The sequence below is a fragment of the Amblyomma maculatum genome, chromosome 11 (assembly GCF_055883805.1).
Source record: "Amblyomma maculatum isolate TAMU_Amacu chromosome 11, ASM5588380v1, whole genome shotgun sequence".
Classification (NCBI taxonomy): domain Eukaryota; kingdom Metazoa; phylum Arthropoda; class Arachnida; order Ixodida; family Ixodidae; genus Amblyomma; species Amblyomma maculatum.
In genome coordinates this window covers 91,317,594-91,605,951 of record NC_139354.1, presented here as the reverse complement: position 1 = coordinate 91,605,951, position 288,358 = coordinate 91,317,594, and the positions used below count along the sequence as shown (strand labels likewise).

Here is a 288,358-nt window from a genome sequence, read left to right as displayed (position 1 = left end):
CTGACTTTATATGTGGGCAAGTAGCTTACGCTCTGGAGTCATGCACTTAAAGGATGAGCTTAAGTTTACCCAATAATATAGCACCTTGCACTGATAGAACGTGTTAGGGAAATAATGTAGCAGGCAAAAGAAGCTTCTGCCGTTGCTTTCGCAATTCAAATGGGGTAACCAGAGATAAACGACAACTACGTTTTTCTTTAAACGCGCCGATTGGCTGCTCGCACTGATTTCTTTATCAAGTAATCGTGTTTATCAAATTCGGCCTCGCGTTCCTATTTTCTTTGGGCTGCAGTCACTCTTTCCAGTTTTACACCTTTATCTTCGCTGGACACTTGCATGTCATCTCCTAACGAGTCAAGGGGTGATTCGACTTGAGTTCTCGCTTCTTTTTTATTTGAAACAGTTAGGAGCTCTTTTTCTATTCGCATATTTTGAAACTGCTAACACGGCCACGGTCGAAGCGGAGCGGATCTCAGCTGAACAGGGCTCGAATTGCGCTTCATTCTAGCATAGAAGTGGGTGCCACAATTCTGGTGCTCGTTTTTAACTTTGAAGCGCCGCAGTTCACCAGTCCTCCTTATTGAGTAGTCGTTCACGCATTTATCTTATGATCATGACTAACGTCTTGTCTCCCTATTTCCAGGCGCTCTAATTTTTCGCCTTTTCCGCCCTCCAAGGCTACAGTTCTGCCATTGTGGACTGCCCTTCTCTTCATTTCAAGCCTGAGTTCAAAAACCTATAATTCAGCGTCTAGACCAATGATTTCTTTTCACTGCTCCACAAAGTTTGCTTCCCCATCTTTTCGTTCCTTTGCTGCTATCCTGGTCTGTAGCTCATCTTCCTCGGATTCTAGCCGGCGTTCATTCTCTGCCTTTTTTATCTTTTTCTTTCTCATGATAAGTTTTGAGGAGTTCCCACGTAAAGGTTAAATTTATGATTTCCAGTTTTCAGGAGAGCTTTACAAATATCACATTTGTACACTTGGTTATAATCTACCACACCCATCTACTCGCACAACGCCAGCAACTCTGCCTCAGGTCATCTCATAAGATACATGGCTGCTGTTCTGAGTTTTGATTTTCATGACAGACTGTTGTCGTTAGCTTATCAAACGAGTCTGACTTAGCAACTTCCCTTGATTCCCAGCAGTTGAAATTCAATAAACGAAAATTTGAAGCCTGGCTAATCTTGAGCAAAGTCCGCGAATTCATCCGGAGAAGCAGCACCATGTCGCATGGTCGATCCAACCGCTGCCAGCAATTTGTTAAAGGGGGGGCTCGCGTATCGCTGAACGGATCGTCGGCCACATTGACGTCCGCTCCACCCAGGGAAAAACTGCAGCTGAGCGAAGGAGTTAGGAGTTGAAGGACGAAGAGTTCATTTATTTAAAGTTTTGGAGGAGCTGCGAAGAACAATGCCCGAACACACATAGAGTTTTTTAGGGTTCGTGTTCCCCAGGTTCCCTAGGCGAACGTTGGGCTCGTTGTAGGGGGTGTTCTTATCACTTCAGTGTCACTCAAATTAACACACTGCCACTCCTGGAGACATGCCCCATGAAAGGTTTTGACTTTGGTGGTGAGGAGGGTGCCGTTGTAGCAATGTAGATGGTGTCAGCCCAAGAGGAGCTCGGTGTCTGCAGGCGACTCATGCTCTGGGCATAGACCTGTATTAGCTGTTTTCCCTACTGCTACACCGTAGTCGTTGACTTGGGGTTATCATTGTTCGTATTGCGCTCCGCCGAAACCAACATCGGCCCCTTCGTCCCAGTAGGCTTCATTTATATTCATCAGTGACACACCCGTGTTTACAGGCCGATTTTCTATGTCTACGGTGTCACCGGCTGTGGCCTCCTTCTATCGAAGTCGTTATTTCACAACCACAGACGTCTTGTCACCACCAGTATAATGGCCTCCAATGGCGCCATACTGCCTCCAAGGTGACGCCCTACCACTCTACGTAATCGTCACAATCTCTGCTCCTCTTCGCCACGGCACCGTTCCCTATCACCAATGCACCATCGAATTTCTTCTCGTGGAGCGAAGACAGAGTGCGCATTACCCCAAATTTAAATGTCTCCCAATGTCACCCTTCAATAATGCTGATGTGCTTGTGGAAGGTGTTGCCATTTGTGCTCTCGTAGATGCTGGTGGTGCTGTGTCAATTACGAACGCGAATTTCAGTCGACAACCGAAGAAATACAAGCTTTTAGGCGAGTTGGTAGCTTACATTCGACATAGCCGCAGCGAAAAAACACAATCACAGAAGGAAGACACGTTGGTCCTTGTGTACGTATCTTCCTTCTGTGATTGTGTTTTTTCGCTGCGGCTATGTCGAATGTAAACCGAAGAAATGATGACGCCATTCACGGAGTTTCGCTCAACATTCGTAATGCAAAACATGCCGAACAGCTTGCAGCATCCACGGCCCAGTTTCATGTACAAAACGTTTTCTACACAATTGAGTTCCTTCCTTGAGTCTCTTGCCTGCACGAAATCATTCTAGGATGGGACTTTCTGTCTGAGCACTCCGCCATAGTCGATTGTATTCAAGCCAAAGTTGACCTCTTTGACTCGCCCGACGTTTGTTTCTGCAACCATCAGGCTTAGCACACTTAAGACTTCTTGTCGCGCTCTATGTGGACACTCCTGCTCGCTAGTCCGACCTCGTAACCTTGACGTGTGTTTCTTTTACCGCCCTAACCAACACATCTGATCTTTATCCTATTGGAGTTATTCTTTCGCCGCAAACCCCTTATACTTCCCTACACTGTCATCATGGGGACCTGTCGCAATACGGTCATGTTTCTTCTTAATCCCATGCCAATCCCTGTGACTCTGCTTCATGGTGAAGGCCTTGCGTGCGTCCAAATGACTGAGCTGCTCTAAGTCTTTGACGAAAGCGCTGCTGTTCATCCTATTCCGCTCGCCGCTCTTACTCATGTGTGACAATTATTTTGGCTGACGTCTGGTGTATTATTCCGAGCAATCTATCAAAAGGTAACTGAAATGCACCATGCTAAGTTGCTCGACCTGTGGAACGAATTGCGCTCAATTTTGAGGCCTGTCCATCTGCACTTGGCCTTCCTGCGGGCGTCAACCGCCGCATCGAAAATAGCTAGTATCAACCCGTGCGACATAGACCTTGTCGCGTGTCACCACTATAGCCCATGTCATTAACAAGCAACTGGACGACATGTTTAATCACAGCATTATACTTTCTTCGAACAGCCTAAGGTCATCTCAAGTTGAGCTGGTTCACATTAAAAATGACTTGATTAGATTTTGTGTACATTGCCGTCACCTGAAGGTAATAAATCGAAATATATTTATTATTTCCCCTTGTCGATGATGCCCTGGATTGCCTCCAAAGCACGCAATTCTTTTTTTCATTTGACCTGCGTTCAAGGTAGTGCAGATCCGCATGGCCCGATGCGGCTTCGATAAGAGGGCGTTCCTTGCACCTGACGGTTTATATATATTTATTGTCACGTCGTTCAGCTTCTGCAATGCTTCAGCAACATGCGAACCAATGTAGGAAAACGTCTTGGAAGCTTGCACTGGAATATATACCTGTGTTATCCGGACGACATTGTCGTTTTCACGGCCACCTTTCTAACACGCACTCTCCAAGTGTTTACTTGACTAACCTCGGCAGCATTACAGCTCAATTTTAAGAAATGCCACTTCGGATCTGGAAGAATTACTATACTCAATCCTATTGTGTACAAAAAAGGCACATTCGCGGACCATGAGAACTCCGTGAAGTCGACAACTACCCGGAGTCATCTACATTTAAAGAACTGCGGCGTTTCCTTGGCCTTTGGTGAAATTCTTGAGCTTCATCCGGATATATATATATATATATATATATATATATATATATATATATATATATATATATATATATATATGACAGCGAACTATTCAAAGTTTTTTTGTTTAGCAGCGGCCGGCATGTGGCCTATTCACTATAATTGTAGCACGCCGGATATATGTATTCTTTGTTCATATCCGTTGTCGAGAGACGTAGCTTTATTATTTCTATTCTTGCGGAGAATCTTTCCAATGTAGATGGTTTCCAACCACTCACTTGGGTTTTAATAATGTTCAAGGTTATGCTAGTCAATGTTCGCGGTTTTATCTAGATGTCTCTTCGCAGCTTTCATATTGATTACTGACGAAGGAATCGGGCAATCTTTGTTCGGCAAACAGGCAGCAGGTCAGCTCTTATCGCCGGCGCCGAATCGCTTAGTTCTTTTTCGGGCGCAAGTAAAACTAGTAAAGCGTTTCTGTAGTGCGCTGCCAGACTCATGATTTGTTGTCATCGGCCTTGTTACCACCACCTGGCAATGTCTACATGCACTAACACGTGAGGTGCAGCCGATGGGTAGCTAATTGTTGTGTTTGAGCTTAGTCCTGCGCTCACACTGAGTAGTTAGCACTGCACTAAGAAGCCTCGCTTACATTTCTAGAGTCAACTTGAAAAAAGTAAGAGCTTATCAAGCTCCCTTTTTAAATGAGTTTTTTTTTTTTTTAATTTACAAAAGAATGCATTCAGAGTAAAGAATCGTTCATAAACGAGCTTTCTCATAGCTCTGGATCGCAGAAAAAAGAGAATGCCTTGAAACATGCTAGAATTTCTAATCTAGCCATAGTTCTCACAGTTCCCACTTATACCGCATCAAGATTGTTTCCACACAACAAACATGTGTTAGGTTTAAAATGTTACTTTTTAAAATATTTTAATGTATTAAAAGAGCCAGACTTTGTTTCGTAAGTTGCTAAGGCTGCAGCTTTGAGAAAATATTTTAGTTTTTCCTTTGTAACGCTCATATAATGTACACCATTTATGTCAACCGGTGACTAACAGGGAATCAGAGTGCTAATTATAATTTTGACGTCTCTTTTCACTGCAGTTTAACTTTAGTTCTTGCTGTGATCTGTCGAAACGAAATTTATTCAACGTAGCAATCTGCAGCATGCTGTTGTGAAGAAGTCTTACTTCTCCAGGCACTCGATCGTAAAGGCTGCATAAGTAAAAGTGGGCAACCTTTCTTTAACGTCTAATTAGTATAGTGCATTAAATGCTACTATTAAGAACATTTCCTATATTTGATTTTCAAATCGCATTCAGAGTAATTGCTTGGTGCTTTAAGTGCAAAACTGATCGTTTTGAGACGTCATATGATGCTGCCAGCGGTGACAACAAACAGAACGAAGGCGGTAACGGCTAGCTTGAACTTGCAGCTTGGCGTCGACCTGAGCGAAACAAGCACCAAAGCTGGACAGAATTCCAAAAAGCTGTGCATCATATTTCATTTTTACTGCTTAGTTGTGCTATCTTTAGATTTTCACATTTTTGCTTTCTGCCAGAATTGAGGTTTGTTATCAGTTTTTGTGTGTACATGTCATTAACGACAGCCAATACATCGATACTCAAGCTGCGTACGTGTACATCTGCAAGAGCTGATTAGGAGCTGCTGAAGGCGCCTGAAGCTTCCATCAACTCAATGGCTTCCTCGGACAGGACCTGAGAACACCTTGCCAACGAACACCTTGCCCTCGCCTGAATGTTTCTACCATCCTGTGCCACATGCACACGTAATAAACCATGATGTAATTAACACTTCAGATTTACTATTTTCTGTTGATGTTCATTCCAGCATCTTGTATTCAAATGACTAGCTGCATGTACAAGGCCTGAACACAACTACACTACCATGCGTTTGGCGCCTAATGGCCGCATTCGTCTGATGGCCAAAACACGTAATATAAAACGCCCTACAAACTCATACAGGTTATTAATAGTCAGCACCATTATACGATAGGCAATGACTGCGGCTCCACGCCAATAATGCAAATGACGATGGTAAAGCTTCAGTAAACGATAAGGATGTTCTGATACCAGTCGTGAAAAGCCAGTGAGTGAGCGTGATTGCAAGGTGTTGTAAACCCAGCGAAAACAGTTTGGTGTCATCGATATATCAGCCAGTGGGTAAGCTGGGATGGATGATAATGACTAGCCGTTGAGCAATATCATGGCAGAAAAGAATGCTTAGTACACTGGCTAGAATCGTTGATCAGACAGCGCACCTGTAAAATGCACTTATTGTGTAGTTATTTTCAGCGGTATTCCCCGATATTTGGAATGTGGTTATTCTTTGTTTTAGTGCATCAAAGTCGATGATCTGTGCCAGTCCAGGCGTAGGAGGGCTGTCGCTTTAAATGCTTGCTGTCATGGAGCTTGATCCAACGAGTCCGGCAAAAGGAACGTTAGCTTCGCTCCGAGGAAACTTATTCCACAGGCGCGGCTGCATAGTTATGTTTGAAAAAGACAGCATGAGCATTTCAAAACAAACTACAGTCCTGCCACGCTGCGAAGCGCGTTCAAAATCAAATGCGGGCGCTGGTTAGCCTGAGCTGGTCCCTGTCTTTCGGCTTTTAAGTTAAAATAGGAGACGTAATCCTTGACCCTCGCTGTCGCGACAATTTCACCTGGCAGGTGCACTACTCCATTTTAACGGCTACAGGATGAACACTGTGTGCCTGTGAGGCTGCGACTCACGTGGCAAGAAGACTCACTCGACTCATATCCGCACTCCGAGGTTCACTTTATAACATTCGACGGCTATTATCTTAGGTTTAGGTAGAGGGTTGAAACAGCGCTGGACTGGTAAATAGGAGGGGGCTCACAATCACGAATCAGGGGCCTGCCGTTGGTAGACTAGGAACGCAGTTTAGCTATAAATTGTACTCCGGCAGTCGGCGCGTGTTTGTTAATTTGGTGTATGCTCTGTCATGACGCTGGGACTAAGTCGACCCGGCCTTCACTTGGTAGCGGGCAGAGACTCGGGGTTCATGAAGGATTGAATCTTCAAAGTTGGTAAAATATATTCAAGCAGGTTTAATGGCACTTTGAGAAAACTTATTTACATGAAAAAAGTGTATATCAGCATAATGGCAAGCGTTAAGAGTTCATAGCGAGAAGCGTTTGGCTGAGCCGTTTACCCAGGGCTCAGAGCGTCATTTCGTGCTCTGCAATGTCCTTAAATCCCCAATGTCCAGCCCCTCTCTGAAGATGCTAACCAATCAGTTCCAGGGCACACCCCTTAGATATCGGCAACCAATCGAACATATCACTGCACTGATGGTCGATGCACTGACTGGTCCAGTATTTTTTCGTCGGGCGTGGTCACTTGTCGGGTAGAGCTTGGGAACGGCGAGGAGGTAAATTTCGATTCTTCTGCAAAGATCCGCTATGTTGGTTCCGGCAAGTGGATTTTCTTCTCAGAACCCAAGTGTACGTGCGCGCCACAAATGCTGCTCCCAGCATTGTCCCTTTCCGGCAATTGCAACTCTTTCCTGCATTCACGGGAAATCCTCTAATGGCCGTAATCCTCATGCTCCTTTCTTCTCCTGTACGTCAGCGGACGTGTCACTCCGATCGTCTCCTTTGGACAAGAGGCATTCCTCACTTGACAATAGCGCCTCTCGACGGGGAGGGTGAACAGTTGAACAAAAGCACTTCCGGCTGTTTTTCACAGGGCGACGTTTCTTTGTATTTTTCTTGACGTTCCCTTGACAGGGCCAACTTGGCAGTTGTAGGGTCACGACAAAGCAAAGCATGCTCGCACAAAAACATTCATGTGAACACATTCACTTACAGCCCTTGCACCAACCGCACATATCAATACCATGCCCACAGGCGCAGAATAGTGCGCGCAAGCATGGACCATGCACGGTCACAACAGCGCATCATAAGCGCAGAAACACAGGCCCCATATTCTGCACGATACTGCCTTCATGTGATATACGGTAATTAAAACACGATGACGAGTTTGGCTTTGTTGCCCGTTTTACGCTGTGGAGAAAGATCCACACTAAGGCAAATGCATCCTTTAATAATGAGTGTGCCTAGAAATTAAAAGGTTAGATAAAGAGAAATAAGATTTTTAACAAAAATAGCAAAACATAGCAGGTACTGTAACAACTACTGTTACGCCTAATAGAGGAAAAGTGAATTGTGAACGTTGGAAATAGGACGCGTCTTGTAATGTAGATAAAGAAAATATATCAGCAAACTGCATGGCTGAACAGAAAGACAGAAAATATTATATATAAATGCATTGCGATATACTCTTTTTTTTTTCTATAGCGCTGTCAGGTGTCCACCCAGAAGAGAAAGATACAGCTTCTTCCCTTTCTACAACCTAAGAATAGCATTCGTATAGAAGCTTCCTAGACTATCATCTCCCCTCCTCTCCAGGCAGCAGGCATGCAGTGTAAGAGACTGCGCTGCACATTCATCTACGCAGCTGCTGATTGATCGTGCGGCACAAGCGCCTAGCTGGACCTTTAGCAAGATTTTTATATTCTATCCGAGTAACGCGAACTCAACGATGTATCCAGGATAGTTCGCATTGTAGAAATAGCGCACTTCGTGAAGCAAATGTCATTAACACAAATTTCTTAAGGGTAGACATTTTACCGAGATATACAATGAAAGTTACTCACTGGTGGTTTCCGTATGCTGTTCCGCTTGAACATGGAGATAAGCTTGAAGGCAGATCACAATGAAGGCTTTGGAGCTCCTCATCTTGGAACTGCCTGTAAGCCTGTAGAACGCAAGATGTCAAGATGGCACATAGCATGTATGTACAACCACCTACACAATAAAACATGATTTTTATAATAAAACCTGAGTTAATATTTGAGAAGCTTCGAGCAAATCATTAAACATGTGCTGGTCAAAAGTTCTAAATAATCTCAAGATGTAACCCTAACAAGTTTCTCAACATGTGGCAAAAAGCAGGTAAAACAGCAATATCACGCTACTGTATAGGGTGCTTTGGTGTGTGTGTGATTTTCGCAGGCACTATTCGTCTTAGGGCGTGGGCAGTGAAGGAGGTCTGTACAGTGGTATCTTATCCTATCTGCCGCGAAAATTCCGTTTAGTAACTGTACTGTTTCAGGCCCTCATTTTAAGTGAATTAAGATGGCGTTTCGCGGCTCTTCGTAGTAATACCCAGTAGTTGTGCTTAATAGTTTCAGTAATGCCTAAGATATATCTCAGCATGCTAGTAAACTGTGTATGTGTTCAGTGTGTGTCTCATTGGTCACGTATTATGAAGTGATATCGGACGAATTGGAATGAGTGATGTATACATTTATTATTGTGTAGCTTCCTTGGAGAGGGCAAGATATGTGTCATAAAAACAAAGATGATCTGGGTGACCAAATATTCTGTGGCCAACAGACGAAACTGGCACATTGTTCTTATTGTTAGGACCGTTTATATGTTTGTGCGAAACGGATTTAAACTATACTGGCGACTAGAGATAGGGAGAAAAGGGGGGCCAGCAAGCTTTCAATAAAAAGTGGAACTGCACTTGGAACCGCAAATATAAAAGCAGGTAAAGCAGTGGAGCAGCATTTTGTACGTAAACACCTGTGCACGTGCGCGTACCGCATCCGCGAATGTTAGCCTGAACGCACAATCTGGCAAAATTCAATAGACCTTCGCGAAGCACCTAGGCGATACGGCCAGTTTTACACGAAGGAACCTAAGGGATGCATATAGGTTGTATACCTCAGTATTGTTTAATACACGCAGCTGTAGTTTTGGCTACTGCAGAAAACCGTATTTATTCTAGTGGCGAGAAGTACCAGTAAATTTGAACCGTTTAGTAGGATTCGAAGCAAGAGCGGTGTATACAGAGTGTTTTAGAGTTTTTGTGCGATGTTCAATAAATATACGTTCTGTTTTTTTTTTTCTATCTGCCTTTCGAGTGCTCTGACTGTAAACGCTTTCAGCATGTGCTTTTTTAACTTGTACTTCAACTTACACATTCAAAGAAGGTTGCAGAGCTCCCGCGCCCTTCATGGCGTTTTGAACAGCGCGTGCTCCTTTAATTCCGCCTTGATTCGCGCGGAGATGACGCAACTGCGCATGTTCAGACTTTATCGGGAGGCATGAATTGTGCTAGGCCTGACTGTGAGCCTTAATAAGGACAGCGGTAGGCCAAAGCCGGGTGATTCCACGGCAGCGCGGCTGGGACGCCGTCATGCTGTCAGCAAGCGGCACGATGCATCTCGGGTGAACACAGGCGGCGGAGCAGGGCTCTACCAAAGTTAAAACAGGAGTGGTGCCCCGGCGAAGGGTTACGCTGTTTGCACAGTTGTCACGACGCGCGAATTAGTATTTCTGGTGCCGCTATGAGTTAGGTTGTCGTGCCCCATCCCCCCCACGCGCGTCCTAGTTTTTTTTTCTCTTGCCGCGTCGGGTAAAAGCCCAGTCACCCTTCCTTTTTAAATCATGGCAAAGCGCTGCCGCAAGCCTCGATTGTATGCTTCGCTCTACAATGTCTTCCGATGTTTCATTGTTCGAAAGTGCCATTTTGTTGAACCAAAATAACCAGTGTTTTATATACGAAATCTGTATTTCTGACGATTCATGTGAGACCATTTCTTACGAACCCGTTTCTTAGAAGGCGCAGCCTTCAAGATTCAAAACAAGTTTAGTCGTGGCAACAGTTTTGTACCATTTGGCCAGCCGAAAACAGTATCCTTCGTCCGTCAGCGTTTTTAGGTCTAAAAGGCGAGAAACATGTTCATATTGTAACAGTTCTTTGTTCCTATGCACATAACACACATCTAAACACAAAAGCTAGATAGCCGCTATCATGGAGGTCTAGTGCTCAGAGATGGCGCACTCGTGAGTATGAAATGTAGAGTCGCACGGCAATCTCCATTCGCAAATGCTGGCCTACATGGTACCGCAGACCGCAGCCGAATCAATCGAGCCCTATGGTTATAGTATGGCCCGCTCTTAAGCGTGATAAAGTGTGTCGCGCGGCAATCTCCATGGATGGCAGGCGCAGCTGCTGGCTGCAGCCAGATCACGTGAGCTATTGTGGTGAGCTGTGGCTCACTAGTATGCGTGAGCGTCTGACTACAATCTCATTTTAAAAATGCGTTGGAAGTTGCAGCCGCCTAGCGCAGCCGAATCGCTGAAGTTAGTGCTTTCTGTGGCTGCTCGTAAGCGTGAGCTCGAGTGCCACATGACAATCTCCATTCGTAAATGTGGTGGTAGTTGGAGCCAGCAGCTGTATCTTGAAACCGACGTAGGTTGTTAATGGCTGCACCATGAGCTCAGGAATGCTGTAGCATATGAGGTAAACTAACTAGATACTGTGTCAGCCGACAGACTACATTTAGCAATTTAAAACAGCTGCGATGCTGCACTACGGTTAAAGTTTCTTGTCGGTTTGTTTCTCTGCGACCCTCTCTCCGCAGAGACAATTTTGCGACATTCAGGTATCGTGCTGAAAGATATTGTTACACAAAAATTTGACCTAGTTGGTTCATCTTCGATATTTTACCGGCTGAAATCGGCTCAAAATATCAAAGATATTGTTACGGACGAGGAAGGAAGAAGAAGCGGGCAGTGGCGCGGGAAGGAGCGCTCACTGTCATCAAACATCACCTCTCAGTTCTCTTTCTCCTGTGTTCACCGGCTTGGCACCACGTACCATTTGGTTGGTGGTGAGAGGTACTTCATTATCACCCCTCATCCTGATCCGCATTTTTTCTTTGGTGCCTTGCGACTTCTTGCGCCGTTGCTGAAGGTAAAGTGGCATCGCATGTCTCGTCCTCAGCCAGCCGGACCCAACAAGACCTTACCGTTCCTCCACCCCGTCCCCGGCCCCGACCACAAGACACGACAAAAAAAGTAGACTGACCCGAGACACCACCCATGCGACCACAAAACACAGCGAGAAAGCAGATGACCAAGTGACCCTACTGACCTCATTTGCCGACATGAGATCCCAAAGACCCAAGACGCTACCTCACATGAACACATGACCCCTACCCATGCCATGCGATGCACGCCTGGGCCTCGGCCATCGAATCTTGGAGACCAGTGGTCCGAAGGCATATTGGGCCAGGCTTCATCAGAGGATCATCGTGGCGGCAAACAGTTGTCTTCTTCTTTCTTCCTCAACTTCAGCCATCCATACACACCCTTCATCATGTCATGGAGTCAACAATGTCGAGCAACTTCCTCGTCTAAGATTGGTACGATCGCTCGGTGGCCCCGGGTAATGTTACGGACGAGAAAGGAGGAAGTTGCGGGCAGTGGCACGGGCAGGAGCGCTCGCGCTAAGCTTGCCAACAATTCATTACACGTCATCTCACTGTCATCAAATATCATCTCTCAGTTCTCGTTCTGCTGTGATCGCCGGCGTGCCGCCACGTAACAATATATTCTCATTGAAAAGCTATTTTTCGCCAAGATTTTGAAAGCAGCATGTTTCAACATTGATATATAATCAACTATTTGACATAATTAGAGGCTGACAGACATATCATCCAATATTGACGCTGGCTGTAAGTCCGTTCGTCTGTGGATGGTAGGGCGATCGTCCTCTGGTGGCAGATATGACTATAGTTCAACATGGCCTGTTTGAAATCTCCACCGTAAATGCATTTCCTCTGTCCGTGATGAGCACTTTAGCAGCGCTGTGTCGCAGGTGAATTCTTCCGACGAAAAACTTACCAACTTCGTGTGATCAGGCAGGGTTTTCGCTTCGGCGTAGCGGGTCATGTGCTCGGTTTCCACGATGATTCATTTGTTCCTCGCTGTTGGTTTTGGGAAGGGGCGGAGTAGGTCCATTCCAGTTTTTGAAAGGGCTTAATGGGGAGAGGGTTAGGGTTCAGTAGACCAGCTGGTTGATCGGGGCGTCGTGCGTCACTAACACCCACGGCACGTTTTCACTTTATGAGCAACGTCGGCATGTCCCCGTGGCCAGTAATATTTCCCTTGCGTCACGTACAACTGGCTCGAAACCGAGATGCTCTGCTTTCGGCTCATCATGCAGTGCCTGCAGGATCTCCGGTATGAGGCTTGGAGCACAGTAAGAACCTGCGCGGTTCGGTTGGGAGCGAAGTTCTTCATGTCAACGTCATTGTTTAATGCTAATGATGATAAATGACGCTTGAACTTAGCAGCAGGAGAAGCGATATTTTTTTCAAGGTTACGACCTAGGTCCTCCAACTCAGTGTCCTAGCACCGATGCGGTTGAAATCTGCAGTAGCTTTCGAGTCTCGGAAGGCGTATCCGTCGTCTTCATTTGGCGGCGTAAGAACGGGGGCTCGTGACAAGCAGTCTGCATCGGAGTGCTTGCCGCCAGGTTTGTAAAAACTGTGATGTCAAATTCCTGAAAACTCAGCTCCATCGCACAAAGCGGCCGGACGGAACTTTTATGTTGGTGAGCCTGCACAGAGCATGGAGATCACTCACAATCCTGAAAAATAGTCCGTACAAATAGAGGTGAAATTTTAATGCCTCCCAAATGATGGCAAGACAGGCTTTCACCGTCGTCGAATAATTGGCTTCAGCTTTCGACATGGTACGGCTAGAACGTTTGAACGAATACGGCGCCCGGGCCAACCATTCTTGATTCGGTGTAAATTTTTCCGCATTTCCGCCGAAGTGCCCAAGTACACGAGGAGACTGTAAGCGGCAACGAAGTTCCTTGCAGGCTTTTGCTTGCGGTGCTTTGTCTCAAATGGCACTTTTCCCTTTGCATGCAGCGTCAGAGCATTTACGAGGCATGAAACGCCCTAGACTAATCGTCGACAATGCGCGCAGTCCGAGGAATCGACGCATAGCTTTTTTATTACATGGCTGTGGAAACTGCTTGATCGCAGCTGTTTCGTTTCGGTCTGGGAGACCTCCGCCCTTTCCAATGATGTGGACCACGAAAAGCAACTCCTTGTAAGTAAAGTGGCACTTCATTTTTTTTTTTTTTTTGTGTTAGCCCTGAGGACTTGATATCGTCGAGCACTGATCGAAACCTTGGCAAATTCTCTTCAAAGGTCAAAGAGAAGACAACTACGTCTTACAAATACACCAGACAAATAATACACTTTCAGCCAGTAGTACGGTGTCCATTACTCGTTAGAACGTCACCGCTGCGCAGCACTGGCTGTGTGGTATTACCTTGAACTCAAAGAGACCATCTAATGTGATGAACGCGGTCTTCTCGCGATCTCTTTCGCAGACCTCGATTTGCCAGTAGCCGCTCTTCAAGTCCATGGACGAGAAATAGCGTTGCAGAGACGATCTGGAATGTCGTTGTTTGAATCGTTTGTGAGATTTTATTCGTACACGCCAGACATGTGAAACAAGGATGTTTTAATTCTGATATTTCATGTACTATTTTACATAATCACAGGTTGGCAAACTTCATCGAGTTTCAATGCTGCCTTAATGAAAATGTTTTACAACCGGACTAGCTTAAAATAAAAACTTGTATTGTAGTCGTGGCTTGGACTCAAGTGCCATATATACTGGGGTTTCTCGCTCAGTGAAAAGGTTTCCGTTCGCTTTGCGAGCGAAGTACACTAAAATATTATTGGCAGCTGGTATTCGGTTGACACGGTGAAGCATATATTGAATAGACGGGTCTGTTTGATTGCAGTACCACATGACAAGCTAACGCTAGGTATCAAACCAGGCATGCCTGGACTCAAAGATAGAATATTTCTAAGCCTCCGTGACAAACTTTTAGATCTTGGATGAAGCAGTGGTTTAATATCTATGCCAGGGGTAGATTCACATATAGCAGTAGTTACAGTGCCGCTCTAATGACTGTGTGTGAAAACAAAGAACTAAAAAATTAGCGATTAAGTAGCCAAGTGTACGGAGGAAAAGGCTAACCATGGACTCCAGTAGTGAAGTCACACTGATATCGCGTCATAAAAAGTTATTAAACAGTAATTCCGGCGCTAATAGAAATACTTTTAATAGTGCGCTACAGTATACCGACTTCAACAAAGAATTACTTGGCCATTTTTGATTTCGAAAACTTTTCATTTCGGTATATCGTTTCCATGTGAATACCAATCATAATCTTTCGTTGCCCTTACTAATAGAACTTAAAAATATACCCAGACATTTTGACTCTTTGTCAAAAGGCAAGAATATCAATTTCATTTTGATCATATTACAACGAGTTTTGCTTAGGTTGATTAGCCTCAGAAGACTGAAAACAACTTACGCAATATTAAAAAATTTTAAATGTTTATCGACACAAAATGTTTGTTTACACGAACAGGATCTGTTTTTGTTCTGCAGCTCTATATCATGCCTTCTTTGTTCAAGAACAGCTCTCATATGGGTCTCCAGCATATTGCGTTGCATAAGCAGTCAGAGTGCCCCCTTTTAAATGTAGTGCAGCAAATAATTGTGGAGCATATTTTCACTTCTCACTACTGTTTTTGGTAGCCTTATCACTGGACAATTGTAGCATCAGTTTTGAAGACTCCTTCATAATTGCCCTTGACACTTTATAATAAGCTTCTCTGTAGTTCGTAATCAATTTTAAAACCTTATTATCTACATGGGGCTGCAACGTACATTTCGGTCATGGTTTCAGGAAAGTGTTGTCATGGCAAAAGCTGAGGAGACATCCACAAATATCTTCATTCTTGTGTAGCTTCCACTCCACGCCCTCTTATCAACCCATTCATGTCTGTGATGTGACTGTACTGATATCACCCATCCCTCTCTTACCCACAACGTTTATATCCACTCACCCCTTTCCCTCAGTGCAGGGTACCAAACCGGTTTAGTTTACCGGTTAACCTCCCTGCTATTTCCTCCTCATCTTCCTCCTACTCCTTTTGTCAATTTCTGGCGTCAATTTGATTCCTTTTTTTTTGCTACCCGTTGCCCTGCACACTTTATTTTATACCACGATGTGAGCAACACAGTGCACCAGAGATACCACGCTAATACAGCCCTTTCTTGGCATCCAGGTTTTCTCGCTATTAACTATCCAGCATCCATGCTTCCTCCCTAAATATTGCTTTTAGACAATGTCAATATAATCTACTTTTTCGCAAAATAAGGGTTTCTGGCATAGTAGGTTTGAATGAAAAATCACTAGTATGCTTTTCGCATGAGGTAGTTAGCTGGTGTCTTAAAACAGCATTTATTGCTTCCGTAAGTATTTAATTTATTGCAGCCGTGTAAGATGACCAAGACAGCGAAAGCTGCTAAATCAGAGAGCTCCTTTGAAATGGAGGTAAGATGGGTAAGACGACAATCACGCCAAGGGCACTTGATCAAATTTCAGATATGGTAGTCTTAATTGAAGCATGTATCTTCATTTGTTTGGATTAATGCGGTGCAGTATAATTATTTCGGCTTGTCGATTATTTGCTAGCTTAGGAATGTAGGCTGCTCATTACGTGCGAAGTGACGAAAAGGCGGAGATAAATATGGAAGATTGTACCGTAGAGGCACGTGAAAATAAGCTCATAAAGAGAGTATGTTTGCAGTACAGTGCGTGCAACGGAGAAACATCAGAGGACAAATCTAGAGTTGCATAATTTTTTTGTTCCACTTCCATCAGCCGCTGAGATATGGCTATGTCGGAAGAGAGCCTTCTAGTGTGGCTGTTCACGGCCATAGCACATATTCGGTGGCGCCTGGCTTTCGTGTGCGAACACCTGCAGATCAGGCACTTCAGCAACTGCGCTCAGATGTCTTACTGCTGACAACAATACTTGTCCTCAAATTTCTTCGTTTGACCGACATATCGTTTTGTCGTATCATTCCGAAGGGTGCTATAATCAAAAAACCGACACGGCTATATTTCATTAGAGATGTTAATAATAAGTTGTCTATATCTCTCATAGATGAAATAGATGAAATAGACTTCTGCCGATGAAATAGACCGAGCAGTTCTGTTTTGGCCTTTTAAAATTACTTCTACCAGGTGATATTGTCGTCGTGTTTTTGGCAGTTGGGTCCTCCTTCATGCGTTTTACGATTCCCATTGCATGATCAAACTCACAGATATGTAGCACGAGAGGAAGAGACTAAAACTTTTATTATACTCCTTTAGTGTTGCCGTAATATGCGCTCCAAAAGAGTGCTGAATGAATGGCCTCCGATTGATGTTATCTTCTATATTGTCTCTACTCATTTGGAGCATACTTAGAACATCCGTTCGCAAGTGTTGGATGAGACTCGTCTGATTTTTGAGGACCTTTTTTAGCCGGTTTCGTTTCAAGAAGTGCAGTCTCAAATGAAAATATTTAGGAGAAAGTGGACAAAAATAACGACCCGCATAAATATTCTTCTTCTCGCCCTGCTACTTTGATATTCCTAGGCTACCGTCAGAGGCTGGCTGCGTCACATTATCAATATTTCAGAGCTTGTGATGAAACTGTGTGCTCAGATTGTTTTGTCCTTGCAGCATGAGTCGTGCGGTTAATGGTGTGCAGCATTATGATCAGCACTCGGCTTTGGGGGCACGCACACAATTTGGAGAGACCGCCAGATAAGCAAACGCCTGAGCATAACCTTGGCAAAATGTTTTTCAAAGTAGGAAAACATCGATGTAGTAAATTAGCTTTTGAATGAAGTCAGCCAGCTTATTCTTTCTGTTGAGAGTTTTGTAGCTCCGTAGGCGCTTATAACGAAGCCGCTTTGTAATATTGAAGCTATTGCATCCTCATCAATCCATAAATCAGTTTTATATACCTGACGTGCTTCATTTGGATTCGGTTGTACTGACTGCCGCTCTGCTAAGAGAAATAATGAATTGTTTAAAATCACAATTAATACTAATCTGATTTTCAGCTCTCACATTCAAACATTTCTTGCCATTTTTTAAGCATGAGGTTTTAAGCAGCCCTAGGACTATGAGGGATTTTCGCAGTGCATGCGTAATATTCTAGCGTGTGCTACAGCAGCAACGTTCGATTAGAAGAGGCTGAAATTTTGGTGCTGACCGTCTCTCAGTGCTTTGGACCTGCTCTCCGGTGCCTTTTAGATTAACCCCCAATTAAACCTTCTAGATGCGAGCTCAAACGGCTACGTGGCACTGGTGGAGGCGCGGTATTGAACTCCATGTCGCGGGCCAATCGCAGCCCTTCATCGAATCCCGAGCGGCTTCCGGTCGTGTCTACGCCTGCCCATCGCTACAGGCGTTGCCTCCGGGGTCTGGCGCCGGAATTTGCTCTCCTACCTGTGCCGTTGCCAACCAGCCTACAATTCGAATTTTCTGCAATGGCCCGGACAAGGGAACATCATTTGCTGCTGTAGCAGCCTTGTGTGCTCCCCAGTTTCCATGGCGGTACTGATGAAGATGGCGACGACTGGATCAGCCAGTTTGAGCGAGGGGCTCAATTCAATCAGTGGAGCCCTGCTCAGAAGCTCTGCAATGTCTACTTCGCACTTGAGGACTGCGCTAAAACATGGTATGAGGATAAGGAGGCGACTCTTCAAAGCTGGGAGTCCTTTCCCCAGAAGTTGCGGGATACATTTGCCAGCCATGACCGCCATGATCGAACAGGCCGCCTCCTAGAAGCTCGTGTGCAACTGCCTAATGAGAGCGTGGTCATGTTCGCTGAGGATGTGACCCGTCTTTGTCGGCGGGCTGATCCCGACATGACGGAATCAGCGAGGGTGCGCCCCCCGATGCAGGGCGTAAAAGAACCCCTCTTCACTGGTTTGGTTCGCAGTCCACCTCAAACTGTCGCAGACTTCATCAATAAAGCTATCCGCATTTAGCGAGCCTTACAGCACCGATGCCGGTGCACTGAGACTCCTTGTGGTCAGCCCTTCAGCAGTGTGGCCACTTTGTGCGGGTCCAATGAATATCACTCTGTGTGAGCTGATCCACAAGGTAGTTTGCGAGGAGCTCCTGAAGTTCAATCTTGCATCGCCTAATCCGACTGCCGCTGCTGTCATCGAAGCCTTGCGCGAAGAATTCAGTCAAACATTTTCACCGCCGCAGTCGTTGTAGGAGCCACGTTCCATCAGCTACGCAGCAGCTCTTTGTCGGCCTGAAGTGCCTCCCGCGCAACAGCTTCTTTTCCAATCACTGCCGCCTCCTGCTCCTTAGCCACCGCTCTAACAACCTTCCTACCAGCCGCCATTCTAGTAGAGTTCTGTCATGCAGCAGCCCTGCTCCTCCGTCACCATTCTACCAGCTTGCCTACCAGCCGCCATCCCAACAGAGCCCCGTCATGCAGCCACCGGTTCGGATGGCAGACGTCTGGCGCACTCCTCGCCAATTGTCGCTGTGCTACCACTGTAGAGAACCCGGCCACTTGCACCGTCATTGTCCCTACCGTAAACTCGGTAGGACGAATCCCCTCCTGAAATCAAAGAATACCTAGCAAACCGTGCAGCCTCTTTGACCAGCCGTACACAGTAGTCTTCTGTCGTGCGCTACTCGTCACCCAGCCGCCGTGATTTTACTGATGCGCAGAGGCTCTGGTCGCATGCCTACGCCGGAGAAACTGTGAAGGCAGTGACATTATGGGCGCAGTTCGCTGATGAACGGAATCGATATCCCGAAGACACCCCCCCCCCCCCCCCCGTGACGACTCAGCCCGATGTTGTGACTACGATGCTTGCGCCATCACCACATGAACCCGAAGCTCCGAATTCACCTCATGCTGGTCACGTTGTTAGCGCCGCTCTTCCCGCGCTCTGACCGCTTTGTTAGACACCGGAGAAGACTTTTCCGTAATAAGCAAGAATTTCGCGGATATACTCTCCAAGGTGAAAACTGAATTGCTTGGGCAGCAAATTTGTACTGCTGGCGGATACCTTAGGACACCAATCGGATGGTGCACTGCCCGAGTTACCATCGCTGATTAAGCCTTTGTTGCAGTTTTTGTCATCCTGCCGCACAGCTGCAAGGACCTCGTACTCGGCATGGACATTTTACGTGTGCTTGGGGCGATTATTATTGTTCCTCGCCATACTGTAACGTTTTGGATGCCTGCAACTACGACCGCTAACTCCGAACGACGCCACACACCTTTATGCATCGTTGACACGGATGTATCCATGCCGCCACGTTCATATCTTCTCGTCACAGTCAGTTGCGACGACCAGTTCTGTGCTCCCAGCGTTGCCGAACAGAACACAGAGCTTCTGCTACACAATGGAGTATGTGTAGCACTCTAAGCATAAATTCTATGTTTGAAAGTAAGTTTGAGTAGTGGTAGGGGACCGCGATAGTCCATCTCACCAACGGTATAGCGCACGTGCTAATTACGAACTTTGGAAACGAACGCCAATGCATCGCTAAAGTAACTACGGTAGCCTGATTTGAAGGTGTCGCAGAAGAAGCTAACGACTGCTTTGGTCTCGAGGCCAACACATCTACTAGCCCGAATTCCACCTTGATGTGAATCCCGCTATATCACCGGCAGAGAAGGACAGACTCGTCGGGCTACTCTCAGTTTCAAGACTGCTTCTCGCCCGCCTCGAGGCTTAAACAGACGCCCCTAACCAAGCATCGCATAATAACCGTCGACCATACCTGACCAGTCCGAGAGAACCCCTACCGAGTATCATTGCGGGAACGCGAATTCATTGCTCAACAGGCAGACGAGAGGTTAAATAACGGTGTTATACAGTCATCTATGAGTCCCTGGTCTTCACCTGTTTTCAATAACAAGAAAGACTGAAGTTTAAGGTTCAGTGCGGACTATCTGAACCTCAATCAGGTCACAAAACGGACGTCTACTTGCTGCACCGCATTGATGACTCATCGCGAGTCTCGTGCACTGACTTGAAGAGGAATAAGTCTGACATTCGATGAGAACAGGCTGAGGTTTTGCTGGATTAACCCCCCATTAAAGCTTCTAGTTACGAGCTCAAACGGCTACGTGACAATTTCAAATATCGATGCAGATAATAAACTAAACGTTTTTACTTTCTGACATATTTAAACAGTCTAGTAACATCCAAATAAGTCTCACCCTAAAAGTTGTCTTCATGCGCGACATACAGGAATTGCATCGGGATTTCGTATTTGCCCCGTTAGTTTTACCATCATTGTAGTTTCCGTGCAGTGCCACCCAAAGATTAATATCAGTACCTTATTCAAATAGGATTGGACACTAAGCATGAATTCGTTTGAAAGTAAGTTTGAGTAGTAGTAGGTGACCGCGATAAATCCTACAACTTGAAACTTGGGTTTGATAAATATGTTGTAAAACTCACGTGAAGTTGTCAGCGCTAAAATATTTTCCTCAAGACGACTGGATTATAACCATAGCCAATAGCTGTTCTCAGCGCCACGTTTTGTACTCACCTATCTATGGCTGCATAAAACTTAAAATGCGTTGCTTAATGATTTCGACCAGTGCAAAGCACTCACCTCGAGAACACGCCACGACTACAGACAATGAGCTACGGTTGATTGGTCTTTCTTCAGACATGTGTTCTTGCGGATTGTTGTCCTTGTGGGAGAACGATTAAATGAAATATTTTTGTAATGTATTTGTTTTTACGTACGAAAATACCAGAATTCTCGAGGCGAAATTCGCAAATGTCGCATTATCTTTTAGACACCTAAAAGCGCCTTTTTATGACTTCCCTGGTGACGTGGAGAATGCATTTTCCAAATGAAAACAACATATATTCCGCATCGGCAGCGATATCTTCACACCTGAAGAGATCTTTCACCGTGAAAGTATTTTTGAGAAGTACAAATACCCACAGACTAAAAAGCTTACCATTCATAAGTGGCATTTGAAACGTGGCTTCACGCAATTAATATATTTATGTGCAAATATGCTAGTCGCTAAAGCCGTCTACCAATATCACCGTTTTGTTACTGAAATTAGCATAAAAACAAAAACCTTGATTCTAAATTTAAACTCTCATCCCTTGAATACAAATGTTTGTTCGGTATTTATTTGCGGTATTGCTTTGCTCGGTATTTAATTATGTTTTCTTACGAATTATGATTAGCCTATAAATGGGCCGGTATTTAGTTCTTCCGAAGTTGTGCTAGGAAAAGCACTGGGCGAGAATTCCAAGCTGCCACAAAGAGCTTGACCGTGCGCTTTGATTCTGTCTATTGTGCTTAGTAGCCACCATTGAAGAAAGCTCTCGTACAGATAATGAGAGTTGCACGCTAATGTAGGGACAAAATGTAACTTCGCGTTCAATATTTGCTATAGGGAGCCACCACTAATATGACTACACCCGATCAAATCTCAGCAGGGATAGTTCCTCTAATTGTGTGGGCTGGGCCCTAGTGCTCACGAGATCCTCGTCTACTGCGGTATTGACAACCCACCTGTTTAATGGCATAAAGCATAAGAGTCATTGAGGACGCATATTATATGGGCATCGTAAGCAGCCATAGAACGGCTACATTTAATTCTCTAGTCGCAAAGATTTTCTACGAGAACTATGAGGCATACGTGCCTATCATGTCAAGCAAAAAAAACAAACTATCCGGCATCTTCCGGGTTGTTCTTAACTAGTACTGCGAAGTATGCTGGTGTGCTGCTTGGTTGCAGGTGCGTGTGAAGACCAGCTAGCGATGACCCACTCCAAGGAGCTGACTGCGACAGCAAGACGAAAGTTGGACAGGATCTCAAATGCCTCCAGAAGCTAAGCTGTCTTAAATCTGCAGTATCTTGCTCTGTATTAATAAATTTTTCATTTGAATTTTTTTTGTATTTCTTTTCACTGGTAAGTTAGCTTGTGCGGCCTAAAAGATAAAATTTATTCGTTTGGTCCAATGTCGCGTACTCTGTTATCAATACCGATGTGAAGGGTAGGGGGTGATCCTCTCATAGTGTCATTAATCCTTATTCCCGATTGCAATGTGGTACCGCCAGCTGGAAAATGGTCAGTCATAGCGCTATTCTAACGGAGTGACACATCCTAATTAAAGTATACACTTAGTATGGGCTCATTCCATACGAAATAGCGCTTGTTGACAATTTCGGCAAACCTTTTCGTCGAAATAATTTTTTTTCTAATTTTTATCTCGCATAACCGCTGTTTGATTTCTTCGGAAAGGAGAAAAATTACACTTGGAAGAGATGTTTAAATAATTCGTGAACTAAGATAAATATATATATAGATAAAAATAGATAAAAATATGCATGTGGGAGCGGATAAGACAGCAAGAAATAAAATACAATTTAAAAGAATGGACAATCAATATATAGAAGGATGGGCTTCATCGACAGCGGACTTGAATAGCTAATGGTTGGTGATGGCGGTCACTTCAAACTGGAGGTCATTCCAGTCGCGGGCAGTCTTTAGGAAGGAGAATTGCTGCAATAAGACTGCATGAGCGCATTGAGGGTATACAGCGTTCAGGTGGTTATGGCGAGAAATGTGATGCGAGCGTGGGGTGATATCATTGGGTTTTGGATTATTGTGAAATATTGTATGAAATAAACATAGATGGGCTGCATTACAAACGATGACTAGCGTGGGTAACAGGAGTCGTGATTTTACTCCTGAGGCGCTCGTATGATGAGCGCTGTCGGATGAAATAAACCAGGCGGTAGGACTCTATACTGACTCAATGGTATTAAAGAGGTTAATCTGAGCGGGGTCGCGAGCAGTTGGCATATTCGAGTTTAGGGCTGACGAACGTCTTGTAAGCCAATAATTTGAGAGAACTAGATGCTATTACAAGGTTTCAGTGAAGGTACCCAAAGACACTGTTTGCAGTGTTTTTATTCGAGTGATATGGACAGTTCAAGTTATATCGCTTGAAATATGAACTCCTAGATACTTGTAATTAATAACTGAAGAAATGGCGGAGGTTTTAATAGTATATACGGACAAAAAAAGTTCAGATGACGATGAAAATAAATCAACGAGGTCTTTTAAATATTAAGACATGAGCCCCTTGTCTCACCAATGCTGTATTAGAAACTCCATTCTGAAGAACGATAATATGCGATAGATTTGTTATATGGGCCATATACGATACAATTATCAGCAAACAGCTGGAAGTTTGGAGAAATACTTAGTGGCAGATCATTATACATATTAGAAAACGATGATTTGTAAGAAAAACCTGTGAAAGGTAGAAAATCTTCCAATATATATGATTTCACGCAGCTAACATTCTAGTTGCAGTATACATCTGTGCCTGCGAGCCTAAGAACAGCCAAAAAGGAACAATACAATCAGAAACAGGCGATTTAAAACAGTTGCATATTGCTGGCAGTCACTTATCGCAGTAGTCAATGTTCAGTTTTTAAGTAGTTAAGTTGAGTTATTTGCTCCAAGTAATAAACATTGAATTCAGACAATAATTGAATGTAGAGAATTTGTCATTATTTGCGGTAAAGAAACCTCACTTCTATCTTTTTTCCCCATCTCGAGAGAAATTCCGCGAAATGTCCGTAAAACTGTACCAGCCCTTTCTCGCATCGAAATTTGGCTGCTCTCAACACGATTTGAGCGGACGAAGCAACCTGTCGCAATGATGCCCCTTGCACAGTAAAGGTGACATGGTGGTGATTGCTGATTCACGTCTGTACTTTGAAGCGCATGAAGGTGCAATATATAGCGATAGCGCCGGCCTTTTTTAATGACGATAAATACTACAAAGCGGCAAGTATATTAGTGAGTGGAGCAATATTTGTCAGTGGCAAGCAGCAATGTCGTCACCTTTAATTCCTTGCTAAAAAGGTAAAAAGCATCTCCAGCTTATTGGTCTACCGCTGCAATCGGTCATCGTGCCATGGCCCCGATTCTATTCCCTGGCCATCTCATTTTTGTATTTTCATGGTTTCCTTCTTTACCTGGGAAAAAATCGCACACATGGGAGTTTATTAGCGTAAATAATGAAGTCGGGTTTATTCACGTTCTGTTCACCGTTGGAATTATGATTTATTGTGTAAGATCAATATTTAGTAACTTAGAAAAATAATATGAAATAAATTGGAGAAAAAAACCTTTTTGGTGATCAAGGTAGCAGCCGGCAGTATGTAACTGACTTCCTTCGCGTGCTTCTGAAATGTCATTATTTGAACCTTGGGTCAAATTAGCTCGAACACAATGTATATGCGTATCGATTTCAGAAATCATTCGATGACTACAACTACAAACCTCAGCACCGATCACAAAAGTTGTTTATGATAAATGTCTGAGTGACAGCCCTTTATTACTTCTAACAGTTTGGAAAATTATTCCTATGGTTACAGAATGAAAGCTGATTTTTTCTTTCGTATATATTTAGGATGACTGAGACGAAACAGTGTTTCCTTGATTAAGGTCTCCGTTGTGACCGTGGCAGCAGTCAAGCGATAAGTTGTGAGAACGATGCAATAGGGCCGCGGGTAAAACGTAAAAGGAAAAGTTAGATCTTGCTCTGCCTAGAAGCTGAAAGCCAGAGTAATTTGCTGGGAAGTCTCGCAAGCTTCATAACTTTTAAGAAAAGTGCTACTTTTTATTACAGGAGATTTGGGCCTGTTCCGATTATTTTAGAAACGCCAATAAAGATTGCTTTTTGAATGTGCCTTTTTAAGCTACGTGCGTGTGGTTTGCTTTAAGCTATCCGAAGACAGCCATTTATATTTTTTGATGCCATGAAGTTCGAGCCCACTTGGAGCAAACAATGAGCATCTAAAAATATCGCGGCACCAGTGGTTTCTATCCAGAATCAAAATTTAGATGTTGCATGGATCAGCCACGGGCTATGAATGAGTACCCCGCTGACGAGACATTGGTAATCCAGAGGACAGCAAGTACCGCTGACGTGGTCAGGCTGCGGCCATGGTTGGGTTGACGTAAGCGAGAAGCTGCTTGACGTAAGCGAGAACTGTTTGACGTAAGCGAGAAGCTGCTCGTGGTGAGTCGGCTCGAGGTCACTATCCACTGAAGATTGGAAAGGGTGCCAACACTTTAGCTCGCAAGGAGCGATAATCAATCTACTTGAGGGAGGATGCATGAGCGCATTGCGGGGAATCTCATCAATGTAAAATGGCGAGATAAGGTCAACAAACAGCTTTATCAGAGCTAAGGCATTTACTACGAAGTAATGGAACAGCAGCAGATGAGGCATTCGGAACAATAATGCTATGGGCAACACCGCGCTAAATGTCGATGAGAGCAAAAGGAAGAAGGTTGCAGAGAGAAGCAATCACAGGAGAAAGCGGGAAGAGAACAGTCGCGTTGAAAGGAGAGATAGCTCACACGAGAACAATCACAGCAGAGTTGGAGGAATGTCGGTGCTGGCGCTAAAACCAAGTTTTGCGCCAGAGAGAGATCACACGGTGTCGAGAACCACCATCTAAGATATCAGAGCAGATGCGGCTTGGACGCAGTCAATAATGGCGGCGGAAAACGTAATGCCAGCAAATAATGAGGCCACGCGAGCTTGGGCCGAGCACTCAGAACTCATCACTGCCATATGCACGCAGAAGAAGGACAAACAGCATCGGTGCTGGCGGTGCGGGGAGTCTAGAGGCGGGTGAAGGCTTTATGGAGGGACTGGCAAAACGTTTAGCTAATAACAGACAGAGTACCACCAGTATTTACTAGCTCAAGTGCATGCGAACCACATAAAATATTTTCGGTAACGTTCGCCGGAGAGATGAGGACTTATTGCAAAACTATATGTGCCCATCTTGTGCCCTGGAACTGCGGTGGCTAGTTCTGCTAATAATTGCTCATGTTGCGAACGGCGGTGATGGAACGGCAAGCGGTGCAATGAAATATGCTGGTAGCCTGGCCTATTGATGAGGTCCCCTGGAGATGCCGCCAAAGATGGGGCAGGCTCGCACCCACAAGGATTGCTCAGCCCATAGGTTCCACACTGTGTTTCGACCGGAAATGTGCGGGAACTTGGCGTTGAATGTTGTCCAAGTTGGTATGTAGGCCTCGTTATTCCAAAGCCACCGGTTAGCAACATCGCTCACGTGGAAGATAATAATCAATCTTCTTGTCGTCATCCCTTTTGTTATGACGACTCATTCGCTCGTACGAAGCAAACCAATTTTCAACATCCTGGCCTCCCTGTTGAACGAGAATGACGGGGTCTCGTTGACCGGCACGACAGCATTCGAGAAAATTCCACGGCGATGCTATGGGTGGTTGGCCTACCTTGTTGGTCACCATGGCGATCGCAAGACCTGGAGCTACGGGGTGATTGCGTAAGAGTCATACACCGCACCTCGACCAAACGAAGGCTTTATTCAGTTATCTGGAGGCTGGAGACTGCACCCGGTGGCGCAAACTTGGACATGACCGTAGCCGACAAGTTAAAACACATTTTGAATGGTATCCACAATAATGCCTTCGGATGCTATTACCTCGCCACTTGCGTCAAGTGCACAGTTGTTTAAGCGACTTGGTAACACCAAACCAGGTTGCATCTAATTCTGGAATTACGCCTGCAGTTGAGAACACCCCTAAGCTGTCACAAATAAAAGATTTCGTAGGTGAAGATGTAGCTCATCATATGCCTAGCACTCAAGAGGCATCACCATAATTGGTTATGGTACTCCGGCACTCTATACAAGAGCAGTTTATTGAGGCGCTTCCGTCCGTCCATCCGTTGCCACCTGTCGCCGCGCCTCTGACTTTCGCCGGTGCCGGTTAAAGGCTTGGGACCTTTCCCGCGCCTTACGCCCACATCGTAGTGCATCCCCATTTTCTACATACCTCCAATGCTCTCACCTGTGGAAGCGTCGGCGAATCTTCTGCGACCCGCACGAAGAGCAAGAAATCCGTGGCACACAATCGACAACAGCCCAATATGCTGCCCATGTGGTTTGCCATGACATAGCGCGCGGCATGTTGTCATCTCCAGGTACCAGCACCACCTGCGCAAGCATTGTTGTATTGGCCTCTAACGCCTCAGTATTCCGCGCCTGTCGGCCAACGGTCAAGTCGTTCTTTCTCCCCTGATCATTCAGCCCTCAGCCACCGCTCCTCTTCGCCGCTACTCCACCTCCGTAATGCGATGCCGCACTAAGTATCCTCTAGACGAAAAATAGGTGGTGCGCTTTATGTGGCAAGAACTGCGCCACGTCGAAATTTCGAACACCTTTTCTATCACCTATGAACCTTACTGATGTTTTTGTTCACATCGTTTCTGTGATGGTTCACAATTAAACGAGTAGTAAATCTGTTTTAAGCGAAGAAGGATCTATATCCCAAACTGGAGCATTAATCTGTGTCTAGTGAGGCAACTAAAGGCACTTCTGAGGTCTTTCGAAATTTTATTTTAACTTAAGCGGTTTTATTCTAAAGCTAAATCGACCGCAGCTTTAACAAGTTGTAACTGTCGAGGAATTTTATCCAGTGCATTTGTCTGCTTCTCTATAGAAAGGCCACAGAAAAGCACCAAAACAGTCAATGTGATGCAACATTCCAGTTGTTTTGTGCGCAGATACATCACTAACGCACTCGTTCAGGATTATACCTATTTCTTCTGTTTATGAGCTTTCGTCATTGCGAAGCCGCAATAATTGCTAGCAGCTGCTATTATTATATTCCATTCAACTGCTGTCATAGCGGAGTGAGTGGAGGTGCTAGAAAAATTAAAAGCCTGTAAGTTCCCGTTATCACATGGTGCAGAAGATGACCAAGCTTAGAAGCTCAGCGGAAGACAACTGGAAGGGTGTGTATGCAAAATGTCCCTCTCACTTTTGAGGAGCCCATTTTGTGCCGCTTTGTGCAGCGTACATGCATTGAAGCATTATAGGGCTTTCTCACTACAAGTGCACTTGTAATCGAAATTCGCAGCGACAGCTGCTCAGGACCGCATGCTTGAGTAACCACGAGCAACTGAACAGAAGCTTAGGTCGGCTTAATTTTGTTTCTGCCATACCTCGCAGAATCTCTTGCGGGTTCAAAGTGCACCCGTATATCTTGTGCCACATAGCCATGACTCCTTATTATGTACACTCTACCATGCTGGAATGAAAATTTAGCATAATTATAGTTTGCTTTGATTGTAGCTTAGAAACCATGAACAGAAATTGAAACTTGCAATTGGTAGTGCTGGAAAAATAATAGCTCTTGACTTGCACCTTTGCGTTCAAAGAAAATAAATATATAAAATATGTACACAACACTCATGACATGCAAAAACGCAGGAGAGAGTTCAGTGCAGCCACAACGAGAACCTTACCAAAGTAAGTTTTCTTGCCTTCGACGTTCCTGTAGTTGGGCGGCACATGCAACGGCCTAATTTGTCTTGCTTTGTAGGGCATTTTGCAGGAAAGCTTCCGTATTTCAGAACAACACCTGTAGGAACTTCTTGCCAACTACAAAACTGCTTATTTTGAAAGGTGCAGCAGTCTATCGAGACTTTTACGTGCCTTTGCTGTCACTGCGAACGCATAGTTTGGAATGAAATGAATGATTTGCGTGAAATTTACAATGGGAGCATATGTTCAATCCTCAGCTTTTTTTATTTGTGCAGTATTACAATGCCATCAACTTTGAATTTTTGTACGGTCCGAGCAGAACTCAATCGCCTCAAGACGACCTCGGCTGCCGGCCCTGACTGCATTAAAAAAAATTCTTAGAAATCTAGAACACGCATCCATTCATGCTCTTACCTATCATCCCTCAGGAGTGGAAATGCGCCAATCTAGCCCTCATCCCCAAGCCAGGCAAACCACCAACTTTGGCCAACCTCCGCTCCATCTCGCTCAGGTCCTGCGTTGAGAAGCTGATGGAACACGTTATCCGGACCACACTCCGACGATACCTTGAAGACAACCATCTTTCTGCCAAACGCAATGGTGTTCTTCCGCCCTCATGTAGCGGCCCCGGACATTATGCTCCTTCTCCATCACCAAGTAGTCAGGAGACGTATACTAGACACAAAAGTCATCGTCGGCCTCGATGCTGCCAAGGCATTCGACAACGTCCTCCGTGAAGAGATTATTCAACAACTTCAGGCTTTCGGTGTTGGACATCGCACGTATGCGTACGTCCCAAACTTCCTCACCCACCGCACAGTGCAAATTAAAGCCGGCACGTGAGATCCTTTCATCATCTTTCCGGGAAACCGTGAAGGCACCGTACTTTCGTCGATGCTTTTTAACGTCGCACTGATAGGCCTGCCGAAGCTGCAGGCCGAGATTCCCACTTGCATCACAGCATTTATGCTGACGCGTCCTCACACTTTGGATCATGCGCGGCAGTGACGGCCAGATTGAAGAGATTCTACAGACCGCCATCGAACGGATCGGAGATTATCTAAGTAAAGTTGGCCTCACCCAAGCAGCCCAACAGCATGGGACCAATACCAGCACAGCATTTGAAAAAATTGCCACAAATGTCGTACCTTTATTGGCATTCGGCCTAAATGCAACTTGAGCCGATGTAAAACCTGGATAAAAACTGATGTAAGACCTATATTTAGCCACTGAAAAAGCAGGCATGCCCACGATGCTGTTTTGTTCAGTTTCAAACCAATATTTATATATATTCTTATTGATTGGCTTTCCTATATTGGCAATCCAACCGCACTTGTCCGCTATCGTAATATTTGCCATCGGATGTTCTTCACTGGCTTCTAAATATTTTCATCCTCAATTCATTGGCACTGAAATATTTGTAAGCCATGCCTACATACTGGCATGCATAATGTTAGTATCCGGATTTTTAATCTGGTTTCATGTTTTCTTGCCAATCGATTGCTTGCAGTCATTCACATGCATAGAGATGTTTGTGCAACTCGTTCGAAAATATGCATTGAAGCAAAAACCAGTAATATGTATTGTGAATGAGATTTCTTTATTTAGTAATAAAAGAGCGCGCATGTGTCCCGAGGTTTGTTGGAACTCACTGGAAGGCCCAGTGGCAGCATCTGTATTTAGGTGTTTGGGTGGCTGGTGAGCGACGAGTTTCCGACAGGCGGCGCCGGTATTGTCCAAGTGCAGAAGAGGCTAAATGTTGGGTAGTTCCAGATGACGTATGAGAAAGCTCAACCAGGTGTCTCCTTCAGCCTTTCCCACGGTCGATTGCTCTGGGTATCCATCTGATAATGAACCCTTGTATTTCAATGATCTCTATGTCGTGAATTTAATAGATATGGAATCTGCGGAAACAGAGAAAATCAAAACAAATAGACTGTTAGCGCTGCTCCCCACGCTCAGTTATCGTGTGTCACAGCTCCGTCAGAGAGATCTCAGCAGCGCCTATCACAATATTGCAGGGCGGGTAATATGCTTAGTCATTTTATTTTGCAGCGAAGTTTCTAAGTTTATAGTCACACTACCGGTAATTTTTTTTTTACGTTATAAGCGAACACTGCATGGAAACAATGATCGAGATATGGGAAGCTCGTAGTACAGAAAGCATCAACGAAAGCTCTTTTCCTGCTGCAACAAAAAAGGCCCCTTGTACTTTATATGAAAGTTATGCGCGTGCAGATTTAGGAAACATGTGGCAGGTTACATTCCTGCTTTATTTCCGCTAATGCAAAAAGTGGAGCGTTTTCCGGCTCGAGACCGAGCTATATCGAACGTCGCGCAACAGCAGATGATTAGCGGGAACAAAATTTTTATTTTATTTAAGAATACTGTAAGACTTGCTAGGCTCTTACAGTAGTGGGTGAACTGATGGGACCGTCATACAAAATGCAAAACATCAGAAACACAAAAAATGGAAACCATACGCACTGCAACATTATAACGGGCATTCAATTTGTCGCATATGAAGCACTCAAAAGAACCGCGAAGCAACGCAATAAAAGAACACGTTACACAATAGGTACTAATAAGATAAAGTCGTAACTGAACACTCGCAGTGAATAACCAAAGACATTTTAGGAACGATTTTTTGTTTACACCACTTGCTTCTTGAAATATGACTCAAAGGTTTTAAGAAAAATATCAATGCAGATATCGTCCATAAACTTATCTGGTAGCCTATTCCATTCTTCAATAGCTGAAGGAAAAAATCAAAATTTGTATGCGTTGCATCGAGCTGGGATGGGTCTGATGCACTTCCCATGATTTAACCTTTTCGAACGATGATATGATGCCTTGATGTACTGAACTGTATCAATTTTGATTCCACCGTAATAAAGAAGGTATAGAAATTTCATGGAAGCTACGCGTAGCCGACAAGAAAGGGTAGGAATACCCGCTGTAGTTCGCATGCTTGATACACTATCGTGGCGTGAGTAGCTGGAGAAAATAAAACGAAGGGCCTTATTTTGAATATTTTCTAATTTTTGGCTGAGGTATGATTGATGAGGGCTCCAAATAATGCTACTGTACTCAAGGATGGGCCTTATGAGGGTATTATAGGCTGATATCTTTACATGAGAAGGAGCTGCTGACAGTTTTCTACGAAGAAATCCGAGTTGTTTGAATGTTTTTGCACACGTATTATTTATATGAGTGTCCCAGCTTAGTTTATGGGTAAATGTGATGCCTACATATTTCCCCGTATCAACCCCGTTATGTTACATCCTGATAAACTGTAAGAATATACAAGAGGCGCTTTTTTACGTGTAATTGTGATGTAAGAAGTTTTGTCGATATTAAATGCAGGACACATTGACGTAATTTCTTTGAGGCGCATTGCAAAGTTCGTGTGCAGCAACAGAATTTACTGCCAAAAAACCCGTGAAGAGGTCCATGGAGGAATATTTATTGTGTACGTTCACGGAAAAGAGATACACTGAAACAGCTCGACTTCTAGGGGGCATTGGACACCTGTTCTGCGTTAAAGAAGAGAAAAAGGAGTGATGGAAGGTATACTAAGCGCTTATCAATAAAAAAGCAGGAATGTTATAAGCTGAAGTGAAGCATGACTGCCTTATATAAAGCATCACCTGCTACCGCTCCTCACAGCTTCCAAGTGCCTAAATGCTTGTTTTCTTTTTTATCATTGCTTCATTACGACATCGATGCTGACGATATTCAAGGTATTGTATTGCAGTCGCCGGAGGGATGGACAGCATAGCAGGAAATGGTGTTGAGACTGAAAGCAGAATTTAAGATCAGATGGGCATTGCAAACAAAACAAATTGAAACTTTCAGGCAGAAACGGATCAGTATAAATATTTCTGGTCGTAAAACATATGGGAGCTAACAGCATTCTTCGCGTATAACAAATACTGATTGATCAAGAGTGCGAAGCCATAACACATCACCGCGTGTTCGTGCGCTCCGCGTCTGATTAGAACAGTAAGAGAAATTTTCTTTTGCGAGGCAGACGTGTAAACACAGGTCGTACAGAACAGCCTGAGGCTGGGAGATTCTCGCCACACTACAGCATTTTGTTCCAGAAAATCATAATGATCTGCCAATAACATCTGCGCATTTTTACCACAAATAACTCATACAACACAGTACAATTCTGTACAGAGAGTGGAGCCCTAATTTTCGGAAATACTCGGAGCTTAAGTAGGCTGAGGCTGAGCGAAAAGCAACTCTGTCAACTATCGTTAGCGAGGACCTGTACGGTACAGGCGTAAAAAAGAAAACCTGCTCCATGTTAACTTAGGTATTGCTTGCGTTTGTGTGTAGCCCGAGGGCACGATGCACAAGAGCATGGACCACGAAAATTTAGGAGTAATTGTATATGACCATCTTACCTGGGAAAATTTTAGCTGTTTCAGCTTAAGAATCTATCTACGCATACATGCAAAAGAAAAAAAGATAGGCTCAGAATCTAAAAAAAAAACATCTATTCTAATCACGCAAGGTGCATGATGAAAAGCAGAACTAAATAATTAGAAATAGCAGTTTCATGTGCTGAAATAATCCGCAAACGTTTAGGTACTCTTGGAGACTAGGCAACTATAAATTATTATTTTTGTTTTGCATTCTGCAGTTCGTAAAACTTTAGGCCACGAATGTGCGTACAAAATACAACCTTTAAAATAGAACCAAGAAATATACTCTATCATTTGGTAGCTAGTGCTGATAAGCGTATTGATGGAATGTAAAAATTTGGTTGCGCTCAGATAACAGTCTTGGGCCGAAAAGGCACATGTTCCACCTTCCATTTTTTCAGTCGGCCGCTGCGTGCACGAGTTCTGGTGCGGGGAACAGAGGGAGCGCGCAGCGTAGGGATCGTTCTTATAGGATGACTGGGGTAAAAAGAGCAAAGAATGCAGCAAGGGTCAGTAAACCGTCGAACGAGGCAAGCGCGTTCCGTGAACATGGACAAAGTAGGGGGTTTCTTGGAGAAAGTCCTGCTGTCAGGTGTCTTGATTACTTCAACATACAACTTGAGGTTACATTTCGTCTCACAAGATGTTTGTAGCGCTGCGAAAGGCAGAGGCACCCGGTCCAATCAGGATCAAGCGCACTACAATAAGCAATTGTGCTCCTACGCACCTCTCGCCCCCCAAATCGGCGGGGGTGACAGTAGGAGCACAATTCTCTATTATAGTGCCCAGGGGCGAGAGGCATCTAGGAGCCCAGTTGCAAGGGCTCCTCTTTCACAATGCTGCAGATATCTTGTGAGATGAAGCATAGATAAGGGGGGCGGGAGGGGGGGGGGGGAGAAAAGAAGGAGTTGGTCATCGCGTGTTGGAGTCGAGTGCATTAATTGCACCCAGTCCTTTCTAAGAATTCGCGACATGATTTTCGTGTCGCTTTCAAGTGCAGGTGTCTTGGATGATATCTTCTGCTGGAGATGACCAGCACAGAACGGCCGGAACCGGGCAAGGTTTTTGGTTCAACTGTGCTTGGGAATAAAAAAATCGTTAAGTTCCCAGTCGAAAAAAACTACAGAAATGTGTCAAAAATACGACAAAATATCCTGTATTTTTGACGTAACCATGAGATATTTCTGTAGTTCTGTAGTACTTTTGCGTAGTTCTGTAGTTTTTCTGTAGTATATTTCTGTTGTGTGTAGTTCTGTAGCACTTTTCTGTTGCAACTACAGAAATTTCTGATTTTACTGCAGAATATTCTGTTGTCACAACAGGTTTCCCATCAAAAAACAGCACAGACATTCTGTCGTAGCGTCAGAAAATTTCTGTAGTTGTTTCTGGCTGGGTTATGACTGTAGAACGCATTCATTTAACTTAGAAATATTTGCGTTCAGATATAACTTCCCCGAATTTGTGAGGCTTAAATATAAAGGATTGGGAAAAAAACTAGTCCGCTAAGATATAACTTCCGGGAACTTCTGAGGCTTAAATACAAATGAATGGGCTAGGGACCGCGTAGTGTAATTTGTCTTTTCGTTATACATACATCTATCTACGAGAATAAACATATCTCACGTAATTCTCGCGAAAGGGCTTGTTGTTATCTGCACTCTTGGCTAAAGCAGTGAGCAATAAATAAAAAATGCCTATGAATAGAAACACATTTGCTGTATTTTGATAAGGTGTCTAGCCCAGGTATATGGATATAGCTAGCAATATTTGTAATCTGCATTTCTTGCAAGCTAATGAAAAAAGAAAACGGGATAGTACGCAGCCAAATTTGCCCAAAGAAAGCCGGGGCGTCCCTTCTCTTTATGAGATGCAGCTGAAATGTCACACTTGTAACGTTCATCAAAGTGAAGTCACGTTTGAGCTTTTCCAATACGAACTGGCCGTGCTAATCATGCCATTGTGTTCTCTTTCTACATAAAGCACGGAGATAGCGACATTTTCTACCTGATATGTTGTCACAAGTTTTCGATTGTGTGCAATGATGCTTGTCTCAATCTTAATTAATGCAGGTTTCCCATTTTCATCTTTCTTTCTGGTTTAAACTATCTTCAATGTGTTATTTTTTCTGTGTGTAGTCCAGCGCCATTTTTGGAAAGTGCGTCATCAAATGAGAACTGCTGCCGTTTGTCGGAATGAAAAACATATACAAATGGATCAGTAAAACAGTGGCGGGGTTCATCTAAAGAGTTTGCAGATTTTTAACAATTTATAATCACAAGTACATCAAAGCTGTTTTGTAAGAACCCTACGTGGGCAGGCGGACAGGAAAAAAACACTAGTTGCTGTTATCACGTCCCTATATAAATACGATGTAGTAACAAAATATTTAGCCTCCTAAATTATTAGTTTGTCAATTTGGAGACGGTCACATCTTTAGGCAGCTCCAATTTGTAGAACATTTCTAGAGCGCGATGTTACCAGAGCTCTATATAAAAAAAAAAATATTCATTTTCAGTTCTGGCATTCATGCATAAACGTCACGATAGCCGCTTAAACGGCTTCAGCTGCGGCGAGGTGTTTCACGACACTCCATGTGCATACTAGGCATGTCTCTACCTGTCGCTTTTGGATGCCGAACTGGAAGAGACGTTCGGATCAAACGCTAACCACCTCAAGGATGGTTTTCATGGACTGTCTTTGTCTTGCGTGCGTATTTGCATGAATATTGTCACCTGGTTTCCCCGATGTTTTTAGGTGGCGCCTGGAAGGAAAGGACGCCGAAGTTGGCTCGCGTGATGTGCGCGGAATTTTGCCTGCTGATACAGCTTCGTCCCGTCATTTTAGTCACGTCTAGCCCTGTTGTCTGTGACATATTTTGGTGGAGCTGAGGGGGTAGCCCTGTTGTTCGTGACAATATAATGGTAAAGTTCGAGGTGTATGTATCGAAAATCGCACCTGCACTGAGCATGCAATCGAATGGAGTAGCCTAGGGATGCGACTGCCTCTAGTGTTATAATATAACAAAGTCCGGTAGCTAATGTAGTCTGAATGTTCATGAACTGCTATCAGATAAGTCAGACAGGGATTATTTCTGCAATTTGTGTACACCTCGTTTCATAACCTGCACACACGAGCAAGTTCAATGTGCTGCCTATTGCTTACCTAAAAGTAGTAAATACTAATTTCAACCACCGAGGATCGTAGAGAAAGGTTTCATTCTTAAAAGTCATCTTAACACAACGGAACAGTGTTGTCAAGAAGTGAATGCCAAAATACGTGAGATGTTTTTAGCAGGGGAAAATATTGTCACGGACAACAGGGCCAGACTTGACTGAAACGACGGAACGAAGCTGTACCAGCCGGCAAACGTTCGGCGCACAGCACGCGAGTCAACTTCAGTGTCCTCTTCTTCCAGGCGCAGCAAGAACAGGGGGACACCAGGTGGCATTACTCCCCCTCTTAAAAAACGAAATAAGGGACGGAGCGCGAGCGATGGCCAATGTAAGCAAAAAGAAAGATCAGCACATGGACAGCATAGATAACGGAGGCGGAGTAAGGTGTCCTACGCGAAAACGAAAGAAGCGCATAGCGCACTACCGCGTGAAATAGGGCTTCATGCGGACAACGTGCACGACCTCGGAGCGTGGTTGCCGACGCGAGGGCTGCACAGTACCCACTGGAAGAACTTCGTCAGTCACTTCCGTGACTCGGCGCAGAACTTCGTAAGGTCCAAAGTACCGGGAAATCAGTTTATCACACAAGCCGGGCCAACGCACCGGGGTCCACACCCAAACTTTCTCTCCAGAATGGTATGCGACGTGTCGATGACGGAGGTTGTAGCGGCATGCATCCGTGCCCTGCTGTTGTTGAATGTAAATGCGGGCAAGTTGCGTACTTCCTCAGAGCGCTGAGGAAACTGCTCGGCGTCTGGCGTGAGTGGATGATCATCTGTGCAGCTCGGAAGCATGGCATCCAACATCGTCTGAACATCACGTCCGTAGACTAGGCGAAATGGTGTAAAACGCGTCGTCTCCTGGGTGGCCGTGTTGTAGGCATATGTGATGTAGGGGAGAATTGCATCCCAGTTTATGTGCTGTGAGTCTATGTACATTGCGATCATGTCGGCGATGGTTTTATTGAGTCTCTCCGTGAGGCCATTCGTCTGCGGGTGATATGCAGTAGTTTTTCGGTGGCTGGTATGACTAAGTTCGAGCACGTCGTGCATGAGCTGTGCCGTAAACGCGGTGCCGCGATCGGTTACGACTAGGGACGGTGCGCCATGACGCAACACAATTTGCTGCATAAAGAATTGACCGATCTCAATTGATGTGCCCCGCTGTACTGCCTTGGTTTCCGCGTAACGTGTGAGATAGTCGGTCGCGACTATAATCCATTTGTTACCCATCGATGACAGCGGAAATGGGCCCAGTAGGTCGATGCCGACTTGGTCAAACGGCGTCCGAGGTGGAATAATAGGTTGGAGCAAACCCGCGGGCTTGAGAGGAGGAACCTTTCGACATTGACACTCGCGGCAGCCTCTGACGTAGCGATGGATGGCGTTAGAAAGTTTAGGCCAATAATAGGCTTGACGAACTCGAGCGAGTGTGCGTGCAAAGCCCAAGTGGCCGGAGGTGGGCTCATAGTGGCAAGCAAAAAGGATATCGTCGCGAAGGTCGGCCGGCACGACAAGGAGGTTCGCTCGATCAACAGTGCTGGAGTTTTTCTTGAATAAAACGCCATTCCGAAGACAGAATGCAGGCAGGTGCTTTCCAAACTGGCGGGGAACGTCAGCAGCGCGATCCTCCAGGTGGTCAATGACAGGTCGAAGGTCTGGGTCAGCTCGCTGTCGGGTCATTATGTCTGAGGCATTCACTAGTCCAAGAAAACCTCTGTCATCCGTGACGTTATCGACAAATTCGATGGGCGCCCGGGAGAGCGCGTCAGAATCTTCGTGCTTCTGACCAGATTTGTAAACAATGGAGCAATCAAATTCTTGGAGGCGAAAGCTCCATCGTGCTAGGCGCCCCGATGGGTCACGGAGGTTGGCCAGCCAGCATAAAGAATGGTGGTCAGTAACGACTTTAAACGCACGGCCATAGAGGTAAGGCCTAAATTTCATAGTTGCCCACACAACCGCGAGGCATTCCTTTTCCGTAGTGGAATAATTTGTTTCAGCGCGGGAGAGCGTGCCGCTGGCATACGCAATTACCCTTTCCACGCCAGCTTGGTGTTAAACGAGTACAGCGCCAAGGCCGATGTTGCTGGCGTCGGTGTGGACTTCGGTGGCAGCGTCTTCATCAAAGTGCGCAAGAACAGGGGTAGTTTTCAGTCGTCTGCGCAGCTCCCCAAAAGCCTCCTGTTGCTCGGCGGCCCACACGAACTGTGTACCATCCCGCGTGAGGCGGGTCAGGGGTGCGGCTATCTTGGAAAAGTCGGCGATGAAGCGGCGGTAGTACGCACAAAAACCCAGGAAACGTTTTAAACTCCTCTTCGTCGCAGGAACGGGAAATTTGGCAACAGCGGTAGTTTTGTCGGGGTCTGGCCTAACGCCTGCGGCACTCACAAGATGACCGAGAAACTTCAACTCTTTGTAGCCAAAGTGGCACTTCTTGGGCTTGAGCGTCTCGTTAGCTGACCGGAGGGCATCTAATACTGCGCGAAGGCTTTCGAGGTGCTCTCCAAAGTTTTCAGAGAACACGACAACGTCGTCGAGATAAACTAAACAGATTTGCCATTTGAGGCCGGCGAGAACGGTGTCCATCATGCGCTGAAAAGTAGCCGGCGCTGAACATAGGCCGAATGGCAGCACTTTGAACTCATACAGTCCATCTAGGGTGACAAAAGCTGTTTTTTCGTAATGCCGCTCATCGACTTTAATCTGCCAGTACCCGCTCTTCAAGTCAATGGAGAAGTACTGGGCGCAACGAAGCTTGTCGAGCGAATAGTCGATACGGGGCAGCGGGTAGACGTCTTTTTTAGTTATGTCGTTCAACTTTCGATAATCAACGCAGAAGCGAAGGGTGCCATCCTTTTTTTTTCATCAGCACGACAGGGGACGACCACGGACTGTTGGAAGGTTGGATGACACCATCACGAAGCATCTCCTGAACTTGTGTCTGAATCGCTTCACGTTCCGTCGTTGAGATGCGGTACGGCTGCTGGCGTATAGGGCCGGCATCGTCGGGAGTAATTATACGGTGCTTCACAAGAGGCGTTTGCCGAATTTTCGATGACGTCGCGGAACAAGCACTGTATTTTAGAAGGAGAGAACGCCGGTCGTGCTGCTGTGTTTCCGAGAGATCTGTACTAATATCCAGACGATCAAGGGATGGGCGCACATTTTCAACTTCTCCGAACGTAAAACATTCAGAAACATCCGCTAAGGCATCGGCGAATGCGATTGCGGTAGCGCGGAAAAGATGGCGGGGTTCGTTCGTAAAGTCAGTCACCAGGAGCTCAGATCGGCCGTTACGCAGATGAATGAGACTCCGCGCCGAGGTGATGTCATGGGTGAGCAAAAGGGACTGGTTGCCCTCAGCGACCGCCGTTCCGTCACGTAGTTCATCGCAGTTAACAGTCACAAAAACACTGGAACGTGGCGGAAGAGAAACGCTCTCGGCACAAATTCGAAGAGGGGCACGGCTTTGGCGGTCTGCGGTGTCAGTATCATCAGCTTTCTCGGTCGAAAAGGTCACGGTACGCTTTCGGAGATCGATACACCAAGGATACAGTCGCGGGAGCAGTCAGGTATCACAAGGCAGCTGACAACAAACGTGGAGTTCCGAATTTGGTCTCTCGCCATGCACTGACCGCTCGGAGTTACGACATGTCCGCCAGCGGTTCGAACCTGCGTGCCAGACCATGGCGTCATCACTTTTTTTAGAAGCACCGCTAGCTTCCCGCTTAAAATCGAAAAATCAGCACCAGTGTCTACCAATGCGCTAACCTTATAGCCGTCGAGGAGCACGGGTATATCGAGCGAGAGTTTATCTTCACGTGTACGAACTGTCATCGGGGCTGTCAAGTCGCGGTCGCTCACAGGTCGCGTTGTCGGGGGGTCTTCGTAGCGTCGATTTGAAGCGGCCTCGCCCCCTTGAGGTCGCTGTCTAGTTTTCCCGGCTCGGACTAGGCGACAGTCGGTGCGCCATCCCGGCCTCGAGATGGAGATCGTGACTGTCGTCTAAAAGTTGGCGCCATGCGCTGCTGGGCTACGTAGTCCTCAATATCCCGGGGTCGTTGGTCTAAGGGAGGGCTACGCATGTCGATGTGGAAACTCCTCAGTCCCAATTGTCGATATGGGCAATCTCGATACAGGTGACCAGGTTCTCCGCGGTGGAAGCACAGGCGCTGCCGATTTGGGGCACGCCACAGGTCTGCCTTTCGCTGGGGTGGTCGGCGGTTGTCGATGTACGGCTCGGGGTGGGCTGAATACAGTGAGCCTTGTTCGGGTGCCAATAATTGTGTGGAATCAGTTGGGGGACGTCCATGATGTCCGCATACGTTGGCCGAGAGGACACGGTGGAAAACGATGGCGGGTTAGCAGATGGTACCGAAGGCCGAAGCGCTTGCTGGAGTTCTTCTCGTACAATACTAGCGACAGAGGCGACCGTCGGCTGGGGAGCACCGAACAGCTTCTGGAGCTCTTCACGCAAAATTGAGCGGATGATGTCGCGAAGAAGATCCGACTAGCCCCGAAAGCCGAATGCGGCTCCGTGAGCGAAGCGGCGAGTACCGGCCTGTCGTAGGTCGAAGACCGCTGCTGGAACATCCTTTCCATCGCGATTGCTTCCGAAAGAAACTCGGCAACTGTGCTCGGCGGATTGCGCACGAGCCCAGCGAACAGTTGTTCCTTAGCGCCGTGCATGGCGCACCTTTTTCTCGTCGGGTATGGCCGGGTCAGATCGTCGGAACAGCCTAGTAATGTCCTCCACGTACATGGTTATGGTCTCGTTCGGCATCTGTATGCGAGAGCGTAAAGCCCTTTCCGCTCGTTCTCGGTGATCCGGGCTGGTGTAGGTGTCCAGGATGCAGCGGCAGAACTCGCGCCACGATGTTAGGGCGCCTTGGAGATTCTCGTACCAAGTACGAGCGCCATCTTCCAGGCTAAAGAAGACGTTCCTGAGCTTTGTGGCGTCGTCCCACTGATTAAATACGGCGACCCGTTCAAACTGGGTGAGCCAGTCTTCGACGTCTTCCGTCTGACAGCCGTGGAAAGCCTTAGGCAGTCGCGGGTTCTGTAGAGTGTACTACGTTGGAGTTTGCATGACAGGTCTAGGGGCGGCTGCGGTGGTGAATCCCAACGGCCCGTGCTCAGGTGGTAGGCCTAGGTTGCTCCGGCTAGCGCGGTGAACAGGAGTGTCGATTGGCACAGGACCTGAATCCTGGGTATGCGGAGGAGTGCGGGACATATACTGGGATCGATACCCGGCGCCGACACCAAAATATGTCACGAACAACAGGGCCAGACTTGACTGAAACGACGGAACGAAGTTCTACTAGCCGGCAAACGTTCGGCGCACAGCACGTGAGCCAACTTCAGTGTCCTCTTCTTCCAGGCGCAGCAAGAACATGGGGACACCAGGTGGCAATATAGACCTATATATATGCTCGCTAGCAGTCTGGCTAAATAACCAGGTAATGTTGATCAATATTTGGCAAAATGTAGTACCTCATGTTGACAGCGTGATCGTAATGAGCGAACAATATTTGCCAGCATTCATAAACGTATATCAGATGTTTGCAGTAATACCTAAATTAGCGAACAATATTTGCAAACACACGAACGTATCTCAAATGTTCACATTCCAATCGAGACGAACGACCAATATTTGCAACGCACACGAACGTATATGAAATGTTGGAAGACCGATCGATCTGATGGACGATGTTGCCAAGCTCACACAAGCATATGCAAAATATTGGCGAGCCACACGTATAGCAGGACAATGTTTATCACTGGTTTCCAGACATAGTACCAATGTCAGCAAGCAATGGCATACCTGGCCCGTTGTAACCAGCTTATAGAATGGCAGGACCAATATCAGAAACATACTGGCAACAATGTGCCGCACTTGGGCCGTGTTTTGCAAGTACATTTCCAATATCGGGCCGGTTAACTGTGCTACCTGGGTTGTCAATGAGCCCCACCGGTGGTGAAGTCCTGGAGGACTGAAAATATTTATGCTTATAGTTTTTTTTTCACTATGTGCCACATGCGCACCTAATAGATATTCATAAAACGAACAATTCTGGCTTTTTGGTGTACATGTATACTTTCAGGATGCTGTATATATATATATGTATATATATATATATATATATATATATATATATATATATATATATATATATATATATATATATATATATATATATATATTAGCTGCATGTAGAATACCTGCACAAAAGCAAACTCAACCCTATGTTTTTCGCATGATGATGTCCTTAACCGCATCTGCGCCGTAACACGCATCATATCAAAATGTAGGCACAAAAAAAACGTTCAACATAATGGTATTGCCTGGATGCGGCTAATGCAAAGCCAGTGGACAAACTTGGATGGGATATGTCGGGCAGCCGATGAGCCTAGCCGGATAGCAGTTCTTAAAAGCCAGTAAGTAAGCTTGGTTGCAGATATTGGATATACAGTGACAGTGACTGAATGTACATTGTATTGGAGCCAGTGGGTATGCTTGGTTGGAAAATATTGGGTAGCCGTTGATTGTGGTTGCATGTCAATAAATAACATAGTCTGCATTTGTTGGGCATTGTAGGAAAGCCAGTCCATGAGAATGGATCAAATCTTGGCAAGGGTAGCGCCACAATGAAATACCATCATTGGCATAATATTTGGGCCGGTTCTTCCTAATATTGGACTTACGTTGGTCCACTACCGCCGTGCAACTTGGGTAGCGAAGAGTCCAAAACCAAGAAATACGAAGGACTAAAGGGGCAGGTTCTGCAATACTTGTGCACGTATTGCTAAAATAATTTAGCGAATATCAAATACATTCGAAAAGCGAAAACAGCAAATATCAGTTTGAGAGATGGAGTGCTACAATGCCGAAGATTGCCGTATTGGTGTGAAATGGGCATTGATTTTGGCTGAACAAAAAGATAAATAGGAGATTGTTGAGGACATGCGGAATAAAACATGACGGTTGAGGAGGCTGAGTGGCTTGAGGCGTGGTACGAAGGAGGAAAATAAAGTGGACAAACCTTGGGAGGAGAAATATCGCTAGGTGAAATGTGGGAGAATCAGGAATGTAGAAATTACGTTCCTAAAGTGAAAGATCTGCAATTCAGCGAAAGCTCGCTAGTGGCTAGTTTTGCTTGTACGACAGTTCGATCTAGCATTCCAAAAATCAATGAGCAAGTGCTGCTCCTTGTCCTTGGAGAAAATATGACTAACTTCATCGAGGAAAGCTGCATTTGAAAGCTACAATGATGGCAAGGAACCACTACAGCGGAAGCACAGATGGTCGCCTGAAGCTTCTGGCAGAGCTAAGGTATGTAAACAAGGGCAAGGAATTGCATGGTGGCTTCGCGTTGCGTCTAAAAGCTGAATTAGTTGAATGGTAGCAGTTCTGCCATTACATCGATAATATAAGTCTTGTAGATAGATAGAGTTGCAGGATAGTAGGCACGTCGTATGGCCTACGCCGGTCCAGTACCCTGTGCCGACGAAGAAGAGGAGCGCAGTGAGCGAGCACACTACAGACCACGAAAAAATCGCCGCCGCCGATTGTGCTGCTCCGGGTCTCTCCTTACTGGAGTTTTCTGGGCGAGACCGCCGTCCCGATACAGCAGGCTAAATGAGGTTAAGCTAAAGTAGTGTTAACGCAAGAACATTACATGCTCTGCAGGTTACACAGCAGCCCAGTCAGTTCGCATAGAAGAAGCAAGCAGAAATGCTTTTTTTCGAGGAAACCCGTCGAACGGAAGCCATTCCCAGGTCTAAAGTATCAGAAAGCCTTCTCTATTACGCACAAAACTGGAATGGAATGAGAGAATAATGCTGAGTATCAAATGTGTTCCCAAGCAAGGCACCAACGAAACCCCTTCTTTCAAACAAGTAAGCCGTTGAAGTGCCATAACTGAAAAAGCGAAGGGCAAATCGCAACTAATTTTAAGCAGAAATGTGCTTTTTCAATGTATGCAGCATTTTAAACTAGGCTGCAACTCTAACATTGTCTGTCTCTTTCGTCTGCCTGAGCAAGTTTACCGAAAATTGGCTTGGATACGATAGGCAGCTGGGGACCATAGTGTCTGTTTCTCCATCGTAAAGATTAGCATTAAAACAAATTTAGCGTTTCCTTCGGAGGACGCTATCGAAAGCGTTGTGCTACATGTTGAAACAGAACAACTCAAAATAAACCAGCGTATCGTAACATATATGTCAAATACGTGCCTTATTCAGTTTAGTTACATAAAAATTTGCTACAATACGTTCAGAAACGTTAAATTAAACATGGCCCGCATCCGTCTCGGCGGTTAATATTACCACTTGGCATCTTTCACTTACTTACGAGAGTGCTGCAGAAATACAGCTTTATTGTGCCCTAGTGGACCTTCTGGTAAACGTAACACTCTTTTTCTATAAGGCATAACCGTGACACGAAAATGCACTTTTGCTATTAAACGATAATAACTGGTGTCCACTGGATTAGAGGCTATGCCTGTCCTGCCATAATAGAGATTGGCGATCTACGCTTTCTGAAACGACCGCTTCTGGAAAAGCGATTGAACTTTGTTGTGTGTCTGCAGATGATGGTCAGTCATCTGCGGGCGGGCAATCTCGTATCTCCAAGTCAGTACAGATTACAGAACGGAAAATCTACATAATTTGCACACGTTAAGTACGAAATAAGCTGTTTGCGGATATAGAAAATTATGTGTACATAATTGGCCTATTAGACTTTAAAAAGGTGTTATATTCTTGAAAACATGATATAATTATTTTAAAATTACCGGACAACGATTTTCACAAAATCGGCTCACATTATCGTTAAATCAGCGCGACTCGAAGCATGCGCGCTCGCGGCGTCTGCGTAGAGTGTTAGAGAATAGTGCAGAAATATTTTCTCTTCCGCGCGTGGAGTGCTCGAAGTCTTGCGAGCATCGGCTTCACCTCTGCCCCCATGCAGGCAACAACTCACCGAGCGGAAAAGCCGCTAGCAATCTCCAGAAAATTCCGCCGCGTATGACCAATGACGATGGCAATCTAGGCGGGAGAAAGTGGTGATACTTGTAAAGTCAAACGTTCGGCGTGAGCGTACATATTTATGCAGATGCGGCACACTATATAAATTGATGTTTCGTCGCTTTGCAAGCTAGCGAGTGTCGCAGTGAGTCATCAAGTCTACTGCTCAGCTCCCAGGTCAACCCGCTGTTCGGCATGCCCACTCACTGCGATCAAGCGGCGCCCGTCTGCGGGACGGCCCAAAAGTGACTCTCCAGACGTTGGTCTGCGACAGTGCCCGGTGAACAATTTAGTGTTTATCGGACTCTCTAGTGCAGTGCTCATTGATGTAAAGCCTCTGTGTTATATTACGCCTCTTTAGTTGCTTGATTTGCCTGTGTTCTGAGAACGTTGTGTATTGTAGTTTAGTGCGATTTCCTCTGCATTGTATCTTGCTGTGTGTAACGTTTTTCTGTTTGTTAATTCTCATTCCTACCTTTAGTCTGGCTTGAACCAATGAAAGCTTGGCACCAGATACTTACCCCCAACACACCAAGGATGTCTCCGAGCATGCGCGCCAACGAGTGGCGCAACATTCATAGAATATAAAATATTAATGCATGACAGCGATATTAGAGGCGTTTCACTTTATTTCATTATTCTCTGACAGTTCTCTATCAGTTGGTATAATTAAAATAGCCTAAGACAGCGAACGCATAGTATTTGCTGCGTCGCAGCAATAAATATCAGACCCTATTTTTTTGTACAACAGTGATATTGCTTCGGTACCATATGGTCGAACATTGTTCTCTACGCCCATGATATGTGTGCTTGCTTTGCGCCTCGCGAACTCGCGTTGTTATATTAATATAAATTGCACGTTGAGATTCTGTCGGAATTTCCTGATACAAACGCAGTTGTACTGAATATCATTAAAATTATTACGCGCTTTTTTCAGCACCAAATCGGTCAGTAAATCATGAGACATCATTGCATTGAAATCCTATTTCCTGAAGAGCATTATACTGAACACAATTTTCTCACAGTAACTTAAGATATTTCGAAATGTTCACTGGAGGCTCACGTCAATAGGAATACCTTAGCGCATCATGCTAGGTACTTTTCGTGCTTTCCTTCCTGAAACATTTAAAGATATTTTACATCAGCGCTTATCATTCTAGATTCCGATATTGCTTACTTGTATACGGCGTGACAACCAAAACTAATCTTGATAACTTCCATATTAAAGGTTGTCGCATTACCTGCAAACTTATTAGGATCACATTATACTTTAGTTACCTTTAAAAAAACAGAATACTTAATATAGAGACCGTTCACAATGAGCAGTTGTGAAAACTTGCCTGCTGTGAATTTCATGCTCACAACAAACGGTTTCTACCTGCTTATACAAATACACAACCCCCATACTCTCTAAGGCAGGTTCAGTTAAAAAAACCCACTCAGGAACACTATGGGACGCAGTTACTCTCATGACAAGTTCGTGACCTTCTAAACCACCATCCTTCATTACCTGAAATATACGGACGGTCTCCTGAATCGCCAGACTATTTGAAATCTTATTTATCATGAAGACTTCCGTGATCCTACAGAAGAGATTCATGAAGAGCACTAGACCACCGCGCCGCGGTGCTACTGGTCTGCAAACGGCATCGCTTGAGGTCTTCGTCACTGTTGCGACGGACAAGGCTTGCGTAGAGGTGGTGGAAACGCAAATTTGACCTCCTCTGCCAAGCATTGCTGAAAATCTGCACCTGTAGTTCGATTTTCAAGCAGAACACAGTTTAGGCCGTTTATATACAGCAAGTGCTGACCCAACATGCTGCGGGATGAAAGGATTTATACGCAAATCGTGGTCAAAGTATATACAATGAGCGATGCACGCCATCAGTGTACACCAGTAACCTTTGCAGTTTCTGGCGCTCTAAGCATAATCACGTTGCCATGAAAAACAAAGAGCTGATTTAGGATCAGCCGAGGGAGATATATAAAGTTTTGCTAGCTTAGCTTGAATTTTAGGTAATTTAAATACCTGTTCGTAAAGAGCTTGTAAACAGCTTCAGTGCCGAAGTGCAGTCGCCACCATCGGGGCATTCCTGGAAATTTCTTAACCTCATCCGCCCAACTAACCTTCTGCCAACCCCTTCAAGGCTTACCGTGCCTTGGAATTTGGAAAGCGGTGCAGCGGTGGCGTAGCGGTAGAAAATCCGCCTCGTATGCAAGAGGACCGGGGTTCAAATCCCGGTGCCGCGCAATTCTCCACCGGATAAAAAAAAAAATAAATCCGCGTGTCGATGGAATTGCATAACCAGGTTTGGGGTGCAACCTGATGCCGGTGAACACCTCCGGCAACGCACTCCCTCACCAGAACAGGAGTTGGCCACCCTGGTGCAGTAATTGGCCGCAACCTCCTATGATAAGCTCCACAGTTAAGTGGAGAAATATGGGAGAGGCCTTCGCCCTGCAGTGGGTATAATCAGGCTGATGATGATGATGATGATGATGATGGAATTTGATTTGATACCCTTAGCGAGACTCGGTTGTCATCTTGTTTTCAGTACAGTACCTTTACATGCCCATTTCTTCTTGATTCCTTCTGTTATATTATTAAGCAGTGTTATTTCTCTTACCCATTCTGCATGCTTCTTGTCTCTTAATGTTCCGCCCACCATTTTCCCTTCATATGCCTCCGAGCTATCTTCCGCTTACTTAATGACAACTGTTTTCGATAGCCTGAATGTTTTAGCCCCATAGAGAAGTACCGAGACGCTGGCTGCTAGTCATAATCTATTAGTACTCGCAAAATGCGCTCCATCGTAAGTCAATTATCGCATTAAATTTCCTTCCATGGCCCGGATCTGCGGTTGCTACCTACCGTAAGTAGTTTTTCGTTTCCTTCTATTTGCTGCTGCACCTTCTCGATGGTGGTTAATATTACTTCAGTCACCCACGTTATGAATGAGACCTGTCTTTCTTTATTTTCCTGTTTAGGTCACCAATCATTCCTTGCAATTCATTTCCTGCTTCGCATAGCAATTCATTACTTTCAGGGAATTGCAAACTACTGAGGTATTCTACATTTACTCTTATCCCGAATGTTCCCATCTATGTCTCTGAATATTTCCTCTAGGCAAGCTGTGAATATATAATTGGGTAGATCGTTTATTCTCGCCTAACACCTTTCTTTGTCAAAATTGTATTACTTTATTTCATCAAAACAGTAGTTGCTGTGCAGCCACTATAAATATCTAAAACTACTTTCGATACATCCTTTCTAGCATCCGATTTCAAAATGCCTGCATATCTGCCGAGGTTTCTACTGAATTAATTGCTGTATCGTTATTAAAGGAATGATTTGTATAGGTACATGTTACATTAGTAATATTTTTTATCACCGCGGTTGCAGTTCAGATATGATCGACGGTACAGCATCCTTTACATAAACCTGCTTGTTTCTTTGGTTGATTGAAGTCTAAGATTGCACTGATACGATTAGCGATTACCTTAGTAAATATCTTGCATATTACACATAGTAAACTAATATTTCATGAAATCTTATAGATCTTTGCATGTCTATTTTATGAGTTCGCGTAATGTTTGCGTTCCTCGTTGATTCCGACACCGTGGATTTCACCAGGCATTTTGTATATAGGTTGTCAAGTTTTTCTAGCACGATAGCTAGAACCCCCCCCCCCCCCACTGTCTTTCATCAAATCTATTATGATTTTCCCCTACATCTTTCCTTCTTCCATTTCATAGCTCGAGAAACTTTCTTAACCTGGTCCTTTGTTACTGGCGGAACGTCTGATTGCTCTTCGCCACTGCTGATCGCATTATTGTGCTTTCTACTTTCCCTACTCTATAGGTTATTTTCGATTATCCTGCACTACATGGATTATCATATTCATAATAATGCTGACGTTGCCAGTCCTGTAAGTACATGCATCTGATTTAAGCCTATGCCTAATTTCATCTTCATCGTTTTGTGGCTTACATCATTCTTTCGAACATGTTCAATTTTCTCTCTCTTTTTATTCATGTGGGGCGCTTTGCGCTATGAAGTAGATTTAATAACACTGCCCATTATATCCTATCTGTCGTGTTGGAAATTTTATATTTAGGTGTATCTTGATACACCCGCCTAGATGACATATTAGTATAGACTCATAGCGCCACTTCTCTCGCACACTTACTAATGAAATCACTGAAGGTAGCGTTCCCAGCTTTTATGTAAGCTATTCTTCATAGGTTAAAGCTGAATATCTATTTTGTAGTTAGACTGTGATTTGTTCTAATTTCTGTCTCACCGCTAATTCTTTGAAAAACTTCTTTAGCAATCTGTTTCGTTGGAATTTCAACTCTAACAATTCAACACATTCTATACAATTCGACACATTACCATTCTTTGGTAGCTCCATCCTACTTTTCTGATTTCGCTTACATTCTGCATAATGCTAGTGTTAGAACAGAATAATAGTAATTTTCAATTTATTCTTTCCATTACGGGCTTTTATGTCCGCCTCTAGTTTTTTCGTTTGTTATTCTTTAATTATTGCGATCAGCAAACTCAACTAATATATCCGCCTGCTATACGTAGAACCAGTACCGTAGTCGCCCACTGCCTGCTCCGCAGCCTGATGGTTGTCTACCTTGGCATTCAATTCGCTAATAAGTAGAGTATACCGCATTTTCACGTGCTCCATTATCGATTCTACATATTCGTAGAAGCTTTCAACTAGCTGATCATCATGCCTACGGGTAGGCTCGTAGGCGTCTACAACATCCAGCATATACCACTTATTAACCTTAATGACGATGCCCACCAACAACCCGTTAATGCTGCAGATTCCTCAATGTTGCCAGCTATATCCTTCTTAAAAGGGAGGCTTACTCATAGTTCTCATCTGCGCGTTAATGCTCGATATTGTTATATATTCTCTCCTTTAAGTAAACAATTTGCCTGGTTTGGCCTGTTAAGCTCACAATCATTTATATCCCATTTTATGCCCGCTAGTTCCGCAAGGAGCACTCTTAAGCTCTCTTCCCTAGCGTGTCTTCTAATGCTAAAAGTTGTCGTGATCAGTTTCCAATAGCTGCATGTCCAGAGCCAGAAATGTCTAGCACCCTCCTCTGCATAACGGTCTGATCGCTAGATTGGGCATTTCCTCCGCACCCGTTGGGAGTTTGGGCTGGGGCTTTTAAGACTACGGCCTATCACAACAGAAGAGTAGTCAAACACTGCTCTAATGAGGAAATGTGTTTCCGGAAGCTATCATCGGACCAGGTCGCACCCCAAACTTCTTTATGTAATTCCATCGGCACTCGGATGTTTTATTCGGTTCGAGAATAGACCAATTTAACCAAAGATCTACGATGTCGAACAGGAGAAAGCGCAAACACACAAGCACAGAGAGGAGCACCTCCAATGAATCATTTGTTGCAAGTTATTATCGCATTTGTTGCAAGTTATTAGTTGCAATATTATCGCTCTCTAATAGTAAATTCCCGTGAGGGGTTTGGTATTTACGAATATTTCAAAAGCGTGTTTCTGTCAATACAGTTTTGGAAGGAACCAAAAATGTGCTGTTTAAAGAGTTTGGTAACAGCGTTCTGCAAATTTATGTGAAAAGCTTTGAAAAAAATTGATCACCTCAACAGGACGTTCGATCGTTTGTAGGAAAATTGCGCATGAAGGTTGACCGTTGTTCACCATTTTGTTGCGCTCGTATTAAGAAGGAAAATGTTGTTTACCTGGTATGGTCGCGCATGACAAAAAAACCAGGAAAGTCTGCGACCGGATCGACCTAGTTTAGACGCTGACAATTTGTGGCATAGTGTGTTGGCAGTACCATTTGCTATCGTCGAAGGAAATGCCACAATCGTAAGCTGCCGGGGTAAACACTGCAGTGTGCGCGACCAGCCAGATTGCTACACCACTGCCAATCGCCGAAAGTTGGTGTTGGTCTCTCGTTTATAAATCAGACGATACTGGTGTCTCATTGTTCCCGGCCAAAATAGGTAAGCAGCACTGTAAAACTTGATAGACAAAAAATGGTCAACAACGCGCACGCTTTTGTGCACAATTTCGCCATAAATGAGCCTCCAATTGAGGCGACAGATTGTTTCAAACCGTTTCAGATAGAGTTGCAGAACAATTGCGGTAGATCGTCTCGTTCGTGTGTTCCTCCATTTTAGCTCACGTTCACACATCAACCCTTCGGTGCGTCTCGTATATTCCTAATATGCATTACTTGCATCAATTTCAGTAATGAGCATAGAGTGAGATCACTGACAGGCATTGTGTAAACTTATAGGGATAAGCTCTGCTGATTTGCTGTTTTACTGGCTTGCGTACAATCAAGTCAGCGCCTGAACCTCGGGCTTATTGCTCCAAACGAACAAAAAAAACGATCATTGTCCGCCATAAAGAAATTGCAGAAAATGGCGCAAAACACTTTCTAACACGTAAAAAAAAAGATAACGGCAACAAGGACATTGGCGAAGCAGGAGCGGTATAACTACTATGACTACCGCATACACCGCGGCAGCGGTGGGGTAGAGAGACCAAGTGAAATTGGTCTATTGCATGGCACCAGGACTCAATCTACGTTCCTCTTGCACGCAGAACACATATTCTAATCTATGCCACCGCTGGAGCTTCTTGTGTACTGGCTTTATTTTAGTACAATATTAATGTAATAAGAACGTGAGTTCTCCTAATGGCATAATATTCAAGAGCATAATCCCGCGAAATTTATGAAGGGCTTTTAGTCTGTTGCTTAGTCGGCAGATGGTTTTCCGCTTTGAAGCCGTGGCCTACTGCTTTCCTAGATCAATAAAAACTTGAATGAGATTCTATTATATTAGAAGCGTTTCTTTCCACCAATTTCAACTGGCATTATAGATTTCGTCTTCTTCATTTCACCTAGTAGCACAGGCTGTGCATACACAGTATCTAGTTCGCACTCTGTGCAGAATAGGTATCCGGCTATTAGAGTATCGAAATCCGAATTCAGCCAAGCCTAAATACTGAAGCATCTAAAGATTATTCCCCTCGAAAATATGAAGGCATATGGCAAAAAGCTGAAAAAAAACTTTCGGCTCTTTTTCCACTCCCAGTCTCAGTGTTGGTGGAGTCCGTCGCGTGGAAACCTAAACATGCCGTTACCATAAATCAGTCGCGAGCTGTTGAAGCAGCAATTATGTTAATTATTCCCGGTAATCATAGCTTCTTTGTCAAAATTTTGTATTCAAAAACAAGTGGGTCAATCGCCTCCGCCACAAAATGCATTGAAAGTAATCCAGGCGCTTCGCAAAGCCTGCTGAGAGTCGCGGCGTGCTCTACATGAATACTTGTTGATTTCGTTTTGCTCTTAGAAGCCACAAAGCTTTTTGATATTGCCCAAGCAAAGGCCACTGTGAGAAAGAGCAGCCTAAACTCAGTAGGAGGGTCCAGGTAATCAGCGTTTAGGCCCCATGTATGGGAACCGCCATCTTAACTTCCTGCTAGCGCCCCGCACGATCAAAGCTAAGAATGTTCGCTGTAGGCCATCTTGACGCCATCTTCGGCTGTCCGTATGCCTTTGAGGCTGCGTTAGCGCCAGTGTAAAAGACCTATTCTACGGTACTCGTGAAAGCTAGCTAGTGGCGTGGTGGTATTTTCTGCTTTGGTTGAGTGAGCCAGCATATTGCATATCATCAGTTCTGCATGCCAGCAGCTGTAAAGAACAGAAATAGAGGCAAGGACGACTGCGAAAGACGGCGTTCTGCTTCCGTAGACCGAACTCCTCATAGCTAACTGTAAGGATGTCTTTGTTCTATCTCCAACAGTACATGTATTTTCAGTTATACTCTATCGTAACGTACGGGCAACTATCGAATGCGGAATACAGATACTCCGAGCAATGCTTTCCAGACATCGCCGTATTCATATACAGTGAAGTGCGACCGAATTCATATCGCATACTTTCTCTCAACAATGCATATCCATATACGAAACTGGGCTGCCATCTTGCCGCATTAAAAGCGCAGCCATCGTTCTCCGCGGTCACGGCGCTAAGCGCTGCTACCGCGAACTGCGCCTGCTGAATGTAGGCGGCTATGGTGTACTAGCGCTTGAATGAGAAAAGGCCCACTATCAAGCTGCTCTGCTTCAACAACGTAATTTTCACGCTAAATCATGTGTCAAGCAATGTTTCAAAGGAAGCAGTGGCGTTGTGGTCGAGCATCCGTCCTGCATTCTAGAGGTACCAGGTTTGATCCCTGGTGTCATCGAGTACCCTCCGTTTTTCCAATCGGTAAAAGCTCTCCCCGGCCTGGTGCTCAGCTCATTGGCATGTAATGCTTGGGAAAGGGGTCATGTGGTACAGTGATTCGTTCCACTATCGGACAACAATATGTCCGCCCCGCCCTGGCAAAACTCATTATGTGGCCCTTGCTTTTTTTTTTTTTCTGAACCAACATTTTTTATCCATGAACCCTTTTACCAAGCATTTAACAACAGAAGAGCTGAGCACCAGGCCTGGGGAAGTCTTGTATCCATTGGAAACTGATGAGCACTCAGCAGTACGGGGAAGCGCAAAGGAGAAGCAGTGTCTAGGGTGCCATCCGACAGCATTTTTGTTAAGCAGCCTTCAGTATGTCCGAAAGCGCAGCAACAGCATATCCCCGTCGTGTAGTCGCTGCATTGTTTGCACGGCGTGTGTTTGAGCAGAACGTCGGAAAATGTGTAGCCTCAGCTGCACCATGAAAGTAAAGACAAAATCGCCGTACTTACAGCCACGCTTATCAAAGCTGCGCCGCCGCTCGCGCGGCCGAAGACATGTGCTATTCCCTAGTCCTAGCTAGGCAAAGAATGTTTTGCATGGAAGGCACACATGAGGACGTTTTGTAATTGCTCAGCGCTAGAGTAAACGACCTCTTGTGGAACTGTCTTACTGCCGATCCCATTGTATGAATAAAATAAACTTTTTAATTTCGGTGGCGCCTAAGCAGCTGAGCTAGTACAATGAGCACCGCCGACTGGCGAGAGCTGCTTTTGCTAAGAGAATTGTTTGCATCGTAATTATGACTTCTATCAACAACAGGGTACGAGTCACCGATCCTCAATAAAGATTTCGTTTTGCAGCCGGCCTATTGTTTAGGTACATAACAAATGTTAGCGCACTCTTCTGGCACAGGTGTAAGCGATCCACCGTACGTTTGGCGCGGGAGGCTTGCGGAAGGCACGGCTGACGCGGCAAGGGCATTTACAACAACGGTGCACCTAAAATGGATGTCACATCCGCGAGTCCATCGTTAGTACTAAGCCTGTCTGGTTTACACCAAGATTTAGAGTGGAATGAGATCAGGATCGACTGGAAAGCGATGAACAATATCACTGTCGCACCCGTACTGGCGTTTCAAGCTTCTCGCATACGCTATCGGCAATTATCTCGTCATTTATTTGTTTGCTTTTGCAGTCGACTATCACGCATCACTGTAAACATTACAATCCTACTAAGAAGGACACAAATAATAGTATATATCTCTTAAACGACGATATACCCAGGTTCAAAACTGCTCTGCTGTATATGAAGGGTGCGAATGCACAGCCCAATCGGGACAGGAAGCAGTGGACAGGCCCAATAGATCTGGTTAGATAATATTTTCGTCCTTTCCTCCTTGCTTTCGGTAAAATGGTCTATCCTTTTTACTGTGATAAGCCTCAACAGTGCACTATATCCGGCAAGTAAATTTTACAGGCTACACGATGTATTTGTATGACTATAGCTATAGACTGCTCTGGCATTTCAAAGACGCTGCAGGTCGCAGCACGCGAAAAGCGAGAAGTTTGCAGCAGGTGCCTGTAAGTTCGCCTACAAGGAAAAACACTTGCAGACGCTGCTATCGTCATTTCTGTCAGACCGCTTTAAAGCGGGCAGATAGAGACATCTACGAGCGACTGAATTAGATGCTCGGTCCTTTCTTTTCAGCACATGTTCACAGCTGCTGTCAACGAGCAGCCGAAAAGCAAAATATTGACTTGTATTCTGGCTTTGATGCGGTCGAGTACGGCAACCTACGCCGAGATAAATACAAAATGGAGGACACACGCAAGGCGCGTTTCGAGTGCTCTGTGTAATTTGCCCTTGCAGAAGTTTATATAGGTGGGACTAGTTTGCCAATAGTACGTTCTATACCACGATGACGCCTTAGGCTCCAAGCAGTATTCTTTATTACATGAAAAGAAAGAAAACAGTCAGTGTTTCATGTACTTAAACCGGGTAAGAAGCGCGAACGCTATTTCGCACAGATGAAAATTGGCGGATACCGTAACATGCAATGCACAAAGCGCGACTGGGTTGCCGTCTTCACCCTGGGAATTGGATTTAGTAATTGCTGAGACGTTTTACGCTTACTCTCCGGGGAAAATTCCTCGGTTAAAACCCACTTCGTTCCCACGGTATTGTTTCTTCAAAGCAGCATAGGCGAACTTCCAAGTGTTGATGATTTTCTTCAGATGTGATAATCTGGTTTAGAACCTTGATACAACTGCATCTGGCAGTCTTAACCGCCTTACAGATCATATATTGCGGTCGTAATTTAGAAAACGTTCTGAGGTTGTATGAAACTACTGATATAGTGATCCGGCCATGGGATCGCACTGGAGCGCGAAAAGGTAGAACAAATCTAAACTGCATATATGTCATTCAGGTTGAAGCACTCATAGTTAAGTCAACGTATATTTCCTTCACAAAACACATTGCTCAAAAAGTGCCTGTCTCATAGAGTGCAACGATTTACTTATCTATTATTCTGAAACGTAGTGGGGTCTCGGTACTGCATCTGGAAAGAAGTTAGAACGCGCAATATTGTCTTAGGCTAAGCACAAATCTGATCAAGTGCTTCTCTATAAGTCTATATTGTTAGCATTTAAATGGTGGTTGCTCTTATATTTGCATACGTGTCATTACCATAGCTCTCCGTTTATTTTGGTAGTTTCGAGTCAATAGCTGGATAAGGCTTCATTCAGTGAAGGCGGAGACGCTACTGCTTGTTTAGATTTTGTGGTGAGTCAACATTATGCCTACAATCGCGTAAAGGCAGCCGTAAAGCACTAGGCGCATTCTAATGCGAGATACTTATCAATACGAAATCAAAACCGTGTCTGTAGTTTTGGATAGTATTTCTCCACGTCACTTTATCTGCGCAGTGAGCCCGTTTGTGTAGTTACTGGAGTTTCGGATTATGAAACTGATCCCGGCTATGCCGAACGCAGTCATGGAGACCTGCGGCAAAATTTCGTCCACCAGGCAATTTTTAACTTGAATAACATCGCACGCCACAAGGACGCCTTGCATTTGCCGTTGTGAAGACAGGCCACCGCGCAGACTGAGACTGAATGGTCGTTTAAATATTGAAATGCTAGAGTATAAAACATAGAAGTTTTACATGAGCACCAGGGCCATAGCCCTTCTTTCATCAGGTGCCAATCTGCTACCAAGGGGTAAGATATAGAAAGTTTATTTTCGTTCTTTTTTTGTGCTGTATGAGGGTGAACAGAATAGAAACAAAGCTGTGTAAGGATAGGCTGTTTTGTGACGGTGACCTTTTAGCTGTCTTTTAACATCGACGCAGTTGCATACATGAGTCATACTTGCTTTCGCTCTGCGCTTCAATTCTTCGGCGACCTTTTCAGCATCCTCTGGGTGCGTTCGCTCTTCGAAACTCGTTTTCAAATGTCTTGGGCATGCGCAAAGAGCTCATGTTTAGCAACAAGTCCTTACTGCGCATATCGCGGTTTGTTTTCGCTATATTTTCTTGGCGCATCCGCATAAAACATAGCATGAGAACTTCACTACGAATATTACTGTTTTTTTTTTATTTCGCCTTTCATGTATCCGATGCAACAATGGCTCTGCAATGAACCCTGCTGCCCCTCCTAGATTCACGCTGAAAAGAGCTATTCATAATTTTTTGGTGAAGCATGAATTCGTTCCGTAAAGAGGTGGGCAAAATCTTGAAACTGAACAACGCGGAGCGCTCTTGTCCGTGTGGTTCTGCCGGTGTTTTCGGGTTTTATGCGTGCCGTTTTAACATGGATCATTATCAACTTGCCTAGCTTTCTACTTTACTGAAATTGTTGTAGCCCATTTTGTGCTTATTCCACAATATAAAGTACGGTAATTTTTTATTCGCTTTCAACGTGCAGTTATGATGGCTCAATACTTCTCCCTTGTTTGCATTCATGGCTTGCTCCTATGATTAGCAAATTAGCAATGTTTCGGTAAACTGTCTAACTTACGAAGTTGAAATGGTATAAAAGGAGCCGATTGCTCCAGTGATTGCTCCGAAACAGTATAAGTAATCTCTAACAAACGATACTGACCTAGTCGAAACTTACCGGTACACTTTTCAACCTACATCTAGACTATGAAATATCTGTAAACCAAACTTTCACTTGTACAGTTTTAATTTCAGTGTTAGAAAATAAAGTACACGTATATACATTCAGTGTGAGTCTTCGTCAGGGGTTTCAGGAGAGGGAAATGAAAACAAACATTGTTTAGAACATGAAAAGATTTATCGTGTTTAAATCTCAGAATATATGGAAATCTGACATCCTGGCACTCTGGCGCAGTGGTTAGGGCGATGGACTGCTGAACCTAAAGATGCGAGATTAAATTACGGCTGCGGCGACCACATTTCGAGGGAAGGGCAGGGGAAAGCAAGGCGCCAGTGTATTGTGTTATAAAGTGCACTTCCAGACGCTGGAAACTTTCAGAGATATCCAGTACGACGTTCTAGCCCAACTAGATTTGTGACATTAAGCTTCATGAATCAAAGCAACCTACAGAGCGCACATATTCATATGGAAAACTGCCGGAAATGGCAGTGACTATCGGTATCAGCATAATTTTTCTTTAGTGTCTGGAACACTTATAAAAATTGATAATGTGATATTTTTTTCAGTACTACGTGAGCTAGGATATTCAAGCGATTATGAAATTCAGCTTCATTTTTTGGAGTCACACTTATTTTACGCATTGAATTGTACGCTATCATAAGTATCACTACTACACTGCTAGCAAAAAGTGCGCACCATAATTCTCTACCTTTGACCTGTCCACGTGTCGCCCCTTAATCTTGTGATACTTACTAGCCTCATCATCTCATCTAACTTCCTGCTTATCTAACTTCCTGCTTCCACGGCTATGTTTCCCAAACCTTTATAGACTGTCGCAGTTAGATACCGTTCGGTCTGGAATATTAGTACCTACGTCTTGCACTCTTTCCATATCTCGCTACTTCTCGCATAATGTTAAACATATCGCTTTTGCTTGCATATCGTTGTAAGTTATCAATTAAAGTCTGAGGCCATACTGGTGTCTCGCGCGATACTCGCGCGTGCTCTACTCATGCGTTTGCTCTCGTGTTTAAGATCAAAAGTTACTGGTGCTTACTATTGTAGTTTTTGATAATATGCCGCATAATCCAACCAAGCAAAGTGTAATGTTACCAATATATTTCGTTTAGTAGATATACTCCATAAAGCGGAAATCAAAATTAGAAACCTCAGCAGGCAGTCATCTACAAATTTTTATTCTCTAGGCTGTGGAAATACTCTATAAAACAATACAGTATAATAAAATTTTATGTTCTTGTTACGCCAAAATTGTTAAGGTATTATTCATTGTAAACAGAAAGCAAGCGACAAAGGGACCCAGCATTATATTTGTAATAATAAAGTATGTACAGAGCGTTTACTGAAGACTCCACTAATGTAATTGACTAGGTTTATGCGACGCTTGAAAAGGTTTCACTTTCTGTAAAGCTGAAAAGACATAGCAAATTTACGCAAAACAAAAACGTGTTAGTGTGCGGGAAATATTTTTTTCGTCCAACACATTTCCACATGAAATTTTCCCATTGTGAAGGCGCCCTTAGAAAACAAACACGATGGCAAATCAGAAGAAAATGGATTCATTCGCTTCCACACGTTTATTTTCAGTGAAAGCAAAAACAGGTGCATGTCAAAGAGCCTAGGTGGTTGGAAATTCCGCAGATATCTGCTAAGGCATCTCCATAGCCTGTGTCGCTTGTCTACGTCAAACACTGCACCCGAGGCATTTGCGAAACAATGGTGATTGTTGTAATTGGAAGCTGCTAGGATGTATCGGATAAGTCTGCATTATGTTTTCTCCAACTGAGCACGCATACATTGGGACATTTCTACAATAATTGGTCAGTATTTGTTTAGGGAAGGCAGATGATGGTTATTTTGAATATAGTAAAAAGGGAAGCGAAATCCTAGTAAATTATATTGCCACGTGCTCAAGTCAATACTTTCGTTGCAGATACAGTAATTCTCTGAAAAATCCAGGAAAAAGATAATGAGAAAGGAGCAAATCGACATAATCTATAAAGAGTAATAGGTTTGCCTTCATGATGAGGCTAGAACGTTCCTTCTGGTTTGAAGCGAATGGCCGTAGCGTACATATATTAGGATATATGAACGTACATTGCACGACAATGCATTGATTGTACTAAGTTAAGCTGGAGCTCACGTGTCATCTCGTGGTTTTTGATGCAGGGTAGCTGTTATAATCATAAAGCTATAAGCAGTGGATAGACATGCTACAAAGGAGTGTGCTCGCACGCGAAAGGGGCTTTGTAAAGAACGTGTAGTGGGCCTGCTTTCTTTTGTTCTTGTTTCTATTGACACTAAAACAGCATGGCGCACTACTGAATTCAAATTAAATGGATTACGGCAGGGGAACATTTTTTATGGTTTCGGAAGACGAACCCTCGATTGAGAGTTACAGGTAGTTCGCGTTTTTGAACGAGTTAACCACAACGTTTTGAACTCTAATATTCACCGGAAGCATTATGCCCTGGCCATACTTATGTGTCCTCCAGGTTCCTTTTCCTGTTTTCCACCTCATGTGTTTCAAAACCCAAATCAACTTTTGATGCATTCTCCCTTCTCATCAATCATTATCTTTTCAGCAAAGATCTAATGAGCTCCGAAGTATTTTCGATGCATACGTAGCGTTTACTTTTGCAGCTTTGCAATGAATTATACATCTGATCTAGGAAAAGCATTTTCGACCACTCGTACCAATGAAATGACCCTCTCAATGGACGTCTTCATCCCCACCACAACTAAATTATTCTAGGACTTTAATTTAAAACCATTGCTGGTGCTATGTTTACTGCGCCAGAAATAGAGCGTGATGTCAGCGCCAAGCCCTAAATATTATCAAGCAATAAAAATTACTGCCTCTACCGCAAGGGAGTGTAAACGCAAGAAAGGAATCTTTACGGGCATAGCACTGTGTTTGTAGGTGGTACTACCCACGATACTGAAATGACCCAAGTGCACAGAGCACCATGATACGAACATTTCTTTGGCAAAAAGGCAGCGCGTTCAGTCGTTCTCATGGGTTTTACTTTTCGCAAGGTGAAGTGATCGAAGCGATCACTTACTTGCCCTTTAAGTAGCAGTTGTGGTCCTTCCTTTCTTGTCACCTTCATTAGTGGCGGTATAATCATGGTGAACCGTCTTCAGCTGGGACGTATAACTCGGAAGGCGTTTGCTTTCCGCAGGACTATTCCTACCTCTCATTTGATCTGGCTTCCTTGCTCGGATTAAGTAGCCCTGACAATAGCGTCAGGAGAAGGCAGTATGGTGCAGATGACTAAGCGACCAGAAATGATAATAGTCTGAAAAGAACAGAGGAAAAGCAGCGCGTCGAGCACTGCCCCAGCGTCTATGCAACCACCTCTGAAGAAAGAAACGCAATGGTCAGCCTACGGAACAGAGTGACCGACTCGATTTAAAATACTCTCCATTCGGTGTCTGCTCCAGCCTTAATCGCTGACGTCGGCCATTGTTCTACACTTGCAGCACCGTTGTGCTATCCTTAGCAAGGACGCGATGCCCTCAGAGAGTAAACTCATATTGTGAAATCTTGTCGACAGGATGCTCACGTTGTGACGCACAGTTCAAGAGCAATCCGCTCCAGAATGAGGCAGAATCACTGCCCTAATGAAGGAAAAGATTGCCGGATATTGGCTCTTGGTTTTATTTCGACGTGAAGTTAACCATAATGAAACCGCTGACTAACAACGTTGTTAGTCAGCGCCTGTGTCTTTGCCTCCCTTCGTGTTTCGTCCCGTTCGTTGCGCTGTTTTATTTCATTATGCAGTACCAACTAGCCTGGCATCTTACACTTGTGAAGTTAACCCTCTAATGCATAACGGCCTTCTATGAGCACACATATTTATCCTGTTATAGACAGTTTTAACATGCTGTGAGCGTATCACTAGCTGAATGACATCCTCAGCTGACATGTATAGCTTCCTAACATGTACGCAGATGACATTACGATCTGCTGCCGCACTCGGAACGACTCAGAGGTGGAACGTCTTCAAGCTGCAGCCGACATGGTCCACCAGTACGCAAAATCTCTAGGTCTACAATGCGCCCCAGAAAAGTCGAAACTGCTCATACTCAAGAACCCAAGACAACCTCTAGCGCAAAACATCTCAGTCAGCGTCGATCGATACGAAATCCCCAAGCCATCCGAAATTAAAATTCTTGGCCAGTACATACCACAAGGCCTCAAAAACACCACGACCTTCAAAATACTCGCAACAACAACGCAGCACGTAACAAGGATGCTCAGCCGCATTTGCAACAACCACCATGGCTTAAAAGAAAGGGACGCAATTCGCCTTGTACAAGTTTCTTTGTCTCACAAATAATGTACAGGACTGCCTACCTCCACCTCACCTCGCAAGCAGTCGCAAAGCTAGAATCACTAATACGGGCGGCCTATAAAACGGTACTGGGTCTGCCGAAGACCACATCAACATCGCGCCTCATGTCTCTCGGCATCGACAACACACTCCAAGAAATTTGGGAGGCGCAACGACTGCCACAGCTCAACCGCCTAGCCAGCACTCGAACAGGCCAAATCCTTCTTAACAAGATACTCCTCAAAGTACCCTACACAGTGGACCAAAGGATGGAACTTCCTCTATCAACCCGCCAGAACATCTATGTCCATCAAATACCCAAAAACATGCATCCGACATTTAACGCGGAGCGAAGAAACGCCAGAGCTGAAAGCCTTCGCAAGAAATGGGATGGCCACCCGGACATGCGCTACATGGAAGCAGCCGGTTCATTCTAAGGGCGGATGACCATCGCCATAATGAATCCCGAGGGCAAATTAGTCAACTGCGCATCAGTCCTCACATCCAAGCCCACTCACGCAGAGGAGGCAGCCATTGCACTAGCGCTGGCTACCAACCCAAACGCTATTGTACTCACCGACTCCCAAACTTCGTGCAGGAATATTACCAGTGGACTCATCCATCAATCATGTCTGACACTATTACCAAAACAGCCTCCTAATCGGGCCTCAATCATATGGTTTCCGAGGCACATTGAACACAAAGGAGGGAATGACGCCTCCCACTGGCACGCCCGAGCTCTCTTACACCGGGATCCCCCCTTAGCCGATGAGGAAAAAGAGCATATAACACAGCCTATAATCACCTTTGCTGAACTCCTACAGGCCTACAGACAGGTCAGAAAGACATACCCCACACCTCACAAAACTCTGGACAAGGCAGAAGAACACACCCTCCGCCGGCGTAAGACAGACACTCTCATTACACCATTTAAACTCCACCAATGGTACCCCTCACTTCACACATCAGAGTGCCCACACTGTGGAGAAATAGCTCCGCTTTTCACATGGTGTGGGCATGCCAATAAATCCTTTTATCGATAAACGTTCTAATCCCAATTTGGAGCATTCTGCACAGCGAGGACCCCGACTAACAACGAGGACTGGTTCGCAGAGCCCACGCTGTGGCGCAGGCCACCGGGCTGCCCGAATAGGTGGACCACCCACAACTCCGAGAACTCCCATGCACTCAATAAAATTTTCAATCAATCAATCACACATGTAACATGAACGGAAGACTACAAGACATCCGTTTGTTTTGAAATGAGAGGCTCGAATGGAGAGTGGGCTTGTTTAAGTTCATTGAATGCTGCTAAGATGAAAAATAAATAATTTAACGACAGCGCCTCTCTCCCAGTACAAATATATATGTGCAAAATACAACTGTTGTTTATAGTCAGCCAATTTTGTCATTTGTTGCATAATATATATGCATGGAAACGAACACGTGTCCTCAACTGAAGACATCGTGCATGAAAACTGCGGCCTTATTTGAGCGCCACATAACAAAAACTCACAGTATCATGAGGCCTGGTCTCAAATCACTTGTATTTTCTCGCGCATTTCATGCGCAGCACAGGCATTTTTTGGCGGGAATGAAGTTGTCTGTAAGTGTCGCATTTCCACAGAGTGTGCGAAAAATTGCAGTTTTCCCAAATGGCTGCAACCCGCGGTCTGTCAACAAGGAAACTGATGCTCTTTTAGGTCTGTAATATTATTCGGATAATGTTTCTGAGCCGAATGATTGGGAGAGAGGTCTTCGCAGTTCGAGCAGCTGAGAAGACGAAGGTGATAACACTGGACCTCTACATGCTAACGGCGCTTCAGTAAATTCTTCTAAGGACTGCCTTGAGGGAATCACTGCAAGTAAGGACATCACATTATAGATCGCCAACAAAGGCAACAACTATGCAGGGAAGCCTGCAAAATTTCTTGGTGAGCACAGGGTCAACTCACCCCACACATGTGCCTATTGACTACTTTTTTAGCGGAAATCCTGAGTCAGTTCCTTATAACTTTTTAACAAGCAAGCTTGCATGGAGTTCAAAAAGGCAGCTGGAAAGACAGCAATGCAATCGATGTCAGCAAGCCGCACTCCATGCAAGTTTACAACAAGCGCATGCGAGATGTCGGCATCATAGATTTCTTGATCGCAGAGTAAAGAAATAACTTCTGAAAAAGGAGCTTACGTGAGAATGCTCTTCACCCTAATAAATTCAGCACTTGCGAACATCTCGACAGTATGGAAATGTAACAAAAGCAAGGAATATTTTATGGAACAAATGTAAGCTACCAAGCGTTGCCAACGCGCTCATAAACCGCGTCGAACAAGCACAGAGCTCGATGCGGCGAGTCAGCTCATCCAATGATCCTGTGCCAGCTTCTATATTGAAGAGAGTACTCCACCATGTGCCTCTGAAAACATGTAGCTTCCGGCAGCATGTTCTAAAGAGAAACCAGAAGTAAGCAAGCTGCTATCGATGTCCTGCCTGCCGTATCAAGGTACGTTACTTCGCAGTTTCAACAAAGGTCCCTCTCTGTAACTAGTGCTCCGAGTCTTTCCACAGCGCATAAGCCAAGTACGCAAAGTCCATCATTAGCCTTTCATATTAATTGTTTGTTATTTAGTTCTGATTTTAGTGCCTTGCATTTTTTAAAGCATTCTTTTGCTTTGTACTGAAGCAAATTACCTCGACCATCTTATGGCATGTTGTCCTCATATGAAGTCACATTGGAAATATAATACGGAGGTAAATTTCCTAAAATAAATTTATTTCATAATCTTTGGATTTTGTGCAATGTTTTCGGGGCAGGAAAAAGTTTTTCATCCGCTGTGTTTATTTCACGCATATGAGGGTTATGATCGCCGTAAACGGCAGCTAAAAGCATTTCATGGCTACAAATAGCGGCGCAGTAAAGTGAGTGTAAAACCAAAATAAACCTGCGCCGAGGAAGAATACGCACCTTTTCACAAAACAGCCATTAGTCCCAACCAACATTTCTTTGCGAACGTCATAGCGGACAGCTTCAAGGCAGATACTCGGATTCAAGGTCCGGCTAGTAGTCAAACAAGAAAGAGAAGATCTTAGGAACAGATCTTAATTGTAGAGTGTAGATTTCAGAAGGTCAGAATAGTATATTTATAGGTTTAGAATCGATCAGTGAGACAATCGGTCTCATCGGACATTTCCAAATGTCTAGAATTGCGGTTATATCTGTCAGCCCAAGCGTTCATGCGGAAGCATGCCTGCGCCACTCATCAATAAAGACTAGTTGACTGATGCGGCTCAAGACGAATCGTTCTGCGTGGGTTATGTTATTTAAATTGACACGCCTTAGGCGCACAAATAACCGGAAAGTAGTTCAGCCAAAGCCTGGTTGTCAGGAAAAAGGTTGGTATGGTCCCATCCTGGTAGAATGGAAACTGGAAACGGCAGCAGTCAGCTTGGCGCAGTGCTGTGCAGGAGCCAAACTCTCATGTCAGGTGTCCGCCCGGTGAGTGCTGGAGAGCTTGCTTTTAAAGTATCAGAAATAGCAGCGCACGTCTCGTCAGGATCCGTGCTCTGGAGCCAGGTATTTTGAGCGGCTTGAGTTTGCGTAGACACTGAGCCGAGGAAGGTGGAGTTCAACCCCTAGGACACAACCAAGTATGTGGCCTCTCTGCTAGCCAGATCGAACGCCCGGTTACTCTCATCTGACATGACGCGTGGTTTTGCATGTTTTGCCAAAGATTGGAGGACTGTGGTCGCTAACGTAGATGCAAACGACGGATGGTTTTCACAACATGAAGATTCCGAGTGTGGGATTACCTGTGTTTTAGTTTAGGTGGTGGAGAGAAAAATTCTTCAATAACCGCTTTTTCCTCAGGCGCCATGCTGGTGCAGAGGACGGGTGCTGGCATATGGCCCAATCTATGAGTTTAACAGTTAGTCTATACAGCTGGACTTGACGTTGATAATATGAGCTATGTCTGAATCGCGGACGTTTCCTAATTGCTGTATCTGTCAGCCAGAGCCATGCCTCACAGCGTTATTTTTCCGCACACTTTTCAAATGGGTGCGCTTGGTACTTGGTATATGCAGGCACTGGAGCACGTTGTACACTAATTGTAATGTGCTTAGGTAAGCCTTTAGATGAGAGGTTTAAGCACACCATTTCCAACTTCTAGTAGTAGGCACTCATTAGCTTGCAAGGTAGATTTATGATAGTTGCTCGGCCGCAATATAATTATAGGAAGAGTATCTTAGGGACTGCGGTCGTAGTTGGCACTAGGGCCACTTTGCACATAGGCTTTGCGAATCAACCTGTTCTTGAAATAAAAGCGTTAGTAGGCTATGTTGTGGGGGCGATTCCTCTGCCCGAGAAAGACGCAAGACAAACACACAAAGCGGGCTTCGATAGAAACATCTCTTATCTCACAAAAGGGGTCCGTCCACGCCGATGTGGGTGGTCAGGGGGGTCGTCTTCGGGTGCAGCCAGGCAGTGTGCAGCAGGGCAACCAGGAGCCAAGGGAGAGAGGCGACGGCGTGCGCCTCTCTTTAGAGGGGCCTTCCAGGACCGGCTTTCCTCGTCGGCGGGAGAGGACAGGGACAAAAGGGCAGCGCACAGGGAGCGCTGGGATGTGGCGCAGCCTTCAAATGTGGTTGGCGCGGTCCCCACATCTCCCCCCCCCCCCAGCGTCCGACCCGCGGTCCAGCAACAGTCGGGCCATGTCCATGTCCGAGCCCGGGTCGGCGTCCAATATGCGTGCTTGTCGCCTGGGTCTGGCGGGATACCATTTCAGGTGGTCCGTATGGCGGCAGGGAAGCAACAGGCATGGCGGGACTGTTCCAGCTGGTCCCTCTCCGGCAGCGACCACTTTCTCGGGGACACAGCGCAGCTGGCTCGGCCGCGAATGCGCCTTGCAGAGTCCCGGAGCTGCTCTCTACCTCGCCGTCGACCCCTTTCCATATGGCGCCGTGCTGGATTCATGGGACCCATTTGCAACAGACGTTTCCGCCCCGCGCACACCTGGCTCCCCGATGCCCGTACTCCAGGCCTGGGCATCAAGCTCCAAAGCCAGCCTCTTTGAAGACGGCCAGCATGGCCGCAGTGGTCGCAATGATGGGCCACAAATAATTTCATACTAGGGGGTTGCCCCCTGTTTGAGTGGCCCCTCCTTGAACAATGCGCTGGGTGCAGTTTCCCGCCCCAGCGACGGAGTTCCTCTGGCTGCTGCAAAGTCTTATCAGAATGCATCCTGAAAGAAGGAAAGACATTAGACAATGTAATGCACTACCTTAGTCTTAGGTTATAGCGTCGGTTGCAAAATCGGGTTGCTACCTGTATGCCTTACTTGGGGGGAGATCGCTGCATCGCCTTGCGCTTCCACCGTTTGCAGTTATCGTCCTTGCGTAGAGGGTAAGCCTTCAAATCTGCGACGTGCACCGGACCGGCGGTTTCACCCCTCGTCAACAACCGCAGCTGGTAGGTGATCGGCGCTGTCCTCGACGTAACTTCTAATGATCCAATCCGCTTGTACGCTGGCGACGCTGCGATACCACGTGCTAGGTTACTAAGTGCGTGCGTTCTTTTCAGTACCATGTCTCCCGTTTTGAAAACGACGTGATGATGACTTTTGTTGTACTGATCCGCCTGCTCTGTGCGCACGACATCGAGGTATTCACAAGCTGCGCGCTGCGCTGCCTCACGCCGCACGCTGCGCTGCCTCAAGCCGCTTGCGGAGCGTTGCCGCGTACTGCGTAAGCGGAGGGGGCGCGGGCCCCGTCGCGTCAAGTAGGACGTTCTCTAGCAGAAAAGCGATCTCTTTTTCCCAAAATTCAAGTAAGCGGGTGTCATACCCACCGACCTGTTCACGGTTGTTCTAGTGGCAAACGCCAGTTCGGACAGCCGTGCGTCCCAATCGCTGTGCTGCTCGGTCGTCGCGACCAGCATGTTCTTAACATGTCGATTCACCTTCTCGGTTATGATGCTCTAAGCGGCTGCGTCGGGAACCTCTGCGGGCTCTGCGCCGTTCCTTGCCTCACTACCGGATGCACCGGCATCCGAAGTGGCAGCCCTACCTACCACGTCCTTTCTCGGCGGCATTGCACTCAACAACTAAGGCCGGCCAGGAGGCGCGCATGACTACCACCTAGCCTGGGTCAGGAGGCTAGTCACAAAGGCTAATCGCGGGGACAACAGTTCGTAAAACTAACTTATGCAAAACAAAACAATTCAAACACACACCGCCCGAAACTAAAAAGACACACACATAACCCAACACAAAATTAAAACACTACAAACACTACTATGCTACATTCCGCCTCATCTACACACACTATAACCCTACAAAGAAACCGTAACTAATTGTATGATGTTTCCACTGAGAACAGGAACTCTACTTATTTAAAAAAAGCATGTAACAAGCATGCAGTGAATTTTGTGGCATTGATATACGATTATGATGACTTAACTCTTTCTCAGTGTCCAGTTTCAGCACAAGCTCGTGGTTTATACTAGAAAAGTTTTTACGACTGAGCGTGCATTGCATAAAACTTCATGTTTCTTGATGCAGAGTCTAGTATATTGTTTCCTGGCGAAAGGGGAATCTAACACTTTCTTGCTTTATCACATCGACAAAACAATGAATCGAACGAAGTCACAATGAAGCAGACGACCAAATCTCTGATCAAAGTTCCAACACGCTGTAGACAGCAGAGCCTCCGGCGGTACTGTCACTAAGTTCCTCGTATATATGGCACTTTCAACAAGGCCATCTGCTAGCTGGGGCTCACTGGCGCCACTGGCGGCTGAGACTGTCAGCTGTTCCGGTTTCGCCTAAGGCTATGATTTTCATTCAAAGTGTGTCACACTATAACTAGAAATATTGAATTATGTAAACGATATAATTATATACCCTACGCTATAAAGCATTCGAAATGAAAATGTTTCGTATTGGAATGCACTGCATCTGCACTCATTGTCTCCGAGTCTGGATCGATAGTTGATGACCGGATGAGGTGGCACTTCCTCGACTCACACGAAACAGGCGTTTCAAGCGGGTTCCAGTGAGTACGTTGTCAGATACTAAGTCTTGATATTGTTATTTTAGATGCTTCATTAAACAATAAGCAGTGTTGGTGCGTTGTATTTGTCTGATATCATTGCAAGGAGTGAGCACAACGCGCATGGTTCGCTCATGTGGCTTATATCTGAACATTTTCTTGTTTGTTGATTTTGCGCTTCCCGGGCTATTTACGTTCAGTGATGGCCGTCGCGCAAACTTAGATAAAACTCGATTATGTCTGAATGGGATCATCCTGCTTAGCCCCACAGTTCAGATTTTTACCCCAGTATTGTGGAAAATCACTACGCAGAAATGGCACAGTTGGCGCTGTGAGTGAAAAATCATTGCATGCATCTGGCTGGTTGCTTCATCCAATCACAGAGCCTAGAATACATCACATAGCGTGGCCATCGAGGGTGCTGAGGTGGCACCAAGAGCAATAACTTTCGGCAGCTCTTGGACAGGGGTGCTGCAGACTCTGAGTGTTCGGGGGGTTTTACAGATGTTTTAGAAGTGGCATTTATGCCAGGAAATCGGCCGCGGCGCTTTCTTCGAAGCTTCAAGCCCTCTTTTTTCTTGTGTGCGCCTTCCAAATGCCCACCCTGAGCTTTTTCAATCTGCAAGTCGTGCGCCATCATCACATGCCGTGGACAAGGATAGATTTCGGCTGATTGAAATTGACCCACTCCGAAGCACTAATGTAAATTATTCCCCTTCTTTGCAAGGCCAGTTTACCTCGGCATTCATGCGATGCGGCATCAAGACGAGTAATCAATATCACAAATGCGCGCATACTACATAATACACGCACTAAAGAAATTACTTGTACCTGCTAAATTAGTCATTCATGAACACGGCAATGCTATCTTCACAAGCGATATCGTCTGCTGAAAAAAAGCGGCAGCCAAGCGAGATCGTCTGCTAAGGGCAGATGCTGATATCACTGTTCTCCTTCGTTGCGTTAAAGAATAATGTTTACATTTAAGGCAAAAAGAAGTATGAAAAAAATCATTATGTTAAATGGGTGTTGCTTGACAATGATTATAATGATAAATCGGCACACTCACTGTGTGCAGCGCCCCCAACTGGCTAGTGGTGACAGTCATTACAAACGACACCACACCTTTCTATGGGGCACTGGCGCCGGGCGGCACATTAGGCAGAATGTCTAGGCACGGTAACCGAATACTAATCGACGACCACTTTTGCGACAAGTAATTTCACCTTATGGAGACCAATTCGCCCATCCATATCTGATACCTTTGGGCCCACAGGGATTTAATAAATGAAATGATGCATGGCAGGAGCTACTAAGTTATTTCTAGCTCGAGCTTCTTCCTTGAAATTAGATCAGTTCAGTTCAGTCGTTCAGTCGTGTCCGACTCTTCGTGACCCTATGGACCATATCACGCCACGCTTTCGAGTCTCTCACTATCTTCCTAACATCACATAACTTCATCTGCAGCGCCTCGAGGATGCCATCTAACCATCGCGTTCGCTGTCTACCCTTTCTCCGGCGACCCTCAACCTTTCATAACATCAAAAATTTCTCCAGCGACTCCTCTCTTCTCATCAGATGGCGAAAGTAGCTCAGCTTTAACTTCAGAATTTCACCCTCTAATGAGCATTCAGGGTTTATGGTCGACAATATCAACTGATTTGATCTTCTGGCAGTCCAAGGAACTCTCAAGAGTCTTCGCCAGCACCACAATTCAAACGCGTCAATTCTTCGGCGGTCAGCCTTTTTCACAGTCCAACTCTCGCATCCATACATCACAACTGGAAAGACCATAGCACGAGTTATACGGATCTTGGTTGGCAGACTAATGTCTCTGCTCATTACTAGGCGGTCAAGGCTAACCATTGTTCTCTTTCCCAGAAGCAGGCGTCTCCTAATTTCATGGCTGCAGTCTCCTTCCGAGGTAATCTTGGAGTCCAAGAAGAGGAAATCTGTCACAGCTTCCACTTCTCGTCCCTTGATGCTCCAGGACCTGATGGGCAAGACGCCATGATCTTTGTATTTTTAATGTTCAGTTTAAGCCCAAACTTCTCACTCTCTTCTTGTACGCGCATCAGAAGTCTCTTGAGTTCCACTTCACTTTCTGCCATTAATGTGGTATCATCCGCATATCTAAGGTTGTTGATACGTTTTCCAGCAATCTTCACTCCAGCTGAAGACTCGTCCAGACCGGCCTTCCTCATGATGCACTCAGCATATAGGTTAAATAGGCAGGGCGACAGTATGCAGCCTTGTCTAACTCCTTTCTCAATCGGAAACCAATCAGTAAGACCATGCCCAATTCTGACTGTGGCCTTTTGCCCTTCATACAGGTTTCTGAGGAGACAGATGAGGTGAATTGGAACTCCCATCTCTGGAAGAGCTTGCCACAATCTGCTGTTATCTACGCAGTCAAACGCTTTCGCATAATCAATAAAGCAGAAGCAGATGGGTTTCTGGAACTCTCTTGCTTTTTCCATGATCCAGCGAAGGTTGGCAACTTGGTCTCTAGTTCCTCTGCCCTTGCGAAACTCAGCTTGCACGTCCGGAAGCTCCCGATCCACATACTGCTGCAGCCGACCTTGGAGGATTTTCAACATCACCTTACTAGCATGCAAAATAAGCGCGATCGTGCGGTAGTTGGAACAACCTTTGGAACTGCCTTTCTTTGGAATGGGGATGTAAACTGACCTCCTCCAATCCTGTGGCCACTGCAGGGTTGTCCAAATCTTCTGACATAATGTATGCAGAATGTTAACAGCGTCATGGTTGAGGATTTGAAGCAACTCAGCTGGAATGCCATCAATTCAACTAGCTTTATTGTTAGCAAGGCTGGCTAACGCCCATTCAACTTCACTCTTCAGGATGCCCGGCTCGAGATCAGTAATAACAACCGTCTTATATTGGGTTCGCACATCCGGGTCCTTCTTGTACAGTTCTGTGTATTCCTGCCACCTCTTCTTTATCTCTGAGGCTTCAGTGAGGTCCATTCCTCGTTTCTCCTTTATCGCGCCCCGCTTAGCACAGAAGCTTCCTTTGATATCTTTGATTGTCTTATACAGAGCTCTTGTGTTCTTCAATTGGCATTTGTCCTCAACTGCTTGGCACTGTATGTTCAGGAAGGCATTCTTATCTCTTCTTGCTATTTCCTGGAAATCCGCATTGAGAACCTTGTATCTTTCTCTTTCCACCATAACGTTTGCCATTCTCCTTTCCTCAGCTACTTGCAAAGCCTCTTCAGATAACCAATTTGCTTTCTTGCATTTTTTTTTCTTTGAAACTACCTTACTAGCAACTTCTTGTATTATATTACGAACATCCATCCACATCTCTTCAGGCTGTCTGTCTTCTAGATCTAATTCTTGAAATCGATTCCTCACTTTCACAGCACGTTCTGGTGGAATTTGCTCCAGATCATACCTGAAAGGCCTCCTAGTTTTTAGCGTTTTCCTCAATCGAAGCTTAAATTTGGCAACAAGAAGCTGATGGTCGCTGCCACAATCGGCCCCAGGCCTTGTTTTTATTGTTCGTATAGCGCTCCTTCATCTCTGCCGGCAAAGAATATAATCAATCTGATTCCTGTACAGACCGTCCGGTGAGAGGTCCATGTGTACAGGCGCCTCTTGTGCTGTTGAAAATGAGTATTCGCTATCATCGGTCGTTGTCTTGACAAAACTCCACTATTCTCTGCGCAGTTTCATTTGGCCTACAAGACTAAACTTGCCTGTAATTCTGGATATTTCTTCACTCTCCACTTAAGCATTCCAGTATCCTATGAGAAAAAGGACGTCTGATGATGGAGTGCGGTCTAAAAGGCAGTGCAGGTCAGCATAAAATCTCTCAATGTCAGCTTCTTCAGCAGTAATGGTTGGTGCATAGACTTGGATAACGGTTATGTTAAAAGGGTGACCTTGGATCCAAAGTGAAATCATTCAGTCGTTTTTGGGGTTGTACCCTAGCACTGCTTTGCCCATTCTTCTGTTTACTATGAGAGCGACCCGATTCCTTCTCCTGTATTCGTGCCCAAAATAAAAGACATAATGGTCGCCGCAAATAAATTCTCCCATTCAGGTCCACTTGAGCTCGCTGATACCCAAGATATCAATGTTCAATCTGTTAATTTCTCGCTTGACGACATCCAGTTTACTTTGCGTCATAGATCTTACATTCCATGTTGCTATGTGATATATCTCCTTGCAACATCGAACTTTCCGGTGGATTCCCGACACATCCACAACTGAGCGTCGTTTTTACTTTAGCTCAGCCGCTTCATTCGTCCTGGAGCTACTAGGAACTGCCCTTTGTATATCCCCAGTAACATGTGGGACGCCTTCCAACCTGGGGGGCTCATCTTCCTGGTCCATGTCATTAATGCTATTGTGACTGGCCATAGATTTTTCTTGGCAGGAAATACTGGAGTGGGTTGCCATTACCTTCTCCAGTGAATCACATTTTGTCCGAACTCTCTGCCGTGACCTATCTTGGGTGGCCCTACACCGCAGAGCTCACGACTTCATTGAATTTTGCAAGCCCCTCCGCCACGACAAGGCAGTGATCCATCAAGGGTTCGAAATTAGATAGCGAGCTGGAAATCACAATCAAGTGGGACCCTTCGTTACCGAGTACAGTATGCTACACAGTCTACTCACTCACGTAGATCCAATTTAGTCAAAGTGGGGTCCTGTATACTCCAATATTCCAGGCGATATACCTATAATATCGTACTTTAGGGCTGCGTATTTTATATAATTAAGAGGCATTAGAGAAAAATAAAATGAGCAGAAAATACTTCTACGTGGACAAGAAAGTACGCGTACAGCCACCGTGTCATACACCGCCAGAACATTATCTGCGCCCCTATATGCCTCAAAAATATTTTGATAACATAATATATCATCCTATTACGAGACGTTTCTGAATACAAACATCAGAAGCAGTCCATTTTCAATTTGCTTAATTAGCACCTGTCATGCCAACATTCCGCAGTGAATAAAGGCGTTCATGTCCAGCTTTGTGCCATTATTATTCGTCTATTATCAACTTCAATAATGAGCCAACGTTTCGTCAAGTGGACTTGTCTTCGCCTGCCCAGACGAAGACAAGTCCACTTGTCGAAACGTTGGCTTATCTGCGAATTGAGGTGTACCCCATTTACCCTTGTTCAGTTCTTTTTCATACCGTGCAAACCATCTTCTTCTTTTCGTTCTACTTGGATCCTCAACTACAATAATGAAACACAACCTTCGTTTCAACGATGTTTTGAGCAATTAGGATTATACGCGGTCATGACACCTGAGAAAAAACTCAAATTTTAATCACTGCCATCGGGTGTAGCTTCATCAACTGAGCGTAACGAATATTATTTTCAAAGATTCAACTCAAAATATCAAGTGTAGTCAACTTCCCATATTTCCGCTTGATGGTGGTGGTGTAGAAAATGCTGTGCTTTAACGGCCACAGTAATACCTACACCAGTCGTAGAAAATGTTTGCAGGCGATAGAAAAACAAGTAAAGGGAGAACATGCACAGCTCTAATAAACAGAAGATATAAAGTGTATAAGCTTTCCTTTGGAATATATGATAGCCTTTTAATAAACTGCTTAACATCCTTGCTCACCACATTGCTCACCCTTGTAATCTATCTGTTATTTCAATGCAGAAAAACAGCTATCTATCTCACACCCCGCCTTTGTTTTAGGGACACCACGTGATACATGAAAGGTAGTACTAAAGGAACCCTCCCCCGCCCCCCCTCCCCCCCATGTCTCAGCATTCATTTCTCAGCAATTGCTCTTTTGGATCAATTATTTTGCGAAAAGCTGAAAATACCATTTTAGAATAGGCATGTCTATGTATCCTCCCATTGAACAGAAATAAGGTTATCAAAATAGATGAAGAATAGCTGTTGGTCAACCAGATATGAGGCAGCATTTCAATAAGAAAACGCACTTCACATGAGAATCGGACCACGCACATGAAGCCGGTATAAGCCAAACGCTACTCGGGCTTTTTTTATTATGCCTTTAAAAATGCCTGTTTAACCTTATATATTATCCCTGCAAAGGTAAAATGTGCTTAGCAAGCTTGAGATAATATTCTTAAAGCATTTTATGTTCTTTGCTGGATAGTGTTAAACCATTCGATTTTTTCTCGCGTTCAGAAAAAGGCATTTTCACTGCTCTCTAGTATGAGCTGTTCTTACAGGGTCGTTTGTCGAGTCACTTTGGCCACGAGGACTAAACATACAATACAGATTGTAAGTATCAGGGATTTTCGCTGTTATCTCACGAAACAGTAATGATTGCTTCTGACCTAGTTTTTGTTCACTGACGAAGAAAAAAATGGTGTTAATGTCTTTTCTTCGATCTTAGAATATTTTTTCGGCACTGATGTACGGACGTAGAGTATGCATTCTTATTCTGATGCGCCGGGCACCGGGCTCAAACTTTTTACAATGAGAATCCAAGCTTCATGTGCCCCCATCCCACAGTAGCTGAAGTTTTTCGTACTATGCAAGCTTGAGAGCAGCACTGTGACCTCTCTATTACCGGGATTTTTGCATGCCACTGATTTTTTTCACCATATACAAAAGGACTGCGCGAAACTCATCATGCATGAAACATTTTACGAGGGATTCCAAATGCTTCGCGGTTGAGGTTTGAGCTGTAGTTTTTATATATTAATATATCACTTATTAACGCTAAATAAATTATAAGTTGGAAAATAAGGGGATGAGAGGTATTTTGCTGCTGGGTCACAGATTATAGAAAAAGATGGGCTCAGAGAATTTTTCGCTTCTTTCTTCTAATAAAAAAGCTGATGTGTTAAAAAGGAGGACGTGAACAGTTGTCATTATTTGACGGCCACTTTGCTGTGCTGCGATTTCAAATAATCTGCATAAAATATTACAGTTGCTCTGTTTCCTTATGGCATGCATCTGCGTGTCCGACACATGTGATGGCTGAGTCACTTGCGCGTGCCTCTTGAGACCTTTCCGCGCGAGTGCACATAAACTCGCAGCTTGCCATTCTTTCTGCGCATCTGGCTTTTTTAAAGATGCCGATTCAAGCGTTGGGTATAACAAGGGGCCCAGCATAGGCCCAGGCACTTGCTTCCTTTTCCATGCCAGAAGGAAGGACACTCGACAAATGCAAGCGCCACATCCAACCTCAAGTACCGAAAGTCAAGTATTTTACTGGTGTCTTTTAGATTGTAAGTATGTTATCGAGAAATTTTGCTGAGCTGCGTGCAATAGTTCTAAGCGCCAATACCCAGTTTTTTTTTTTTTGTGTTGCATCTATGACAATGAACACACTGATATTATGCGTTTGATGTTTCTGCTGTCCACACTTTTTATTTCGGAAATGAAATGAGCGAAAGTATCTGTAGTTTTATTTCTTCGTGTTTATGACAGTGTCAATGTGCGTCGTAACAAATATTACACCGTACTGAGGTAAAATATCGCTGCTTTAGAGGATCTTCGCTTCTCAAAGAGATCGACTTTACAATAGATGCTCTGTGTATATTGCTTGAAAACAAATGCATTACATGCGTGGTTGTTAACACATAATGGCATAAGCGCAGGAACGATTGGAAGATCATATTTTTCATTGCGGCAAATCCGTACTGTTTATTACGTCTTATCTATTCTTCTTACTAATGTTCCTTATAAGGCATGATAGCTGTAAAGAGAAGAAAAATGCAAAAATTTTGAGCATCACACGTGATCTTTCTTTAGGCCGCTGCGAACTGCATAGTAGAGGTGACCTTGCCGTCCGCTATGTGCGTAGTATGTTTTTAGCGACACTATGCTCCTTTTCTCTCATCCCAAGTATTCTTATGCGTAGTAGAGATTGACTTGCCACTTCTCTTTAGTTATCGTAAAGGAATATTTCCTAGAATATTACACTTAGGGTCCTACAGTGTGTGCGTAGCGTGTATTAGTGGCGCGCCATACATGCGCAGAGAAAGGCAACACTATTCACTTGTAAACAGCTGCACACAGTTTTCAGGCTGTTTCCCACTATAGCAATGCGAGACTTCAGCTGCAGTTATGGCGCCAGTTACCTTGCCTGTGTTCTTACCACTTTTGCCCTTGTCGCCACCTATTCGGAGCCCGTTTGTTCTAGTAATTTTCTTCATACGTACAGAGTAGCAGGCCAGATATTCAACTTTCCGGTCATCTGTCTCTGCACGCAATAAACCCATAGATTTATATATCGAGTCTTTCAAGTATTTTCAAGTTTGCTGCAAACATTCCTTTTATACAAATTATAAATACATGCATGCATACCATATATATATATATATATATATATATATATATATATATATAAATATATATATATATATATATATATATATATATATATATATATATATATATATATATATATATATATATGTATATATATAGTTTGTATAACAGGAATGCGGAAAACGTCGAAATCACGTTACTGCATCATCAATCACAATACAAGCAAAGCTGAATTGGTAATGCATTGTTGTAATACTTGCAAGGAATTTCAGTGTGGTTTCTCAATTAGTTCAAAATAATTCAGCTTGTCAACATTTTATAGAATCCCCACTCATAAAAGTCTTTCATAGACGTATTTCTCTTTAATGGTGTCGAATTATCAGAATATTAGCTATATATGAATATTGTTCTATATAGAAAGGAGAGCGTAACGCTTTACAACGTTATCAGAAGGGAGGAGACATAAGACATTCGATGACAAAATCTACATTCTGGAGGCGCTGCTGCAGTCGTTGAAGAGAGTGCTATTGGACATTTTGCTATTCATTTGGCCAGCTCTGTAGACGTTTTCGGTATGTAAATTCGTTTTCGCCTGCTAGCTATATTTCTTTGTTTCGTGCTGGGCAACGCAGAAGAAACTGTGTTATGCTTCAGTGTGCATTCCAGACATTAATGTTTTGATAATGCACAGTAACCTTGTTCCAGTACACCTCGGCATACAGTATAAGGCAATTAGAGCAGGGGGTATAATTGACGTATCCAAACACGAAATTTCTTTGTGAACAAAATTATCCATAAAATTATACACTAAATGCGTGTTTGTGTACCGTTATGTTAAGCAGAAAATCTGTTTTTATACAAATGATAATATTACGCTTAAGCACTTGCCCCATAAATTGCAATTTTAACAATTGTTGTCAGCAATGTTGATTGTACTAGACAAATGCATTCGTGGGTTAGTGCGGTAGAAAATCTGGCGGCGTTCATTTTTTATTTGAATAATTGAATTGACATTTGGTATCCGAAGTAAAGAAATCAGTGGATGTTCGAAATGAAATCTCTTGGCCCGAAGAGTTCTCTTATGGATTTCTTTAAAATATGTATAGAATATTGATTGTTAACGTGCTGTGCATTCCTGTGTTGTCAAAACCACAACTCAATGTCATTCCCTGGCAGAGAGAACCCTTAAATGTAAACTCTCAAAATGACTAAAAAACTAAATAAATATGAGTGAAAGCTCGCACCGAACCAGAGGTTATAGCAGGCGAAAACCAATTGAAAATAAAATAAAATGGGAAACTCCCAAGAGAAATTTTAAAGAAAGCCAATCAGAAGAAAAGAAAACTATGACACAAATGTCGCGCGTGGCAAAAGTGTTTGTTAGGGCAGAAAAGCCCCGCGACAAAATAGCTCATTATAGAGAAGAAAAAAAAACACAAGGTTGGATCCAGCGTACCAAGAACCTTGTGATGTGCTAGCAAGTGTCCACGATGAAGGAAGAGGCGGGGTAGTGTGGGAAGGAAGAGAAGTCAAGAAAAGAAGACGAGGTGAATAAAAAACGGGTGGAGAGAAGGGAGAGGGGGCAGTTCAGTGGGAGGGGGGGGGGGGTAAAGAATGCAAGTCCAAAGAAGAAAAAAGCATGGGAGAGAGGAAAAAAAACAAGGAGGAGAAATAGGTAAGAACAAGGAAACTGAAGCGCAACTAGTAAAAAAAAAAACGAAAGGATTTCAGCTAACAGTCATTACAGAAGAAATCTATTTATTATTACAGATCAAAATACGCCAGGGCAAACAGAGCAATCAAACAGGAAAACCACATGTTCACATTGCAGGGGCAGGGCCGCAGCCCACCAAAATCAGCCTAATGGCGCCCCCGACCACACAAGACATGTAAAGACTTTATATTGACCGGTACGGCTACGAACCATCCGGGCGGGAATGAACGCGATTGATAGGTGGAAGCAACGAAGAGACACGAACAGTAATGCGTATAAGCAGCACACGAGAACGAGCGAAGAATAACAAAGAAGGGAAGTCTTGAGGGGAACAAAGTTCGGATACCCAGGCAGCATCTTTGCTATATCCGCCGTGAGTGGACCGGCGTGTAGGTAATGAATCACGTCACCCTTAGCTTAACCGCATGGACAGCAATGCGAATAGAGAAGTGCAAAGCGATGGAAGTACGAAGGAAAGCTGCCGTGGCCCTTTAGGAGAGGAACCAGAGAACTGGACGGAGGTAAAGAGAGAGGTAGACGAAGAATGGAGGGGACTAAAATAGACAAGAGGGTGTCTCAGTGATCTTCGGTCCAGATGTATGCCCACAGCTTTAGAACAGTACTGCGCATACGAGTGCGCAACACACAAAGGCGATAAACACGACGGCCGTAAAAGGCCACGCGTCCACGCCAGAGAAAGAACCCGCTAAAAGTAGAAAACAAAAGCTTTTAGGACCAGATCTGTTACAGAAGTACAAAAAGAAGGCGTTTAGTCTGTATCCAATGATCGCATGTGTAGAGGTACAGAAGTGGTATAAAACAAAACAAAGATGCAAAATAAAAAACGGATTTAGCGACCTCGAGTTTTGCGCTACCATGTTTGCAAAGCGCCCCATAGGCACAATCTCTGCTGTGAACGGCATGATGTGAGTCTAATCGCAGTTCGAGGAATGACTACAAACAGATGCAGAGCATATTATTTATGTCGTTATTTCTATCAAGCGATGCGGATCGTCTAAAAGGATGTAGATTGAAAATAACGCCTTTTTATCATTGTAGTTCAATACTTTTCCGAAAACATTTTTGTTAAATAAAACAGCCAGGTATGCAAAAGATATTTTTGTGAAGTGCATTACTAATTCTGCGAGCTATAATATTCTTCAGGATATCGAATTTTTGAATAGAAAAGCTTTGTGTGTTAGGTTTTTGAGTAATAATATACTATATCTGGAAAAACAACATGTCTTTGCAGGTACACCACCTTTAAGTTATCTTGAAGGAGAACCCTGTTGTCAGCAGTGAGTATAATGAGGGTTCTTAAGCCTACTTGAGCATTTCAAGCCTGGTAAGTAAATGAGCAAAGTTGTTTATAAAACGAGAGAACACTGACCGCATGTGCGTACACCGTGTAGGAAAATAAGACTCATTGTGCGAGAAATTATGCCTATTTTAGTTAAAGAACTCTGAGCAGAGAATGTAAAAAAATAATGGCAAAAAAATTTGCTGTAGTTAAGTTGTTTATTAGCAATAAAAGATTTCAAAGTGAAGTTGGCTTCATTATCTTTTTACGCAGTTTAATAATTCTTTCAATTGAAATGTGTATGTTGTGGACTCCAATGTGTCATAATGTTTGAAAACTGGCCAAAGGTGTCTATTTTCAAAGATGAATAATATAGACACTGAGTAGGGATATCCTCAAAAGGGGCAGATAATCGTACAAAGAACATGTGCACAATCACTAAATATTCTCGTAGCTGTGCGATCACGAACAGCTGCCTTATTCCTGAGCAAGACTTCGACAGTAGTTGTTTTATTCAATTCATACTTTGCAAGACGGCGACAGAACTTCTCTTCATTCAGTGCATTATTTTGCACAGCAAAAATGTTTATTTGCAAAGAAACATTACGCACATAATATGTGTGCGCTGGATTTTCAATAAAGATCAGCTAGCCAAGCTGAAGTTTTAGAGGTAAGCAGCACTGGAGTTAGCCTTTCAGGTGACGTAAATTGCAGAAATCATTGAAAAACGTTAGGGATCACAGTAGAAGCTACATTGTTATATCTCGAAATATTAGCGTTGCCGCCGCATTTGAGGATACTAGTCGACGCAGAGTTTTACTCTGACGAAGTATTTTATCAGAGAAATATTGCAAAGATGTGTCCCTGGCCCTACAGAAAATAGGGGACGATATATCTGACGACACACGGGCGCCGCTCATGTCGCAAGTCACGCGACGACAGAACAATCCGGTACCTATTCAGCAACAACGTGAGGCAACGAGCAGATAAAACTGCGCTCTCATCGGATGCTTATGACTCGTGTCTCATGACTCACATTCACGAGACCCATGACTGACTACTCGATTACACAGCTCATTTTTATACGACGACTTAGAGCTCTCCGTGACTGACGATGTCGCGAGGGGACCAGTTTGCGGCAACAAATTTTGCAGACATTTCCGGCACCAACGCAGTCTAATGATGTTTCCGCAGTAATATCCTAATAATAAAATACGGAGTCTTTGTTATTCCCAGAAACTTGTCCGATAAGCCAAGAGTAATCTTATTTGTATGTATTTTTCTACAACGAAATATTGTCAAGACAAATAAAATCCAAACAAGCATAATTTTCGTGATAAAAAAGCGCAGCATGACGCGGACGATGAAAATAACGCGGCCGTGTCTTTGCTGCGCTATTTTGTCATGATGAATGACCAACAAGCCCGTTCATTCGTCTTAGCAAAATAAACCTAACTTGCACATGCAAAACAACTGCGAGCGTTCTAAATGGGGCTTAGCCGCACAGAAGGTCGAGTTTTCTGTTGGCATCACTATTGGGATGCCGTTCTTACATCATTGACGAGGAATTGCTCACGTGGCTAAGACTGTGACCTGTGACCAACAAGTGACCAAAACGGGGAAGGTGCCGACGCCGCAACACGTCGGACGTGCCAATGGCAGCACGTGCTGCCAATGACTCTACCTTTGATCGCACTGAATGTGGATATATCTCGCTTCACTACATAGTGTGTTCTGTTTTTAGAAACATGCTACTATAGTCATTAGATGTCATGCTAGTTTTTGAAGGCTGTCGCAACCGCACTAAACAACACTGTGCAAAACGCATCGGCTGTGCTTTCCGCAAGCCGTCCGCGCCAGCGGTACTGTTGTTCCCTAGCGCCAGTATCAGGAAAGCGTGCTGAAATTTGTTTTTCTCGTAATAACAATATGCCTAGGAAAAAGCAGTTTTAAAAATGCATGCTTTCGCGAGCTGACGACCTTGGCGTTGTGAGTATCCGCCCAGAGTTACCGCATTGAAGCTTTATCCGATGAAGTGCCCGTATTCTTATGCGCTAGCACCTCAGCTAACGAGGCGCCGAAAGTAACCTTTTCTTTCACTACAAAAGGACGTGGTTGGCAAGAAGAAAGCTACATGACCGAGGAGCCCACTTTTTATAGAGCGTGGCTGATGAATTACAAAGTGCCGTCCGCTGTATATTTCATGCGAAGCCATCTAGGCCTAGCAACAAATAGGGAGGAGCAGACATTGGGTGCGTCCCAGACGCGGCTGCCACCGTTTAGATAAGATTGCGGCACCCGGTCTTTACGCATTATGAGCTCATTTCTTAATGTGTATGTGGTTGGAACCAGACTGAGACCTAAAAACGAGTGCGCAAACAATGCTGCTAAGACTAGACGGAGTATTGGGTGCCTCGATGCAGCACGCGGTATCTTGCACAATGCGCTTCTGAGCTGTCTGATGGTTTTCGTGGTACTTGAAGATTACACTAAACATCTTTGCATGGCACTCTATGCAATCTATAACTTATGTTTTGCATTCGAGAAGTTTTACTGTACAATGTGTATGTTGAAGCGGGCTAGCGCGTGCGCCTTTCGTACACGGGTGAAGACATGAATTTGAATCTCGCCCACAAGCAATGCTGTTGGCTAGAGTAAACGCAACAACCGTCATGCAGCATACGCAGCGAAATCGGCTTATGTCGTCACCTTCTGCGTCGGTTGCGATATCAGCAAGCTGTTTTCGAATATAGCCACTTTAAACTATCAGCAGATTTTGTCGATCTGGAACTTTGAGGTTTATAATCATATTGAAGGTAGTGCAAAGAACGAGAACCAGGGAGTAGAAGGGTACAACACAAGCGCTTCTTATGTTCCTTGTTTGTTTGTTTGTTTTGCGAAATATTCGATATGAACAATGTTCAATTCGCCCAAGGTTCGACTTTACTACTTTGGCTTAGCCCCTAGCAAAAGTGGTACTTGAGCTTTGAAGTTTAGCAGAGGTGGCTGCTCGCGGGCTTTGTGAGGAGCCGTTAGATATCGTCAAGAAGATTCGCAGGAACGACAAAAAATGTTAGCTGTTTTGTGGTTGCAAAGTTTGTATTGACAGAGACCTCAATACAAGAAGATAATACTAATCAATGCCTAAACGTTCTTGATGGTGCAGAAGGCTTCACTTCATTTGAGATGTTGAACAGCTTTAATTCGTTGTCTGAGCGCTGACACTGCGCGAAGTCATTAGTGCATATGTGTCCTGAAAAAACGTCTCCATCGCCATTTTAGGCGACTTCCGGAATGAAGCACTTTTGTGTAGACCTGTAGTGAAGGAACATCTGCAGCTTTTAGAGGCCTAGCCTCAATTGAGCAAAGCAGGCTAATGGGTCCTTCAAACAACTAAGCAGGTAACGAATATTGATATTTCTCACAACCATATAAAGCATCCTGTACAAGTAGGAGCAGCATTTTCATCTGGCTCACTTGATGGCTTTCTCAGTCATCTCCAAATAGTTGTTTTGGTTTTCGTTAGAGAACGGCTATATTATGTGATAAACTTTTCCTAGCTTACCGTATATTTAAGAATGCCTACTGCGACACTACATTTAACTGTATCAGACCGTCTCGGCGTATTGATCATAGTGACAGACAAGAGGAGGGAACTGCAAGCAACTGTTACTTTGAAGTGAACTCATTACGACGCTTTCACTTCAATGCTGTCTTTTCCTAGTCAGTAATACTCGCAGAATGTGAAGAATCTGTGCCTAGCTTTCCTGCCGGTAGGCTCCGGAAACAGTGAGTTTAAGGTAATTTCGCGAGTATGATAAAACTGCACAATTGTTTTCAATTTTGAAGAATCAAATTTTCGGTTGCAACGTTAGCCATGATGCCTTTCTTGCATCATCTGTAGCTTTTCAGTGGGGTTTTAAATTTCAAACTCCCTGCGCCACCAGCTTCGTTTACGGGAAAACCACATCACATCACTTGACATGACTGTGACGTGATGTGATGGGGCGTGTCTGTTATGTGACTGTCACTGTACTAACTTCAACTATCCCTCTCTCTTAACTTTTATATCCACTCATCCCCTTCCCCCAGTGCAGGGTAGCAAACCGATTGCTTTTTCTGGTTAATCTCCTTGCCTTTCCTTCTCATCTTCCTCCTCCTCCTTCATCGCTTTAACCATTAATTGCGACATCGATTACTCACTGGTGCACTGGTGGTTGACCCCTATGTATAAATGTCACTCAACTCGAGTAGAGTGACCGTTGAACTGAACGCAATCGTCCCTTTTTTCGACTTTTATTTCCAGTAACCGCTTTAGAAGGCCATGCTTAAAATTTCAGAGACTCCATAATGTATCATGGACGCGTGCGAGGAGCAGACGTTGTTTTTGTTTTTATTCATGCGGAGAGGTCATCAATCGCTCAATGACACAGCCTTAGAGCCTTTCATCCCACTGATCGAAACCAGTTAACCATTTCAAAGCTGGTACATACAGAAATGTTACTTGAAGGGATCCGTCATGTTCCTTAGGTACAATGCGGTGCATGATAATTATAGTTTGCCCACGTTTTGGGCTCATGAGGCGCAGTCGCTATAACTTTCATTAAGAATGTGAGTCTCGCCTTCTGAAGCCTTGTATAGTGAACTGCAGAATGTCGGTGTGTAACTTGGATAGGTGAACAACGCGAGTTAATCGCGCAGGCAAAAAAGACCAAAAACTTGTCGAATTCGAGCTCGTTTTCCTGAAAATCTGTCGCAGACTCATCGCAGAGATTTTTCTGTCTATAGAAAAATTGCATCTCCATCCCTTCAACTACTCGATCTGTAAGTTAAGCGATTCTTGCGATAACCTATCCTTGGTGCAACAACTAGTTGGTCTTCCCAACAATGCCTTATGCTTCCTCGATATCGCCGCCATCCAAGAAGAAGCAGTTTTTTATCATGGTTGTGCATCCTACATTTAATAAAGGATAATTTGGATAACGTGACGAATAATAATTATCTTAGAAGGTATTTTTTCGTAGAGAGCTTGATGGTATTGGACTGAAAGTAGATTACCACACGATAATAACCCATTAAAGTCATACCAAAAACCGGTCCCAGCCACGACGTTGCAGAAGTAAATATGTAGCATGACACCTTTCCTGATTTGTGTAAACATACGTAGTACTGAGAATCAACAGTATAAATAAGGCGAGCAGACGAGAAGTGAATAAGCAGGGCATCCCATATGATTGCCATACTCAGCTGGAAAATATCATCTGTAGAGCGAACACCCCTCCTGTATTCCTGCAATAAACCAGGTTCCATGCTAGCTGCATTCAATTGACACCTGCACACCGCTTTACCTCATTCCCCCATCAAAAGTTTGGCCACCCCGCAGTACGCAGTCGTTCTCTCAAAATCCGATTTGTTTCCCTTAGCGCCCATTCATTACTCACTTTCCGCGCTGCTGCCCACGACCCTTTCTTCTTTATTATTTCCACTAGCATGATATCAAATCCCACTATTTTTTTGACCCAGTCTACGCGCTTCCTATCTTTTAACATTACACTTAAGATTTTCCCTTCCATAGCTCTCTTACATTGTATACATACTGCAGTTCGAACGTGTCGTCCTGTTTTTTGAATACGATTAGAATTTCGAATGTTTCTACTCATTCGCCTCGCCGGGGTGGCGCAGTGGTTACGGCACTTGACTACAGTGACCAGGGACGTGATAGGCACCCGTGTGCTGTGCGACGTGAGTGCACGTTAAAGAACCACAGGTGGTCGCAATTTCCGGAGTCCTCCTCTATGGTGTTCCCATACTCTGAGTCGCTTTTGGACGTTAAGCACACTATCCTATGCATTCTTAGGGCCCCCTCAAGGATGGACATGGGTGACAGAATGATATGCTCCAGAATAATTGAGGCGCCATGCTCTTAGTCGACATAGAAGCCGACATGGCCTTGCGTGCCTGGGCGTGGCCTTGTAGTAGCCAGTGTTGGGAGCAGTTCCTAGAATACGCAGCTTCTGCTCATATAGCTTTTGGTGGGTTTCGTTTTGGTGGGGGAAATCTAGTGGTTCCTGGCGACTATCCGACGTGCTTCACTGGCTTTCAGAGGGGGCCAAAGAGAAGTAAATATGTCATAAAGCACCGCCACAAGATATCAGGTGGTGGTTAAAGTACCGGAGGGCAACAGTAGAACCAACTTGCGTAGCACTGAAATGAATTCTTATGCGCTAGCAAAGAACTTACCAAGTCTCCCACAGAGAGTAGCGGGGCTAAAACGAAAACTAGTAAAAGATTACCGAGATGAGCTGCAAAGCGAAGACCTCGAATAGTGAGTTCTGAGTTAAACCTTAGCTTCTTTTATTCTAGTTGTATCTCTATGTACTTCGCACTAGCAAGAAAATAAATTTTCTAAAAGTGCTGGAGAATCTGAACTGGAAAAGTACAAACGCGGGAGCGCTGCTGCTGCATAAAGTATATCAAGCGTCCGTTGTTGAGCGTTTGTTAGCAAACCCAGGGCTCGCGCGGCAAAGCGGAAGTATCCATTCCCTGGCGCTGATTCGTTGCAGTACATATGTAATTATAATTGGTTTAATGTGATGAAAGGCGCAGTATCAGTCGCACTTTCAATGGGAAGTGTGAATTTGAAGGGTAAACCATCGCTCGCGCCGCGAGTCGTTCTCTGGCGCGCATTCAACTGTGGGCTTGCAAATGGCAGGAGCGCAATACAATGAGAACACGTATCGCGCGCGCGACATTTTGACAGTCAGCCAAGAGAGGCTTTCATCCTAGCTTCTGCACAGGAAATTATTAGACGCGTGCTTAAGACCTCAGGCCAACACAGCAGAAACCAGCATGAGGCATGAAAGTGTTAAAGGACAAGGTAACGCGCTGGATACCAAAGGCTTTGCAAAATCTCATCCTTGTCTGGGTACTGGGAAAAGAGTTGAAGCAGCAACAATAACAGTAGCGCATAGTTTTGACTACACAGTACAATACTTTAACTGCAACGAAGAGCATATGAATATATTTGGCAGCGACATTGCTCCTATTCGAAAAAGTAACTCCAGGAAGAAACATTTTACTTTAATGAAGGGCGTACGAAGACTTCAGACAGCTAAAATAGAATTATCCGGAAATTTTAATTCAACGAGGAAAATACATCTGAAAATGGCTCCCAAATATTCAGGCTCGTGCAATAACAGAATCTTACTGGTGTTTGAGGCCAGCCGAGAAAACATTACTGTGGACAAAAGCAATTCATATCACACAAGCTGACCCAGGCAACTTAAAATAACGCTCAGCTGTTTTGAGGGGCTCACAATGTTGAAATTGAAAATCGAGAGGACATTATTCACTGAAGGAAAAACGTGGTATCAACGTGTTGTACTGAAAAGCGGTAGAAGCAAATGAAAGGACAATGAAACAAACGTAGCAGAGGATATAAACCGGAACGAAAAACTCTTTATAGAAACCTGCATTGTATTCTTAGGAGCACTGCCTTCCAAGATCAACTTTAGGGCTTGGAGCAGAAGTGGCAAGAGAAATGTCCATTAATTTATTGCTAACCTTGATAAAGACATCAAAGTTTGTGGCTGGGATGCCGTGCAAAAGAGGTTGCAGTGCATTCGGGCAGAAGAAGCTCCGCCAACTCAGACAGACCAGCCTAAAAGATCAGACCACTGGAGAAGTGCATAAGTAGCCCCATGCCTCAAGATACCGTGGCACAGAAAATCACCCAGATCCTAAAAATCGGACGCCGTAGTGATGACCCACTGGCATATAGTGCGATTAAGGTTTCATCACAGGGTGAGCTGTGTATATTCCTCAAAAATGAATGACAGAAACGCTGAAGGCCCGGCTGCCGTCCCAGTTAAGCTGTTGAAGGCATTGCAGCGCACATAGAGATATCAATGTTAGGTTCTCAGTCTAGTGATGACGAAAGACACAGAACTTAATAATGGAAGTGCTGCAGTGCACATATGACACCGAAGGTTGCAATACAAATATAATAGGACGTCTGGTGTGGAATGAATGACAGGAGCCATAGGATTCGACCATTTTGTATGATGTGAGATATGAATTCGAGTGGACAGTGCCATGTATTGAAACGGTAAAAGTAAAAATCCCAAGGAGGAAAAAAGATGGAAGAGGTCTACACAAAAGTCATCACACAAATTACATAGCCGCCAGTCTTTAATATCTGAGGACGCCCACGTGAGATCAAGAGGTTTCCAAATGATGATACATGTTATATAAATGACAAAACATAGAAAGAATAAAATTGTGCATATGCTATCCGAATGAGGTACAAGCTTGTGAAAGTCAGGCATAGCGCGCCTCAAAATTACAAGCCCTTTTAGGTGGTGCAGCGCAACGGCACTAGGCATATGCGATCAGCGCTGTTTTTGTCCAATTCTCTCGTAGGGCTGTGTCTATCCCCGTCGGATACTCTACAAATCTATCTACTGTCCGGCCACGACCCTTTACTCGTCAACCGCTGGCAGTACCCCCCCCCCCCCCCCCCCTGGATGAGAACATTTCTGGAGCGTACTATACAAGTGAGCACGAATAATAGGGTTTCAGATGAGCTTGATGAACGGCCTCCATGTGAGGAGTTATGGAAGTATAACTGGGGTGGAAAGGCGTCATCTGGTAGGTTATTTTTGTGATTTGCTGTAAGACTAGGATGGCCCATGTAGTGAGGCAAGGGTTTCTCGTATATGCCCCCGCGTCCAGCCGGAAGACATAGGATTACGTGGGAGCCACGAAGGAAGTTCACGTCATGATGATGAAGGTTTATCGGCCCTTTTGGGAGCGCTGAAACGCGCCTAGCAATTTTCGAGAACTATGGCAAGCGGCATCAGTCCCGCCATGGCAACAAGTGCAACTGCATGAGGAGTAGTCAAGAGGCAGAAAGGTGTCCACGAAGAGTAAAGGGTCGCGGCCGAAATTCAGAATGGAGTATCAGACGGTATCATGGCGTGGAGGTATAGGCGAATGCTACGAAAGGTACAGAAACATTCAAGTTAAGATAATCGTCTGAAACATACATTGACAGCATGTTGTCGGTCAGTGTGCAAATCAGAATTTCAGCAAGACCGCTCACTTGTTGATGGTACCCGTTGTCAACTGTGGACTAGTAGCGCATGAGCGGAGATCCTAAACTTCTTGAGAAAGAAAGCAGCGGTAGCGATCCGTGAGCAGTCGACAAAGAGCTCCTTGATTAATTACTTAAGAAAGGGAGAAACGTTGGAGGCGCAGCCTCCGGAAATATATCTAGGTATAGCTATGGTGCAATATAATCAGTCGCCACTGCAATCGAAATGTTTCTTGAAGTGTACATGGGAAGAGGCCCAAGCAGGAAAAGACTGAAAGACATGACACGGCTAAGTAGGTATTCCTATTGGTTGTAGGCGCCGACTACTCTGAAGTGACTGTCTTCCGGTGATGACACAGCTCAAAAGCGGCGATACAGCGAAGGACCTAGCCGCACACCAGGTCATAAATTTTTTTTTTCGCACACTGTCCGATTTGCGTGGCACTCCCAAATGTTCTATTGTAGAAGCTTCATGAATTTGACCATAACAATGGAGCTTAAATGAATAGGAACGATGAGAAATAGTCGGCTCCAACGCGGCGCAATCGCGTCGGTACAATGTATCATTATGCAGCTTATTCTCTCTAACGGAAAGTTAAAAGTGATTGTTGCAAAACCGGTCAATAATCTGTCGCAGTGCATAATCAAGACATGGTTCAGCGCCGATGTAAAAATAGCCCGAGAAGAACAAATGTATTAATCGACAGCATGTTCAGACAAATAGGAGATGGCTAGGATAAGCAGCCAGTGTCTTGAAGTAATCAGCTTCTCGTGTAAATCATAGTCAAATGTGCTATAGAATGTGCAATGCCCAGCGATCTAAGCAAGGGCTGGGATCCTTAAGTAAGGACAGCCAACACAAAGCATAATGGTCGGTCTATAGACCCTATTCACCATAAGGCTTATCGGGCGGCAGTTGCGGTGACTCGGTATTGCGGAGCCGCCATAACGTAGGGCGATTCGAAACAAGAAGCACGCAAAAGAAGGCTTCCAAAGTGTCAGCACAAGTATACCGGCCTCCTCTCAGCTGCGCACACCTACTTTTTCGGACGCTTAGGACGCGTCGCAACGCCGTCCATCCAGACCACCTGGGACTTCACCGACGCCATGTCACCAAACGCCATAGGCTCTCTCTCCCTCCCTTTTACTCTTTTCCACTTTCTTTATTCTTGCGTCCTGCGTGCCAGGGTTGGCAGTAGGGCTCCAAGGACTTCCCATAATAAGTGCTTTATGCCAAGAATCCCCTAATAGGGTGGAATTTAGTCAATGCCCAAAGACGTGCAAGGCGTTACTGCTCGGTAATTAAAATATTTGCGTTCTTAAATAGATAGCAGGCGGCTGGCATAATGAAGTACATAATGAATTATGTACTGGGTAATAATGGGTCCAATGCGGTTGCTACCGCCGTCGGTGTGCAGTTATGTAGGTGCAGAAGTGTCGATATGAGCAGGACTGGATGACTGCACACCAAATGCACCATCCAAAGGACGCCAGGGGATTTTACAACTGTCGAAGCTTGAGCACCTGCATGGGAGGAGACGGCCACAATTGTCGAAAGTGGGTTGGTGGCTTGTCAACATGGCAGAGAAAACGACGACGTCTTTTAAGCACTTAAGCAGAATAAGCGTTACCATTTGAAGCCGTGATAGAGCGATACTGGCAAGCTCTACACGTTTGCAGGAACGTTGCAGAGGCCAAACGACAAGACCTTGAATTTATATAGACCATCAGGGGAGACAAAATCAATTTTATGGTGATCCCGTTTGTTGACACCAACGTTCCACAAGCCCGAGCGCATATCGATAGAAGGAGAACGCAAGTCGATGGAAGCAGTCGAGCGTGTCGTGAATTCTAGGAAGAGGGTAAGCGTTTTTTGTAGTTCTCTGATTAAGGTAACAATACCCGGATCAAAACAACCAACTTTAGTCCTTTGATTAAAACAAGAAAGACACACAGAGGAAGAATTAGGGCTCGATAATGTTGTTCGCCAGTGGATTTTGTGTGACGTGCTGCTGCTTTTATGTGCCCTGCCGCTCTCCAAGGGAGAGATGGTAAGACATTCAGCGAGTAGGGCTGGCTTAACTTGTATTGATGCAATTGGTCATTACAGATGCCTGGTTGAAAGGTCTGCCTGCAAATTCAAATATATTGCTGAACAAAAGCGGAAGGGTAGAGAGAGTTATGACTTGTTCATTTGAAATATTCGCTCTTATCATGTCGGAAAACAATGCCGAATAGGAACAAGCCGATACAGGCGCCCGAGATAGATGTGCAAGCCTTACAGCAGAAACTTCGCAGTCAGGTAATTAAAACATCTAAGTGAGTACAATGCCATGAGGTATGCAAACGGCTGAAGTTGAAGGCGGTAATATTGGTGCGGTTACCGGTGATGTTTACAAGGGTGTGAGGAAGTATCAAGTAACCATGGAAAACAGCATATTTGATTCGACAGTGATGCATCTAAAATCAGGAACAGCACGGAAGAGTGCCAAATGAACATAGATGGGAGCTTCGCGCAGTTGGCGAACAAACTAGATAGATCGGATGCGGATATAGATATCAGGGATCTCGAAAAACAAAGGCAGGTCTACGCGAAGGGTACAAGTTGAACAATCAATCAGGGCAGCGTGAGCAATTAGAACATTGTGGAATAATATAACATATTTAGCGTCGATAACCGAGAAAACACAGGCTTAGTATGACTAGAAATATTCAGTAGCAAATACGAAGTTCCGCGATGGCAGAGAACCTTCCATCGGCGACATGAATGGCTGAATAAGCGGCAGGTGTAACAACCTTCGTGAGACAACGGCAAAACGAACATCTGATGAATGAAATCTGCGTGGAAGCGTCAATAAATGCAGTTACTGGGACACCATCCGTATAAATATCTTGACAATTGCGGTGATGAGTAATGGTGACAAGATGATTTTCTGGTCAGCACGTCAGTGCAGAGTCAACTCAGTGTTGCATTGCCCAGTATTCCCGCAGAGAGCCAAATATGTGAGCGGGTGGTGAACGGTGACGTTAGAGCTAACTGGGGCAGTATGTCTGGGGAGACGGCGAGTGGTTATAGGTTCACGAGCAAATGTGTTCAAGGCTGTGGGCGATTCCTCTGCCCGAGGCATGCGCACGACAAGCACACAGTGGGCCGTATAGCAAACATCCTTTATCTCACGTTAAGCGCGGGCGTCGTCGAGGCTGTCCGGGGTCGTCGTCCGGGTGGCTGCGGGTCGTTTCCGTGGAGAGAGCCAGGAGCGAAGCAGGAACGAGGAGACAGGGTCCAGGGACCAAGAGAGGCGAGACGGCGGCGCGTGCCTTCTTTTATAGCCCCCTCGCGCGGGACCGGTTATCCCCGCGCGAGCGGGGAGAGGGAAACAGGCACGCGCGCAGGGAGCATTGGGAGCCATGCTGGCCGTCTTCAACGCGTCTGGAGTGGAGCCCGCTGCCCAGGCCTAGAGTACGGGCCTCAGGAAGCCAGGTGTGCCCGGGGCGAAAACGCCTGCTGCAATGTGCATCCAGCACGGCTCCACGTGGAAAGGGGTCAACGATGTAGAGCAGCAGCTCAGGGCCGCTGCCAGGCGTATCCAGGGCCAAGCCCAGCTGCGCTGTGACCCCGAGGATGTGCATGCTGCTGGAGAGGGACCAGCTGAGATGGCATCCCGCCAGAGCCAGGCGACAAGCCTTCATATTTTACGCCGACCCGGGCTCGGACATGGACATGGCCCGGCTGTTGGCGGAGCCCGGGTCGGACGCTGAGGGGGGGGGAGATGTAGGGCTCGTGGCGCGGCCTTCGAATGCGCGGCGCGCCACGAGCCCTACATCTCCCCCCCCCCTCAGCGTCCGACCCGGGCTCCGCCAACAGCCGGGCCATGTCCATGTCCGAGCCCGGGTCGGCGTAAAATATGAAGGCTTGTCGCCTGGCTCTGGCGGGATGCCATCTCAGCTGGTCCCTCTCCGGCAGCATGCACATCCTCGGGGTCACAGCGCAGATGGGCTTGGCCCCGGATACGCCTTGCAGCGGCCCTGAGCTGCTGCTCTACATCGTTGACCCCTTTCCACGTGGTGCCGTGCTGGATGCACATTGCAGCAGGCGTTTTCTCCCCGGGCACACCTGGCTTCCTGAGGCCCGTACTCTAGGCCTGGGCAGCGGGCTCCACTCCAGACGCGTTGAAGACGGCCAGCATGGCCGCGCTGGTCACAATAATGGGCCACAAACCACTCGACGCTAACAAACACACACATAACCCAAAACAAAATAAAACACTGTACAAACACTACTATACTACACTCCGTGTTATCTGCACACACGATAGCCCTAAACTCAAAATGGCGTCGCGCCTAACATACAAAGGACCGGCCCGTCGTGTTGCCGTGCGCTGCCACGCTGGCAGATAAATCGTCCACATGGGTTCTAATTCAGCCCCAGTTGGGTGCCAGTTGTGGGCGATTCCTCTGCCCGAGGCATGCGCACGACAGACACAAAGTGGGCCGTATAGCAAACATCCTTTATTTCACGTTAAGCGCGGGCGTCGTCGAGGCTGTCCGGGGTCGTCGTCCGGGTGGCTGCGGGTCGTTTCCGTGGAGAGAGCCAGGAGCGAAGCAGGAACGAGGAGGCAGGGTCCAGGGACGAAGAGAGACGAGACGGCGGCGCGTGCCTTCTTTTATAGCCCCCTCGCGCGGGACCGGTTATCCCCGCGCGAGCGGGGAGAGGGAAACAGGCACGCGCGCAGGGAACATTGGGAAGTGGCGCGGCCTTCGAATGCGCGGCGCGCCACGAGCCCTACAAGGCATGGAGGGGTTATTGCACAGAGGGTTTCAGGAAGGTCTGTAGACGTTAGTGCAGTCATTGTAGTACCATGCCTAAGGCGCGCTACTTACAAGCTGATTCAATGGCGAGTAATTAGGTGAACACGTAAGCAGATAAAACAGATGGTACCTTCGTCTGAGGTGTGCCATTCTGCCGGTTAACGGTAGCGGGAATGTGTCGGAAAGGACGCAGTGGAAGCCTCAGTAGCCAGGTGGGAACAAGGGCTCTACGGAGGCTGACGAAAGAGTTGAGGCCCACAATCGGGAACTCTTGGCGAACGACAGATTGGATTATTGTTCTTGTAACATCTGCCGGCTTAAGCTTGAATGCAAAGCTGGTTTTACATTCTAGCCATCTGCGAGCAATCATGGTCGAACTCTGCGGATGGGACGGCAGCTAGAGTGTTTTGAGATCTTCACACGAGAAAGCAGCAGCAGTTCTTGCAAGTGGTCGAAATGGGGAGCAATAGGATGGTGTGTACGATGGTATGTGGTGTCTTGCAATGGACGAGGTATTGAACAGACGCAGAGGACAGCTCAAAGTAGACAGTTTACTTCCAACACAGACTCTTAGCGTCAGGTTTGACAGAAGAAAGAAAAAAGGATTGATGATGAGAGCGCGGGACATGGATAAACGAAATCGAATCTTCTGCGGGACAGAACATCATTCCCCTACTAAAAATAGGATACAGTAATGAAAGCACAGCATGCACGAGAACTGAAGCACTAAAGTCGGTATTGAAGTCTGTTAGGTTGGCGACCCTGTTTTGCGCATCGATGCAGCGCTTGTCCTGTGTTGCCGGTTTGCGGACGAGATGAACTTGCTTCAACCACTGGAGAAGCGGAATGCGGTTCAGATTTCGTATCAGCTGGTTCTGCGCGATCTCCGCACGTAGTCGGGTCATTGTTTGGAGCCAGTGTCAATGCTGGTGTAGAGTCACAGCTGTTTTCTGGTACGCGAACAAATTTAGAGGCATTCTAGATACAACCATCGCTCAGTGGAAATAAATTCCAGCCTTCCTGACTACTTTAAATGGAGCAACATATGAAAACAATACCATCCTTCTAGCTGTGAGAATTCTGACCCGAGCGAGGTCAGCGTTTCGAGATGTGTGGGCCTTAGTACTGTGTCCCCTATTCGTATACCGGTATGTGTATGACGCTCAACTTGGACCCTCTCGCAAACTTGTTTCAGCACAGCCATGAACTGCACATCGCTCCCAGATGGCCCTCCAGAGGTGTCGAGCCATGTTCTTGGTTGACGACCGATCAGGAGCTTCGCAAGTGACAAGCAGGTTGCCGCGTGCGGAGTTCACCTATTGTGTGCGGAGGTAGACGACGAAGAAATTTGGCAATGAGCGTTCTAGCAATCTCAACATTTTTCCAAGCTTTGTGCCCGCAGTTGGAAGTTCTCATTGCTCAGTTTTCCGGGGGGTAGTATTCCGAGGAGCAACCATGTATATTGCTGCTCTCCGTCAAGATTTCCTCGAACCTTTGAAATTACTCTGCAGCCCGTTGTCATTTGCAATTTCGCCCGAGAAACCATCGCGGTTGAATACCCCTGGCAGGTAGCCGACACCCATATGCGACCTTAATTTTCGTGGAAATGTAATTAAAGAAACTTCGAGTGGTAGTCAATCAGAATCATTGTGTATCGACAGTTGCAAGGTGCCCATTAAAAAGGTTTTACAAATTCCATAGCGAATTTTTCTCAAGGTTTTTTCGGGTTGCAAATGCGCGAAAGTGGTTGAGCAGATTTATCGAGTGTCAAAAAGTAGACAGCAACAGAAGTGGTGAGCTCTGCTGTGTAGGGTCACTCAAGGTAGACAGGTCACGGCAGAGAGTTCTGTCAAAATGTGATTCACTGGAGAATGTAATAGCAACCCACTCCAGTATTTTCTGCCAAGAAAACCCTATGGCCAGTCACAATAGCATTAATGATATGGCACCGGAAGATGAGCCCCCCAGGATGGTAGGCTTCCCACAGGTTACTGGGGATGAACAAAGGCGATTCCTCGTAGCTCCAGGACGAATGAAGCGGCTGGGCTAAAGCCAAAAGGATGCTCAGTTGTGGATGTGTCAGGAAGCGACAGGAAAGTCCGATGTTGCAAGGAGATATATCACATAGCAACGTGGAATGTAATATCGATGACATGAGGTAAACTAAATGTCGTCAAGTGAGAAATGGACAGATTGAACATTGATATCTTGGGTACTAGCGAGCTCAAGTGGACCGGAATGGGAGAATTTAATTCCGGCGACCACTATGTCGTTTGTTATGGGCACGAATCGAGGAGAAGGAATGGGGTCGCTCTCATAGTAAACAGAATAATGAGCAAAGCAGTGCTAGGGCACAACCCAAAAACCGACCGAATAATTCCACTTCAGATCCAAGGTCACCCTTTCAACATAACAGTTATTCATGTCTATGCACCAACCACTACTGCTGAAGAAGCTTACGTTGAGAGATTTTATGCTGACTTGCAATACCTTTTAGACTTCACTCCATCATCAGACGTCCTTTTTCTCATAGGAGACTGGAATGTTAAGGTGGGGAGTGAAGAAATATCCGAAATTACAAGCAAGTTCGGTCTTGGTGAAACAAATGAAGAGGGGCAGAGGCTAGTAGAGTTTTGTCAAGAAAACAATCTGACCATAGCGAATACTCATTTTCAACAGCACAATGGGCGCCTGTATACATGGACTTCACCGGACGGTCTGTACAGGAATCAGATCCATTATATTCTTTGTCGGCAAAGATGGAGAAGCCTATAGAAGCAGTAAAAACAAGGCCTGGGGCCGATTGTGGCACCAATCATCAGCTTCTTGTTGTCAAGTTTAAGCTTCGATTGAAGAAAACGCACAAACCTAGAATGCCTTTAAGGTATGATATGGATCAAATTCTATCAGAATATGCTGTGGAAGTTAAGGATCGATTTCAAGAATTAGATCTAGCCCGAAGAGACGTGGACAGATGTTCATGATATAATACAAAAAGGTGCTACTAAAGTAGTTCCAAAGCAAAAGAAATGCAAGAAAGCAAATTGGTTATCTGAAGAGGCTTTGTAAATGCCTGAGGAAAGGAGGATGGCAAACGTTATGGGGAAAGAGAAAGATACAAGGTTCTCAATACGGATTTTCAGAAAAAAGCAAGGAGAGATAAGAATGCCTTCCTGAACAAACATTGCCAAGTAGTTGAAGACAACAGCCAATTGATGAACACAAGAGCTCTGTATAAGACAATCAAAGATATCAAAGGAAGCTTCTGTGCTAAACCTGGCGTGATAAAGGACAAACGAGTCAGGGACCTTACTGAAGCCTCAGAGATAAAGAAGAGGTGGCAGTAATACACAAAAGAACTGTACAAGAAGGACCCGGATGTGCAAACCCAATATAAGACGGTTGTGATTACTTATCTCGAGCCGGACATCCTGAAAAGTGAAGTTGAATGGGCGTTAGCCAGCCTTGCTAAGAACAAAGCTAGCGGAATTTATGGCATTCCAGCTGAGTTGGTTCAAAACCTCAACCATGACGCTGTTAAGGTTCTGTATACATAATTTCAGTAAATTTGGACAACCCTGCAATGGCCACAGGATTGGAGGAGGTCAGTTTACATCCACATTCCTAAGAAAGGTAGTGCCAAAGATTGTTCCAAGCACCTCATGATCGCGCCTATTTCGCATGCTAGCAAGGTGATGTTGAAAATCCTCCAAGGTAGGCTGCAGCAGTATGTGGACCGGGAGCTTCCAAACGTCCAAGGTGGGTTTCGCAAGAAGCGAGGAACTATAGACCACATTGCCAACCTTCGCTAGATTATGGCAAAAGCAAGAGAGTTCATATGATTCTGCTTTACTGATTATGCGAAAGCGTTTGACTGCGTAGATCACAGCAGATTGTGGCAAGTTCTCCAAGAGATGGGAGCTACTATTCATCTCATCTGTCTCCTCACGAACCTGTATGAAGGGCAAGAGCCACAGTTAGAACTGGGCATGCTCTTATTGATTGGTTTCCAATTGAGAAAGGAGTGAGACAAGGATGCATACTGTCGCCCTGTCTATTTAACCTATATGCTGAGTGCATCATGATGATGGCCGGTCTGGACGGGTCTTCAGCTGGAATGACGATTGCTGCAAGACGTATCAACAATCTTAGATATGCGGATGATACCGTTTTAATGGCAGAAAGTGAAGTGGAACTCGAGACTTCTGATACGCGTACAAGAAGAGAGTGAGAAGATTGGGTTTGAAGTGAACATTAAAAAGAGAAAAATCATGGCGTCTTGCCCTATTAAGTCCTGGAGCATCAAGAGATAAGAAGTGGAAACTGTGACAGATTTTCTCGTCTTGGGCTCCAAGATTTCCCCGGAAGGAGACGCAGCCATGAAATTAGGAGACGCCTGCTTCTGGGAAAGAGAGCAATGGTTAGCCTTGACCGCCTAGTAAAGAGCAGAGACATTAGTCTGCCAACCAAGGCCCGTATAACTCGTGCTAGTGTCTTTCCACTTGTGATGTATGGCTGAGAGAGTTGGACTGTGAAGAAGGCTGACCGCCGAAGAATTGACGCGTTTGAATTGTGGTGCTGGCGGAGACTCTTGAGAGTTCCTTGGACTGCCAGAAGATCGAATCAGTCGATGTTGTCGACCATAAACACTGACTGTTCATTAGTGGGTCATAATCTTAAGGTAAAGCTAAGCTACTTTGGTCATCTGATGAGAAGAGAGGAGTCACTGGAGAAAGATTTGATGTTGGGAAAGGTTGAGGGGCACCGGAGAAGGGGCAGGCAGCGAACGCGATGGTTAGGTGGCGTCCTCGAGGCGCTGCAGATGAAGGTATGGGATGTTAGGAAGATAGTGAGAGACGGGAAAGCATGGCGTGATATGGTCGATAGGGTCACGAAGAGTCGGACATGACTGAACGACTTAACTGACTGACTGACAAGAGGAATAAGACAAAGAGGAAGAACAGGAAGAAGGCAAAGAAGTAGAGGAATGAAAATAAGATGAAGATTAAGAGGAGAAAGAGGAGGGGGAAGAGAAGGTGACCGTGAAGGGGAAGAAATAGAACGCTCCGTCATCCGCAGATGATGCTTTCGTTCTATATTTGGTCCAGCAGCATTGAACCCTTCTCATTATTTCACTTCGAGGCCACCAATAGAAGTCCTGCAGCCTTTGATTGGTTCTTACAACGCCAAAGTGGTTTCCTTATGCGAAGCTGACAAGCGTAGCCTCAGCACGTCGAAGAATACAATCTTGTCCTCTCGGAGCAACAAGCCATCCACTTGAGACTTTTCTTCTTGCGCACCAAAGTAAGGAAGTGCATCAGGTGTCACGGCCTTTTGGGAGCCACTCTTTTGTAACATATCCGGTAACCACCTGCCTTATCTTGTCTGCTTCAGTAGAAAGTCGTTATGTTTACTGTTTTTTTGGTATAGCGTACCATTGGTTATGTTTACTTGTTCGCTCGTACATGGCTATCCTTTGTAGTAGACATTATCGGTTCTGAAAAAGGTTCCTGTATTACGAGGCTGTGCCATCACGATGGTAATTACAGTTAGGCTTGTGAAGGTGTCGCCCTGGACGGCAGAGTTCTTCACCAAGCTGGCGTCAGTGCTAAGATGCAAGTTTGTGCATTGAATCCGTCATAGCAAACCTCCACCAAACGCTAAAAGAAAGAAAAAAGGAAGTAACCACAAGCCTTCAGGGACACACTGCAAAGACGAACCCAGCCTACCTTCGGTGTCATCATTATGTACCTTACAAGGACGTCTTCGGAGCTAAATACTGAATGATGTAACCATACAAATACAGGATACATGACGAACGCAAACTACCAAATCTATATTGAAAGAAACATGGAACATATTTGAACCCTCGACCAAGCACGCGTTCATAGCTTAATTGCACTCTCGCTGATACACTCATTCCCCATTTTCTTTATAAAATTTGATTCTATTAATTCCCGTGCAGGTCTTCTGTGATGCTGTACAAAAGTGATGAAGCCTATCATGATAAAATGATCTATGTTTCGAGGCCCAGTATGTACTGATAATCACTTGCGTCGGACGACCTGTCTTTGATGGTAATGTTTATTGGGTTTTATTTTACCTTTTTTACGCTTTATGTTTTGGGCTCCTTCTGCTTCGTGTACATGACACTGCTTTTGATACTTTGATACGAGTGACTGCTATTACTAAAATTTTTGCATGATACCTTGGTTGTGTTTGTTTGCCTTGTTCATTTTGTTTTTACATTTTAGATTTTGAGTGGTGATGCTTCGAATACTTGACACTGCTTTTCCTACGAATCAATTACGGATAATGCTAGGTTCTGTCTCGTATATATTTTGTTACCCTTGTTTTAAGTGTTTAGTCATACGTATTTAGCCATATAAGTGCTGATTTCTGATACCTGTGGTGTTGAGAGTAAATTAGCTGTGAGAAGTGCATGGTCGATGTTTTAAATATGTTCCCGTTTTCTTGCAATTACCCAATAAGGTCACCCGTTAAAATGAAACTGTGTACTAAAACTAACCTGGAGGCGTTGCTCGGTACCACAGTGAGATAATGTCATTGCCGACCACCGCGCCTCGGCAGCAGCAGCAATCATGCACCGGCCACAACGTGCAAACTGAAATATCTTGCAGCCCATGCTGCTACAATGTCCGTCATCGTGTTAGCGACATTCATAGCGATGCAGGACAATAGAGAGCCGAATAGAACGCGGTGGCTTAATAAGGAGTCCAATGTGTAAACATTTGGGAATGCTGACAGAGCAAGTCTGCATATTGGAAGTACAAAGGCCCAGTAGTAGTGGAAGAGGATGATTTTTAAAATGCTTCTCTGGAGACTAAACATTCGACCCTGTAAGAGCTCTTCAACATAATGCAAAATATTGCACTCTTCTATAAAGTCATAGTCGACAAATAGTCAAAAATGCCTCTTCAGCTGAATAAACAGCATGCGCCGTCATTGTGAGAGTGCAAGACTTGAAGTATGAACATGACAGTCTCATGGCAAGGACAATATAAAGATATTATTAAAATTACTAACCGCCTTATATGGTTTCTGGATGAGCGGAGGGCGCTAATAACAGGAATCATAGCTGATCCCCTTGTTCAATGGCAAAAAGAAGAGTTGATCTTTGTGACCTGAAAATTTAGTTTAGTGGGACGACCTGCCTTCTGAACTTTAAACGCAGCCGTCTATACTGTAGTAGGAGCATCAAATGAAAGATGGGGAAACCATAACAAGGGCCCCGTAAAGACCTCTACTACACAAAGCGGCGACTAGCCACTCGAATCTATTCCTCCTGAATTAAAATACAAACTGAAACAAAGAAACAACACAGCATTGTAGATCTTCTGTAGCGGGTATTCTACAGTGATTAGGGAGCGTGCTGTATGATGGTAAATTTAAATGTTATTATTTTTATTATTTTTCAGTAATTTTGAGCCAAGATTCACTTGTACTTTTTCCTGGTACGACCATTTCTTCTCAGACTGCCTATTTTTGTTTTACCGCATGAAAGGCCCTGTTCGCTGTCAGCATGAGTTTTCACATTTAAGATGTCAGATTATGATAGTACTTATCCGTACTACACTGCGAATAGTCTGAACTGGCAACTTATCTCTCAGAAAACCTCTTGAAATTGTCCGCATGTGAGGGATGCATTCAAGGCCTTGTTGTCTTGAGTGCTATTGTCACCGCGTGAGGTTGGTTCTGATACAAAATGAATTTGCATAGTTAATTGCTAGAAATACTACTTAATCTGATTTCATTCTACAGTTTAGCTACACCTATATCTGTGCTATTCTTTGTTTTGACCATGTTTCCCCATGTCTAATAAACGTCCTTCAGCTCTTGAGATTGTTCGCTGCCCTGCGTGACTTTCAATTTACTCTCTGGAACGTTTTACTGTTTTGAAACATAGGGAGCATCTTCAATGACAGAAAGAAGCAGTTCATGGAGGCAGATTGCGACACAGTTTACTAATTTTTCATATCTTCTTGCTCAAATTGCACCGGATAGTTTATTCGTTTATAATTAACTGCGACTGTATGAAATTACCCAACTGTAATCTGCGACTGTGCTTTTAGGTGGATTTGCGCCGTTTTAACAGTTCGGTAGGCGACTATTCAAGCGCATTCATAATACTATATTACCTACTTTGAAATTTAGTGTAACTTACACTGGACAGATACGAAGTATCTGGCAGCCACCTTGTATCTTGGCTGGTAAGAGCTGTTCTTTCTTGCGTATTTATTTGTGCGTGAACGGAACTGAAATAAAAATTTATTCTTCAATAACACAACTCTGCTGTTGTCATTCTGTCTTTGTCGCAACAATGACACTTTATTTTTCAGCAGTTTGGCTCTTGATAAGGTAAAATCGCAAGTCTCCAAGACAGTTCCATACCGAAGTGAGTCTTTAAGCAACAGCTGCCATCTTTGATACCTACCTAGGGAAGGAACCTACTGCAGTGCACACGACTCCATAAAGTATTCTTCTTCCCATATATCAATTGAATAAAGTACATGCAAACTTCGAAAGCTGAAGCACAGACATGTGTGGAACAATTCTACAGCTACTTCGAGCATATGGCAAAGTTCAACCGGCGAAAGGAGTCAAGAAAAAGCCCATATGTTTACTTTTTGTGTTTTCTTGACACCCATGCTAAATGAGGTACCAGTGAGGAGCAGCGGGCGGCAGAAAGTTAGGGGGGCAGATGAGATTAAGAAGTTCGCAGGGGTCAAGTGGATGCAGCAAGCACAGAACCGGGTTAAGTGGAGAAATATTGGAGAGGCCTTTGCCCTGCAGTGGGTATAATCAGGCTGATGATGATGATGAGGGAAGAGCTCATACAGACATCACCATCATTACCTTTTCGAGGTAATCCACACTTACGAAGACATCGACAGCATCACAAGATATACCTGTCCTGTGCCAACAGCAGCGACCTGGTGTCCGCACACTTCCCAACTTTATACACAAAAACTATTTTTGCTACCGCCTACTACATTGTTTTTCTTGAACACAGGCTATTTCCTGCTCATAGGCGTGTATTTGCTTCATGAGCATATCAACATTAATTACCTAATACGTTTCAATAGCTACGCTTGTCGGCTCAAAATTGCTCATCTAAATTTCCGGTCTTTCTTTCGAACCTAATTTTAGTTTGAGAACTTTTTCATTAGCCTAACTATTTCTGCCTCTTTTCTAAGTACCGGTAATCTGCAGGTGTTACATTTCTTCGGTTTCAGGTTGCTTGAAAACTTCTATTCATTAACGCAGAATATTTGTCGTACGCGGTCTATCCCAATCCTCTGTTCTGTTCGCTAAATATTATCAAGGCGATTGCAAGTGGTATCAGAATATTCCATGTTTCTTGAAACGACTTCGGCTTCAATTGGTTTTTAGTAGATTTATTTTCAACTTGTTTAACTTGGCTTGAATTCCGGCATGATGCCATTGTCTTTCTTGTCGCAACGCCCCTCCCTAAAGATATAGCTGGTCAATTTCCTTTGTGTATGTTATCTGCTGAGAGTACATGTGCTGAATCAGTCGCAGAGAATTGATTCACCTGGTAGTTTTAGCTGGCATATCCCCCTTAGGTCTTTTCCAGAAATAAACTTCAGTATAAACCCTTCCTGGGGAAGTTGTGCATATTGAACGTTAAAAAGGTAAGCGCAAAAAGCAACCACCGCAGACGGACTGTCAGACTAACACAGACAGACACTTCCTCCTGGCGGTTTGTGGCAAAGAACTGGGCACAGCGCTTGTGCTGTGTCGTTAGTCTGTCTGTGGGTGGCTTGTTTGCGCTTACCTTTTGAATGCTCTTCGAGGAAGCTGGCTTTCAGATATTTAAATCTCGCAGTGCGGTCGTGACTGCTAATTTTCACGACGGAAAGGCAAATCTTCTTTTTTAAGTGCCTTACTTAGAAATAAATTCTGATTTTTCACTTTTCGGTGTTCCTTGAGGTCGCCTATGATCCAATCTACACATGAAAAAAATGCTTAGTTTTCAAATAGTTTCATGGGTATAGAATGAAGTTTGTGTTGTTAAGGAAAATTCCTTTTTCACTTCAGGTTTCCCGAACCATACCTCCTTATTAGGCGAGAGCGCTTTTAAAAGCGGCTCCTAGCTCTATCATGCATCTCGTCCTAAAGTGCAACGATCAGGTTGCGGCACAAGTCAGCGCTAAGTATTGTTACGAGCGAGGCTTTATTCGCCGGAAGACGAACGTCTGAAAACATCAGAGTTTTTTTGAGAGTACAAGCACGAGGCCGCTTCTTCGTCATGCTCATTTTTCCGCTTCATATTTCTGGGCATCACATGTCCTCCTATGCAGTCGAAGCCCGCTGGGCGAATTAAATAGCGTTGCATGGGAGGTAGTCTTAAAAGAACAACTTGCGCGACTTCACGTTTTGCAGAACAACGGCCGCTTGTGGTCAGGCGCGCGGTGGGATATTTGAGCTCACTTAATGGGGCGAGGACAACAAATGGTCCATCCCAATGGCACAGCAGATTTTGTGTCACACCCACAGCAAAACCATATTTCCAGGCTGGACACGACAGTGATTGGCATCGTACCGTGCTTTCGATGATCCTGAGCGGCTTGGAAGCGAAGTCGGGCAAGCATCCAGGCACCCCGGCAAAACAGATTTTCTCGGCTATCGAGGAATCTCTTCACTACTGGCAGAAAACGGGAAGATGTTGCCAAAGGTACAACGTGGACGGCGAGCGTAGAATAGGAAGAATGAGCTAAAGCCAGTTGTCTGATGACGAGAGGTATTAAAAGGGTCGGTAATGAACGGCAGCATGATGTCCCAGTTCTTGTGATTTGCATCGGCGTTCCTGAAGAGCGTGTTAATGATCGTGCTGTTGACGCGTTTAGTTATACAGTGGGGTTGGGGAAGATAAGGCGACGAATGGCGAAAATGACGTATATAAACAGAGCATCTTCTCCACGACTTCGTAGGTAAACTGGCAATTACGTTCTATAAATACGTCCTGGCGGTCTGCGGCGAACTATCGCCGTAACAAAAGCAGGAGACGTGATACGCGTTGTACCCGGTATGAATGCCGTCTTAAAATATAGAGTGGTGTAGTACACGTCAACAATGATCCGTCGGTTATCATTATGAGTTGGAGGAAAGGGACCAAGGAGGTCCACGCCCACGCGCTCAAATGGTGCACGGGTGGTTTCACTGGGTGACGTTTCCCCGCTGCCACGCTTGCGGGAAGTTTGTAGCACTGACACTGGGTGCAGCTGGCAGCGTGCCGCTGAATATTTGCTCGCATTTTCGGTGACGTGCTCCTGGACGCGGTGGAGCGCTCTCGCAGTTCCACGATACCAGCAACTATAGTAGCCGTGAATGACCAGCAAAATAACAAGTAGAATTCTCAAAACTAGCAGGAGGAAGCGGGTGCTCTTATCGTTCCAGATCACGTGATCACGCACACTGGTATTCACGTGATGAAACTTTAACCGCTGCTAAGACAGGCTCCAAGGTGGGATCAAATTATTGAAATACATTAAGCTTGGCGCTGTGAGGAAAAGCCAGTGGCACCGACGCGCGCAGTTATCGAAATAATCATCGTCAGACTCCGTCGTAGGAAGGGCAGGCGTGAAAGACAGTTTGCTTCAGACTGCTTACGGCCAGTCTTGTAGGTGACTAGGAAGTCATACTATTGTAGATGGAGGGCCCGCATCATACAATGCGGTCACACGGGTCCCTCAAGGTAACTATTCAGCAGAGGGCATAGTAACCCGTGACAACGGTAAACCGGCGTCTACAAAAATATGTATGAAAGCGTTGTGATGGCGAAAACGACCGCGACGCTTTCCTGTTCATGACAGTATTATTGCGCTCTAGCTTACTAAGGGCTTACTCGCCTGATCTACGACGTGCTCCTTGCTGCCGCAACGCCAGAAAGAAACCGCGACAATTCCAACACCGCTTACGTCGGTAAGCACTTCTTTGGGTGCTAAATAATTGAAATGGTGGAGAACAGGTTACAGCGTGAGATTTCAGGCGACGGAAGGGTGTGCCGCATTCAGGTGTCCATTCGAAAGCTACATCTTTATCAAGGAGGCCTGATATGGGGTCCGCGATGTCAGCAAAGAGGGGAACAAAATATCGAAACTATGAACACAAACCCGGCAAACTCCTTAGTACATTGGCGGATTGGGGTAGCTTGGAAGAAGTGACTTCTGCTATTTTTGCTGGATCAGGTGTGATGCCGTCTATATCCACTAGATGTCCGCGAACTAGTGCTTGCTTGCTCCAAACCGGCTATTTTTTTGTGTTTAGCACTAGGCAAGGATTGCGCATACAGTCCAGATTAAGAGATAAACAGTCGCTGTGGTTCGTGAACGTCTTCCTGAAGTTACGACTTCGTTCAAGTAACACTTGCATACATCCCAATTTAAACTATTCAGTATCGTGTCCATGAATCCTTTGATGGTAGCGGCTGCAATGCAGAAGCTGAAATACATTACTTTAAATTCATAAAGGCGATAAGGTCTATTAAATGGAGTTTCCTTTTGTCAGGTTGGTAGACAGGTATTTTCCAAACCTGATCAGAGGTCAATGTAGGCAGAAAAAAGCGGTCAGTGGCGCTCTCTATAAGGGGAAGGGGTTCTTGTCTAGATACCGCATTTAGAGAACGGTAGTAAGCCAAATACCGCCATCTGCCATCCTTCTTTCTGACAAGAGTCACGTTGGAAGCCCCATAGCTCAACGACACTTGAATAACATCCTTCCTTTCATCTCCTTCACTTGTTCATTTATCACTTTTTATTCAGATAGCGGCACATGGTAGGGATTTTGTCAATACGCATGCGAGGCGCCAGTGCCGATTTTGTGTAGGATATGTGAAGCAGTAATTAAAGATGGGCCGCCTGGTTCGGAAAGTCAAGCAGGGTCGATTGTCGCCTTAAAATGGTCAACAGTACGCGGCGCTTCTTCGTGGAGATAGAGGGGTCAATCTTGCGAAGTAATGGCAATTAATCTTGAAAAGTAGTCGTTTCTTCAATGGCTTCGCTAATAAAGGCAATAGACATTGGCAAGTCGGTACTACAGGACGCAAGTTTTAAACAGATTCAGTGGATCAATTTACTGCCTAAAGCTCAATGCGGCCTTTGGTGACAGACATTATAGCATCAAGATTTAGAACATTTTTCTTGATGCAGGTGAGATGCACGTGTTCTAAATTCGCCTCAGACATATTGAGGATGGCGCCGCGGCAGGATACCTGTACACACACAGCCGATGCTGGATGCACAATGGTATCTTCGGAAACGCAAAAAACTCACACGATGCTATGCTCACTAGTGTGGCAGTCGACATTGACGCCACACATCTCAAAAAAGTCAAGCTGAAGGCGGTCGTCGTCCGTTGATCCGGCAAGCACTGCCATTTCCGGACTCTTCACCACTCCAGGAACTTAAAACAACGCACCCCAATGGCATGCAATGGCGCACCACTCACACTAGAACACTGAACATGTTAACCCCAATGAAACGCCACTCCAATGGCGACGCTTAAACAGAGCGCTCGTTACGGATACGATGGCACAGGTAACTACTATAGCCATGAAAGACACACCATCAACTAAAACGTGGTCTTTGTTCTGCAGCGTCGGCACTGACAGGAGTATGCGTTCCAGCAGCAAACAACCAGCATCTCCACCAAGATGTTGCAAGCAGTATATTCATCAGAGCAAGAACGTTAGAAACTAGCTTAGTCCATTTGCGAATCCCGGCACGAGCCACTTTTTGATCATCATCTTCCCTGCCTCATTTCTATGCGGCACAGCGAGGTTTCTCTATGTACAGCGAAGTTTCTCCTCTCCCGGAAGTGCTCCAAGAAGTCATTTTCTTTGACCTCATACATTCAGCCACGGTCTTAAGATAACGTGGAAGCGGCAGTGTTATTTCAGTATCTGGAGGTGCATCCTTGACAAATTATGCATCATTTCATGATTCCTTATTACTTCAAGACATAACGCACTGTTCGTGTGAGAAAAAGAACAAACAGGAAGACAGGAATTCGACGAAAATTCATGTTCGCGCCACACCATATTCAGGTCTTGTCTAGATCGAAGATATGTTCTCGAGGTTTGGGAGCTTCGTAGGGTTACTGCGCGGCTGGAACCATAAGACAATCAGCTCGATATGGCGCTTATGTGGACAGTTGTGTCAGCATCATCTGGGGTATCAGGATTTATGCCAGGATATCTGGATGGCTTGGAGAGCAAGCCGGCCTCTGCGTCTTCTCTAGTCTGGGGCACTGCTGTTCATTGGCAGTTAGGGCATAGGTGTCACGCGCGAGGTCGTTCGATTCGCACAGGTTACATCAGTGTGAGTCTGGTTTGGTTTGGTTTGTGGTTGCCAAGGTCCCAAAAGGACTCAGGCTATAAGAGGTCCCGGAGTGGATGTCTCCGGATATTTCGACAGCCTGAGGTTATTTAAAGTGCAGTAACATCACACAAGGCAGATCCTTAACCGGTTCCATGCCCAACCGAGGCTTCGAAGTTCTTTGAAACGTTTTGTATTTGTATTGGTAGCCGCTCACCCCTGGTTGGCTGCCGTTGGACTTTCCGTGCCGCAATTATAGAGGACATGTCTCTAAGCTTGCGTAACATCCATTGGCTGTGTTGTAGATAAGTTGCTGTCTGGGCATGCATGCCTGCAGCACGGAAGATGCTGGTCCAATGAAGGAGGTGCGAATTCAGAATGTCCCAACGTCCTGGCTCGGGAATTAACGGCCCACCGCCCTGAATACTCGCCTTCGGTTGTAGGGGTGAGGCCTGTATCTACTAGAATACTGTGTGTATCTCGGTGCGCACCTCTTTAAGGAAATGAGCATCGCAATGCAAGCATGCAACTGAATATCAACAGCTGACCATATCACTTCAGCGCTTCTACTTTCGTGAACTGAAGCCTCCAAAACATAGACGGTGTAAGGCTTGCAGAGATGCATATTGAGGAGGTTTAAAGAAGCATTTAGTTACGCGTGACATAACTTGATCAGGCTGGCTACGGCTGCATTATCAGGCAGCTTCAACGTGCGCTAAATTTGCCGGGACGTCCGACGTCAGTCTCTCTCTCGGCCCTCTTCCGTTGCCCCAACTATTTTGTCTATTTGTCTTGTATCACATTATGGTTGATTGCGAATACCATGGTACATTCATGAATGTTCCCCGCATCTAGTGTTTATTGTGCGTCGTTGCTTTGATGCTCTCTACAGCAAAGACGCTATTTAGCCTCACCAGCCGCCGTCAATTGCCAAACAAAACTAGTGGCATTGCACCTCTATGGCCGCTCTCAATCTCTACTATAGAGGGCGGAGTCGCTGTTCATCGATGGCCGCTGTTAATTACGGCGGGGAGGTCGGATACACTAACTATTATTAGCCGCTGTCGAACACTCTGGAAGTGGATAAAGGCGCTGTGCACTGGTCGCCTTTGTCAACCCATGTGGAAAAAGATGGAGGCAATGGCCTCTATAGCCGTTCTTTTTCTCTGCAGAGACAACAGGGGATGCGCCTCGATTGCCTCTTGGACCCCTGCGTACGAGGGAAACTGTGTCTTGCGATTGCCGCTGCCAACACCTTCGGAGGAGGGAGAAGCTGCTCCTCAACGGCCAGGGCCTGCCCCTACGGTAATGGGACAATCCGCGCCTAGATACCAGTGTCAGCCCCTGCAGAGGTGGGAGACGCGGTCCCGAGAAGATCTTTCTCGGTGTGTGAGCGGATGAAAAGAAGCATGCTGCGACACTACGCACAGACGGCCATTTCTGAAGTAAGCTGACGGGCTGGTGTATGAAATCTCCTGTCTTGTGCGGCCCCATATATACTGGGCAAATGAAGTGTTGCATAATTAGCGGATCATGGAGCCCGACACAAACACCTGACATAAACGAATGGTAAAATTGACCAGATCTTATGATGGTTGTCCAGTCACACTCATGTGAGCACGTTTTTCTGGCACACGGATTCCCACAAAATGATAAAGGCAGTAAAGCTAGCAAATTAACAGAAGCACATTTATTGATTACAAAGCACGAATGTGCAAGAATAACACTTCCAGACCTCTTTCATAAGACCGGGAAAGCAATTTTCGCCGAATGCTATCATATCAATGATAATTCGTGAAGCTGTTCCTTGAGTGCGCAACGACCACCGTATATGGGTGAGTTTCATTTTAAAATAACACGTCTGAGTGGCACTCAAGCCATCTTCTTATCGTGCTTGTTTTTCGCGCCTTTTCGCTAAGATGATCTATCACCAACTAGCTGAACAACACGTTCTTACAATTTTTATAATATACTATGAAGTTTGTGTAAAAACTAAAGAACGTGCGGATTTTCCGAAAAGCACTCGCTTCAGTCGACATGTCTGTATTTCTATTCATTCATTCACAATCTAATTTACTTTGAACCACATGAAGCGAAGTGCATATCTCTCGTGCTGTCTGATCACCGTAAGAACAATGCATCCTCAGTCATCATCATCATCATCATCATCATCATCATCATCATCATCAGCCTGAATATACCCATGCAGGGCGAAGGCCTCTCCCCTATTTCTCCACTTAACCCGGTTCTGTGCTAACTGCATCCACTTGACCCCTGCGAAATTCTTAATCTCATCCGCACACCTAACTTTCTGCCGCCCCCTGCTACGCTTTCCTTCCCTTGGAATACAGCTTGTTACCCTAAACGATCATCGGTTATCCTCTCTTCGCACTACATGTCCTGCCCATGTCCATTTCTTCTTCTTAATTTCCACTAGAATGTCGGTAACTTGAGTTATTTCTCTGACCCACTCTGCACGCTTCCTATCTCTTAATGTAACCCCCGGCATTTTTCGTTCCATAGCCCTCTGGGTTGTCCTCAACTTAAGTAGAACGCTCTTGGTTAGCCTCCGCGTTTCAGCGCCATAGGTGAGTACAGGTAAGATGCAACTGTTATATACTTTCCTCTTTAGCGATACCGGTAAGCTGCAAGTCATAATCTTCGAGTGCTTGCCAAATGCGCTCCATCCCAATCTTATTCTTCTTGTTATTTCCTTTTCATGGTCCGGATCTGCGGTTACTACCTGTCCTAAGTCGACATATTCGCCTACTACGTCCAGTACTTCGCTACCTTATGTAAACTGCTGTTCCTTCCGGAGGCTGTTGAACATTACCTTAGTCTTCTGCATATTGATTTTCAAGCCTACCTTTCTACTTTTCCTGTCTAGGTCGTCAATCATTATTTGCAGTTCATCCCCCGAGTTGCTTAGCAAGGCAATGTCATCAGCAAATCGCAGATTACTGACGTATTCTCCATCTACCCTTATCCCTAACTGCTCCCATTCCAAGTCTGAATACTTCCTTTAAGCAAGCAGTGAATAGTACTGGGGAGATTGTGTCTCCTTGCCTAACACCTTTCTTTATAGGAATTTTGTTACTATCTTTATCCAGAACTAGGGTTGCTCTGCAGCCACCAAAAATTGGCAATTTTGATGGCGTTTTATCAATTGCGAAAAATATTCTTCTACATATTTTATCTTATCAGTTACATCTCTGATGTACATTCAGGGCAGAGGTGCTTCGTATCCAGAGCCACATGGTCTGATATTCTCTTCGAACGAAGGTTGGTTGATTTATGGGGTTTAACCTCCTAAAATTACTCAGGCTACAAGCGACACTGTAGTGGAGGACTCCGGAAATTTTGACTGCCTGCGCTTCTGTAACGTGCACTGACATCACACAGCACACGCGCGCTTTTGCTTTTCGCCGCCACCTAAAAGTGGCCGCCGCGGCCGGTATTTATTCCCGTATCCTTGAGCAAAGTATTCGAGCGCCTTCCACCACCACGGCCACCACTGCTCCCCCACGGCGGGACTCTCTTCGAAAGAATCCATCTACTTGTGCTCAAGACAGCTATCATCACCCGTTACTTCGTTTGACTCGAAGGTCGAGAAACGTCGCTTTCGGCAAGTGATCTCTGTAGGCCGTGGTTCGCATGTGCTTGCTTCACACGATTTAGATCCTATCGTGCCTTAATTACTCCAAAGAGTGTTTCCAAAGCTCGCACCTTCTTTTTGAGTACCTTAATTCTCGTTGCAAGTTCTCTGTAGTGGTCGCACCCAAAACGGAGGGCAATGTCACCCTATTTCTTATCAAAGATCTCAAATCTACGTAAGGAACAATCACAAGTCTAAGCAGATCTTCGTATTTGAATTCTGTAACCGGGATTCAATTTGAACACATTGTTTCCATCGCGAACTTCGATTTGATGACTGAGCTTTGCGCTGTTAATAGTACCATTATTCCTAACATGTTCTGATTGATGTCTCTAAAATGCACACATCCAGCGTTTCTCTTAAAAGAATTATTCAACTAAGTTTTTCAGACAATACCTCAGCATTGAATGATCATTATAGGCAGATGTGTTATGTTCTTGTTAGGTACACATAATTTTCAAGGAAATTGTCGCTTTTTTACGTAACCTAACATTTCTATCGGCGAATTCTGCATAACAAGCTGCTGTCATTGGCAGGGTTTTTATGTTTGATGCAGTGAAAGCAATGTTTTCCTCGCACTGGAAGCTTCTTATTCTTTTGTACTGAAATGCTAGCACGGAATACTGCAGTGTTCTAGGTACTCTGCTTATAAAAGGCACATCAATTTCGTTTTACTAAATACTGTAGTACAACCTTTAATGCTTTAAAATTTTCCCGTGGTCTTTGAATTTGTAATTCCGTTTAGATATCGACGTAAATACTATATCCTTCCTAATCATACTGCCGCGAGCGCTTATACATTTTATCAGTTATTGCTGGAAGCCGCATGCATGTAGCCTTATCATATTGCCTGTATCGCAGAAAACGTTCTTGCGTTCTTTGCTTTCACACCTTGTTTCTCCCAACGAGGCGTTATGACGTTTTGTTGGTCAAGTGAAATTCACAGAGATGTACACCGAATGATTTTGACAACCTTTGTCTGTTTAAACAATGTTCTAGGTTGAACATTGTCACTTATTGCATGTTTATGTAGATGTTTCTTCACCAAGCCTTGATTTAGCGCTAACGAGTGCAACAAGCATTTGTAATTGAAGGACCAGCTACCGGTTGTCATCTTATCGCCACCGACATGTTGCCTAATTCCTTTGCGTGTATAGAGCAGCGCAATAAAGATATATCAGCGCTACAGCTGTATATTCGTATATGGACTACAGGATTCTCACCACCAGGAGACATGAGGCGGACGCACTGAGCACGTAAAAGGACCATGCCCTAGAAGACGGAAATAATTGAGAATACTGCGCTACTTACTAGACAGGGTACAGGTGAAGGACAACACATGAAGGCCAGCAACTCCTTCCGACACGCTTGCCATGTTCATTATGCCGAACTCAAGCCCTGGGCGCTATCCTAGCCTACATCATCTCTGCCTTCAGACCCCTATGCCGGAAACATTCTGATCGACTGTTACAACGTATATTTCGCAGGGAGCCCTCGGCCAGGCTGGACGATCATCTGCACGAGATTTACGACAGCAGAACTTACGTAGCCGCCAAAATTATCTGTGCAGCGGAAGCCCGACGGTAATCCTGGATGCGTATTAAAAAGTGCCTCAGCATCGAAGGCCAATGATGTAGCCTATAACGACGCTATGCACGGTTAAAGCAGAGACACGATGTCTGAGTATGCATCCAATTTCCTCTGTAATAAAAGCAATTACGTCGATACTTCGGTGATTACAAAGTCATTTGCCGAATCAGACTATTGGCATATATGGTCACTCTCGATAGCATGCGTATTTCTGCGGCTCGACGTGCTCCCTGAAATTCTTCCTCTTGTGCGCCTTTAAACCTATATTGCTCGCTAAATGCCCATAATGTTAAATTTATAGTGCTTATGTTACCAATTTTATGCTCAGTTTGGAAAATCTAGAACGAGATAATAAGGGTAGTGAGGTGGCCGAACCTTGTAATATTTACTTGTTGCTGTCGCTACAGGCACCCGGGTTATCACCGTGCTTGTACCGCGCTGAAGAATCTTGTTCTCGTTGTTCGCTTACGCTGAATGTCGCCAAAACGTGGCTTCATAAAAATTGTCGCTCAAAATACAGTCACATATATCTTGAATTATACATCTCTTACACTTCCGTCTTTTTCCACAATGTTTCACGTTGTTCTAGTCGCCTTCCTTGCCTTTACAAATGTGCTTCATCGCCGGCTTTCAAGTGATTAATGACGAGTGCACCGGGCACTGGTGGTCTGAAGAGCAGCGATCGCGATCGCTCTTGCTGCCATCACCATTTCTGAGCTTTCAGTTTTTCTGGCTCAGGGCAGCATAATAGGAGTTTGAGTGCTACCCCAGCCTGTTGTTTTGTCACCTGGGATATTATCACAGACACATGCAAATACCTTCCAGCGCAACCATATTTTCGCAACCCTGCATATTATTCCGAAGGTCAGTCAGCTTCGATGATAATGACGCAATTTTTTCTCGCACAAGCTCTTTGTATTGAATCTCGCGGTCTGTCCTCGTCCTGCATCACACTTCCTGTTTGTCCGGAGCCCGCTGGTATGATTCTATGCGTGTCCTTCGCCACAACTCAGTAGAAACTGAGCAATATTTGTTCGACAGTGCGCGCTGTAGAAATGTGAAAAGCAGTCCTTTCTATGTTTCCTGATCATGACCCAGCTCTTTTAGGCCATTGATTCAAGAGACATGTTTATTATTTACCAATCGGATGTTAGAGGGAACGTTCGTTTTCGGCGCTCCGCACCAGAGCGAGAACCAAAAGCGGACGGTTGCTTCTATACTGAGGTTCTCTTTGACAAAATATTTTCTTTTGTCAGAGCAGGAGAAGCAGTATAGCATCTTCCAAGCATGATGAAGTGGAGGAAAGGCTCTTGACTATTGTTTTTGCTTCACATGCAAAAACAAATTTTGGAATTCGAATTTGTTCATACGTCGCTCAGTCAGGTACATCCTTTGCTGAAAATGAGCTAAGATTTTAAACATGCCCGAATTTGCCATATAAGTTATGGTGTTCGGCAATATAATATTTACTTCTCATGGCATGATTGGCGTTCATGCAACGCAGGGTGCATATTGATGTTTTTCGCAACATTTTTCTTTGAAATTCTTTTATCACATCTTTGAGCTTTGTCATGTATTTCATGATCTTCCTGCCATGATCATTGCGTTGGGTACATTCTTGCATACTTTGCTTTGGGAAAATTCCGTCTCGAAGGCAGTTATAAGTTAATTCAGATTGGTCTGTAGAGCTCTACGTTTTGCCAACACAACGCTGAGTATTTTTTAAGGCGTCAGCTCTACTAGTTACGTTCCTCAGTGTAATGTTTCCTGTAATCCAACGTCACGAAGGCCACAGTTTTAAAATGGCAACCCAGCGCAACCACAGCATAGCAACAACATATACCACAGTATGGTACCAATGATGGTATAAACTATATTACCAAGGTGATACCATTCCGTATGACCTCAGATCTAGCATGCCAGGTGAATACATGAACGTTGCATAGCAACAACGGAAGCATCACGGTAGTGCTTGAGCGCATCATTCCAGGCCTATACAATCGTTTCTTTATATATATGTGATTCTGGCGAGCATCGAGGTTGGACAGATTCGTACAAACATTTGTAAATTGGTGTGCTACCCATTTGGCATGCAAAGTAGTGGATGGTTTCAAACTATTCGCCGGGTAAAAGAGTACGAATTCTACATTTGGGCTAGAGCGTAGCCTTCGCGATGGACTCGCCTCGGTGACATTTTCTTTCCTAGACCATGCCCCCGCATTACGCGAACTAGCATTTGCGGCCGAGCACTGTGTTGAAGGACGCTCCGGAAGGTCTGACCGATGCGTCGTTTTACGTTGTACACATCTGTATCTGCAATTGCATCACAGCGTCGCAATCGAATACAATAACGGTGTATGCCATGCATAGCGATGGTGATTATACACCATCTTGTCCTCATGTAAATAAAGTTCATTGCAGCAAAGCTAAATCAGTGCGTGCAACAACGAAAAAGAAAAAGATTTCTGCAACTAATGCTTGATACCCGATCGCTCCCTCCTTATCTGTATGTCTTTGATTTTTCATGCTACTCTGTATTCGAAAGTAAATAACAAATATGAATCGGAACACCTAAACCAAAACGCTATTCTGTTCGCTTTGTGTTTGTGCCGCCAGATACCGCAGTACTGACCGGCGGCTTTAGAATACAGCCAGATTTGTGCAGTGATAGCTACACTACGCAAGTCAGAACTGAGTTTCGCGGCGTCAGTCGGAGCTACAACTGCGCATGCGCTGCAACCATGGCAACCAGTTGCGTGGCCCTCAGGGGCCTGCTTGGGTGAAGAAGTTGACGGTAAGTGAGTGTACTTCGCGCGAAACCTTCGCCGACGGCTAAAAGCTACTTCGGGTGACCCTAAACCTCAGCTTGACACAAAGAGGCCCGTCAGCGTAAGGTGAAGATTGAAGGGCCAAGCGTGCGTCGTAGACGCCCAAAGAGCTGACAGACCATCTCGCCAATAGGCGACATCAAGACATTAAGATGATGTTCAAATGTTACTGAAACCACACCAACTTTAGAAAGAATCATAAGACGCAATGAAGACGGGTCGGTTGACAAAACGGGTCAATTTGCTGGCGGCCAGGTCATAAGGAACAAGTCCGTTCTATTTTATCTTTGAAAATAACAAGTTTGGCACTGTGTGTTGCTTATGCGAAAGGCTACAGAATTGGCAGGACATGACAATTGTGAGCGAATCCATGTACCCTGCCTTGTAGCTAGCGTTCCCCAAATGATCTGCCGAAACACTACGACAGCTAAAGTGTGCACTACTTGTAAGGGTTCTATAGCTAAATAAACGATTCCCATTTACAGTGTGAGCCACGTGTATCGGTGCCCGCCCATTCCAGCTCGTTTACAAGTGATCAATAATGTCGCCTAAAGGTAGCTCCCGCTACCTATATTCAGGCCTGAACTAATCCCTCGCGAAGTTTTTACAAAGAGCATTTATTGAACAAAAATTAGGAAAACATGCAAACATACACTTCAATAGAAATCAACAACCAACAGTGTTCGTAAAGACTAAAAAAGCGCCTCTTGGGCAGTTCGACAAACGGCAAGCTGTTCTGCGATGTTTAACAGTAACAGGTAATTGGCAGTGTGTCTGATGAAAAATGAAGGTGTATATTGCGCATTATACATAGCAGACCATGCCAAAAATCACAAAGCACTCACTGTGCCGTGCTTGAAACATTGAAATGCATTGTATTATACATGTCGATAAGGCACAGCTGGCATCTCTAGCCTGACTCTCTTTACTGACGTGACGTGCGTGTGCCAGCGTTGCAGACACCATGCCTCGGCACCTCTTTCTAGCTACGCATACAAATACTTCTGTATGACAACAAGCAAATTCTGCAATGCTGTTTATGCTGCACGGGCGAGAGTGCGGCGCAACTCAGCGATGCTCCTGTCATGCCACAACACAAACAGAACAGCAACCACCAAGAATGCAAAGTAGCTGCGGCCGCTTCTTGTTCCAAGGTTCAAGCAGATGTTGAACACTCTCTATAAAGCTGCCACACAGTCCTCTCGAAGACACATTTGAAAATACATGCGAAATATTCTCGGGGCGGCACACTTTGAGCACACATCATTCGGTACAACATCCCAACAGGCAAGACTCATTTGCGTAGGAACAACGCCCCAGCGCCTATGCCAATCGATGCATCTCGGATCGTTGGGCAGTCGACGTAGTGCCAATTTTCCCAATTTGAAGACAGCTGCTACAAGCTTTTCGTCAGCCGAAATTCTGCGACCATCGACTAGTTCGGTGATACGAGCGGAAGGCTATTCGGCTATATCAAAATCTGAAAGGCCGGCGTCAAGTGCAGGTTACATTTCCGCTGCCACGCGATAAAAAGCCAAAGGCCTGTCCGCCAGAGGACCGAGGTGGTGCCCGGAATACAAACATGTGCCGCGCTTTACTCAACCAATAAATAATGAAGGAGCTGCGAAAGCAAGTCCAGTTTGTGAACAGCCTATTCACCAGCCTCAACGCAAGCACTTTAGCCGCTGTCCACCGTCGGGATGAAGGGAAGAGCGAGGCCTCATCTCCTCGTCTGGAGGGGTCGGAAGGCACCTCAGATGGCAGGTAACAGTACCCCTCCGCCTCAGCCAAAAAATCCCAACAAAGGGTGCACGTCGCCTCGCTCTATGGGGAAGGATTGTCACTACACGTGCCACGTACAGCGAACGCGCAAGCTCTCATTTTAACTACACCAACGTTTGCGTTGAAACAGCACGTCCTGTGTACGAAATAACTGACTCAGACGAAGGGCGATAACCCGCGTGGTCCGAACAGCAAGCTAGCGTCCGTAAATGGCACCACCATAGTAAAGGGGTCTTGAACTGAACAAAAGGACTGCTTTCGTTTTGCTCTTAGTGCGCTGCGCTCAAGTTGTCCAGATGAATTCCACGAGATGTCGGCCGCGAACGCGGAGCCGACCATATTTTCATGTATAACCAGAATAAAGCCTCGAATTCGTCTTTCGGTGGCAATACTCCAGAGAAGTGGGTCGAGTGCCTGAACTAAGAGGGAGGGTGAAAGCAAGCAACCCTGCCCACTCCTCACGCAGTTGCAAATGAGCCGACGATAGGGCCAGTAGTACAAGATCGGTGCCAAGGCCAGTGTAAAGGGCCCGCGGGAGCTGAACTGAGTTGTCTAAGCCGGAACTGGAGCACGGAAATCAGGTAGTCATTTTCGACTCAACCGAAGGCTTTCGCCGTGCCTATGCCGAAGAACACTATGGTGACCCGTTTGGCGCAGGCATACTCAAACACATCCCTGGGAATGTCAGAGAGGCGAACACCGATCATTGGGACACAAAAAGGGACTGGTAGGCGCTAAGAAATTCTTGCAAGTACACTCGTAACCTACGGACGAGCCACCTGGCAACAAGATCATAATCATGCTAAGGAGTGGCTCGACACGACGAGTGGCTCGACAGCGCTATACCCTCATTCGGTATCAAAATTATGAAGCCGACATTGAACGAGACTTGTTTGGCTCCGCTTTAGAGAAAGAAATTCACTAGCCCAATCAACAGAGAACCAAGGACGCCAAAAAATGTGGCATAAAACCAGAAACCAGCCCGTGAGAACATGGTGTGGTCGACTGGTTCATGGCACCAATGGCAACCTTTACCTTCTCTAAGCTTTTTTCATTCAATAAGCAAAGCGTAGACATCTTTGGCGAGCTGAGGAAGAGCCCCATAACAAGCTGATAGCTCCTTAAAAACCCTCCTCCTGATCGAGGATGTGCGACAAAAAGAGGGCGTAAAACTTCCAGTTAAAGAACCATGTATGTCAGTGATCGAAAGGCGCGGTTCCACCCGTTAACATGACTGTTTTCATGCCAGTTCGCGTGTCAGTGCGCTGGCTTATAGAAGGGCGTGTACGACCTCCATGGCATCTTCAAGCAGCAAATGGGAGACTTCGCTAAGAGACATCCGCGAGTTGACTACGACAGGGCGGTGATAGCTCAAGCGAAACCTCGAGTCGTACCATCGAATTGCGAACATGATCACACCGCCAGCTCTCGATACTAATGCGGCACAGAGCACCGTTCAGCGTAGTCACGCGAACATTCCACGCCGTTTGCGCACGCACAATGTCGCGCCAGGGTATTTTGAGCGCGTCCAAGGCAGCAGGCGTTATGACACCAACACCAGCCATAGACGAGCACAATTCTCCGCATATAACAGCTTGCCGCTGATCATCACGTAGCATGGCTGCATCCATGCGCCACATCAGGCGCTGTTCACATGGGTATGGACTGCCTGTAGGGTAACCACTACTGGGAAGAGACAACATAGCTTGAGGCTGGATGCAAACTGCAGTACCTGACACTGCTACAAGTCATGTGCCAAAGGGGACGGAACTATGCGCGTTCTAGCCGGCTCGCGCTCTGGCTCCGGACTCGCGTTGCTTTGAAGTGTTCTGTGTGTAGCACGACCCACGCTAAGCGCAATGATCGCGCATGCTTCCCATGCTCTTTAGCATGATAGTTGGAACCACCATTTACAGGTGCCCTGATGTCACGTTGTGTGTTAACAATACAGTTAAAGCCTCTGTGGAGATGAACCACAGACACACTCGTTGTCAGGTCAACACAAATATATTTGTCAGGACCCGCCAAGCCAGGCATGAACAGGGCAGCGAACCGCCAGCATTCAGTCCTGCTGCCACTGCAAACGAACTTCGCGTGCTTGGCAGGCGTGCTGAGACTGTCATCTAATTTTACGGCGGAACCACGATGACATGCCACAGGTCCATCCTCTAGCGATAAACGAATGCCAGATGGGGCAAGCGGACGCTGTGGCTGCAAATCGTACGCGGCGAGAAATGGAACGATCGGGATGGGTTGCAGCGACACAGCGATGATCTCTGATTCCAGGTGGACAGGTGCGAGACGATCTACAGATATCGTGTCCTCTTGGTTGTTGATGCGCAGTAGAAAGTTCTTAGGAGCATGCCTATGTACTTGGAACGGACCATCATATGGTGGCGGTTAGAGTGGACGTACGGCGTCATGGCGAACAAACACGTGAGTGCACCGCTGAAGGTCGGGGGAACGTGGAGGTGACGAGAATACTGGTACTGCCATGGTAGCACACAGTGCTCATAGAAGTACGTAAACCAGGCATAATGTGTTACGTCAGCAGGCTTGTGTGACGAAGGCTCGAAGAACGTGCCAGGGTCAGAAGAGAGGTTCCAAACGTCAGCTCTGCTGCACAAGTAGAAGAGTCACTGTCAAGTGCAGGGCGGAGACCAAGCAGGACGAAAGGTATGCGCTCAATCCATGGCGCCTGAAAAGCGGACACTATAAGTGGAGCTTTTAACTGCTGGTGAAAGCACTCAATGATACGGTTGAAAATCGGGTAGGTAAGGACTCTAAATGTGATTAACGTCGAGTACCATAGATAGGTTGGCAAATAATGCCGAGTCAAATTGACGACCAAGATCAGTCGTAATGGTGTATGTTATCATCAAGCAATAACGGATTGCGCGACGCATTCTTGCCACATTTGCAGGCATGAAACGGACGCGCGACGAAAACGGACCAAGAATGTTGAGGGTAGAGATTTTGTATTTTTTTATTTTTGTCTTGGGAAAACATTTCTTCTTCGTCTCATAGCTACGCCTCTTCACGACGTACTTGCGGCCACCCGAGGTCTCGTTTTGGCTGTCGTAGTGTTTCTTTCGCAACAAAAGTGCATGCAGCTCCGTCTTTACAGGTATGACGCGAAAGTGTAGCCTGTCAGCCCTCATACAAAGATCCACTTTAACAAAGTCGTATGAACGTACTTGATTGGTCGTAATGGTTCAAGGGACACCGTAGCGGCTTATCCGGAGTGTGTTGAGCGCTCTTGCGATCGACTCCGCCGTTAGGTCCAGAAGGGGCATTGCTTCAGGCAATCTCATGGACGTGTAAGGCGGGTTAGGAAGGTAACGATGGTTCCCGCGGGGAGGAAGGGGACTGACAATGGCGATGTGCAGATGGCTGAAGAGGCGTCCGGAGACGGGAAGGATCCAGAGGAGTCATAGTGTGTGGGTGCACTTTGCTTTCCTGACAGCTGAGGCACGAGCTCGACCAGCGGCGAACGTCGACGTTGATGCGAGGCCAGATGTAACGACCCGTGACGAGGCGCTAAGTTGCGCGGATGCCAGGATGGGCCAAAGAATGGAGGGCATCAGAGTCGGTTTGGCGGTAAGATGGATGCACGTCGGTGCGAGGGCGACTGGTCCACGTATCATTGACGAGAGGAACTGCGCAGTCAGGAAACAAGACATCCTCCAGCACCATAGAGGTGTCGCGCGTGCGCAGCCGTTGCAGCTCAGCATCGGCTCGCTTAGCAGCAGCCATAGCCGTGAAGTCGATATTTGCCCGTTCATTGCCCGACGCCTTGACTTCAGGCCAGAAAGAGCATCGGCAACTATGTTCGACTTGCCGCTGACGTGCCGAATGTCGCAGGTAAACTCGGAAATGTAGGCGTGTTGCCTGATTTCGAGTGGAGTGCAGGAGGAACGGCTGGATGTCAGCGAAGATGTCAGAGGTTTGTGGTCAGTCAGAATAAGAAACGTGCGTCATTCTACAAAAAGGCTGAAGTGTTTCACGGCTGAATATATTACAGCAATTCTCGGACGAAGGTGCTCTAGTTTCGCTCAGGCGCGCGCGCTTATTGGAAAAGAAGGCGATTGGCCGCCAAACAGCAGCCATGAACTGCTACAAGACCGCGCCGAGAGCAGTGCCCGATGCATCAACCATGACGGACGTGGGCGCGTCGCATTTGGGAAAAACTAGGACCATGGCGCCGGCGATGGCAGCTTTGATGCCGCTAAATGCACGCTCAGCTGTATCGCTCCAAGCGACAAGAGTTATCGGCTTGCTGTGGCCCGAGAGAAGATCTTGAAGAGACGAAGTAGTGCAACGCAGTGAGTAATGAAGCGCCGATAGTAACTGGCGAGGCCACGACATTCGCGCAGTTCAAGGGTGGTGGTGGGCCGGGGAAACTTTCTTATGGTTGTGACGCGACCCGGTAACGGGCGGATGCCATGGGCATTGACGCGTTGGCCGAAACGTCCTCCTCTGCAACGCCAAACTCGCTTTTCGGTCAATTGGCCACAAGACCAAAGCGGCTATGCCTTGCGAGGAATTGGCGCAAATGGAGCTTGTGGGCCTTTTGCCGTTGGGCTGAAGACGAGAATATCATCAAGATAGGCAAAGCAGCACGTCAAAGTGCGTAGAAATTCATAAACAAAGCGCTGAAAAGTCTGGGCCGCATTGCGATAACCGAAAGGCATCCTCAGATATCACAAAAGATGCAATAATGGCGGTCTTCGGGATATCCGACGGCTACACTGGAGTCTGGTGATATGCCTTCACGAGATCAACGTTGCTGAAGACTGTGCAGCCATCAAGGGCTGATGTAAATTTCCTGGATATCTGGAATCGAGTAGCGATCAGGGACTGTGGCCTTGTTGAGAGCCCTGTAATCACCGCACGGACACCAGTCGCCGTTCGTTTTGGGCACCATGTGGAGGAGTGATGCTCAAGTACTGGAGGAGGGACGGATGAAGCCAACTCAAGCATACGCTCAAACTTTTTTGTGTCAGCGAGGCGATCTGGTGTGAGGCAACGAGCGCGAGGCGACGAGCGCGAGCAAACACGGGAGGCCTCAGTTCAGTTCAGTCGTGTCCGAATCTTCGTTACCTTATGGACGATATCCCGTCACGCTTTCCGCTCTCTCACTATCTTCGTAACATCACATAACTTCACCTGCCCCGCCTCGAGGATGCCATCTAACCATAGCGTTCGCTGCCTACCCCTTCTCCGGTGACCCTCAACCTTTCCCAACATCAAAGCTTTCTCCAGCGACTCCTCTCTGCTCATCAGGCGACCAAAGCAGCTGAGCTTTAACTTTAGAATTTGACCCTCCAATGAGCAGTCAGGGTTTATGGTCGACAATGTCGACTGATTTGATCTTCTGGCAGTACAAGGAACTCTCAAGAGTCTCCGCCAACACCACAATTGAAACGCATCAATTCTTCGGCGGTCAGCATTCTTCACACTCCAACTCTCGCATCCATACATCACAACTGGAAATACCCTAGCACGAGTTATACGTATCTTGGTTGGCAGTCTAATGTCTCTGCTCTGTACTAGGCGGTCAAGGCTAGTCATGGCTCTCTTTCCCACAAGCAGGCGTCTCGGAGGAGCCGGAGAGGTGGATCGCGGCAAGATACGCTTTGGAAGACTAGGCTCGTTTCAGAATCCAGTATGAGGTTTTGCCGCATGTCAACTAAGAGCCTGTAGTGCATATGAGTATCAAATAGTAATGTCTTTACTGTCAACTAGGATCATCGGAATTCGGCGCCGACGATTGAGGAGCGACGTCTGCGATGACAAATACCCAGAAAAAGGTACGGCGGAGTCCGATGTCAAGAGTGACAGTCTTCTGGCAGTATGTCCGTATGATCGTTCCGTTGACTGCGATCAGTGGTAAAAAGTCTGAGGCGTCGCTCAGCCAACGTAGGAGGAAGAATACAGATACCGGCACCAGTGTCGATTAGGCAGCGGACTTTCGTTATACGGTTGATGATATGGAAGAGGCGGCTGGATCGTGGGCCGACAACACCGGTCGCCTTCAGTGTTGGGCCGGACCATTTCGCGCGAAAGAACAGGGCTGGCGGCATTGACGTATGTGAGAGCCGTAGCGGCGACGGTACCAGCAAAAGCTCATGGAGGACGGAGGGTGGTGGCCAGGAGTACTGTGGCTAGTACGCCGAGGTGGAAATTAGGAACGCGGCCGGCGAGCGTGAAGGACTGCAACTTCAGCTGTAAGCCGCGCTACTGGCCTAGTCAGCTCCTTATTAGCATCGGTGATGCGGGCATAGCAATCGTCAGCAGCTGCGCTGGGCAACTGAGGGCAAGAGGGCGATGAATTGTTTTCAAGGCGGGTATACCGGCGTCCATGACCTTATCTGCCAGAGCAGCGAGGGATTCCAGTGTCTGAGATAGAGACACACTCAAGATCATGCACACCTGCGGTGGTAGGCGCTACAGGAAGACTTCCCGCAGTAGTGCACTGCCGTATGAAGCAGCAGTCTCCGCACAGGCCGGTCATGAGACGCAACAGCTCTGTAGGCTTGCGATCTCTGAGCTCTTTTAAAGTAAAAAGCTGCTGCAGGGGACGCGGCTCCGTTTCATAAGTTTGCGGGATGAGCGTCGTCCGAAGATGATCGTAAAGGCGATCGGCAAGCAGAGAGCGCAGGACGTTGCGAACAATCGACGCAGTAGCAGGCGTGAGCGCGCCAATGATGTGGTCGAACATTGTCACCTCCAAAGTGACGCGGTGCCGGCGGAAAAAGGCCTTGATGGTGGGGAACCGAAGTTGCGATTCAGATGACCAGAAGTCAGGGAGTTTGAGAGCGGAGACGGGGGCTCATGATAAGGCACCGTGTGAGAAGACGGAGACACTACAAGAGTGGGGGAATTTGTGGCTATGGCTTACACGACGGAACGTAGGCGGGGTTTTCTAGATCCGGGCACTGGTTGGCCTAGCGAATCGGCTGGTGCAAGCACAGCGCTGGAGCAAAGAGCGAAGACGCGAAGTCCAGATTCACCAAATTTTAGAGATGAATTAATCTCAGGTACACTCTTTGTTGGTTCTCCAGAAATCTATTTGACAGGACCCGCATATCCAAACATGAGCGCGAGAGGAAACCACCGGCATTCAGTCCTACTGCCATGAAGAACGAACTGTGCGTGCTTGACAGCCGTGCTGAAACTCTGTCTTCTTTTACGGCGGGACCACGGTGGCATGCCACAGCTCCAATAGGACGTGCAGCATGCCGTCATTGAAATGTGGCATCATAAAACTGAACATCTCGTTCCTGAAATAACTCGTTAGTGGCGAGTATAAGTTCACAAAGCGAATTCTGCGGCCATCTAGAAATATACCTGCTGCAATAACGAGCTCATAAATGCCTTATATGCGTGTGCACCCGCCCTTTATGCTGGCGTGAGGGAGGTCACGCTTACGCCATACAAACATGAGTCTTATAACAAAAAGGCATCTAATTATAACGACAATGAAAAAAAACGTCGTCAAGGGTGCAGAAGTTTCATTGGCGACAACCATGCCCATCATATGAAGCAAGCTGAAAAGATGTCATAAGTAGAAATACGATGCGCCAAAAATATGCTAAATGAAATATGAACAAACGAGAACGACTAGCTCGCTGAAATGTCTTCCAGCCACATCCGTAGGCATGACCACACTCCGGCGTTGTGGATATGCTTTAGGAATAGACGTTCTGTGCTGCCACCTCAGCTGATGGCTGTGTAGCGACATGGTGGCGAGATCGCCAACTACTGCGGACCGCGAAGACTTCGGTACGGCGCACGAGTCTGCAAACACGATCAAACGCGAGCGCGTATTAGCTTCGCAGATCAACCACCGTTCGACGCTCGTAAGCAGTGCCGACGACACCGAGACAGCTGTCAGCTGTTAGAGATAAACGGCGGCTTCTGGTCGACGCCGGCTGGGCAGTGCCGAAGCCGCCAGTAAAAGACGAGGAAAAGGAGGATGCTACCACTGCGGTGGGTGAGCCTTAAAGGCGACGCCATGGCGGCTATAACTCGGCATACGAGAAATTCATCTCGGTGCCGTTTTGCGCCTGCCGCATCTTATTGCGAGACGCTTGCATTGGAAGATGAGCTGCTCTCTGTTGCGGAATGCTGTCGCTTGGCCTCATCCACCAACTGCGCTTTGGTATGACGCTGCCTGCCCTCGGACACTGCGGTTTCGCGCGGCCAGGTTGTCTTGTAGCCGCGATGAATTACATGAAGGCCTCCTTTCTCGGGAAGCCAGCCCGGGGCAGAAGACGCAGTAGTTCAGAAGGACCTCCAGGTTAGCAGCCTTCACTCGTGGGCGGGCGCCATCTGCTTATTATCACCGCGCGGTTCCTGGAAACTAACAGCTTGCGACGAGAAGGGTCGGTTCCCAGAGTCGAGCGCATTGAGAGAGGCTCACAGTCTGTGTGGGGGATAGACATTTCCGCTGCAGGCTCGTCATCGAAGGCTACCTCTGAGGACACCACTTCAGAGCCGGCCGCTAACGTTGTCGTTGTGGTCTGGTCGATGTTATTCTCTGCCTCTTTGCTCCTGGAGACCACCAGACCGCTCGGGAATCTAGGTCAGCTCGGGTTGCGCATCGGGCTCAGAGGACGTCTTGGCAGCCTTGTCAGTAGCTGCTGCCGCATACCAGTGCGACATGACGCAGTGTGCCATTGGTTGCAGCGCTGCCACCGCGCTTGCACGCAGTGGTACCTCGTGGCGTCACGCCCATAAGCGCTGCAACGACCGCAGCGGACCGCCGTACGTGCTGTGCCCAGGTGGCCTTCGGCAAAACACCTGGAGCACGCGCGTTTCATTCCCCAGTACTCGTGTATTACTGGATGGTCACCATCATGAAGTTGGGTGGGTGGGTGGCAGCCTCTTTAACTTCAGTAGCTGTATGCCGCTTCAGTAGCTGTATGCCGTTACTAACGCGGCTCCTGGACTGGAAGGTCACCACCGATGCCGACCGAACATTCCCGTGCCGGGAAATGGCCGCGGCGAGGGCCTCGTCGCTCGCCCACGGCGGACACAATAAACCGTCATGTAGACCACCGCAGCTCCCATCTGCTCTAGCGGAACCCCCTTTTCCGCTGGAAACAGGATGGACTCTGCCACCATATTGGTTTCCTACGCCAACCAAGGTGCTCCTGGTACTGCTGCCCCTCGACTTCGACAACCTCCTCGATGTTATTGTTACGACGTGTTTTTGTCGCAGTGGTGGAGGTATAGAGAAGCTAGAAGCTCAGGTAGTTAAATGGTGCGCGTCCGGCACGAGAGGTTTTACTGTCTTCATCCTTTTTGTCTGGTCCTCGTCTCTTATATTCATGAATGCTACACTTCCCCCGGACAACCTAAGCCTCCCGTGTGATATTAGTTATCGTTAGACGACCAATTGCGGTCGCATTGTTCCATAGTACGCGTCGGTTATGCGCTTGATGACAGCGTAAACTGTACCATAATGCGCCAAAATTTTCTGGGTCAAACCTTTCATCCGAAGAGGCCGCCAAAGCCACCTTGAATTTCCAGGGGCTTAACACACATGGAGATTCCGGCTGCCTATCGAGCTTTGGAACTCTCATACAATGCGACAATACTCAAACATTCGAGATGTCGAGCTTCATCGTCCAAAATAGTTTCGGCGGTGCCTGGTTTTTTATGAATGGAATAATGAAGAATGGCTTGTAAAGATAACCGAGGAGCATGGGCATAAAAAGAAAAACAGTCTGTAGCCGGACATTTATTTGTTTTAGTTATGAAGACCACCGTTAATAAAAGAAGTATGCTATCCATATCTTGTCGTTTGATGCGGTGTACGATGAGATCATGTTGACAAGAGTGCGGTGTTGGCGCTCCATAAAAATGTTGATTTGAGGGTGGTATGGTGTGGCGTTTTGAAAATGCGACGCGTAGAAACGAAAAAGCTCTTCCGAAACATCTGCCATGAACTGACGACATCAGTCGCTGATCCTTCGCTGAGCTCCATGGCTCAGGATGTCAGAGCGGAGCAAGAACAGGAGCAAGGAAGACTTTGGGAAGGAACTCGTAAGGTCCCTTCCGACATTCTCGAATGCACTACATAGTGGAACCACACGATGGAGCAAGCCCTGTGGCGGGGACATATGGCATTTGTGCCTCTGGCTCTAAGAGCAGCTTGCCATATATCGCTGCCATAGAGCAGCTTGCCATATATATATTGAGCTAGTCGGCAGAGTCATATTTAGTCATAGGAAGGACAAGAGGCGACTGTCTGCATCGACATGCTTGCGGAAACAGAGAAGTCTTACCTCTGCAGACGAAGGGCCCAAAGTGCCAGGTGACCAGACGGGTCACGAAGGTTGACGTGCCAGCATAAAATATGATGGACCATTCGACCATGAGAAAGCATCCATAGAGGTTGCACCGAAATCTGCACAGCGAAAACTACGGCCGGGCCCTCCTGCTTCATAATGGCAGAGTTAAGTCCAGGTTTTCTGAGGCAATGGGTGGCAGAAGCAATTACATGATCGCCGGTTTCCGAATATTACACAGGCACAGCACCGACGCCAATCCCACTGGAGTCCATGAGAACTTCCATTGGAGCGGAGGGGTTGAAGTCACGGAGAATTAGATTTGACGTAAGCATACACTTCAGCTGGAGAAAAGGCGCTGACAACCTGAGGTTCACTCGAAAGTGACGTCCTTTCTAAGAAGGGACATCAGACGGTAGGCGACGTCGGTGAATCGTGGGATCAACTGTCGAAAGAAAGAACATAGCGGGAAAAAATGGGGGCACTCGTTTTGAGTCTGGCGTCGCAGGAATGCAGCAACTGTCATAGTCTTCTCTAGACTGGGGCGAACGCTGTCGCGGTTGACGAGATCTTTGAGTATCAGCGCTTCACGTTTGCTGCTTATAATTCAGGATAGTAATTGCTAAAGCATCGATGCGAGGGTACGCCTATATTTACTCCGTTACGGCCCACGTGAAACACTTAGCCTTGGAAGTAGGTAGTGTCGCTGGTGGCCGCTCCATCACGCCTTCAGGGGCCCGAGTAGCCACGGCAAAGAGGCGCCCCCAGAAACTGGCGGCACCTCCGAGGACACGACAAAAAGCGTGCGGGCATCCACCTGACAGGATCCTGGTTTTGAAGCTCGCTAAGCCGAGGGGCCGCGTTTTAATGCAAAAATGCAATTAACGGCTTCATCAAGGCGAAACAATGTCGAGAAGGGCACCAGCGACTATGACAGGAATTCGCTTGAAGTATTTGTGTGAAACTGTAGTAACTGACGTAAAAAAAATATCAGATGAAGGGATACGTACTGTGAAAAACCGGTTTTATTTACTGCACCCAATGACGATATTGCGAACGGACAAGGTTCTAACTTTGGGATAGATTCTGCTGCTTACATCGTGAAGCCGTGGTCTGTAACTTGTTGCATAAATGGCGCCATCTGGCGCTTGCATTTGCCACTGAGTGTTTTGCACCAAGGGGGCAAATGCTGCCGTATACTCAACTTGTGCCTGGACAACCTATGTTGTCTTTTTGCTTCCGTCCTGTCCTTTCCGTGATTTCTTTAAGGCGCAAGCCTTTCTGGGCTCATGGAACAAAATCCCGTGCACGAGAGTTGTGAATTAGAGTATGCTGGATCGATTGATGAGATACATGCACTGATGTGTCAATTGCTTATAACGGATGTATGAGGATGGAAAATAGTTTTCAATCATTCTAATGACGTCATCTGAAAAATAAAAATCCTTTCTCCACCGGCAACCGAACCTCCATCTCTTGGATACCGAACGGACGGCCTCAAACAATGGCGCCACGCCCGGTATAGTGAAACGCTTTCATAATTCTCCTTATCTACTGTGGGGATTATAGTAGCGATGACAAAACTTCTGCAATTAGTGATAATAGCAACGATGGCAGTAGCGATGGTAATGACGGTGCATTTAGTCATTAAGATAATGAAACTAAGCGTGATGCAATGTGTGAAGCATAAACACTCCATCTTTTGTATTTCTGCAGTGTAGTTTCCATAGCGCTCGCGGACTTTTTTATGGCACTAAATATTCTCCCATTGAATATCTCACACATCAACTGCCAGCAGCTATGACCTCACAAAATGGCTCCGTTTTAGGCGGAATCTTCCATGAGTGCTGCTGCTGATCGCCGTGAACACGATCTCCTTAGTAAGCGGCTGAAGCAAGCATTGAGGAAAGACGAAGAGCAAGGGCAACGCCTTTAGTAGTGACAAGAAAGAGGTTTGAACCTCGGAGACCAACGCGAACAAGGATGCCTCTGGAATTAACGTTCAGATAGTCTACTTAGTTTGTCGCCGGTTAGCTAGAATTTGAACGTCTTCGCAATGTGCGGGCGAGAGCTGTCGACAGACGTTTAAATGAGTGCGCACTCGAGCACACCACAGGCACCTGACTCTCCCTCTTCATTTTTGACTTCTTTATTTCATATCAACGCCAAACATTTCCAGCGATTGCGAATCTTCAGGCGCGAACTAGTTGTGGTCGCACTTGTTGATAAGCCGTTTCAAGCCCCACCAGAGGTGCCTCTAGCATTGTTTGCCTCTTTATATTACACGTCAATTTAACGATACGAATTATTCCTGTTATTTCAGCTATGACATGCCGTTTCTCACTCTCCTGCCCACTATACAGCATAGAGCACAGGTGTGTCATTAAAGCTACCTTTTCTTCAAAAAGTTTAACCTGGGGAAAATGACATGCATCAACACGCATACATTCCTGCAGTGGATAGTCCAGGCGTAGCAAAGATTACACCGCCAATTTTTGATATCTGTCGCCGTGATGACCGGACAGTTGACTTTGCTCGTCCTGGCGCGCATTCTACATTTTGACAAAAACTCATTTATATCCTACTAGATGAAAAATGATAATTTCGTTGGTAGTATTAGATCAAACGACATTCATTCAAAACAGGTCACATGACGCCTCAGGCACACCAATCGACGTTGGGTGGTTTCTTTTATGAAGTCTGCTTTATTTGTGCCATTCGGCTGGGCGCAGTCTTCTCTATTTCGAACATCCAGTTGTCGAGTTGTTTTTATCCGTTGATCTGCATATTCGGTACCTTCCTTCTGAGCAGACGTGTCTACTCTCTTCTTCCGGACCTTCGCTACCTAGAGCTAACAGCTCTTCTCTTAAAAGTCTCTTCTCATTCACTTCAGACTAACCATTATAATTTGCCTGCCGATATTTCAATGAAAGTTTGCTATTTACCCCTCGATGCCCTCTAAAAACACCGCCATCAGGTAGATATATCAGTGAAAAATTTTCCTTAACCGTTATTCATACTTTTTTCAATTCAGCTAGCAGGATGCCTTCTATATACAAGCTGTAAGTATACCAGTATTGAAAGATCATTATTTCTTTTTATAGCATGTTTATAATTATGGGTGTAATATTTTATTTAAATGTGGCTATGAGGGTTTGTTGTACCACCATCATATATATATATATATATATATATATATATATATATATATATATATATATATATATATATATATATATATATATATATATATATTACTGATTTCAGAAATGGGTAAACGTTTATGACCGAGTATTTCATTGGGTTGTTGACATTTTGACCCAATGAAATACTCTGTCATAAACTATGCAGTCTACATATCAAGTAGCTGGTTACACTTGCTGCCATTCTATTGCGCTTACTTGGCTGACAGAGAAATATTGCAGATATATATATGTTTTTCCCCAGCTTTACAAATTTTGTACTTTTAAGCAGGATAGCCTGCACATCATTAGCCTAAGTTTGAGCTTGAAAAGGCTAAAGTGCTAATGCCATCAAACGAAAAAAAAAAAAACACGTGAACCTGAGAGCATCTATAGCGATGAAACATAATGCATATTTAATTAATCACTGAACTGAAACCAGAGAAATTCAGAAGTTCAGTTCCCACTATTTCTCCTTGCATTGTAAATAATTTTCCAAAATGATCAACTATGTTGTTCCAGAAAGGTTCATTAATGGAAAGATGTTGGACTTCCAAACACCGTAGTGCCACTGTTCGGTACAAAGAAGCGAATTTCAGTCGCCACCATAAACTCATCTTTTTCTTTCAGGGCTGTTTCCCCAAAGCATCCTAGAGAAATTGTTTAATGACGTATCTCTTTTTTACAGTTTCCACAACAGCATCTCGTGAATATAGTGTACGGGTACATCCAGCAAGTCAAACATCATCCGCTACAGCACATCAACCATCATTGTGAGCCGCACCAATAGGTAGCAGGCAGGCAGGCAGGTTTCTAACGAAGGACACCGAGCCCTAATCAAGGCATTTCGGTGATACCGGATTGTCGCCTTATCAAAGGTGTCAGCTTCACTGTCCTGGAAATTCGACGCCAAGAGAGCCTCTGATATACACTTCCAGTGGACTGGAAACATCCCCAGAAAGCGTGATATAAGCCCATGGGCCTACACTCTTCAAATAATTCACAACGAACACGATCAAGGCAGTAACCAATTACATTCGACGCCAGTTTTCAACACGTTTCATATTCGCCCAGCCATTCAGCGAGATATCCAATGTTTTCACACATGCTCCTTTTTTTAATAATGTGTATTATATTTTCTTTTCAGCCCAAATGGCAAGGAAAGGCCACTCTATAATAGAGGCAGCGAATGCGCCAGTGCTTAATAGAGACGACATACATAATAACCTGACTTCGGTAAATACTTGACCTGTCAATCGCGAACTTTGGTTTAATGCACTCATAATGAGGCCGTGTGAGAAACAAAGACAAAGTGAACGGGGTGCCACAAGCGCCACTGCTTGTCTTCTTCTCTTTATCTTCGTAATTCGTGCTTGCACTCTTTCTCTGCATAATCCCCACTAAATTATTATCGATATTTTCATCTCCGCTTTTTTATTTCGCCCCACCTCACTGTACTTTATTTGGTTTATTTTGCCCCATAGCATTTTTATCATTCACTGGGACCGCTATTACAGAACTCACTACCTCGTTATTTTACGTTACATTTGCGACTCTGGAAAATACATCTCTGTCATTACCAAATAGATATCATGGTATGTACGTTTGAGATCAGTTATGTCGACAGTACATGCGAACGTGAAGTGGTACAAGTGTTTAAAATTCTATGTAGCTGCTTTTAAATATTACTTGGGCCTCTATCGAAAATAATATATGCAGCCCCAGTTACAGGCAACTATTTGTTATCTACTTATATATCGACATTTAAATTTGTTTTGCGCTTTTTAAGCGAAATGTTTTTTGTTGTAGTGACAAAGCACGGCGCTCAGATCGAGATGGCTTCGATTTTATGCAAGAAGTACTATATTGTGCTATACTTGCGCGCCCAAAAGTGAAAAGCAGCTCCCTAGCAGCGAAAGCAGCAACTGTGGTCAGCGGTAAGAAAACTACGAATTTGCTATCTATTCGTCAGCGCTCGATTTAAATTCGGTGAATAAACACCTCGGCAATGTCGCTGAACATGACTGGTACACTCTGGAACAATGTGGGAGGAAGTCCGAATGGTTGCAATTATTCGCGAAAACATTTAGGCTTCTTGTGTCAGAACAACGTGATAAATCGGGTTTCAGAACCAGGAATGCAAAGTTTGCAAGGTTGTTCTGTGTCTACGAGCAGCTATCGTTGACAAGGAAAATGTGGGTTACAATACTTTTTGGCATTACTCTCGCCTGCAAAAATGTGTTTTAGGTTCTTCCAAAATAAACTACGAGACTGCGCATAAGTGTGCTCAAGAGCGGAAATTACAAAGCTACTTTTGAAGAGTTTTACACTAGCTGCACTGTAATTGTCATTTTTGCTGCACACTAAACAAAAAATACCCGAAAAGAGAGAATTAACGGCATGCGACCCGCTTTTTAGATCCGCGTCATGGGAACTAACTTCGGTTAGCCGGAGCACTGAACACTGTCAACCTAGAAGCCCGTCTGCTATTCCGCGGAGTACTGGCGGAGGTTTGACGGAGCTCTGAATCCACGATTCTAACGGTGTATAAAAAAAGAACTTATGGCAGTTGAGATCGAGAAAGGCCGAAGTGACGCTGTGTTCAGTAAGCATACGCCAGTAGATAGTACGCTGCTTTGCATATTTGTTGTATCAGTTTCGCTTTCGAAGCGGAAAGTTTTGTTTTCGGCGAGGGACGCCCTCAACCGCAGACGATGCAAGCATCGTACTGCGCAGCGAGAGAAGCCGACGGTGCCGACGGTGCAAGCAGACAGCAAGCCTTGTAGGCCTAACATGTCGGATCTGCCGTTGTCGTGAGCGGCGCCTTCGTGTTTTCATCCGAGTTCGACGTGAGATTGGGAGTGTAAAGACGCCTGTGCGAGTGACGCTGTGGATCGTGTTTTACCAAGGGAAGCGGAGCTGAGTATATATAGGGCAGGCCTAACGTCCTCAAGGCTCCGTCATGTCGAGCTCGGCTAGCCGTCCGAATTCCCTGCGGCCACTGTTGAAATGGATACGTCAGTGGCGGCACGTTCACGTCAGCCTCCAATGGTTTCCAAGTGCGTCTGACATTGACAAGGTGCCGGCGCGAGTTGTTCACAATTTGCGGTATCCTATGAAGAGAAACAAATATCCTGTGATGCGTAATACGTGCAGCATATTGAATGGTCGTACATATTTTTACTGTGAATTTGTTGTAGACGTCTGTGTTGGAGAGATGTCTAAGTCAAAAAGCCGATTTCAGAAGCAATCCGCGCCCGAGGTGAGCTAAAACTCGCTTTCGACCGCTTTCTTCTGAGCTCTGTAATGCAGTCTGTGAAGTGTCAAATAAATGGCGGAAACAGGGTTGTTGGTTTCTTGATGTTTCGCGTATTTCAAGAAAGGGTGACAGACAGTACGGGTCCATTGTTGCACTATGGACAAACGTCTTGTTCTTTCCCAATGAATACTCTCTTGCGGAAAATGCTAGAGAACGTGCGAACATGGACATATACCTTAACAGTGTGAGGGTTAGGGCTAGTGGGTATGCGTTATGTTCCATAGCGCAGCAACAACACCAAGGACAGACACAGTGCTTGCCTGTGTCCCTTGTGTTCTTGTTAAGCAATGGAACATAGCAAATCTAGATTTAGCGCAGTTAATCACAAGATGTGTAGTGATTGAGATTTATTGGAGGAGTCTAAGACGGTTTTTGTTTTGCTTTGTCCTATTAGGTTATATTCGTATAAATTAGCAGTGGTGAGCTTGGAGGCACCAGAAGAGATCTTTGCTTTCTCTCTTCCCTTTCTTTCAATGCTACCTGAGCAAGGCCTACTCATGTGGATTTCCCGCCACTGGTTCCCGGCTGGTCTGATAGCGGTTGAGCTGGTGTTCACCTGCATTCCCAGCGAAAAGCGCGGTCTGGGGCCAATACATTGCTGTGCAAAACATTGAGAAATAAACAAACATAAGTGTGCAATGCTTTATTCAAAATGTACTTACATGCTGTTCCTTCTTTATCTGAGACGACGAAATATTTCACAAAAAGGGAAAAGCTTATTACAAACTACTTCAGACGCATACACAACTAGCGCATAGAGAACAGAGTTTTTCACTTGCATTGACAACTATTATCCAGACGTTTTCATCACAATTTATCTGTAAATAAAAGCACAATTGTCTGGCATTTAAAGCATTCTTAGATCAGTATTAAAACGTTCGTGATAATATGCTGTCTAGTCACCAGAAAACGCATGATTATTACAATGCATAGAAATTTCACCAGTGTAAAAAACAGTCACACCTGGCTCCGGTTCAAAGCTTCATCTAAATGAGTCGGTTCTGGGGCCAAAACACTTTGCAGCGTCGACGTAAGCAGGCTACTATGCACATTATTTTAGCGGCCTTCTCAGTCATCGAATTTCTAAATGACGTTTCGATTCCTGCAGAAAGACTCAGTAAAGGCGAATTCCTTATCACTTGTACCGGTCCCAATTTTTCGCCACGCATAGGACCTGACACATGACAGGCGAAATTATTTCTTCTTACTCTTCAGATGACCTCCATATGAAGTCTTTAAATGACTGATATGAGGTATGAAAGGCAGGGGTGACACCTACTCGCCTTTATAATGAGCTTCCGGGCGCCGGTGTTTGGCCTCCCCAAATCTTCAGTATGCACCCTCATCAAACCTCTTGACTACTATACCATTGTTCTCCACTATCGTCCTCGCCGCGTCACATACCCGCTACCACATCACCACATCGACAGCACGCCGTGGCAGGTCCCAATTTTTCGCCACGCATAGGACCTGACACATGACAGGCGAAATTATTTCTTCTTACTCTTCAGATGACCTCCATATGAAGTCTTTAAATGACTGATATGAGGTATGAAAGGCAGGGGTGACACCTACTCGCCTTTATAATGAGCTTCCGGGCGCCGGTGTTTGGCCTCCCCAAATCTTCAGTATGCACCCTCATCAAACCTCTTGACTACTATACCATTGTTCTCCACTATCGTCCTCGCCGCGTCACATACCCGCTACCACATCACCACATCGACAGCACGCCGTGGCAACTACACCAGACACACTCATTCTCATCTCCTAAATTTGCCCACACCTTTCATCCCACGGTCTTCCCACCATACTGCACCACTAGCAACGCCACTCCCCGCAAATTCTACCATTACCTTTGGGAATGCCCACATTCCATTCGTGTTCCTCCCATAAAAACTAGTTGTGGTTTAACTCTTGTAACCCTAGCTGAATTGCGACAGCAACGGCGGAAACTTCTTTTGCCTGCTACATTATTCCCTTATCATGCCCTATCAGTATAAGGTGCTGCATTATTGGGGACACTCAAGCTCATTCTTCAAGATTATAACGTGAGAGGTAAGCTACCAGCCCACAAATAAATGAAAAGGATTCAAAGCTGCTGAATCGAATGTGGAGCGAACGCATTAGCTGCCAGTGACATAGAGTTCTTCTTCGTTGCTGCTCAAGGTCTAACGTGGCCCTTCCCGGGACGACGCGACGGACCGAAACCTGGCGCCCTATAATAAAACCCTACCCCCTGTTCCTGGAAGGATCTCCTTCTGGCGACGCAACCCGCATGCCAGCTAGAATTGGTCGTGCATGCCAAGCTAGAGGAAAACAGCCAGATGGCTCCTGGACTTAGGAATCCTTCTGGGAGTGCCTGCCTTACTTTTTGTAAATAAAGCTTTTCCTTCTCCTCCTCGTTGTGGGAAATTTAATTACTCCACTTGCTTTGTAACTCTCTTTAGGTGGTGGTTATTCATGGCGTTTTCTAGTAGGATTGTGAGTCCGGGCTCTTAAACAAAGAAGTGACATTATAGTGATTCACGACATTAGGATCTTAGAGAAAAGCTCAGAATGCGCTTCTATAGTGGTTCACTTTAAATGAAGGCATTGTAGGCCATCCTTTGTAACAGCTTTTCACTTCACAGATGTTTCCCTGTCCAACTGATTCTTGGTAACCCCTGCGCCATGTAACCCCATAGAACGTGTGATTTGATCCTCTTTATATCAGACGACAAGTTCAAGTGTTAAAAGCAATTGGTCATTTTTGACGTAGCCTGCATCATATAAATCACTGTTGTAAAACCTTTGCTCAGTGCGCCTCACAAAATGGCTCTCGTGGCGACTGTGCTCCAGGTTGGAAAACCATGCAGGTTTTACAGTGAGGTGCCGGTCCGGACCAACGCAGGGATCGATAATCCTGAGCCTCACGTTGTGATCCACTGGCCACTTGTTAAACTTAGTGACCTCCACTTCTTCCAAACGAAGACGGAAATGCAGCACCACGTAACCATCGTCTTTCTCAAGGACAACGCCTGGTGATATGTAGAAGCCGCACAGGTAGACCCTTTCACTCCAGCATTCTACTCTGGCTTGTCTGCTAGCCGTTCTTATCAGTTCACCATAGCCTTCCAGAACCCACTCATGTGATCTAGCTGCTTTAGCCATGTGCTGCAGAAGCGTGGTCACTTCACGGCAGGCGACATCATTCATTGCCATTGGTGGTTCCTCATTTTGGAATGTCTTTGATGCATTGGGCGTTAAACAGTCTTCTTTGTGAGCAATTCGCAGTGCGTGTTTCGTTGTTTCTGTCAGCACGTTTATATCATGTGAAAGTACATTCAAGCGATTATTTTGAGAGCTGTTTTCAGAAAACAGCCGCTCAAGCCCAGCCCTCATTTCACCAACACGATCATCTAGCATTTCCTTAACTGCGGCAAGCTGAGTCTCAGATGCTTTGTTCAGAGCGGCCTTGATGTCTTCCATGGTTGTTTTCCGACTCTTCTCTCGTCGTCCTATATGGTCCTCTGTTTGTGTTGTGCTCACAGCCGTATCCAAGATCGGCTTGCACTGCGATCGCAGGTGCGCGCACACATCACTGCTCAATACAGGTGCTGCACACTTTGGGCAACTTGTCAGATGGAACTCGCAGTCGTTTAGGAAATGCTTTGAAATATTTGACACAGGCAAGATAGTGTTGCAGCCGTTTGCTTGGTTCCAGCATTTTACCTGGAAAGAAAAAGCAGTTTCGCCATCAAAACTATGGCGACGGACGCGATATCAGAAGCATGTTAAAGGCGAGTTGATTGAGAGTAGCCTAAAACGCATGTCACACCACTGCTCATTTTACCACGTATTCATAGATGACTCGGTAATGTAAGAAGGATTTTATGCGGTAATTTCTGAGATTACAGTAGTTTGCGATTCGAGCTCTTCAATGCAGTTAAAATGTAATTTTTACGTGTGCCCTTCCAGCTTTGGAGCAAATTCAGGCATTTTCCTTCGTGCATTTTGTGGCATTTACAAGGTCTCTCAATCTTACGCGGCATGTGCTATTTCATTACTTTTTTGCAGTAGGCTTCCCTTTGCTTGTTTTACAATACTGTAGATAGCAGATAGCACACAAGCCTAACAGAAATCTCACTGCGCTCAATCACAGTTTCAATGGATGCGGAAGAAACTTCTATGATTACCCTCACTCGCAGCATCGTCATCGGCACGTAAACCAATTCAGGTGATTGTCTGTACCTATTAGCCTCCACAATTTATCTAGCGTGACGCGCTTTGCGGGGATGGTATATAAACCGAGCCCACTTCACGGTTGGGTTAAAAAACTGCTGCGATGGATGCTGCTCTGGCTACTGGTGGCCGAACAAGACATCGCACAAGAATGAATTTTCGCATATCATATTTCAAGCCCTTCCGCTTTGTGTATCACAGGTTTAGTCGTTTTTTAGACGATCTTGCCTGTACTGGTACGTCTTCAATGACTCCTGGCGATTGCAAAAAAGTGGTTGTTTTGATTTCTTTTACACCACTCAAATAATCTTCGACAGCAAGCGATCGATAGATTCGAAGTTTAAAGTGACACCGCTGCCCAATTGATGAATGGAATATAGAAGCGGCCTCTTTGACACAGGTTGTTTGCAGTTTCTATCATACTCGTTTTTTTCCTGCTGTTAAGAGCTTGCTGCGCCATTTAATGAGTTGTTCGGGCATTATGTTTATATTTTTGGCTGAGTTAGTGTTTTGCCTTCTGGCGGCACGTTAGAAATGCATTTAAATTTGGGCTTGCGGCATAGGACGCGCCAAGTTTGCGAATTATGGCCCTCAAAGAAAAAGAACTCTCAAGACATTGTCCTATGCCATAAACTAAGTTTATTGCCACGCCATGGTAAACTATAGGTTTCAGGAAGAAAATGTCCTTATTTATCTTCAAACTCTGGCGCCACAATTTTTAAGTTGGTTTAAGTGGCGTGCATCCGATGATCATTAACGCTCATACGACATTTGTTGCGCATGTTCGGAATATAGAAAAAAGCACTGAGTGTACTGAACATTTTTTGTGTGTTTTTCTGTGTGCTTTTCACCACTCTTTACGGGCTCCCATGTTAAACGAGAAAAGCTAGTAATAACGCGCAAAAATTATTTTCAGGCGCACAGCAAAAGTACGTGGTTGTAGTTTGCTAAAAGAAACGGTTCATTTTCTTGTATCTTCAGGAATAACATATGCATAACTATTGCAGAGCCGCTGTAGAGTTACCCAATCACAAGTTCGGTGCTAACCGTCCGTGAATAGAAAGCACACGACGGAAATTCAATGTGTCGCTGAGCGTACCTAATTGTTTGCCGCACAGAAAGTACAATGGAAAATTTGTTGCTTGAGATTACAGCAGCGAATGTATTCCAGTGCAAAGTGATATATATATATATATATATATATATATTTATGTCAACTGATTATAGCCTCCACATTTCTGGTAAGCCCGGGTGTGACCGGCATAGCGAAGGGACAGTCGGCTCCCAGAAACCTTACAGTTTCGAAATAATTATCGCTCCAACAGTAAGCATGTGTCCTTGCATTACTAGCTGAGTCCACAGTCTTGAAATCACAAGAAGCTCTTCTCACAAGAAACTATCACGAGACTTGCAAGGAGACCGCTTCTACTATTTACGTAACTACAGCACTATAATTTAGCGAAAAGAGGTAATGCTCAACACATAGCGTTATTACGTCTTTTCTCTCCTGTCCCACATGTAGTCCTTTAGTTTTAGCAGACTGCGAGCAACGCACCAGCAATTTTGTCTCGCTCGTAACAGTACCAACATATGAGTCTCCAAAACAAAATGTCGACGAGAAAATTGGTGTGAAACCAAGCCAAAAACTAAAATGAAACTCCAATTTTTAACATAAACGTCAGCAACTTCAGACAGTAACAACAGTTTCTGGAAATGCGAATAGTGCTGGCAGCATCCCGTTGCGCAAATGAACAGCTCACGTGCCGTTCACAAAGTGATTCAGGTGTAGATCAGCAATGTAAAATATTCCCAGAAATGTTTGTTTGGGAACTGTCGGTTCTACTATGCCAACCTATTAATTTCTCTCACCTTTCGCCTTAAGATGTTTTCATCTGGAAAGTCCTTCCACTCTACGTCCTCGTCCGTACATTTTTCTTCGTCCAGTGGACAGACATGGCCACCTCGCTCAGAGCACTTTTCATAACAGCATCTGCACATGAAATGCGCACATGGCAAAATACCAATCGTCTTGGCAACAACCCCACATGCGCTGCACACGCGGGCGGGTGGGATAGGCTCCGTAAATTGCAGAGGTTTGCGGTCGAGCTCTGCCGAGAAACCGAGCAGAGTATAGTGCCGACCACCTCGACACATTTCTTCTGCAGCTTTTCTTGACTGGGTCAGGTACTGGAGTCTGTGTCCGCTGCCTACACCATGAAAAGTGCAGCATGTTATCTGCTTCCTTCGCCGTAGTCAGCGCAACAATCAGTCTTTATCGCTTCGCCACTGTGCACACTTGTAGTGAGGAGGTTTATTATCGGTGTACATGCCCTCGAAGCATAGTAGAGATGGCTTGGCTGTCATTCTTCAGTATTGTATATTGGGCTGGACAGTGATGTGAAGTACTTAAACTGATAGAGATAAACATGCATAATTCTTAAAAGACCATGGTTGCTCAAACACCGTCGCAGAGACTGGTTGAATAACACAAGATTTTGTAGGAGTGAAATATTGAGGTACCAAACGTTTATTAGGTCGATGAGTTTTTGTCTTCACGACAGCTTATTTCGCACACACATGTCTGTTTACAATAGCGCGCATCTTTAGGTCATAATGTTGATTCATATATTATAGTCAACCATCGCATGGCGGAATAAATGTTTTGTCATAGCTGAGAACAGGATAGACGCAATTAAATTTGGAGCACTGATTTCAGCAACAGATCCCATTAGGCTCTTGTATATTCAAAGCTGCACCATCACATTTTAAACAGTATGCATGGTTGACCTAGTAATCAATCAGGAATCAGGGTAACTATAACACGCCAAATAATTTGTTGCCATAGCTGTAAATGAAGGCGAAACATTAAAATCTGCGATTTTCTGTTCCCTTTTTAAGAGTAGGGCGTCAGTCCTTCTGTAGCAAGTCTCTATTGCCCACAAATGTTGCTCACCTACACAGTGTAATAAATATTCACAAGCCCACTCGAACACATCCATGCCTGCTTTTTCCAGCCCAAAGCATTTGTCGGTATAGCTGATATTCGTTGCGAGATGTCATATGCAATGTTGCACAATTTTTTAAAGCATCACATAAATGATTAATGTTTATTCGTACAGCAATCAAAATTTGCGATGACAAAACTCACTTTGAGGAACACTGCCATCTAAGGCCCCAGTTTGCGGGCAAAGCCTATACAGACGCTTATTCCAACACTTGCCTCAACAGTTCTCGAGTGGCCCCTGTGGGCCCTTCAGATAAAGGTATTTGCGCCTTGGAGCTCTATCAGCCAATCTTTATCGCTTGCTTCAACAGCTTGTCTCATAGCGGGGTTATCGTCTCACACCTTCTCCGAGAATAGAACGCAGTCGCGACGACGATACTCCACCCACGTTCCTGTAGATGTTGTTACTGACGTCCCAAAATCTTGCGCTATTCTCTTAAACAGTTAAACGAGACGTTATAAAATAAAAATAGGAAAGGAGTTGATGTACGCATAAAAGATGTGGTATATAAAATGCCTAAGAATGTGTATTATTTGGACATTCTGGCTGATAAACGTGCAAAGCACACTGATTAGAAAGAGAAAACATGATTATGTCAGACCTCATGCACCATAGATAGCCCATGATTTGAAAATCAATTTGGTGTTTATTTGAACACTTTTAGCCTTGTTAACAAATCCGCATTAGGGCCGACAGTGGTTTCGCTAAACTGTTCCAGCGGAGAAACATTCTAGAATTCAAATTGTTGCCGGTGAACAAGCAGACGGCATTTTAGCATCTCTTCGTTCGTTATGTAATTGCTTAAATCTCATAGTGTGTATTTCAGGCAACCAGACATCGTAGCTTACATACAAGTGCTAGCTTCATCAAAAACAGGCGCGAATTGTTCGACGTTGGAAACGATTACAGTTCACAAGAGGGACGCGACGGTGCAAACCAGTCCTCTCATTTCCGAAGAGCCCTAACGCGGTTTCCTGTTGCGTAGAAGGCGCGGCTGTTGAAGAGAAAGCCGTCTTACTCTACAAGTGGCGCTCACGTGCTGGAAGATAGCGTTTCTTTTTTCAAAGGGAAGGAGCAGGGTGGCGCCGAACGTGTTCTATTCCTGTTCTTAAAGCCTCTAACATAAAGGACTGAAATAAAAGCGGCCACCTTGGTGAGCAGCACGAAAAATATAAGCAACAAACAAACAACTAAATGCAATGTTTTCATCCATGTTTGTTCTACTCGGTTTTGTGCATTTCCCTTTGCAGGTACTTTGGACTTTCTACCAAGGCAAGTTTGCTCTTCTTACACCTTTTGGAGATAACTAGTGCCATATCAAAAGAGGAAATATTTTTCCACATTACTATACCATTTATTCGTGGACACTATAGAGAGCCTGATAATCATGGCGATAGTGTAGTGAGGAGGTATCAACTCCGCAGCGCAAGGTAATGGCTTACTCGTTGTGGTTGCTACACTTTTGGAAATTTTTACACGAAAAGCTTTTTGTGGAGGCTGTACAGGGTATCGCAGAATTCACCGCTGATTGACATTTTCAGCTTTTGCACTACGTTCTGAAAAAGCAGTGCTCACTGGTTAGATCGATAACGGAAGAAAAGTAGTTTGATATTAAGCGACAGTTGAGCGAGTGAAAGAAAGGTAAAACTCTTCTGCTCACATAACCCGTATTTATTACACCAACCGGGCTGGATGAATACGGACCTTCTGCCTATTGTTTTCCTCTTAACCCAGAGTTCACTTTCGTCATCCACGGTGCTCATTACGTCTTTTTCTTTCATTTGCCGACGCCTGTCTGTTCTCGGGGCTTTTTAAGAGTACTTAAGTATAATACCTTTTCTTCACGCATTATAACAATCTAAAGGCCAGAGAAGAAACGAATGAACGAAATATTTATCTATTGTCAATCATATTATTAAAAATTATTTAACATTTCAATGTTTATTGAAGTCATAGATAGTAAACACTATTTAGTGCCGCGTTAGAAGCGGCGAGACTGCAGGAAATAGAAGTCTGAAAACAATGGATACGTATTTTAATTACAAAACATCAGCGTGTGAAATGAAGTGTAAATATAGACCAGACAAAATAGAACCTTTGTGTTCCGCATCAAACTGAGGAGCGTAAATAAACTCCCTTATATCTATGCAATCCTTTAGAAAGTTAGCAGGAACAATACCAGCATCGTTGAGCTCACTTTAGGACAGATCAGGCAGGAACAAACACGAAAAAGAAATCCTGTGCATATCTGCCTCTTCTATATAGCCGTGCAATGGTGTTTTTTTCTTTTGCACATGGTAAAATTAATAGAAGGAAAATAATAAGAAGGGGAATGATGTTTTCAATTTCTTTTTAAATAATTCATCTTGTTTGTGCCACTTTTAAAACAGAGTGTGCAGTGTTTCACTCAAGCAATAATTTTAATTGTGGCAATTAAAGTTTAATCCTCAATGGCACGTGTTTCCTTAATGTATCCACCGTATATATGTATTTGCGAATCATCTCCGGATCAGATATGCCCTTAGGGCCAACATAGAATTATGTGTTTTGAAAGCGTCCAGCTGCCACATGACAGGCTAACGTAATGATGGTATGACTTTGCGTGGTTTTTAATTCGCACTTCTGCGCTGTAACTTGTGACACCGACAAGAGCCTTAGAGCAGCGCCTGTAGTACATATCGTGAACAAGATGTTCGCATGCTAAAATGCGCTGTTCGTTTCAAACCTTTCGTGCAAGCAACTGCCCCCCAATGAGGGAGTAAGTAAGGGAGTTGATCCCGTTTCATGCAACTCCGAGTACCTCCCTTATCTCTTGCTTATAATCTCAAGACAGTTCACGTTATGCATACAATATTCATGTCTATTATTTCCATGCCTGTAACAATGTTTAGAGTGCCGATGAGATATATTTTATGTAGACATAATAATGAATTTTTCTAACCACTCTCTCGCCGCAATTAGGGTCATACATGTTCGAACACAATATTGTCCAGGTATGTAATTAGATTACCGAACGTGCAAAACCTAGACATATTAATCAGTTCAGTTCAGTTCAGTCGTTCAGTCGTGTCCGACTCTTCGTGACCCTATTGACCATGTCACGCCACGCTTTCCGGTCTCTCACTATCTTCCTAACATCACATAACTTCATCTGCAGTGCCTCGAGGATGCCATCTAACCATCGCGTTCGCTGCCTACCCCTTCTCCGGCAACCCTCAACCTTTCCCAACATCAAATCTTTCTCCAGCGACTCCTCTCTTCTCATCAGATGACCAAAGTAGCTGAGCTTTAACTTTAGAATTTGACCCTCCAATGAGCAGTCAGGGTTTATGGTCGACAATATTGACTGATTTGATCTTCTGGCAGTCCAAGGAACTCTCAAGCGTCTTCGCCAGCACCACAATTCAAACGCGTCAATTCTTCGGCGGTCAGCCTTTTTCACAGTCCAACTCTCGCATCCATACATCACAACTGGAAAGACCATAGCACGAGTTATACGGATCTTGGTTGGCAGACTAATGTCTCTGCTCTTTACTAGGCGGTCAAGGCTAACCATTGCTCTCTTTCCCAGAAGCAGGCGTCTCCTAATTTCATGGCTGCAGTCTCCTTTCGAGGTAATCTTGGAGCCCAAGAAGAGAAAATCTGTCACAGCTTCCACTTCTTGTCCCTTGATGCTCCAGGACTTGATAGGGCAAGACGCCATGATCTTTGTCTTTTTAATGTTCAGTTTAAGCCCTAACTTCTCACTCTCTTCTTGTACGCGCATCAGAAGTCTCTTGAGTTCCGCTTCACTTTCTGCAATTAAAGTGGTATCATCCGCATATCTAAGGTTGTTGATACGTTTTCCAGCAATCTTCACTCCAGCTGAAGACTCGTCCAGACCGGCCTTCCTCATGATGCACTCTGCATATAGGTTAAATAGGCAGGGCGACAGTATGCAGCCTTGCCTCACTCCTTTCTCAATCGGAAACCAATCAGTAAGACCATGCCCAGTTCTGACTGTGGCCTCTTGCCCTTCATACAGGTTCCTGAGGAGACAGATGAGGTGAATTGGAACTCCCATCTCTTGGAGAGCTTGCCACAATCTGCTGTGATCTACGCAGTCAAACGCTTTCGCATAATCAATAAAGCAGAAGTAAATGGGTTTCTGGAACTCTCTTGCTTTTTCCATGATCCAGCGAAGGTTGGCAATTTGGTCTCTAGTTCCTCTGCCCTTGCGAAACCCAGCTTGCACGTCCGGAAGCTCCCGATCCACATACTGCTGCAGCCTACCTTGCAGGATTTTTAACATCACCTTGCTAGCATGCGAAATAAGCGCGATCGTGCGGTAGTTGGAACAATCTTTGGCACTGCCTTTCTTTGGAATGGGGATGTAAACTGACCTCCTCCAATCCTGTGGCCACTGCAGGGTTGTCCAAATCTTCTGACATAATGTATGCAGAATGTTAACAGCGTCATGGTTGAGGTTTTGAAGCAACTCAGCTGGAATGCTATCAATTCCGCTAGCTTTGTTCTTAGCAAGGCTGGCTAAGGCCCATTCAACTTCACTCTTCAGGATTCCCGGCTCACGATCAGTTATCACAACCATCTTATGTTGGGTTTGCACATTCGAGAACTTTTTGTACAGTTCTTCTGTGTATTCCTGCCACCTCTTCTTTATCTCTGCGGCTTCAGTGAGGTCCTTGCCTCGTTTGTCCTTTATCACGCCCATCTTAGCACAGAAGCTTCCTTTGATATCTTTGATTGTCTTATACAGAGCTCTTGTGTTCCTTAATTGGCTGTTGTCCTCAACTGCTTGGCACTGTATGTTCAGGAAGGCATTCTTATCTCTCCTTGCTATTTTCTGAAAATCCGCATTGAGAACCTTGTATCTTTCTCTTTCCCCCATAACTTTTGCCATCCTTCTTTCCTCAGCTATTTGCAAAGCCTCTTCAGATAACCAGTTTGCTTTCTTGCATTTCTTTTGCTTTGAAACTACCTTAGTAGCAACTTCTTGTATTATATCACGAACATCAGACCACATCTCTTCGGGCTCTTTGTCTTCTAGATCTAATTCTTGAAATCGATTCCTCACTTCCACAGCATATTCTAATGGAACTTGATCCAGGTTATACCTGAAAGGCCTTCTAGTTTTCTGCGTTTTCCTCAATCGAAGCTTAATCTTGGCAACAAGAAGCTGATGATCGGTGCCACAATCGGCTCCAGGCCTTGTTTTTACTGCTTGTATAGCGCTTCTCCATCTCTGCCGGCAAATAATATAATCGATCTGATTCCTGTACAGACCGTCCGGTGAAGTCCATGTGTACAGGCGCCTCTTGTGCTGTTGAAAATGAGTATTCGCTATGGTCAGGTTGTTTTCTTGACAAAACTCTACTAGCCTCTGCCCAGCTTCATTTGGCTCACCAAGACCGAACTTGCCTGTTATTCCGGATATTTCTTCACTCCCTACCTTGGCATTCCAATCTCCTATGAGAAAAACGACGTCTGATGATGGGGTGCGGTCTAAAAGGCATTGTAGGTCCGCATAAAATCTCTCAACGTCAGCTTTCTACAGCGTGGTAAAGCATATTTATTTTATTACGCGGAAACGGGGAAGTTATTAAGTACGTTTTGCGTTTGAGGTTGGGCATTTTTATCTTTATATATTTTATGGCACTTGTAGTTTTCGTTTACATTTGCACATATTTCTATGTTCGTACTGTACAGTTGTTATTTTTGCGCCATTTCTATTTTAATTATCTTGTATATAAAGCTACCTCTAGCCTAATAAGGTAAGTGCCGGGTAATGTTTGGGCGGATTGATTTCTAAAAATAAATATGAAGAAATATTTTGCCAAAACGTAAGCAACAATACATGTAACAAAAATAAGGTGTAAAGGCAAGTTCTAGAGTTGTAAGTGGGCTACTCGTATTGAAAGAGTAAATAAAAAGCGCGGTTGTAATTCGCTCTTCAGAGAAGGAAGTGAAATCTGACTATACTAGGCGTGTCTGTTGTAACAAATTAACATTATCTACTAAAGCATCTCCAATGTCTGTTGAAAGGAGCTGACTTTATTTTCTTCCTTTTTGTTACGCATCTTATATACTACACATAAAAACGCACAATTTGTTTGGCCGATTCCCGAAGCGCTGGATACATGCGATGTTTTTTTCCACGATGTTCGGACGTCGAAAAGCTCCGCGCCGACGCAACGCACAGCTGGATTTAATTGCAGCGACGAAGCGCGAATGACGCCGTGTATCCCTCGATGTTAAAGCAAAGGTGAACATCCGGTAAAAATAAATGCAAAGCTAGGTCCGCGACTGCAGCGACGCTGCTTCTTCTGTTAAAAATCACCAACGTGCTGATTCCAACACTATCGAGCTCTAGAAAGCTAACTCTAGAAAGCGTACATACATCGGGCACAGCAAGATTTTAATGCTCGAATGAATGAAGACTCATACCTCGGCATTCTCGCTCAACCGTGGATGTCAACTTTGTGGTTTTCTTCGACATATTCCGCTTCAAAGAGGACACACAAACATTTCGATCCGAGAGTGGGTCGAGTACTCTCGTAAAGTGGCATAACATGTTTGATAACGCATTTATTTTCACGACAAACCCATTTCTGCGACCGAAGTGGTGCATATTTTCTCAGTCATGGCGCCGTCTTTACAGCGGCCGCTCAAACCAGCTTTCCGCGCAGCTATTGGCGCGCGTCGAAGCAGTGTCCGGTTGAACTGGACGGCGCGCCGCCCACGCGTCATATATCTGGCAAGTCCAGATCGGCGGCGGCAAACCTTTTCCCTACGCAGGGCATTGAAAGCACGCCGTGGGCGAAGAAGGCTGGCTTGACGCGGTAAAAACTATCCAAGTATCCCGGTATACAAACATGAAAAAGGAGCACTTTCGCAGAATCGGCAAGATGACACAAACAAGGGAGTGCCCTGGTAAACAATAAATGCTTGTTTAAAACTCTACTCGCAGCCATGAAGTAGCCACTTGACTGGCTGTATTCAAAGGTTCTCTTCCCACATACTTGTCTGCGTGCATGTAAATTTCCGGTTCAACTCAATCGTGATCATTCCTTTTGCAGCGCTGCTATCTTGCTCATAAGATTTAGCAAAGTCGCCACCTACTAGTAAAGAATGTGAAAGACGAGTCTGCAAAGAAATAAAGGTCGGCTTTAGAAAGTTGCACTGCCGTAAATGCTTTCATAAGTAATAAGCTAGTTGGCTAAAAATCTGCGGCTGCCGGAGGATTTTATTCTGATCTCAAAGAACCGGCCTCAGTTGGCAACTTGTGTAAACGCAGCCATGCCATCTATTCATGTGACGTCATCTAACCCAATGGCCCTTCCATGTCCCATATCAACTACAAATGCAGGAAAAAAGATGCCTCCCTGTGCGCTGTGGATAAATCGTTTATCCCACGTCCGCAAACTAGACATCAAACTCACGAAGAAGAGCATGCAACTCGAACAACCCATGAAATGGAAAAAGGCCACCAAGCACGTAGTTCTTCGTTTAGGAGCTCCTAGATGTTTACGACTTTATTTACAGGCCTACTGGAGCAGCATAGACTCACCCTTCATTCTGTGTCAATAATGAGGACGCTACAGGACTGTCGGGTCGTCACCTATCTCTGCAGGCACAACGGCAAGTACCAAACATGGCGTTTACATGATTTCCGCAAGCTGAAGTAACGATCCGAGAGGTATAGCAAGCACCTATTCGCAGATAAACAAGTATGCCACTTCTAAAATGAAAACAATACTCGGGCATCTACCTGAGGAAAAGATGCACGCTATGAAGGTGCAACATCAATTCGTCAATGACACATCGCTACACATATCTTAGCTGGTCAAACTTCATTCCGCAACAGCTAACACGCCACCGGCATTATGAGGGCCACCCTTGATAACGCAGTTTCTGCATTTAACACTAGCCTTGCAGCAATCATGCAGAGTAAATATCAGGCGAACTGTGCAGTTTGACATCATAAATACACCCACAAGAACTGTGGACATAATGATGGCTAGCTTTTCTGTTATTACGAGTTACCAGGGCTTTTTATACCAGAATATATCAGTGCATTCAGCCATACTTGAGGATGTTTGCAGAATATGGAATAATAAATAAATTGGTTCACAGGAAGGGAAAGGCGCAGTAACTGTCACACTTGCTCTGTGGACACCCGAACCGCGCCGTAAGGGAAGGGAGGAGGGTGGGAATGAAAGTGGAAAGAGAGAAAGAGGAGCCGCAGTGGAGGACTACGGAGTAATTTCGACCACCTGGGGATCTTTAACGTGCGCTGACATCGCACAGCACACGACGCCTCTTCGTTTCGCCTCCATGTAACACAATTTTGCACACATGTTCAAAACGCATCTTTGGTACACTGCGCAAGGACCAAATCCTCAACAACGTGTCCTCTATAGTCTAAAATTTCATGGTTCTCCGGAGATGGTGGAAATACCTCATTTTGGTAACATAGAATGTATCGCCGCACGTCGAGTGGGCAACAGACACTTTTTGGTCTCATTACAGAGGTCGGACACTATTCTTGATAAGTTCTGCTATTACGGCTTCATAGTGCACCTCAGAACGCACAAACTTAGACCGCTGGGGCCAGATCTTGCGACGGTTCCGTTCGGGAACTAGTTCCTTTCACCGCTCCTAATCGGTTGCTGTGTCACGTCTGGCGTGACCCTCAAAACTTCCGGCGGTGGCTCCGCGTTTTTCGCCTACTTCCCGTGGCGGGGCCACCACTCTGAAAGGAACCGTTTTTCCAGCCGACGCAGTACCCGCGACGAGTTCGTTCGCTTCGAGAGGGAACCGCTCTACGGTCGCTGTGGCGCCTGATGGCCATAGTCGAGCGACGGCGTGCAACGCAGCGGCTTGAGTACGGCCGTGGTATTTTTCTTTTTTTTTTTTTTTGGGGGGGGGGGGGAGGGCAGCGCTTTGCGGTTTTAGTAAACTGACGCAGTAAAAGAAAAAAAAAAAGAGACTACGCTTCTACATGTCTGTGGAGGTTTTGCGTCAACGCTGGCTAAGACTGTGTGCCGAAGGGAAGTGGGGACGAAGGGGTATGCCGAGCGTCGTCGATAGCAAAGCTGCTCTAGACGCTTCCATCGCTACTTTGCGATCGAGAGCTCTCGGTGAACAGGAGTGCGACCATTAGAATCCGGCAGTCGTAGAGACAAATATTCGCGTCCGTAAGTGTGCGAGCTGGGTTTTTGTCCCCTTCTACATCAGCGGAAGGGGAGCAGATGGTGGCTGACTGGATCGAGTGCGGTCGGATTCCCTGTTATCGGCTGCGTCCTACAGTGATAGCTATTCACAGAAGGTTCGCGCACACTCACGACACTTGAGCGGCCGATAAGGCTACGGACGCTGCCCCGCTACATAGGTAGGCGCGGACGCACCGGCACGGTGCCGGTATCAAGCAGCTCATTCGCACTCGCAACGGCGGCAGCTACTCCTCGATCATAGAGCTACCGTGATTCGAACTGCATACTACGGGCGTTGTATACCTCGTTCTTAGGATATTTGCCATTCTGTGCGAAAGACAGAACTTACAAAAACTTCACAGTGAGCAAGGAAGCAGATGACGCCGCCTCGCATGCCACACCATCTAGCGGCGAAAAAGGTACTCACAAGACAACAAAATTGCTCGGCAGTTGTTAACAGAAATTTGCCAAGAATATTTTAGTCTATAATTCACAAGTTTACATTACCTTGTAATTATTCGGTTTATTTTGGGCTTAACACTACTTCGGTACAAGTATGTGGTAACAGAAAATGTCCCGTGCTTGTGGTGGACACGCCTACGATCTGACGCCAGAGCTTGATTGGCCGCTGTCTTTCCTGTCCTACCCGCAAGGCGGCGCCATCTATAGCAGAGAAGTGACATGGTAGTAATGTAGGAACAAAAATTTAATAAATAGAATGGTGGTTTAGTTAACCATTCTAAATCAATAATTAAGATATAGGGAGAAAAATGAGCATGATAGCTACTGCTACCACCCCGTTTCAAAGGGGACGCTCCTATATTCTATCCATCCATCCACGTCAAATTGACGTCATCTTAAAAGAGAACGGTTCCTGAAAGGAACCTCTGCTGGATGCGGCTACTGCTCTGCTACGGGTAACACACGAAAAGCCGTTTGCAGACGTTTTGTTCATACGAGGATGCTCTCCCTTGCTTAACGGAATCTTTTGAAACAAAATTCCATGTCTGGACGATGAAAACTTAAAGCTTCAGATATCATGTATCCCCTCCCGACGAAAAGCGCGAGCTCCTTCTAGCAACCGCTTATTTACGCAAATAATGTAGAAGGCTAATAGTTACAACAAAAATCTGCTGCTGTGTCGAAAGAGCTGTTTCATCATGCAATTACATAAGACAAATTGTTTACGGTGGGTGCAGAGGAAGTGCATATTTTGCTTTAGCGCTGGGAATCCGGCGACGCACAAAACGGCAGAAAGCAAAATTATCCCGCCAATACTTTTCGCAACTTGAGAATTTTACAAGCTGGGATGCTATAGACAAGGAGATTATGATGCTTGCTTCAAAAAGGATCACAGCTGTGGCAGAAAAATATAAGTATTGACAAAAGGAGAAAAAAATTAGCAAAACTGAAAGAGACGCTTCCAGGCAGTATCGCAGCAAAGTTAAAGCATGCTCCGAAATGAAAACCTTCCGCCAACACAGCAATATAAAAGGTGGTTCAAGACACCCTAACGCAAATGACATACCTCATTCAAAGAGGTGTACACCATGGATAGAATACGCCGAAGAAATCGACTAGAGATTCCACAGTGGATGTGAAGAAAGCTCTTTAATAAGGTTTGTGCATCTAAATAAACATTGTGCTGCTAGTAGTATTCATGAACATCCTTGATGCTGAAACATAACCTCTTGTGTCGAATAGAAAAAGTAACGATGGAAACGCAACAGAAAGCTGCCGACTGTATTTCGGTCAACGTTACCCAAACCCCCCTTCATTTTAGAAAGTTGATCAAAACCCAGCAGGATGTAGTTGCGGAACTTGAGCGTCAAATCAAAACACCCCGGTACAGGTGTCCACGTACGCTCGTCCTACGAGCACAGAATTCATCGTGGAGAGCTTAAATATATTCGCTATCTCTACCCCGAAACTGCAATAATAATTAGAAAAGACGTATAGGTTTCGCACCGTGATTGGGATATCATTATGACTCGATATTGGATGATTATGTCCACGGGGCTTTTACAGTAGTGGAGTTACCAGTGCAGAATCTCACTGAGATAGCAACACGGACACGCTTACCAGACCTGATGATGTCGAAAGACCCAGGTACGCCCAATTGGCGGCCGAACTAGATTTATGGGCTGGGCATCATAACCCACCTTGCTTAGGCTTTTCTTTGGGAGGAAGGAGAAAACTTCGGAGGGAACGTTCTTTAGTACATTTAGATGGCTTATGGCAGACTACGCGAAATTATTCATTAGCCCCAATACTTTTGGGCCCACACTTCAATTGGTGCCCAAGGATCACCAGATTACAAAAGTAGTGAACAACGACCAGCCGAATCCCGACGTTCACCTTCTACAACTTTGGGCATTGAGGATAGAGCCCAGATGCAAGATGCTCGGCAACCTTCACACGCGGAAAAAACATTCACGTGAATCAAATTACGTTACAGCCATGCTGTTATGAAAAGCAGCTGGCCTAAAATGAGTGGACGACTTGGGCTGTCACTTGGTTCAGGAACGACAAACAAGGTTTCTAGGATGCGGTTTCGTCACAGGGAAAAGGGCATGTAGATTGAATAGCATGCTGAATTCATGCTGCGAATATCATGCTGAAGATTTGAAGGCAGAGGTGTTTCCAGGTCTGGCTGCACTCTATTTCCCTAATAATTCATAGTATATGGATATTCCAAAAACAAGCGATGAGGTATATAAGACTGGCCTACAAATACTATTTAGCAAATTACAGTTCTTAGCTGCTATCAAAGAAGAGGGTGGTAAAACTGCTCTTGGACATTACAATGTTTCTTTTGAGCTATTCAAGAATTTGTAAGGGGACATGCTTCAATCATCCATGCAGGCTTCTGAAAAAAAAACGAATTTTAAATTGGAAGCCTGATGGATAGGAGAAATGAAGTATGACAAAGAGAAGGAATTCCACTCGATGGTCGTCTCAATACTAATGGCTGGGAAAACTCATAAAGGCCTACAATCGTTGTGATATATTTTGCCAGAGGCTACAATTTGCAATGCCCATGTAAGGATAATAGCCATAAGCCACTCTTCTTCAATAGCGTAAAGAAAGTGAAAGAATATCAAGCTCAGTGCATTATGTTCAATACAAGCAAAACGAACACGCGAAAAATGTGGTGCTTATTTTGTCTGCAGAGGTAATACATATTTCGCTTCATTGCCACGTTATACGCACCTTAGGGACTACCGAAGGGGCGCAGGCATATGACCACGTGTTACATAATAAGGTCTCTAAAAACGGGGAAATATCAAAATTCCCCTAGAGGTCCTACAAGTGAACTATACTCTGCTTAAGGGTAGTTTATTTTCTGCCCTTGTAAACAGAGAGCAATTTGGCAATTATGCCACAGAACCTACCACAGTGACCAGTTTTAGTACCTTCACTATTTATTTTCTTCCTTATAGTAATTTATTTCATATGAAATTACACATGTGCAGTTCATTGTTTCAACAGATGACATAGATGACGATTTGCTCTGTTCATAAATAATTTGAGATACAAAACGTTTTTTAGCAAGATGGAAGTGTTTAGCAAGTTTAGCAAGAGGCCTTGCATAAACTACATGAGTACATCCAGTGCTTAGGCCTGGGTCTGTTACCCTAAGAGTCCACTAATATTCATTTCACAAACCAGAATCGCAGGAACCAGTTGACGGGAAAAAGTTTCACGCTAACAGGAAATCAGGTCTACTACTTGAGGGTTATTTCCCTAAATATTCATAAATCTGGCAAAGAAACATACAGGCTATACAGAATGAAAACATAAGCACTTGTCAAATGTTATGAAGACAAAGGATTTTCTTCTCAGCCACAAAATGAAGGCGTCACGGCCCCACCAGACTAAAGTGCCATGAAATGATAATATAGTTTCTTGCTCTGAAAAGAATTTTTCTTAGTGTTTGAAATGCACTTTAAGCTTGACCTATAGCGTGGCAGCTCCAGTTTGCAGTCTGGATGAAAATTTCTTGACCTTAGAACATTATGCCCAGACTGCCTGTGGATTCTTAATGGTGGATGGATGGAATATAGGAGCGTCCCCTTTGAAACGGGGTGGTAGCAGTAGCTATCATGCTCATTTTTCTCCATATATCTTAATTATTGATTTAGAATGGTTAACTAAACCATCATTCTATTTAATAAATTTTGCTCCTACATTACTAACATTATGTCACTTCTCTGCTTTTAAGCTACCAATCTTCCAGCCGTTTTTTGCTAGTTTCCACCGCTGGTTTATTCACCCGGCCACTGTTATCTCTAAACCCCAGAGCTTCAGGAACAGTGATTGCGCCTGCATCAACTTCTGGATGAATACCATTGCATTCGAATATAATATGGTCAATTGTTTCACTGGAGTTTCCACATACAGCACATGCGTCATCTCCATTGTTAAACTTCTTTTTGTAACTGCGTGTTCTAAGGCACCCTGATCTAGCTTCAAAAAGTAGGGCACTGCCTCTTGAGTTATCAAATAAATCTTCCTTCCTGATCTGCATTTTCCACTTTCGGTATAATTCCACACTCTGTTTTTTTTTCATCGAATTTATCCAGTTTTTACCTTCTGTGTTTTTCCCCTGTTGCTTAATGCTCTTTATTTTTCCGTCCTTGTTACTAGCACACTTACTAGTTAGTTTCCTAGTTCTTTTCCTTCATTGTGAGTCAACGCTTTTTAGGTACAGGTATTTAAATACCTTAGCTGCCCATCTGTTACTGTCCAATTTCCTCAGGCGTTCCTCACATATTTTACTCTGAGCTTCTCTTACTTCGAAAGATGCCCAGCCCATATCTCCCTGTACCGCCTCATAGTTAGTTTTGCCGTGGGCACCTAGTGCTAATCGTCCAACGGATCTTTGATTTGTTTCTAATGTCGACTGTACCTCTGATTTTAGGCACAAAACCGCATTTCCGAAAGTAAGTCCGGGCACCATAATTCCTTTCCAATTACCCCTCAATACCTCATACCTATTGTATCCCCACAATGCCTTATGCTTCATTATCCCGGCATTCCTTTGCCCTTTGGCCTTAAGTGATTGCTCATGCTTTCCAATGTATGCCAATCCTTCGTTTACCCATACCCCCAAATATTTATATTCTGCTACTCTAGGTATTTCAAGGCCTTGTATTTTAAGACCCTGATCAGTTCAGCCGTTGAAAATCATCAGACCCGACTTAACTGCGCTGAAACTGAAGCCTAGAGCGTCCCCTTCGTCTCCGCAATACTTAACTAGAGTTTGCAATTCTTCCAGACCAGACTCTCAGCTAGCAGCACAATATCGTCTGCATACATCAAACCGGGGAGGCGCTGCTCTACCGCCTTTCCACCTAATCTATATGACAGGTTAAAACCTAGGTTACTGTCTTGTATCCTCCGTTCCATGTTTATCATATAAAGCATGAACAGCACCGGTGATAGAGGACAGCCTTGTCTTAATCCTTTGCATACTTTGACATCCTCCGTACTTCTTATTCCTTCCCACGTAATTTCTACTTTGTTATCCCGGTATATTTCCTGTAGGAACTCTATTATCTCATAACCGATACCTTCTTTTAATATGTTCCACAGGAGTTCCGTGCTTACGTTGTCGTTCGCCCCGTTTATGTCCAGGAAGGCCAAATACAAAGGTCTATTTTCCACTCTAGATATTTCGATGCATTGAGTAAGCACGAACAGGCTATCATCTAGGCGCCTACCATTTCTAAAGCCGTTCTGAAGTTCTCCGAGTATCTTGTTACTTTCAACCCATGCTTGCACCTTTAATTTCACCGCCTGCATGGCTAACCTGTACATTACAGATGTTATGGTAATCGGCCTGTAGGATTTTATGTGCATCCTTTCTCCTTTCCCTTTATAAATCAAATTCATTTTACTCTGCCGCCAGCTGTCGGGAATTTGCTTATTCGTTATGACTGTTTCCAGAGCTTTAAACAACGTTTCCTTACTTTTTGGACCAAGGTCATTAATCAGCTTGATTGGAATTCCATCTGTTCCGGTAGATGTGGTTTTAGGAATATTTTTTTCTGCCTTTTTTCTGTTTAGATATGGTCAGTTCTAAACTGCTTTGTATTCTGCTACCTTGTGTTGCTTCCTGATTGGCGGAGATTACCCTCTCGTCACTCTTAAATGACTCGGCTATAACTGGTGTAATGTAGTTCACTGCGTTGTCTCCCTTTAAACAATTTCCCTCGTTATCTTGAATCCGATCCTGCTTTCTTTGATTCTTCTTCCCTAGACAGCTTATATGGTTCCAGAATTTTCTAGCTACGCCTCTAGAGGCACCGTGTATGTCAGCCATACAGCGATCGGTGTATTGCCTTATTTTACTTTGGACGAGGGCCTGCACCTGAAGTTTCTTTTGTCGATATGATTCCCATTTTTGGTCGATTTCCTCCTGAGATACTAGTGCTTCCTTTGCTATTCGGTGTTCCCTTGATGCAGCCCGTCGTTGTTCAATAGCTTCCCTGATTTCCTTTATCCACCAGCTCCGTGGCTTCCTCTTTCCATTCCACAGGTTTGCTACTTTAACCTCCTGAATTTTACTCCTTATGAGTAGTTCTACCTGTTCATAATCCCAGTCTTCCATTGGGCTTTTCTCTATTGCTTCCTCTATGTCTGCTGCTATCTGCGCTATTTGATCGTCATTTAATTTTGCGTTTACGTTTTGTCTAAGTTCCATTTCTCTTTTCATCAAGGGCCCTATCTGCAGACTAATACGTTTATGATCACTTCCCAGACTACACTCCCCTTCTTCGTCTATTTCCATTTTTGTGGCCTTGCTATAAATTTCCTGCGCCATTAGACAATAGTCAATGGTCGTGTGCCTACTGCGGAATTCCCACCTGATTTGGCCTTCACATTTTGTTTCTTTATTTACTATAACTAGATCGTGTCGCTCGCAGAAATCTAGCATTAGCTTCCCGTTACAATCCGTGTATCCATCCAGATCGTCGATGAGGCCGTTCATGTCCCCCAGCAGAATAATATTGGCCCCGTTTCCAAACTGGCTTATATCGTCACTGAGACATTCAACAAAATCGCTGTTTTCTTGCCTGCATTGATGTCCTGTTCCTAAATAAACTACCCCTAGCCATGACGCGTACTGCGCCTCTAGGGGAGAAGAACCGCAACTGGCGATGGCAGGAAGTATGTACAAGCACAGCTAGCTCCGCTTATGTTACTAAGGAGGTGGCAGTGCGCAGAATTGCAAACCATAAATAGAAATGCACTTAGTACAATCACTGCTTTACAGATACCTACCCCCATGTTTACTCATCACACAATTGCAGTGAACACATTGACGAAGTTTACTGAGCCGCGAGAGAAAACAAGATATCTCAGTTGATGCATGTTAGGGTAATCTTGGCAGAATGCGGTGACAGTGCACAAACACAATGGCTGATTTCGCTTTATGGGAATTCACCACTATCACAACGAACAAGACAACTAAGCTAAACGTCAATTAACAGAAATCTGGACATCTGGTTGATGTAATCCAAGGAACCCGTATTTGGTATGGGGATGCATCGCTTGTTAGAAAATCGCAGTAGAGCATCAGCTATTAGCTCTATTCGCAGTGAGCTATGCGCACATATTTATTATCCATCGAACACTTGGACTCACTTGTGATGAACCATTATGCAATCTGCGATGATTTTCAATTCATAAACAAAATAGGGTCCATATAGAAGCCCAAGGCCACGTCTATACAGTCCTCAGCCATCATAAATGCAGAAACGCGAATAAAACTGTATTGTGACCAAGGAGATACGCGTAGTCATTCAGAAAAAAACAGATACAAATTCACTGAAAAAGGAACCATGCTGCGAACACTGAGCTGAGAAATTTGACAGCAATGTCCGACAGCTGATGCAACCCTCATGAAGCTTCTCTTTGATGTCCGCTCAGTACAAGCATCTGACCAACCCTTTTAAGGAAAGGATATCCATGGAGCTATCCGTGGAGGATATCCCTGGAGGCTAGCCAAGAGAGTTCTACTTAAGTTGAGGACAACCCAGAGGGCTATGGAACGAAAAATGGTAGGGGTAACAATAAGAGATAGAAAGCGTGCAGAGTGGGTCAGAGAAATAACTCAAGTTACCGACATTCTAGTGGAAATTAAGAAGAAGAAATGGACATGGGCAGGGCATGTAGTGCGAAGAGGTGATAACCGATGGTCGCTGAGGGTAACAAACTGGATTCCAAGGGAAGGAAAGCGTAGCAGGGGGCGGCAGAAAGTTAAGTGGGCGGATGAGATTAGACATTCGCAGGGGTCAAGTGGATGCAGCTAGCACAGAACCGGGTTAAGTGGAGAAATATGGGAGAGGCCTTCGCCCTGCAGTGGGTATAATCAGGCTGATGATGATGATGATGATGATTATGATCCATGGAGCTCATTCCCATTGGCAATGTCTCCCTCTCATCATATCTTAACTCGATTGTAGATGGTATCTCTTAAAAGGATAAGACCTGGCGCGATTCTGGTCTCTTCGAGTACGTGTCGACAAGCTCTCAAGAAGATGCACGAGTAGCCACCTGCCAGTAATGTTCCACACAGACAGTAGACGTGGTTGTTCGCCACCTTATTTGAAAATGTGTGAGCACAAGGGTATCAATACCACAGATTGTACCGGATGTGGAGCTACCCATACAAGAGAAGAGGCATTTTCACTTCCTGACCAATAACAAGAGAGTGGAAGCATTCTAAAATTTCTTCTTGAAATTTATTTACAAGACCATTGTGTAATCATGGAATTAAAATAATAATATCCGGATATGTGCGCGAGATTTTTATTCACGACGACAAAGCGGGCGAGGCTTATAACAATTTTGGGGAGACAGACGTCAGAGTCTATAGAATGAATAATTGCGGAGTATCATCATTTTGATAATCAGATTACTTGAAAATGCCCCTCCTATATCACAGTAGCTAACGCTACAATATGCCAGCTGCAGTTTTATCTTCCCCGCCCCACGCTGACACTACCCGGAATTTGTGTGCCACTTTGTACAACTAATATGCAATGAGGCGAAAGCGTTTGCTTAAACCGCCTCTGATGCTTGCTTTACTGAGTATGCCGCTGGGTCCGTATTCCGAGTTTGTGTCGTTTTCCAAAGCGCAGCTGTCTCCAATTGCCTCGAGTCTTCTGACTGGAGGAAACGCCGGAACCAGAAATGGTGGCAACAAAACAGATTTTTCTCACATTTCGTGTTGAATCTGGCGTCCGTCACCGCTTCTCTGCTCAGCTTGCCGCAAAGTCACTAGCCCGTTTCGGTGCAGTTCGTGTCGCTCATTCGACTGCATCGAGTCTGCAGAAAGCCACGCCGCACCTGCTGCCGCCGCCGAAGCGCATGCGCGCTCCGCCCACCGACACGTGACGTCACGATTGCTATGTTCACCTGCGCCCGCCACCGGCGCAGGTGGTTGCTAGGGAGAGAGGAGAAGTGCGCCAATATGGAGGGGGGGGGGGGGGAGCCACAGCTAGCACCGTTCCAAGAACCAGACGGATTGACGCCGCGAGCATGAGCCATTAAAGGCTGTCGCCTTAATATCATCCATCAAGCTTATATTTAGAGGCGCCCTGGTGGCTCAGCGGTTACAGCTTTCGACTACTGGGCAAGAGATTTGATTTAGATCGAGTCCTTGGCAAACCAAAATATGCGTGATGAGCGCAATGCCAGCACACGTTATAGCTCTGCGGGACGCCGTCCCTAATTGTAGAGTGCAGAATGTTTCATTAAAAACCATACATCAACATGATTTCCTGTCACTTAGCTCATGCATATATTACAAGAATTCATTTTCTAACTAAAAGGAAAATATCTACATAACAAAGAACGATTTTCCATAGCCAAATAGGTCTTCTTAAGTTCATCTACGGTACCAAAATGGCCTTTGTCTTGGTCTCTTAACTTGACTGAGAGGACAGAAGCATTTGATGTCATTCTCAAATATTTTGATTCAACGGCTGTGTGTATTTTTTCGCGTGTATAATGGCGAAGAATATTCGACCTTAACGTATTACATTTTGTTTCAAAACCTTTGTTTTGGTCAAATCAAATTTGGTACATCCTTATGGCAAAGAAAATATTACCATTTTATAGAAATGAATGTCGGTGAAAATTACCCGATGCAATCCCCGCAAATCATTGGTGTGGACAGAAGTGTCCCCTCGTTATGGCTCAGTATGCCAAAGCTGCTGTTTTCTCCTTTCTTTTTTTTTTAATTCATGTGACTTGCTATCGATAACGCGAATGTACTTCTAGAGGGCATACCTTTTCCTCTTAATTTCCTTATTTGGCTCCGTTTTTACCACTTTCCTATTGCCGTTTCACTTAACTGCTGCTTCCAGTGCTTCGATTTAGCAGTTTACCTCTCCCACATATATACAACTGTGGCAGATTTATTGAAGCCGAGAGCTCTACCTTACCGTTTTCAAATTCTGTTTGAGGCTCTTCAATTCTTTCGGAAAGCCGATATTACACAATCTATCTCCAGGGATGTTCAGTTCCACATTTTCCCAATCTGGTTTCTGAAGTACATGCTCCCAAGACGCAGCATTTTTTGATAGGAATACTGAGCATTCATGCCTCTGCAACTAATTTTAGACTTAAGCGTTTTCCTTGCAAATCATTCTTGATGTTTTGTAGCTCCTGAGCACGCATTTCGATACAATTACTATTTACTCACCGGTGTCCTAACGCTAGTGTGAATACTGAGCTTTTCATTCAGTCCAAAATGTCATTATATCTTACAAAGACAAACCAAAGAGGCTGTGAAATTCTGAGTATTTGTTTTCACTTTTGCTCCTATTGTGAACATGTTTTATTTATTGAGCGGATTATGAACGACAGCCGCCTTTTTCGATTGCCTGCTGTAATGTCGCACCAGTTTCAATACTGAGGACAGTAATGTGTACGCTGCCTGCAGCAGGCTGCTTGGTATAAGGTATTTCAAGTCCGTGTCAATAAGTTAATTGTGATTTAAAAACCATTCTGTTTCTCACAACGGGTAGAATTACGTTTATAGAAATGGTATCTATGGAGTCAGAATATCTGTTCAATTGGTCTCCATTCTCTTTACCAAACCTGCACATATTCTCAACGGCCGCTCCTTGTCTTCCATAACACGTTCTCGCTATGCTCTCATTTTAAATTTCGGTTTTAACATTTTCCCTATTTTCCCCTTGTTATTCAATCCCTTATTATGTTGGTTAAACTATTATTAGATGTAATGTTTACAATTGTAATATTCCGGACATCGTAAAAGATCTCAGGCGATGTTCTCTGCCTCTTAACTATGGACTCAGACGCTTAAGAGATCTAAGAAACCGCCACAATCTGCAGAAGAGGGGATAGTTGTTCTCCTGTCCTCTGCTGATATCAACAACATGCAGTTCAAATTGTAATGAACCATTCATCTAAAAACGAAACAATCGGGCCTTGGTATGTTTTACTGTTGCATACGTCTGATAGTCGCCAAACAACGAATGGTTATTCAGCACTTTCCGGTTGAATTTATTGATGGTATGCTGTATTTATCAGTATAATACACACTTTTGCGACTTACGTTAGGCTTATCGATAGCATTCATATACTTTTCCGGGATTTTTCTCTTCAAGTTATTATAATGTCTCAAACTTTCATGTTCTTTATTATCTGTCTCGTCTCCTCAGTGGGAGAGCTACTTTCTGCCTGGATTTGGTACGTTGTACACATATTGTGCATTCATTATGTCAGTTATTGAATTCCATTTCACCTCTTGAAAATGAAGTACAACATCTTCCTTTTTAGTGGAATATATATTTCACAGTGACCCTCAGAATTCACTCATGTCTAACTCACCTGCTTAATTCCTTATGCCATACAATTTTCAGTATTTCGAAGAGAGAAGGTTGTATTTGCAAAAATTACACCAAATAGTTGTCACTAATTCTCATCTTTTGGTGGACCTTCCCAGCCTTAAATATGACATTATATGCGTCAGAAATGAAGTGTGATTTATTTTATCTCGTAATTCGGACTATTCACTCTTGCGATTTTCGTTCTGGTATAGCCTGTTTTTTTATTCTTACGCAATCGTTTACAAATACAGTTAGAATTGATTTTCCTGCTCACGACCGTAATGCCGTATTAATAACTGTTTCATATGTTTAGTATTTACCAAGATGGTAACATCACAATGAAGTGTTTTCTTTCGCGACACTTTACCGGAAATTCTCTTCAACGTTTTTTTTCGGGGGGCACACACTGCCCTGTATTGCAGCATTATCAGGTCTTCGCTGGAAAGCGTGCACTGTTGAATATGTCGCACTGTGTTTTTATCCCAAAATTTCACCTATAACCGGTAAGTTCTGGCTGATAGAAATGAATATATTATGACTAAGACATCGGTTTCTTGAGCCGACATTTTTTTGCCATCGAAGTGCTACACACCGGCGCAAAATTAACGCAGATTTATTTCATAGTTTCAAAGAGCGAATGCCATTATGGTGTCCATTTAGATCTTATATGACCACGTAAACACCTCATGCAGCTACAGTCAGGCGCTAGCTGACATACGTTCCTATCGAATGCTCGACAAATGCGCACATGCTAAAGGTGAAAGCCCTCTGTGATATGCGAGAGGTCCTGAACTTTATTTTCCGCAGAGAGCAAGCTGCTGAAATGTCATCCGTCTGGAAGCTGTTCGTGGCGCCTTAAGTTTTTTGCTGAACCTGGCTCAAGCTGCATTCACTTGTCGGTGCTTTTGCGTCGTCGCAGTCTTCTCTTTTCAAAGCAGCGCCATTATATTTTCCCACAAAGACCATTTCAACTTATCAGGTAACTTTTAAACGTACATTGCACGCCTAAGCGATAAACCTCTTTCAGATTTGTCAAATTATTATGAAGCCCGCTGTTTATATCAGTCCACGTCGCGTATCACTCGCACATAGGCCGAAGAGGCCATCATATCTGCTAAGCAAAATGCATGGAATATATTTAAACCCCATAGCGTACATAGTATTACCTTTACCGCTAGTCTACACGTAAATGCCTCGAGTTTCTGTGCATGTAATTGACACGAATACACGCATTTGTCTGTAAAGAACTGCCTTTTTAACCAGAATAAAGTGAGGTTCTGTCTGCGAATTTATATCCTGTGCTATTGCTGTATGTTTAATATCTAACTTTTGCCCATGTTCCTTTCAACGCACTTGTAATAATACGGGATTCTCAATGGTCACACTTTTATTGAAGCGGTGGTTATTATTATTGCGCAGAAAAGCTGAGGGGTACAAGCTTTTATGCTCATTTGTCTTCTGAATCGCAAGATAAACCCGGTATTTATTGCTTAGTCCTACTAACGATGGCACGTGTTTGTACAGTTTTTTTAAGATAAAAACTGATATTTATTTGCCAATTGCGAAATGTTTCGCATACATTTTCATTTATACAGATTGTGGGCTCACAGTACCTATTCTCCTCAATACCTGATTATTTACCTTAACGTATATGCTTCGTGTTTTATGTTTTACGTGTTTCGACATTTTATTGTTTGAGTCTGAAATTATTCTTGTCAAGAAATAACTGAAATCCTACTTCCAGATGATTGAAGATTGAGAACAGAATGTGACTAACCGCCACCTACTGATACATCAAATTTAGGACTACATGGCAGTAATGACTCGGGTCCCGTTCGTATGTGCTGTCATATCTCACACGTTTTTCTTTATTAATGGAGGTGAGCTTGTTTTCATTTTTCCCGTTGTTTTTAAGGTTTACGCTGCTATTGTTTTCAGTGCGTATACACTGAATACACATGAGGGAGTGTTATGGTAGACGTGCGGTTCACACCTGCACCATCGGACGCTCCAGTTTCTCCTTTATGAAGCAATAGCTTGTTTGAGAGAATTGAGAACGCTGTATATTTATTCGAACTCTCATTTGACTGCCTTATAGGTATTTTATACCTAAAATGAACCTCTTTCTTTCCCCAGTCTTTTTCATGGTGCTGAAAGGCATATTAGCGAAACATAGCGTAAGTAGATGAATAGAAAGACAACAAGTAATGCTTTATGAACATGTGTGGATTTGTGCCTGTTTCCTTAGTTGAAAACCTTTTCAACGGGTGCCCAATGGTTGTTTCTCATACTTTGAAGACGAAACCATTTTTTGAAATATAAATGTATTTCTCACAAATTGTTCCTGCCGACTTCATACCATAGAGCACGTCACACGAAATGAACAAGGGCTTTCAGCGGACGCACTATGCAGCTTCTCACTTGTCCAAACTTCTGCTGATATCAGGTGGCTAGTAAATAGGTGTTATACGAGCTATGCATTTATGGCTCTTTCAATTCAAACACCCAAATCAGTAAAAGAAAGTTTTTCTCACCCCGCTTAGAAAGTACTGTTACGGTCTCGAAAAACTGCATGCACAGGCGGCATAACTTGCAAAATCCCATCTGTTTTATTTGTAAACTTTGATCATTCAAGGCACTAAGATATTGCGTTTGAAATTTTTAATATAGAGTTTAGCTTCATTTTAATGACTTTTCTTCTATTTACAATCGCTCTCTATTGCAGCCCCAACGTTTGTTTTCCCGAAGACTCTTGAAAGTAGGAGTGAAGATGGAGCGATGACCTTGGCACTAACAAACGACTTGAAATTGAATCTCAAGAAAAGCTCCGTCTTTGCGCCAGAATTCTTCATATACTCATCTCGAGATAGAACTCCAGTACGATACCACGTATGTACGTTTAATACTTGTAATCAATAGTGCTGTGTGGCTTCGCAATGCTGTGGTATATCTTGCCGCACGAAATGTTTCTTGCAACTTATTTCTGCCCAATTATTTATTCAATATCCCTACACGCTGTATTTACTGTCCAATACAGAAGGGATGCAATATGCTTACTACCTCATACATTACAATTCTTCTATATCAGCGGTTACATTCGCTCCCAGAGTAACTCTATAATACTTGAAAAAAGAAATTGATTCAAAACGTTATTTTATTTGTCCGATGCAGAATCAGAATTTATTCAACGAGCAGTGATTGGATGCAAATATTTCAGTAAATGCAGGAAGTTGTCCCAAATCCAAATGCTGCACAAGGTTACCTCATGTTACAAACGGGCGAAACAAAAGTTATTTTATAAAAACAACAGAGGGTGAAATTTAGAAGTGGTATGTAATTGAACTGCTATGTAATAGAAATATAGAGCACACGTAAATACCGGATGGCGTAAATATAAATAAAATATGACTTGACAACATGTTATAAAAATATAGAAGAGATGAAAAGGATTCAATGTGCGATAAGTATTTCTTATCAATGAAAAACAAAGTATTCAGCGCGATAGTAAAAAAGTGCGAAAACTAAGCTTGAAACCATGAATATTATAGCACTGCGTTACACTGAATGGTAATGAACTCCACAAATATGAGGAAAACTAACGGTTGATTTGCGTAATTAGTTGTACGCTTTTTTACTAAAACGTTGTTTTGGCATGAAAAGCGGGTGAAACTACGTCGCGGGAACGCGCACTGTAAATATTGAAATGGGAAGTAACCCATTCATGAACTTAAATATGAGGATGGCAATAAAATATGAAACAGGTATGAGACTCCTAGGATGTTATAAGCTTGCAGTAAGGGCGCAGTTTGTGTTTTAGCTTCGAGAAAAGAGTGTCCGATTAGATTCTGGCTCACCAGGTGCCCTGCATCTCGCATAGATGTGCTACCCCTGGGGCACAGAGCTAAGTTGTTATGTCTTGATCGGAACGGGGCTTTGTTGCTACGTTAGGTAGTGTTTCATATGATATTGCAGCTTATTACTGGATTTAATGGCTTATTGTGAGATAACAGACAAATAAAAATCTTTATTGATTACAGGTGAAGCAATGTGCATGCATGTAAAAGAGGATACGTAAGAAAAGACGACTAGCGAGAGCGGGACCCGTCATGCTCTTTCAAGAACATTAGTGTCCCCAAACAAATTTTTAGCCTTCGTTTTGTACACACAATGCTTCGGCGATCCTAAAAACAATGTGTAAATGATATTTGCGCCAAAAATTGTTTAACTTATTTCAACATCGCCTAAAAACGATATTGTCGGGCATCATTGAAAAGATCGTGATGGCTTCACAACGAATGCTTGGATGCAAATAAAATTGAAGATATACTCATTTTTGTACCTTTGGAATTTGTTTATTTATTCATACTGTTAACCCTTACTGAGGGTCATGTAAGAAAGAGCTTGGTTTAGTGGCATCAGTAAAAGAAAAACATACGCACATTTACTAGAAAGTACCAAACTGACACTTTTAAAACATTTCTTGACAAGAGCTGCAACCTACTCAGAAGAGACATGACCTTTCATTCTTCCCGTATTTCTTTGCATGTGATGACGCATAAATTCTTGTGCAAGGCTTTAAGAGAGAATTTTTTTTGCTCGTTAGGTTGACTAAATCTTCACTGATACATTTTTGTCTAATATGGTATATTACCAGTGTCTGCATATTGTTGAGTGCCCGCTTGCCTCTATTCTATTAATCCCTAAAACCTCCTTACTTTAGGCTTTAATTTTTAGCCCCGATGATGCAGGACAACTTTGCTGGAACTGGCGTCATGAGAATCTTACGTGTCCCCACGCCCTGTAATACCGTAAGCACGGACCGTTTCAGAGCTGTCACGCGTTATTAGGCTCTGTCATAACTCATCGCATGACATCCCTCAAAGGCGTCTCATCCAACGACCTTAGCTTGCATAATAGGCGCAACAAATGCAAAGGTAAATCTAACCATATATTGGGTAACTGCAAAGGTAAAGACTGTCTGGTAGGCATGACTTAGGAGGAACTGGAGATATACTGTAGTGAGCCAACCTTTATCTGGGCACTTTCAGGCAGTCTGAATGGCAAAGAAAAGGAATTTTTGACCAGGTATAAATAACGGAACGTATACATTATCACATAAAAAAGTAAACATGAAGAAATGGCATGTCGACCCTATATATGTGGCCTTTTCCCTCATAATATGTATTGATAGTGTGATAGTGCGTGTCGCGCTCCGTTTTGCCATTTTGTTTTGTGTTTGGCTGTATTCTCGTGCTCACGCCACTCAGTTATATACCAGGCAATTATGGCGATAGAGACGAAATACCAACACATGGCGTACGTTGCCTTACTGGTGGTCGAACAAACCTAAAGAGAAGGGTGGCTAGACGAGAAAGTTGGTTCATCATTGTAATTTCATAGAGCTTGTGTGCCACGCAACCCTGTATTTACCTATTAATTTCCATTCAGATGCTGGGACCTGAAATGGAGAAAACTCTTTATCACTCAACCGACAACATGGTCTCCGTAGATGTCTCCGAAGAGGATGGATTGAAAATAGTACAGACAAGACGTATATGTTTTACTCCCATAAAAACAGAGTAGCATGGCTGTAGAAGATATTGTCGTTTCGAAAATTCAGCCTGAAAATGATAACTGAGTCCTACTCTTTGATTCGCTTATTTGTTCCTCAAAATAATAACCAATATTGCGTTTCTCTAGAAGCCACTAATATTAGCCGCCACTTTTATTTTACGTCATTGGATAAATGCCTATCCGTCTGCTAACCGGATTTTCGTATTTTAAATCAAACATGCCGAAACAGCAGTCCAAAAAAGAAGCGAAAAAGTAGCAAACATCGGTTTGTGTACTACCTTGAGCGCTTTGCATTAAGATGGTATGAATCATGCCGCACGCTAGCCGAATTTAATCAAATTCAGTGCCTCAAGAAAAATTCGGTTTACAACCGACGAGCTTGACTTAAGATCACATTTCGCAGTAAGAGCAAAAAACGTTCACAGTGCATGTCATAATTGAAAAAACAACCCGGAATGCTTTTCACAAAGAGTGCTTTCGTCCGTGATGCTTACGAAGTTATTTATGTTAGGGTTATTTCGGGAAAGGCTAGATTTGTAATAAGCAGTTTACCAGTGTTATCATAACTGACCTCTTTGCTCTTCACTTCTTATAGGAGGGCATTGTTGGCGACTCCCTTAGGATAAAACCAGTCCTTGGAATGGAGCGATCTTTGGACGCTCCGAACGGGCACTTGCTGTACACCACAGAGGCACCCATTAGGCATCACCGGGCGCACAATGACTACGGTACGATTCCACTTTACCCCAGCAAGAACGAGGAGATGAAAGACAAAGTAAATAGTGCTTGTTGATAGCGCATTGTTAGAATATAGCTGCGCAGATAAATAATGCGGAGATTACACAAACTGAATAATACAAGATGGGTTTTATTCTTCCTTTTTAAACAGCCCTTATTCTTACTAGAAGACACGTTGTGCTTATATAGCTGTTTCACCTTCAGACTCATATTATGTTAAACTCTCCTGTGTGTAAACCTGTTAAGTTTATCAGTTGTTTTTTGAAGCAGGAATGTAATATCTCGACATATATAGAATACAGATATGACAGTTATGCCACTTTCAAACTTGAACTTGTCGGCATGGTAATCTTAAGGCACATAAATACTTTAGCAGATATTACTGCTCGCTCAAAAATTTTAAATTGCATCAAATATGTATTTCAACGTATAAAACATTGAAACTAAGGCTCGATATAGAAACATAGTTTATATCCATTGAATTTATTAAGTTTTTACATTCATATTTATAAATTTTATTAAAACCCATATGCGATCTTGGCATTGCCAGACCACATGACCATGAGAATTATGTAACCGTAACAGCGTGATGAGAGGGGAGAGAGGTAAGATTGAAGTTGTGCGATGCGTAGTGGCCCTGACTAGAACTGAATCTTATGGAATCAAAACCTAAATATTAAAGAATTTAGAGCAAGAGCGTTATATCTCCTCTATATTTGTACGCCAACGCCAAGACTGTGCCCAATCAGGACAGAAAGCATGGTCCCATTTATAAATGAAAATGTTGTCCAAGACCGATTTTGTCTACTTGAGGACGGATCTATCGATAAACAAAATCACCAGTCCCTAAGCAGTGACGCCCTCTTTTTAGCGTGTCAATATCAGTGCACGACAGGCCCTCGTGCGCGAACCTCGCGAGCATGGCGGCACGCAGTGTTCATACGCCTTTGACAATTTTTTTTTTTTGCAGGCAGTTATCGAAAAAAACGTATCTCTAGCTCTACAGGCTGGAACGAATTGAGGGCAACAGTAAATCGAGCACTCTTTTTTTTTTTCAGCCGCGCTTTGCTGTTTATATCCGATCTGCAAAGCAGATAACCAAGAAGTAGAGATGAATGGTATCGGTGCGTCCAGTAATAAGAAATGCTAGTACAAGTAATGAGTAAAAAGTACCAAAGTTGTGTAATCACTGTGAAACGTTCACGAAAGAAGTTTGAGTAAGGTGATATTTATCTAAAAGCCCCCTCATCGAATATCTCGTTCGCTGTAAAACTCCCTCTTAGACTTCCTGCTTCCCCGCAAGATGCTTGTCATTGGTACACGGTAATTTGGGCAGCATCGTAGGAGTTGGAGATAAGTATCCCATCGTTCTGAGCATATTCATTCCACGTGCACGCCAAGCAGATTTAGTTCCTCGTGGCAATTTCTTGCTTTTCAGGAGACCAACTGTCCTTTACTTCTCTCCCTAAGGAATTGCAGAGAACAAAGCAATACCATTGGTTCAGTCAAGAAGCATAGGCTCGCAGAGTGAGTACCACAAATCATGCTTCAGCTCAATGGCATGGCATTGCATTTTTACGAATACTTAGCGGAGGTAACCTTATATTCATCTATGACAACTGTTCTTCCTTGAATTTAATAGCAGTTCTAAAGTTCAGAAACATTATCTAGCTTACGATGCTTCCACACGATGTCAGATATCACAGAGAAGGTGAACAAAAAATAGAAAAAGTACAAGTCTGCGTTTAAGTCCGCTTTAGAGCGGGAAATTCAAAACCACTTCACAGGAACAATTTCACTACCTGCATCATCACATACATTGCTGCTAGTATGATTATCTTTATCCCAAGCTGCACCGTCATTGTCATCACTATCATACTTACGCTAGACCAGGAAAACTACGAACCATTTCTCATGAGCCCGGCCTGAAGACGTGGTTGCGTTCTCACCTGGGAATCGAAGGAACAATGGTTACATTCTTGCTGAAGAATGATTTATTTCTTCAAGTGTCAATTTGCGCGAACAGTTCCTGCTAAAACATTTGTCTACGCCACAGATGAGCCAAGAAAAGTTGTCGACTTAAAGCATAACAGTATGTGGTATCTCTCTTCTCTCACCGTAGTGATGTGTAGATATGAGGTCACCATGATATCGCATAAAATATGAATTTTATTACGATTAAGCGGCAAGTACGGACAACTTCTAAACCTTAAAATTGTATTTTGATGATGCTTCCGAAGAACTAATACGTGCCTTCTACATACTCTAAAGACACTGTAAAATACGACAAAGAAAACAGGGCGAATAGTTTGGTGTGGACTTTTACTTATCTGAACCCCTCTAAACCGAACGTGACTTGCAAAGACCACTTGTGATTTCGTTTGAGTTTTGCTTCGCCAAGCAGTGATGGCCAACGCGCCCCGGATTATTTAATACCAATAGTTGCAAGTGCCAGGCATCCTTTTGCTTTAATAAAGTCGACAGACAGCGGCCACGCCGGCCCCCACCCTCTACTCCTCACCACATATCAACCGGGAAGTGTAATCTTTGAGCATAGCGCTACAGATAAAGGCTGCAGTTTATTCGTTCTCGCAGGTAACCATCAGGGCGCCAAATGTCACGAATTCACGGGCGCAATCAGTGCTTGCGCCGATGACGGCGCGCGGTAGCTGTAACAATAACAGAAAGGGTTAACGACATGTAAATGTGTCGATACTCAGGCACACCTTTCCGTGATTATGCAGCGATAGCTCCAAAGCCGAAAAATCTCCAAAGCGAAAGCTCCAAAGCCGAGATATTGGCATCTAGAGAATGCCAATATCTCGATTTTTATTTATGTCTTTCCCGCAACACTTAAGGAGGTGTGTGAGCTTCATGTGCCAAAAATGTGACATAAGTGACAGAGTGGACGATGGTGAAGCAGACTACATTTGTTGGTACCTGCCACGTACTAGGTGGCACGTACAAAGTCGTAGTTCTTGAGCGGCAGCCTGTGCGTTAGTGGTCTTGTTTACACTGTGCATCTGCCTTGCGGTGCATGCTTCGTAGCCATTAGTTCCTGCCAACGCAGTTTTGCTCTGTAACAATATTTCAGTCATTAGCATTCCTCCTGCAAAAAAATGTAAAATCTGCCTTATGTCATGCGAGCAAGCGGGCACCAAACGCATACTATGCTTTTAGCATCATTGCGTTTTGCTTAAATGTCTGTGCGAAGAATAATGTGGATAGCTTATGGGACGGATATGCATCACAGCAACTTTATTTTCCTTAATAAAATATTGTGACGCGCATCCCGGCCGCCAAAACATACAGAAATGGCCATAAACCTACCCACAGCAATGCTGGAGTAGTTGGTTTACTTTCCATATATTTTCCTTTATTCTGTTCCATGAGCCTTATACGTGGCAGACCCACAAGTTCTGCTGTTCCGGCTTGGCTTGACAAGTGTCAGCCGTTGATAATTATAGGTTATTAACGACGCGCCACTACTGGTGCGCACACTCCTAGACACCCTTAGAGTGGGGAGGGGGGGGGGGGGGGGGGTAGCTGTCCTGTCTCAGTGTAAAAGGATATGCTCTCGACTTACGTGACAAGCTCAGCCGGAAGTTACCTACCATGTAGTGATAGAAGGGGGTAGCCGTTTAGTGCCCAGCTTTCGCCGGTTAAAGCCAGAGTACGGGCCTAATCCAGAAGTAACAAACAAAAACAAACCTAATACAGAGCACGAGACGATATAGAGAAATTCACATTAACACTTAAAATACAGACGAGAGGTTCACAGAAAGGCATGAAAGAAAAGAGGATCTCAATAAACACAGAGGCTCTACAACACTGAACAATACACGAGAGAAGCAAGCGAGCCAACATTAATTGTTCACCGGGCACTGTTGCCGACCGACGTCTGGAGAGTCGCGATATGGCATTCATGTAATAAGAACGCCGCTCCCTCGCAGGTCTGTGGGCTTGCCGAGCAATGGGTGGACACCGGAAGCCGAGCAGTACCACTTGTGAATTCCCAGCAATACTAGCTCAAAAATTGGCTGGCTAGCACAAGCGATTCGACCTCAATAAATAGGGCACGCCGCGTCTCTCTGTCAAGATGCGGCAAGGCCGGCGCGCACTTACACTTAACTTCGCTCGTTTAAATGTCCGCTTTTCCACCCGCAGAGCCGAATGGCGTTATTGGTTAGGCGCGGCCGAAACTTCTGGAGAGGTCGAATACGTTACGGCCGAGTGAGCCACCGGATGTCGTCATCGCCGCCGAATGATGAGAAGGAGGGCAAAGCTGACGCGTACATTTAATGCGTACAACCGCGTGCTCTCCTCAAGCGGAGAAGGAAGTTTCTGGAATGTGGTGGAATGTTCGATGCAGACGCCGCGCGGGCTTCCTTCGCGCTGCGCTGGCTTAACAAAAATGCGTGACGGTTTCGTGACAACAAAAGCCTTGTTTTTCTTTTTTCCCTATGTAATTAGCATGCAAATCAACTCCTCACATCTTTAGTTTTGATAATCCAAAGTTGCTATGTTAAAGTGCAGATTTCATTCAGTTCAACTTGGGGATAAAATGTCACTGGTATCTTTAAAATATACAAATTAGCATACATTTCACTTACCTGTGCTACGTATCTCATATAGACGAAAATATCATTCAAGGATAAGTCACCGTAATTGTAGGGTGATCATTAAGAGTCTAAACGGCCAATGTTCAGTGTGAACCGCAAAAAGCAGGTGTTGTGATAACCACAGGTGCGAAAAGTATGATTTAGAACTTGGCACGGGCTTAATGCAAACCACGCACCAGTTTCTCTGCTGAAGTTTTATTATGGAACTTTGTATAAAAATAACATCATTATCTGAACAATGCAACTTCAATTATGTACAATTGTACATGTCTGCAATCACGAAATCAAGTACTGCACTTAAAGGACGTATGTTACGTATGGTCAGAGATGGAGCGTCTGCGGCAGTAATTGAAGCACTAATTTTTCTTCCACACAGGAAGGCGTCTGCCTGATGAAATACACCCTGAACTACACGTCGTCGTAGACTACCAATTGAGTCTTGAGCTTGGCTTTGACGAAACGAGAATCGCTAAATACCTGGCCATTTTGACGAATGCGGTATGCAGTGCCTTTATGCATTTTACGCCTGAAATTTTGGGTTATTCCTACTCGTACTAAAGCACTACTGCCTCAAAATAGGTCATTTCTTGTGACACGGTTGTTTTTATCATCCAATAGACGGAACCTATATTGAGGGAAACAATTCCGAGAGCACGTGGAATCTGCACTGCAGAAATGCGAATGACGCGTGGCTCGTGCAAACGTCATTATCATTGTTAACGTCATAATTGTCATTATCACTAATGGTAGCTTTATTGTCATTGCAACTACCATCCTCAGTATATACAACTAGAATTATGACGCGCGTTTTACGGTACGAAAAGCAGTTTCGGTACCGGTACCGGGTGGTACCGGTACGGTAATGAGCGCGACGGAATTTCCCTGCGTCACGCCCGGCACCGTAAAACGTATGTCAGAATTCTCCTTTCTCCCGAGGGGCTCTGAGCACTAGAGCCTTTGTTGTGTATGCGTGAATTTTATTGTGATGAAGCCAGTTCCATGCATCCTGATAACGACGTGTCATATGTAAGTAGCGCATATGCTAAAAACATTTGTGTGATTTTTGTTGATTTTGTTTTGCAGAATGCGATGTGCCAAAGCAAGGCAAAAAAAAAAAGAACGGCGCAACGCAGTTGGTTAAAGCGCCCGGCTTGGGTTGCAAAGAGCAGAGGTTCAATTCCCTGAGGAGACAGGATTTTTAATTAATTTTAATTATCATCCTCACGATAACAAGGAGTGTTATGTGCGTTTGACGATCCCGGGCGTGTTGCAGTTTGTTAAAGCGCTCGGCTTTGGTTCCAAAGCCATATTCAACCAATAATATGTTTACTTTGTATATATTCTTCATATGTGTACCGCCCCTTATGTTTATTTTGTATATAATCTTAATACATGTACCCACCCCTTATGTAATACCCCTGAACCGGGGGTCTTTAAAGTAATGAGGTGATGTGATGAAAGAGTGAGGTTCGATTTCCGGTGCAGATAGGATTTATTTACTTTTAATTGCCCTCCTCACGGTAGAAAAGGATATTTAAAATGTGCCTTTCGGTAGATGACGTCATCTGGTTGACAGCTACAGTGGGACAGGACGCTGTACGCCGTAAGTGTCAGCTGTTGGTGGAAACGCCGGTACACTGAGTTCTACTGCTATGTCAAAAATGGTAATAAGGATACAAACATCATTCGTCAAATATAGCCACTTTAAAACCAGCTGTTTTCCGCATTCATTTCGCCAGCTAGTCTCCGAATTTTGTTCATTTTGGAAAATTTGAAATACTGTGGCTTACCCATTGGAATGAAAAACTGGTGACTCCTAAGTTAAATCGTGTTGGTGAAAACTATCAGCAAGAAAAACATTTATCAAGGCAAGGTGAGCGAGAAAAATGCGAAATAATATAATCAGAAGTGAGTTATAACATACAATCTGTTAAATAACATGGTAGGATAGGAACATAAAACTAGTCCAAATATGAAACTGAGTTCCTAAGCGTCATAGCCAAATACGTGTATTTCAGATGTGCATTACTAATGCTTTGTCTCTTTACTGCGACAATGGCCAAATGCTCGAAAAAATTGCCCAAAGAACCATATTACATACAACCGCGATACATGCGTTATAAGTGCAATGCAAAAGTATTTTCAGCAAATATTTGTGGTACTTTCAAAGTGTATTTTATTGCTGAAATTTTCTTCACTTCACTTCACTTCACTTTATTTCCTTGAAGGCTTCTCTTGGAGGCATTACATAAGGGGCGGGTTTACAAGCATGAGAAGATACAAGCACAGGTCATGGTGTTTGAAAATAAATTTTTAAGGCATATCAATAAATTGGCATGAGAGGGCGGCGACTTCATGGGGAAGGGCATTACAGTCAACAATTGCTCGGGGAATTGCTCCGTGCACAGCCAAGCAGTGTGAAGCTTGCTTTTGGCTGAAGCCCCAGTCCTCTGCACGGATACAGGGGCCTGCCAAAGCATCTAATCCCCGCGATTACACAAAGCATTTATCACAAGAATTGAAGGCGAACATACGTTGTTTTCATAACGAGCCTCCTCATCCGCTTTCTCAGAAGAACATTTCAAAAACGTGCGACGCCTTCTGCTACACCTGTCATATTGAGCATTTTGATTTGCAGCGTGCTTTGAAGTAAAAATATGTGGTATAAACCAAGTGAATAAGGAAGGTGAGGAACTCAGTGTTGAAGGACGAAGATAAGGGGGTGTGAGTTGAAGTGCCGCCTGGATTGTGTGAGGCTTTCCTTGTTCTCGGAAACACTGCGTAAACAGGAGAAACCTCAGGCTGCTATTGCTGCGTGTAGGCAGGCTCGCACTGAAAGGGTGGCCGGGAGGCCACCGGTGACGTGTGCCGGCGGGAGGAATGTAGCCGGGAGAGCTCTGTACATGAATGATTTGCCGGATTTTTGAGGTAAAGTCCGCGAGTCATGCTCGTCCACGCAGGGGACAGATGTCACATTACCAAGCCTTCCAAACTTAGGCGTTATTCGACGGCACTTTAGTGTTTCGAATGTGTAGATGTGGCGGAGAACAGAAACAATAGAGAGGTCATATTTGGCAATGAGAAACGTGGAGATAACATCTGGAGTGCCCTTAAAAACATGTCCGACTTTGTCATCATCGACATGCGAGAGTTAATGATCTTGTAGTACAATTTGAGCACCGCTTAATTAAAGGTAGTGTAAGTTTCGTCAGGTGGTTGAGCACGAGAGGCGAGGATCTGCTGGGCCTATTTTTGGAGCGATAATTAGTCAACAAAACACTGCTTAAGTTCAGTGACAAAGCACTTCCATGTCGTCAGCGTGTCCTCGTGTCGCGGTTTTCCAACCAGATAAGTGTGGTGTCGGTCAGGAAGAAAACAACGTTGTCGAGCTGTGTCGCGGAGTCCATAGAGATTTTTTCTCTTGCTTAGAGAAAGACCTGTGCCGCCATCTATAAGAGCCAAGACAAAGTATACACGTTTTCTTCCTCTTTCAAAAGCTTTCAATATCATTTGCTTTTTCGTTATACCAGAAGAGAGCCGTGTTGAAAAGTGGAGCAACTGTGAAAACATCTAGCTCAAATTGTTTCGTGCACTTACTAGACCAGAAAATGTTGCTGCCTCTTGTACTACTTGATTAAAAAATTTTGGTATTCTTTCTTTTTCATTCGCCAGGCTAATCTCCGATTCCAGAGCATGGCGCAGCCAAGAGTACAGCTACGTATTGTGGGCATAACCGTAACAAAGGCGGTAAGAACTTTTGGCAAATAATGTAACGGATTTTACCATTTACGTCTTACGTATCATAGCTACAATGAGAATAAGAGAAATGAGGAGCTTTGGCACGAAAAAAAGAGCATTCATTAAGCGTACGACTAGTACAGGGAACATGCTGAGCGTTTTGCTTAGTGTATATAGGGATGGCAAGGGGCAAACTCAAGAGATTATTGTAAGAAGAGCAGTAGGTATTGCTCCATAGACTAAGCGTTTTATTGAATCGGTTTGGTTTGATTTGTGGGGTTTAATGTCCCAAAGCATCTCAGGTTATGAGAGAGAGAGAGAAAACTTTTAATGAGCATATAATCAGCAAATATTAGAATCAGTCATGGAAGTGTTCTATAAGCAATGTTTACCTTTAAAGATAAAGGAACGAAAAAACTTGCGTAGAATAATATCTTGGAGACGCCAATATTCCAGAGGGAATAACAATGACAAATTGAACATTTTATCTAAAACGACACTGCTCATTCGTATGTTTGTGTAGTGCTCTTTTATTGTTTGCTTTCTGCATCAAGAACGACTACGGGGAAATAGGTGCAAAAGAGACAAACAACAACAAGGAACACTACGTTTTGCCCTGTTCCTGGAGTTTTCAATTTAAAAACAATGTTTAGAGCTAGCCTTGAAAAACCTGCATAATTATAAGCTACGCAGCACTTTAAGATAACGCAAGAATGACATCTGGCGGCGCATTGGAGGGAAGAGCCCAGTAATAATGTATTTTGTTAGTTTGGGGATTTTGCGCATGCGTTATTGAGTTCGTCATGCACGCTTGCCATTTTCTGTATTAAGCAAACACAGCATATAAGGTATGTTTTGTGTACATACCTGAAAGTCCTTCTTAAAGCTCATTTCATAAATTATTTGTGCTGAGCTTAAAAATGGCAATAGTAAAAGGGAATTCAGGAACAACCGATATAGTTTGATTGCATCTGCGAAGCTGATCGAAAGCTCATCATTGTATTGCACCTTAGATTTTTGTAGCGCTTGCTCAGACGACTATGAGAACAGTATTATTTTGTCTTAATATACGCCCAAACAGCTAGCAAATGTCCTTCATGAGATGACAAACCGAAGCAAGCTTTAAACATTTATCCGTACCACCTCGACTGGAATTGGAGTCCCAAAACAGTGCCTACATCTGGCATTCAATGAAATCTAGCTGCCGATGCACAAGCGTGGTTAAGAGCTGAGTCCGGCCAGAGAAAGAAAAGGAGCAAAAGCTGACACTGCACAGGATGGAAAACAGAGCCATTTAGTTCAAGAACAAACACATGCAGGAAACAATGAGGAAGTAAATGAGAGCAAATTAAAGAGATAAAAAAGGGTCCTTCACTCAACTTAGGTCCACTACATCGGACCAACCACTGGGGAGAAAGGGGGCAAAGAAAACAATCACGGTAAATAGTACAGGAAAGAAGTAATAATTAGACGCTTCCCACAAGAGTATTCAATTGTCGCGGCTGTATTTGGCTGTGGGTGTCAATATTTTGCTTCCCTGCCATATCTGTTTTTGGCTGTTTTCGCGCAAAGTAGCACCATCTGAAATGATCTGTGGGACACCGGTATTAACTAAGCTTTAGCTTCATCGCTGCAAATGTGCAGTGCCGTGTAGTGCCGACAGCTCGAAATTTGAAGCCGTCTAGCTTGGCGGTATCAATCGAGATTGTTGGCTGAAACCGCTTCAACCAAGCTTGGTGGCTCTCAGTAGGCTCCCGAACGAGTTCAGTGGTGCCAGGCTATACACCAAACGTTTCTCCTAGCAGTCGAACTGCACAGGGCATCTTTCGCATTGACGCGCAGTTCCTTTTATACGACCCCTGCTCTTTCGACGCCAGAGCACAAAATGAACCTTAGTTTTAGAGCTTCATGCAATCTCGAAGCAAACGACACGATGAGCTTTTGGTGCTCTCGTTGCACCATACCTCTTCTTCAACCGTGGTTTGCGTGCCTCCAGCAGTCCTGGAAAAGAATAAAGACCTCGCCCTGCTTGGCATGTGCCCATTAGATGGCAATAAAAGAGCGGAAACAACGTCGCGGTATAAGTTGCCCGAGAGCTACATCAGAAATATCAGAGAGAGGACTTCCTTTCGGCCACATCAACTCTGACAAATCTCGAGACGAGGACAGGACAGACGCTTCTATAGACCAAGATAGGACGATCGCCTGTTCCCATTCGCGTCTCATTTTATGTGGTTGATTGCGCTATCCCTTCGTGGGCTTATGAAACAAGCCCGAACATAATCCATTCTGGGCTATCTCTTCGTCAATTATGGCATTTCAGTAATATGCAATGACCGCCCAGCACTGCGGATGTGCGGCCAAGTCACTTACTATAGATATGACAGCTTCAATCTATCCAAATTCCTAAAGTGATACATTTGTCAGTTAATACCTTTTCATATGGTGGTGAGTGCGCATGTGTAACCAGTGCAACATCTGCAACGTTAGGGAAATGACCGTCTAGATTCCAAGCACACTCACATGAGATGCAATCAGGATGGTGCTAGAAACACAATTTTTTACCTGACAAATCAAGTATCCATAGAATATAGACGATCGAAATATCTACATTGCAACAGAATACCTATTTACTTTTATTTCAGATTACCGAAGAGCCTTACATTGTCCATCTCGAAGGTTATAATCACACTAGAAATATTCTCTATGAAGAAACAGTTCAGAAATTCAACGCATTTGTTCTCAACCAGACGTACTTTGATGATGCCGATATTGTATTCCTTCTCACGGGGTGAGTGATATTTCATTCAGCCTCTCAAGTCAAGCTGTAAGTATGTAAACCGTAAGTATATCTATGGACTTTGCCATGTGGAAAACTTTTTGGTGACCGATATGCGTGGGCCCCTAATACCCCAAGCGCAAATTAAATCACTTTTTCACAGGTATCTTGTGCAGGGGTTTCGTTTTCCATAATTTTGCAGGGTATTGCGCGCATTACAATGTCGTAGACATTGGGTTAGGTAGCGGCCAATCGTATGATCATGCTTGAAACATTGCAGTAGGTGCGAAGTATTCAATAAATGTGCGTGCTTGCTGCACACTATTTTGACTGCGATTGCATTGTTTTTAAGAGTTGCCCTTCTTCTAGCTTTGATTGATTCTAGAAGAGGTCTCACGTGCCTATTAAAACCACCTATCTGCAAGGCGCTCGTCGATATCGCTGATGAACAGCTTTTGGTTTTAGGCGCCCTCTCTCCGGATGACGATGAGGAGCACTATATGTTGCTTGTTTATGTTTTGCTTACAAAGTGGATTTCTTGTAGAAATGAGGGTCAACAACCACTCTGCAGCGTCCAGAGGCCGGTATAGTTCCTTCAGAGGCAGCATGTATGCAAGATAACGAGGCTACGTAATTCTAGTGTAATCTCAAGGGCAGTGGTAAGTCTTGGCGAGTACTACTAAAGTTGAGTGATGGCGTAGCTTTATGATCACGACTCCATCTTTATTGAAGTAAGTGGGAGCCGCCTGGTCAAGACGAGGTTTATGCGAGGTTTTAGCAGTGGCTTGGCCAAGAAAAACCCTCTTCCGGTGTTCATTTCTGAAAGGAACACATGCATCATATATCTTGTATGGGACGCAGTCCATGAAAGACATTCAATGCAGATTTTAACTTTATGAACAAGGCCGCTGGCGAGCAGTGTCTACACTACAACCATAACCTAACCATCACTTTCTTTTCGTAATTAATGATTGCTTTAAATTTTTTTATTTATTTTCATTTTCATTCCTTCATTGGTTTTCATCTAGTACACGAACAATATCTCCCGAAAAATTTTAAATTTCGTATATCTAAAAGCGGTCTATTTCGCTCTTGAACTTTGCAATTTGTGCAAACAATTATACAACCATAAACAAACTACACCCAGCATAGGTTTTGAAAGAGTGGCGGTGCGACCATATCGCCATGCGTTTTCCACTACTGGACTATGCCTTTTCCAGAACCAAGCGCACCTCATAGTTAACTCAGGCTCTAGCGCTATGCACTTCAAGTCATCTTCATCAAATTCCATCCACGAGCAAAATATCTAGCGTAAGCGCTGCTTTATTGCATTTTGTCCTTTTAAAGTATGATAAGCGGGGCGATAATTTCATACTGCACTATCACTAAAGTCTTCAATCGTCAATTTTGACTAGTTTTGCGCGAATCTGTAGCCTCCCTGCGCCAATATTCCGCATTTGTCGTAACTACGTAAGTTTTAATTTTCGTTTGTTATATGTGCATGCTGCAGTTGTGAAAAATGGCTGCTGTTTCAGCAATTTTTGTTTCAAAGCTCACGGGTGGTTAGCTGTACGCGCGGTCGCTACTTTGCATAAACTTAATATGTACCTCTCTACCACATCGGCCACTAAGTTATCAATTCCCACGATGGACGTGAGAACAGTTTTGATTGGAGCTGACGATATTTTCCTGTAATACGGTGCACTTGATGCATACTGCCGAGCTGGGCACAAAAACCGGTTCATTGTGTTGCCAGTCTCCACTGGTATTTTGGAAGGCGGGCAAGAAGCTTTGAAATGAGCTCGAAGCAGATGGCTTGTCGTCCAGTAAGTCTATTCAGCATCCCATTAGTACGAAAAGAACAGTTCCCGCACAAGAATCCAACTATACATGTGCACTTCTTTGGCGTCGATGCAATATTTTCCTCCAGTCTGAAGTGCTCTTCTTCAGGAAAAGCAAATGTGCTTTCGCATAGAACGCCAAGTTAGTTTAGAATGCTGTTAAATTGTGGTGATCACAGCTTTTTGCTTCCACATCTTACGAACGACCACTCGCAGGTCAAAATACGAAACAAAAATGCTTTCCCTGCCACACACCTCCCCATCCAATGTGACAGTTTTGATGTGTTGCAGCTTTTGCAGATAGAAATAATTTATTGATGTTTGCACCAAATGTTCAAGATACATCCTCGGCATTTGGCTTAAAATGCTCGCCTGCAAGTCCTTTAGAGATAATAGTTTAATGGTTAGGTCATTCAAACAGTTCAAAACACATCGGGAAGTCTTGAGCTCTAAATATGCGCGAGTTTGAAGTTTTTAATGAGCACAATCGAACATTTAACCCTACATAATTTGAGCACCATATTATGAAACGTGCTTCTTAAATAAGCGCAATGCAGATAGCGTACTCAACAAGAACAAAATCTTAATATTTTAGACAATGAGTAAAAGGTTTATATAATTTGCCTTTTTCAAGATATGACGGATGCAAGTACTAAGCTTTCCTATAAAAACAGAATCATTCAGGCCCCAGGAAGAAATCCAGAACACACTCAGAATTTGCGGCTGAAATTCGCTTGATTGTTTTTTTCTGCAGGCGAAATATGTCACGGTGGAAGGACGGGACGCTTGAACACAGAACAGGCGGTAAGTATTACGTCTTGGTTGAAACTGGGTCTTCAAAATATGTGAGGTTCAAATGTTGCCGGATTGATCTTGTGTTCTTCCTAACCAAAAAATAGGCAGAAAAAAAACCACTCTAAGATTTCTCACTAGCTCTTTACCTACACATATACAAAGCAAATAATTTAATATGTGCTGTGTCTGAATCATCACTCAACATGATTTGTCTCTTGTGTTTCAAGCTTCTGTAGACCGTTTTGACTGTTTAGAACAGCTCTTAGAGAAATAACTAACACCGTTGTGAAAAGCGAATCTTGGAGATACAAGCTTAGAAAATGTATTCGAGAAAACCCCCACGAGTCAAAAGCAGGCAATTTTTAAGGAGCCACTGATACGGCTTGCAGTACGAGATCGCTGGATCAAGCTTTGGATTATATGAAATTGTCGTATGTTTACACTCAGCAGTGGGTGTCACAGCGGCATTTCTTAGCGTAAAGAGAAGCAGGCGAGGTGCTCCGTGCACTTTAATCAGGCTAAAACATTTTCGAGCGATAACACTAAAGTTTTGAAATAAGGACACACCTTGTTTTTTTTTTTTTACATTAATTCCAATCCTAAATACTACATTTCTCCTTCGTCTACCTACTGCCCCCCGTACCTTTTTGGACTATGTTGATAGATAAATAAATAAAAAACTAAAAAGTGACCGTCAGGACCTACTTAACCCTTTGCGTCGCTCAGCCCGTTTCCAGATGTCTCTAGCACCTATTCATCTGTGCGTTTTTATCTTTATACAGTGTTTCCAAGGTAACTATAGCCCCAAGGGTTAAAAAATAAAACATAAGCTCAAAACATCACATATATATAGCTGCCAGTCATAATGCGCACCACAGGCAACTTTTTCATTTTGCAAATATTTAATGAGTAATCATCATAATGTTTCAAATTTACTGTTATTGCCTTTAAACAATAAATGCGATTTGCAAAGTTGGAGAGCACCTTCTGAAACCCCAATCTCATTTATTTCTGCGAAAGAAAGCCTCAAATGTATCTTTTTTCCAAGCTCTAAGGAAGCTGCGAAATAAAAAAATATCTGGTCACACACCGCTAACGAATTCTCTCGCCATTGTTTGGGTGCTCTCAATCGGGGATTGACTGAACGAAATTAGCGGCGTCCGTGACACGACAGCCCAGTTCTAGCGGTAGGCTATGTTGGCGATGGTTGCAGCGAGCGTGGTGGACTCGCTGCGACTTGCACCGTCACGAGCGCCGACTGGCTGAAGCGGATGCAGAAACCATCGCAGATTTATCGGATCAAAGCCACACAGCCACGGCTGCAGCTGACTTCAGTCGCTCAAACCATGATTTAGTCTACCTCAATCGTGGAGAGCGAATGCGACAGCCAGGTGGTATTTTTGTTTTACCCACGCTCGTTTGAGCTTCGTAAAAAAGATGCACGTGAGGCTTTCTTTATCGGAAATAAATTGATGGGGGTTTCATAAGGAGCTCTACCACTTGTAAAGTCCCATTTATTGCCTAAACGCAGTAGTTAGAAAAATTATCTTAACTACTAATTAGCTAATTGCCACATAAGGAACTGTCTCTGGTGCGCCAGATGGCTAGTAGCTGCATACAAGCGGTGTATCTGGCTTTTGACGGCGCTTGACTTCTGTTCCCAAGGATGCGGGATCGAATCCCGGCCTCGGCGGCCGCTTTTCGATGTAGGCGGAAAGCAAGGCGCCCGTGTCCTGTGCGATGTCAGTGCACGTTAAAGAACCCCAGATTGTCGAAATTTACGGAACCTTCTACTAGGGCGTCTCTCATAGCCTGATTATCTTTGGGACATTAAACCCCACAAACCAACAAATCCAACCAATCTGTTTCTAAGCCTAAAGAGTAAAAAAAATATGGCAGCATATTTCGGTACCAGCTTGGAAAAAGAACTCTCGTCAAATTCTAAAAATACCAATATCTTAATGTAATATTAAAAATATCCTCACATGGTCAACGCATATTCCGGATGTTTGCTTTACTGGAGAAATTGGGGTTTATAAAGAGGAAGCTTAAGCAGGCGCCTGTAAGAACGAATATGTTAGCTTGCAGTGCAATTATGCACACTAAAAAGAATATGCTTCAGAAATCTCGGACCCGCATTCTTTGAATGACACCATTGCACTCGAGCGAGTCCAGAGAAAATATGTAAATTTTATACACAGAATAAAGGCCAGCAATGATTTGCCGTCCTCATTGATGTTGCAAAATAGAATACCGGCACTAAATATGCGCGGAAATATTAATACATAATACTTTCTTTGGAAAAAACGATGGGAAGCTAACATATTCCGCATGTTGACCTTCTACGAGGCAACCACGTCACAGTCACAGTCAGAAAAGAAACGCTGACAAGTAGTTTTCTCTCAAACGGTGAGCGAGTTGAATTCTCTTTCCTTTGGTGTATTTCTGTCAAACGACATCATGGCTTCATTGCGAATGCATTGTTTTTTTTTGAAACTTAGTGATAATTACGTGGCATTGATACTTCTTTTTGTGCATTATGTTCATCTCATGTTGCATTATATACGCTGTTCTGTGCTGCCGTTTTGTTTATGCAATGCCTCGCCTGCTTGGGCCAACGCATTTCCCGCTGTATTGCTAAACCAAAACTACAATGCCCGATATTTTCTATTCTTGTATTGCGATCCAAGATACAGTCTACTGACATTGCACAAATGATATCCACAAGATGACGTTTCTCTCTTGCAGGATTCGCATATCTCGGAGGAGTATGCACCAAATGGAAAGTGGGAATGTCAGAAGAAAGAGCCGACAGTTTTTACGGTGTCTATGTCTACGCACACGAGATCGCGCACAGGTGAGCTTGGGGATTAAAAAAATTTCATTTGATAAATTTGTTTAAAACTGTTTGGATGACAGCGGGGCATTAGCTGGCATAAAACTGATGGCGCCCGGCGACACCCTGGGTTTGGATTTCTATATGCGGTTGAGAGCTAAACAGTGCTGGGTTCCTTTTCTCGGAATTAATATATATGTAGAATCTTAGAGGGTAAATAAAGAAATCCACTTCTGCCATGCTGATTTTCCACGGCTGTGGGTCTCGTACTCTCTATTTCATGGCTACTTTATTCCTAAAATGGTACGTTACGAGAACCAATAACGTTGCCAAACATCTCTACGTTCAATGAATGAAATGTTTGCAGGCAATAATGTCCGGATTATTCAGCGAAACAGCGCGTCTCTCTCGTTTCACTCTATGTACTCATGCTATATCTTAAACACAAATCTGAGTATTCTGGAGTCCACCACTACGGCGTCTCTCATAGCCTGAGTTGCTTTGGGACGTTAAACCCCACAAACCAACCAACCAATAAATCTGAATATGAAATGTTTTAGGCGTGTTGTTCCATTGACGCCTCTGTTGTTCATTTTTCAACGTTACGTAGGGTGTCGACAAGGGATATCTGTCGTTTCGATAGTTTCAATTATTCACAAAATCTTTCTGGAAGCAGTGTTCCTCGCACATCTCTCAAAGTTCAACATTAGTCCTTATTTATCTCATTGAGCACAAAAATGGCCGGGTATGGTTGTTATCGTCCACGTTCTTGTAGATAAGCACTTGCCATGAGAGGCCCTAACAATGAGCTGTGTGCGTCCACTGACCACATGACAACGAAAACACTCTAACACCAGAATATTTCCAAAAGCAAATAAATATCTTCTATAAGGTAAGTGTAGTTACTCTTTTATATCCGATCAAATGGTAGCCGAACCTACATTCCATTTCAAGCAAAAGAAGGCTTCAAGAACATTGACTATCAAGCATGGCAATATAATACACGATGTCAATGTGTGCGTTCTGGTACGCCATGTTGACTATTTTACTTCAACCCCAGTGAGCTTCTTCACTGAGATCAAGTTGCGCTGTGTCATACGTATAAGTTCGCCATGACAAAAGATTCTGCTAAGTAGTAAGCATAATTGAAGTTGTAAAGGAAAGCAAGGTATTTGTGACTTTCTCAGTGGGCACATGAATAGTGCTATAAGGGAAGGAAAAAATAATTAAAGCGGTAACAGAGAAGGAGGGGCGGTAGTTGAGCGCTGCGGAGTAATTTCTGCTACCTTGGGATCATTAACGTGCACCGGTATTGCATAGCACACGGACGCTTCTCAGTTTCGCATTCATTGTAATTCAGCCCCGGGTAGTCGGGGTCGCAACCGGATACTCCTATTCAGTAGTCGAGAGTCGTAACCATTGAGCACCTAGGCGGGTAATGCGTGTATTCTTTTATTTTTGCTGGATATATGCGGCCTACCTCAAAGGCTGTCGCAAAAGGTTGAATCGACTCGCACTATTGCCAGCGACTAGAATAACATACGCGTAGTTTGCATCACCGTTCCCTGTACAAATCGGCGTTGTTTCTTTTCGCTGCAGTCTCGGGTGCGCACACGACGGAGATGGAGCCAGCATTTGGCCGGCTGGACACATAGGGTCCGAGGACTGCTCCTGGTACGACGGCTACATGATGAGCTACGAGTTCGTGAAGCCGAACATGTTTTCATTCTCCGGCTGCTGCCAGAGAGAAGTGATGAACATATACAAGTATGAACTCAGAACAGTTCCCTAATCTTCTTGCTTTCTTGCCCTAAACTTTCAAGTAAAATGATCATTTTATTCATTTCAGCCGTCCAAATTACCGCTGCCTAAGAGAGAAGAGGTCCCAACGCACAGGGTTGTCAGTTAGCCAACTTCCAGGGGAGGTGTCCAACTTGGACACCTTCTGCCGCAAAGTCTACAACACGTTCCCCTTTGTTGAAGCGGACAAGGTGGGTCCGACAGTTCATACTGTTGTGATCAATTTGACTGACTTCGTTGAATAGTATACGCGTGATGATTCTGAAGGTCACTGATTAAATTTACGCCTTTACGCGCAATGCGAAAAGAAAAATAAAAAAATTCGAGGACACTTTGGCGACTAAACTGATGAAAGGCGAAAGCCTGAGTGCTGCATTCTCCTACGCGACTGTTGTGCATGTAACGATAAAGGCTGCTACAAGTAAAGCGAACGACTACTCTTTCATATTCTGCGAGTGCATTTATTCAGTGAATTCTGCTTGGCAGCGACGAGATCGGGCTCCTTGTATCTTCGCAGTTGTTCTACAATTACTGTTGTGTGGCTGATTTTACCAAATGCGCGACATTAATAAGTAAATATTAATTACACAAATGGCTAAAAAAAAAAGAAATTACACAAATGCAACTAATTACCCGTTAATAATTATTTAGTAATATTATAAATTAGAAGGTAGAAATCAGCAACTTTCACTAATTAGTAATGCTTATTTATACACACATTATCGATGTTTATATAATTAAGTAGTCATTAATTTGTGTTGATCATTGTTTGCATATGGCCATATAAGGCATGCAGTCGCGCCTACTGTGGTGGTGCTCTGTGATTGGTCGAGACCTCAATGACATTTTCAGTCTCGACCAATCAGAGCCGCCGCAAAAGCATGACACTTTTGCTGACGACAACAATAACGCAATAAAGGTTTTCGACTTAATAATATTAACCCGACGTTCCAAACGTGAAAGAAAGCCTGATAGTTAGCTGCAATATTGATGGTAATGTGTCGCTGTTGTTATTTTTTTTTGTCTTTAGGAATACAACATGAGCAGATGTCAAGTCCGGTGCTACATTGACAAAGAACTGCACAGCATGATTATAACTGCTGTAGACGGTGTTGAATGCGGTAAAAACATGGTGAGGAAATCTGTTGTGTCGGTTGACGACCAATTACTCTGCGCGGTAGAGAGAAAAGGAGGAAACCACTGAACGTCACTGCGAATTAGACTGTAGCGGGTTAAAGAGAACAAGGGAACTCTTTTCGCAAAATCCTTTTCGCAAAAATAATCCTCTCCATTCACATATGCACGCAGATTTTTCTTGAGCGTCAACACACCATCACGTTTGGCTGAGCTGTTGGCCTCCGTATGCTCATTACGTACACCATGGCAGCGGGCTGTATTCTAGCAGAAACAATTCCTCTTATTGTACTTGAAACAGCTCTCAAGTAGAATTCCCATATAGCAGTCAGTGCCACCTCTGTTGTTGAGAACGAACATTATTAACGCTAACACGCCCGTTTTCTTTCAGATATGTATTCTGGGAAACTGCACGTCGAGACGAACAAAACAAAAAGAACCCAACATTATACAAAAGGCCCTCGAGTGGATTACGTTTCTCTGGTGATAGCATATCGAATCTGTAACATATAATACAACTATACGTGAATGAAAAAAATAAAACGATGAGAAAAACATGTTTTGGTGCCCATTTGCGGCTTTTTTCATTCATAACGATCGAGAATGAACACGAACACAAGAGAAGAAAACAAGCACCACGAACGAATGCACGTTGATGTGTTGCGTATTTTATTCTCTTGTCTTCTTGCACATTCGCCGCCGTTATGAATGAAGCCATAAACTGCTGGCAGTTCAGATCCGCCAACGCTGTAAGCACTGTATATCATGAAAGGAGAAATTTGTCTATATATTTCTACAACTGATTCTACGCGTTTCGATTGTGGTGCTGGCGGAGACTCGTGAGAGTTCCCTGTACTGCCAGAAGATCAAATCAGTCGATATTGTCGACCATAAACCCCGACTCCAAATTGTAAAGTTAAAGCTCATCTACTTTGGTCATCTAATGAGAAGAGAGGAGTCGCTGGAGAAAGATGTGATGTTGGAAAAGGTTGAGGGTCGCCGGAGAAGGGGTAGGCAGCGAACGCGATGGTTAGATGGCATCCTCGAGGTGCTGCAGATGAAGGTATGTGATGTTAGGAAGATAGTGAGAGAGCGGAAAGCGTGGCGTGATATCGTCAATAGGGTCACGAAGAGTCGGACACGGCTGAAGGACTAAACTGAACTGAACTGATGCCCACAACTGTGACAAGTGTTACTGCTACAAGGTCTTCTTTTGGAAAGAATGTCATAGAGCAAGCCATTTCCACGCATACTTAGCGTCCGGTATGACAAGGGCTCAGAATTATGGTTGTTGCTGTTTAGCTAAAAAAATAGGCATTTCTCTTAGCCCTTGTGGGTGGATCACCCTGAAGAATGCACTTTACCAGCAGACGGTGCAGCAAGTACGAACGCATTTCCCAGCTCTTTACTGTGGCGCACTTGAAACACTAGGGCACAAGGGATGTACGGATTTATACCTTCAAACGTATATTGCATTAATAAACAAACTAGGATATTGAGATTCCGTGCTTTTCTTGTATCATGTTTAACGTCCCAAAGCAACTCAGGCTATGAGAGTCCGTAGTGGAGGATTGCGGAAAGTTCGACCACCTGGTGTTCTTTAACGTACACAGACATCGCACAGCAGAGGAACTACTTGCTTTTCGTCCCCCCCGAAAAGCGGCCGCCGCTACCGGGATTCGTTCACTCATTATCGGGCACAGAGGTCCAGCTCTCTAACAACTGCACTACCAAGGCAGGGATCCTTATACGGCGGCAAAAACGCAAAAAGAGTATATAGCAAACATTAGAAAAAAACAGGAACTCATGCACGAGATCACGCACGTAATTGCTGGCACACACCTTCAATATATATATATATATATATATATATATATATATATATATATATATATATATATATATGTGAAGGAAAGAAGCCAACAGTCGGCGAGGCCAAAGAAAGCGTTGGGGATGGTACTTTATGTCTTTTTTTTTTAATGTTTACTTGGATAATCACAGAAATTAGTAGTGTAATCTGTTTAGGGGAAAGATAATTAAACACAAAGTAGAAGAAAAAACAACGTGCCGATGGTGGGAGCCGAACCCACGACCTCCGAATATCGCGTCCGGTGCTCTACCAACTGAGCTACATCGGCCGCTGTCCCCCCTGCTACTTGCTTGGGTATTTATGTTGTCTGTATACGAACCTTGAGAGTGTTCACCAGCGCCACCCTCAGCCAAAGCGGCGGACGTGGAACGTCCTTTGTTACCGCCAGCGTCACGTAGATATATATATATATATATATATATATATATATATATATATATATATATATATATATATATATATATATATATATATCATCTGAAGTTACCAGATTACCAGTACACAGGACCATCAACGCACGATACGTTCAAGCACTGTCAACCCATTGAAGTAAGTAACAACTGGTAATACTCTCATCAGGAATTGTCGCCGAATTATGCAAATTTTATGAACGATTTTTCTGCTGCTATGCCAGAGTAGGAATGGTATTATAAGAAAAAAACCTCTGAGGGTATGGCAGAGACTGCGTTGGAGCAATTCGAAAGCCTGAGCGTTAGTGCTCTACACGGTACAACACATGCCCATTTGTACAGCTTTTGCTAATAACACCGGGGCTCGCGCCGCACAGTGGCAATATACTTTCCTTGACGCGCATTTGTAGTAGTGCTCCTTCAAATGAGTGTCAAAGTCAAAGTGTTAAAGTGTTTATTTCAGACAACACAGTTACACTTGTCTAGGGGACAGACCAAAAGGCAAATAAATGCCTGATGAAGAGTCTGCCCCCTTACTCCAACTCAGGAGCACAAGACATTCAAAGCAGAAGGCACACTGAGTGCATACTCATAATCGGACATGATAAAACGTCTTTATGGTGAAGAATAGAAAAGCACAAAAAAATAACTAGATAAGTGAATAGAATGGTTTCGCCTGGAGGGACAACAGATACAAAACAATGTTCTTTCTGTAAGTTTTCAAACACTAGCTTTCCTAAATAATGTTTAAAGCAGGATGATGATCACAAAAAAACTAGAAATGCTATAAGTGAGTTTCTGTGGATTGCAATCCACAATATGGATTGCTATCCCACAACCCCATTGTGGGATTCGGGTACGCCGATGCTTCTGCCGCGTGTCATTCTCAGTCACGTGACACTCAAGAAACTTGACTCTCAATCTCATAAACACGTGTCGTTTTCATGCTACATGACTGTCACGTGACCTTGGCATGCGATACTTAGCAGTGGGAATTAGCGACTCATGACTCAGCGCTTTTTGTTACCTAATTTTGTTTGTAACTCATTATTTAGCATTTATTGTGAACACATTCAGGACCCATGACTCAGCACTTCTTTTGATCCAAAAGCCACGACTTTGACTCGTGGATTTTGTATGACTCTTTGGAAACTTTTAACCTTGTGTTTAGTCGCGGCTTCTTGATAGTGACTGATCACTATGACTCTGACAAACAATGACACACGTCCACTATGACATGGCAGACCATTTAATTTCCCACAGGTGATGCACTATTTCGACATTATTATTCCACAATCTAGTGGTTGTTTACATATCACGCTTTGCATTTTCGTTCACAACTGCACCGACGTATTTGATGCCAGAATATCCTAGTAAAGCTGTTGTCTTCATAAATTGCGATTATGTAATCTAAAACTATAGCTGGCTAAGTATCCGAGAAATGCCACTTCACGAGCCGAACATGAACGCTGCAAAACTATAAATTTCCTAAATTGCAGAGGGAAGCATGTGAAACAAAACAATGAGTGGAGGCTAATAACACTTGGCTCACACGAAAGGGAAGGTGTGGCACCTGTCACGCTTGTTTTGTGGGCACCTGATATGCAATATAAGAAAACGAAAGAAAATAAATGTTTTTATACTTCTATATTTTAGTGAATCCTGATGAACTTCAAGCTAAAACCAGCTGCTTAATATTTCACACAATTTTTTTTTAATATGTTGCATTCAAATACAGCCATAAAATCTAGATGGTTATTTACCACCATTATGTATTTTCCATTCTGTGAAGAGGACCGCGCAACATACATTAAGAAAATAAAGTCCAAATGTGCAGTGGTCATTACGCAAGTATGATCCTCATTGTTTCCTAACACAGCTGTGCGCAATATCCAAAAACACTTGTTCGTTGAGCACCTGTTGTTCTTTTGCTTAGAGGAATATCATTTGGCAGTTCGCGTTAACATCTGTATATGTAAAGCTCACAATTTAAATGAAACGCGACTGGCGAAGGGAAGCGAAGAAGCAGGAACGGTAACAGAGAAGCTGAGGCTGGGGAACGCAATAAGCTCTGAGGAATGGTGAGATGACTTCATATTGGTAGTACGCTGAAAACCTGCATCTTCGTACGAACGAGATCTTTGTTTGAGAGCATTTATCGCGCTCGATACAACTTTCGGCAACTTAAGTATGTATTCTTGATATGAGCTTTCGCCTATAATTATTGAATAATAACGACACTTTCATTTTAGTGAATAATTTGTTTAATAGAGAACTGAGCACTTGCTGATTTTTTCATAATCTTTAGTGCAGCGGAACAAGATATCAGCACAGGGTTAGTGCCGGCTTTTTGAACAATAAAAAGGAAGAGACTATATTGATATACCAGTACGAAGGCCTTCCGCATACCATTTCAAAAACATGGAAGGCTTCTTTACCACAATAAAAAGGGGAAAAATCCGCCCATTCTATTGTGTTTTTTTTTTTCTGGCAGTTTAGCTCGCAACCACAGGTAGTAGGGTGAATGCCAGACGGGCATTCGGAAGCAGTTGTACAGCAAGCGAAAATTCCACTTAAAAAAGTTTCAATGTTGTATCAGCTAGTAATGTATCAGGGCCAAATGAGTATGAAAGGTGCAAATGTAATGTGTCATCCACCTTAAGAAACATCGGAAACTCGAATCTCTCTGATCGAAGATTTCCGAGTTTCTCGAAGGACGGCCTATGATCTTTTAACATTAATAATCATTTTAGGCTAGAAAGGAGGATATTACCCAGCCAGAAAAAAAAAATCTTAGATAAGGAATTAGCGGGGTTTCTTTCCAAATCGGAAAAAAGATAAACGTTTGGCCTTACTAATCGCAAATAATTTGAACAGTGGTTTCTGAAATGTTTTCCAACATTTCAAATCATATTTTTGATCTAAAGTGAATACTTAATGATTAAGACAAATTAGCAATATTGCTGATATTAATTACTTTACAAACAATGCCGGTAGTGTTCAGTGTCCGGCAGGTTTATGCAACTTGCTCCTCTGAATTACCTTAAGAGTTTTAATTATTTATTAATTCAAGACACTCACAGACTCATAATAGGAGTATTGTGTAGGGAATCGGGTGCAGGAAGCAAAGAATACAAAAAGCAGGTCATTCGAGATCTTCCTGCAGTCTAAGGGGATCGGATTGTGAGCTACATTTTAGTGTTTAATAAGCAGATATTAGCGAAAAGACGAAAGGCTGAAGTAATGTTAGATGGCAGATAATTTTTTTAGATTAAACATAGTAATGAACCCAAGACAGTGTCCTGAGGAACACGGGATTGGATTGCAAAGAATTCATCAGTTAAGCGGATGAGTATCACCCGTTCGCGGTGGTAAAGAGCTATAAAGATGATAGAAACTACCGACTGAGGATATAATTAAAGAATATAAATTTACTGCGGATAATTTGGCTATTAGGCAGGAGTGCAATATACGATCAAATACCTTATAGTTGTCGAGGAACACGCAGTCAGTAAGAAAAACCTTTCTTTATATTGGTTTAGAGTTCACTTGTGAATTCCATTAGCTGCGTATCACATGAAAATCGTCTCCTAAATCCATTTTGCGTCTGGAAAAAGAAGTTATGGTGCTCCTGGTAGCGCGCGATGCATGATGCAAGACATGTTCAAGATGGTTTCATGCTAACCTGGTCAGCGATATGGGGCAGTAGTTATAGACATTATTCCTACTTATACTTTATACTTATTATACTTTGCCCGTAGGCTAAATTTAGCTGTGAAGGCCTGTGTATAAGGCATTTGCCAAGCATGTCTATCTTCCTTCGACAATAAAGAAAAAAAAGGTCTAGCTTCTTTTGTAGGATGTCAAAAATGAATGGGATACTACGACAATCCATATTTCTATGATTTCTTTCTTTAGGAAGATTTCCTGTGACAACTGACACATGCCTGCAATCGACACCCTCGTCTTCGCTCTTCTTGTGCTGTTCTGCTCTCCTGCAGTCATGGCATGCAGAGACGAGGAGTGCCATGACTACTGCATGGACACCGGCGCAATGTGGGGAAGTTGTGAAGGTGATTGGTGCAATTGCAGGACGGAAGATATGCGCAGGAAGCGAGTTTTGGAAGGAAATACGCGGATGGCCGAAATGGATATGAATAGTAATACTCCCGCTCTTAAATAAATCAAATCATTAAAATTTTCCTGTCTGAGTATTTCTGCTAAATCTACACATTTTGAAAGAGAAATAAAGCAATTTCTCAGTTGTGATATTATTGTCTTGTTTACTCACTAACAGAAATGTTTATTAGGGACTTCGATGCTTCACTTCAATAGGTCTATTAGACAAAGAACTTTTAGGCAAGAAGTGCATAAAAAAAGTAGGCGCACTCTCAAGGTTCGCTTCAAGATGCTGTAACCACTTTAACATTGCCTTGTGATTCGCAGATTTTAAATAATTTTTCTTCTGCTCGCTTTCTGGCAACAGGAAGACGCATATCTGCCCAAATTTTGTTTAGACAAGAGTGCTTTGAACAAAATTATGTACTCCTGCACCTAATTTGTAAATTCTTTCTTTCTTTTTTTTATTTGTTTCTTAGACATTTGCCTAAAAGGAGGCTGAGGCTAAAGGCGCGGTCGCTTGACGTGGCCTCAGCCCCCTGCTACATGCTTAGTAAGCATCGAAAATAGAATATTGCGGCAGGCTGGCACACAGCAGTAGCCTTGATCAGGACATAAAAGGAAAGAAACAAAACAATAGTGACATAGTGCGTTTCTGTTGGTGAGCGAAGAATAAAAAAGCTGCGACCTTAGGCTCAATACAATGCATCTGCCAACAGCTTGATTTTAAAGTAGTTCGTATTTCTTGCGAAATGACCGAAATTCATGAATTTATATTTTGACTTTCTCATTTACTTGTCGTCGAGAGTAGAGGCGTAACCCCACCAAGAACGTCACATTCCTGCTTCAGCACCCATCCCTTTTGAATAAGTAGGAGGCGTCCCCCGAGAATCAAATAGTTTTGCACTCTTTTGGTCTAATGATACAAACCTTACGTTTAGGGATCGTTCTATCTTGTTTTTGTTTTAGTCACGTGCTACTTGCATATCCCTCACAGCGTTGCAGCTAATGAGTGAAGCAGAGTGTAACACCCTGCTGTTCTAGTTCGGCCCTTGTTCTGACAGCTGCCTGCATGCAGTTCGCCTCCGTTGGGTGCGCGCCATCCAGCCCTACCTGAAAAAAGCGACACGCACGCCAATGCCGTGTGCACGGCAGATATAGCAGCGCTGGCTTAATAGCTAAAAGTAATCAAGGGCCTTTCATTTCTGCTTAGGCACGTGTCTTTTTTGATGGATGTTATGAGATGTCCGCCCAGAAGTGAGATCATTCTGTGCAATTTAACACTACGCCTCAAAACTAGAATTCAGTGATGTAAAAACCCTCTCGGGCCGCCCTTAGCCTTTACATGTCGGTAAAATGCGAGGGCTGGGAGAGCGAACCAATCTCGTTATACCCCGTTTTGGGTCCGCATGTCCCCGTTTTAAAGTCAGGATGACTGTGAATGGCTATTTAATCAGTGGAAATCTCTGCCGGGATGTTGTCTCGAGGTTCTGTTTCCATATAGTCAAAACCTCCCCGGCGATATGGACTAAAAATATTTCGATCCTAAAATAACACAGGCACGTGATTATAAATTGAATTCAAGGTGAAGTGCAAGGGTCACTTTACCTGTACCCTACATTAGGTAATGAACCTAGGTAGCACAAAATGGGCTGGCCCGTGGGGGCAGCCCGTACGGGCCCCATGCGGGATTTGCAATACGTATCCAGAGGGGGCCCACGTGGGCTGCCTAATTTGGCAGCGATTGGTCCCAATCTGTACACGTGTGGGCAGCCCAAATAGGGCTGCCCGCATTCAGCCCAGATAGCTGAATATGGGCAGCATACCAGAATAATTAATGGGTCCTACGTTTATGTCGCCCCATTATTCAAGGTTTTATTTTTATGTCAATTAATCGCTCCAATATCTCAATTGTTCAGGCGTGGGCTTTGCGGAGGCCATTCCGTTTTGGGCTCGCCCCCATGCTGCCCTCATTTGTTGAATCTGGTATTTTCGGGGCTGCCCAAGTCCCATTAATCATCAAGTGTGAAACATTGAGCACTATTTATTCATCTTGTGTTTGACACTCAGTAAGATAAAAGAAATTTATTCTCCATTCACTACAATTATGTGGGCTGGGCCACATCACCCCCAAATGTTAGTCTGAATATTTATTTCGGTGGTGTATTTAGAATAATAATGGCGCAGGAAACATTTTAAGTAGTTCAGTATATACTCATAAAGAGGAACAGTTACTGCTGCATATTTGCTGCCAGTACTGCATAATTAACGCAGTTTTTAGAGTAAAATTAAATAGTCCTTATTCATGGCACGAATATGCATAAAATGGTTATGCGAAAAATCCAGAAGATGCAATTAGCGGCCGGTATAAGATGAATTACATAAATAAAATGGTGCCTGAAATGTAAGGTGAAGACGCTTCAGAGCGGTAAGCCCGTCTACAGCCAATTTGGGGCCCACTGCGGCCTTTCATGGGCAGCCTCAATTGGGCTTATCTTATTTTTAGCACATGGAGTACAAATATATGTTGCATTTGCCCGCAATTAACCCAAGAAATACCCTTGTGGGCGGCGTGGAAGCATACCCGCTTTTCAGCCCGGTTGCGAACCACGCGCCACCTATTCAGTTTTTGAGTGGGCAGCCCCATTTGGGCTAGCCCGTCTACTATTCGCTTTAGGCCCATATTTGTATCAGATGTATCGGATGTGCCCTAAAGTGTCCCGGAAGAGATCGATGCGGGCAAAAGCGGGAAATATCACTTTCCTGCCGCCGTTACAGGCCATGCGGAAATTATCGAGGTTTTTCATGGGCAGCCCCATTTGGGGCAGCCCAGGAATTTTCTGCATGAAGCCTATATTTTCGTCTGACCTTCGCTCGAGAACCCCTCAAAGGTCCCATGTAGGAAATGCGTGGGCCTACCCGTATTTAGCCCCGCCGCGGCCCATACGGGACCTATTGCGCTTTTGAGCGGGCAGCCCCAATTAGATTAGCTCAGGCGTTTTCCACACAAAGCCCAAATTTTCTTTACATCGGCCCTAAAATTCCCCGAGCGAGACCCTTGAGGGCGAGATGTGGGAAAATAATATTCAGTTAGCCCTTTCTACGCCAATATGATGCCCAGATGAAAAAAGCAGGGGCAAGCCCAAATTGGGCTTGCCCATTTGATCCTTAAAGGGGGGCCCCATGGGTGTTATCGTGGTTGCCCAAGCCCAACTTGCCCATACGGGTCCCAGGTGGGCCACGTAATGTGTGCTACTTGGGAAGTTAATCGCGCAGTCAGGCAAAGTACGTAATAGCCGCTACTTCTCCAGCTTTTCATCACCGTCTACATCCCCTGACATTCGAGGGAGAGTTAGTCTAAATAGAAGGACGCGGAGGCACTGCGCAAACAAATCAAAATTTGAATGCGTGTGCCCTACCAACTTTGGCAGCCTGTAGGGCCATATGCGCTACCGACAGTTGGGACTGTTCTACTTCGTTGTAGTGGGAACGAGCGGGGGCTGAAAACAAATCCAGCCCTCCGGGCTCGTGGCATGATTCCGGACACTTCTACCACTTCACACATTTTGGCAGCGAATCCAAAAAGTCTACGCTAATAGATGCGCTAAGCCGAAATAAGCATAGCTCTGCTTATGTTTTGGATATAGACTTGCGTAGCGAAATTTCGGCATCCTTTTGTGTAAAAATCGAGAAATTCTCGTACGCGAAGATTTGCTAGAGTGCTCGCAATGCGTATGCAAGACAAAATTATATTATAGTGGAATTTAGAGCTATTGCTGCGAAACATTGGTCTGACGTGGAAATACCCTCACATATTAATGCTATTGAGTGCGTCGCTGATCCTACTTTATATATTGTTACGACCAAGCATCCGCATTTGCGCGCTCTATTGTTCGCCTGTGGGCATGAATAAGTGCTTTGGAAATGTGGTGATGGTCCAATGGCTCTAAGTGAGCCTGTTTCCAGGAATCCTGTTTTGTAAGCATGTTTTTCTTTGTGGACAACCTGCAAATGCCAAATTGGCCCTGTCAAGAGAACGTCTGGAAAAACACAAAGAAACGTCCCCCTGCGGGAAATAGCAGGAAGTGCTTTCTTTTGTTCACCCTTCCAGTCGAGAAGTGCTATCTTCCAGTGATGAATGCCTCCTATCCAAAGGAGACGACAGAGTGACATGTCCGCTGACGTGCAGGACAAGAAAGGAGCATGACTCATACGGCCATTAAGTGATTTCCCGGGAATGCAGGAAAGATTTGCAATTGTCGAAAAGGGACCATGTTGGGAGCCCTATGCGGCGCCACGTGCACTCGGGTTTCTGAGAAGTAAAACCCCTTGCCAGAACCAGCCTGTGGTTTCTTTGCTGAAGAATAGAAATGTACCTCCTCTCCTCGCCGTTCCCAAGCTTTTCCCGCCAACAAGTGATCACGCCCAACGAATGAATGCCGGACCAGTCAGTGCTTCAGACCATCAGTGCAGTGATGTGTTCGATTGGATGCCGATACCTGAGGGGCGTGCCCTGGATTTGGTTGGTCAGCATCTTCAGAGAGGGGCTGGACATAGGGGGTTTTTAAGGACGCTGCAGAGCACGAAATGTCGCTCTGGGCCCTGGGTAAACGGCTCATCCAGTCGCTTCTCGCTATGAACTCTTAACGCTTGCCATTTTGCCGATGTACCCTTCTTTTTCTTGTAAATATTCGTGTAAATATTGTAAATAAGTTTTCTCAAAGTGCCATTAAACCTGCTTGTACATATTTCTCCAACTTCGAAGATTCAGTCCTTCTTCAACCCCGAGTCTCTGCACGCTACCAAGTGAAGGCCGGGTCGACTTAGTCCCAGCGTCACGACAACTGGTGATCAGCGGTAGGATCTGAATCTACAAGCCCCAACACTGGTGACCAGCGTTGGGATCTGAATCTACAAGCCACAACATCTGGTGATTGGAGGTGGATCTGAAGCTACAAGCCACAACACCTTGTGATCGGAGGTGGCATCTCAAGCAACAAGCAGGAGCAACAATCGGCCAAGAGGGCAGCTCGGAACATCGATCGCATGTGTGGGTGAGTGCTTGGCTTTTCTTCTGATGTGGACCAGGTTCTGGAACAGGGTTAGATTTTAGAACTGGTAAAAAGAGTGTGGAAACGCCTTTAGGTTTGGTAGTTTGCACAGTTGTTTTGGAAGTAGCCGACACTCGGAGCGATCATGGACCTACAAAAGCTGCAGAAACCGGAACTGTTGCAATTGTGTGAGGAATTGGGAATTGATACAAGTGGTTTGGCACGAAAACCTTTGATTATAAAGGCAATCACAGATTTGGGAGCCGATGATGAGGAGCTCAGTGAAGCATGGAACCTCATCGCCCAAAAAAAGGAGCAGCTCAGACAGCAGAAAGAGCGGGAAAAAGAGGAAAAGAGGCGTGAGCGCGAACGTGAGTGGGAAAAAGAGGAAAAGAAGCGTGAAAGAGAAGCAAAAAAGCTGGACCAAGAAATTGAGCTCCGGAAATTAGAACTAGAGTTGAGCAAGAGGTCGGGCGATTGTCCCCAGCTAGCGGTACCTCGTCTCAACAAGGAGGCAGATTTCAAGATGTCAAAGTACATGCAGCCATATGTGATATCAGGGGATATCGGTCTGTATCTGGCTAACTTTGAGCGAACTTGCGAAAAACTGTCCTTCCAGCGAGACACTTGGTCTCAGAGATTATTGACGGTTCTGCCCTGCGAGGCAGCGGAGGTTGTCGCGCGGCTAAGCAAGGAGGACGCGGACAACTACGAGAAGGTCAAAGCTTGCCTTCTGAGAAAGTATAGGCTTAGCGCCGAGGCGTTCAGACAACGTTTTCGGAAAGCTACTAAGTCCAGGGACGAGAGTTACCCTGAATTCCTGTACAATTTAAGAGTTAATTTGGGCGAGTGGCTAAAGAGCACTGATTCCTACAGTGATAGGGACGCTGTAGTCGAGCGAATTCTTTTGGAGCAGTTTTATAACTGCCTCCCAGAAAAAGAAAGAAATTGGTTACAGGACCGAGGCGAAATTAAGTCGGCAACTGAAGCTGCCGAACTTATTGAGGAGTATGCTTCGCGCCGACAATTCAGCAACCCAGCAGTGGATAGGCCCCGCAATCCCAAGTTCAGTGTGAAAAACCGTCAGGAAAGGCACTTTGCTAGAGTTGGAAACGAAGAAATGAAGGTTTCTTCAGGCAAATTCCCTAGAAAGGACGGCAGTGAGAAAAGTGGGGAAGTGACCAACGTGCAGAACACAAAGAATAAGCTTGAGGCTAGGAAGCCGCTCACATGCTTTAGGTGTAATGAGCAGGGTCACATTGCCGTCAACTGCCGGAAAGAAAAGATTGCTTTCTCGTATGTCAGGGACTGCGATGAAAATATGCAGCTTTTAGAACCCTACCTGCATGACCTAGTAGTCAACGGGAAGCCTTGCAAGGTACTGCGCGATTCGGCCGCAACGATGGATGTTGTCCATCCGGCGTATGTATCGCCTTCCGACTATACAGGACAGTGTGCATGGATCCGACAGGTAGTTGAGGAACAGAGTGTGTGCTTGCCGATCGCGAACGTGGTCATCGAGGGCCCTTTCGGCGAATTAACAACCGAGGCTGCCGTTTCAGGAAAGCTTGCTAAGTGCTATCCGTATTTGTTCTCCAACAAATCGGACATGCTGCTGCGAAAGAGGGGCATCCTTTTCGGAGACAGAGTTGTGCAAGCCTTAACACGTTCAAAGGCGCGAGAACTAGCTACACTGCTCATTCCAGAAAAATCCACAGCGGAAGAAACGGCAGTTAAAACAGTGGTCGAGGCGGAAGATAGCAGGTCAGAAAACTTTGAGAGCGAGGCATCTCAAATAGGTCAACTTGAAAGTGAGCTTGATGAGACGCGGAATGAGGACGTTCTTGAGAATAACCTCTTGCCGCCAGTGTCTAATAATCTCACGAGACTTTTAAGTGGAACCCAAGAGGACTTAGCTATGAAGCCTTATGTGCAGAAGGAAGCCGTGGTAAATCTAACGTTAAACCTTCCCGAGGAGATGGGGGATAACTTGATTTGCCTCAGCGGAAAAGGAAGCAACGCTCAGGAGCTTCACAAAAAGACAGAGCAGAGAGGAGAACTAAAGAAATCCCAGCTGTCCGATCTGGGCGAGATAATAACAGAGTTTGAGGCCTGCTTCGTGGACAGGCCAGGCAGAACTGATTTGACTGAGCACGATATTGAGCTGACTTCAGACGTGCCAGTGCGATTAAGGTGCTACCGATTCTCTCCAAGGCAAAGAGAAATTCTGGATAGGGAAGTAACTCGCATGCTGGAATTGGGAGTAATAAAACCCTCGGAAAGCGATTACGCTTCGCCTATGATCTTAGTAGAAGCTCCAGGTAAAGACCCTAGGCCTGTGGTAGACTACCGAAAGCTAAATTCTCTCACCAGGGATCAAGTGTATCCTATTCCGAATATTGAGGAGAGAGTAGAACAGGTCAGTAGAGCGGCATATGTGACTACGCTGGACCTTACTCGAGGATACTGGCAAGTACCGCTCACTGAACGCGCCAGCAGATACGCGGCTTTCGTCACTCCGACGGGCAGCTACCAGCCAACAATGATGAGTTTCGGGCTCAAAAATGCTCCATTTTGTTTTTCCCGACTCATGGATAGGGTTTTAAAGGGGTGTGAAACATTCGCAGTGCCTTACTTAGATGACATTGCGGTTTTTTCCGACTCATGGGCGGACCATATGGTACATCTAAGAGCTGTACTGAGCCTTTTGCGTCAAGCTGGACTAACCGTAAAGGCCGAGAAATGTTGCCTGGCAAGGGCGACCGTGGACTACTTGGGTCACAATGTAGGTCAAGGTTTCAGGAAACCCAGCGAGATTAAGATTTCTGCGGTAGCAGACTACCCGCGGCCGAGCACGAAGACGGAAATTCGGGCATTCTTAGGTCTGACGGGATACTACAATCACTACATCCCTAACTATTCAGCTTTGGCTAGCCCTCTGACCGACGCTCTCCGCAAGACAGAACCGACAAATGTAGTCTGGGACGAACAAAAGGAAGCCTCCTTCGTAAACCTGAAGGCTGTGCTGATTAGCCGTCCGGTATTGCGAGCTCCAGACTATGGCCGAGAATTCACGGTCCAGTGTGATGCCAGTGATCGAGGGTTAGGTGCTGTTCTCTGCCAGAGAGATGACGACGGTAATGAGCACCCCGTGCTCTACTTGAGCAGAAAACTGAGTTCTAGAGAGAGGGCTTATTGCGCGTCAGAGAAAGAATGCGCTTGCATTGTATGGGCCATTCAAAAATTGCAGTGCTATCTTGGAGGGGCCAAATTCACCGTAGAGACGGACCATTGTCCCCTGGCTTGGCTGCAAACTGCGACATCGAAGAACAGTCGCCTTCTTAGGTGGAGCTTGATTTTACAGCAGTACAATTTTGAAATAAGATACAAAAAGGGGAAGTTAAATGGGAATGCGGACGCGCTTAGCCGCTCTTTCTAAGCGGTCCGAGATGTTCCTCACCATGTATCCAAATTGATAATAAGGTTTTTTTTTTTTTTCTTTCTTCGTGCGCTTGTATATGTGTGACTATGTAAAGCAGCACGTTTGGTTTTCTAGGAATACGTGGGTCCTGAACGTCTTGAGAGTGGGCTTTTCTCGAACAACAATGGCAGTTTTCTTTTGACCTGGTCTCTTCAGACGGGAGCCGAGTGCTTGCTTCGACATGTGGTTGAGTTTCAGACAGCTCGAGCAATTTGGCCTACAACAATCAAGACAACGCGACAAGCAACAGCGAGCTTCAAGCGTTCACGTGCAGGCCATTAAGTCGTCTCTTCATGCAGCAGCTGGGACTGCTGCCCTCCGAGACTCTTCTGGCGGGGGAGGAGGCTGTTACGACCAAGCATCCGCATTTGCGCGCTCTATTGTTCGCCTGTGGGCATGAATAAGTGCTTTGGAAATGTGGTGATGGTCCAATGGCTCTAAGTGAGCCTGTTTCCAGGAATCCTGTTTTGTAAGCATGTTTTGCTTTGTGGACAACCTGCAAATGCCAAATTGGCCCTGTCAAGAGAACGTCTGGAAAAACACAAAGAAACGTCCCCCTGCGGGAAATAGCAGGAAGTGCTTTCTTTTGTTCACCCTTCCAGTCGAGAAGTGCTATCTTCCAGTGATGAATGCCTCCTATCCAAAGGAGACGACAGAGTGACATGTCCGCTGACGTGCAGGACAAGAAAGGAGCATGACTCATACGGCCATTAAGTTATTTCCCGGGAATGCAGGAAAGATTTGCAATTGTCGAAAAGGGACCATGTTGGGAGCCCTATGCGGCGCCACGTGCACTCGGGTTTCTGAGAAGTAAAACCCCTTGCCAGAACCAGCCTGTGGTTTCTTTGCTGAAGAATAGAAATGTACCTCCTCTCCTCGCCGTTCCCAAGCTTTTCCCGCCAACAAGTGATCACGCCCAACGAATGAATGCCGGACCAGTCAGTGCTTCAGACCATCAGTGCAGTGATGTGTTCGATTGGATGCCGATACCTGAGGGGCGTGCCCTGGATTTGGTTGGTCAGCATCTTCAGAGAGGGGCTGGACATAGGGGGTTTTTAAGGACGCTGCAGAGCACGAAATGTCGCTCTGGGCCCTGGGTAAACGGCTCATCCAGTCGCTTCTCGCTATGAACTCTTAACGCTTGCCATTTTGCCGATGTACCCTTCTTTTTCTTGTAAATATTCGTGTAAATATTGTAAATAAGTTTTCTCAAAGTGCCATTAAACCTGCTTGTACATATTTCTCCAACTTCGAAGATTCAGTCCTTCTTCAACCCCGAGTCTCTGCACGCTACCAAGTGAAGGCCGGGTCGACTTAGTCCCAGCGTCACGACAATATATATATATATATATATATATATATATATATATATATATATATATATATATATATATATATATATATATATATATATATATATATATATCCTTAAATAATTGTGCCTTGTATTATCCATCGAATGGGCGCCACTTTCAAGCTTCTTATGGCTCGTTGGCTCGTTCGGTACAAACTAGTTCGCCTTGGTCTCGAAGGCAGGTGCTGACCACCTTGCAAACCCGTACCTTTTCCTTTAATAGTAAGGTTGTACTTCCTTTCTTTCTTAGCAATCGGCACCGCGTGTCGGAAATAATATGAAGGCGGCGTGAATAAAATTCATATGATAAATATTGCCTCTTGTGACTGATGGTTGATTAGGGAGATACGCAATGAGTAGTTAATGAAATCATAAAAAATAATTGATTACTTGCGGGATTACAAACATGAAACTAAAATAACAAAATAGATTCAAAAAGTGTCAAATTCTCATAATAAAACACCAAGGCCTAATGATGGTAATATATAAAATAATATAATTGATCAATAAATTTATGAAATACTTATAAAAAGTGAAAAATGCGTTCAAAGGTGCCAAACTGCTCAGGATGAATAGTCATTCTTTGCTGATGATAAGTATAGGTACATAAAACAATCAAACTACACTAAAAAGTAAAAAAATATCACCCTACATTTTTGCTTGAAGATGGCGAGTTTCATTTGGAAATATTTTGCATGAAGCTTAAAGGGATAACTTGATATTCTTCAAGGCCCTGTAAAAGCGATGTTGAATTCGAACTTGTTTTGAGTGTTTTTCACGCACCTTTCAGTACCGAGATCTCGGATGCCTTGAGTTGCCGCGTTATTTAGAGTACATGCCTCTTACAAAACTGTAAGCCGCTTTGCAGAAATGCTTGTTGGACCCAGACAGAAAGCTTGAAGAAACGTTGATGGCCCACTACCGATTCTATGTTGTATGGCATTACATTAGGTGTTGAATTTTAGTTAAGGAATATTATATTGTATCAGTCTATAAAACTATTAAAAATGTATCGGTGTCTGAAAAGTCCACTTTTTGGAACAGCTCGCTGCAATAACATGCAGTTGCCCTGATTCGTACAAAATCATTCTTATCCAAGCAATTGAATTGTTTTTTTTTTCTTTTGCACGGCCATCATTTGGCCTTCCGGTTACGAAAAGTTGGAAGGAAGCGTGAAGAAAACCGTTTGTCGCTTTTTCTTTATAATTTTTTGTTGACCCGGTGTTTACTAGGGTGTATTTCGCAAATTGGCATCCCGCGGACTGTGTTTTCTTCTGATGGGCAAACAATCGCTGGTTATAAAATAATTGCTTTTTCCCCGCGCAGCTGCAGACTGGAACGGCCTTCCAGGTGACGTCGCTGTTATCACCTGCTCATCAAAGTTCTTTGCAAGTGTAAAAAAAATATGTACAATAACAATGTTTTTATAATGTTTCCCGCCCCTTATGTAACACCCCTTCCTGGGGCCTTTAAGGAAATAAAATGAAATGAAATAATATGAAATAAATATTTCGTCTAGTCCGGCTCATTAGGAACCACAGCTCATGTTGTACGAGAGACCTATGTTTTTCATTCCGGAGCAAGCTGCTGATGGCTTTTGTGAGACGTCTCATACGATAGCCACATGTCATACTATATATTTCAATAGTGAATGTATGACTCCACCTGAAGTGTGCCTACATTTATTGCTCTGCTTTTGTTACTTTATCTATGCTTAGATTACATAGCATTGTGACCTTTCCTAGGCGATGTTGTGGCTATCAATCAGTGTACGAGGAAATATTTCAAGTCAGCGTTGGTATTGACGTTTAACGAAAAAGAGGGAAGAAATGATTACGGAGGTTTGTATTTGCAGTGTGAAAAGGGGGAAATCAGCTGGAGAGGATCAGATAACTACATATTTGTTAAAGGGCGGGGGGGATATCGTGTTAGAAAAACTGGCCACCCTGTATACGCAGTACCCGGTGTCATCAACGGTATCGGAGCCATTGAAGAATGCAAACATTATCCTCATTCATACGAAAGGGGACGCTAAGGACCTTAAAAATTACATACCAATCAGCTTACTGTCTGTTACGTATAAGGTATTTACTAAGGCAATCGCTAATAGAATCGGGATAACCTAAGGCTGCAATCAAGCAAAGGATCAAGCAGGATTTCGGAAACGGTATTCTACTATCGATCATATCCATACCATCAACAAGACGATAGAAAAATGCTCGGAATATAACCAGCCTTATACATAGTATCCATTGATTACGAAAAAGGATTTGACTCGGTTGAAACCTCGGCGGTGATGCAGGCATTGCGAAATCAGGGGGTAGACGAGCTGTACGTGAAAGTGCTAGAATATATATATATATATAGTGGCTGCACAGCAACCATTGTTCTGCATAAAGAAAGTAAGAAAATTCCCATAAAGAAAGGTGTTAAGCAAGGAGACACGATCTCCCCAATACTATTCACAGCCTGCTTAGAGGAAGTATTCAGAGACTTGGAATGGGAGCAGTTAGGGATAAGGGTAGATGAATACCTCAGTAATCAGTGATTTGCTGATGACATTGCCTTGCTAAGTAACTCGGGGATAAACTGCAAGTAATGCTTGATGATCTAGACAGAAAAAGTAGAAAGGTAGGCTTAAATGTCAATATGCAGAAGACTAAGGTAATCTTCAACAGCCTCGGGAAGGAACAGCAGTTTACGAAAGGTAGCGAAGTACTGGAAGTAGTAGGCGAATTATGTCTACTTAGGACAGGTAGTAACCGCAGGTCCGAACCATGAATAGGAAATAACAGGAAGAATAAGATTAGGATGGAGCGCATTTGGTAAGCACACGCAGATTATGACTAGCAGCTTACCGGTATCGCTCAAGTGGAAAGTACACAACAGTTGCATCTTACCTGTACTCACCTATGGGGCTGAAACATGGAGGCTAACCAAGAGGGTTCTACTGAAGTTGAGGACAACACAAAGGGCTATAGAACTAAAAATGGTAGGGGTAACATTAAGAGATAGGAAGCGTGCAGAGTGGGTCAGAGAAATAACTCAAGTTGCTGACATTCTAGTGGAAATTAAGAAGAACTGGACATGGGCAGGACATGTAGTGCGAAGGGAGAATAACCGATGGTCGCTTAGGGTAATAAACTGGATTCCAAGGGAAGGAAAGCGTAGCAGGGGGCGGCAGAAAGTTAGGTGGACGATGAGGTTAAGTTCGCAGGGGTCAAGTGGACGCAGTTAGCACAGAACCGGATTAAGTGGAGAAATATGGGAGAGGCTATCGCCCTGCAGTGGGCATAGTAAGGCTGATGATGATGATTTATTTGCAGTGGGAAAAAACGAGTTCCATTCATTTGCAAAGTAGTGTCCAAATAATTTATCCAATCATACCAACCGACGCATCTGCGTGCATTTTAATAATGAGCCGAAGTTTATTGAGCCCTATGCAAGGCAGATCGTCTACTCGCAGGGGAATGGGTCCCTCATTCGTCGAGTGACCAGCAATCGTCCCGGTCCAGCGGCCGCAGCCCGTATGAAGCGACCCACGTATTTAGGGCTGTGCCGCACCAAGTACAGAGTGAAGCGCTCGGCCACCGTCTCCTTGCGGTCCGTCTTGTGGACCTTCTTCTGGGCCGGCAAGTCGGAGTGTTTGATAGCCTCGTGGTAGGCTCGAAAGTAGATCGCTTCCCGAGGGCCCCAGTGAGCGCACGGAAGCAATGACAGGTTCACGTCCTGCGACAGATGTCGGGGTAACTTGCCGTGAGGAAATGGCTTGGAGGAGGGTGCCGAAATTTAAACGCTTCCAACTGAGCCATAGGGAGAGCAGTGCGGGATTTCTTTGGCATTAGCTTGAAATTAAAGCATTCGCCACGCCTCATAATGGTTTCTATTTTTCACACTCCGCCTTTTCAGGCTTCCGTGCTACTTGCGTCGCTGCTACTCGTAAGGAAAGTATACATTGACGCCTTTCAAGTGGGGCAGCTACGAGGCTATGTACAAGGCCTTATAACACATGTTTGCATTTAAAGACAGTTACAGTCGATCACAGAGTAATCCTGGAGGCGAGCTTACACTAAGCCTAGGATGTCAAGATTTATTAAGAGGACACTGAGGACTTAACCACAAAGTTGTTGCTTCAAGCAAAAATAAATATTACCTCTGTCTTTATGGGTGCTGTAAATTGTTCAGTGTTCTGCCAGTCAAATCTACCAATATCCGGAACTTATACTGTTATGGTTATCCTGCCACTTTAACCGAGCAACATGACCTACACGTACCGCGTATGCCGGGTGTTTCTTTAGAAGGTCAAGATTAAAAAAAATTTCGAGAGCAGTGCAGAATCTGCATTGGAAAAATGCGGAAGCGCTAACATTGCTGCTGTAAGCGGTACATAGTGAGCCCCTTGCAGTTTTTACTAGCGATGCCTGCGCTGGTGCTGCACAGTGAAAATTTCTGTCCTCAGCATGGGTTCAATGCCATGCTCCTGCAAATGTGAGATTGAACGGTAGACCATCGCGGCTTCTGCGGAGCATTCCTTTGAGCGCTTCAATGCCAAGTTTGGGATTAACGGTACAGCGCAGCTCAGCTCGTCGTCGCGCCCGCTAGGTTGTCATGGATATGGCAGGAACGTTTTAACAGGAGAACGGATCTCGCTGAATCACGGACTCGCGAGATTTTGGCCATGAGCCAAGAAAGGCTTTAGCCATAAAAAATTGTAACTGATTTTATATTATCTTTTAGCCCTAGGTCTATATTGGGGTCTTCGCCGAACACCAGGTTAAGAGGAAGAATGCTTTAATTATTTCGCAATATATTATATATGTTAACCTTTTATATTCCTATTTTAGGAGGTCTCTTTTATTTGCATAGTGGGAGCTTCTTCCCAAATAGGGTATCACGGAAAAAAAAAATTCATTGAAAAAATTATAGTGTTTTTCAGAACGCTTGAAGATGATAGGCGGCTTCACGTTGCAATACAGCGCCAGCGGGCGCGTTCGGCGTAGATCGCATCGGCAATGCACGCTTTGAGGCCAGACTGTACGAGTGCGCCTATTGGGCAGAGACGCAGCGGCTATTAGCGAGGCCGGGCTTGAAGAGAAAATGATAATGAACTGGCTGTCAGGTAATGCATGCAGAATAACAAAATCTCTGGGTGGAGCGATATACGTCACACGCGCTCTGTTACTATATGAGGACTTTTACCAGGGTGACATTTGTGGTCTAGTAACGCGGGCTAAATTTTTTGACGATTTGATTCTTAGCTACACTCTTGAAGGATGAGCTCCGATTTTGCAAATACGACGTACCCAGTAAATGAAAATTAACATATCGACTAATATATTTTGCTAACCTACCGCACTAATTGAAGCAGTCTGCCTTTTTCAAGTGTCCGCTGCAATCTGCACTATACCGCCCGATCTAAAAAATCTAAAGACAGATAACTAACATTGTCGTAAATTTGTCGACCATTAAAATTAGCATATGCAAGTTCAAAGTTCCGCCTACTAGGTTGTTTTCCATGAGCCATGTGACGACGAGGAACGGGATGCCGATTAGCGATCCGGCCAGCACTAACTGGCAGGCGAGTCTGGCCTGCACGGTGTACTTCTCCAGGTCAGCCACAAAGTCTTGCAGAGCGCCGAACGTGGCCACCAGCACAAACAGCAGCGCGCACGGAGTCCACAGGCTCCAGCAGCGGACCCAGTAACGGCTCATTGTGCCCTGCTCCATGAATGTCATGTCGAACAGGAGCCGGTCCACGCCGTAGCCCCACACGAACGACACCGTCTCCATGCACGCCACCAGCAGAACGGGGATCTGCGAACAGCGCGGACACCGACTCCTACAGTGGTAGAATATTCTGCCACTTTCTCAGAACTGTTGTCCCTAGTTCCCTGGTGGCAGTACTTTCTTTGCATATTAAACTGCATGCACTCGCATTTCAAATCAGTCTTACAAAAATATATATTTAGTGTCTTCGTTCAAAGTGATCTGTCCAGTACTTAACTTGCAAACCCAAACCTCCGTTTCCATAACAAAACGACATTTCACATGGTCAGTGTAAGCTGTGTCAACGTCGTAACAGGCAGTTCCCGAGTTAACCTGCTGGCCACGAAGAACACCACCTAAAACGTTGAGTCAATGGCGTTACTAGGATGAAGAGAGCCCGAGGAACAGGGGCAAAGCCAGCAGAGCCTTTTCCCAACCGTGTAGCTTTGCAACAGCCTCGGACCAGTGTTCAGAACCCCTCGCTGGGGTCGGTTACAAGAGAAATCATCCTATGGATGTCCGAACTGTTCTGGAATTCGCCGTGACAGCGCACGTACTGCTTTCTGCTTGCCACTTCGTACTTTTGTCTCCTTCTTTAGAGTAATCTTTGGTCCCCTTCTGGATTTCTTGTTTTCAATTTGCCTCTATTTTCTGTCAACGTTTCCCCTCTACATGGATCATGACAGGTGGTCAATGAAAAATTTCTATATATAGAATAAGTTTATAGGTAAAAAGAAAAAAAAACAGGTAGACAAATCGACAGTAGCCTTGCGATGTCAAAGCATGGGCGGGGAGTCGCTTAGGACGTAGATATCATTTTTGAAGGGTTCCTAGTGGTACGGGCCGTCAAATCAAGAAAACCTGCGTGGACAAGGAAAAGTGACGTCATAACCCGTTAAATGTTACATGAATAATATCGTTTCATATTTATTCCTTATAGCGCTTCCCCTGTACGGACGTTCTAACTGGCATAAGGCTGAATTTGTCGCGGCAGAAAGAGAAGAGCACGCGGACTTTAATGGCTTGCCCTGACTTCAAAAACAGTTCAGAACCGGAACTGTCAACGATTTCTACTCACTTAGAGTTGCCAGCGTTAATGGCGCGCTAAACCTCTAGAATATACGAGTAACGTACGCCTGGTTGGGCGCAACAAGGCTTTCTTACCGTTCTCACCATATGCTAAAGTTTTTGGGAGCTCTTAATACTCCTCTAGGTGAGTATGTATCCGAAGGCTAGATGTATACAGCAGTGGGGGAAGCTGCTCACCTGCACTGCGAACCGGTTGAGCAGCAGCGCCACCACATATCCGTACGGGGTGACGTATGGCAGGCTCACTAAGCAGCCCACAATGCAAACGAAGGCTATCAGGGAACCCGTCAGGGGGCGCAGCGACGGGAACTCGTCCGTGAGGCACGTCACCAGCATCCATACCCCGGCCACCTATGAAATGGTGCAACAAGACACTTGAAATTCTGGGAAGCATGCAAGCAGTATACGTTTTGCTCCAACACTACAGTGTGGCGGAGCCTCCAGTGAATATCCCGTGCTTTACCTGAGCGCGCGATTTGACTGGGCACTCTTGCAGAGGGCATGTAAACGGGAGCACGGAGACCAGTCACAACCTATTAAAGACTATATTACAGTTGTAATCATCATTAGCAATACAATACCCACTGCAGGACGAAGGCGTCTCCATACCCCTCCAATTAAACTGGGGCCCCATTCTAGACAATTCGTCATTGTGTTCAGATCGTAACGTACGCTTGACGTGTGCTGTAGGAGGGTGCCAGGTTATGTATGCGCACAATCGGGTTACGCATTCTGAAGAAAAAGAGAAAACAATGTCGGAAAAAAGCACGGTCGTTTACTACTACATACTACCGAAAAGTATAAAAAAACGGCGATGATACAGGAACCAAGCCCCTGAGGCTAATTCCGCAGTGGTGACGCCTCGGGTTGCAGTGAAGGTGGGTGAAATGTATGGCGGTGTTGTGGTAATAGTGTATCATGACATACTTGTGGTGGGAGATTCGGCGGAAGCTACTCATGCAGTGACGGAGCGAGTTTTCGCGGTAGCAAGGAGCTGAAGAGCAAGAACGGTAACCGAATATTCGCAGTGGCTTGGCGCAAAATGGCAGTGGAAAGTAGCATTGCTCCTCATAGGAATCTATAATCACTCACGCTCACGTATCAGCGGCATTTTAATGCCGAAAATAGCCTCGCAGCCGGCATGGTCCATGTCAGAGGACAACATGCAGTCTCAAAGTATCAATTAGCGTTAGCTACTGGCTGCGCTGCCCACCTTTTTTTTGAACAGCAGTGTTATGACCAGCTGACCGGAGGTCAACAAGTCTGCCTAAAGGTGTATAGATACCAATTTTCGAAGCGCCGGAAGGAATACGATTGTGTTCCCAGTTATATACAGATGCTCCACAAGCAATCCCAACCTCTTAAGTTATCGAGAAAAAATTTTAATTTGATTTTATTTACAAGCCGGGCAAGACCCCATTGTTCAAAAGCTATCGACAGTGACATCTCTGTGGCGAAAAGTTGTACATATGAAACATGACGCATCATACAATTATGACGAAGAGTTATTAGAGCAAACAGAAGTTACGACACAGGGTATCTCGTTGTGTCAGTGTAGCTTGTACGCCCTTGGAAAGTTCTGCGCTTCTGCGCGATTGAATCGATCGCCTTTCATGTTGTCTGCGTTGGTGCATGTCACAATTAGTTCAGCCTAGGTATACTCTATGCGCGTGAACGTACACATGTATATGCGTACGTTCACCCACAACGTACACATGTATATGTGTACGTTGTGGGGCCTCTTGGATTTCCCAATCACAAACGGCTTGAGACGCTCGCTACCGTTCATGCTGGCGCACAAAAACACAGTCACTCGGACCTTGTTCGGACCGATCCCCTTTAAAAGCTTGCGTCCTTCAAGGCAGCATTTCGTTTAACAGCGCTGTCTCGTCCCCATTGAAAATGTTCTTTCCACCATAGCGCTCCAACAGCTCGGGCAGTTTTGTCGCCAGCCACTCGTCTTTCGCCGACACGTCCAGCGAGGCAGCCTCCGCGACCACGTTTTTGCAAACGATGCCGTGGCGATTTTTGAATCTCTGGATCCATCCTCCGCCCGGCTTGAAGTTTTCACGTCCCAGAAGCAAAGCGAATTTCTTCGCCTTTGCAAAAAGAATCGTTCCTGTGATTCGAACATTCCGGTTGCGAGCGTTCAGGAACCACTGGTAGAGACTCTCTTCGACATCTCTGTACAAAGGGACTCTACCCCCCTTTTGCTGGCCATCCTGGCGGTTGGAGCCGGCCTTCTCGAGGACATCAGCCTTGCTTATTGTCGAAATCGTCAACTGCGACAGCCGATACTTTCTAGTGAGGCTTCCTACCTTGAAGCCCTGCCGGAAATCTTGGTGAATCTGGTGCTTTAGCTCGAGAGAGATCGCCTTCCGTTTAGTCGGCGCCATCTTCCGCGTACTGTCAGCAGCACAATCAGACACAGAAGCCGCTGAGGTGCTGTGTGATTTTCGCCGCCAGTTTGCGATGGGCAGTGTTCGCGGTGCCTTTTGCCCTCCGCCCTGTGCATTGATGGTGACATAACCAGGTAGCACAGAATGAGGGGCCCCAGTAGGTCTGATGTGGGCAAATGGGGCTAGGGCAACCATCATAAAACCTGCATCGGTCCCCGATGGGGCAAAAGTGGGCCAGCCCGATTTGGGCTTGCCCCTGTTCCTCCTGCATGGGTCCCATAGCGGCGTTGCTCGGGCTAATGCAGAGCACATTCCTGCATCCAGACCACAAGGGTCCCTTGACGGATATTTCAGGACAATCCAACCTAAATTTTGGCTCTTTATGGGAAAGCCCTCATAGATCCGAAATCAGGCCGCCCCCATTAAACCTTTGTGGGACCAACATCGGCCTTATTGGGGAAAAAAAAGCGGACATACCCACATCCTGCCCCAATCGGCCCCTTGTAGGTTACTTGAGGGCAGGTGAATTAAGAATAAGAGCCCAAGTTAAGCAGCCTTAGCTAAACCGCTTTAGGTCGCACATAGGCTGTAATGGGGCTGGAAGGCAGGCGTGCCCGCATGGTACCAAAATCGGTCCCTTGTGGGGCCTTTGAAGGCAGGTGCCGCAGCAGGTGGTCTCTAGGTTCAAAAACAACACCCAGCTAGATTGCGGCTGCCCACACAAAACTGCTTTATATCCCACATGAGCCGTAATGGGGCTGGAAGGCGGGAGGGCCCGCATGATACCAAAATCGGTCCCTTGTGGAGAATTTGAAGGCACGTGCAACAGCAAGTGGGCTTTAGGTTCAAAAACAACACCCAGCCCAATTGGGGCTGCCCACACAAAACCGCTGTAGGTCCCACATTGGTCGTAATGGGGCTAGAAGGCGTGCGTGCAATTGTGTAATCATTTTTTCCAACCTTTTATTTGTATTAGATGTTGCCCTAAATTACTCTTATAGAAGATTTGTATAACAGTTTTTGCCATATTAAGTCGGTTAGAAATATTACATGGCTTTAGTTTCGCGCTCATGCAAATTGTGCTAAAAATACTAAAACATACTGATTGCTAACTGTTGCTCCTTATGTGGTTTCTGTGGAAAGCCTGCCCCTCTCGGCACAATATTACTAGCCAGAGAAAGATGTGCATGAAGTCATTTAGGCTAGATAATGTTATGAATTAATGTAAAATTCAATATTATGGCTGCTTAGAAAGTGCGGACATGTATAAAATAATTACCTAATTATGTACATAAATATTGATTTGGAAAACTTCGACCAGGGCTTCCCATCCATTTCCTGCGTCAGGCCCATATGGTAATAATGTGGGCAAGCCCAAGTGCGGCTTGCGCTATAGAACCCGCATCGGTCCTATGTCATTATCTGAGGGGTTAACCGAAATAAAAAAAAATGTTCATCCAGAGCGGCTGCTCGAATCGGTCCAAAGTAGAACCATCGTGGGCAGCTGGCGGGATGTGCCCTTTCGGCAATGCGGGAAAAAAGGTGGGCAGCCCCGCAAGGGCTGTGTGCATCGGTCCCTAGTGGGGCCCATGAGGGCTTTGTCGACAGCCCCCTTCAGACCTAGGTCGGCCCCTCTTGCAGCACCCACATTTGAGCCCACCGGGACTGTCCTGCATTGCCTAAATCGGACCCACCGGGGCCCACCCTTCATAGCCCACTTTTTGCTACCTGGGATAGCGATTCAGGGGCGGCAACGAACGTCAAAAGCGGATCCCAGGGAAGCAAGCGACGCGATAACATGCTTGATAGCGAAGGAAGGACAGGCGAACGCAAAGTGTGCTTCAGACGCAGTTTCCGTCGCTCTGCCACGCGCTGGAGATCCCGCAATCTCTTACTGCTGACAGTACAATCGTGCGATATTGCCGATGGCGATAAGGCCGCACCCTTCGCACGGCTGTCGCCAACGGTCTGGCGGCCAAGAAAGCGCTCCCCTTCTACCCACCTTCTCTCTCCAGCGATTGCGATGATGATGGCGCACTTTTCGCGTCATTCTCTTCAAATGATTTTATTTTTTGGCAAACATTCTTACGAAATTTCCTAGTAAATATTTTCCAGGCGGTCAAAATTCTATCGCTATATCAATATATCGCCGGCAATCATATCGTTATATGTGGTTTATTTTTACATAGGGGCAATGGGAAAATCGATAAATCTAAGTAACTTGATCGTTATAACCGACATATAGTTATATCTGGTATCGTTATAAGTGGATTCCACTTTATATATATATATATATATATATATATATATATATATATATATATATATATATATATATATAAGGCTCTTCAAAGATGCAGCAGAATGTAGAGTTTACTAGTTGCATTTTACGCCTGACTGGTACCTATATCCTGAACCTGATGTACATGATGACTGGCATACATAACTTAGGCACCGATGGCGTGCCAGCACAAGTGTGTAAGTTTCGGCGACGGTGCCTCCTGCGGGCGCGCCGGGAGTCTAACTGTGCTGTGCTCTGCCTGCCCCCTAGATGTCGCTAGGCCTAGCCGGTTTCGCATCGAAGTGGCAGCAGACGGCACTTCAGAACGGGCTGTAAAAAGCGCTGGACTTTCGCACCGCTTTACTAGGCAGCACATCTCGCACTAAAAAATATTCTTGATTTGCGGGACGCCTTCAACAGCAGAGATAGCAGACGCCAGGCGAATCGCACCGGGCATTTGAGCAGCAATTAAATTAAACAGGCTGAGAAAACAAAACCTAAGTTGTATACCTGTAATCACTTCTGCCTGCACTCCAGTATTGGCTAAATAGTCATCACAATTTATCCGTCATTGAAAGTCCTCTAAAAGGGCTTCTTATGTACGCGAACAGCGATTCGCGAAAAATTGGTGACAGCGAATATCGCATTGACGGCGACAGATGGCGCCACTTGCTTGGACGGCGGCACAGCACTACCGTTTTGATACTAATCAGCGCGTGAGTACACGAGCCGCGCGCAGTAGCCGGGCGGTGTAGCAAGTATCGGTGGCTGATCGCGCTATGCCGTAACTATCCACTAACACATTTTTTTCGGACGCCGGCTTCGATGACAGCGCTGGCAAACAGGGCTGAGAGAGCAGCACCTTCCTTTGCTCAATATGTACTACCAGCTGACATTCCTACATGCTAATCGACCAAGCACTTGTCGCTGGTGTTTCATGGTTCGTCGCTTGAGTCACTGGAGAGCGGTTAGAAATCAAGGTGCCTGGCAATGTCGGCAACGTCCGCGTCATCCGGTGAAATAAACTTGATGTTCGAAGCTACGCTGAAGCGTCGTTCAACGACCATATTTCATTGCAAGTGGGATCACATGCAGACGAAAACTGATAAAGGTGTGCGTCATTATATTCCGTGTACCCGTCATCACCAGCCTTGCTAGCAGGAGGCGCGCGAGGGGCGTTCTGGCATCTTTTACGTAATCGGGTGCTCATGCTCAGAGAGATCGACTCCGAAAGTGGTCCTGATAAGTGCCCCGATAGTTAATTTACTGATATGTGATGCGACATTTCTAGGTTGCAGACCATCAGTTTTAGACCATGGAGGATCGAATAAGCCAAAAATATCAAAACATAAAATGTACGTGTCTACTCATTTAGGTTCATACTTGAAAAATTAAAGTTACCTGGTATTATTACATATTTTTCCTTTGAAACTACAAAAGAAAATCTCACAGCTTATACATGTATGAATAATCAGAGTCTGGGATACGGTAAATAGAGCACAAAGTAAACGAAAGTCCCCGAAAAGTCACTTTTAAAAACAAACTTTCATGGTCAATTATTCGATCGGATAAAACAACATCAACACCAGATTTTTTAACTACCGCTATGCCCACGCCATGAGAACCCCTATATCGTTTCATCATACCATAACCGGGTGGTACTATCTCTTCCTCTGGAATCGCGTTGTGTAGCCATGTTTCAGAGATAACGCAAACATGCGGCTGATGAAAGAGCAAAATGTCTTCTAGTTACTCAGTTACATTTACGATGCTTCTTGGAATTAAAGAGAGCAAGCGGAGCCAGCGAGATGTATGGCTATCGTTGGTGAGCTGAGCTATTGATTTTGGCCGTTGGTTTACGGGTATTAAAGCTATCATTCCATCTGTAAAACTGGTCATTGATGCGTAGCTTATAGTTCACCAGTAGAACCTTTTTTCCCTGTTTTTACATTCACACAACGCCGGAGCAGCCTCCGCTTGCGCAACCTGTCAATGAATCGTCAGGCTGTCGCACTAACCAACCGTGGACAGATAATTCCCCACCCAGTGTAATTGTCTGCCAAGCTGCAGTGAGCTAATAGCCGCCAATAATCCACGTCAGATTCGCCCTGATTTTACGCGCCATGATTTTTTTTTAAGCGTGGGACCCAACTTCTGCCATCTGCGGCAATGGCAGCACATCTTTTACGTCATTTTAACAAAATCATATATGTGTTGTGTGATTTGTTTGCAGCTACACAATGTCAGCCAATCAAGTTTCAGGAAGTGCCCCTTGACATCTAGCAGTACACTTGATGCCATCCGTAATACAAGCACAAGTGCTTTCCTCCCTGCCATTGACACCTACGTGTTCCTCCATGAATACTCGCATTTACCATCCAGGGAGCAGAAATAGCTCTGCTAGAACTCAGTTCGCAAAGACAGGTCACGTCAATGTCGCGTGCTGGTAATAGTAAGTAGACTGGACAATACTATAGTGTGTCCCGCCAAATTTTGTTGTCGCTTTTATTTTGCTTTAGGGATTTCCGCTAATAAACAAGTTTAGTCGCTGAGAAATTAGTCGTAAATTATTGTGACAGGAACGAAAATACGCTCGTATTTTGTTTTCTTGATAGTAATCGTGATTACTCTGCGGTGGGCAATGAAATTCCTCTAATCAGCGAAGATGCTGAAATTTACCTTTCCTGGAGTTTTTATCAACGATGAAAATATGTTATAGAACCGCTGCATATTGTAGTCCAGAAAGCATGCCACCGAAGCAAGCCTGGTGCAAGCCCCTTCTGCTCCTCAAATCCCTCCGTGTATCAATACGCCCATGGCGCAGCGGCTAGCCGCCCCTCTACTGCACAAAACAAATTCATGCGTTTTACGACTGCTACTCTATGCGATGAGAGAAAAAATTCAGGATGACGCTTGGCTTCACTTAAATGCCTAATGGGGAATTCCACTTCTCCTTCTTCTTTCCTGTCTATATATTCTCATCTTTTGTCTTTCATGTTTGGGTACTGATTAAAGTATCATTACTTTCTTTTCTTTCACTTCGTCGTCACACCCGATTTCGAAGTCTTTACCGGTAAAATTATGTTGACATTCTGAACAATTGCGACGTCGCGCTGATGCATCTCGCAGAAACTCGCAGACTCATCAGTACATCTCGCGGGTATCTTTCGCAGACTCGAGATATTCAGCTTGAGCCAGAAGGGCTTTTGCTTTAAAAAAGGGAGAGATTGCTGATTTTAACAGCAACGTCCGACAAGCAGGGCAGTCATTTGCAACACATTAAGGATGTAAGGAGTGTGTAAATGGAGTTCCCGAAAAAAAGTGGAGATGCCTTGAAAGTTTTTTAATGCAAATTTAAAATGAAAAAGCGTTTTAACTCCAACCAAGGTGTTGGTATCAACTCAATGGAAAGCCAACAATTTCGAGCCCCCGTACCGCCTGACAGAGCCCGAGCTGCAGCAGCGTGACGGTGAATAGCGAGGCGAACAGCTGTGGGTAGTTGGCCTCGCCGATGTACTCGCTGATGAGCGTGAAGAACATCTTGGTCGAGCCCCCGTGCACGTAGCTTTCGACGGCTTGGCCCGTGACGTGAGCCAGGTTTCCCAACACAGCAAAGATGAGGCACGCCGACACCAAGCTCGTGGCCATGTCCATCAGGATCACACCCTGCACCACGCTGCACAGCGCAAGGAAACACGCCCCAGGTTATCGCAGCTGTGTGTCTCTACGTGTCGTTGGGAAGCTTGAATACTGAGCCAGAATACCAGAGATTGAACCCGACCGGTTTGAGTTCACTTCGAGGGAGCTTTTAGTGTGAAAACTTTAGAGATTGTGGTCAGTCATTACTCAGTCATAGGCTCCATCTCTCTATCTCTTTCGGCTGGTTGGCGAACTTGAAAGACTCGTCGCGAAGACTCGCGCGTTGGAGCCACTATGCCGAACTTAGTTTGAGTTACCCGCGCGAAGCCGCGTGGTTGGGACCTCATAAAAGAGCTATAGCCAATCAGAGCGACTGCATAGACAAGTATAGACAGGATTCTCTGTCGGTGGTGGTGAGGCGTGTGAGTATTTTCGCGGAAATACTTATCTGCATGACTCTGTAGCATAGTCACGAATCTAGTATATCCACTTATGACTCTAAGGCGGGCATGCTAACCGCATCAGAAAGACACAGTAGGCACTACCATCTTTTCAAAATGATTTTTTCTTGATTCTTTAAATACAAATTCCTTTTGAATCGCGAGTTCCTTCGTTAGGGCTTTTAAGGTTTAAGATAAATCAGAAAGTGCCCCTCTCATACTCTCCTCCTACAGTAGGCTGCCCCTTAAATACGTTTCTGGTGAAAATAGAGTGCCACCGACTGGTAGAAAATCTGCGGAATTTAGATAACACCACGTGATTATTCTATCCTCTTCATCTCTGTCTTTGTCCAGGTCTTAGGAAAACCCCCTGAGAATTGAAAATTTCAACAAACGACTTGCTCCTGTTAGACGAAACAATACATTGAAGGCCGGCTAGATTTCTGGCATTTAGGCTTTAGGTGAGCATAAGTTTTGCTAGGGGTGTGAGGGGGGCTACTAATGACGCCCTTCAATCGCTTCTCATTCGAGGTAACGGGTCGGTAGCTATGCCTCGGATTGGGAGCGCTAAAGGCCTGTAAAACAGCATAGTGAACTGAAAGCGGGGTACCTTTGAATTACTACGACTTTCAGTCTCCCACTGAAGGTATATGCCACATCACTGTCACTTAGTTAAGGCAGTCTAGTTAAAGCCCTCGCTTGACATGATTCACTGCAAGCAGTTTGCGTACACGCTAGTAAGAGAGGAGGACGAATCGCCACAACCACTCAGCGTCACAAAGATATCTGATGGGACGATCTTGGCAACACTGCATCAGCGTTTTGTTGCTCTGCTGTCATCTTTATGTAATTGTTATCTGTTACGAAAGAGTTATTCCCACGCTGAAAGCAGCACTCCATTCAGAGATAATCTGGGCCGAAATCATACGACTTCCCAGGATGAGCGGATTAACTTGCTTCAGCCCGCACATGATATATTTATTGCGCCGGCTGTAGCTGTAGATTGAATTCGTTCCCAGATGACGCCGTCAGCTAGCTCGTCCAGCTCTGGGAGCATGTGTCCTTTAAATCTGCTGACTTTGTAAAAGTTTGTAATAAACATGTTGGCGGGCTTGTTGTTTCAACGTCTGTTAAATATTCGGAAAAGACCCTGGCGTCTGTCTCCTGTCCCCTCATTTATCTCTTTTGCGTGCGTTAATGTTTTTGCCAAGGTCTTTTCCCAATATTTAACAGAGTTTAATACTTTTGTTTCGCTCCTTAGCTGCAGAGCTCGATTCAGCTGGCTTGGGGCCAAGCCCGCAAGCACTGAAGCAATAGCATCGCGGAAGCCGCAGTGAATGTTCATAAACTCAAACGGTTTACGTCAGAGCAATTCAGGAGACCGCCTTGGCCGATCCTGGGTCATTCAGAACTAACTCGAGCCGCTGAGGGAAGGCGACCTACTATTTGAGAGTTACTATGCTATGCAGATAAGTTTTTAGCACTGCAGAATTATTTTATAACATTTTGCAGTGGAAATAGTAAGCGCTGCAGCGTATGTCCACTTACGTGCGCCGGTTCCATGCACGAACATAGTCATACGCAGGATTTCAGGACAATCACAATTTTCAACAGAAAGTAGTATGTGAATGTACTTTCTTTCGCATACCCTGAAGCTACACTGTAAATATTAATATATCCATACGATCTGACCTGAGAAATTTACAGATTTTTCTTGTTCATTGACACATGCATACATCATTGGATCTCAGTTGCAGTCTCAACTACTCGGTTTAAGAGAACGAAAAAATTTCAGACATCTTATTGCGCATCAAACGACAGGTCCACTGCCTTCAACATTTTCGTAAATCTCTTAAGATTAAAACTGTTGCCCAAGACAGCTGGACTTCGGGCATCCGACAATACGTTGACTGGTGCAACGTACCCTTTGAGGGGCGTCCGTAGCGGGTTGAAGCTGGCGAAGACGAATATGGTGCCCGTGGCAATGCCCAGAGAGTTGAGCACATCCGCGGCCGCGCTGTGCCACACGTTGAGGTTGTAGAAGGCGGCCTTGTGAACCGACAGCATGGTGAAGATACCCTCGCGCGCGCCCTGCTTTTGCAGCGTGAAGAACAGGAACATGCTGAGGATCACCAGAGGCGAGGGAACCACCAGCCGGAGAAGCTGCAATGCCCAGTAATTACTGACAGTCTTCGAACTACGGACAGGCTACTGAAATCTACAGAACTGTATCAGAAATACAACAGAACATTCTGTGCGGTCGTAACTGTCAGTATGTTCTGCAGTTGTGCAGTTTTTTCATGTCATACAAAATTCTGATGATAGTAGGGAAATTGCTGTGGACACAACATTTTCACTTAACCACACATCTATTTTTATGTGAGAACAGAAAATATCAGCATTTCCTACTGGGACGCCTGTATTCCAACCAGAATAACTACTAAGAGGAGGCGCCGGTTCACCTTCGCTTACATAGAAGGGGACGTGGGCGCCGCATCTAAAAAAATTTACGACCTCTCTTTGCGGCTTGGAGCACTCGAATGCCCTTACAGGAGTTCTGAACGGCTAAGAAATCAAAATATGGACAGGGTACATTTAGCTTTTGGATGGAAACAAAAGTCAAGAGCTAGACATGATGTACGCTATAAGATTTTGTGAAAAGATATGGTATTTGGACATGATGTTTATAACTCTGCTATAGCGAATAAATAACCATTTATTGCTCCATTTGAATGCAATCACGGTACAGGCCAAGCTATTTTCAAAATCCGGTGTTGTCGCCGTTGTGGTCGAAAAATAACCAGCATGGGTCTTTCAAATCTTATTTGACACAACATGGCGGGGCACTGATAGGTAGCCTGGTTGTATGACGTCATGAGACTGCATGACATGGCAGGAGCTGCCAAGTTGGGCCACTTATTTCAGATGCGAGGGTGAGATGGGAAAGACGACGCACGCTATTGATGAACCCTTGCTCTTAGCAGAGCGTTCAGGCCTGTCAATGAATGTTGGATGTGCGAAGTTATCACCCGGTGGGCTGGTGCATCAACCACTGACACTGACGACCTGGCAGATGCGAGCTTTTGCACAGTAATCGCTGAATTTGTCTGATGCGTGGATGACGTGTACTGTAACTACGGATGCTCCAACAAAGTTACCCGTGTAATACTAATAACATCTGAGACTTCTAAAGGCCTGCAGGCAGAATAGCTGATTCTGCTCGTGAGAAAAGGTCAGAGTGCTACCGCAGTGTCCTTAGTAACTTTTAAAAATACCGCAAAGCTTGTGCTTAGCATAACTCAATGACGTTAGCCTGCGTGCCAGAAAGGACACTGTCTTTTATACCTGCCCCGTTCTGCATGAAATGAGCCCAGGTGCTGCTGCTGCAATGTGTGACTCCCAAAACCTCTAGCTGCCGGTGAAGGCTAAATGTTTCGCTCAATTCGCTCGAGAAGGCGAAACATAGTGTTGCAAAAGATGTATACCCAGGTGAAGGTGCGAATGTTGAGAGCCGAAATAAAAATGAGCAGCCAGACGGCAGCCGAGCAGCTCAGCAGGTCCCGGCCGATGGGTTCGGGGCCCCTATTCAGTATGCGGTTCCTGGAAGAAGGAAAAGGAACAGTGAGATTTATGGAAATGTTAGCCGCGGGCAACTTTATTTATGGACCTGCGCTTCCATTAAAGCGGAAACGACACCTTCCCCGATGTCAACGATGCCTTAAAATCAATTGCAGTGTTTCGTGAAAAAATTCTATTCAACTAAGCTAAAGGCTTAGATAATGCTGTAGGGGAAAAGAAATCAGATTTAATTGGAGGCAAAAACAGATACACAGTCTGCCTTAGCGCACGAAATGGGACAAATGTTTACAATGAAGATCCTCGTATGAGTTGTACTGTTTCATTATGAAACTCTGTTCCGTGCACTTCATACTTTACAAAAATCCTGCAGGGCAATTAAAATAAAATTTAAGGTGGGAATGTTACCGATACAGAGGTCGCCTCAGCTCAGAAATTTCAAAAGAAATCTACAGATCTCCCGTTGCAGTATTCAACTGCTTGATAAATGAAAGATGTCCCTAGGCGAACACAATTGCGACTGCTTTCCTGGATGATGGTGCAGGACCAGTGATTCCAGCTGTCCTGACCTACGGTACAAGGACTGTAGTATGCGCTTTATGTGGGCCTCATAGCGAGCGCTATTCTGCAGAGCTTTTTGAAAAGTTCGTTGTGAAAACGTGGCTATAAAAATCTAACGCAGCGACTAACCTAACGATTAGCAGCGGCGCCCAGACGAATTAATCAGTTCTGCCTAATACACGACTAAAGGAGAGGAAACTTTTTGACACACGACTAAAGGAGAGAAACAAAAGTTTCACGACACCGACAAAGCCTTGGACCCCCATTTGTAGACCACGCCTTCAACTGCAAATATCATCGAAGTAATCTCGAGGAACATTAGGGTAATAAAGAGGCGCCTGGAGAAATTAAATTTGATTTAATGCGAAAGAATTAATTCGCTATATTCACAAATTTCTGTCCGCAGAACATGTCCGCAAAATTGTGTCCGCAGCAGTTGTGAGTAATTGCGAAGTGCATGGTAGAGGTCAATGAATGGTGTCAATCGATAGAGGATGGCGTAATGTTGCTGAAAAATAAATAAGGCCAATACGTTATTTAGGTAATTAATTAAAATAACTGGCTCTCAGGAAACGAAAGGCGCAGTATTGGGCTGCTCTGTGGACACCTGAACTGAACGTAAGCGAAGGAGCAAGGTAGGATTGAAAGTGAAAGAGAGAAGTGGATGCCGTAGTGGGTATGATGTGAAGAATGTGGAGTTAGAGCCGAAAAAAAAGGGCTTAGGAATGAATTGGCGCACAATTTGAAAGTATCAGACTAAAATAGGTAAACAAGAAGTAAATTATTGTGAGGTAGCTGACGTGACGTCACGCAACCGGAAGTAAATACGAAAAAAGGCATAAGAAGGGATTGGCGCGCAATTCGATAGTACCAAACACAAAAATGAGCAAACAAGAAGTGAATTAGACAACTAGAAGCAACCAGAAGCAACCAATAGCAGCATCCGTAATTTCGCATTACTACAATAGATATTTTGCTCTAATACGAATAAGTAAGGGTAACCGTTTTTCCTCTGTATAAGCCACCCAATGACAGGCAGTACGCGGCATAAAAACTGCAGAATCTAGAGTGCATTGATTTTACAGTGTAATAATTGCTTCACAGGAAAGGAAAGTGCCGTATCTGTAACACTTGCTCTGTGGACACGGGACCACGCTGTATGAGAAGGGAGGAAGATGGGGGTGTGGGGGTGAATAATAACATTAATAATAATATTTATATCACAATAATATTCAAATAATAATAAGAATATAATATAACTAGTTCACAGAAAGGGGAAGGCGCAGTATCTGTCACACTTGTTTCTGTGGACACCTGATGCGGCGCAAGGGATGTTTGATTGATTTATAGGAAGGGAAAGGCGTGGAGACTGTCTCACTTGTTTTCTGTGGGCCCTTCAACCGCGCCGTAAGGGAAAGGAGGAAAGTGGAAGAGAAAGTGGAAAGAGTAAGAGAAGCCGTAGTGGAGGGCTACGAAGAATTTTCAACCCAAGGGAAGAGAAATTTGGAGTGAAAGTAGAAAGAGAGAAAGAGGAGCTATAGTGGAGGGCTACGGGCTAATTTTGACCACCTGGGGATCTTAAACGTGCGCTGAGATACTGGTGAAAGGTGGCTGATCCTGGCCCTGATGGGGCTGGGACAGGTAAATCCCCGCCGCTTGCGGCGACGGTTAGCCTGCAACCGGATTTTAACTGTTGTAGGCCGTCATTGCACCCGCCAACGTTTCGGTGGTTGACGACAGCTGTTGTTGCGGAGCGCGTCGTTCTCTCCCTCTTCTTTCTTTTTCTTTCTATTTTTTCTTCTGTCCGGACGCAACAGCGGAGGTTGCTCATCAACAGAACCAGTAGCAGGTCCGTGCATTCTCTTTTCCTTCTTCCTACAGCCACAATAGCAACAACGCTGACATGGGGGCCCCGCCGGGGTGGCGCAGTGGTAAGACGCCCGACTACTGTGCCGGAGTACCCGAGTTCGAACCCGACCTCGGCGGCTGCGTTTCGATGGAGGCGAAACGAAGAGGCGTCGTGTGCTGTGCGATGTCAGTGCACGTTAAAGATCCCCAGGTGGTCAAAATTACTCCTTAGCCTTCCACTACGGCTCCTCTTTGTCTCTTTCCACTTTCACTCCCAGCTTCCTCCCTTCCCTTACGGCGCGGTTGCGGTGTCCACAGAACACGTGAGACAGTTACCGCGCCTTTCCCTTCCTATAAATAAATCATGTTAACGCTTACATGGGGAATCCCACTGGGGACGGAGGGTGGCTGATCCTGGGCCTGGTGGGGCTGGGACAGGTAGGTCACCGCAGCTTGCGGTGGGCGCTAGCCTGGCACCGAATTTTTATATGTTGTAGAGAGAGAGAGAGAGAGAGAACATTTATTCGTTCAACAGAGTGAATATCCCACTCTTCAAGGGTTAGACTCGGACGGTGGGACAGTCGCCTTAGTTGCAGGCCGGTAGTTCTTGGACTCCGGCGGCATCTTCCGCCAGTCGAAAAAAAGTTTTTCTTTGGGCTCTTGGGTCTGAGCTTCGCAGAAAGGTCCCCCAGGCGTCTTTAGTTGTATTTTTAGCCCTGCCTGGTGACTTTGCACATTGCCATATTATGTGATCTAGAGATCCCCTTTCCTTACATAGAGAACATAGGTTTGATCGTATTTCTGGCCATATATGGTTGACAAGAACTGGGTTCGGGTATGCATTTGTCTGTAGTAGTCTGGTGGTGGTAGGACCCTCCTGCTTAGTCTGTAGTGCATTGTTATTTCGCTATAGTTAATCAGGTCCCCTTCTTTGCCTTGCTCCGGTGGCACTCCTCCAGCCCGGTGTGAGAGATCTCGGGCTAGTTTGTTTGCCGCCTCGTTTATGGGCACGCCTGCGTGGGCTCGCGTCCAAACAAGCGTGACGTCTCCTTTCTATTCGCTTTTAATCGAGGATTCTACCCGCAATATTTGCTATTACTCCAGCGGTGTAGCTCCTGATTCCTCTTTTGTTGTCACTGACTATGTATTTTGCCTCGGTCTGAGCAAGAGGCAGTGCTATTGCAGCCTCTTCCGCTGTCTGTATCAATTTTGTTTTTATTATAGTGCCTAGAATATAGAAACTGCTGTAACCATTTCTCGCTTGCCATTGATTACGACTGCATTCATTTTTCCTTTGCCGCAGTATGCAGCATCTACATGTGCAGTTTTACCTGAATTTTCGTCTCGAGCCTCCGTGTCTGTGTTTCGGCCCTTTTCTCTCGTCTTTGCTTATTATATTCAGGGTGCATGTTCTTTGGTAATGGGGGGATATGGATCCGTTTCCGGACCTCCACTCTCATTTTCTCTGTCGTGTCCCAGTATTCCTTCGGTTGTATACCTATTTCCCTCAATATGTTCCTTCCACCCTTAGTTTTCTCTAGCCTTCTTTGTTGTGTAGCTAGTGTTGCTTCAATTATTTCATCTAAGGTGTTATTTATTCCCAGCATCATTAGCCGGTCCGTGGAGATACCTGCCGTGAGGTGTAGCGCCCTTTGAATGCATTTTCTGATCATGCTATCGATCCTGTCTTTTTCGGACTTTTTCAGGTCTAAGTATGGCGTGGCATACCCGACCCTGCTTGTTACGAAAGCTTGTATGAGCCTTAATAGGTTACTTTCCTTAAGGCCTCCTTTTTTATTAGCTATTCTCCTTATAAGGTTTGTCGTTTGTATGACCTGTCCTTCCAGTTTATCATTTCTCCGTTGTACCCGTTCGTTTGGAGGACCATTCCTAGCACCCTCATTAGCTCGACTTTCGGAACTGCTCGTCTCTCCACTTCTATATTTACATCCACTTGTTCTTTTTGCCTCAGGTGTTGCGGATTGTATAAACAACTCCGATTTTTCTGAGGAACATTTCATGCCCCTCTCTTTTGCATATTGTACAGTGTTGTTTGCTGCCTCTTGAAGTTTTGTTCGATTTCAGCATCGCTGCCTTTGCTGCGATGCCACCGTTTTGGTGCTGGACGACGGCTGTTGCGGTGCGCGCCTTTCTCTCCATCTTTCTCTTTATTTTCTTTTATCTCTTCTGTCCGCACGAGGCAGCGGAGGTGGCTCAAGTATAGAGCCACTAGCGGGCCTGTGCATTTTCTTTTCCGTCTTCCCATAACCACAACAGCAAGAGCGCTGCAAAGAAACCTGGGCCACATGGAGTCCTGCCTGCAGGCAGCGGCGATCGTAGTCGACGACTGCGCGACCTACTGCGGACTCCAGTGCGCTCCAGCGAAATCTGAATTTGTGCACTTACATCCTTCCCCTCGAGACACAACTCAGCTTCGCATCAGTCTCCCCTCAGGACCGATCCGGAAGGCCAAAGAGATCCGCGTCTTTGGCCTCTTCATACATCATCAACGCAGAGTTGACACCACTCTGGCCAAACTTCGCATGGTGGGAGACCAGGTGGGTCATACGGTCCGCCGGGTCTCCAACAAGCGGGGCGGATTACGAAGCAAGGATGCACTGCGGCTTGCCCATGCTTTTGTAACGAGCAGAATCCTCTACTCGACACCCTACTTTTACCTGCGTAAACACGATGAGGATCACTTGGAGGCCATCCACTGGAAAGTCATCAAGCGGGCTCTCGACCTTCCGGTCAGCACGTCCAACCAGAGACTTCTGGCTCTGGGCGTGGTGGACACCTTCCGGGAGCTACGAGAAGCCCACTTACTAAGCCAATACACGCGTCTTACACAGGCCATAACCGGTCGCCGACTCTTGGACCGACTACACATCAAACACGATTACCACATTGAGGAAAGGGTGAGAGTGCCAGGAGTCTGGAGACGCGCCCTCCGGGTCCGACCCCGCAACATGTCCAAAGAAGACCATAACGGTCGCCGCCAGACGCGCGCGGAAGCGTTGGAGCGGCACAATGGTCACCAGCAACACGTGTGTTATGTGGATGTTGCCGGCCCTTACCACGGGGGGTGGTATATGGCTGCAGACGTACAGAACACGAACACGGTTAACGGGCTAACTTTAAAAGCCTACAGCACAACTCACGCGGAGGAGATTGCTATCGCTCTGGCTCTCAGTATTCCCAATTCGAAACACATCACCACCGACTCGCGAGGGGCCTGTCGGAATTATAGGCAGGGATGGACTCCCCCGCTTGCCCGGCGTATACTGCAATCTAGCTACCGATACATATACCCAACTTCGCATAACCTCATGTGGGCACCTGGTCACCAGGGACTCAATGGAAAGGAACAGGCCGATCAGGCCGCCCGCGCACTGTCTCCCCGGGCTACCTTCCTGTCCTTGGAAGCCTACTCCCAATCAGACAATCTGGCCCTTACATTCAGACATCACCGATTACTTCAAGGAGGAGCACAGGCGCTACCCGGCCCCTTGTATGGGACTGGATCGCGCTGAGGAGCGCCTCCACATCAAAATGTTTACCAATACTGTACTGTGCCCGATGGTGCTTAAATATTTCAACCCGATCTTTGACGGTGCGTGTCAGTACTATGGAGAGGTACTTCCACATAGTCTGGGCGTGCCAGTCAAACCCATCAATTCCCCCCAAGCCCAATCCAACTCGAGAGGACTGGGAGGCGGCCCTGCTCGGCTGTTAAGACCTCAAGGTTCAAAAGACGTTGGTTCAACGGACGCGGGCGGCGTTGCTTGCCAATGGCTCCCCAGAATAGGGGCTCCACCCAGTATTGTGAGGGGAGGAGACTGAAAGCACAAACACCTCTCTGTAACCATTTATTTGTTATTTAGAGATTAATTTACAGGAGGAAGGGGGATAAAGCTGGAAGTGAAAGTGGAAAGAGAGAACGAGGAGCCGTAGTGGAGGGCTACGGAGTAATTTTGACCACCTGGGGATGTTTAACCTCTCATGGGGCTGGGACGATAGGTCACCGGCGCTTGCGGTGGGGGCTAGCCTGTCCGAATTTTTATCTGTTGTAGGCCGTCATTGCACCCGCCACCGCTTCGGTGGTGGACGACGGCTGTTGTTGCGGCGCGCGTCTTTCTCTCCCTCTTCCTTTTCTCTCCTCTATTTTTTTTCTGTCTGCACGAGGCAGCGGAGGTGGCTCAACTACATAGCCAGTAGCAGGCCCGTGCATTTTATTTTCCTTCTTCCTACAGCCACAAGAACAACAACGCTGACATCGCACACCACACGGACGCGTTATTTATAAAGGTTTTAACCACCACCATCACATCGCACAGCACACGGTGGAAAAGCGGAAAGACACAACGGGGCGCCGTAATGGAGGGCTCCGGAGTAATTTCGACCATCTGGGGATCTTTAACGTGCATTCAGATGTTGTTGTTGTGGCTGTAGGAAGAAGGAAAAGAAAATGCCCGGGCCTGCTACTGGCTCTGTAGCTGAACCACCTCCGCTGCCTCGTACAGACAGAAGAGAAAATAGAGAAGAAAGAAAAGGAAGAGGGAAAGAAAGACGCGTGCCGCAACAACCGTCGTCCGCCATCGAAGCGGTGGCGGGTGCAATGACGGCCTACAACAGATAAAAATTCGGTGGCAGGCTAGCCCCCGCCGCAAGCGGCGGTGACCTACCTGCCTCAGCCCCACCAGGGAGATCGCACAGGGCACGAAGTCTCTACGTTCCGCTTCCATCGAAACGCAGCCGTCGGTGGTGGTGGCGACAAAAACATTAACTATACAAGGGCCAGGAGGTATGTTTAGATCAGCCAATGAGAGACCGGTCCTTACAAGCACTAGGTGGGGGGCCTAGTTTGGGAGGCGGTTGCCGCCGCCCGGACGCTCGTAACTAAGGCTTGTTGGCCCTGTAAGTCGTGGCAGCCAAGCAGGATCGCATTCCAGTCATCCCAAATTGGGTTGGGTATGCGGGGAATAGCCTGGTTGGAGGGGCAGGCCCACACCATGTGATGGATGTCAGAAGAGACCGCTCCACATTGCAGCTGCCACTAAAGGTGGGGTCAGGATGTTTTAGGGCCGCCGGGCAGAGCAATGTATTGGTGAAAAGGCGGAGAAGGAACCGCTGATACGCCTTTTTAAAGCCTTTACATGGGCTGGGGTAAAAGCGATGACAGTTTTGATAGTACGTCGTGGTACCTTTGAAAGTGTAGACCAGATTAAAGAGAGTTCCTGATTGGGTGGGGAGGAGAAAACAGCCCGGTGAGAGTATATGGGCCCTGCACATCAGTGTTTGGCAGGAAACAAGGCAGCCGGCGGTCGTAATTGATGGAGGCGAAACGAAGATGATCAGCTAAAGGGAAAACGCCCTGAGACGCTTAAGCTTCGCCTTCGTTATCAGGATACGGGAGCCGGGTGCTCTCTTGGCGTAGTTAAATGAATCCTGTAAGTGTTGTCGTTAAGCCCATAGTCTCTGTGAAAACGCATGTTCTTAAATTATTTTACAAGTCCCTCATTCACAAACGTCAGTCCAGCTGTGTCATGCGCTTTAATACAGTTCAGTAAAACGGTCTGTTGGACGAGTTGGTTCATAGTTGAAAAGGAATATGTTTAGCCCGAAACAAATAGGAAGGCACGAGGGTAGAAGATGGAGACAAAAGAGCGCCCTACTGAAATCATCTCAACTCCAAACTTTAATACACCTACCTTATGACGAAAAGTGTTCCAAAAAATCCTTGGATATCGTTTTGAAACTATTAAAAACTAAGAAAATTAATGCATGCATATCACCGCTATTAGATGAACCCTTTGCTCCCTTCAGTCGCCATGCAATCGAAGACGTAGTACTAGCTATATACATCTAATACATATTTTCCAATTATGTTAATAAGCTTTCTGCGCTTTCCAAATGTTCGAAACGTGTCTTACGCGAAGCGTGAATAGCTCAGATAAAATTTCATTGGCAGGATAGCCCCCGCTGCAAGCGGCGTTGACCTACCTGCCCCAGCCCCATCAAGGGAGAACTGGGTCTACTACGGCGTCTCTCATAGCCTGAGTCGCTTTGGGACGTTAAACCCCAAAATCTAATCAAATCAAATCTAAATAATTGTGCAATAAGAATTCACTCATAACCATGACTCATGACTCGTATTAAGATGTTGTGGCTGTAGGAAGAAGGAAAAGACAATGCACGGACCTCTACTGGCTCGGTAGCTGAGCCACCTCCGCTACCTCGTGCAGACAGAAGACAAAATAGAGAAGAAAGAAAAGGAAGAGCGAAAGAAAGACGCGTGCCACAACAACAGCCGTCGTCCACCACCGAAGCGGTGGCAGGTGCAATGACGGCCTACAACAGATAAAAATTCGGTGGCAGGCTAGCCCCGCCGAAAGCGGCGCTGACCTACCTGCCCCACCATTAATGGCTCATACTGTCGTCGACAAAAGCTCCCTGCGCGAACGGCGCACCTCATTGGTCGGCAGAGTAGTGACGCCGCCTAATCGGAAGCGACCAACCAGAAGTCTCATCTTGTCTAGTGTTTCTGCCATCTGCAATTCCACCCTTGAATGCGCTCCAAGGAACGCCATGAGACAGGAGCGATGATTGATTGATTTATAGGAAAGGAAAGGCGCGGTAACTGTCTCACTTGTTTGCTGGGGATACCTCGACCACGCCGTAAGGGAAGAGAGGAAAGTGGCAGTAAAAGTGGAAAGAGAGAAAGAGGAGCCGTAGTGGACGGTAACGGAGTAATTTCGGCCACCTAGGGATCTTTAACGTGCGCTGACATCGCACAGCACACGGACACCTCTTCGTTTCGCCTCCATCGAAACGATGGTGCACCGTCCAAACTCACAATTGCCCGAGAAAGTGCGATAGATACTGTGCCTTTCCTTTCCAGTAAACCAATTATAATTATAAGTATAGTGCTGCATCGACCACCGATAAAAGGCAAACAAAACGAAGAGGCGTCCGTGTGCTCTGCGATGTCAGCGCAAGTGAAAGATCCCCAGGTGGTCGAAATTACTCCGTAGCCCTCCACTGTGACTCCCCTTTCTCTCTTTTAACTTTCACTTACACCTACCTCCCTTCCCTACGGCCTGGTTTAGGTGTCCACAGAGGAAGTGTGACAAATACTGTGTATTTCCCTTCCTGTGAACCAATGAATATTATTATATTTTTTTTGTTAATATAGGGGCAAATGATAGGAGAGGAAAGACAGGCTTTCGTCATTCTCCTCTTGAGAGACATCTAAGGGACCCTCTAATTGTTTTGTTAGCGATGATTAGCTGACTGACGCTTATAAACAAAGGCCCACTATGACTGCTGCAATCGTACTCAATAACAGCTATTCCATGATGCGAATGATGCAGCCTAAGGTTTAAATTATGCTTACAATTAACTAATTAACAGCTATTAAGTAAGACCAGCAACTTGCGTACTGGTATCATACTCGACATAAGCCATCCCATGGTACGATTTACTATTGAAGCCTGAAGTTCAATTGTTGCTCATAATTAACTAATTAACGGCTATTAATTAGCAATGTTAAATAGGGTTTTGTAATCATACTTGATATAAGCTATCCCGTGATATGTGACTTGATTATATAGCTTGAAGTTCAATTTTTATTCACAGGTAAATCATTGCGAATAATTAAGACTTGAAAATAGTCAAGCGTAATTGTACTCGACGTAATGATCGATTCTGCAATCTCAATCGCATTCAACAGGAGGACGCTCTTGAAAAGCTGCTTTGTCGATATTCCTCAAACAGGCAGGGCATATGCTGGGGACCAAGATGGCGGCCTGTCAAGTTTGGTAGCCGCCACAGCCGCCATTAGGCAGCCTTGGACCCAACTGTCACCACTCTAAAAGACGGATGTGAAGGCTCTCTACTTTAATGGCACACTAATTGAGTGACGTAAATAACTTTTGGCACTTTCAAATTGCGCACAATCGTAGTATCTCCTTACTCGCGAAATCCCGCTATCATCCTCACGGAAGACAAGCAGAATTATAAACAGCGTTCACGACCCGGAGCGTGGCACAGCGGAAAAGCTGTAGTGCTCTTCTAGAACACTATACTAAAGCGCTGTGATGGGGAACCAAGGAATGGTGGTTTGGTTCCCAATTGGACGCTTTTTTTAAACGAGGCGGAGTCGCACATCTTATAAGCATATCTAGGCAATGCCATAAGAGCTTGATGACGTCACAGCCAAGGCCAGCTTGCAGCTGGCCTTAGCTGTGACGTCACGGCATCTGTCATACCGCACACGCGAAGCTCGGCTCCGATTGCCCCGGCGGGTTGGCGCAGTGGTTACGGCGCTCTAATACTGTTCCCAAGGACGCGGGATCGAATCGCGGCAACAACCTATTGACTAACGCCCTTCCACGGAGGCCGTGACGTCACGCCAGTTGCCCCCGGCACCCCGGACGCTGCTTTCGGCCTCCTGGCGTTCGCGTTGAATCTGTCGCGGCTGCTTGTTATAATGACACCCAGGTGCGCGTCTGTTGCAGGTTTTTTGCGTTCGGTAATTATTAAGGGAGCTTGGCTAACACTCGAGTATAACTTTTTTCGCACCGCCGAGGCATGCACCGCCAATATCTAAGGCAGCTGTTAAAAGATTTGTAAACAGCATTCTGAAATGGAGTCGCAAATGCTTTTATACAAATGGTTTTATTGAAAAGTATCTCAAAATAACGGCTTGAGGGACTAGTTGGTGCTGCATACTATTCAGAAATGTGGCGCCACAAACACAAACACAAGATAAGAGACAACACACGCGCACACTACCAACTGTAATAACGATCTGAAAACACTTCCTCTTCACCACTCCTCTTCTTCTACACTCAAGCACATCTTCTCATCCTCTTTGCCAAGGGGATATTGGCACTTTCTTCCTCATCAAAATAACAGCTTGAGGGGCTAGTTGGTGCTGCATACTGATACGTGGCAAGTCTAGTCCACGAAGGTTAGTCCAGGCTGGCACCGCACACAGAACACAGAAACACAGCAGCGTCGACCTTATTCTAGAATCAATCGTTGCTGCCACTTTGTCTTCTTCTGTGTCACTGTTGCTGATCGTTTTCATCTTCAACTTCCAGCGATGCAGGGCATTTATATCACAATACTATGCATATGCATATTGCTGCATATTATTGACAGGAAGGTTTGGAAGCGGCCAATTTCATTTCTCGCTTAACGTCATCAGTTTTCTGTCTGCAGCTTTTTTTTGCGGTACACTTTGAATATGATCGTTTTTCATTTTACAAAACTTGTTCAAATTAACGTTTGTTGCGTTACGCACTACATGCCGCACTAGAATTTCTGGTGTGTGACCATTTTTACAGGTTTCCAATTAAGGCGGCATCTCGCAGAAAAGAAATGCCTACGGGGCTATCCTACCGCCGGATTTGTATCTTGTAGGCCGTCATTTCACCCGCCACCGCTTCGGTGGTGGCCAACGGCATGGCCCTACGAAGCTGGGACTGGTTCAAGTAAGCTGTGCAGTTCGGGTAAATAAGTGGTACGGCATTGGACACAAGGTGAAACCTGTCACTGTCAACTAACTGTCCAAGTATTTCCTGTTGCTGCATCAAAGCGTGATAGCTTCTTCATTAGGTCTTTCTGTTGGAAGTGAAGTTCCGGGCCTCGGCGGCAGCTTTTCGTTGGGGGCGAAAAGCAAGGCGCCCGTGTGCTGTGCGGTGCCATTGCCGTTAAAGAACCCCAGGTGTCGAAATTTCCGGAGTCCTCCACTACCATGTCTCTCATAGCCCGAGTTGCTTTGGGACGTTAAACCCCGCAAACCAAACCAAACCTTCACAAACTTGCGCAATGTATGAAAAATATGTTGTCACTCATTGCCGGTATATCACATATTTTGCGTGTTATTAAGCAGTCCAGCACAGTACTGCATACTTTTGTTCCTTATCCCTGGCCTGGTCAAATTCATTAGGACTGCCAGTCTTTTCACGTCAAGCATTATTTAAGCACAACCTGACCTTCTGGTCGAGCACGTGGGACATGAGGTGTACGGCATAAACTTCAGTTTCTCACCATTGAATGTACGCTGGGTGTGAAATACTTCCGCGGGATGATTCTACTCCACGATTCATTTCTTGGAAGAAGGCAGCACAGCAGGTAACAGCGCAGAACATAAGAAGCACACACAAACACAAGGACAACGTTTCATTCCTACTGGTATCCTATGGAAACGCGACAACATGCACCTTGGACCAGTGTCATAGTTCCCCCGACACCCAGGAACACAACACCGCCCCATGTTACGCCACGTCTAGTGTAGTCTTCTGCGCAACGCCATATCCTCGTTTCAAGCACCGGTGATGCTGGTCACACTTCAATATTTTGCACGTACTGATACATGCAAAAATGTATGCACACGATTGAAAGCACACTTGAGCGTGGGAAAGCAACTCAAAAATAACGTCAGCGCAGAGCTGTGCAGCACCAAACCATACGAAGAGAGTAGGCAGCGATGACTAAAAAGATGAATTTCAGTTGCTCAAATATTTTCGCTCGAACCTGTTTCCGGGAGCGTTCGGAGAAAGCCTTTATTGCCTCATACTTTTGTCGAACAAAGCTGTCCGGGCGAGCGGTGCACCTTATTGGTCGACAGAGAAGTGCCATCGCCAGCCACCAAAATCGAAGCGACCAACCAGAAGTCTAATTTTGTCTAGCGTTCCTGCCCTCTGCAATACCCCACTTGAACGCGCGCCAAAGAACGCCAGGAGCGATGGCGTACCGTCCAAACGCCAACGGTGTTGAAAGAAAAGGACAACTAGCGTGACATAGACGGCTGGGAGAGGAGGATGTGAGCAGGCCTTGTAAAAGTCGAGGTGTTGATCGCGGCCTCGGCGGCCGCTTTTCGATGGAGGCGAACAGCATGGCGCCCGTGTGCTGCGCGATGTCAGGGCACGTTAAAGAACCCCAGGTGGTCAAAATTTCCGGAGTACTCCACTACCGCGTCTCTCATAGCCTGAGTCGCTTTGGGACGTTAAATTCCACAAACCAAACCAATCCTCGTAGTGAAAATTTCGATTCAAAACTCGCACGTGGTTTATGAAAATTACGACGCGTCCCAACTTTGCGCAGTGTTCAGTGTGGTGTCGTTAAGCGCCCATCTTCAAGTAAAGGGGAAGGCTAGTTTGCGGTAGGAATTCTAACCGACATATGTATCTGACAACTGAAGGTGTCCATTCGGAGTTTACACATACTGTGCCTTCATTTTTTCGGAAATCAAGCTGATTGATTGATTGAATGTCCTTGATTGAATGGAAAGGCTCATGGCCATGGATGGGGGTAAAGGGGAGTAGACAGAATCTTTATTGTTTAGGTCGTCACTCAAATCATAATGTTCTAACCACGCCACTAAGTGAGCCATACTTGGCAAATATCTGTCTGTTAGCATGTTTCTAGAAGGGAACAGTAGTTCAGGCGGTAGGGTTTGATCTCGGAGCGTCCTGTAGAAAACGCAGGGCAATCCCAGAGTAGATGAGATATGCCGCCGCGCGTTAGAGTCGTACAGTGGGGGCACGTAATCATTTCCTCTCTATACTGACGCCAGCGGGCCATAATACGTGGCGTGTAAGCCGCATGGGCGATGAGCTTATGCAAAAAGACTTCTTGACTTCGGGTAAGGAGGGTTTTTCGCGTAAAAGATGGGCCTGGTGTGGCCACCTGCATACAATGCTGACTGAGGCTACAAAGACTGGTCCGAGTATAGTGCATAAGGGCAAGAGAAGGGGTGAGTTGTCCTCCCCCCCCCCCCCCAAAGTCGAATAAGGATGAAACACGGGGGGTGGGGAAGTAAATGTGGACATCCCACCTGCCAAGGCAGCCGCGGCATGCGTCGCCGCATTGCCCCCTAATTCGTCTGAGTGATCGGGGGTTCACTGCGTAACGACAGTTCTGGTCGCGAGTTGATGGCGTTTAAGGAGGCGCTGTAAGGCCGTAGCAGTTGCATCTTGTGAACCCGGAGTAGCAATTTCCTTTTAAGCTTCATATGAATCAGTAAGAATACGTATTGAACCAGTTCCGGTGCACGGCACTCCTGACAAGGCTCCCCAAATCGCCAGGACTTCAGCATGAAGAGCGGTACCTTGAAGTAGGTGGCAGGCATAAGCGCCTGAAAGGGAAGGGTTGTCATCGCATACCCATCCCATAGATGCAAATTCGCTTGTAATCGATACATTGGTGTATACGTCAGTCGTATCAGGGATTCGCTCCTATCGGTGATGGTCAGTGAGGCGCTCCCGGGGAATGACAAAATCGCAGTTCATAGGTCGGCGATGGAAGCGTGTGACTACTGGCCTCTCCCAAGGGGGAAGAGATGCGTATAGTGCTGGTGTTTTGTTGTTACGCTGTTCATCCCAGGCCAGCAGGCGACGCCCTTGGACAGTGTTCTCTAGACGTATTCTTTGACGCGTCTGTGACTCGGAAACGATGGTAGTGAGTGGTGGAAGAGCGGCCAAACGATCCAGGTCGGCGATAGGAGTGTGCAGAAAAGTATAAAAATATTCGCGAAGTTGAAAAGGCAGTATTAGGCGCCTCGAGTCTACTCTTAGGGTGTGCGCAGAACTCCCCTGATGGGGCTGGGGCAGGTGGGTCACCGCCGCTTGCGGTGGGGGCTAGCCTGCCACCAAATGTTTACCTGTTGCAGGCCGTCATTGCTCCCGCCACCGTTGGTGGACGACAGCTGTTGTTGCGGCGCGCGTCTTTCTTTCCCTCTCCCTTTTCTTCTCTATTTTCTCTTCTGTCTGCACGAGTATTTTCTCTTCTGTTTGCACGAGGCAGCGGAGGTTGCCCCGCCGGGGTGGTGCAGTGGTATGACGCCTGACTACTGTGACGGAGTACCCGGATTCGAACCCTACCTCGGCGGCTGCGTTTCGGGGGAGGCGAAATGAAGAGGCGTCGTGTGCTGTGCGATGTCAGCGCCCGTTAAAGAATCCCAGGTGGTCGAAATTACTCCGTAGCCCTCCACTACGGCTCCACTTCTCTCTTTCCACTTTCACTTCCACCTTCTTCCCTTCCCCAACGACGCGGTTGAGGCGTCCACAGAAAACAAGCGAGTTACCGGGCCTTTCCCTTCCTATAAACGAATCAGGCAGCGGAGGTAGCTAAGCTACAGAGCCAGTAGCAGGCCCGTGCATTTTCTTTTCCTTCTTCCTATAGCCACAACTACTACTCTTAGGGCCAACTTAGAGCGTTCACCTCATTTTTGTTATTTTTTCAACCACACTACACCCTAATGCTTTGGCATTAGCAAAAGGGTATTAGAAACAAATATTGACGAGTATAAAGAAACCATAAATAAAAATGCACAGGCTGTTTAACTGAATTAGTCACCCAATATAGCACAGTGCAGGGCAGTGTGACATAACTGTGTTCGCTGTGCTTGAATTAATAAACGTTATCTGCCAGTGTTAATCTAGGCCACACACTGCATGTGCTTCACAGATACGATACTCTTTTTATTAGCGATACCGTTGACCAATCGTCCCAGCCCCGTCGGACCTCACCAATCTGGTTGACCTGGCCCTACGGGGCTGGGACTGGTGGGTTACTGCCGCTTGAGGTGGGGGCTAGCCTGCCACATATTTATTATCTGTTCCTTGCGGTAATTGCACCCGCCACCGCTTCGGTGGTGGACGACGGCTGTTGTTGAGGCACGCGTCTTTCTCCCCTTCCTTTTCTTTCTTAATAGTGTTGGATGCGAATCACACTTTGTACAAACACTTGAGCGTTACTGCTGCACAGGGTATATCGTGCGCCCCTTGTCGAATAAAACCAGCGTTCCTTGAACGCATGAAATTAAACTGGCGTTTTACAATTCGTTGATGTAGCTTTGTTCGAAAAAAAAGCATTATGATTTCTTTAGGAGTCTGATTCAAGAGCAATGTCCATTGTTAAATTTCAATCCTTTATTGTTTTAGGGAGACCACTATTCGTATAATAATAATAATAATAATGATGGTAATACTGATTGGTTTACAGAAATGTTAATTGGTTCACAGGAATGGAAAGGCGCAGTATCTGTCACACTTGCTCTGTGGACACCTGAACCGTGGAAAAAAAATGATTTATTTATAGGAAAGGAAAGGCGCGGTAACTGTGTCACTTGTTTTCTGTGGACACCGCAACCGCACCGTAAGGTAAGAGAGGTAGGTAGGAGTGAAAGTATAGTGAAAGTGGAAAGAGAGAAAGAGAAGCCGTAGTGGAGGGCTACGGAGTAATTTCGACTACCTGGGAATCTTTAACGTGCGCAGCATCGCACAGCACACGGACGCCTCTTTGTTTCGCCTCCATCCAAACGCAGCCGCCGAGGTCGGGATCGAACTGAACCGCGGGAAGAGATGAAGGTGAGGGTGAAAGTGAAAAGAGAGAAATCGGAGCCGTAGTGGAGGGCTACGGAGAAATTTCGACCGCCTGGGAATCTTTAACGCGCGCTGACATCGCACAGCACACGGACGCCACTTCGTGTCGCCTCCATCGAAACGCAGCCGCCGTGGTCGGGTCCGAACTCGGGAACTCCGGACAGTAGTCGGGCGCCTTACCACTGCACCACCCCGGCGGGGACTTACAGAAATAGAAAGGTACAGTATCTGTCACAATTAGTTTTCTGGACCACTTACTGCACCGTAAGGGAAGGAATAAAGGTGGGAAAGTGAAAAGAGAGAAAGAGGGCTACACTGATATCGCACTGAGCACGGACGCCGCTTTGTTTCGCCTCCATCGAAAAACAGCATATGAGTGCTTTTGGGAAAAATGAGGGTTTGGGTATTTTATGCTCTGCATTGTTCTTCTAGCAATATGACTTTCTTAAGGCCATTCGGAAGTTTCAGTTGAATATTTCATCACAGAAATATATCTTGGAATCTTATTTTCTTACATAAGCAACAATGGCGAATCTAGTCTTCTGCATATTGCATGCATAAACCTTGCTGTCTTTCTCTGAATAAGTTGTCTTCATGCCTTCTTGTTGTAGGTACCCCACAATAATAATAAGGTTTGGTTTGGTTTTTGAGGTTTAACGTCCCAAAGGGACTCAGGCTATGAGACGCCGTAGTGGAGGACTCCGGAAAGTTTGACCACCTGGGGTTCTTTAACGCGCACTGACATTGCACAGCACACGGGCGCCTTGCATTTCGCCTCCATTGAAAAGCGGCCGCAGAGGCCGGGATTCGATCAAGCGTCCTTGGGAACAGTAGTCGAGCGCCGTAACCACTGCGCCACCCCGGCGGGCACAATAATAATAATTGTTTCATAGGAAGGGAAAGACCCAGTATCTGTCGCACTTCTTTCAGTGGACACCCGCACCGCACCGCAGGGAAAGAGAGGAAGGTCGAAGTTAAAGTGGAATGAGAGAAAGAGGAGCCGTAGTGGAGGGCTAAGGAGTAATTTCGACCACCTGGAGATCTTTAGGGAGCTGACATTGCACGGCACACGGACGCCGCTTCGTTTCGCCTCCATCAAAACGCAGCCGCCGAGGTCGGGTTCGAACCCGGGTACTCCTGCACAGTAGTCGAGCGTCTTACCACTGCACCACCCTGGCGGGGCATACCCAACATTACGGACGCATATAACAACTTTAATCTTATAGATGCATTTTGCGCAGGAAGAAGGCAAGGGTGGCTACGCCTGACCCTGATGCGGCTGAGACAGGTAAGTCACCGCCATCGAATACTTATCTGTTGTAGGCCGTAACTGCACCCGCCACCACTTAGGTAGTGGATGACGGCTGTTGCGGCGAGCGCCTTTCTCTCCATTATCTTTTATTGCGAAAGCAGTACTACGACAGGTTTCGGGTCTCTCTTCTTCCATTTCTTCTCTGTTTTCTCTTCTGTCTGCACGAGGCAGCAGAGGTGGCTCAGCTACAGAGCCAGTAGCAGGCCCGTGCATTTTAGAGCGCAGCTCTTTGGCGGCCGTTCCTGGGTTTCACAGCGGCGTCGGCGTCGGCCTCTTAACCAGTTCCGCCCCCCTTTCAGCCCCCCCGTTCGAGCCGGCGCTTTGGCCACCGGAGCCTCGCAGGAGAAGGGGGGGGGGGGTACACTCAGCGGCGAATGATGGGGGCAGGAGCGCGCGCAGCTACCGGAGCACACGAGGAAAAAAAAGGGGGTCGCCGGAGGCAGCGCTAGCAGCGACTGACTGACGTCGCTAGCTAGTCAACACAACTTGCTGCGTAGAACACCGTCGCCGCCATGCAGAAAGAGGAGACCCCCCCTCTTCCTGAGTGGAGGCGAGGGTGCTCTCCGGTTGTGGAAACGCCGACCCGCTACGCAAGTATGCGGGCGCACCGAGACGACCGGTCCGGAGGGGGATACAATAGCGCTCGCATCCTTCATCCGCAGAACGCAACCGTACAGCGGCGGATTACGGTGAGTGCATCCCGTTCTCACTCGCTTCCAGGCTCGCTTCACTCCCTAGCGGCGTCAGCGAGTCACTGCTATCTGGTCGTTGCGCAACGTTCCTATGGACCCACGCGCTGCCTCCCGCAACCTCCCGATAACTCAATTGCTCTCTTCATTCTCGGACCACAAAGCTTCTTTCATGACAGCCAAGAACTGTTAGTGGATTGTTTCTTGAAGGAATACGTGTGAAAAATAAAAAAAGGAAGTATGCAATTGTGCTTATGTGCCTTGCTCGAAATCCTTGCCTCTTTTTTTTCTCTATTGCTTCACGGGAAAGGAAAGGCGCAGTATTTGTCACATTTGCTCTGTGGACACCTGAACCGCGCCGTAAGGGAAGGGAGGAAGGTGGGAGTGAAAGTGGAAAGACAGAAAGGGGAGTCGTAGTGGAGGGCTACGGAGTAATTTCGACCCCCCGGGGATCTTTAATGTTCCCTGACATCGCACAGCACACGGACGCCTCTTCATTTTGCCTCAATTTATCGAAAAGATGAAACAGCTGATGAGCTGCGCTCAAATTTCGCATTAGGAAGTAACATAATCGTGGGCATTTTTTTTTCTTTCCTTCTTACTATAGCCACAACAACGCCAGGTTTCGAGCCCACAGCGTAGCGTGGAACCGTAGTTACGCTTTTCACCATATGACCACTGACGCCATACCAGCGCGAGAGCTGGGCTACTAAGTCGGCTCTTTAGCATAGAATGGCTCGTAGTCACGCCGGGCGTTTCGCGCTTCTCTCACTAGTTGCGCTGTAGTCTAACAATTGGTGCGACGTCATAAGCGAGGCGGAGATGGGCTACGAAGTCGGCTCTTCAAAGTGCGGGGAGGACAGTGACGGGTGGCAGTTCCTGGCCCTGCGGGGCTGGGACGGTAGGTCAACGCTGCTTGCGGCGGGGGCTAGTCAGCCATCGAATTTTGTTGCGGGCCTTCATTGCACCCGCCACTGCTTCAGTGGTGGAAGACTGCTGTTTTTGCGGTGCGCGTCTTTCTCTCTCTCTCTTCATTTTTCCTTTCTTCTCTATTTTCTCTTCTGTCCGCACGAGTGAAGGGCTACGGAGTGGTAGAAATTACTCCGTTGCCTCTTCACTACGGCTCCTCTTCCTCTCTTTCCACTTTCACTCCCACATTCCTCCTTTTCCTTACGGCGCAAGTGTCCACAGAAAACAAGTGAGAGAGTTACCGCGCTTTTCCCTTCATATAAATAAAGTTTTTATAAATCAGCGAAGAAGAGGGAGAGAAAGGATTGCTTTATAGGAAGGGAAAGGCGCGGTAACTGTCTCATTTGTTTTCTGTGGACACCTTAACCGCACCGTTAGGGAAGGGAGGAAGGTGGAAGTGAAAGTGGAAAGAGAGAAAGAGGAGCCCTAGTGGAGGGCTACAGAGTAATTTCGACCACCTGGGGAACTTTAACGTGCGCTGACATCGCACAACACACGGTCGCCTCTTCGTTTCGCCTCCATCGAAACGCAGCCGCCGAGGTCGGGTTCAAACTCGGGTACTCGGGCACAATAGTCGGGCGCGCACCGCAACAACAGCTGCTTGCGGCGGGGGCTATCCAGCCACCGAAATTTTTCTGTGTGGGCCATCATTTCACCCGCCTCTGCTTCGGCGGTGGAAGAAGGCTGTTGTTGCTGTGTGCGTCTTTCTCTCCCTGTTCTTTTTTCCTTTGTCTATTTTCTCTTTGATATTCGCTAGCACTCTAATCGTTCTATTTGGACCTGTGTTATCGCACATATTTATTAGCCCATAGTCGTTATCTAATGCACCGCTTTAAAGAAAACGCACGTGCGATTGTGACCTAAATGTACAATGTGTTCCTTATCTTTTCTTCTCTGTTTTCTCTTCTGTCCGCCCCAGACAGCGGAGGTGCCCCGCCGGTGTGGTGCAGTGGTAAAACGCCCGACTACTGTGCCGAAGTACCCGGGTTCGAACCCGACCTCGGCGGCTGCGTTTCGATGGAGGCGAAACGGAGGCGTACGTGTGCTGAGCGATGTCAGCGCACGTTAAAGATCCCCAGGTGGTCGAAATTGCTCCGTAGCCCTCCACTACGGCTCCCCTTACTCTCTATAACCTTTCACTCCCACCTTCCTCCGTTCCCTTACGGCAGGGTTGAGGTGTCCACAGAAGACAAGCGAGATAAATACCGCCCTTTTCCTTCCTATAAATCAATCAGGCAGCGCAGGTGGCTCAGCTAGGAGGCCCATGATTTCCTTTTCCTTCTTCCCACAGCCACAACAACAACAACTTCTAAGTGCTCTGTGGTCTAACAGGTGGTGTCGTCTTCCATTGGAGACCGCCTATCTTCTCTCATCGGTAAGTGATGAGGGGAGGCTGTACTGTGTAAAGCATGCTATTTCAGCGCCTGTAAGACAGTTCGTCTTGCTGTCTGAGAAGCAGAGGGAGAAGGCGGCTCGTCAGTGTGAATTCAGGAAGCGACAGTCAGGTACGGAGACAGAGGAACAACGTGAAGAGCGTCGAGCCACACATCGTGCTCAAAATGCGGTTTAGCGAATGCGTGCTTCTCAAGCCACTCAAGCAGAACAACACTTACCGGGGTGGGACGTAATGTCTGCTCTAAATGGTGAAACTCTGTATCTACGTGAGGTCCTCTCTAAAACGTGCGGAGCGCAAGAATGCAACTAGATGGTTGCAGCATGCTCAGAAAGGTGAAGAGGAACGACAAAAGCGACTTGAAAAGGCGCGTGCGTTTAGGGTGAAATGTAACAAGGCCAGGAAGACACGGCGTGCGGAAGAATGGCCTCAAGAGAAAGCTGAACGTCGTAAGAAAAGGCTGGAAGGGATATAGCTTTCGCAATCTCCTAGGCTTAACTACAGCTAAGCTATGGTGAATATTTTTCTTTCTTCTTTATTTTCTCTTCTGTCCGCTCGAGGCAGCGGATGTGGCTCAGCTACAGAGCCTTTAGCAGGCCCGTACATTTTCTTTCCTTCTTTTTACAGCCATAATCACAACAACGACAACAATATTATGCACTGTATTGCATTATTGTATTATCAATATTCACACGAGATTTTCATTTCTTTTTAAGAGTCACAACTTTTGAAAAGCAGAAGCACGTAGGAACGAAAGGTGCTTGGACCACGGTAGTTTGTAAGGGCTACTCCAGAGTATTTATAGTTATCAACTTCACAAATCGCACTGTTGCCTATGTTATGTCAATAAACTGAGAGGCTTCTTGCGAAACGTAGTAAACAAGCTTTTCTTTTCTTTCTTCAGTTTCGGCGGCTGCGTTTTGATGGAGGCTAAATGAAGAGTCTCCCGTGTGCTGTGTGGTGTCAGTGTACGTTAAAAATCCCCAGATGGTCGAAATTAATCCGAAGCCCTCTACTACGGATCCTAAATCTCTTTTCCCTCTTTCACAATCATATTCCTCCATGGTGGTGGTAAAAACATTTATTGTGGGAACCAGGGCACAATACAAGGATTTTCCTTGGCCGCTGTTCAAAAGTGCATAGAACAAATGTAGCAGGTACCGCGCTTTTTTCTTTCCTGCCACCCAATTATTAACGCGAAAGCGTTATTCGCTATGTTCATAGATTTCTGTCTGCGGACCGTGTCTACAGATCGTTTCCGCAAACCAAGTCCGCAGACCGCGTCCGCAGAATCGTGTCCGCAGCAGTTGCGGGTAATTAAGAAGTGTTAGAGGTTAATGAGTGGTGTCAATCGATAGAGTCTGACGTAATGTTGTTGCAGAAAAAATTATTAGGCCAAAAAGGTAATTAGGGGAATAATTAGAATACGTGATTCAGAGGAAAGGAGCACTATCTGCCACACTTGTTCTCTAAACACCTGAACCGTGCCATAAGGAAACGGAGGAATGGGGGAGTGAAAGCGGAAAGAGAGAAACGGGTGCCGTAGTGGATATGACGTCAAGGATTTGACGTCACTCAACCGGAAGTAGAGCCAAAAAAGGGCATAGGAAGGAATTGGCGCGCAATTTGAAAGTACCAAAGACTAAAATGGGCAAACAAGAAGTGAAATAAGCTACTAGAAGCAACCAGAAGCACCCAACAGCAGCATCCATATTTTCGCATTACTCCAGCGTAGATTCTGCACTGACCTTTAATTTATTATTAATATTTTTATTTTTATTATTATTATTTAGTGCCATTCTGTTCCTTTCTTAAGGTAAAGTCAGATATGAGTAATGAAACTGTCCCAGCTAGATTTTATATTAAGAAAAATCTAATGTGCGCTCTTCATGGGTAGGCACCTCAACGTACACCTATGTCTGCAAATTCGTAAACGCAAATAGTGGAAAATTATAAATGAGCTGTACCAAGAAGACACGTCGTTATTCTGGTGAAAATAAGTACGAAATAAACAAAAAACAAAACAATTGTCGCCGCTCGCGTTCATTTTCTTAGCACAAGAGACATTTGGCACAAATCCTTGAGGTGAGGCTACACCTATATTCAATTCTAAACTGGTAACATGGAGTCTCTTTCAATGGAAATATCATAGGTTTCGTTGAAATGGCGGGTATTATAGCAATAAATTTTGCTAAAAAATAAATTCATCTTTTGGCGCGCTGCACATATTATTATCGTCATAATCAGGCACAATATTTAGGTATTTTTGCCGAAAAGAAGAGTTCAAAGCTATTTTATATTTCTCTATTTCGCACCCTCAGAAACTGTCGGGTGCGGATTTGAGGGTGTGGAGTTCGACAGCAGTCCATACGTACAGCTGTCTGATAGGGAGTCTGGTTTTTTTTTACTCTGCAGTTGCAGAGTTGACACATTCCTTTCGAGGTTTTTTTATGCCATCCTTCGTAGAATCGTATATCTGCATGCCAAAAAAGTGTATTTTTCCTACATTAAAGATTTCAATTGCAATGAAGCATTGAGCTTGTTCATTGTCATTATTATCCTCGTTTTTTTGCGCTATATATTTCAAATATGAACTCATTTAGACTTGAATAGTTCGCCGGCCTAAGTGTAATTATAAGCAATGCTGTGTAGCAAGGGAGGGGGAACCTGAAACGGCCATAGAAAAAAGAGAAAGGTGGGAAGGAAACAGAAAAAAAGAGTTGCCTTAGTCGAGGTCTGCGCAGTAATTCCGGCCACCAGGGGATCTTTAACGTGGACTGACATCGAGACCAGCATGATTAGGTGGTTAAGGGTGGTGGTTCCTGGCCCTACGGGGCTGGGACGGTAGGTCAACCCGCTTGCGGTGGGGGCTAGCCAGACACCGATTTTTTTTTGTAGGCAGTCATTGCACCCGCCACTGCTTCTGTGGTGGACGATGGCTGTTGTTGCGGTGCGCGTCTTTCCCTCCCTCTTTTTTTTTTCCTTCCTTCCCTATTTTCTTTTCTGTCCGTATGAGGCAACGGAGGTGGCTCAGCTACAGAGCCAGTAGCAGGCCAGTGCATTTCATTTTCCTTCTTCCTACGGTCGCAACAACAAAAGACTAAAACTGGCTATCAACACTTTTGTGGTCCAAGGTACCCTCTAGAGCTTTTTTCTCATTTTTCTCCATTCCTTTGCAGCACTATCGTTTCACACACCATTGGGAGTTTAGTGGGAAGGGTGAAATAGTATTCGAGCAAGGAGAAAATCAATCGATGGTCGAGTCGGCTCACGTATAGTACTGCTCGGCCGATGACTGGTTGGCGTGCACGCATCCGTGTAGCTTGCTCATATAGAAGTCGTAGAGCACAGTCACCACGCTGCCGTTGTAGTCAAGAGGCACCGAATGCAGCCGGTTCTCGTCGGTCACTTTGAGGGCGGCACCATCTTGCACTAGCGCCCGCACGGCAGGTTCGCACAGGCGCTGCAAGAGTTCAAGGCCCTGTCAAATATTTGGCTGCTCAGAGGACTTTAGCACTGAAAAAACGGAATCGCGCGTGATATAGACGCGCAAAAAAACTATGATGCCCCATCTCCTATGCCGGCATTTATGAAACCCCTAAAAACAGTAAACAAAATCTCGCAGTATCGAAAACGATGACATTGTCGACTAGAAGTTCCGATGAGATGCGGCTGAGGTTGGTGGAGCGCTAAGCCACCAAAGAAATTGCTCCAAACGAATAGCCGGATACGCACAACCTAGCTAGGTCATCGCCTAGTAGTAAGTTGTAAATTCGAAATTTGCACAGCGAAAAAAAAGAAAGACGGTGATGTCACAGGACGCACCAAACGCCCTGGCATATACGATCACACCATGCCGCCGAGTCGGAAACCGAAAACTATAGTAAACTGCATCGCGAGAAGGCTGCGTCCAAGGTGGAGAATAGAAAGCGAAAAAACACTCAGCAGCCTTTGCACCTGTCGAATGGTCGCATAGCACAGCGGGCCACGTAGAGATGTGGGCGCTATCAAATTTGCCGCAACGTGGCCGACGCCGATGCAAAGTCACAACCCGTTTTTAGCAGTAACTTCTGTTTGCCGCCTCGAATAGGTGATTATTGAGCGCAGGTATTCAATAACTGCACTGCGAAACTATCATTACCAATCTGTTGTGGTTCGTTTACATAGTAATTGACAAATTTGAATTTCTAAAAATGAGATACAAAACACCAACTTATATCGCAGCTTCTAGAGAATACTGATTGCTTCGATATATGCATTATTTGCCTATGAACCACTTTGTAACATCGATGCTTGACTCTATTCATCGTCAGCTGCTGGCTCATGTTAACTGTAGGAGAAAACCTCTGCTTGTAACCTTAAATTAGCCCCACCCCGCCTGCCGCAAGCCACAGGTATATCTGAACCCAGCTAATTTGCCCGAAGCGTCCTGTCCCTGTCCCGTCTTGCCATTTTGTTCCCAGCCACAATAGATCTAAAACATACTTTCGTAATACAGCATCAGTGAGTCGCGCCCCCTTACAGGTTCATAGCAGTATATGTATTGCAAGCGAGAGTTAGCCTCGAAAACGCGCACGTAATAAACCGCGTTTTCTGGAGCCCAAATTCAAGTTACAGTCATGCTGTGTGCTGACGTAACTTGTATTTTTTTCAGTAGTTTTGTTCGCTTTCGAAGTGTAGCATGATACTTTCGCGGTCGTATAAATCTCGACCCCATAATGTTGGTCGGTAGATTTGGAGATACGAAAGCACAAGGGCACAAGCGAATATGGCAGGTTATTATGCACCAGACGTTGTGTCAGCGGTGCAAAATTAGCTGAGGAATAACCCTGCTAAACATAGGCGACACTAAATCCTTTTTTGTTCTTCTCTGGTTAGGCCTAGGCTTAGACATGGCAGACAGTTTTGTAGCGATTAAATTGCGCAGATTACTGAGTGAAAGTCTCCGCCAACTACAACAGGAAACAGATGATGCTGTATCTGCCGTGAAAGTCCAGGTGGTGGTACACTATATGTGGCCCCATGGTTAAGCTATATAGCCGCACAGTGACCTCTAGCTCGATGAAGTTTAGACAGCCTGGCAAGTTGACCTTGGCTGATAATGACGTAACGAAGCTTTCACTCCCAAATAGAGGGCAAGAAACTCACGATTCCTTTGGAGCGTACGTAGCATGTGCGCAGATCTGCTCCCCAGGAGGCGTCGCACGTCATCCACGGCATGCGCGGCGTGAACGATCCGGTCCAGTAGAGCATGCCGTGCGAGAGCACCAGTGCCGCGTCCATGGTGCGCATGGCCGATAGGAGGCACATGCTCAGGCCCAGGCCCCGGGAGAGCGGGAAGCAGCTGAACACGTGCAGGGGACCGCACGAGCTGAACTGGCCCATGGAGGCCTCCAGTAGGTACAGCGGCTGCCCCACGAATGCGATGAAGGCCGCGTACAGCAGTAGGTACGCGCCTGCGATTGTCAGGCAGGACGTGTATTGTGCACGATCGTGCAAACAGCTAGGAGGCGGCGCTAAGTTCTGTGGCATCGAGTAGCGTGGAACATTTAAGAAGTGCCACTTTCACCTTTTTGGTAGCCCCCAGTGAGAGATAAATTTCAGTGATTTACATATTTAAATTAATGCAAAGTAGGTGCATTAGACCCGCTTACCTATGCTATGCCTTTAACCAGTAGTTCCGATTGCAAATGAATGAAAATAGGCACTATGTTGCCCATTTCTCTATGGAATAAGCACTTGTTTGCACACGGAAGGTCCGGGGTAGGATTGCAGGTGGGGAGATGGAGAGAAATTAGATTAGAGGGAAGAAAGAGGTGTCAGGAGAATTCAGGACATGAGCAAACGAATGCTCTAGCTTCGGCATTCCTGCGCTTAGAGCAGTGAAAGCTGTCCAGGAGGAAACAAGTAACCGAAAAGCAAGAACGTTTGCTAAGTGCTAGCGCCACGTGAAGGCACAGTGGGGAGCGCAAGGTTATTCAGGACGCGGCGATTTGCCCGACTCCAACGACAAGTACCACGCGTATACATGACTGCTGTCTTTGAAGGCTGAGTGGTAACTAACGTGAGAGGGGACAGGCCGAAGTTGAGTTCACAAGACTGGCACGCGAGTGCTAGGTCAGGAGTAACACGAGCTTGTATAAAAAACCACAACGCAACTGCGATTCGCGCCACTCTCTCAATGGCAGCAGCTGTACGGGCGCCACCTTCTCATTGGCTAAGCGTATGTGAGGACGCGCATCGCCTCTGTTGCGCTCAATTTTGTGAGCGGCTTCGGAGAGGTATCATGAATTCTGTGGGTACGGATAGTGCACTGCTACGCAATAAAAAAAGCTCTGAGTATATCTTTTAAAAAGATTTTCAAAAAAAAAAGTGCGATAGAACTGAGCATGAAATATTGGCTGCTCGTTGTAGGAATAATTTTGCTGTCAAAGATGTGGTTGACTTTCCCTCTATAACCTAGGTGCTTATGCACGTGATTATAAGAGTGGTAGCGTTAAAGGCCCATCTGCTTGTGAAATATCTTTATTGCTTAAAATCAAGGATGGTGCAGGCCTGCGAGGCTAGTGAATGCTGGTCTCAGTTGGTGAGCAGACTGTGCTGCTCGCCACAAGTGCCAGCGCTTTGAGAGAGAGGAGGTTAAGAGCCCCTTCAAGGAAATCTGGCTTCAATATTGTCCGCGAACAGTCACGAGTATGCCTCTCGCCGGTGCATGGCCAAGCACTGATTGATCGGCAGGTTGGGTAGCCTCACAAAACCACTTGACATAGCTGAGGTGGCAGGAGTTGCCAACGCATGCTACAGTTGTGAGATGAAATGGTGAGGTGGGAACCGAACATAGGACATTTCGATCCAGAGTACTGAGGACGCGCCTGTCACATTGGGATCCTGGATCCCAGAGGACGCGTTACCTCTACAGGCCACACAGGCACGTTCCCATACGGTTTGGTTAAAGCGAGGACTTGCATCTATGTTTAATGGTCTCGCTTAATTGGGTAGCTTACGACTGTATAATAAAGAGAATGCGCACAATTTAACGGGCTAGTTAGTGAATAGGCGAGTGTCAAAATCTATGTTCGCGAACGAGGATCGACAAGACGAGGCTCAGACGAGAGCCTCGCGTCATGCCCCTGAAGGCGGAGGTTAAGTTTACTCCTGAATTTTTTTTCTGCCAGATGAAAGCACACGTGTATGACTGTTTCTTCAAAATCAGCAAGAAAGAAATAAACGCGACCAGCGTTTTTGAGGTGGTTACAATGTTCAAAAATGTCAGACCTAGCAACCTAAATAAATTTCGAAGGAATGAAAATACCTGTATAGCATATAAAAACGCATGTAATTACATGTGAAGCAAATTCCTGCTTGCAGATTGCACAACAGTTAAAATGATCAGTGGTATAAAGTGCAATATCTCTACAGAAGACTGCCACCCTGCCTTCTTCCTCCGCTCAGTTCGTACAGTCCCTCCTAGCCTTGTCTGTGGAATCATCCGCGCCCTGTTTTGTCCCTAACAGGGACAGCAAACATGCGAGCGCTCTAATAATACCGATATCCATATATATTTCGTTTGCGTTGTATTAGTTTTTTTTTTCACCAGTGCACGATCCAAGTCGATTTCCTGGAACCGGTCGGCGCCATCTGTTTCTTTGTTGGAACAAGCGAAGACAAAGTCTCGATACATTGATGTATCTTGAAAATCACGCTTTGACATGATGTATAAATGGAGAAATCTACAAGAACGTAATTGTGTTTTGAGTTAAGACGTTCGTTGCACAATATCAAATCGCTTTATTAGTTGCTTCTCTACAGTAAATGTCACGTGTTAGGTATTTTTTATCGTTCACTTTTTATTCCTTTTCTATCGACGCCCTTGCTATATTTACTCTCGGTGCTGAAGCAGTGAAATAGCAGTGTAAGGAATTGCTTGAAACTACAACCTTGTATGGCTGCGTAATGACACACCTCCCCCCCCCCCCCCCCCCTTATGTCACGTATCCGTATGCGAGCGAAGAAATAGCACACAGTGACCGAATTTGAATTGTTATCGCTTCATGCCAAACTTGAAATCTGCAAGGTTTGAATACGCGATGCCGGGTCACCTGCGCTGCGGTTGCATCGTCTCTCTAAGCTGCCCTCGTGTTCCCTGGCTCCAATCCGAGTGAAGCATCCGAAAGGTCTTGTGATTGTGCTTTATTTGTTGAGTTTCTGGTTACTGATACCTGCACACTATTTAGAGCAGCGCTTGGCCACGCTGGTCTTTCTGGGAAACATATTTCACCACTGACAAGTACAGCTACGCAGGATGCAGAGGTACAATTACCTTAGTGTTGTATCTTTCACGCTGCATGACTGTTAACAACATTAGGGAGTCGGATGTGTGTTCTACATGGCGGGAAACCTAAGCAGTGGTGTTATTGCGTCTTCAGGTTTATTCCTGCAAGGTGTAGATCCTAGCAGTGTAGGCTTATACGAATATCCTCACGTCCTGATCACGTAAAGAAGAACACGGTTTTCATTAGTACAAATGCTAAAAGGCATGCAAAATTAACAATTTCTTAATATAAATTATGTTCGTTATAATATGTTGTCACAGACGCTTTGCCCTGTAGACGTTTGTTCAACGGCGTAAATAATTGGCGGTCAGTTGCCATTAGAATTATTGCTTTACTCCAACATTATGTGTTAAAGCTGTATTTTGATTACAAAGCTATCCAAACATGGAACTAATTACAACTTACCAGTTACGTACAACTTTTCTTGTCACATCGCGGCCGTTAGCGATGCTGGTATTCAGTTTATAGCAATATATATCTTAAAAGGCGGGCCATTCAGGATACGGCTATACCGGCCGCGTTTTGCAGGGATAACAATGTTGTGCCGCCATAATGGGAGCAGTTTCATGTTATGTCCTTATTATGTTAAAATGACGCGTGATTTTTTCGCCTGCTCGGTAATAAAACAATCAGATTGGAAACGATTGCTCTGAATAAAAATATGAAGCAGGTAAATAATATAAACACTTCCTAATTGTGTTTCGCTTGAGTTAAATGTCATGCGCAAAGATTATGTGTATTGATAAATCGATTGATAGTAAACGAAAGGGGCTCATTCTGTCGAATTTTTTCTGCGAACACCTGAACGGCGCTGTAGAGAACGGCAGATGGGAGTGAAAGCGCAAAGAAAACAGTTCTGTAACTGAGTGCTGAAGAAAAAGTAAGATCGCCTGTGTAGGCGCAGTTTATAAGGCGCTCGACTACTGTGCCGGAGTATTCGGGTTCGAAAGCGACCGCCGGCTGCTGTGCTTCGATGGAGGCGAAATGGAGAGACATTCGTGCGCTTTGCAAAGTGAGTGCATGCCAAAGATCGGCAGAGGGTCGAATTTACTTAATAGCCTCCCACTACGGTGTTCCTCGCTCTTCTAGGTTTCGGTTCAGCCTTCTTTCCTTCCCTTATGACGCGATAACAACTAAACCAAGAAATTGTGATACTGCGTATTTGCTTTGCTGTAAACTAATTTATATTTTATTTATTGATCTTTAGCTTGCACGGATATCGCACCGCACGCAGACGCGTCCACTGTCGGTAGGTTCTAACCCGGGCACTCCAATACAGTTGTCCGTGCCTCCGCGGTGAGGCAAATATATCTGGAAGAAATCCGGACTTAGGGCAACATATAGCAGGGCGATAGTACCTGTAATGAATGTATAACGTTGTAGTGACAAGTGACTGGCATATGACACATAAAGACCGTGTACAAACAGAAGGGTGTTGGGCATTTATGCACACGCAATTTCCATTAGGGTAATGAACACTTATACGACTTGGAAACCCGACACTATAACTTTCCCACTGGATTCAATAAAACAGTTTGGGTTTTTGTCACCAAATCGGCGCCCATATTCATCAAGCCGGTACGGCGCGAGGCCCGCACGGCGTCGTGGAAGGCATGGAGAGAAAAGCCCTCTTCCCCGCGCGGGAGAGCGCGTAGCTTTGTACGCGTTGCCGTCACCCTCTTTCCCCTTTGCCCGGGGAAAGCGGTGGTTCATCGGTATGGAATGCGCCAGAAAAATCGAGAATCTTCTATGGGACCTGGCCAATGACGACGCGCGGCTCAACGGGAGGAGAGGAGAGCGCTATAACCAGCGAAGCTAAGTGTGTGTGCACGCTAGCTTTGGCGCGTGTTAACAAACAGACGCGGCGCGCCCTATTTAAAGCGACCGCGCCGCTTGATGAGTCAGTCAGTCAGTCAGTCAGTTCGTCAAGTGTTGTGCGACGTGCTCGCCCGTGATTCGGCTGGACTCCCGGGGATCACCCGCTGCTGGCAAGCCCACGGACTTTCAAGGGAGCGGCGCTCGTCTCGCATGGCGGCCACATCGTGACTCTTGAGGCGTCGGACTGCAACAGTGCCCGGTGAACAATTTGGTGTTTGTTTATGTACTCTCTCGTGTTTCATCTGTTGTAAAGCCTCTACGTTATTGGATACCTGTGTAATTGCATGCTTAGCGTTTGTATTCTGTGAACCTCTCGTCTATGTATTTCAAGTGATATTGTGTATTCCTTTGTATCGTCTCTTGCTGTGCATAAATTGTGTTTTGTTTGTTACTTCTGACTTCGATCCTTTCTCTGGTCTGAACCGGCGACCGCTGGGCACCAAACGACCACCCCCTTCTGTCACCACAAGGTAGTTGAATTCCGGCTGAGCTTGCCACGCAGGTCGAGGGCATCTCGTTTGCGACCGGAACAGCTACCCCCACTCACTCAAAGGGTGTATGGGAGTGTGCGCACCGTTAAGGGCGCATCGTTAATATTACCCCCTTAATTATTAACGGGTGACAATTATTCTGGCGTCCGCGACAGGACGTTTGGTGCACTCAAGCTCAGAGGACGGAGAACGAGTTAGAAGAGTTTACGAAGAGGTCGTAAACGGTGTAGCAGCAGAGCGATAGCAAGAGGTACCGCGCTGACGCGGTTGTGTAAGGTCCATTGAGAGTGCTATGTATTAGCATTAGGCAGTGCACATTGAAGATGAATCTCAAGGAGATTATTGCGTTGGGCCTAGAGAAAGGTCTAAAAGCAGCTGAACTGCGAGAATGGGTGGACCGAAAAGAAAGAGAGGTTCTAGAACAAGCTAAGAAGGAAAGAGAAGAGGCTGAGAAAGAAAGAGAGAGACAACGAGAAGAAAGAGAGAGAGAATGGCAGAGGAAACAAGCAGAGGCAAAGAGACAAGCAGAAGAAAGAGAAAAAGAATGGCTCAGGAAGAGAGCCGAAAGAGAAAAAGAATGGCTGAGGAAGCAGGCAGAAAAAGAAAAAGAATTCTTAAAAGAGAGAGATCCTTCTCAAAAAGCTGGCTGAAGTTCGGCGTTTGAAAGGTATTACCGAGCCTCCGGAGGTTACCTTTCCTTATATTAGAAAGTACATTGAACCAAGCGATACATGGACAGCCACAGGTACTGTAGAAACTGGCTCCAGCAGCCAGAATGAGGTTGTGGATCAGCGTGTTCTTGCAACAGAAACGTCAGATGACCTAACTGGAGCTCAGAATTCTCAGAAAAATGAGATTGTGCCCTCCGAGACGACAGGTTGCAGAGAAGCTGCAACGGCAGATGTCGAGCCAGAAACCTCGGTGTTTTCAAAGCTTGAAGATGAAGAAGGGCAGAATTGTAGCTCCTCATTAAATGACACCATGGCTGAGTGCATGAGTGACCGGGATGAGGAGATTTCAAATAGCGGTGAGCACGAAAGCTTGGATGAAGGTGACAGTGCAGATCCTAACCTTGAGGATTCAGAAATGGAAGAAAGCGAAGACTGCACTGCGATGAAAGAATTCAAAGAACATTTTGAGGAGCAAGAAGTAAAAAAATGTGAAGAGAAAGAACTCCCAATTGAAAATGAGTCCTGCTTTGAGAAGGTACGACTGGAGGTCGTGAAGAAAAGAAAGAAAATGAAAAGGATTAAAGGAGAACAAAGTTCTCAAAAAGACGCTCCTTACAGACAACAATGTTCTGATTATGCGGGTAAAACCGGATCAAACGTTCCTCGGCCAAAGGTGCCAATAAAAGTGAAAATGAAAAGAAACAAATCCAAACCTGCCAAGTCAGGCAAAGTCGACAGGGAAATGACTCATAGAAAAAGAAGGAAGAAGCGGCTGAACGACTGGATGCGCAAGCGCATGGAGAGCCTCCCAGACCGAGAAAGAATGAGACGGCGTCCTCAAAGCGCAGCTACACAAAGTAGAGTTAGTTCTGGCCAAGCTTCCGATCGGAAAGCAGAACTCCAGAGTAGAGGGAGGAGAGAAATAAAATCGCAGATCAGAATTATCATTAGAACCAGAAAAAGAGTCAGGACACGCGTAAGAAAGACGTACCAGTGCTTCGTAAGAAGGAGAACTGGCGCGCTAGGTAGTTTGAGAGGGGCTCACCTGTTCGAAGGAAAAGCCACAAGCCGTTTTTGGAAATATAGGTGAAAGTGTGCCTTAGGTTTGTGCGCTTCATATTTGAATAACTGTGTGGTTCTGTGTTCTTGATTCTTATGTGTACCTGACAACAGTGTGGTGGTATGTTTGTGAACATCATGGCATTGATGTATGAATTTTGTAATGTGTCATTACAGTTTGTGAAATTTGTGCAATATGTGTGATGTGAACATTTGCCCCATACAATTGTGAGCGCATGCATGTGCGCGCGATGTTCGTGGTTGTGAATATTGTGGGACAATATTCTTTAAGGGAGGGGCAGTGTCACGAAATCGGCGCCCATATTCATCAAGCCGGTACGGCGCGAGGCCCGCACGGCGTCGCGTGGAAGGCATGGAGAGAAAAGCCCTCTTCCCCGCGCGGGAGAGCGCGTAGCTTTGTACGCGTTGCCGTCACCCTCTTTCCCCTTGCCCGGGGAAAGCGGTGGTTCATCGGTATGGAATGCGCCAGAAAAATCGAGAATCTTCTATGGGACCTGGCCAATGACGACGCGCGGCTCAACGGGAGGAGAGGAGAGCGCTATAACCAGCGAAGCTAAGTGTGTGTGCACGCTAGCTTTGGCGCGTGTTAACAAACAGACGCGGCGCGCCCTATTTAAAGCGACCGCGCCGCTTGATGAGTCAGTCAGTCAGTCAGTCAGTTCGTCAAGTGTTGTGCGACGTGCTCGCCCGTGATTCGGCTGGACTCCCGGGGATCACCCGCTGCTGGCAAGCCCACGGACTTTCAAGGGAGCGGCGCTCGTCTCGTATGGCGGCCACATCGTGACTCTTGAGGCGTCGGACTGCAACATTGCCCGGTGAACAATTTGGTGTTTGTTTATGTACTCTCTCGTGTTTCATCTGTTGTAAAGCCTCTACGTTATTGGATACCTGTGTAATTGCATGCTTAGCGTTTGTATTCTGTGAACCTCTCGTCTATGTATTTCAAGTGATATTGTGTATTCCTTTGTATCGTCTCTTGCTGTGCATAAATTGTGTTTTGTTTGTTACTTCTGACTCCGATCCTTTCTCTGGTCTGAACCGGCGACCGCTGGGCACCAAACGACCACCCCCTTCTGTCACCACAAGGTAGTTGAATTCCGGCTGAGCTTGCCACGCAGGTCGAGGGCATCTCCTTTGCGACCGGAACAGCTACCCCCACTCACTCAAAGGGTGTCTGGGAGTGTGCGCACCGTTAAGGGCGCATCGTTAATAATACCCCCTTAATTATTAACGGGTGACAGTTTTCTGTATGAGATTCTCGCACGAGGACCTTGCGCGAGCTCACCGTATCCGTTGGTGTAGACGGCGTACGGGAAGGCGTACACGTTTCCGAGCCCTACAGTGGCCGTTACGAAGAGCAGGAACAGGTCCGTCTTCTCGGCCCACTCGGCGCGGTCCAGTTCAACCATGGCTCCGCAATTGCGAGACAACAGCCAGGCGTCTCAGAGGGCTTGTAGCGGACGCTTTCGGTGCGGCTGGAGGAAACAGCCTGTTAACAGGTGACGTACACAATTCTCAGCTTAAAGAAAACTCAAAGTGGGGTGATGTAAGGGCTGAACAATACGCTAGACTGGGGGTTTTCAAGCTGCATTTCGCACGTTGCTCTGTGAGGTTCCGCTACCTCCAACTGCCGTTCACACCCTCACCCTATACCCTAGCCTACAATGCATCAGGAGGCTACAAAGCACACAGAACGTTTTCTACAAATTCCGTGCGAAACGTACACACTGCTTCGAGAGTTATTGCCTAGCTTCAGGGTGGTAAAATGACCGCCATATCTTCACTGTCATCATTTTTCTCTCCACACTCTCAAAAGCCTGCACTAAAACAGCCACCGCAAGGCTTCCACGCTGTACGATTACTGGATTTGCATAACATTATATGAAAGCCATGCAGCGGTGGCGTAGTGTTTATGGACTTTGGCTTCTGTACCCAGGAAGGCGACATTGAATACGGGCTGCGGCGGCCGTTTTTTTGGAGACAAAAAAAAAAGCGCCCGTGCGCTAGCACTGTGCACGTGGAAAAACTGCAGGTGGTTGAAATTTTCCGGTATCTGGACTACGATGCCCACAAGCCTGCGTCGCTTTGTGAAACTAAACCATATAAGCGAAATCAAACATTATATAGAACTATTTTGAAAGTAGCCGCTTCGTCATTCGGAATCCGCTTTTAGTGGCCCCAGGCAAGTATACGACGTCGAACCCATTGAGGCATACAAAGAGCAAGGTTGATTCTTTCTGATGACTTACGAAATCACAACTACAACCGCTATAATAATAGGACAGTCTGCAGTCACGGCACATTTCGATAGAGTTACTGCTGAAGGGAGAGAGAGACTTAATTACGGGACATCAGTTCGACGTTAATAAGGCCTAACAACGCCTGAACCGTAAACAATTAACCGGAATTTGGTCAGCAGGCCGAACAAGTGTGAGGCCCTCTTTATGGGCTGAAAAACGCCCTTACACGTCATGAAAAATTTCAACGCGAACTCATCTATCTGCCCACTCCTTTGTAATATGCATCCGCTGACTGAAATCAAAACTACCAATCAAGGAACTCTGTTTATGCCCAGACAGCATGAACCATCGGCCCAATATTAGAGTACGGTGCCAAAGCATTGGCCATTAGTACGGTCGAAGATTGCCGACAGAGTACCATATTGAGCCCATGGTTAGTGTTATATGGGTGGACGCGGTCCCACTCAGTCAACCGTGGAGAGCATCCTAAGCCCCTAAGCAGAGTTCCTACCTAAATATATCCTTATTGGTTTAGTTGAACTCAGCGAAGCCCTACAAGACGAAGTAATTGTGAACGCAAACGGTCTTACCTGAAAAGGAAGGGGCAGGTAGGACCAGCGCACCACCGCTAACCAGGGCCTCAGTTCCTCTTCTTCATTGACCGTTGAAATGCGAGCGCGCGTGAGGTGCCAGACAGGGGAGACGCGCTCTGTAATAGGCATTTGTCTCCCGTTGAAACTCGCACGAAGGAAAAAGCGAATAGATTTTTATTTCGTCTCTTTTCCTTGAGTGTTGCAAGAATCGCCACTCGATTTCCTCAAATTTGTGTCTACTACTCTTAGTTAGCGTCTAGTATTTAATTTTTCTGTTATTCGTGTTGCACTTCACTCGTTACTCCGCTCTGTTAGGTTTGGCTTGGTTTGTGGGGTTTAACATCCCAAAACGACTCACGCTATGACAGACGCCGTAGTGAAGGACGCCGGAAATTTCGACTACTTGGGTTCATTACCGTGCACTGACATCGCACAGTACACGGGCGCCTTGCTTTTCCCCTCCACCGAAAAGCGGCCGCCGAGTCCGGGATATTGGTAAGGATTGAAACCAGCGGAAAGACGCAGACAAAGAGAGAAGCACACAACACAACACTGGTTTCAATCCTTAACCATATGTACCAACTGGCCCAGCTCTCCACTCTATTGAGTGAGGGGTAATATATCGTTGCAATTGTAATATAGTATTTTCTGACAAAGCTACAGCGTACAATCGTTTACTGCGCACATGAAGGCGCGTGACAGCCTACTAAAGGCCAATCCAAATACAGTGATGTACGGTATAGCGCCATACCAGCTCTGTCCTTCTTAATGACACTGTGCAGAGCAGCTCCGCATAAACATCCTTCAACTGTTTCTAAGGATTTTTGCGAGCACCGAGGAATCAAGGAAGCCGACGGTCGACGAAGACAAGAAATGCATGGGGGAAAAATGGGAGATTGCTAATGTGATTGAGTTATAGTTAGAAAATAACTCATCCGAAATAAGACAGAAAACTGGAACTTTGCACCAGTGGGATGCGAACTAACGAGTACCATCCATCGTATAGTGTGCTCTACCAATTAGGCAATAGCGTTCACCATCCAATTACTTTCAAGGAGAAACTATATCTCGTGTAACCTTTGTATGAGAGTTTTTACCAGCCTGACGCTCTCTCAAAGAGCTAAACACAGAACGTCCTGTGTTACTGCCATTGCCTCGGGAATGGCTCGTTTGGCAATTAAGCAATCTCAATGTATGCATATTTTCAATCTTACTCCTCATCGAAAGGTGACTGCGACCAAGATCCAAATAGTGAACTGATATGCCAAAAGTGTAAAAAATACCAAGTGACTGAGGCACTGTTGCGCTGAAAGGGAAGGCAAGTATTATGCATCTACACTGCTTTTTCTAAGGCGTCGGTATGGAGCTTCATAACCTCGGTCACTGACAGGAATTGGTTACTCATCATATATCAAGATTATTCCTTGTTTATTTAGCATTATTATATGACCTCGCTTTGGAGATTGTGGTTCTGAGATATATGGTTGATGTGTGGAGTTCACTTCCCTGTTGAAAGAATGCGAATAGAAAAGGATGGATTGAAAGGAAACGATAACATAAATAACAAGCAGAAGAAATTCTTAGTAAATCAAGGCTGTGTAGTAAACTTTGCTGTTTTGCAGTCTTCGTTAAGAACTTTCAATTACTATGCGCTGGGCACGACATAATAATTAAAGCCTTAGCTGAGGGTCATTAAAGATGAACACAAGGTAAGGTATTTATAGATTGATAGATGACGACGACGAAAGGGCTCGCTACCGCGTAATTATAGCATGCGCACGAAAATCACGCCTGAGTGGGCAATGGGTAATGCATGGTCGCTATATCATCATTAGTGTCACATTTCAGTTACTGCGTGCGAAATATTAATCCATAATTAGTTTCGTCTCCAAGGGCGATTCTCTGTTGCAGTCGTATATGACAGCAGGGGCTAGACGCACCAAAGTGCACCCGTTATAGGATAGACACGAGGTGATGTGAAGATCGCGGCTTGGCCACAATCTCACAGTTAGTGAATTTGATTCGGCAAGCGTCTATGCGGTGGGCTCCAAAAAGTCGTCGATTTCACTTTTCAAGCTAGCATGTACCAAGAAATAACTTAGAGCTCCATTGCATACCACTGCTTCCGAGTTGACCGCGCAATAAAGTTCAGAAGTAGACTATTCGAAGCACCGCCTCCAGGTCCCTCCGTGCTTGAATCATCCTTTGTCTATGTGGCCGCGTCGAAAGCAGTGACTTATTGAAGAATGATCGTCTTCAAACTAATAATTGGACGACTCTGCATGTTCAATCTGTATGCTGAGGTGGGACTGGGACAACGGTTGTCAGATGTTGCAAAATTCGATCATCATAAATCTGAAACATGCACTCCTTATATTTTCCGGCATAGGCGACAATTTATTGTCAGATTTATTCAAGGCTAAAAATCTCGCTTTATACATGAACTGGGCATCTAACACCACAAACACTCTTGGCAGTCATTTCACAAAATGGGTTTCTATTTTCACCTAATATTCAACGCACTATATCCAAGCACTTAGCCAACAGCAATACAGTCTAAACATGAGCAAACATAGTGTCATATCAAGGTAGATATCTGCCTCTTGCTCACCATATAATTGCGTCTTGCATTCATTTTAGCTATTTGATGGCAGCCAAGTGTCATAGCGAAAGTGCAGCTTTCCAATGCGTTAGCATCAATAGCTCATGATCTGTCATTTCAACGTATTTGTAAAGATCGATTCTTCAGAAAACGTTGGATGTTTGGCCGCCATTGTAAGTAAAAAGGTAATAACTGGTGGTTGGCATGACCGTGCACTGTTTGATTATGTTGTCTCCAGATGTCACATCAGTACGTGACAAGGCCCCTTTCTCAGGACCTGCCAACTCGGACATCTCATCTCGTTTCAGACGAAAGGGCGAAATAAGAGCTTGCCTTCCAGGGCGCTTGCATTCTGGGTCAGACTCGTTACCCTTAGGCCGGCAGGCACACTCTTCCGGCTTTGTTAAGCGGGCCGTTTTATATCTATGTCCTCCGGCCTTTCACATGTGAATCTATGGAGAGTGCGTACGAGATAATAAAGGAACAAATTATGTGATTAGTAATTAGGCAGTAGCAAAGACCATTTACGGACTGGAGCGAGCATCTTCGAGGAGAGCTGGAGAGCAGAAGTCATTATTGCCCCACCGGGGTGGCGTAGTGGTTATGGTAATCGACTACTCCTTCCAAGACTGCGGGATGAAACCCTGGCCGCGGCGGCCGCTTTTCAATGGAGGCGAAAAGCAAGGCACACGTGTGCAGTGGGACGTCACTGCACGTTAAACAACCCCAGGTGGTCGAAATTTCCGGAGTCCTCCACTACGGCATCTCTCATAACCTGAGTCGCTTTGGGACGTTAATCCCAGAAACAACCAAACCAAGCCATTATTGCCATCGCGACGAACGGTTGAAAGTGGAACATAATGGTCCTTCACATTTCTTACGTGTGACTACAGTCTGAGTGTGGTTTAATACAATAGTGTTAGGAGGCCCTTTTCAGAAAGTCTGTCGCCGGCACTATGAGCAAAAGTCACGGTCATGGTGGCAGCTGTTATTTGGTGGCAGACACTGGTAGGCGCTCATTTTTTGGTGGTTTGTTGACGTAACGATATACATCACATATGACAATGTTGGGGAGAGTAAACTTTCAAGCACCCTTGGGTCCGGATTCGGACACGCTACTGCTAAAGAGCTCAGATACGTTTGTACGGTTTAGGTAAATAGGTGTTAAACCATAACCCAACTGCCGAAGGCATTAAGCCGCAGGTACCGTCCCAGCCTCTTCTCTTTACCTAAATTCTAGGAGGAGAATTGTACCAGCACGCCCAAACTTCAACACTAAACTAATCTCCCGGAGGGGATTTTCATTTCTCAGCCCTAGTATCTGAACGCAGGGGTGGTTGGTGTTTTTCTGTACTATTATTACATGGTACGGCTGGCGGGCAGCATGGTACGTAGTGCAGACCGAGCACGTCTACAACGTGCAATCCAGAAAAGGAGACCCTAGAGCTACGCTCTCACAGGATCAAAAATTGATTTGTGATAAGGGAAGTAGCGAACTGCGTGTGCGCGAGGAAACATCCGCACTGAGAGGCGGCAGTCCGGAGGAAATAATGCTATTCAGTCATGTCTTTTTGGCAGCATTTGATTGCGAAAGGAAAAGAAATATCTGGTGTGGTCAATATTTCCTTTGCCTTTGTATGAACGTACACTGTTAACATATTGCACAAGAATGTGTACAGAGAGTAACAGTCTGCTTGCAGGGTCAATGAATGTTGATGTCCGAATTGAAGGTGCACTTTCATCGCTTATACAGGTAGCATTGACAAAAAAAAATGGCGACAATTGCACCACCTTGCTGGTATGATGCAGTAGCCTTATTATTACCAGCCACCGCTAACATGCACATTGACTCCCGTTAATTAGCTAACCCTTTCAAGTCCTTGACCCTTTCTTAGCTCAGTACTATGATGGCACTAAGAGCCAGAGTCGCATTGGGACGTTTAACAATATAAGAAAAAACAACAAGGAAAGCCTATTCAATTCGTGACAATACCCAACTTGCATGAAACCACGCACTAATGCGATACAAACCAACACCGGCAATAGACAATTTCGTCTCTGTGGTGAGGCCTCTGATTGCAGAGCGTGTGTTTGAAAGTTTTACAGGAAGGAAAGCGCAGCAATGGCGGCAGAAAATAACGTGTGTGGATGAGGTTAAGACGTTTCCACGAAACGAGTGGATGTGGATAGCACTATACCGGGGTCTTTGGAGGAATTCGGGAGTTCAGTTCAGTCGTTCAGTCCTGTCCGACTCTTTGTGACCCTATGGACCACGTAACGCCACACTTTCAGGTCTCTCACTATTTTCCTAACATCACATAACTTCATCTGCAGCGCCTCGAGGATGCCATCTAACCAACGCGTTCGCTGCTTACCCCTTCTCCGGTGACCCTCAACCTTTCCTAACATCTAATCTTTCTTCAGCGACTCCTCTCTTCTCATCAGATGACCAAAGTAGCTGAGCTTTCTCTTAAACATTTGACCCTCCAATGAGCAGTCAGGGATTATGGTCGACAATATCTGAATTGATCTTCTTGCCTTCCAAGGAACTCTCAAGAGTCTCCTTTAGCACCCCAATTCAAACGCGTCAATTCTTCGGCGGTCAGCCTTCTTCACAGTCCAACGCTCGCATCCATAGATCACAACTGGAAAGACCATAGCACGAGTTATACGGATCTTGGTTGGCAGTGTAATGTCTCTGCTCTTTACTAGGCGGTCAAGGTAGTCATGGCTCTCTTTCCCAGAAGCAGGCGTCTCCTAATTGCAAGGCTGCAGTCTCCTTCCGGGGTAGTCTTTGAGCCCAAGAAGAGAAAATCTGTCACAGCTTCCACTTCTTGTTCCTTGATGCTCCAGGACTGGATAGAGCAAGATGCCATAACCTGTTTTTTAATGTTCATTTTAAGCCAAAACTTCTTACCCCCTTCTTGTACGCGCCATCAGAAATCTCTTCAGTTCCACTTCACTTGCTGCCAATAAACTGGTATCATCGGCATATCTAAGGTTGTTCATACGTTTTCCAGCAATCTTCACTCTAGCTTAAGACTGGGCCAGACCAGCAATCCTCATGACGAACTCAGCATATAGGTTAAATAGGCAGGGCGACAGTATGCAGCCTTGTCTCACTCCTTCCTTAATCGGAAACCAATCAGTAAGACCATGCCCTGTGCTGACTGTGCCCTCTTGCCTTTTATACAGGTTCCAGAGGAGACAGATGAGGTGAATTGGAACTGCCATCTCTTGGAGAGCTTGCCGCAATCTGCTGTGATCTACGCAGTCAAACGCTTTTGCATAATCAATAAAGCAGGATTAGATGGGTTTCAGGAATTCTCTTAGCTTTTTCCATGATCCAGCGAAGGTTGGCAATCTGGTCTCTAGTTCCTCTGCCCTTGCGAACCCAGCTTGCACGTCCGGAAGCTCCCGATCTACACACTGTTGCAGCCTAGCTTGGAGGATTTTCAACATCACATTGCTAGCATGCGAAATAAGCGCGATCTTGCGCTAGTTGGAACAATCTTCGGCAATGCCTTTCTTTGGAACGGGGATGTAAACTGACCTCCTCCAATCTTGTGGCCACTGCAGGGTTTTCCAAATTTGCTGACATAATGTATACAGAAGGTTAACAGCGTTACGGTTGAGTTTTGAAGTACCTCAGCTGGAATGCCATCAATTCCGCTAGCTTTGTTCTTAGCAAGGCTGGCTAAGGCCCATTCAACTTCACTCTTCAGGATGCCCGGCTCGAGATCAGGAATGACAACCGTCTTATATTGGGTTTGCACAACCGGGTCCTCCTTGTACAGTTCTTCTGTGTATTCCTGCGACCTCTTCTTTATCTCTGAGGCTTCAGTGAGGTACCTGCGCCGCTTGTCCTTTATCTCACCCAGCTTAGCACAAAAGCTTCCTTTGACGTTTTTTATTGTCTTATACAGAGCTCTTGTGTTCCTCAATTGGCTGTGTTCCTCAACTGCTTGCACTGTACGTTCAGGAAGGCATTCTTATCTCTTCTGCGCTAGTTTCTGAAAATCCGTATTGAGAACCTTGTATCTTTCTCTTTCGCCCATAACTTTGCATCCTCCTTTCCTCAGCTATTTGCAAATCCTCTTCAGATAACCAGTTTGCTTTCTAGCATTTCTTTTGCTTTGGAACTACCTTAGTAGCAACTTCTTGTATTATATCACGAACATCAGTCCACATCTGTTCAGGCTCTCTGTCATCTAGATCTAACCCTTGAAACTGATTCCTCACTTTTACAGCATATTCTGATGGAATTTGATCCAGATCATACCTGAAAGGCCTTCTAGTTTTCTGCATTTTCTTCAGTCGAAGCTTAAATTTGGCAACAAGAAGCTGATTATCAGTGCCACAATCGGGCCCAGGCCTTGTTTTTACTGCTTGTATAGCGCTTTTACATCTCTGCCGGCAAAGAATATAATCAATCTGATTCCTGTACAGACCATACGGTGAAGTCCATGTGTACAGGCGCAAATGAGTGTTCACTACGGTCAGTTTGTTTTCTTGACAAACCTCTACTAGCCTCTGCCAAGCTTTATTCAGTCATCAAGGTATATATTGTTGGATAGTTTATGTGTGTATAAATTGCACTTTACCAGCTGCCCGTCATGATTATTTAACAATTATTGTTAAATTGGATAAAACAAATTTTTTCACACTACAATATGGTTATATATTGTAGAAAATGTCTCGTAGAATGCAATTGAAAAGAAACGCTATACCACGAAAAGAAGCATGCAGAACAAACTATCGCTTGTCTTACTCGGTTCAAGCATGTTAAACCGCTGCCGATATCTTTCTCCGGTCGCACATAATGTGTGAGTGTGAGTTGTAATGCAACGTACGCGTTCCTGGTGCAATCTTGTCTCCTGGAAATGCCACTGCAAGCGTCCGCGGTGCCGAGACGGAACGAGAAACAATTTGGAGAGCCACGCAGAACCTACATTAGAGAAATACAAGAACCTGTTTGTTTATTGCTGCTTTCGTGGCACTAGAAACGTCGGCACCATTTTTTGATCTGTTCATTCAAGCCGCCGGTTGGATTAACTCGTCACACTGCTCGCAGATTTCGGCTGCACTTGTCCAGTGGAATATTTTTTTAGGTTAAACGAAGGAGCGGCACTGAATGAAGACCGTGAAAATGACAATGATTGCTGCATAGCGCAAGAATGTGTTGCAGATTTAAATGAGAGATTATTGTCATTAGCTGCAGTGCAATACTGCCGTGTGTGGGCCAGGAAAATTCGTCTGCTATTTCTAGCTCGGAGTCGATATACAGGCCGGGTAGAGTTTTTTTCATTAGTGTCAGTTCATGCGGACATGCTTTGCCGGCACTATAATAGGCTCGGTCCACACACTCTGGGGAAGTAACTTCAGAAAAAAGATACCTTTTTTTAAAAGCTGGAAGAGCATCAGGAAGCGTGAGCTGACTGGAATTGTGCCTCTAGGAATGTCTCGAAAATGCTGCGGATGGGTCGTCTCATGGCTGGCCACTTATAGGCAGTGTAGGAAGACGGTTGCTTTGCACTTTCTATGCCATCTTTCCCGCAACACCTACGCAGCGTCTTTCGTATAGCCGAAAGCATCGATGATGCGACACGGCTAACTTGAAGATTTCGAAGCGCGGCCTGTTATCTGGTGCAGGTCACGGCTGTGTGGCGGAAATGGCGAGGGGGGCCACGCGGCCACACCATTTCACAATGAGTTCGTTTTCTTGTATTTCAAGAGGGGTGGCCGATTCCAACGTGGCCTTTTAACCATCATGTTTGAACGTAAACACACTATAAGTCTACCAGCGGTCATCAACTTGGGAGACATTCGGAAAGAGGGAGGTAGTGTAGATTGCTAGCTATGAACATCTATGAGAGGCAGTAATGTTGTTCAGTAAATCGCCTACTACATATTTCCCTCCCCCGCGTCACCAGCATTATGTGTGCACTTGTAGCGAGAGCTACACTGCGCCAACCACTTCGCTTCACCGCCCGGATAGGACTTTCGCTTGGTCGCACCTTGTCCGTGGCTGCACTGCCGTAAGTCGTTCCCTAGCAACCGCCACAGCTGGTGGCTGCACTGGGCCGGCCTCCGCATGAAAGAAAAATCTATGTCGGGAATCAAGTCTCCATCTTTCGAATTCCTAGCCGATCAGTTTACCAACTGCGCCACGTCCAGAATGTTGTTTTCTTTATTTTTATACGTACATAATTCCAAACATACAGCACATATATATTTAAACGTTCACCAGGCCGTTTGCGGCCCTGAAAAATGGAACTGTTTCATTTGCGCTATTTTCCTAAACACCAACTCTGTTTCAACGCCACTGTCTGTAGCTTTCAAAACACCCTCGAGTTTTACAATACTCTCAACAATGTATTCATACATAGATCTCACTCCAGTGTCGCAATGTCGATAATCTATAGCACTGCGCCATACAGAGTGCAGTCCCAAAAAGAATATGGCATCATATGGTTCATCATGGCCGTGAAAGGGCAAGCACCTTATACCTTGCGGTGTAAGAGGCAGCTTCTTCTGAATGGTGAGCTGCAACAGGTCCCCAAAACGATAGCTTTATTACAATATATCAAAATGGTTTAAATTGTTTCTTATTTGTTACACAGGAAACAATTTGTCACCCATGGTATATGAATTGCTTTTTGATGCAACCAAGTTTTAACAGGTAGTGTACCAGTGTGTAGAAAGAAGAATGCCTTGGATGCAGGAATGGCCCACATATTTCTTACTGTCTGCAGCCTACCTTGAATAGGTGTATCTTTAAAAATCTGTCGGTATAGGGAGACTGGTAAGGCCATGTCCATGATGCCCTGCATTAGGTGCTTGCTGTAGGCGCTTTTTACAGCCACTGTGTCGAAGGTTTTTGCATAGCGATGTGATAAGGGTTCTGGCCTACAGGCATGCTAGGTCCGAGTACTGGCCTATGGGGATTATTTGCCTGTTTTTTGTGGGACAGGGAAAGCATCAAGGCTATACTGAAAATAACACAAGGATACTGTGATAAAAGTGGCAGCATGTTGAATTTACCAAAGTGGGTGGGATTGTGTCCAGGCTCGTGGAATAAGACACCAGCCTTCTTTGAGAAAGTGAAATGGTCTACCACACTGAGCTCTTATCTCGTAGTGCGATTTAACTGCTATAGAGAAAAAGGCATGACCCGGAGCAAATAGGAAGTCCAGATGAAAGAGTTGACTCTGTGGCGTGACATTTTTGGATGTTCACACGGAGTGCAGTCTGCAATGTTTATTTGTTTGTTGGAAAAATTAAGTATATTTATAACTCCTATATTGTACGCAAGAGAATTTCAAAAAATGCCATCGCATTTTTGCAACTTTCTGTTTGGGAGGCAATTGGGAGCGAACGTACCAACAAGCCTCTTTTGAAGAGGGGAATTTCCAAAAATGCCATCACATTTTTGCAGCGTTCTGTTTGGGAAGCAATTGGAAGCGAACGTACCGAAGCGAGCGTACTGAAGAATAGGGAATAGGGCCTTGTCATTTTTTGTGTGTATTTAATGCAGATTGTGCCGCGCTTCATTTTTCTGCTCAGAACAAAACATCCCTTTCTTCTTTGTACATGCTGTCCAACGCATTAAAGGATTTAGTCGTCTCATGAAGTGAATGGGTTTGAAATATTGTGTCGGGATATATTTGAGACGTGATAGCAGCTTATCGTTTTCCTGCCACGCGTTGTATTCGGGAGTGTTTGCATACGGTAAGAAAAAGTGCCACGGCCGGAATCGTGAGTAGGGGATCTTAATTCTCTTTCCATGGCGTCAGGATGACAGTCGCACCGCTGGTGGCGCCGCAGTACTAATGACCAACTATTCACTAACTAGAACTAATTTCTTATTAGTCGTGGCTCAATAGTCATAAGTACTGTGTAATAACCAGAAGCGACGGCATAATGATGTAACATCTGATCATGACATCTCGACTTGTGATGACATGAACAGACGAATATAACCCCGCCGGGAGCTCGATCTTCGAACGCTGCTCGACACAGCATATAGAAGCAGACTCAGTGCAGTAGGCATCAGCGGCGTTTCAAATTAGTTTACAGAAAAGAAAAACTAAATATTGCTTAGCTCTGTTGTGCCTGGGTATACACCCCGGAATGTGAAGAAGTACTTTTTCCAGTCTTCTGCGTCATTCGTCACCAGCGAAACTCTCCTTGGCTTCCATGTCGAGTGCGTCTAAGCTCACCGGCGTTCTATAATTAATTTACAGGAAAGGAAAGGCGCAGCATCTGTCACTCGCGGAAGGCAAGAAGCGCCGCCGGGCGGCGTTGGAGCGCACTCGTTCCCGCTTGGTCCTCATAGCTGACGGCAGATGGGTGACTTCACGTCCTTGACGTGACGTCACCCTAATTGAGTTACTTACCTATTTTAGTGTTTGGTTCTTTCAAATAGCGCGCCAATCGAAGTATCCGTCACGCGCGGAATCCCGCTAACATCCTCACGGTACACAAGCGCAATTATCAGCGCTTCACGACCTGCGGCGTGGCACACCGGTAAAGCGCGGGTGGGTTCCTAACCCTACGGGGTTATAACGGTCAGTCGGCGCCGCTTGCGGCGGGGGCTAGCCAGCCACCGAATGTTTATCGGTTGTAGGCCGTCATAGCACCCGTCACCGCTTAGGTGGTGGACGACGGCTGTTGTTGCGGAGCGCGTCTTTCTCTCCCTCTTCCTTTTCTTCTCTATTTTCTCTTCTGTCCGCACGAGGAAGCGGAGGTGGCTCAGCTACAGAGACAGTAGCAGGCCCGTGCATTTTCTTTTCCTTCTTCCCACAGTCACAACAACCGGTAAAGCGCTCGGCTGGGGATCCAAGAGATGGAGGTTCGATGTCCGGATGGATACTAATTTTGTTTTCAACGAGGAGGAGTCGCACACCTCTTAAGCGTTGCTAGGCAACGCCGGCAGAGCTTGATGAGGGGCTGCATATTTGGCCTTAACTGCGACGTTACGGCATACGCGAAGCTCGGCTGTGACCCTCGTAGTGGCTTCAAACACATGCACCTCTCCTAGTGAAGTCACTTGGCGAGTTCGCGCATGCGCAGCTGTGGCTAAAAGTGATCACACGCACGCCAAACCCGGTGTTGACTAACCTAATGAAGCTTTACGCTTCAAAAAGTGCGTTACCTGTCACAATTTTTTGCGGAAACAATAGCAGAGTCGTAAAAAAAGGAGGAAGGTTGGAGTGCAAATCGAAAGAGAGAAGAGCCACAGTGGAGGGCTTAAGACCACCACGCAACAGACGCTTTCGCCTCATTCATTTTAGTGGTGAGAAGTGCTCCCTATAGCATGAATAAAGCTCAAACCGTGGAGTAAACTATTGTGTTTAAAAGGCATGTGTTTACTTTCAAGGCAAACATAAGCGTAGCCACGCAGTTTGCCTTCGCTAACTTTTAACCACAAATTAAAACACAGGTATTATTTTGCCAGGTTCAGTTTTGTTATTTCATGTACAGAAATAAAAGTATTTCGCTTTAGGGTAAACACAAAGCAGTAGTACTAGACAGAAATTGCTAGTTTATGTACAATACTAATATTTTTATTTAAAAAATGTGAAATACCTTGAAATGATTTGTAGATTTTCTAACGTGACGTTTACGCACCAGTCTTGTATGCACCGCATACTGTAGTAGTTTAGAAGAAGGTCCCGGGAGTTCCTCGATGGCGATGTTTCTCGCGGTGATTTTTGAGCTTGCGTTCTGTGGGTATTGATGAACGCGGAATAACTATTAATATGTGATTGTTGCTAGTATGTATGTACTACAGTGCGTGTGTGGAAGGCAATAAATTGCCTCAACTTGATAGCGACGGCTTCTATTTTATGGCTGCGGTTGTGGTAGAAGGGGCGTACTCGTCGCGTGAAGGAGGATAGATACTGCGTTCAGTAGCGAGAGCTACACCACGGTGTAAGAATAGAAAGGTGCTCATCGAGAATTTAGCTCGTTTCACACTAACCCTTGTAGTTTCAAGCGTTTCGACAGATGGCGCCACGTTACATCGGGTATTTAAAATTAACCCTTATCTGAAGGCATCCATCCATCCATCCATCGACCAATATTTACTAGTCGTCATTGCCACGTTCAATTTTTTACTCGTTTGAGAAACATCGAGAATTTGAACAATTTACTTACCACAAGGCCGACAAAATATGAATGCCTGCAGTGATATGTCACCCGTAATTTATTATTGCAATGAACCGAAAAGCATTCAGGGGATTTAGGCCAAACGGGAGTGCAGGTCGTCAGCCCAGCAATGCAGACCGCAATGAAAATCGTAACTGTTTCCTTATAGCAAGCTGAGCTTAGAACCCAATAGCGTCATTTCCTTCATTACAGTCATTTAAATAATGTAACTTGAATTTATTTTAATAGCGTGAAACTATCTCATGCGCAACGAAAAAGCGCATGCATGTTTGTGCTGTAAATTGGGCCATATGCTATACATTGCGAAAGCACGTATGTTGATGTTGGTTTTACCCATTTTAGTATTTGGTACTTTCAAATTGCGCGCCAGTCCCTTCCTATGCTATTTTTGGCTCTACGTCAGATTGAGTGACGTCACAACCTTTACGTCACATTATTCATTTCTTGTTTATCCATTTTAGTTTTTGGTACCTTGAAATTGCGCGCCAAGCGCTTCCTATGCATTTTTCAACTCTACGTAACGTCAAGTATGTTACATGACGTCACATACTTGACGTTACATTCACTAAGGCATCCATTTTTGTGTTGTTTCTCCCACCTTTCTATCTTCCCTTACAGCGCGGTACAGGTGTCCACAGAACAAGTGTAACAGATACGGCACCTTCACTTTCCTGTGGACCAGTTATTCTAATTACCTAACAAACTTATTGGCCTAATTATTTTTTGACACAGCAATTCGTCACTCTCTGTCGAATAACACCACTCATATAATGTCTATCACTTCTCAATTACACCTGCTGCGCACACGAGTTTGCGGACACGTTCAGCGGACACCTGACCCAGTTACTTAACGGAGCCCTAAGGGAAGGGGGCAAGGTGGGGATGACGGCAGAAAAGAGGGGCCGTTTTGAAAGGCTGCACAGTTTTTGACTGATTGGCGATATATAACCGTTAAAGGCGCAAGCCACCTAACTACCTCAGCTTCCTGCTAACTAGGCTAAAAGCCGCACCGCCACAGCATTATCGAATTTATAACATCGCTACGCGCAGATTTGAAACGATTTTCGTGAGTTCAGTCTGTATCCTTTTTGCTGTGGTATGCTTTGCAAAGTGGAGCATCTCTGCACCGTAAATTATGTGCAGACTTTCTAGGAAATAAGATTCACTTGTGATGTGGAATCGCTAGTGAAGGGTAAATTTATCACAGCAAAATGAAACAACCTGCTTGCTATATTACCATTCGGTAGGAGTTGGGAATACAGCGTACGTGAAGAGCATTAAACGCGTGCAAGACTTACCTACTACCATTTTCAGGAGCAGTAATGATTCAACTAGCATAATGATGATAAAATTTATCGAATAAAATGGTGCCATCTGTGTCGCGAAATATAATGCACCGTATTTTAAAGCGACCCCATTGAACGTATCTGCACAGAAACAAAGGTCTGCAGTCGTGTTTCGACACTAGCGTGTTTACAACAGCGAACCACTAGCAATTACTAGCGAATAGCACCGATATGCGCTGTGAAAAAAATGCATCTAAAGGGCCCACTCTGCTAGCACTGTAATTAGTTGAGTGGCGGCAATTGTCCTGCTGATAAATGTTGGGCCCAAATTATCGGTGCTCTACAATGTGAGAGCGTAGAGGAGAGATACCATACCTTACATATGCTTAGTCTAAGCCCACGCTCTTTCTCTTAGGGGCCAAGAATGAACTGCATCGAAGGATGGTGTTAGTATCGGTGATGTGTGCTACAAAATAGTGCGATCTTGAAACAACGAAGTTGCTACGCTCAGTTCTTTACAGAGAATCAAAATTGCAGCAAGCGCCTTTAGAGGGGTGAGGTGTGTGTTTATACTTTGACATATACCCGCCCTCCCCCCCCCCCCTCCAACTACCCCGTGCGCAGACTGCCACTACAGATCGCGTATCTATACTGTTTCGTGCCCAAATAAAACGCCAGAGAAATCACAGCCAGTTAGCAACATACGTGCCTTGGAACAATCAATCATTGCGAAAAAATTTTATTGTAGCTCCAAAAACTGGGAATGCATGCTCATATACACACTATATACTATACACTCTGCCCAACACTATATAAAATAATGATATACTAGTTGCAGGTCCATCCTGCATAACGACCATTGCACTAATGCCAAGCTAGAAAGCACACAACATTCACGTGTTAAGACTTCAATATCCCTCACAAAAAAGGGGGGAAAAGGGAGGGGGGGACGTTCAGAAGGAACACCACACAACACTTTATAACACTCAATACAGCAGTGCTGGCATGGCGGGACCATCCGGAAGAACCACAAAGAAACGTGTGCGCCAGCGCTGAAGGAACCGGGCCTCCCCATCTGTTTCCAGACGCTAGGACAGGTACTTCCAGAGGAGGAGCCGGACATTTGGAAGCGCTGGATACATTGCGCGTGCAGGTTGCCTGCGCGATTTCGCGAGGCAGCGGCGACGACACAAAATAAACATGGCACAACACACAACCAGGCGCGCAAACGCTCCACGCGGGCAGCGAACACCTGGTCCGTAGTGTATAAAAAACATACGTCTCACGAGGCGCCACATCACTCGCGCCACTGAGCAGTCAAACACTACATGGTAGATAGTTTCGGTCGCGCCGCAGTTGGGACAGCTGTCGTTAGGCACGACGCCCCATGAAGCTAGGTGCTGACGCGTAAGCAGAACTCTCCAGCGCCACCGCCACTCAAAGTCTCTGATCTTGGGGGGAGGCGACTAGCTGCCCAAGGCCTCCATCTATTATTATAGGTGTGCCGCTGAAAGTCCGGCCTGAGTCGCAAGCTGGCCACCATCTCACTAACTACCTTCGGTGGAACCGCTTCTGTCCACCTTGGGTAGGTGGGTGTTTAGGGTTTGCCTGAAACCTGCTGCGATGCCATAGAATTGGTGTGGCCTTCCGACCTGCGGGCCACTATGTCGTTCCACGCTGAAAGCTCGACAAGTTGTGCTCATCTAGTACACTAAGAGCGATCGCCCCGGGTACCTATCACTATCTAGCAGTGTCGTAACTAACTCAGCCACGAGGACTCGAGCTACTGTGTTGATACAAAGGAGCCTGAATCCTCCTCTGCTAGCCGGTAGGTGCAGGAGGTGGCATGCGACGACAGCCGTCCCACCATCCCACACGAACGCGCCTATAAAAGACGCGAGACGGCCAGCCGTACGGCGCGGCAAGACGGCCACTCGCGCCACATAAAATGTGAATGCGCACGCCCAAACTTTTAATAACGCGACTCGGAGTTGAGCGACAGCACGAAGCGCGCGGCGTTAGCGAGCATTCTGGTCGTGCGTGAAACTGCTTCGTCCCATGTGCTAGCCGATAATCCGCTTGATTCAAATTGTACTCCAAGTACGCGGACCGCGTCCAGAAAGGGGACCTCGGCTGGCAATGAACCCTGAAATTATTCAAACCTGAGCGCGCGACGTTTCCTTGTGTTCAGCTGAGCCCCGGACGCAGCCGGGTACTCGGAAAAAACTCCCAAGAAAATGCGGAAGCTATCAGCATCTCGCAAGAAAAGGGAAATGTCATCCGCGTACACAGGGATGGCCACTGCTTACTGTCCAACAAGTGGAAAACCGTGAATCCGCCTGTCAGCTGCAACTCTGCGTAGAAGCGGATCGAGTGCAAGAATGAAGAGCGCCGGGACACCCCTGTCGAACTCCCCGTGAAAGAGGAAATTAGCCTGCAATGCCACCATTTAGAAGGAGCTCGCTGGTAAGATCAGCATAGAGTGAACGCACAAGACGGATAATTTTTTCGCACAGGGCAAACGAACGCAGTACAGCAAACAAATAGCTGTGCTCAATGATATTGAAGGCTTTGGCCTGATCTAGAGCGATGAAGACTTCCGCTAGGCCTTTAGCGCAAGCGTAATAGAATACGTCTCTCGTTAGAGTTAGTGCAGCAGACACAGACCGTCCAGGAACCGAGCAGGACTGCTACGGGCTTATCAGGTCCTGCAAGTGGACCCGTAGCCTCTGAACAAGAATTGTGGCCACCAGCTTGTAGTCAGTGTTGAGGAGGGTTATTGGTCGCCACGATTATGGACTCGATGCGATCATACCCTCCTTTGGGAGCAACACAATGCGTCTCGGGCTATATGAGGGTGGTTTAGTTCCGATCTCCAGACAAATATTTGCTGCCTGGAGCAAGAGAGGGCCAAGGATATCCTAAAACGTTTTGTAAAACCCCGCCAGCAGGCCATCTGGGCCTGGCGAACTGGAACTGTTCATGGCGCCTAAAGCACTCCGAACCTCCTCCAAAATTGGTGGCGAGCAAATTTCCCTATTCAAGTAAACAGGAAGCTGAGGGACGGGCCCAAAGAAAGACCCTACAGCTTCCTCGTAGTCTTCGCAATTGTCAAGACATTAGGATGCAAAAAGGCGTGCAAAATGCGTGCTGAAAGTGCTTGATCTCGGCAGGATCGGAGGACGCGGAGCCGTCCTCGCGAGCGACAGATTCTATGCAAGTGCGACGGTCGCTCCGTTGACTTGAGCTATTACCTGTGCGAGATCGGCGCAACCTTCGAGCGACAGACTGTACGCTCGTGCGGTGAGTGACGCGCGCGAGGTGTTCTCAAAGATTCGGTGGTACCGAACGCGATTGATTTATAGGAAGGAAAATGCGCGGTAACTGTCTCACTTGTGCTCTGTGGGCACCTCAACCGCGCCGAAAGGGAAGGGTGTAAGTAGGAGTGAAAGTGAAAAGAGAGAAAGAGGAGCCGTAGTGGAGGGCTACGGAGTAATTTTGACCACCTGGGGATTTTTAACATGCCCTAACATCGCACAGCACATGGACGCCTCTTCGTTTCGCCTCCATCGAAATGCAGCCGACGAGGTCGTGTTCGAACCCGGGTACTCCGCCACAGTAGTCGGGCGTCTTACTACTGCACCACCCCGGCAGGGAGCGTGTCCAGGCATTCGCGCATAGCAAAAGTAAGCTGGCTTTCGTCGCGAACTATGCGCATGTGCCGGATAATTTCATTTACGCGATATGGTGATGCGATGGCGCCGTTCTTTCCCCGCACGCGCAAGGATCTCTCGGCACTGTGTCTTAAATTCATCCCACACCACAGGTGCCACCGAAGTTATATCCGCAATTGCAGATTTTGGTTGGTTGGTTGGTTGGGTTGGGTTTTTTGGCACATAGGCAACTATGGCCATCATGCGCCAAACACTAGGTTGCTGAGCTTCTTTATGAGTGAAAATGAAAAGTTTAGAAAATTACAGCTGATTTAGAATCCCTAACTCGTTAAGAAAATTAAAAACAGATGAAATTTCAACAAGCAGGTTGTCTCCTAATAGTAAACAGGGGTGGAATGGGATGCGTTCATTATAAAATGTAGTAAAATATTTTTTCCTTAACTGTTCAAGTTCTGTGCACGAGATCAAAGTGTGGTTCACGGTGAACTGACCTCCACATTCTCCGCATAATGGTTTTTGCTCTTTTCTCAGTAAGAAATTGTGCGTCAAGTGTGTATGTCCGATTCGAAGGCGGCACAAAATCACCTCACTTAAGCGTTTCTTCTGTGTACATGATTTCCATTCTCCTACTATGGGTTTTACTGTGTGTAGTTTATTTTGCTATTCGTTATTCCATTTTTTCTGACATTTATCTCTCAGGCTTCTTTTCACTAACTTAATACAATCCTTGTAGGGAATTGGTATTTTCTTTATTTCTTTAGTTCGAGCTTGTGCAGCACATGAGTCGGCTACTTCGTTACCATCTATCCCAACATGGCTAGGAACCCAGCAAAAGATTATGGTTTGGCCTTGCGTTGGGATTTCTTCTATGCCGTGAATGATGTTCCCTACTATAGGCTCAACTGCATTTTTGGAATGTAATGCCGTAAGCACACTTAAAGAATCGGTATAAATTATGCTCTTTTCACAGTTCTGTTGCATAATTTTATTTACAGCTACATAGACAGCGTAACATTCTGCAGTAAATATTGAGGCACTGTTAGGTAGCCTTACAACTTTTTCTCTGTTGCCTTGCACGACAGCACACCCAACATAATATGCTGTTTTTGATCTATCTGTGAAGAATTCGGTGAAGTTCATATACTTCTCTCGTAGTGCTAGGTATTCCTGTAATATGTGTTCGTGTGCTGTTTGATTTTTTCGGATGGCAGTCAGTGTGAGGTCACATGTAGAGGGAAGGCTGTACCAGGGCGGAAATGGATACTGTCTCTGGGCTACAGTTGGAAGTGCATCCAGTATTCCTAAATCTTGGCATATTTCTTCGAAGCGGAGTAGTAAAGGTCTGATAGAATGGGGTTTGTTTATGAAAGTGTTCTGGAAGGGCACTTTGTGACTAAGGGGAAACAGAGATGTTTTGGTAAAGATCTTATCCTGAGTATGTATTCACATGTAATCATGCTCCTCCTGTCGGCAAAGGGTGGTTCATTTGTTTCTACATAGATGCTTTTAAGGGGGGATGTTCTGTATGCACCGCTAGAAAGACGTAAGCCGAGGTTTTCTATTGGGTCTAATCGCTTTAGATATGATGACCTCGCAGAGCCATACACAATACAACCGTAATCTAAACTGGAGCGTACAACAGAGCGGTAAATGTGTAAAAGGCATGTTCGATCGGATCCCCAGTGCTTCTTTGAGAGAACTTTGAGTATGTTGAGGGACTTAGAAGCTTTCTTTTTAAGGTTAGTTATGTGAGGCAGGAATGTTAATTTTTTAATAAAAGGTATACCTAAAAATTTATGTTTATTTTTTACTGGCAGTTCAGCCTCATTAAGTATAAAGTTGGATCTGTCTGTAGGCCTCTCTTAAGTGAAAAAAGAACAGCTACTGTTTTTTGAGGGGAGAATTTAAACCCATTCATGTTTGCCCATGTAGCTAACTTATTCAATGTTGTCTGTATTTGCCTCTCACAGGATGATATGTTGGATGATGTACAGGCAATTTGCAAGTCATCAACGTAAAGTGAATACATAACATACTCTGGGATTGCTTTACTTATACTATTCATTTTTACAACACACAATGTAGTGCTTAAAATACATCCCTGTGGTAAGCCACTCTCTTGGATAAATGTTTTTGACTTAGTTCTGCCTAGACGAACATTAAAAGAGCGGTTAGAGAGGAAGTCACGCAAGATGTTTAGCATTTTCCCACGGATGCCCAAGTCTGCAAGGTCACGCAATATTCCGAACCTCCAAGTTGTGCCGTATGCCTTTTCAAGATCGAAGAAGACCGCTAGACAGTGCTGTCTGTGTATGAATGCTTCTCTGACGGTATTTTCTAGACGGACAAGATGGTCAGTTGTACAACATGCCTTCTTAAAACCACACTGATGAATGTCACGGAGCTCTTGGGATTCTAGGATAAACATTATTCTAATATTAAGAATACTCTCAAATGATTTTGCCAGACAGCTAGTTAATGATATTGGCCTATAACTGCTGGCCGAAGTTGGTGGTTTGCCATGCTTCAAAAATGGTATGCGCGGATTTTTCTCTGACACTATTCATCGTACAGTACTGATGCGTCCATCCGCCACATCAGGGGTCTGTTGGAGCGGCCAGGTGCTTCTTGCAGCGCTACAAAAAAAGGCAAATGATAGCTCATATTGCGAGAATCTGCAGAACGTAGCAGCCCGTCACACTTAAGAAGGGAGCGTGTCAGGGAGGAAGCGATCTACACCCGGTCGAGACAGGTCTCATTTCGGCCCCTAACAGGTGTTGCAATGAATTGGTCACCGTGTAAATTAACCCAGGCGTCTTGCAGGTGCAATGACTGAACAATCTTGCTTAATTCTTTGGCATTGTAATTTTACGTGCCCTGTCCAGGTCCCCTGACGTCGCGGGGGGGATCTAACACGCAATTAAAATCGCCCAAGAGCACATAAGATACATCTTCTAGGAAACGTGGCCTAATTGAGCGGGAGGAATCGTTCATCAAACTGGGAGTCACCGGCGCACAGACGTTGACAAAACGATGCCTCCGGTCATCAAGGAAAATGTCCACTGCGATGACACGGCCATCCATCCCAAATGTACACTGAGCACACGCTCTAAAAGCGAGGTTCAGAAAAATCACACCCACACCACCACACCGACAGTCCGTCAATGAAAAGAAGGCATCAAAAGAAAAACGACACCGAAAAGAAATTATGTCTGCAGGGGCGCGAAACTTGCCCTTCTGCAAAAATAAATTGTCAATGTGATGCAAACGGGTAAAGTGTAGAACTGTTATTCCTTGTCCTTTGTCTCCGCGCTGTTATTCCTTAAAAATATGTACCAACTAGCTCACCTTTCTGTGTTAAGGAAGATGGTAGCGAACTCACGCCACAGTTCTGTGGAATTTTTGTGTCCGAACCATGCCTCTGTGGAGGGTTTGGTGGTTCATCCATTGTCCGGGCAGGATTCCTTGCCTTGTCAGATGGAAGGAAGGGTGCACTAGGTGCGATCCTCCTGTGAGGGTACAGACCTCAACCTGTGACCATCATCATCCTACGGCTACCAAGGCCTCCCGCACCATAAGGTTTGGGGGGATTTTTGTTTCGGGGATGGGCTTTTCCCAGCCAAGGGGCTCATGCAATCCGGCCTGTTCCCACCGGGGCGGGGTCGCAGTGCATATGCACCACGTCCGCACCACCCCGGTGGGTCGAAGCCTGGCGCGAGCATGTCTTCTAATATCTCACTTCGAGTTTTCCGTTTTCTTCTTTGAAGACCACCATGGGGTGTCCCCATTCTTCAAAAAACTTCTTTATCCCTAAGTGGCGTCTCTCTATCTCTCTTGGTGGAACCATAGTTCTTTTCTGATTTTGGCCTTGACTTCGTGGAGGCTGCTCGGAGGCTTGTTCGAGTAGGCCGCTTTGCAGCGGGCCAACGACACCTGATAGTTGACCTCTGCCAGTGTCAAGACAAACTGATTGCGCCCTTCCCACCGAGCCAGAGCGACACGAGCCGGAACGCCATGCTGGAAGGCTGCACCGAAGCACTGCGTTGCAACGCCGCGCCGAAACGCCGCCATCGCCACACAGAAAGTGCGCGCCACACACACGACACCAGGGGAAGGGATTAGGAGGAAGGGGTCTGCTATCGCCTGCTTTCTTCGGGAAGTACGCCAAGATGCCTATTTGTCGTTTTCCGAGGTGTCCATGGAGACACCCTCGTACGCAGCTTTTGTAGCCTTTTTCTTTGGTGCAGCCAAAGCCAACGCAGTTGAGCTGCCATCTGAAGAATGCTGTCGCTTACTGCCATCACCTTCATCCGCGTGCAGTTTTTTCCGTGTGGTTGTTCGTAGCGCGGAACACTCGATTTTTGGAATTGGGACCACCGGAATAGCCCCGCCGGGATGGTGCAGTGGCAAGACGCCCGACTACTGTCCGGAGTTGGATGGTGCAGTGGCAAGACGCCCGACTACTGTCCGGAGTTCCCGAGTTCGAACCCGACCACGGCGGCTGCGTTTCGATGGAGGCGAAACGAAGTGGCGTCCGTGTGCTGTGCGATGTCAGCGCACGTTAAAGATCCCCAGGTGGTCGAAATTACTCCGTAGCCCTCCACTATGGCTCACCCTTTCTCTCTTTCCACTTTCACTCCCACCTTCCTCCCTTCCCTTACGGCGCGGTTCAGGTGTCCACATAGCAAGTGTGACAGATACTGCGCCTTTCCCTTCCTGTGAACCAATTATTATTATTTACCTCCGGAATGTGTCTCATTCGAGCTGTGGCACCCGCCATGTCCGTACAGCGTTCGCGTTCTTTATTGGTCCCGTGTAATACCTCTGTCACACGGTCACTTTCGATCGTCATTGAACTCGATCTGCATTGAGATTTTCAAGAAAAATTGCCGACAATTACGTTACTTCCTAATGCGAAATTTGAGCGCAGCAAATAAGCTGTTTCACTTTTTCGATAGATGAGGCAAAGAAATCGAGCAACATATCTATGCGCTATCACCGATTTTTTTTTTCACACGTTTCCTTCAACAAAGACTCCACTAACAGTTCTTGACAGTCATGAAGGAAGCTTTGTGGTCGGAGAAATAGACTGATATATATTCGACTTGGTACACCAATGCTTGATTCTCAAAGACGAGATCTATACAAGTGCCTCGCGAGGTTAGGTAGGAGGTTGTTATCTTCTAACTATCTACTCAGTCTCGTGTTGATGACCCTCTCTATGAGTTTCCGCAAACACGAGGTCAGCGATATCGGTCTTAGATTATCCAGTTTAAGGGGTTTGTTCGGCTTCGGAATGAACCGACCCTTGGCTGCCTTCCAGGATATTGGTAACGTTCCTGTAGCCCAATGCTGCTCGTTGAAGCATTCCACCAGCGAGGTGATGGTGTCATCGCTGACGTTAAATAAGAGCTTCGCTGTTATCTGATCTGGACCTGGAGCTGCATTTTTCCTCATGGCCGCGATTTCTGCTTTGATTTCTTCTTTCGTGAGTGGGATGTCCAGCTCGGGATTCGGCAGCCCAGAATACTCCGGCTGTTCCACGACTTGGTCCGTGCACAGATACCTGGTCTTGAGCTTTTCCATCAACTCTGTGTCCGTACCGGGGTGGCGTGTACGATCTTCGTGAGCCTGTCTTTAGTGGCCGACTTGCTGCTGCTGGGGTCGATTAGAACACGTAGGAGCTTCCAAGTCTTTGACACCCCTAGCTTCCCCTGAATACCATAACAGAGCGAATTCCAGTTCTGTCTGGCTAAGGATATGGCATAGGATTCTGCCTTTTTGTTTATCTCCTCTATTTTTTTCTTGAGTTTGCGGTTAAGCCGCTGTCTGCGCCATCTCTTTGTCAATGAGTGCCTCGCTTCCCATAAATGTAGAAGGTGCGGATCGACCGCTGGGCAGTCCTCTGTCGTTCAGGTCGGAAATTGAAAAGTTGGAGACACTCATCAGGAAAGCCTACAAGACGGCCCTGGGGCTACCGAACTCCATGCCAACGACCAAGCTCATGGCTCTAGGAGTACATAATACCCTCGAAGAGATGTGGGAAGCACAATGGCTCTCACAACTCAATAGGCTCGCACTTACAACACCCGGCGGACAACTGCTCGAGAAGACCCATGTTAATCAGCCCTATACAATTGACCAAAGGGAAGAGGTCCCACGCGATGTGAGCAGACGCATCAACGTGTACCCCATTCTGCGGAATATGCAATCCGCATATAACATCGAGAGGAGGATAGCAAGAGGGGAAGCCCTGCAGAAGAAATGGGACAAGCAGACTAACACCCTTTACGTGGACGCAGCAGGACCACAGAATGGAGTCATGACTATTGTAGTCTCAACGCCTGCGGGGTCGATGGTGAACTGCGCCTCGGTGAAAACATCTAACCCCACACATGCAGAGGAGGCAGCTATTGCATTAGCTGTAGCATCTAACCCCAACGCCGTTGTGCTCACTCATTCCCAGAACGCCTGTCGCAACTTCAATTACGGATTAATTCATAAGTCAGGGTTGTCATTGCTAACTAAGCACCCACCCAACCAAGCATCAATCATCTGGTTTCCCGGTCACCTGGAACTACCAGGAGGAAACGAAGCCGCTCACAGGCATGCCCGAGCTCTTCTATACCGGGCGTCTCCCCATGATGACCTTGAAGGGTGCCGTGACCTGATAGGTTTAGCAGTGTATGCTGACAATCTCGCGCCATACAGAACAGCCAGAAAGGAGTACTCAACACCACACAAATCCCTCAATAAGTTAGAAGAGAACATCCTTAGGAGACTACCAACCAACACATACCCAACACCAGCTAAATTACACCTGTGGTACCCTACACTATACTCCCCGCAGTGCCCACACTGTAGAGAGGTAGCTAACCTCTACCATATGGTGTGGGCATGCCAATTTAATCCCTTAGTGTACCGCATTCCCAACCCCTCGGAGGAGCAGTGGGAGGCTATTCTGCTCAGCGATGATCCTGACCGTCAGCACTGGCTGGTGGGGAGGGCCAGCGCAGCAGCAGCAGCCAATGGACTACCAGACTAGGCGGCCCACCTACACGTTCTGAGAATACTGAATAAATAAAGATGTTTTCAATCAATCAATCAATCGCGAGGTTGTCACAGCGGTGGGACGCGTTACGAGCGAGAGGAACGGGATACAAAGAGGCGTCCGTGTGCTTTGCGATGTCAGCGCACGTTAAAGATCCCCAGGTGGTCGAAATTACTCCGTAGCCCTCCACTACGGCTCCTCTTTCTCTCTTTACACTTTAACTCCCACCTTCCTCCCTTCCGTTATGGTGCGGTTCAGGTGTCCACAAACTCGTGTGACAGATACTGCGCCTTTCCCTTCCTGTGAACCAATTATTATTATTATCTACGCGGTAACGTTGTCTTGACTCGCTAGCGGCGGCAGCGGCATAGACAGTCGCTGCTAGCGCTTCCTCCGGCGACCCCTCCCCCCCCCCAAATCCCCCCCCCGTCCTTTCCTTGTTGTCTCCGGCTGCTCCGCACTTCCTGCGAGGCTTCGGTTGCCAGGCGCCGGCTCGAACTGGGGGGATGAAAGTAGAGAGGCGCTGGTTACGAGGCCGACGCCAACGCGAAACCCAGGAACGAGAGCCAAAGAGCTGCGCTCTAAAAGATTGCAGCATCCCATGCTATATTCAATAATGATTGAAAAATTCTCCTCATGTGCGCTACGAGGATTTCGACGACCGCTTTCGAGTGTGCTTGAAATCTCAAGAGCGCTTGAGGAAGCAGCTTGAAGTCAAGCAGGCTCGAGCTCGATTGCACTTGAAAGTTGCCGAGTGACAACCTCGATCTGTATTGAGTTGATTGCAGATTGAGTTGAATGAGGATCGAAATTGTCCGTGTGATAGGGGTGTAAGATGTCGTCTGGTTCAGATGTAGTAGACGACTCCGCGATCACCTCTTTCCTGCTGTGCTGACTTGCACGGGGCTCATCTGAGAATGAGTCCCCCATGCTCAGCTGCTCGGGCAGAGGAGACTGAAAGTCCGATTGGTTTGATCCATCGGTTAATTAGGATGTACCGCCCTTAACTGATAGTTCTTCGGCGGTATCCGCTGATGAGGCGTCCGTACACTGTTCCTCATATTCCGTGATGGTAGGGGCTGGGGAAATTTGTTGGTGGACATCAGGTTCGTTGGAAGGGGCCTTGTACCGCGCAGTGGCAGCAACAGCGTTCGCGTATGATCGTGGCAGTACAAAGTTCGATGTTACATGCTGGCCTCTGCAACGCTTGCATGCGGCGTTGCAGGACTCCGTCTCATGTTCGTAGTTGGAGCATTGCCCACACTTGGCCACTCGGCAAGCAGCGCCCATGTGGCCTTGCGTGATTCCATTCTCTCAGCAGCGTCACCTGGCGACAGATAGCGGTAATATTGTAAAAATGCATTTGTTTTTTTAAATTGCAACATTAAAATAACCTACCACTATGTTTCCTGGGGGGTGTTCCTCTTTAGGTTGCATCATGTGATGTTTTTAATTATTAATAGCCACAAAACCAGTCGTGATGCACAGCCACGAATTAACAGCATGACAACGCTAACACTATTTATTATTTTCAACGTAATCATTTCCTGCCTTTAGTGAGTGTATGTTACCTTTAGGTGGCGTTCAGAAACACCTCTCGGTAACAATCGCCGTTTAACCCGCTGAGAGGCAACCAGTAACGAGAAAGAAGTTGCGGGACCCCACCGTTGAGGTCAACGTTACTAGTAACGTTGGTTGAGGACACGGAATTACGCGTTCAGTCGACTCCGCGAACAGACCCGTTTCATGCCGCGATATTCCCGCATGAGTCGGTGGCCCGCGACAGAGGTGAAGTTCGGAGGTGCTCGTGACAAGTCCAACTTCACAAGGCGGCACCATTGCAGAAGTGGCTCATTCCCTTGAACACGGGCTTCGTGATTGCCTACA

The 288,358-nt window shown here is 45.4% G+C and overlaps 3 protein-coding genes and 1 long non-coding RNA gene across 17 annotated transcripts; 1 reads left to right on the top strand and 3 right to left on the bottom strand.

Annotated features, from left to right (window-relative positions):
• Positions 1 to 76,411: 76,411 nt before the first annotated feature.
• On the top strand, positions 76,412 to 196,207 carry LOC146174387 (A disintegrin and metalloproteinase with thrombospondin motifs like). Of its 14 annotated transcripts, none has more exons than XM_084583179.1 (23): positions 76,414 to 76,609; positions 80,621 to 80,713; positions 100,537 to 100,648; positions 110,104 to 110,376; positions 133,417 to 133,505; positions 134,079 to 134,206; positions 144,065 to 144,086; positions 150,357 to 150,452; positions 164,707 to 164,878; positions 165,644 to 165,779; positions 166,625 to 166,788; positions 169,348 to 169,437; positions 170,069 to 170,201; positions 171,682 to 171,738; positions 175,210 to 175,331; positions 178,506 to 178,580; positions 181,217 to 181,362; positions 183,946 to 183,995; positions 186,735 to 186,843; positions 188,422 to 188,589; positions 188,672 to 188,813; positions 189,653 to 189,754; positions 190,148 to 190,313. In XM_084583179.1, exons 10-23 carry the CDS (start codon positions 165,710 to 165,712, stop codon positions 190,241 to 190,243), a joined length of 1,524 nt encoding a protein of 507 aa, XP_084439305.1. In that variant the 5' UTR covers positions 76,414 to 76,609; positions 80,621 to 80,713; positions 100,537 to 100,648; positions 110,104 to 110,376; positions 133,417 to 133,505; positions 134,079 to 134,206; positions 144,065 to 144,086; positions 150,357 to 150,452; positions 164,707 to 164,878; positions 165,644 to 165,709; the 3' UTR covers positions 190,244 to 190,313. The 14 variants fall into 14 exon arrangements, with proteins under 14 accessions (XP_084439318.1, XP_084439317.1, XP_084439305.1 ...); XM_084583181.1 differs by having other exon boundaries at positions 144,065 to 144,244; XM_084583191.1 differs by lacking the exons at positions 133,417 to 133,505; positions 134,079 to 134,206 and adding an exon at positions 195,959 to 196,207 and having other exon boundaries at positions 76,413 to 76,609; positions 190,148 to 190,239.
• On the bottom strand, positions 135,658 to 142,808 carry LOC146174389 (uncharacterized). The gene is made up of 3 exons (XM_084585387.1): positions 142,795 to 142,808; positions 141,679 to 141,799; positions 135,658 to 139,299 (listed from the first exon to the last, which is right to left on the bottom strand). Exons 1-3 carry the CDS (start codon positions 142,806 to 142,808, stop codon positions 138,298 to 138,300), a joined length of 1,137 nt encoding a protein of 378 aa, XP_084441513.1. The 3' UTR covers positions 135,658 to 138,297.
• Positions 149,385 to 161,388, bottom strand: LOC146174388 (uncharacterized). The gene is made up of 3 exons (XR_014701666.1): positions 161,260 to 161,388; positions 152,534 to 152,689; positions 149,385 to 149,957 (listed from the first exon to the last, which is right to left on the bottom strand). It is a non-coding gene; the product is annotated as an uncharacterized LOC146174388 (long non-coding RNA).
• Positions 196,208 to 209,497: 13,290 nt separating the features above from the next.
• LOC146174386 (sodium- and chloride-dependent glycine transporter 2-like) lies at positions 209,498 to 260,261 on the bottom strand. The gene is made up of 9 exons (XM_084584987.1): positions 260,138 to 260,261; positions 251,548 to 251,855; positions 249,672 to 249,862; positions 225,141 to 225,255; positions 223,580 to 223,818; positions 221,012 to 221,252; positions 213,074 to 213,247; positions 211,544 to 211,855; positions 209,498 to 209,770 (listed from the first exon to the last, which is right to left on the bottom strand). The coding sequence occupies exons 1-9, from the start codon at positions 260,259 to 260,261 to the stop codon at positions 209,498 to 209,500; spliced, it is 1,977 nt and encodes a 658-aa protein (XP_084441113.1).
• Positions 260,262 to 288,358: the final 28,097 nt, after the last annotated feature.

Bases quoted from the DNA above. Each gene is read 5' to 3' on its own strand.
- LOC146174389 (XM_084585387.1), bottom strand. The intron at 139,300-141,678 runs GTGAGAGAAATT...TTTTCTTTCCAG, and splicing joins AAAACATCTTAAGGCGAAAG to GTAAAATGCTGGAACCAAGC.
- LOC146174387 (XM_084583187.1), top strand. From the start codon at position 165,710: ATGGCAGTAATGACTCGGGTCCCGTTCGTATGTGCTGTCATATCTCAC. The intron at 166,789-169,347 runs GTATGTACGTTT...ATTTCCATTCAG, and splicing joins GAACTCCAGTACGATACCAC to ATGCTGGGACCTGAAATGGA. The intron at 189,755-190,147 runs GTGAGGAAATCT...GTTTTCTTTCAG, and splicing joins TTGAATGCGGTAAAAACATG to ATATGTATTCTGGGAAACTG.
- LOC146174386 (XM_084584987.1), bottom strand. From the start codon at position 260,261: ATGGTTGAACTGGACCGCGCCGAGTGGGCCGAGAAGACGGACCTGTTC. The intron at 223,819-225,140 runs GTATACATCTTT...TGGGCATTGCAG, and splicing joins ACATTCGCACCTTCACCTGG to CTTCTCCGGCTGGTGGTTCC. The intron at 209,771-211,543 runs GTAGGCGGAACT...CATCTGTCGCAG, and splicing joins GGCTCATGGAAAACAACCTA to GACGTGAACCTGTCATTGCT.